The sequence below is a fragment of the Dipteris shenzhenensis genome, chromosome 8 (assembly GCF_047967505.1).
Source record: "Dipteris shenzhenensis isolate YYH24624 ecotype China chromosome 8, Dip_SZ_1.0, whole genome shotgun sequence".
NCBI lineage: Eukaryota > Viridiplantae > Streptophyta > Polypodiopsida > Gleicheniales > Dipteridaceae > Dipteris > Dipteris shenzhenensis.
In genome coordinates, this window is record NC_141603.1 from 8,916,523 (window position 1) to 9,204,880 (window position 288,358).

Consider the following 288,358-nt stretch of genomic DNA (forward strand, 5'->3'; position numbering starts at 1 on the left):
AAAAACTATATGGTTTGTACCTAACAAAAACATCTTTTTTCACTAATTCTTAAAAACTATAGAGCTAATGCCTATAAAAATATCATTCTTTTTAAATTTTTCTTGAAAATAACTTTAAATTTCTTACAAAAAAATGCTCTTTTCTATGACAATAATCCTTTCAAATCACAAAAGATAAAGTATAAACTAAGAGACAAAAGATAAACTATAAACTAAGAGCTTTGCATTTATCCATTTCGTATCCTAGTGTGGGTAGGTATCAACTAGCCTCAGCAAACCCACCACCGACACTAGACACTGTTTAAAAGGATTCAAAAACTTACAAATTAGCTTGCAAGCTTTCTTTATCCTTTTTTTCTTGTCCTTCTTTTCTTTTTTCGAGACTCCAAGCAGAGCTAGATTCTTGGGAATGCAAATAGTATGAGGTAGGTGACCGATGTCTATAAGATACTACACCACGTAGTACATCAACAATACCGCATAATACTTATGTTAACCCCATATGGTATTTACACTTTACTATGTGGTATATCTATCACCGCTCGGTATAGATAAGTACCGAGTGGTAATGCAACCTCCTTATAGCACGGTGTGGTTTTTCATCGTGCGATAATGGCTACAGTCGGGGTTTTGGTAAAAAAACATGGCAAGGCCAGTCTAAATCACTCTAGGGGGGCCAAAAAATGTTTAAAAGGTTTTAATTTGACGTTTTTAATTCCCTCCCAAATCCCTGGTTCGAAAAACAATAATACTATGTGATGAAATTAATGGAAATATTAAAAAATTATGGACCCCATTGGAATTATTGTAGAAGAAACTTATCTTATGGCTTTGTTGTAAAATCATAACCAGGAACCTTTGTGAACTACTAAGTCTAATTGGACCAAAATGTTGTGTCTTGTTTTCTAAACCTCTAAAACATGCCATGGATTCCATAGATATCTTCACTCTTACAGCTTCACATCGGGTTGAGCCCTTCATGCTCCATAAACATAAGCATTCTTGGAAGGAGCAAGCCAATAAGTTAGACTCATTAAATGAGTCTACATCCTTTGCGTTCGATGACAATAGTTATGATGACAAAGATGCCAAGCATCGAGATCAACAGATGTTTGAGTAAAGGGTTATTCAGCCTCGTATAAGAGGTGCTCTTATAATGACCCCAGCTTTACCCACCAACAATGGTGCCACAATCATGGCAGTGACAAGGACAATGAAGTTTTCTAACCATTCATTCACATATTACTATTGAAACATACATTTACAAAACATTCATTCACATACTATTGAAGAAATTAAAAATATTCATTCAAAATCAACCCATTTGATTCCATAGTCTGTGGCAAGTAGAGAATACTTGTTCCCTCGACGTGTGGCAGGAGAGATGGGCCCAATGAAATCCAATCCCCAATGATAGAAGGGGGGCACTGGAGTGAATGGTTTGAGAGGAAGGTACTCGTGCCTTGTAGGCTTGGGGCCTGCTCGTTGACATGAATCACATAGGATCATATGAGCATGGTAGTCGTGGAAGAGCTTGGGCCACTAGAACCCCGCACACATAATCTTCCGAGTAGTAGCATCTGAGGCCATATGCCCTCCACCTATGCCAGCATGTGCCTCTTTAAGAATGGATTGTGTCTCGTGGGGAAGCACACACTGTCTCAAGATCTGGTCCTTCTCGAGTTTGTACAATTGACCTACAATCAACTTAAAAGGAGTAGCTTGAAGGATCCTCTCGCGTTTCTCTATTGGAGTCAAACCTGGAGGAAATCCACCTATAGCAAGAGGTGTACTATGTTGGCATACCATGGTGGGAAGCAGTCCACTGCAAAGAGGCATTCATTAGGTAGTGCTGTCACCCCGAAAAGGCCTACAGGTTCCTTGGAATGTAACTTGGACAAGTGGTTTGCAGGTTGATGCAGTCTTCCAGCCCTCACCACAATGTCAAATTAAAATTCTTAAAAAAGAAGAATCCATCTGCTTAATCGGCCACCAAGAGTAGGCTTATTCAATAAATACTTAAGAGCTTGATGATCAGTGATGATCATAAACTTGTTGCTCAAGAGGTAGTGATGATACTTAGTCATGGCATAAACCATTCCTAGACCCTCCCTTTCTATGGTATTGTAATTGCATTCTGCTCATCAAGTTGTCGGCTAGCAAAGTAGATGGGTAAATCAATCTTGGTATCCTAGTTAGGTTGAGCTAGTATAGCACCTACTACCCACCCACTAGCATCCACATGGACATGAAAAATGGCATCCCAATCTGGTCGCCTGAGGATGGGGGCCTTCATGAGGTGATGCTTCAGATCATCAAAGGCTAGTTGTTGCGGGGTCGCCCAAACAAAAGATTGGTCTTGATGTAGGAGTTCTGTCAATGCAACAGCAATGTCAACATAGAAATATATGAACCTTCGGTAATAGCCGACATGCCCTAAGAAAGATTTCACCTCTTTGGGTGTACGAGGGATAGGCAATGAGATGATCACCTCTACCTTGGCGAGGTCAGTAGTCATGCCCTTAGCAAAAACAATATGACCAAGGAGAACACCTTAGAGTGCGAGAAAGAAGAATTTGTCAAGGTTCAAACACAAGTGCACTTATCAAAGACCCATCTCAACTTATGTAGATGATCATTTTGTATGGATGGATCAAGATGGGAGGCGGTTTTACCATTAAAAATAGAGTCAATAGATGTTGCAAAAGTTGTATGCCTTCGACGCCTTGGTGCCTGTTTCAGCATGCCCCGGTAAGGTAAGCCTTCCACCTCATAAGTGGTTTCAAGAAGGTCTTCAATTGAGGGGTCTCTAGGCTCAGAGAGGAAAACTCAAACTTTGCAACGTGCCTTAACGCATTCTCTTCTATCCTCGCCATCTTCCCAGATTGCCCATATGGTTGTTTTGTCTACATTATTGTTACCATTGAAGAAAAATTGGATGACTTGAATTTGACACACAAAAAACAATCTAGCATTTTAGAAAAGAAATAATAGACTCATGCACACCACCAGAACCATCATTTTCCACACCTTGGCTTTGCATGATGTGAGAACTTTCTCACATGAGCTTCCGCATCCTCATGTAGGTGACCTTTGAACTTTTGAGTCTTCACATGGACTTTGTTGAGTAACTCCAAAAGTCTTGCTTTTTCTCTAGGACTGAGAACCACTACACTCACCCCGAGAGCTGAGGTAAAAGGAAGAGCAGAGGGGCCTCCCGATGGATCAGTACTCAATGTGGGTACTAAGGAGACATATGGTGGGGTGGATGAGGAGACAACACCCCATGCAATTACTCCTAATGTAGCCATAGTGCAGATAGATATGGTACTATATATGTTGCAGGCACTGCCATTGCAAAAGTAGAGGGTGAAGACATGGGGAATGTGAGGGTCAATAGGGATGCAGAGGCAGTTAGGAAGGACAAGGAAGGGGTCGATGCCATGTAGGATGGATAAGAAGGACGAGGGAAGGGTAAAGATAATGGTAATGGTAGGGACATCAAAGCAAAAGGTGAACCCATGGGTGTCATGGATGTAGAAACTAGACTCGAAGGACCAAGGTTATGCATGGCAGATGAAATGGCAGCTTGACCACTGGATGTCAAGTCCGGCACTAAAGTGGGTGCTACTCCCGTTGAAGTGGCTGCTAATGAAGACATCGTTGTAATAGGAGGTAAGGGGCTGTCTTGACCTTGATGCGCACCTCGTCCTTAGTACTTTCTTCTTCCACCGGTTCCCCACTTTGTACTTCTTCTTCTCCCGAATGCCCTTTGTATCTGGTTTGGTCGGCCGAAAGTCTCCTCTCCACTCTCCTTAAGTACCTCCTAGTTCTCTCACTCGCTCCTTCAAGGGTATCAAAGCTACTCGGCATAAGAACTCTCTCCTCTAGGACCCTAGAACTCCACTTCCCTCTTGCTAACACCAGCAGTGTCCCACTGTGGATCGCCATAAACTGTCTGAGGGGAGAGGTTCCTATCCTTCCGCAAGTGTTACCGGAGACCAAAGGCCACTGGCGTGAGAAGCACGAGTGTTGTAATGATCTAATGCAATGGATCACACGGAGTGCACCGTGCAGTAGTGCATGGATATCATAGATTGTACTACAGTGAACAACGATGTGAGTGCACTATGCTAAATGACATTCACATGAGAACTCCACAACATAAGCATAAGAAGAAAAATGGTCATACACTAGTGAACAGTTACCATATCGGAAAAAGACAGAATGAGAAAGTGACCAAGATGGCCAAAGTACATATCACTGGACTAGCACCTACCAGTCACAAGTTGCAAGTCACAAGAACACACAAATTTATCCCCATAGTAGACAGAGGGGTACACATAGGGCTCTCCACACTCCCTCATTGGTGAGCTCGTAGCTCCAGCCTCTATGTCTCCTCACACTCTCCTTTCTCCCGCTCCAATACCAAACACCGAATACCTAATCTTGAATGTCGAATCCCCCCTTCCCTCTCCACCTTCTCCTTCATCCTCATCCCCTACCTTGGAGGGTCCCTTCTTTGCTAAGAATCTCTCCCCTTTCTCCCCATTGGTCATCTCCTATCTCCTTAGTTGTTGAGGATAGCTGTTGCACCGCTAGCTCTCTTGATGGCTCCAACGACTTCCTGACTTGACTCACCAGCCTCTTCTAGTTAGGGTGGTGTAAATACTCCATGTGCAGGTGAGCTAGATCACCCACCATTAAACCATGTGTAGTTGTAAATACTCTTGACTACTCCATGTGCTAAGCTCACTCTCCATGTGTGCAACTCTTGATGAGATCGCCTTGGGTATGGTAATCCTGGTTGACCTGTGGTTGATATGTGACGACTTGTGGTTGACATGTGTCGACGCATGGTCACCTCGGATAGTACTCCCATGACTTAGCCATGTCTGGTGTTAGACGCTCCAAAATACAAGGCAATTCTTATGTTCTACTAATGGAAGCTTAAACTGGTCCTATTGCCTGCCCTAATGAACTCAGCTTGGGCTTCTCGTCAATAGTAGGTTCTTTATACTTTAATTCCTAGGCCAATTTGGATGCCATCCATTTTTGTGATTTCCATTCCAAATTTACATCTAATGATGGGTCTTCTTTTGGAGCTATGACTTGACCCTTTGATCAGGTAATTGCATTGGTGCAAATCGGGTCAATGAGACTAGTGAGTATGGCCCAATAGCGAAGGTCCACTTCTCGTATCTCAGGAGTGTCTTTGAGCATTTTCAAATACTCCTACCACAATTTACATTTGTCCTAAGTATGATTCTCACCACAGCAAAAACATTTAATACGACCTTTACCCTTGTCATTCCTTTTTTTATTGTTGCTTTGCTCGGGTCTAGGTAGTCACCTTTCTTCAGACTTGGTGTGTGTCGTGACCTGGTTCACATCTATAGTCCATTTCTTGGCAAACCAATAGTCAGTCTTGTCATGGCCCCACTTGGTGCATACGGTGCAGTACTTCTATGGCAATCTCCTTCTGTATGCCCATTCTTGGAACACTTGTTGTACCATTTTTTGTTAGAGCGTGGCTTGTCATTTGCATTAACCCCTCTCCTTCAAAGTCTTTCTGATAGTAGACTTGAGCTTGTTCTTCTTTAAGGAATTGGCCTCATCATCATTGTTATTCTTCTTTTCCTTAGCTTGGACTTTGGCTCCACCAATTTCTCCAAGGCCACCGCCCAATTTAGTAAGTCTTCATATGTCTTGGTAGGATTTGCAATTTTTGAGGATTGGATATCTACCCTTAAGTACAACCTGTCAAGAGCCAAGCACGCAAGGACTTGTCATCGAGTGGCATGCTGAGATGTTTGATCAAGGCTTGCATCCTTAGGACAAAATCCTGTATGGACTTCCCTTCCTTATGTTTGATCTCTCTCAATTTGGTGTGGACATCTTCTTCATTGATTTCTTGTCTAAAATGCTTCAAAAAAAGCTTTATTCATATGCTCCCAATCCTAGAGATAACCAATTGGGAATTGGTTATACCACCTCTAAGCAATCTTCACCGAGGTATAGGAGAAGCAATTCATATACTCCTCCTTGGTGTTGGCCTTCGTTAATATGATAGACTTACAAAAAGCTTTGCAAGTGATTATACAGGTCCATCATCTATACCCTTGTAATTCAAAAATTATACCTTGATTGGTGGCGACACCTTGGGCTTAACAACCTCTATCTCTGGCTTTGGTTTTGGCTTCTCAAGAGGCTCTTGTTCTTTGCCATACTATCGATGAAGTGGATCTCCATGTCGAGTATGAACATGCCCATAGATTGGTGGAGACAATTATTTGGGCTGAACTCAGCTTCCACCCATTAGTATTTTAGGTGCAATTGAACTTGGTCCTTGTTGTGGTCTTCCAACTCATACACGTGCTTGGACTACTTTTCATGGTTGAAGCCTCATTTGCACTACTTAAGACCGATACACCAGCTTCAACCACACATGTGATGATGGCTATGTAGAGAGTGAGCTCTAATGCCAAGGGATTTAAGGCCTTAAAGGCAAGAAATGGGGCTATGGAAGTGCCAACCTATGCATAGCAACTAAATAGTGGCCATGAGAACCAAGTCTCAAATGTACCACACCAACTATGAGAAAAAATCCAAGCAACATGTCTTGTCACAAGCAATGTGATTATTGCTATGAATAGGATGACTCTGGGGTGGCAAAGATAGTATTATAGCACATTCCAAGGTATACAAATTAAGCTGAAGCAATAGAAACTATAGAGGCATGTAGAAATAGAGTGACTAACAAATTGTAGTCCGTGTCACCAATAGTGCCATATGGCACTCTTAACATATCATGCATCTGAATCTATACCCACATCAACTCTACATCCCCTATTCACTTATATTACATAGTCATAGCACATGACATCATCACAGTATGACCATTACCATGTCTTTCATTCTATTGGTGTTTTTTCGATTAAAGTGATGGAGAATCATGTTTGATTTCTTTCTTTATATACTAGACCTAGAGTCATCAGGCTAGATAAGCCTTTAAGATAGTTTAATGACTAAACATTATCAAAGGCTATAACGCAAACTTCATTTTAGTACTTAGTTACAATGGGCATAACTTCTTGCCATCTTTTGAATTTAAGAATTTTCTAAGCTAGATCTAAGAACAAAACTAGTAGTTGATATTGCATCATTCTGTTTGCCACTATTCAACGGATTGTAATTTTGTTGATGATATACCAAAGCAAGATGAGAAATTTCATGAGGAAGGAAGGTAAGCCATGCTCTGAGTTTACAAATTTACAAGAACAATGAAACTATGCTCTAAGTTTACAAATTTCCAAGAATAATGAAACAATGAATAAAAGAATCAAACGAGAGGAGGGAGAGAGAAGAGAATCACTCGACATGGGGTTCAATCTAGCCCCTCTAGATGGTGGCTCTTGCTTCCATCTAGACTATTTATAATGTTTCATTGAAAAGAAAAATATCAATCAATATCAATATTACATAAAAAAGAACCCCTTGTCCATAATTTAAGGAATTTCTCAACATAGCTTCAAGGCTTAACATTCTCTCATCAAAATTAATGAAATAATAGCCGATGGATCTCAACATAGCTTCAAGACTTAATATTCTCTCATCAAAATTAATGAAATAATAGCCGATGGATTAATTATACATTAGTTTACAATATTATCCCATGGCATTTGATACTTCGATCGATCTAAATCACAAATGTCATGATCTATTTTCAACGATAGATTTGAAGACATTAAAAATTCATTCATCATTTTCTTGGAATTGTGAAGTTCAATCAAGACAATGTAGAAGTTCAACACAATGCAAGCAATGGCAATTAAAAAACAAACTCCAAATAGGATACCAATATGTACATTTGCATATTATCTTGGACTTTATGGTGGCTAACCCCTTTCTCCTCTCTACCACAACTCCACCCACGTGGTATCACATCTTATAGTGTAGCTCTTTCTCAACTCTTGTTCTCTCTACAACTGAAGAAAGTATACCATTTTACAAGCCATAGTGCTTCCAACCATAGTGCATTCTCTAGATCTTTTTTTCCTAAAGGTTTCTCAACATTTATAGCTCCTAAAATGCATTCTTGCAGCTCAAGTTATCTCAATTTGAGGGTTCCAACTTCATTCAAGTTCGAGAGTACTTTGTGTTAGTTTGCACTTCCAATTGTGCAAAAGGAGCTACACAAGCTGACTCTCCCTTCAAGTGCTAGCACTTCATAGAAGACCCCTAGCTCACAGCTGCATTTTTGTGGTTGAAGCCACATTTACAGTATTTAAGACCAATAGGCCAAGATTAGCCACACATGTGATGATGGTTGTGTAGAGACTAAGCTCTAATGCCAAGGAATTTAAGGACATAAAGCCAAGAAATCAAGCTATGATAGTGCTAGGCTATGAGTAGCAACTCAATCGTGGCCATGAGCACCAAGTCTCACATGGACCACACCAACTATGGGCAGAGATCCAAACAATACATCTTGGCATGAACAATGTGATTCTTGCTACAAATATCATGACTTCGATGGTAGCAAAGATAGTTGTATAGCACATTCCAAGGTATATAGATTAAGTTGAAGCAATAGAAACTATAGAGGCACATAGTAGACCATGTCATTAATAGTGCACCATGACACTCTTGACAATCATAAATCTGAATCTATAACCACATCATCTGCATCCCCTATTCCCCTATACTACAAAGTCACAACGCATGACATCATCACAATATAACAAGTAACAAATGACTTGCATTCTGTTTGTATTTTGTCAATTAAAGTGATGGAGAATCAGCTTGGTTTCTTTGTTTTTCAACTAGGCCTAGAGTCATCATGCTAGACACATCCTTAAGATCATTAATGACTAAAGACATCAAAGCTTATTACACAAACTTGATTTGAATACTTAGTTACAACAATGGGCATAAGTTCTTGCCATATTATTGAATTTATGAATTTATTTTGCCTTACAATATTGGCCCATGGCCTTTGATACTTCGATCAATCCAAATTAGCTCACCATTTCCATTCCTTGTTATCCAACTCATCCTTTGTACTCAAGCTAGAATTTGGGCTAGTTTAGTTGTTAATAATCAATTAATGAGCTGTCACACCAACTAATCCCAATGCAAATTATCCTTGATATACAAGCAACAAAATACATGTATTACATTCAATTGAGATAACACCAATCCTACTAGAGACATTAGTATTAATAGGGAATACTCCATAATACAAACCATCTAGCCTAGCAAAACATAGGTCTAGTTAAGGCTCCCCAAATAAACCACACAAAGCATCCACTAGGATCCTCGCCACGTTTGGTGTGCTCCTATAGTATACTTGCCATACTCATCATGACTATAATATAAAACTATACACAACTACTTGACGTGGAAATTGATATTGATGATTATGCAAAAACAGATGTCAAAGGTGAACAACTTTATACATGAATAAGGTGAATGTAATATATGAAATCCTACCTTTTGTTGGGGACAAAAAAATCCAGTGCAAGGATGGAATACACTTGGAGGAGTTAGATTTACTGTTAGAAATATAGCGAATTCTCTTGCTTGAGAACAAACTAAACATTGCATGGAATCCATAAGTCAAAGGTTCTACTCTCATCAAAGTTTTAACATGAAGAATATCTAAGAACTCCACTATTTTCTTGGGATAAAAATATGGAGAAATGATAGAGGATTATGCTCAAAAGTTCTCAAGTAGTTTAATCTACGTGACTATAAGCCACACTCAACTCCTATGGAATGCAACATGAAATTTTCAAAACATGACAATTTGCCTACTACAAATTGTCATCCGTATAGATATCTTATTGGAAGCTTGATCTATTTGACTTTCGCAAGGCTAGACACGGACATGATCTAGAGCTAGTGACTCGACACACTCAACAGAGGATGGATGCACAGATTACACTTGGGGACATTCCCTCCATGTTCAAGGTTAGAGCGTGACCAACAGGGGCCACCATAGCTATTGTCAGACGCAGAGCCATAGCCAAGAGATAGCGCACGGCTGCGCTCATGGATAGTGGTCAGCACTCTATCTCTGATTTCATGTTACCATTGAAATATCACATGTACAATTAGTCCTTTGTGGTTGTGCACTCTCTCGTCATTAATGTAAACACACATACTACCTGTACACATACCATTATTGGTTCTCCTAAAAGGTATTCAATCTCTATTAAAAGTCTCCCAAACCAAAGCGCTTCACATGCAAACTGGTAGATCCTTTGCATTTTTCTTTTGTTGAGGATAAGAACATTGGTGGTTGTTTCTTACTTTGCAATGACAAATATGCTAATTCAAGACTCTAATTATAATAATGACTAACGAATATTTTGTCATTGACAATTTGACCCAATCATCATTGGTGTAACCATGAATGTTAAAAGTTGTACACTTTGTCATAAAGCAATCCATAGTCCAACGTACTTTTGAAGTATTCGAGGATACTTTTGCTGGAAGGGGATAAATCTTTTTGGGATTTTGCATGAATTCAATTAGAACACCAACTAAGTACAATATTCAAGAAAGAAAAGAATCTCCAAGCAAAACACCACCAAGATGACCTCCGAAGAACATGCCAACAATCCCCCAATGACCTAAGGAAGAAATAAGTCATTTATAGAGAAAAGAAAACAAACACGACTACAAGAAAATCGAGCACAACAAAAATTACCCACACAGGGCAAATTTCGATGCTGGTCACCCATGACCAAGTTAAACTGCCCAATCGTTTTCTACTAGTTCTCCTTCCACTGCTAAAACTGCAAATTCTCTATTGGTGGAGTCTCCTCACTTGCTAATACCTTGTCTTTTCTAGACTGAAGGTCGTAAGATTTCTTATAGCTATGACAATCATCAGGGCCTTCTTTTCTGCAATATGAACACAAGATTTACATGACCTGCATAGAATAATAGAATCGCATGCAATAGAGACCGGTTTCTCTCATCAAAAGAACAAAAAATGTAGTAGTAGAAAACCAATTTATTGATCATGACCAGACCTCCCCGCGCACCCCTACCGAGTTTATTGCAGGTATACAAGATGAAGGACAGACTCATACAGACCCTAATCTATGAGTAGCTTCTCTTTGACTCAACATATACCTAGGTGACAACTCTCATCACTCTACAAGCTTTCACACAGGATCAAGACAATAATAGAATCACACGCAATAGAGACCGGTTTCTCTCATCAAAAGAACAAAAAATGTTGCAGTAGAAAACCAATTTATTGATCATGACCAGACCTCAAACTCCTTGCGCACCCCTACCGGGTTTATTGCAGGTATACAAGATGGAGGACAGACTCATACAGACCCTAATCTATGAGTAGCTACTCTCTGACTCAACATATACCTAGGTGACAGCTCTCATCACTCTACAAGCTTCCACATAGGATCGAAACCTAAAGAAAAAAGGGAGGAGATCACTGTCTTCACGATCCTTATGCTCATCTAGAACCTCCAGTAAAGTTTTGCCATGCCATGCAGAGCTCATAATTAATCCATACCCATGCAATCACCTAATTGGTGGATTCTAGCATGCCATGCAACTCGTTGCCTTCAAAGATGCCATGTTCCAGTTCGAAAAGAACCCAGAAGCCTCTAGCCTTCCAATGATTCACAAACCAAAGAGCCTCCAAGCAAAACACCACCAAGATGACCTTTGAAGATCAACATGCCAACACTGTGGTATGGTAAAATCTGAACCAGAGCACCAAAACTATGTAGAGGCCAAATAGCGTTGGTGAGAGAAGACACCCTTGTTTGACTTCAATAGTGCTCATGATCTCATCTGCCCATGCAACTCTTGCCCGGACTGTACTTGAAACCCTCTCATAAATTGCCATGACAACCCAAATTATCTCCCGGTCATAACCCAACTCGTGCAATCGTCTGATGAGGTGAACTCTCGGTACTGTATCAAAGGCTTTGCAGAACTCCACAAAGCAACAGTAGACTCTCTACTTCCGTGCCCTAGCCTCCTCGATGACACACTTGAGTGTGAGTATGTGGTCTAGGGCCCCGTGATCTCCTCGAGATCCGGCTTGCCCTGTTTCTCTAAGTCGCTACATCTCTGCAAATCAACTAACCTCAACGTCAAGCATTGATGCATAGATCTTGGACACGACATGTCCAATCATAATGGTCCTGTATTTCTCCAAGCTCATGGGATCCCTTGCCTTGTGAATGGGTGAGATGGTATTTAAGGTCCAGGTGCATGGAAAGCCAAGGTAGACAGCTTTATCGAATAGCTTTGCTAGGATCGGTGGGGCTAGGATATTAATCTAATATGCAATGAATTCAATGCACAATGCCTCGTGATCTTTCGCTCAGCCATTATGAAGCTTCATCACAGCATCCCCTTTGAGAAGAGTGTGCATGATGTGAGGTATGTGTGAGGCCAAGGAGGGGCTGGTGTGGAATGTCATAGAGCATGCATGCATAGGTGTACCAAACGTGTGTGTCTGTGAGGGGTGAAGGATACCGCCACCCCAAGAATCTCCACCAAAAGTACTTGGAGTTGTCATTAAAAAGGATGTTTTGTAGCTCCTCCTCAATATGACGACAAAATCTTGCTTATTCCAACGTACCAATCGACAATACTAATAGCCTTGAACTCATTATCGTACCAGCTATTACAAGGGATGGTCCTAGGTGGTGGTGGACGAGTGGAGCAAGTACTGTAGGGGAAAGCGTGAAGGGCAAGCCTCGTGACATGAGCAAGTGATCAAAGTCGCATGGTCCTCTAGTAGGGGTATGAAATCGATATACGTGAAGTGTATAGAGACAAGCGGAGTATCTAGGTGAAAGACTATGGTCGAAATGAATATTGTGGTAGGTGGTGTAAGTGATCGGTGGTTTAGGTGGTACTACAAGACGAGGAGTGGAGATACAAAAGAGGAGGTACGTGTGATCGGCTCGAAGAGGTGGTGCAACCATGAAATCAGTTATACAAGAAGCAAAGGCAAGGGATCCCATGATGTAGATCATGCACCCTCCCAGATCCAACAGTGCGTGTCCATAAGATGTGCGCGGGCCCACCTATTAGCTGAGACTCCCATCATACATGCATCCTCCAAGTCAATATCTGGCAATAGAATAGCATCATCTCTGAAATCGAGTGGCACATAGCGTACGTCTGTCCTTACATTGAATTCCCCAACAAGGACTTCTCTGCGGCACGAGAAATCTACAATGTCTGGATAGAGGGTTGCATATGGCGACGTCTCAGTCTCCTCTCAGGCAACAAAGTGGGAAGTCTAGGGTGGAAAGTAGCAAACTGCAATAAAACAAATCCTGGCTGTCTGTATGCCGGCAGATCCGAATCCGGTGAAATTTGGAATGTATTATCTCTCCTCTCCACGAGATCACCCCGAAGAGAGACGACATGTAGAGTCTTGCTACTTCTCTTGAACCTTGTACCCCGCCTGTGTCCCTTGTCTTATCTCTCTAGGCAGTCTCCTATGGGTGCTCTGGACTCTAGACTGCATCTTTGTGTAAAAGACTATGTCGCGGCTTGTGTAAGACTGCAAGAAATTCCTTGGTTCTGACCATAAGGTACCATTACATTTCCAAATGGTACAGGAAGGGTCTCAGTGTCTTGAGTCCCATAGAACCTGCCTCCTTAGGTGGGAGGAGGGGTTTGTGTCTGACGAGGGCCTATAAGGAGTCGTCCATCCCATAACACCGCCCACTTTCCCTCCTTGTAGGCCAAATCCTGCGGTTGCATCAGGGTGCATCTCTCCTCAACCTATAGAGGTGTCAAATCCTCGTCCATGCAGATCAATGGGTGGTCCCGTAGGACTGATCGACATCGTAACATTACTAGTTGAGCCTGAGCACCATGGAATCGTATGATGAGTGGCTGCTCTCGGTTGGGGTCTCTCCCCACAAGCCAATCCCTCTCGAGCGTGCACTCTGTCACACCTAGCCACAAAAGCGGTCACATCCTCCATCCTTGTAGCTACGGTACGTTAGATGCCACAAACTCTCATGTTGAGAGCCTTACCGGCCCTCTGCTGCTGCTCCATGAGAGTGGCCGAGGCAATTGCCTTCGCAGGTTCCCACTTGGCCACATTTACCCATTTGGATGTCTCCTCACTTACAGATTCCATGCTGGCAACCTGTGCCTCTACCCCTGGTGTACTCCCTAGGGCTGTATGTAAGGCAGTGACCTCCTCCCTGAGTTGCAAAACATCCTATCTAAGCCCTTGAATGAGCCCCCAACTTGCTCCTATATAACACGGGCCTACTCTTGTATAACACGAGCTTACTCCTAGATGAACCGACCCTCCTCCTGTGCGAAGCAAATCACCTCCCACCTCTCGTGCTTGAATATTGTATACCGACCCCAGCACATCTAGTGGGTCAGCTTGTGGAAACTCGGTTTCTTGAGCGATCTAGAACTGAATGGTATGGAACCGAAAAGGGCATGGTACAAATGTAGGAGAGGGGAGCTGAATGGTATGTGGCAAAACAGTAAGCTGGGCAAGGTACGAGGATGATTGAGGCAATGGTGAGGTGACTCTAGTGGGAGTTGGGTGGGATGGCTGATTGAGAGGGAGAGGTGAGAGAAAGGATGAGTAAAGTGGGCCTATGTGTGTCACCTCTGATGATGGCAACATGAGTGATGTGTCTGGTGACGAGTCCGGACTAGCAGAAGATGCTGTTGATATGGATCTTGTCGTTGATGTTGCTGATGTAGACCCTATTGATATAGCTGTGCTGCTGATGTGAAATACTTATGGACTGATGTGTTGTCGACTCCGAGCCCTACGGTTGAAATGTTTGTTGACATCCTCGAGCTTTAATTGCTTTTAGTGAGCCTAGTCATCTTTCTTGTGTTTCTCTTTCTCACTGTCTTTCTCTCTCTCTCCTTTTTCCATTTCATATTAATGCTGACTCGTTAACTCTTTTCTGTTTGCAAGGGGCGTCTAGGTCAGGGATTGGGCAGCTGGAAAGAGAGCTGTGAGAAGGGGGGGGGGGGGGGTGGGAAGGGATTGTAGAGCAGCGGTGAGGGTGGATAGGAGTAGAAGGCAGGGGTAGAGGGGTGGGGGTGGAGGGGCTAGGGGCGGAGGTGGAGGTAGGCTAGGAGCGGAGGGGTAGAGGTAGGCTAGGGGCGGAGGGCCAGGTAGAATAAGGGGGCCAAGATTCCCATATCAAAGAAAAAGCTTGACATTCGTAAGATGATCTCAGATCCTGGTAATTTCACTTTTGGCAATCTAAAAGCCCAAAGGGATAGATCCCAGTATCAAGTAGATGAACTCATTCATCTGATGATGAAACCTTCTGAAGGTCAAAAAACTTAAAATCCTACCAAAACTAAATGCCATAAATTGACGTAGGAGTAAATCAAGAAAAGTAAAGAAAGTTCATAATGCAGCATACCCATTGTTGAATCCATTGTCCCTTGAAAAGAAGATGTTACAGGAAATCAACAAGGTAAATCACGATGAAGTGCACAACAGGCAAAGTATGCCCTTCACCAGCTGATGGCATTACAAGAAACAAAGAAAAAGCCACCAATGGAGTTAGCAGACTTTGCTGAGGCACCCAACGAAGCAATACCCCAACACTTAGAGATGATCCCAATGGAGGTGATCACGTGCACAGAAGAATCAGCTACTTTTGGGGCGAAAGATTCAAGGCCAATAGATAAAGGAAAAGTGAAGGAAGTTCACGATGCAGCATACCCATTGTCGAATCCATAGTCCCTTTCGCAGCAAAAGGTTCAAGAAGCGAAGGAAGTTCACAATGAAGCATACCCAATGTCGAAACCCTTGAAAAGAAGATGTTCCAGGATATCAACAAGGTAAATCAACAGGCAAAGGATGCCCTTCACCAACTGATAGCCTTACAACACACAGCACAAGGGCCACCAATGGAGTTACAAGACTTTTCTGAGGCAAGCAACACCCCAACACTTAGAGACGATCCCAATTGAGGTGATAATGTACACAGAAGAATCAGCTACTTTGGGGCACCAGTTCACCCATTTTCCCTCAAGGAAATACCAATTGATTTATCAACTCCACAGCATAGAATACCCCCAAAGCCTACTCATGAGCTTGTGAAGTTAGCCACCCCTCTACTGATGCAGGACCAGGTCAGTATACAGTTCCCCCAAAGCGTACCCTTGAGCTGTGAAGTTCGCCACCCCTATACAGATGCAGGGGCCAGGTCAGTATGAGCCATCGCACATATATCAATAACAGACAAGGTACATCAAGGCACAGTTAAAGGCAGTAGCAATTTTCAGACAGGCTGTGCAAGAGAAAAATCTGATTTGCATTGACACAATCATCAAACATCCAGAACCAGAAACAGTGAAGTATCTAAAGGTTCACAGGGATATTTACTACAGGATGTATCAAGCTAATAGAATGCGCACAACTCCCAAGCTCGAGGTGGACAAAGCACAATCCCTTTGTCTGGCAACCTCAAAATTAGATCACTTTTCAACAGATTAGTAATGGCCCAATCTTTTCATAGCTTCATTGTTGTGACTCATCCCATAAAACGAGCTCATGATGTTGAATAACATGGATTACAACCTATCTATACAATCCAGATGTATGATGGTGACAACAAAGATCCTCAAGCAACAAATCATACTTGAGTTCTAAGGACAATAAAGATCAATATGTTGATATTGTGGGTACAAACAGATGGCTTTCCTTGCTCCCCACATGCCCTTGTCTTCACATCTAGTGGAGAGGCTATCCACATATATCATCAATGCCTCGTACAAATTATGGTTCTCTTTACAGCATTGTGGTGGTTGAGATGAGGATAGATAAAACATCCGTCTTCACTAGCGATATAGTGTGTACATATCCTATCATATGTAACAAGACACAGTGAGAGGCACATTTCATTCCTTGGAAATATGAAGATAAATAATTAATGGACAGCATTCGTCCCTTCTGCTTGGTATTCAAACAGCTGTGAGTTGATTAATTCCAATCACCACAACGTCCTGCATTATTTGCTTCCTCCAGAAGGATCTTTGAGATTATTCTCATGGGCCTTCTCTTCAGTGATTTGCTTCTTGATTTTTTGAACGTCAATGTCTACCTGAATGAGTTGTAAACTCATCAAATTAATTCCAGACATAACCTAAGGATATGTTGAAACGTCGAAGAAATCTTGAATATGCAGAACGAATTTCACCTCTTTAATTGCATGCAGGAATGGTTCTTTTGTTTCTTTTCTATTTGTTGTCAGCAAGTATGTCTGCCGTTTCCAAAGCACAGTGTCTACATGTTTTTTGTGTACTAATGCAAGCTCTAATGCCCTGCAAGAAGGACAAACAATAATATAGGTGCATGAATTGATACTATTAGCTAAGTTTTGGATGTTATAAACACATGTAATATTTAAAATAAAAATTTATCTAGAAGTTATCAGTAGACATTTATGGCGTGTAGATAAAAATATAAATTTTCAATGAGAAGTTGGAATTTGTCTGACCATGTCTCAAAATAAACTACACACATAAGGAATCTAGCACACGTGTATCCCATCAAGAAACACAGATAAAAATTTAATGAAAATTTATCAACAAATTATTGCTACAGTTTTATACCATGTAGAAAACATTGAGAAAAGATATCACTATAGATACAACTTCAACCATCATTGTGCTATGTGGATAGCTGTTCTTGTTGCTTCCCCTTCCTTGTTGGGATATTTGTAATCAAGGGCTTGCTCTAAGGTGCATGTGTGCATCTAGTAGCAATCACATGTGTGTGTGTGTGTGTGTGTGTGTGGAGCAGTCCGTTTGTTCTCCTAAGACTCATGGGGGACTGAATATTCTCAATCTTCAGTTTCATATGTTGGCAAGAAAGAGCACCATGATTGCTGATTTTTTTCAGCAAAAACAGCCATGGGCTATTATGCTAGCAGCTATGTGTGGTAACATGAAGTTCCATGCATATGGGCATTGGATTACAGATCACTGGGAAGCAGTTATGTCCACATTTCAGGGGAAAATTCCTGGTTGTCCTGTTTCTACTGCTTTTATTTATGATTGGAAAAGAATTCTCTCTTATGCTAAATGGTCAGGTGCTTCTTCCCATCATGGTAATTCTCTTCGCTTGGAAAGCATCCATTGGAGCAAGGTGTTTGAATCTCCTCTTGCTGTACAGGCTCCTATTAAAGCATATAATCTTATGAAATTGGGCATAAGATTTGTCGGAGATGTTGTGGATCAACATGGTTATGTGCTTTCATTTCCACAAGCTTGTAGGACATTCCCCTTGGGTCTGCATCATAGGCCCATTTGGAGAATACTTACAATTATGTTGCATCCATTTGTTCCTGTTCCTCCACTGTTTGTACAGGATAGATTACTGGACTGGAATCTGACTTTCTTATCTCCCGATATCTGCTCACTTTCAATGCATAATCTGGCCTCCTCGATGGTTTACAGATTTCTTCTTCCACCACCATGGATTGATAAGCATGCAAACACTCTTTGGAATTTGGATAGACCTTTATCTTGGTGGCAATCACAACTCAAGAAAATTTGGAAAGCTAAATTGCCATTGAAACAGAGGCTTTTCTTTTGGAGATGTATTGTGGGAGCTTTTTCCATTGGGGTGAAATTGGCAGCACGTCGCATTGCTTCCCCTTCCTGCCCCCATTGTTCTCATCACCGTGAGACAGTTCCCCATTTGTTATGGTCTTACCCGCACTCTCAGATATTGATCACTCATGTCTCTCATTTGCTGCGGCTTTGGTTTCCCTCTATCAGATTCAGGAAACTCTTCTGGATGTTTGGATGCTCCTCAGCTTAGATGTCTCCATTCTTCCTTTTCTTTCACTGGGCTCATTTTTGGGTACTATGGACTATTTGGACACAGAGATTGCATTCTAGGATGGGACAACAGTTTCCTCAGGCATATGCTTTCTTCAGAATGTCCCTTAAGCAATCTCTATATGATAGTTATGCTGCGAGGGACCTGGATGCTACTAGCCTTGAAGTGTTTTCTGACTGTTTTTGAGTTCTTCCATTAGGCTCTCTTTTGGAGTCTAATGTCATGTACATTGATCTCATGTTAATAATATAGTTACTGGTTTCACCAAAAAAAAAAAAAAAGTATGTGTGTGTGTGTGGATTCCACCCACTCAGTTTGTTCATCATCTTGGTTACCCTTTGGGGTGGGAACTCACTCACCAACAACAAACTAATTGGGTTTTGGCTAAGCTTCAGAAAAAGCTTGAGTATTGGAAACTGGCAACCTAGCCTTTGCACGTTCGTCTTCGAATAGTGCAGTCCATCCTTGTGGCATATATTCAATTTTACTTGCCATTGATCATGTTCACTAAGGCAGATCTTACATCTTTCATGTCTGTCTTTATGGAAATCTTCTGGCAATCCAAACATGGCAGGAAAAGTCTCAGGCTGCTTTCGATGCATCACATTTATTCTCCCAAGATGCATGGTGGATTGAATGAACATCACGGATATTCATATGCATATCCTTGCCCACAGGGGGAAAATGTTGCTGCAATTTCTACAAGGTGATCAGCCTTGGGCTCTTATGATTAGATCTTTGGTCACTCATACCAGTATTTCGCGTTTGGTCATTGGCATCTCGATCAATGGGATTTCTTTTTTGGCTGCACTGATGGCACTTTGCCTGGCTGCCCTTTTGTCTCCCGCCCGCTTCTTGACTGGAAGCATGTTCTTTCTCATCTGGAATGGAATGGTCAGCAGTCTTTGCTTGGGAATTTGTTGAGAGCTGAAAGCATTCACTGGTCAAAAGTCTTTCAGCCTCCCTTGGCTTTACAGAAACCTCGACGTTCCTACTTTGTCTCGTTTAAAGGCATCACCTCGGTTGCTGATGTTATTGATGATGCTGGTACAATGCTCTTTTTTGCTCTGGCAGCTACTAGATATGAATTGGGATCTCATTATTGTCCTTTGTGGCAACAAATTACCTCTATGCTCCGATTCCTCCTTTGGAACTCCAGACCGGCTGGAAGATTGGACTTTGACTTCTCTAGGATCCTCTTCTCGTCTTTTGAGGCTATCTCAGATTATTGTGCCTGCATTGTATAAATTCCTTTTGCCTCAACCTTGGGTTTCAAAGAGAGGTGATTCTGTTTGGCAAATGCATCACCCAGCCAAGTGGTGGAGGAAAAGATTATAGTCACTTTGGACCTATAAAGTACCGCTTCGGCAACATGTTTTCTTTTGGCAAGTTCTTTTGGGAGTGTTTCCATCTGGACAGCTATTGGCTCATCGACACATTGCTCCTGCACTTTGCCAGAGATGTTCTGCTTCTTTGGAGACTGTGCCTCACTTGTTTTGGCATTGTCCGTGCTCTCGTGAGTTTTTTGATCTGCTTTGACAGCGCCTGCGAGTGAGATTCCCATCTATTCCATTTGGGAAATTCTTCTGGCTATTTGGGTTTCATCCATCCAGACCGGAGTTTCATCTTTTCTTCGTTTGGGTTCACTGCTGGGCACTATGGACTTTATGGACATATAGGAATTGGAAAGTCTTTGGTGATCCTACTTTCTCTCTGTTTGGCTTTTTCAGGCGTTCTCTGCAGCAATCTTTCTTTGATTGCTTGTAGACCCACTGCATAGATCACGAGGTCTTTTTGGCATATACCGAAATTTTCAGTTGATGTAATTGTAGCACCTTGTTTTGAGGTTGCTACTCATGTAATATAATCAATCAAAGATTTCACCCAAAAAAAGAGTGTGTGTGTGTGTGTGTGTGTTCTGTAGTGTGGTGTGTGTGTGTTCTCTCTATAGTAATGTGTGTGTGTGTGTGCGAGAGAGCTTAAGGAGATGCCGATGGAGAGCTTCATCAACAGTCTACGTCTCCCACAGCAACGATATTTCCTGCTCACCTTGGTTATCGTCCACTCTTTGGTTTGCTGATTGATTCGATATCTCTTCCTGCTCTTTAAGCTTCTCCATTTTCATCAGTTCTACGACGCCCTCAGTGTCCGTCTGTAAATCGACGCTGCTGTCTCCTTTCCGTTTTTGTTCAACCAGTTTTATTCCGCAGCTTTTGTTGGTCTCTACCCACCCGAAGTGTCTCTCCCACGTAGCTGCTGAAACCTGCCCCGCATACCTACTATCTGCTTTCCGTATCTATTCGCCGAATTCTATTATGTAGCTTCTATTGGTCTCTACCCACCCAGCATGTCTCTTTTGCCGCTGCTGATACCTGACCCACGTATCTGCTGATTTGCCCCTTCCTTCCTTCCTTTCCTATTTCGATTTGCAACATGGATAATGCTGCTCAAATGATTGCTTACACCCGCAAGGCGCACTCCTCAGAAGCAAAATGACAATGCTATGAGGCTTCAACATTTCAAGTTACAAGTGAAAATGTCAACATGGATGATGCCACGTATGTATACAACATGCTAAAAGATGATTTTCAGCTTACTCGACAGCATTGGACTGATGCAAACACCTTTGACTAAGGTGAAATTGAGCTTGCCCTCTTTGGTGGATCCCTTGAAAACACTCTCACAAACAGCAATAATCATCTTCTTCCCTGGAAAATTGCCTTCTACAAGTGATGTTGGACAGTGGATTAATTCCCTGCTTGAGGGCTCTTTTGTGAAAGGGGTGTATTTTGCTTCAAGAGGCTTTTATGAAGTTCACTTGTTGGATGCCCTTCAGAAGCAACGCATGCTAGAGATGTCACCTTTGTTCTATGGCAGACAGATTGTTCATGTTATGCCCTGGTCACCCAACAAAGACTATCAGAGCCTTATTAAGCATAACTGTCCAGTTTGGGTAGAGGTGGTTGATTTTCCTGACTACATGCGTCCACAGTTAGCTACCATTGCATGTAGACACTTGGACAAGTTATATGCAAGCCTCGCAATGTTGGCAACGCGAACAGGTTTTGCATACTATGGGACACAGATAGAGAAACACCATCCTCTATAGCATTTGAGATTGATGGTATCAATCTAGGGGAGAAATATTTCAAATTGAAATGGAGTGCTTTTGCTGGTGCTTGTTTCTCATGTCATAAGTTTGGACACCTGGCTTCTGAGTGTCCCTCTGTATTACATCAGCCACCTCCTGCTCCCATATCAAGGGACACTGCTCCTATTCAGCCTAAGGAGGGGAAAAAAGTTATTAACAAGCCTGGTGAGAAGAATGCTAAACCTGTGACACAAGCCATTGACAATGCTCCAAAGTTTACCTGAGGCTAAGAAGATCTCCATTTTGGACTTCCAAAGTAAAGTTGTTTTCATCCAACTTATTATTGTGATCAAGAATGATTAAATGTTACGAAAATTGTATTTATATACATCACTTGCTAGGGATACAGGACAGACAAATGCAGCCTCCTCCTCACAGACATCTCTTGAGGAGCCTTGGAATATTGTCATCCAAAGAAGATGCCAATGCTTTTGCAACTTTAGGTGATGCAGATGCCATGGCTGAGACATAGCAATGTTGGCTTTTTTTACTTTGATTTTAGATGCTTTCTGCTTTTGTATATACTTGTGTTCCTATCATATGTACATCCCATTATGATCACTACAATCAAGTGTATTACCTATAACATACATGGCCTCTGTAATAGAAACAAATGGAGGCTGTTTTGGAGTTATGTTATGAGGCACCAGCCTGACGTGATATGTCTGCAAGAGCATAATCAACATGCTATGGCTGGAGATGTTAGTTACTTTGGAGGATATGATATTTTTTATTCAAGTGACTCTGACTAAGCATGCCATTATTATTTTCTTTCCTAGACGTATGCTTGCTGCTCCAGATGTGGGCAATTGGTTGACTAAAGCCCTGGGTGGGTGTTATGTCAAAAAAGTCCATTATGCAACGAGAGGTTTTATTGAGATCATCATGGCTGATGAAGAGCACAGACAGGTTTTGCTAGAGCACTCTCCACTCTTCTATGGCCAGCAGATGGTCCATGTCTCGCCCTGGTCTCCTACCAGGGATTATCAAGCATTGATTCGACACCACTGCCTTTTATCAGTAGAGGTTGTGGATCTTCCTCAATGCATGGCGTCTCTATTGCCAAAAATTGCAACTTCTCTTGGCAAGGTGGTTTGTCCACTAAGACCAAATGGCAATTCGAATCGCTTTTGCATTTTGTGGGACACAGATAATCCCACCCCGGCTTCTTATTCGGTTACTATAAATAATGTTTCCATGGGGAGTGCTTTTTATAAGCTGAAATGGGGGCTGTTTGCAGGAGCTTGCTTTGAATGCAAGCAGTTTGGGCATATGGCTTCACAGTGCCCTTCTCGAGCTCCCAAACTATCAGTGCAAGCGGAAACAATCCCGCCTCCCAAGTAAGAAATTAAATGCCTCTTCTATGATGAAAAACAAAGGGGTCAAACAGTTTTTTGCTATCCAAGATAAAGGCAAAGCCCCGGCTGCCTCGAATGCTCCAACGCCTCTTTCTATGGCTTCGGCATCTCAGCCTCAAGCGAAGGGTGAAAATTTGGATGAAGCATGGCAAACTCCTCGAAAAGTTCTTTCTCCTAGGAGACCTTTGCCATCCAAGACTTGGAATAGTGCATCCTCACAGGACAAAACCCCCGCTGAAAATTCTGGAATTGGTTTGACTTGGGCAGAAGTCACTGCAAATCGTACCCTCTTTCCTGAAGAGGAAGTTGTTGCTCTCTTGTCTTCTCCTCAAGTTGATTCTTCTTCTCAGGGCAGAGGCCCTGACCTTGAGGTGGAGATGCCGACATAGTCAGCTTGTTTGTTTGTTGTATATACTTATCCTATATCTGTAAATATGCTTGACCACATCCAATGCGTTACACTCAATGTACACAGTTTGTGTGATCGTAGAAAGTGAAAACTTGTGTGGATGTATATCAGATAATTGCAGCCAGACATAGTGGCTTTGCAGGAACATAATCAGCACATGTATGCTAGTCACACAGGACACTTTGCTAGTTATGATATTTTTTATGCTGGAAAGCACTCTCTGGAGTAGCTTTTTGGGTGAGGCATGATCTTCAGCCCGTTGTGGCTCTAAATGATCGCCATGGTAGATGGATTAGTATGCAATGCCTCATTCAAGGAGAAATATTTGAATTTGCATCGGTTTATGCTCCTCAATCTTCCAAAGGTCGAGCATTGATTTGGGATGCCATGCATAATTATCCGTGGAGACACTATGCATTCATCTGTGGTGATTTCAACAATGCTCTACAACCAGGAGATAATACATCGGGCCACACTCATATGTTGGCTTCTGAACAACAGGAATGGTATGACTTTTTAGTTCAGCTGCTTTTGGTGAATCTTTGGAAGGAATTACAGCCCACACTCCCAAGCTATACCTTTCAACACAATGCTCAATCTTCCTATCAGGCACGCCTAGACAAATGGTATCAGATTGATCCGCAGCATTGTGATGCCTTTACTTGTCAACTTTAGGTTGATCATGCCTTCATGTATTCAGATTACCTTGCAGAAGGCTTTTGTTGGTGAATAACAATTATCTGGAACATGCTGATTTTAAAGCTATGGTTTCTGATGCCATTCAGCCTCTCTCTTCTCATATGCTTTTTTATCTGGATTATGCATGACATGCTTTTGTTGCTCGAATGCAAGCTGTGATTCGGTATTATGGTAAATCATTTATGCAAGCCACATGGGAGACTATTGTGCATGCTAAACTCACTTGCCAGAGTTTGACTAAGCTTAGTCACCTTCGGCCTTTTTCTTCTTGTGAAAGCAAGCACTTATGTCAGGCCAAATTTTGCCTCCAATCAAATGATTGAAGAAAGCTTGCTAAATGGGAAACCCGATCTCGACAAAGGGCTTTTTTGGATAAAGACCGCTCTTCGAAGCAATTTTTCAAAAGTTTGCATTACAAACAACAGGCTGCAAATATTTGTCAGGTCCAGATGCCTCATGGTTCTTGGTCATCATCTCACTCTGAATTTTGTGTGCAGCACTTCTCATCTCATTTTGGGTATGTGGACTTTCCATCTCCTGAGATTTTGTCTGCATGTCAGCTTCTTTACAACATGTCCATCCAATTCTTTCTCAAGCTCAAGCTTTGGAGCTGGAACTTCCCTTCACTGTTGAATTCTTTCTTGCTTTTTGGGATAGCCTCAAATCCCCTCTCCTGCAAATGGCTAATTCAGCTTGGGAAAATCAGCAAATGCCCCTATCATGGAAAAAGGGACTAATAAAGCTCCTTCCTAAGAAGCAGATTTCCGATTTTATCACTGATTGGAGACCAATCACGCTCATGCCAGTCATTTACAAGATCATAGCTAAAATGCTTGTTGACCATATCAAAGGCTATCTGCATGATGGGCTGCATCCTTCTCAATATGGCTTCGTTCCTCGTAGGCATATCATGGACTATATTGCCAATGCTTATGTTGGGATTAAATATGCCGAGTACACATAGCAGGATGTTTTGCTCTTACAGATTGACATTGCCAAAGCTTCTGACACAGTTCAATGGGAGTTTATCTCGCAAACAATGCGATCCTTGGGCTTTGGAAAAAAATGCAGCAGGTTATTTATTGGCTCTACAGGGATAGCAATGCTGCTTGTATTCTTTCTGGAGACATCTCGAAAGAATGGACACTTCGTAGTTCGGTTCGTCAGGGCTGTCCCCTTAGTGCCTTATTGTATGCTATTGCTACTCATCCTATGCTGCAATACATTGATCATCTAGTGGCTACAGATTCTCTCCATGGTTTGGAACTGGATGAAAATCGCAGCATGGTTGCTCAGGCTTACGCTGATGATTCTTTCTTTACTCCAAGGAATACTCTGCCTCATCTTTCTGCTTTGATGCAAGCTCTTTGAGTTTATGGTTTGGCACTCGCCTTCATGTTAACTTTCAAAAGTCTAAGCTGCTCCCATTGCGTCTTAAAGACTGGCAAAGTCTCTTATGGCTAGGGGAGATCATCCCACCCACTCAGTTGGTTCGACACTTTGATTATCCTTTGGGCTAGGGACTTTCGACAGCAAATTAATTGGGTTCTAATCAAGCTCCGGAAAAAGCTTGACTATTGGAAATTGGCAACCTGGCCTTTACACGTTCACCTCCGAATAGTGCAGTCCATACTTGTGGCGTACATTCAATTCTATTTACCTTTGATCATGTTCACCAAGTGTCACGGGGACGTGAAGTTATGAACCGTGACTAACTTTGGCTTTGGGGGCTAGCCCAGGGGAAGAGACACTTCCCAGAAGTCCCTAGGTGCACACACTAGGCCTACTTGCTAGGGGCAAGGCAAGGCTTAGAGAGGTCTTAAAGTTAGGCCCAAGGAAACCAATGTTTCATTGGTTAGAAGGGGTTAGGATTTTAGTGTGAGGGGCAAACCAATGTTCCATTGGTTTGCAAGGGTTAGAGCTTTAATGAGGGGGCCACGTGGCATTCCCTCATGCACTACCTACCACCTCTCCTTTCCTTACTCCTCTCCTCAACGTTACGGGAGGTTCTTCCTACGTTTTTGGAAGGAAAAAGGTTTTGGCACGCTTTCCAAAGCGCCCCCCCCCCCTCGCATTTCTTGGGGTTTGTCACGCATTTCGAGGCAGCTGTACGGACTGCAAAGGCCTCGTACGGACTGTACGGCCCATTGGTGCTGCTGTACGGGATCCAAGGCAGATTGTACAGCCTTTCAACGCATGCTGTACGGGATCTTTCAAGTTGCGCGAATCCCAAGGCTGATTGTACGGAGTTTCCATCGCTGCTGTACCTGCTGTACGGGCTGTTTCACGACTCCCAAGGCAGGTTGTACGGATGTTAATCTGCTGACTGTACGGACGGATGCACGTTTTTCTAGGCTGATTGTACGGACTTTTCACATGCTGTTGTACGGGATCCAAGGCGGACTGTACGGAAGATTTTCCTGCTAGTACGAGTGATTTTGCTGGCTGTACGGGCGTTTCTTTGCTGGCTGTACGGACGTCATTAATGCTGCTGCAGCTGCCCGGAATCCAAAGGCTGTTGTACGGCCTGCTCAGCTTCCCTTTCCTAGCCGTGATCCTCTTGCTCTTTCTCTCTCTTTCTGATTCCAGCTTGTAATCTCTCTCTGCTTCCCCTCTCCTAGCTGCCAGTTCCTCTTGCTAGCCTCAACACTGGATGTGTCGCTGCTGGAGGTGTTTCGGAGCTGGATTGAAGTCTGTTGAAGCTGGTTTGAGTCCTCTGGTCGCTATCCTTGTCATGTGATTGCATTTAGAAATTTTTGGGAAGTGTCTGGATGCCTGGTCATTCACAGTTGGTTACAGTCTTTGTGGAATGCTTGGCTACTTTTACAGTTGCTCATGGACAAATGGTGAATGCCTTAGCTTTGCCTTGGCACTTGGGTGCTAGTGTGTGCACTAGGATGGAATGCAGTTTATAGCCAAGGTTTGGCTTGGAAAGTGGAATTGCCCGTGGGGCAGAGCACAAGGGAGAGCCCTTGTTGTATGTACCAATTTCATTCCTAAAGAAATAAATAAATACCGGAAGGGGCGCCAAGTGTTTGGGGCCAGTGTGGTGTCTTGTACTTGGTTTCATTGAGCAGGGGCACTCTAGCCTCCATCCAGTTATTTCTCAAGTTGTTTCTAAGTGGTATTGTTTAAAGTTAAGTGGTTGGAAATGATGCAATGTGGCTGTGAATAATGAAAGTGCAATGCAAGTTATGGTCTACTGCCCTTTAGGAAACTGAAGGCCGGTTACAGTGGTTCCCAAGGCAGATTTTAATTCCTTTATGTCTGTCATTATGGAGATCTTTTGGCGTTTCAAACATGGCAGAAAAAGTCACAGACTGCTTTCGATGCATCGAATTTGTTCCCCTAAGATGCATGGTGGTTTGAATATCACTAATATCCAGGTGCACATCCTTGCTCACAAGAGGAAAATGTTGCTGCAATTTCTGAAAGGTGATCAAGCCCTAGACTCTCATGATTCAATCTTTGCTCACACATATTAGTACTCCTGCTTTTGGTCATTGGCAACCCACTCAGTGGGATTTCTTGTTTGGGTGCATTGATGGCACTTTGCATGGCTGCCCTATGGTCTCCAATTTGCTTCTTGACTGGAAGCATATTCTGTCTCACCTGGAATGGCATGGTCGAAAGTCTCTGATGGGCAATTCTTTGCGGGCTCAAAGCATTCACTGGTCAAAAGTTTTTCAGCCTCCGCTTGCTTTACAGGAACCTCGCCGTTCTTACTTTATTTCTTTTAAAGGGATCAATACTATTGCTGATGTTATTCATGATGTTGATGGCTCTATGCTTCCCTTTTCTCTAGCAGCCACACAGTATGGTTTGGGTTCTCATTATCGTACTTTGTGGCAGCAAATCACTTGTATGCTTTCACCTTTGGTCCCGATTCCCCCTTTGGAACTCCAGGATCGATTAGAGGATTGGACATTGACTTCCCTTGGGTCCTCCTCTCGTCCTTTGAGGCTATCTCAGATTACTGTGCCTGCATTATACAAAATCCTTTTGCCTCAACCCTGGGTTTTAGAAAGGGGTAATTCTCTTTGGCGATTGAATCGGCCAGCTAAGTGGTGGAAGAAAAGACTGCGGGAACTTTGGGCATACAAGGTTCCACTTCGGCAACAGCTTTTTTTATGGCGAGTGCTTTTGGGAATTTTTCCATCTGGACAGTTGTTGCTGGCCTATAGTCACATTGCTCCTGCTTTATGTCATCGGTGTCTGATTTCTCAGGAGACTGTGCCTCATTTATTTTGGCATTGCCCTTCTTCTCAGCAGTTTCTGGATTCTCTTCGACAGAGGCTACTCTTCTCTTCAGGAAATTTTTATGGCTCTTTGGTTTTCATTCACAGCAGCGACCAGAGTTTCATCTTTTCTTTGTTTGGGCTCGCTATTGGGCACTTTGGACTTTATGGACAGACCGCAATTGTAGAGTCTTTAGTGATCCCAATTTTTCTTCGTTTGCTTTCTTTAAGCGTTTTCTGCAACAATCTTTCTTTGATTGCTTGCAGACTCGCCAGATCTTTGATTGCTTGCAGACTCGCCAGATAGATCAGGATGTATATTTGGCTTATACTGAGATCTTTAGTTGGGCATCACTTCTGTTGCTGCTGTTATTCATGATGATGGCTCTGTGCTACCTTTTTCTCTGGTAGCTACACGGTCTGGCTTGGGCTCTCATTATCGTGCTTTGTGGCAAACAAATTGCTTATATGCTTTCGCCTTTTGTTCCGATTACTCCTTTGGAACTTCAGGACAAGTTGGAGGATTGGACTTTGACTTCCCTAAGGTCCTCTTCTCGCCTGCATTGTATAAAATCATTTTGCCTCAACCTTGGGTTTCAGAGAAAGGAAATTCTATTTGGCGAATGCATCGCTGAGCCAAGTGGTGGAGAAAGAGATTACAGCAGCTTTGGGCCTACAAAGCTCCTCTTCGGCAACAGGTTTTCTAAAGGCGAGTGCTTCTGGGCATTTTTCCATCTGGACAGATGTTGGCTCGTAGACACATTGCTCCTACTCGTTGCCACAGATGTTCGATTTCTCAGGAGACAGTGTCTCATTTATTCTAGCTTTGTTCATGTTCTTGTGAGTTCATTGATCTTCTTCTACAGTGCCTAGGAGCGAGATTCTCGACTGTTCCTTTTGGGAAGTCTTTCTGGCTCTTTGGTTTTCATCCACCCAGACCGGAGTTTCATCTTTTCCTTATTTGGGTTCGCTATTTGGCACTCTGGAATTTATGGACAGACAGGAACTGTAAAGTCTTTGGTGATCCTATATTTTCCTTGTTTGGCTTATTTAAGCATTCTCTGCAGCAATCCTTCTTTGATTGCTTGCAGACGCGCTGCATAGATCATGACGTATATCTAGCATACACTGAGATTTTCAGCTGATGTAATTTCGGCTGCCACGTTTTGAGGTCGCTACTCTTGTAATATAACCAATCAAAAGTTTTTTTTAAAAAATGTGTGGAAGTGGAGGAGAGATGAGGAGCAGACCTACCCTCCAGACAGCCCAGCCCGTGTGCTAGCCCTCCGTTCAGGGCTTCCTACGCCTGTTTTCGGATCCCATGCCAGCCCACGTGCAATTGCGCTGCTCCAGATCTACTTTTCCCGCCAAATATTGCCTTTGAAGCCTTGCTACAGGTCCCACCTTGATTCCGTACAGATTCCGTACAATTTGTATGGCCTCCCTGGGATTTACTACGTGCTGGTTTTCTGGTTTTTGGCAGTTTGGTCATCCATTTCCCTCCCCTTCAGCCCTTATTTACTGTGTTTTTTTATTTTCTCTTCTGACACCCTCTCCATTATCTTCTTGTAATCTTTGACCTTGACTTTTTCAGCTCACTACATAACATCCTTTCTCTTTCCTTCTTCCGATTTTGCCTTCTACCCTTTACCTCCTTTGGTTCAAATCGCTCTTCCTTTCCTACCTTTCCTTCTTCGCTTTACATACATAAATAAAAGGCAAAAGAAGGATTTGGGTCAGGATGACCCTGGGCATGTTTCTTTGGAGGCTCAGTTAGTTTATGATGTGATGCATGAAGGTTTTGATGATACATGCAAGGATTGGAAGAATCCTGCTCCCACTGTTGGAATTATGGTGGAAGTAGAGGATATTATGGATCCGGTGCGTGAATATGCCAAGCATGCATTTATTATATTTTTTCCAGGAAGGATGCCAGTTGCAACAGATATTGAAAATTGGCTAACACGCACTTTGGGGGGCTGTTTTGTTCACAAAGTGCATTATGCAGGCCACCACATGGTACATGTTCTTCCCTGGTCGCCTACCAAGGATTATCAGGCTTTGATTAGGCATCATTGTCCTGTGTGGGTGGAGGTTGTGGACTTCCCTCAATGCCTTGCTTCTTTGTTTTTTTTTTTTGGCGCAAAAAGTAGTGCTAGTTATATTGCTTGAAAACCAGAGTACAAGAGGGCCTAAAGGCCAGCGGGCTGTAATCACAAAACGGATACAGCCCGTGGTAACAAAATAATAATTACAAGCCTCTCAGGGCATAATCATCGGAGTGTGGACAAACAGCCACGGTGGGGGGGAGTAATGCCACTGAAGACTCTGAGCAGAGTGCTCGAAGAACAGCTCTTGATGGTCCCAGTCGCAAAGGAAGCGCCGTCTCTTCTCCTTCCTTGCCCGGGACTCCCCTTGAATCCGATCCCACTGACCCTTGAGCGTGTGAATGATCATGCTCCAAATGTCCACTAGGGTCTAGGTAGCAGAAGAAGCCTGATCTCCTAAGGTCTGCGCGCATCTCGAAGTCCAGATATGCCAACCTACAATACTCGCTATGATCTCCCAAACTGAGTGTCGAGTCATCGCTCCTGCATTTGTCTCTATCAGATGCCAAGGGAAGCTGTCCATGTATGCCCAGGTGGCTTGCGTGATGAAGAAAACTGGATCCTGCCTAGAGAACTCATAAGCCAAGTGATGTCCCATCTCGGTGCTGCACCAGCAAACGGCTCCCCAAGTGACCGGTCCTAGCTCGGGTGCAGCCCTCGCTAAGATCCCCATGACTCCCTTCCACACTGTCTGAGCATGCGAGCAGCTCCAAAGGCAGTGCTTCAGGGACGACTCCTCCTGAAAACACATCTGGCGATGCCCCTCCTGCCCCATCTGCCTCAGCCATTTGCCAACTGGTAGCCCCTTGTGGGCCACCATCCAAAGAAAGTAAGAGATCTTCCTCGGCCGCCAGCTTGCCTAAAGAGTCTTCCAGAATGTGCGAAGAAAAACCAGAGATATCCCTTGGGCATACCAGCTATGTGCCTGTGTGGGTAGCCTGCGCTGGAGAGCCCCAAGAGCATGCCTACCAGTACGCGCACTGTAAGAGAAGAAGGGGGTAGGGTTCTCTGAGGTCTCCAATGGTGGCCAGCGCCACTCCCCTCGGTCCCACTCCACCTCTGTCAAGGAGCGGCCCTCCCAAATCCAGAGTCTCCAGTCCTGGTCCTGCATAATCATGGGGTCTATATGCCACGTTTTCCCTTGCAGCCCTATGATGAGAAGGCGCTGCCAGGGAAGCTGGGGGTCGATCACGACCTCTCTACTCTGGAGACGGCTACCATCGGCAACGGAGAAGAAGTGAATCGAGGAGTCCGAGAAAAGGCCTGCAACCACCAAAGGAATGCCACGGGGTGTGAACTGCCCTAGCCACCTCTCATCTCCCGGGAGGAGCTCTCTGGTGATCATGGGAATCCTCCAACCTGCAGGAATGGCCGCATCGATCTCCGCTCGCTGAGCCTGGATCCCACGTGCCGTACCTACAACTGCCGCCAGCTCGCTTGGGCTCAACTGGCTAAAGACATCCCTCCAAACCCGGAGCGAGCGCGCAGGCCCACGCACCCAGAGCGCCCATGGGATATGGCCTGTATCATCTGTCACCTGGCTGCTCCAGATCAAGGGCTGTCTGTCTATCTCGTCTCGGCAGCTGGGGGGAACCTGAGAGAGGCTGTGCCGCAACTTCCTCCAGACCGAGACGAGGCCACGGAGAAAGGGGGAATGGGGCTGAGTCAGTGGGGCTGAAGTGAAAATCCACCGGATAGACGGCTGCCAATCACCCCCTCTCTGGGGGATACACGCGCTGAGACCATGCTCAAGCAAAAGCTTCCACGTCTGCCCTCCTGGGGTCACACCGCGGATGACTAACTTGCCAAGTAATGCCTAACTCTGAAGTTTTGGATCTATGATGCCAAGACCGCCCTCTGTCTGGGGGAGAATGACCGTCTGCCAGGCGACCTGGGCTCTGGTGGTGCCGGAACCATCTGAGCCAGACCAAAGAAAGTTCCGCACCAGTCTCCTCAACTGGGCTACACACGATCTCGAGAAACACCAGCAAGATGCCACGTACCAAGCGGTGGCAAGAAGGACCTGATTGACCACAAGGGCCCTGCCTGCCAAAGATAGCCGAGCCGTGCTCCAGAAGGCTAGCTTTCGTCGTATGGAGACTAGGACCAGTAAGAACTGCTGAGTCGGCGTGATATCCAGACCTACCTGGAATCCCAGGTAACGTGTCGTCTGTCCTCTAGGGATCCAGAGAAACCCCAGGAAAATACCCCACTGTGAGCTGGCTCCCGGATCCGTAAGAAAACCAACTGACTTATGCCAGTTGATTTTCGCCCCAGCGGCTAGGAAAAAAACCTCTAAAGACAGTCTCACTCGCTCCAGTGACTCGATATCATCATGCACATACAGGGCCGTGTCGTCTGCATACTCGGAGTCCAGAAGTTCTGCATCGTCCCGAATAGGGAGGCGCATCCCTCGAAGACCAGTGGTACGGGCTTGTAGGAAGTGAGTCATGGCCTCCGCAAAAAATAGGAAGAGGTAGGGCGCAAGCGAGCAGCCCTGATGCACCGAGTGCTCGAGGGTGAATCTCTCCCCCATCCTGCCGCTGATGATAACCCGGTTCGAGGCCAATCTGTAGAGACTAGCAATACCTCTGATCCACTCTTCGGGAAACCGAACCGAGAGAGTGTACCTTCCAAGAAGGACCAATCTACCCTGTCGTACGCCTTCTCAAAGTCAAGGAGTATGGCAAGGTGCTGGTCACTGTGCTGGGCCCACTCCGTCGCCTCTGAGAATGTGAAAATGTTGTCCAAAATGCTGCGATCTTGGACAAAACCAGTCTGGGTGTCATGGATCAAGTCATGTAGCAGGGGGCGGATGTGGCTACTGATCATTTTGGCGAGGATTTTATAGGCAGTTGGGAGGAGGGTGATAGGGCGCCACTGTCTGATCTCCTGACGGTCCCCCCCTTTGGGGATGAGGCAAATCAAGCCTATCGCAAGGCTCTCTGGCATCTGTCCGCTGGAGAAGATATGCTGGAAGGCTGCGAGCAAGGGCTGGTGGACCTGCTCCCAGAAGGTGGTGAAGAAAGCTCTAGAGAGCCCATCCTCACCTGGGCATTTCTGCCCATCAATAGCGCTCACCGCATCCTGCATCTCTGCCACGGTGAAAGGGGCAATAAGGGTTTCACTCATGCTAGGCTGCACGAGCGACGGTGTATACCTCCACACCTCCTCCCTGCATCGGCGGGCACGAGGGTCTGGGGGCTCCTGCTGGAACAAGGATCTGTAGAAATTTGTCGCCAAGTCCCGGACCTCGTCTGGATCTGTCCTGACACTACCATCCTGCGCTCTAAGAGATCGGAGCTGTTCCCCTGCTGACCTCTGGCCATGAGTCCTAAAGAACTCTCTGCACATCCTGTCGCCTTTCCTAGCCCAAAAGGACTTGGAAGCATGAAACAAGAACTCTGAGCGTCGCTAGGTGATCTCCTCTAGCATGGCTCGGGCTCTAACCTCCTGCCGTCTGAGCTCCTCAGAGCCTGGTGAAGACTGCTGCGTCCACTGTATCGAGGTAAGATCTCGTCTGAGACCCCTCTCCTTCGCCCACCACTACTGCCTGACCTGAATCGCCTCTTGCTGACAGATGAGACTAGACTCGGCAAGAACCTGAGCTACCCGAGCTGCCATATCCCCCATGGGGTCCCAATCCTGCTCCCACAGGTCCACTATCCTGCTGAGAACTGCTGCTCTAAAGTAGATGGAGTCTGGGATCCAGCACGAGCGTGGAGGTAAGGAGTGAGAGGCTGAGTCCAGGACTAGGATGACTAGGGCATGGTCAGAGAGGGTCGTCCCTGGAACCAATCCTGACTCTCGACCTCTGCCTAGCGCCCAATCGCTGACATAGAAACGGTCCAACCGCCCCAGAAGTCTGCCTCCCTCCCTCCTATAACCCCAAGAGAAGTCCAGACTCCCTGTCCATCTGCAAAAGGAAGGCTCCCTCCAACTGTCCCGACCTCCCACAGCGAACAAGGAGTCCCAATCCGCCTGCTCCGCCTGAGCTATATCAAGGAACTCTGGGCCCCGTCCTTGCTCATCCTCTAAAGTCTCAAGGTTATTGAAGTCCCTTCCTACAATCCAAGAATCCATCTTTGGCAATAAGTCTATCAAAGAGCTCCAGAAAGCGGCTCTCCGTCTGAGGTCGGTCAGGGCATAGATATTGAGGATGCCGATGCGGGATCCCTCAATATTCAAGCCCACCCAAAGCGCTCGTCCTGGAATCAAGGTGCCAAAACCACACACCTGGCTGATCTTCTCCTTCCCTTTCTCCTTTCCCTTACCGGGCTGCTACTGATTGGTGACCACAAGGGTCTCTTGCTGTAGATGGGAAGGCTTTTTTGGTCCTGTTTTGTTTCCTTTCCGTTTTCTTTTGACCTCAATCCAGCCTTCCCCTTCGGGAGGGGGTGTTGATGCCTGGCGGGGGGGATCCTGAGTTGCCTGGATGGGTGTCATCTGAGGTTCTGTCCTCGTGAAGCGAGGGCAGAAGCGCGCCTAGTGCCCGAAGCCGTGGCATCTCACACACTGATCTGGGCGAATTAGTGACCATAATGCGCTGCGTCACCACACCTATGTTCGTCTCAATCTCGAACTCCGAGGGGATACTCTCCGGATCTAGGACTGCCACTTTGACACGTGGCACCCCTTGGGCTGCCGCCGCATCAACGAAGGTGTCCTGCATGAGCCAGCCAAAGTGCGCCCCCAGGTCCTTGATGATCGGGCGAAGCTCTATTGCGAGGTCTGGGAAAATGAGGGTAACTAGACAGCGAGGAATGCGGAAGCGAGCATCGAAGTGCGCTACACTGAAACCCCTATACCATGGGGCCATAAGGATGATCTTCCCACCCACAGAAGTAGGGGACCGTCTGACCATATCGCTCGCAGCTGTGCTGAGGAGAGCTTGAGCCAGAAGATACCACGTCCCATGAGTGCGACCTCCTCAATGTGGCTGTCCTCAAGGTAGAGGGTGGACTGCAACCAGTCCCTGATGTCTGCTCGTGAAGGGGCGTAGCCAATGACTCTCCCATAAATGGACGTCTGGGAGAAGTCAGTGGCGGCCTGCTTCACCAAGGAGACCTGATGCTCTATCAGTGTTATGCGGTAGGCTGAGGGGGGGGGGGTTTCCGTCTGGGCCATCGGTTTCGGGCTCACGGCCGCCATACCGCACCGACAAACTGCGAAAGCTCCAAAAGGCGGGGGAAAGGAAATGGCAGAGGCGAGGGAGGGGGGGGGGGGGGAGTGGGACGGAGGCGGGGGAGGAAAGAGGGAGGGATGGAGAAGTACGGGGAAGCAGGGGGAGGAGAGGTGGTGGAATGGGAAGCGAATGGCGAAGGGGGGAAGGAAAGGAGGAGGGAGGGGGGGGGCAGCGCAGCGCAAGGCGGGGAAGAGGAGGGAGGAGAGGGGAGGGTGTGGCAGCGCAGCGCGAGGGGGGGCGGGAAAGAAAGGAGAGGAGGGAGGGGAAAGGCGGGGGGGGGGGTGGCAGCGTTGCGCAACGGTGGGGAAGGGGAGGAAGGGGGCGGGGGGGTGGTAGCGCAACGCGAGGGGCGGAGGCGAGGAGAGGACGGAGGGGCGGAGAAGGAAGGAGAGGGGGGGGGGGGATGGTGGGCAGAGAAGGAGGAGAGGGGGACGGAGGAGACGTGGCGGCTGCGAGCTGGGAGGCGGCGGAGAGAGAGGAGGGGGAAGGGGAGAGGGGGCCGCGCAGCGCGAGGGGGGGGTAGACGGGAGTGGGGGAGGGTGGGAGCATTCGCAGGAGCTGCTTCAAAGTCAATGCCTTGCCTTGCTTCTTTGTTGCCAGAAATTGGAGGCTCTTTGGGAAAGGTGGTGTGTCCACCATGACCGAATGGCAACTCGAATAGATTTTGCATTTTGTGGGATAGAGATAATCCCACTCCAGACTCATATTCTATCATAGTAAACAATGTTGCTATGGGCAGTGCATTTTACAAGCTGGAATGGGGTTTATTTGCAAGAGCTTGTTTTGAATGCAAAAAGTTTGGGCACATGGCTTCACAATGCTTGCTAGTCTTGCATAAAATGCCCCGAGATGCCATACCTGCTGATATGCATCCAAAGGATACTTCTATCTCTTCTCAAGCAAAGAATAAGTCCAATAAACCAGTAAATGCAGCTCAGGATAAGGGGAAAGCTGCTGCCTCTGCATTGATGCCTTCAACTTCTCAATCGAAAGTACGGGGAAAAACTTTGCAGGAAGCTTGGTAGAGTCCACAAGGAGACCTCTTCCATCACGCACTTGGAATGGTTCTTCATCAAGTGGGAACACTCCTCAATAAAATTCAGGGATTGGAATTACATGGACTGCAGTAAACAGCTAGTCATACCCTCTTTCCTGAAGAGGAAGTGGTTGCTCTTTTATCTTCTCCACAGGCATCAATTTCATCTCAGGGTCGGGGGCTCGGATCCTGAGGTTGAAATGCAAACTTGAGTTTTTGGGTTCTCAAATGTATATACTTTGTAAATATGCTGTCATATATAAAGTGTCTTACTCTCAATGTACAAGGTCTCTGTGAACCGAGAAAATGGAAGTTGGTTTGGTGTTATCTACATCAAATGCAGCCTGATATAGTTGCCCATTAATATACAAGATCATCACCAAAATGGTGGTTGATCGGATAAAGGAATATTTACATGATGCCCTGCACCCAGCACAGTATGGCTTTATTCCACGACGCCATATTACTGATAACATTGCAAATGCTTATGTTGGACTTGAGTATGCCAAGTATACAGAGCAGGATGTGCTGATTTTGCAGGTAGCTATTGCAAAGGCTTTTGACACTATTCAATGGGACTTTATAGCTCAGACCATGCAGGCTTTGGGATTTGGTCAAAAATTGCAGCATGTTATCTTTTGGCTTTATCAGGATAGCAAAGCTGCATGCATTCTATCTAGAGGTTTATCAGAATCCTGGACACTTAAATGTTCAGTTCGGCAAGGCTGCCCTCTCAGTGCTATTTTGTATGCTATAGCCACGCATCCAATGCTTCAATATATTGATCATTTGGTGGCGACCAATATATTACATGGGCTGGAAATTCCTGCAAGTCGCTCATTGGTTGCTCAGACTTATGCAAATGATTCTTTCTTCATGCCAAAAAACACTCCAAGGGATCTTTCTTCACTAATGTAAGCTCTTTCTTTGTATGGACTAGCTGCTGGCTTACACATTAATTTTCAGAAATCCCGTTTGTTGCCATTGCAATACCAGGATTGGCAAAGGTTACTATGGCCGGGGAAAATTGTTCCGCTAACTCAATTGATTCGTCATCTTGGATATCCTTTAGGTTGGAGCATTACCCGCCGTCAACAGATTGACTGGGTTGTTGATAAATTGAAGAAAAAACTGGAATATTGCAAATTGGCTACTTGGCCGTTGCATGTCTGACTTTGCATTGTTCAGTCTATTTTGGTGGCTTATATTCAATTTTATCTGCCATTGATTTTTTTCACTAAGAAGGATTTGTCTTCCTTCATGTCAACCATTAAGGAAATTTTCTGGCGGTCAAAGCATGGCAAGAAAAGCTTGTGGATTGTTCCAGTACAGAGATTGTGCTCACCCAAATTGCATGGAGGGTTGAATATTCTTAATATACATGTGCACATTTTAGCTCATAAAGGCAAGATGATCAGCCTTGGGCTGCTATGATGCGCTCCTTATTGGTTCACATCACCAAGCCTACATTCGGTTTTTGGCAACCCACACAGTGGGATTTTCTTCTGGGCTGTATTGAAGGCAAAATCAAAGGTTGCCCTATGGTTTCTCATATGTTTTTTGATTGGAAGCATATTCTTTCACACTTGGCATGGAATGGAAGAGACTCTTTACAGGGTAACTCTTTGCAAGCTGAGAGCATCCATTGGTCACGGGCTTTCTCTACTCCCTTGGCTTTGCAGGAGCCTCAACGCTCTTATTTTCTTAATTTAAAAGGGATTTCAGTTGTTGCAAATGTTATCAATGATGATGGCATTATTTTATCTTTCCCTTTGGCTGCTGCAAAATATGGTTTGGGCATACACTATCGTCTAGTATGGCAGGTCATTTCTCGAATGGTTCAGCCATTTCAGCCAATCCGCCATAAGAGTTTCGAGACAGGCTTCAGGATTGGACTCTTCTTCCTTTATATTCATCTATTCGTCCTTTGAAGTTGTCTCATATCACAGTCTCTTCTTTATAAAAAGTTTTGTTATCACCATCTTGGATGTCAGACAGAGCTATCAAATTTGGGCATTGCACCGTCCACTCAAATGGTGAAGAAAGAGATTAAAGCAGATTTGGCAATCTAAGCTTCCTTTACGCCAACAGGTCTTTTTATGGCGTGTTCTGCTGGGGTTGTACCGTCCGGACAGCTTTTATCTTGCAGACGTATTGCTCCTGCTATTTGTCATCAGTGTTTAGCTCCCTAGGACTCTGTATCTCATATCTTTTGGAATTGCTCTGAGACACATAATTTATTGGGTATTCTTCGCGATAGATTGAGATTGAGATTCTCTCAGGCTGTTTTTGGCAAGCAATTTTGGTGGGATATATCCCAAACGGCCAGATTTTGATTTGTTCTTTACCTAGGTTCGCTACTAGGAACTTTGGACTCTCTGGAAAACTAGAAATCACAGAGTCCTTGGTGATCCAGTATTTTCTACTTTGGTTTTTTTCCGTTGTTCCTTGCGACAATCTGTTGGAATATGAAGCCAAATTGAGTCAAAAATGAGTGTACTAGATATCTAGGGAGTATTTTATAGTCTAGTGAGTCCTAGACATGCCACGTGTCATATTGGGAGTTATCCCATATACACTATGGCTTTCTAGACTCTAGTGTTACACTATATAGTGTTGTACTTGTCTTGAGTCATTGACATCAATCAAGTATCAAGCTACAAGCTCTTTGGTCTACATGTGAGTACTTTTATTTTTGCTCATTGCTCTAGTCATTTCATTTCCATTTCATTGTGTCTCCTTTTGAGTATCACTTCCTCTCTCCCTAGCCTATCCTCTCTCTCTCCCTCTCTCCACCATGTTCCTTCATTTGGTATCAGAGCCACCCTTCCTACCTTCCCCTTCTTCTTGCTCTATCTAAAGGATGAGAGAAGCCCACAAATAGAAGCTCCCCTCTCCTCTAAGGTAGAGCCTCCCTTCCCTTAGCCTCGCCATGGTTCCTCACCATCAAGTACCCCGGTGTCCTAGTGATTGCTCCTAGTCCTCGTTTGTGAGTTCAGCTCACTCCCGCATCAGTTCGTGTTCTCCCTCAGCATTGGCGGACATTCCTCGTCAATTGGTTGCCAAAAACTTGTTTTGGAGAAGTTAAGCACCTGTTTCTTGACCTTTGGAGGTTCGATTTTGACGTTTTTTGACATTTTGGCGCTGCCCAAACATAAATGACCCTGTCCCGCACCATTTCGAGGAGAAAAAAGAAACGAAATTTTTGTCTATCTGTACGGACGTCCGTACGGACCTCTGCAGGCAGCTGCGCGATAGTGCCAGGAGTCCGTACAACTTGTCAAAAGGTGATTCCAAGCAGTTTTAGGCTACTTTTTGGCATTTTTTACTCAGATTTGGACTCCCATGATCTCCACCAGTGATTTGAGCTTCCCGAGCTTACCCACAAGTCATTTCGACTGTACCGACACTCCGGTACATTGACTTGAGGCTTTCGACAGCAGGGAATACTCTTTTCACACCCCGTCACTTGCTCCACATCCCATCAACAACAAGTGAAGCTGCTTCGAGCTTGATGTGAGCTCCAAACACTTCCCGACTTCCCCCTAAAATGATATGTATTGAGTGTTTGTTTTTCATTGAGTCTAAAGGTCCTTTGCCTTGGATAGTCCTCCTAAACAGATGTATTGGTTTTTCTATTTTTTTGGTGTGTGGCTTCCTAACATGTCCTGTTATGAAGCCAAGGGGGATGTACTGTGGGAGCCATATGTATTGGCTTTGATAGGTCTATTTGTTTATCAGGCCTGGCTTGAGAGTTCTAGGATGTTGATGCATTGGTGTCTCCTAGACCTCTGAGTTGGTCATGCATCCATGCATCATGAGCCTCTGAGCCATGCTAGATGAGATTTCTATGTTATGCTCACTAGCCTCTAAGCCATGCTCACTTGCCTCTAAGATTGTGTGGGAACCATGTTAGTTCTAGACCGGCATGCACAGTTTTGGTAACCATCATTATCATGTTCTGTTCTTGGTTCCATTCCAGTAGTCTCTCACCTTGCTTTCATGGGGGGGGTGTTGGAATATGAAGCCAAAGTGAGTCAAAAATGAGTGTACTAGGTGTCTAGGGGGTGTTTTATAGTCTAGTGAGTCCTAGACATGTCACGTGTCATATTGGGAGTTATCCCATATACACTATGGCTTTCTATAGTCTAGTATTACACTATATAGTGTTGTACTTGTCTTGAGTCATTGACATCAATCAAGTATCAAGCTACAAGCTCTTTGGTCTACATGGAGTACTTTTATTTTTGCTCATTGCTCTAGTCATTTCATTTCATTTCCATTTCATTATTGAGTATCACTTCCTCTCCCCCTAGCCTATCCTCTCTCTCTCCCTCTCTCCATCATGTTCCTTCACAAACGCTCTTCGATTGTTTGCAAACTCACTGCATAGATCAAGATGTATATTTGTCCTACGTGGACATTTTCACTTGACGTACTATTTCCGCTTACCAGTTTTTTTTTTGCTAGCTATATTGTAATATAAAGCAATCAAAGATTTCCACAAAAAAAAGGAGTGTGTGTGTGTGTTTGTTGCTTCCCCTTCTTTGTTGGGATATTTGTAATCAAGGGCTTGCTCTAAGGTACATGTGTGCATCTAGTAGCAGTCACATGTATGTGTGTGTGTGTTCCTGGATTTTCTTCGACAGCGGGTGAGAGCGAGATTCCCGACTCTTACTTTTGAAAAATTCTTCTAGCTTTTTGGGTTTCATCCGCGCACTCAGGAGTTTGATATTTTCTTTGTTTGGGTTTGTTATTGGGCACTTTGAACTTTATGGATATACAAGAATTGTAAAGTCTTTGTTGATCCAACATTTTCTTTGTTCGCTTTCTTCAAGCGTTCTCTGCAGCAATCCTTTTTTGATGACTCGCTACATAGATCATGATGTATATTTAGCTTATACAGATATTTTTAGTTGATGTAATTTATAGCTCCTCGCTTTGAGGTGGCTTTTTTTGTATTATAAACAATCATGGCTATGAGGTATCTGGACCATCACACAAGTGATGATGCAGTAGAAGGCGCCCTCTTCAGGAGGTGCCAATGATTTAGGAGTCCCTATGATGTAGGGCTGATTTTCTTTTATGTAGGAGAGGTGCCTATAATCTAGGCCGCCCTCTCTCCCACTCTATAAATGAGAGGCTTCTCTCTCACAATCAATAGAACACACTTTTGGATTCTTCTTGTGTTCTCGACTCTTGTCATCATGCATCTATTCTCTCCCACCACTCCCCAACATGTGATATCAGGCTTCTCTCTCACAATCAATAGAACACACTTTTGGATTCTTCTTGTGTTCTCGACTCTTGTCATGTGCATCTCTTCTCTCCCACCACTCCCCAACCCTTTAGCCCCCTAGTTGCCACATCATCAAATTCTTCCCATCTCTCTCCTTCTTCATATTTTCTTCTCTCTTCTGCCCCGATTTTTGCTTAAGCTTGTTCTCCCTCATTTCCGCACCATTTCCTGAGCCCTTTCAGCTGTAGTTTCCCTTTGATAGGGCGCACCTCTGCTTAGAGGAATTAGAGAAATATCCTCTCTGCTGCCCATGCTGACACTTACTCTGCCCGGCTACCTCACGTCAAAGTCTCCCTGCTGGAGATCAATTTCACCCAGCCCTCCTAGCTGCTATTGGGCAACCCTTTGGGAAGATGCTGACGAATTTTGAGCACCAATGCTCCAGTGGATCAAGAGAAATCAATAAAAAACCAGCCGGGCTTGCTTAAGCTCTCCTGGGTGACATTGCACCATTTTGCGCCTGTCCTTATTGATCTAGGCTGGTATAGAAGCTTCACTCTTCAAAATCCCTCTCAAATTTTCTTCAGGGTGTTTGAATTGAGGTCTCCACTTTTCTTTGTTTTTACACTACAGTTTTGGACAGATCTGGTGATTGGATACTTGATGCAAGCTTGAAAGAGTATTGAGGATGATTTACTGTCAGTAAACTTTCCGTTAGTCATGTTTATTCAAAACGCCTAGCTCTTGTTGCTCTTCTAATGCTTCATATGTGAAAGCAAAAGAAAAGAAGAAGAAAGAAGCACCTAGATATGTCAATAGAAAAGTGACAAAGCTTGTGAAGAAAAAGCCATATTATTGTTCTAATGCAAAAAGACTAGGATTCTCTAATTTCATTGCTTGCAATATGCACTTGTATGGTTGAGATTTATAGCCGATACCGCCTAATCATAAAGGCAAGACCCTCTCATGGCTACCTTTAAAATAGACAAATTCAATGGCCAAGGTTTCCATACTTGGCAAATGAAAATTAAATTTCTACTTATGAAGGAGAATTTGTGGGACTTAGTCAAGCCAAGGAATCAGTCATCACAAGAGGGTGAATCCACCACTACCAAAGGAAAGGGGAAGGCAAGTGACTCTACTTCAACAACACCAGCAGATACTAAAAGGCTAGAGAAAGCCTATGCAATTATTGCATTAGGATTGGGAGATGATTATGTGCATCATATTTCATATTAGGCTTGGCATAAGTTAGATGTGCTATTTGGTGCTAGCTCCCATAACTCTAAATTGACTTTGAAGATTAAGTTCTTTGAACTTAAGATGGATGGAGACTCTAATGCAGCTCATGTCAACACTATGAGGAGTCTTATGACATAATTGGCCTCATTCCCCTCTCCAGTCACTAAAGATGATGCAATGGCTGTACTTTTTAATTAAAGAGTATGCCTCAGGATTTTGACTATGTTGTGACTACTTTCAAGAATCTTCCCCAACCAACATAGAAAGCATCATCAGTGCTCTACAAGAAGAAGAATTCAAGGAAGGTAGAAGATCAAACTCAAGCACGTACAGTGAAGTTCTCATCAAAGGGTAAGTACAAAGCATGCAAGCATTGTGGCAAGACCAATCATCTTGAAAAATATTGCTATAGGATCAATCCTTGCACTTATTGTGACAAAAACAATCAATCTAAGATGTTTTGCAATGAGAAGAAGAAAGTCAAGGCAAAGATGGTTGAAGGAAGAACTCCATCAGCAAATGAAGTAACAAATTTTGTGGTAGCTTTAGCAAATGAAGAAATAAATTTTGTGGTGGAGGAAGATAAAGATTGGACATTTTTTGGATCAATGTGTGTTCAAGAGTTTGATTGATTATACAAAGACTTTGTAATCTTTTCAAGGACATTATTCTTAGGCACTAAAATTTTTTGTTCTTTCATGAAAATTACTTCATTAAGAATAGAGCAAGCTCAAATGTGGGAGTACATCATGCAATGCATAAGGAAATAAAACAGCTCAAAAGGAGCTAATAAAAAACCAAGGCGGAGGCTGAAAATGAGGCACTAAATAATTAATGGCATGTTTACCATTAAATGGGTGTCTCAAGGTTTGATCCATCAGTTCAATACTTGTTGTCCGGGGAGGGTTTCCTACCACTTTCGGAAGTGTTACTGGAGGCCTAGGGCCACTAGTGCAAGAAGCAAGTAGGATGTGCCAAAGGTGTCACCGATGGTGCGTGTTGTGAGTGTTGGACGATGGTGTCAACGATGGAACACGCGAGAACGATGGTGTCATGATGTGTGAGCGATACGAGTGCAAGAGTAATGTAAGCAAAGCAAAAGACTAAAGTGGAACGAAATGACAAGAGCCAACCCTCGACCTGAATGGAACAGAACTCAAGCACATGACACAAGGTCCGTTATACTACGTGAAGGGGGATGAAGAGGGGAACACACGAGATGAAGAGGAGCTCGAGTTGCGAACAGAGGTGGAGGGAAGCATAGTGTAGAGAGCTGAAGAGAAGTACACCAAAAGGATACCACAATGATACACTAGGCGAGCTCCTGACTCAAGCCTCCTTCTCACTCTCCTGTTTTTCCCTCCAATCCTCAAATGCCTCTCCCCCTCCTTTCCCCACCCCTTTATCCTCTCCGTTGCCCGTGGAGGGTCCCCTTCTCTAGCTAAGAATCTTATCCCATTCTCCCCATTTGGTGGTGTCTCTATCTCCCTTAGCCGTTCCACCGCTCCGACTCTTCATGGCTTCAACCACTTCTTGACTCACCAGCCTCCTCTCAGTTGGTGATACAATTAGCCCATGTGCACCTCCCTGTGGTCACTGCTCCATATGCACTACTCCATGTACACCACTTAGCCGTTTGACTCCTAGTCAGCGTCGACTTATCTTCTCCATGTGCAGCTTCTGGAAGCTCCTTTGCACCACCATTTACACAAATTGTTGTGCAAATGACTAAAGTTATGACATGATCGCTTAGGTGGACTTGTGAGGCCTTTCTGTCATACACAAATGACCATGGTTATCTCAAGTTGACATAGTTGTCACCATGGTTGTCATGGACTGACTGTTTGTCACCTTGCCAGCTCGCCGACATAGTTGTCACATGGTTGCATGGCAACATAGTTTGTCACAAGGTTAGCTCGCGGACATAGTTGTGACATGGTTTTCACCTTGTCACCTGACCGACATATTTACCACATGGTTGGTATGGCTTTGAATATCTGCAACAATACCCCCACCACTATCATTCACTGTCCCGGTGAATGGGTGAATTGGAATACAAGGCTAGTTACAAGGGTGTGACCTTTGAAGTTACAAGGGCTCGTGGCCCCACAACACGAAATGAAATAAATCAATGGCTCGTGGCCTTATATTGGAAAAGAGAAACTAAAATAAAAGAGTGTGTAAGAGTATGCTCATGGTCGTACAATTTATGAAAATGAACAAAGCTGATGAGAGCAACACCATGCTATATACAAGAGTAACACCGAGCTATGTAGAACAGTAAGTCACCAAACATCACCGAAAAAGAAAGGGATGACTACGTCCATGTCCAGGAGCAAATGCTTGTTGGATCACTGGAAGAAAAGTGAACCAAAAACTCCCATGTATAGAATGAGAGATCTCTAAGCACAAGGAAGGAAAAGCAAGTTTGATGCCGAGGGTATGTCATGGAGCTGCAGATCCTCCCGAGTGTGTAGCTTCATGCTTCTCCTCAATCATGTCCATGATATTGCGTAAGTTCTCATACTTGCCCTTATAGCGAGGATAGCCCAACTTGTACTGATCATGGCACGATTGGAGAAGCCGAGCTCAGCTTATAGAGTGGAAAGTTGTTGCTGCAAGGACTGATGAGATGCCTCAAGAGTGGTATGGTGCTGTGTCATGGCTCTACAAGATCTACTTGGACCTCTCTAATTTGGGTTTCAACATTGGCATGCTCCTATGTATGGTGGTCCTGGAGCAAAGTAAGCTCCTCCTGCAATGTCTGCGTTTCAGTCCCCCATCCCTCTTGCTCAAGGCGATGCTTCACTTGAAGCTCTTCTTGTGCATTTTGCAAGAGTGCCTCCTTGGCTTGAAGCATGAAGTCCCTCCCACCAGGGCTCAAGGATGGCTAGGTCAATCTCTCTCTTCCGTTGCCTTGTCCCTCGCAAATGCGGTAAGGTGCCAAGCCTCGTCTCCGCCTCCATGGGTAATCTGCTCCATCTGCCAAAGGAGCCGGTCGGGTCCACTGTCCCATTGTCCTCAAACAATGTGATTCTGCTACCCGAGAATACGCCCATCCTGATCCCTAATCTCCGAGTGCCAAACTAACGGCTGGCGCTCAAACTCCTCTCATAGAGGTTGAGCATGAATGAGGCCCCTTGCTAATCTCTACTAGACCTATGGAGGCTCCTCATCAAGGGGGAACCCTTCCCGTAAGGGGAGCCTCTAAGAAGATCCATCTATGTGAATGTTGCCAATGTCTCCCCGTGCCTGGGGTGTTCCTGAGAAGCCATCGCTGTAAGAGGAGCTCCCAAGCCTCTTCACCTAGGGTGAGGCTACGCACAACCAACTTGCCCAAGGAGGGCTCTGCTCTGCATATCCGCATCAATGATACCCAAGCCTCCCAATGCTTGCGGCATGATCACCGTCTACCAAGCGACTCGGGCTCTAGTATTCTTCGTGCCGTCCGATCCTGCCCAAACATAGTTCTGAACCAACCGTCGAAGCTGCCCAATGCACCCTCTATGAAAACACGAGCAGGAGGAGATATACCAGGCCGTGGCAAGAAGGACCTAGTTTCCCACTAAGAGTTTGGAAGAGCCCCAATAGAGAAGCTTGCGTCGAACACTCTCGAGGACTGGGGCGATTTGCTGCTCTGCTATAATATCAATACCCACCTGGAATCCGAGGTATCTCGTTGTCTAGCCCCGCGGTATCCAACGGAAGCCAAAGTCGCTCCCCCACTCTCAAATCTCTTGTGTCTCCTCAGAGCCTGTGAAGAATAGCTATGGATTTTGTCATGTTGATCTGCGCATCCAAGGCCTCCCAGTAGATAGCAAGTGCTCCCCTAACTCTCTCCAAGCTTGCTCTGGTGCCCTCTGCATACAAGGCCGTGTCATCTGCAAACTTAGAGTCTAGCAACTCATGTCTGATTGGGAGCCTCAACCCTGTGAGGCCCGCCACTTGTGATCTCAAGTAGTAGCCCAAAGCCTCCGCCACAAACAAGAAGAGAAAAGGAGCGAGGGGGCAGCCTTGGCGGACCGAGCGAAGGAGAGGAAAGGCCTCGCCCATGTGTCCACCAATAAGCATCTGACTAGAGCTCCCCGCATAAAGTCCAGAAACTCCTTTGATCCATCTGTCTGAGAAACCCAATCTCTGCATAGTACCCTCCAGGAAAGACCACTCCACCCTGTCATAAGCCTTCACAAAATCCAAGAGAAGGACACCCAATGGCTGTGACTCCTCCCTGGAAAAATCCAATGTCTCCTAGAATGTGAAGATGTTGTCGAGGATGTTGACATTCCCGCTACTGTGTGAAGTTTGAGAGGGTCATACTCCAATCGTAGGTGCTACCTCTGGGACAGCATGCATTGGGTATGCCCTGTGGAGTTGAGAAGTGTTGCACCAAGTTGAGCAAACGTGCCATCAAAGATCCATTGAGCCATGTGCATAGATCGCTTTGCCCACGCATCGCGATCTCCATAACGTAACATGTCTGCCTTGTCAATCATAGCGGTGTTGATGAAGGAGCGGTAGTGGTAGTGGTCACTATTGAATTTATACTTAGAGGAGAAAGGAGACCCAATCCGAAGTTAAGAACAAAACCACAAGATCCCTAAGTTATCAAGCCTAGCATGTGAGGCAAAGACAGAGACAGTGGTGCCCTATAGAGGGTACCTCCACAGACTCGATGAGCGGCGAGGAAAGAAGAATGGGCTGGTCATCGAAGGATGCTACATGAGTAGAAGAACCATCATGGACAAAGGAGGGGGATCAGTAACTGTATAGATAGAGGAATTGAGGCCCGATGGTCCCATTTTTAGAAGACCCGTGACAATAGGTCGTACAGTTGGGTGGTAATAAGGACGTTGAGAGCCAGCCAGATACCCCTAGTGATGAAGAAATGCCCGGGCACGAAGTACAATTGCGAGAAAAAAGAATGAGTTGGCCTCCCTCCTAGTCCCATCCATTGTCTTGCGACATTCATGTCCCCCCCGCTGAGAAGGTGGAGGTAAGCTGACACAAGAGCAGGCATAAGAGTGTAGCGTGAGCCCATAAACTCAAAAGTGTCATTACCCATGTCATAGAACTGATGATGAACGTGCATAGCTTTCCATCCATCACGGAGGGAAAAACCACTTTATCGAACTGTGAAAGGGACACTGCCTCAATCTTAGATGATGATAAGATGGATGAGAGTGAGAGATTGGGATCAAGCACTTTGATTCTAGAATGAGTTGACGTGGGACGGGAAGGAGATGTGTTGTTGGGGCCACGGGATCCTACTAGAGAAGTATAGTCTGAGCCACCATGATCGGAACTAGAGGCTGATGCATTCCGAGATGAGGTGGGTGAAGCCACCTGGGGTGTGGGATGGACACAATCCTCATTTGAAATGACTGTTATATCTAATCCAACATCCATTGTGTGTCATTCTAGACAAGAAACTTCTCCGGGGGAGTTCCTAGAATTGGTGCCTTGGGAAACCTGCGTGGAGAGGGAAAAGGAGCCTTGAAGGGGATCAGGATGACTCTTGGAACTCATGGTGCCTTCGGTAGGTGACGCTTGTAATTCGGATGAGATTGCAGCATGAATCCTGTGTGCAAAAAAGTAATACACAGAATTGAGAGGCGAGGTAGTAGCGTTGAGAGGTGGGGTGAGGAGGGGGAAGGTGATGCCAGAGCCACAGGCGGGGTGATGAGAGGCGGGTGAGGCAAAAGTGATGGAGAGATACAAGAGGGTGCACGAGTGGCAAGGAGGGAGAGCCACAGGAGAGGTTAGTGAGGGGCAAGGTGGAGAGGGCTAGAGAGGGGGCGCTGGAGAGAAGAGGGGGGAGGCGGGGCAGAAGAGACCGGGGGGGGGAGGGGGGGACAAGAGAGGCGAGGGGGAGGGGGCGTAGGAGAGGCGAGGGGAAGGGGGCACTATAGAGGAGAGGGGGGACGCATAGGGGAGGCTAGGGGGAGGGGGCGTAGGAGAGGTGAGAGGGAGGGGGCACTGTGGAAGAAAGGGGGGGGCTGAACAAGAGAGGCGAGTGGGAGGAGACGTAGGAGAGGCGAGGGGGAGGGCCGCTATAGGGTAGAGGGGGGGGCGCACAAGCGAGGCAAGGGTGAGGGGGCGTAGGAGAGGCGAGGGGAGGGGGTACTGTAGACGGGGGGGGGGGGGGGGGGGCACAAGAGAGGAGAGGGAAGGGAGGGGACACTATAGTGAAGAGAAGGGGGCACAAGAGAGGCAAGGGGGAGGGGGCGTAGGAGAGGAAGGTGTAGAGGAGAGGGGGTCCGCAAAAGAGGTGAGGGAGGGGAGCGGAGCAAGGGAGGAAGAGGGAGGGTAGGGGGCGATACAAAGTGAGGGGTTGAATGATGTACCAATTAGAGAATAGGGGAGGACAAGAGATCAGGAAGGAGGTCCAAAATAGCAAGAGAGAGCCAAAAATAGCAAATTTGGTCCAAAATAACAAGATATGCATAGAAAAAGTGATTGTGGTCACGAGGATGTGACAGGAGCGACAAGAATGGCAAGGGTGCTACAAGGGTGACAGGGGTGTCAGAGGGGGACTAGGTTGTCACCACAAGGATGACCAAGTGACAAGGAGGTGACAAGGTTGAACACGATGAAAGGAGGTGACAAGGTTGTCACGAGTATGACTAAGGGACAAGGAAGTGACAAGATTGAAAATGGTGGAAGGAGGTGACAAGGTTGTCACTGGGATGACAAAGTGACAAGGAGATGACATGGTTGAACATGGTGAAAGGAGTGACAAGGTTGTCACTAGAATGACCAAGTGACAAGGGTGATCATGGTGAAAGGAGGTGACAAGGTTGTCACTGGAATGACTAAGTGACAAGGAGGTAACATGGTTGTCACTGGGATGACCAAGTGACAAGGAGGTGACATGGTTGAACATGGTGAAAGGAGTGACAAGGTTGTCACTGGAATGACCAAGTGACAAGAGTGACCATGGTGAAAGCAGGTGACAAGGTTGTCACTGAAATGACCAAGTGACAAGGAGGTGACATGGTCGAAAACATGGTGAAAGAAGTGACAAGGTTGTCACTAGGATGACCAAGTGACAAGAGTGATCATAGTGAAAGGAGGTGACAAGGTTGTCACAAGAACAACCAAGTGACGAGTGATCATGGTGAAAGGATTTGGCAAGGTTGTCATTGGAATGACCAAGTGACAAGGAAGTGACATGGTTGAACATGGTGAAAGGAGTGACAAGACTATCACTGGGATGACCAATTGACAAGAGTGATCATGGTGAAAGGAGGTGACAAGGTTGTCACTGGAATGACCAAGTGACAAGAAGGTGACAAGGTTGAACACAATGAAAGGAGGTGACAGAGGTGACAAGGTTGTCACTAGGATGACCAAGTGACATGGGCGATAAGAGTGAGCTTGGTGAAAGGAGGTGACAAGGTTGTCACTGAAATGACCAAGTCAAGTGGGTGACAAGAGTGAACATGGTGAAGGTGACAAGGTTGTCACTAAAATGACCAAGTCAAGTGGGTGAAAAGAGTGAACATGGTGAAAGGAGGTGACAAGGTTGTCATTGAAATGACCAATTGAAGTGGGTGACAAGAGTGAACACGGTGAAAGGAGGTGACAAGGTTGTCACTAGAGTGACCAAGTGAATTTGGTGACAAGTGGGTGACGAGTGAAAATGGTGAAAGGAGGTGACAAGGTTGTCACTAGAGTGACCAAGTGAAGTGGGTGACAAGAGTGAACATGGTGAAAGGAGGTGACAAGGTTGTCACTGTGATAACCAGGTTGAACAAAGTGACAAGAGTGAACAGGGGATGACAGGGGTGACAAGGCTGTCACCAAAATGACGAGGGTGAACAGGGTGACAAGAGTGAACAGCGTGAAAGGGAGTGACAAGGTTGTCACCCTAAGGACCAGGATAAACAAGGTGACAAGAGTGAACCAGGTGAAAGGGAGTGCCAAGGTTGTCACCATGAGGACCAGGGTGAGCAAGGTGACAAGGGTGAACAAGGTGATAGGACGTGACAAGGTCGTCACCATGATGACCAACGTGAAGGAGGTGACAACATTTTTTTTGGTGAAATATCAGTAGTAGTCATCCCTTCGGCCGAAACAATGTGGCCAAGGAGTACTCCTTATAACAATAAGAAGAAGCACATGTCAGAATTCAGGCACAAGCAGACCTCTCTGCACTCATCAAATACCCATCTCAACTTCTGTAGATGGTCATTTTGCATGGTCGGATCAAGACGGGAAGCATTCTTAATTGAAAGTAGAAAAGTCATCCAAGAAGACCTCAAGGAACGTGCCGATATGCTGTTGGAACAGCTTGGTGACAAGGCGTTGAATGTGGCTGGTGCATTACACAGATCAAAGGGCATCATCCCATATGCGTATGTTCCCCATTGAGTGACAAAGTTGGTTTTAGACTGATCATGTTCTCGAACCCTGATGTGGTTGTACATGCTATAACCATCCATGAGTGAGTACAGAGCATGACCTGCCACTATCTCTAGCACCCTGTTAGTGAAAGGAAGGGGAAACCTATCTCATCGTGTGGCTGCATACAAACTCCGATAGTCGACACCCGGAGTTTTCTAGTCTCTTTTTTGGGTACAATGACAATTCCACTCACCTACTCAGAATAGTCAACTCGGAAGATTAACCCTGCTTGCTCCATCTATGGAATGTCAGCTTGGACTGGCTTACCATAGTTGGGATTCATGCGGTAAGGTCCTCTGATCAACGGGTCTGCGTCAGGGTATAAGTCAATGCGGTGTCCTTGCTCAACAACTTATCAATGGCTCCGCAAAAGATTTGAAAACCTGGTTTTGCACAAATCTGGACAAGTGCTTGTCCAACGCAATAGTGCTCAATTTTCGCAACGAGTGTGGGATGTTCTTCTAGGAAAGGTCATCCCTCAACAGGTTGAAGGCCATGAATTGTTCTGAATATGCAATGATTCACATACCATTGTCCTATAACTGCTTATTTTCGTTCCTTATTTCATGTGAAGCTTCAATCAAGGTGTGTGTTGTAGCAACAATGCAATTATAGCCATCATCACACCCCCTAATGCGTTCAACAATCCATGTCTTTAGGCTCTTCATCATCAATTCTTCGTCAGATCCAAATCTTGGGTATGGTTAACTATGACCCAATCTTTAGAGTTAAACCCTAATTGGTAGGTTGGTTGGGAGAAGAAGGCATTACAAGGTTATACAAGGTGTTTCTTCAGGCACCTTTTCTTTTTCAATTCTAGATAATGAACTAGCAAAATCATCGATGTAATAGATGACTATCTAGAAACTCATCTTTTATAATGTTGTGCTGCAATAGCTGATGGCCAATCCTACACAAATCATATTCTCGCGACCCTTGATAGTAGAATAGGTTCAATCGGGCCTTTAAAAAATTCAAATCAAGTGTTATGAAATCTGTATAGTCAACAATTCACTTTGTGAAGCCCTCCTTTAGACCTCCCTAGTGCTGAAAGCCTCCAAATCATGTGATTATGGGGTAGTAGTTTAATATATATGTCCTAAAGAGAGTGGGTTTGGGCAACAAATTTCCAAACACCGCATAGGTTGTATAGGCATGACACCATCTATGAACTAAGGCAATAGTCATAAATAACAACGGAGCTATTCTTTTGAAGGATACATAAAGAGAAGGCTTTCCATTGTGGAGTCTCATCCACTAGTAACTACAAACTTGGACTGTTGAAGCATAACTTCAACTGGCAAGATGCTTTTCTACATTTCTACAGATGCCAAAATTTGAGGACCACATCTTCAATCATACATGTTGCTCTCAAGCCCTTAAGGGACTCGACTCAAGAGTCAATGAGAATCAAACGTACAAAACACACATCATTTTTATCCCGATACATGTGACGATCTTCCAATTAAAGACCTTTTCATTGATGAAGATCAATTCAAACCCACTATTTACCCATTTCATTCAACGGGCTTATCCGACACATGTGCCAAATGCTCTTCCAACTAGTTGCCTGAAGATCACTACACAAGTTTCAAAATTCTCAATTAAATAGCTAGCTTTGAATCCAAAGGAAATGTGAAAAATCGATTGTAAGTTGCAACACATATTCCCACGTTTCTTGACCTAGGGAACCTGAAACATCATCCTCCACTATAGCTATCAACTTAACTATCAATCCTTCCGAAAATATTTGACGAAGCTTCTTTGCAAAATGCTTGTCAAGATACAAATACATTGACTTTCTTACGTTTGGGGCTGCTTCCTTTGCAAGGGAGCACCTTAGAGTCTTCTCTCAAGTGATTCGATTTGTGGCCTTCTATTTTATGAAAGTTTGATGTGATAACCTACAAAGCTTGGAGCACTGTCATGATTTGTAAAAGTCTATAGCTCATACAATGTGTGTGTGTAGGTGTGTGTGTGTGTGTGAAAGAGAGAAAGAAAGAAAGAAAGTGTATTATTGTCCACTAGAGGCCAAAATGGGCCCATGGGACATCAAGAACTCTGCGTACAAGATAGCACAAAATCAACGTGCCCCAAAGAAGAGGCATCGTCGAATATCATCTAAGTGCTACGCAATATAATGCAAGTGAAAGTACATAATGTCAAATCTGAGTAAACTAGATGCAAGGAAACCGCCCCCGGGTGCAAAATGGGGGGGATGAGCACAATATGCCAATGCAAAGATACAAGTCCAGGTGTCACGGAGTCTGAGAACCAAAATAATACTGGAAATCCTGTCCATCGACTCTGCCTCCTGCTATGAGAGTACAAATCTGGGCAAAGGTGAGGTGAGCGGCTGGTGGGGCGAGATCTCCATGAGTGAGTCTCCTCCGAAATGCTGCCATCATCCTGGAGATGAAGCGGCGAGTACGTCCCCTATGTAACAAGATCCTGCGGCGTCTACAAACCATCTCATATGTACATCCACATGGTGGAGGCATGTGTCCTGTGTGGGCTCTGCCGTCCTCGTGCTCCTCCTGGTCTCTGTCCCCTGGTATGGCATGTGCCTGAGCTCTATGAGGCTGGGCTCTATCACGCTCCGGTCTGTGCTCTCTGAGGTAGTCTCGCCGAAGCATAGTGGCCTCCCTGACATAAAGGGCTAGGCAATGCTGATCCTCGTAGTCCATCACTCGTGAGAGAGGTCCAAAGCCATCCGTGAAGAGACAGTGGAATCTACCTCTGATCTCATAATATAGCGGGCATCTGCAAATAAAGTGCTCCTCTGACTCCACCTCTCCCATGGTGCAACAAGGGCAGATCCTGGTCTCTCGGCCTGGTCGCCGTCCATCCTCCATGCGTCGCATCCTACCAGCCTCTATCTCGAGCTGATGCGAAGAGACTCTAAGCTGGCCGAGGGCAATCCTCAGTGAGTGGGACATGTGGGTACCTGTATAGCCTAGTGGGATGACAAATCCATCCTCTGAGATCCGAAGGAAGTGGTCACGATATGTGGCCATCTTCACCGGAAGCTGCGTGGGATAAATCCAAGTGCGATACGTATGAAGCTGCTGCAAGTCTGCTCTCGTGACCTGGCTAAGCTCGTGGCGAGTCAACTCGAGATGAGGGGCATCTATGCTGTATCGGAACGGAGGCAGTCTATCCATGTCTAGTCCAAGGCATGTGAGCCATCTAGTGAGTCTGAAGTACCAGCAGTATCGGGTCCCTGATCGTGCCAACTCCATAGAAGATGCAAGTGCTAACCATGGCAACCGAGCTCTGCCTGCTGCTGAGTCTCCAAACTCCCTGACCCTGTGCAGATACATGACCGACTGAAACGCTGCATCCAATGCAAGGGGAGTAGCTCCAAACTCTGCTAGTATGATCTCGTGCGGAACTGTAGCCTTGGCCCTAATGAGCCGAGAGAACATGATGATCTGTAACCTCTCTACTCGTCTCCAATCTGCAGCGCCGAGGTCTCCTGCCCAGAAAGGAGCTGCATACATCGCAGCTGGTCTCACCAATGTATCAAAAAGCAAGGATTTCGTATCGGGATGCTGAAAGTGGGACTGAAAACACTGACGCTCAAGATGAGCCAACGGAGCATACCCTTTACTAATCCTATCCCGTGCTGCATATGTCATGGTGAAGACCGGTCCCCTGAAAACTGCCCCCAAATAAGTGTACTCTCTAACAAGCTCAATGGGCTGTCCGTCATAAGTGAAGTAAAACTCATCCGTGTTGTAAATACGATCAGAGGTGTTGAAAACCATAACCTTGGTCTTGCCAAGGTTTACGGTCAACCCCCTGTCCTGGCAAAACCTGTGGAGTGCCTCAATATGTGCCTGGAGGCCCTGAGCAGTAGAGGAAATGAGAACCACATCGTCCGCATACAGGAGGATAGGAATGGAGGATCCTGAGAGAGTAGAGCCCACACCACCTGTCATCTGTACGAACATCTCTAGCTCATCAATATATAATCCAAAGAGAGTGGGAGAGAGCGGGCAGCCCTGCTTCACCCCAATCGTGCTGCATACCTCCTCTGAGAGCCCCTCACGTGTCCGAGCCCGACCAGTGACCCTCTCATACAAAGCCATGATAGCCCACTGTATCTCTCCACTAAAGCCCATCTGGCGAATCCTCTGAAACAATCTGAATCGCGGAACTGTGTCAAATGCCTTCCTGAAGTCCACGAAGCAACAATAAAGCCGTTGCCTTCGTGACTTCGCCTCCTCCACCAGTGCCCTAAGTGTGAGGATGTGGTCAAGTGTCGAATGATCCCTACGAAATCCAGCCTGCCCTCTGGCTCTGAGTCCTGTCGTCTCGGCATGGTCATTTATACGGCTTTCCAAAACTGATGCAAAGATCTTGGCCATAACGTGGCCGATCATGATGGTCCTGTAATTCGACGGCTCCATAGGGTCCCCCGACTTGTGGATAGGTACTATGGTATTGCCTAACCACGACTGTGGTAGGCCTGTACAAACAGACTCATTGAAGAGACGGGAAAGAACAAAATCTAAGGCATCAATCCCATGGATTACATACTCCGCTTGCAATCCATCATGATCCTTAGCTCTCCCGTTCTTCAATCGGTGGACTGCTGCACGGACACTCTCTGGTGTGAAAAGAATAGATGAGGCTGGCCTAGGGGAATGGGATAAATCGATGGCTGGCTGATCTGGAACATCGTATAGAGCTGAAGTATATGCAGACCAGACACGTGGATCTGTAAGGGGGCTCTGAGACTTCGAGCGGAGGAATTTTCTCCAGAATTCCTTGGAGTCACAGCTGAAAAGCAAGCTTCTCAGCTCCTCCTCATTTCGGGGCTAGAAATTGGCGTTTCTTGCGCCTAACCAACCACTTGTAGTCTCTCTTGGTTTCGGTAAGGAGGGGAGACTTCTCCTTGGTCTCAAGGTGAAGTTTCCTGCGGAGTTCCTTACACTCCTCGTCATACCAACCGTTGCAAGGAACAAGACCAACCGGTGGGGGACTAGACGAATGACCGGTGGCAGGGAAGGACATGTGAGCGGCAGAAACGAGTGAAGAATGTAGAAGTTCCCACCTGTCCTGCGTGGATGGTAGAGCATCTAATAGATGGGGACGGAGTAGGCGGCTGAGGTTCTGGCTATATACGTCATCGAACTGGTGGTCGAAATGAACCTCATAATAGGATTGGCGGTCGTGATGACGAGGGGGGGGTGGGTCATGGGAGACATGAGTCAAAGTAAAGTGGATGAGTGCATGGTCGGCAGAGGGCATAAAGGGGCTAACAGTAAGGCTATGGATGGAAGGGACTAGAGTCGGGGGACCTATGATGTAGTCGATCACGCTAGTGCCACGCCCAGAAGCAGAAGAGAATGTAGGCATGGAAGACTGTGGCCACCTGGACAAGCCGTTATAAATGACCATACTGTGCGAGGTGAGGAGCTCCAGTAACTGACGTCCCTGATCTGTGGGCTGTACTGTGCAGTCTGATGAAGTCCGACAGAGGCTATCATTGTGAGATGCCGGAAGTATGACCGGATCCTCCATGAAGTCATAAGTGAGGGCCTGTCTGTTTGAGGTCCTCGCGTTGAAGTCTCCTAAGAGGATGACTTCTCCGCGATGTGAAAAATCTGCAATGTCCGCTGAGAGATCCTCAAATATGGACTGGCCTGGTCCAGTGGAAGAGTAAAACGACTGCGCCGGGGGGAAGTAGCAAACTGCAATAAAGAGATCTCGCTGAGAGGCTCTGCAGTGGATGCGTACCCACAAGAATCGGGCATGTGAATCCGCTCTCTCCACTATGATGATCCGATCGAGATGCTCTCTGTACAAAATGGCTACTCCTCCAGATCCTCTCACTCCAAATGTTCGAGTGTGCTGTCTGAAGGCAGATCTCCATGTATATCCTGTCACTCGTGGCAAAGGTCTCTCTGGACTCTCGTGTGTCTCTGTGAAAAAGATGATATCTCTCCCAAAGAAAGCCCCCCGTAGATTGCCTGGCTGTGCTGTAAAAGAACCATTGCAGTTCCATACAGCGATGCGTAGACTATCTGACAGGTGGTGTGTCCCATGAGCCTTGTCCCGTCAGGCGGTCGGAGCAGAAGGTGGAGGTGGGGCCATATCTGCTGGTCTGTCATCCCTAGGCACTGTGGGAGCACGCCTCAAGGTGCCTGTGATGAGTCTGCCATCCCTGATCACTGCCCACTTGCCCTGAGCTCGGGCTGCGTCTCTCTGAGGCATGAGCGCCTTGCGCTCCTCAACCTGTATCTGAGTCAGATCCTCGTCCATGGAAATCTGTGGGTGGTCTCTGAGTGTCCCTCTCCTCCTGAGGGCAGCTAGACGTGCCTGGGCATCTCTGAATCTGATAATGAGGGGCTGCTCTCTAGTACGATCTCTCCCGACTCTATATGCTCCTACTATGCCATGATCCTGTACCCCCAATGTCTGAGAGACAAAGGTCACAGCCTGTGTCATCGTGGACTCTGTCTCCGAGGGCCAGATACCACGAATGCGAATGTTGAGGACCTTTGTGGCCCTCTGCTGTGACTCGGCCAATGTAGCTGATACAGTCGATCTCTGAGGCTGTGATGGCTGACGGCGGACGACATCCACCCACTCTGTGGCTCTCTGGACCTCTGTCTGAAGGGAGGTCAAACGCTCCTCAACCGCTGCTACTACTGTAGTGGGAGATGTGTCTATGTGCTGAACGCGAGTCTCGATCTGTTGCACTCGCTCTGTGTGTCCATGAATCTCTCCAGCAAGAGTCCTATGAGTCGCCTGTAAGACCTGAAGATCTGTTCTAATAGACAAGATCTCCCGGTCATGCTGTGTCACTCGATCAGTAAGAGATGCAACCTGAGCTGTAAGTAGAGCAATGGTCTCGTCCTTCCTGTGAAGCATCTGAAGGGCATCTCGGAGATGGGTCTGAAAGTGCTGAAGCTCTGGTAGGATGTGTTGGCAAGGACAAACAGTGCAAGGCATGGAAGGAGAAAGAGAGGGAGAAAGGGGGGAAAGGGGGGAAACCGGTAAGGTGGGTAGCGGGGATGAGGGAGAAGGCTGGAGAGGGGGAGAGAAAGCGGGTACCGAGGATGGAGAGGAGGGGAAGGCTAAAGTTGGAGAAGGGGTAGGAGAAGAAGGGACCTGAGAGGGGAGGGGTGAAAAAAACTGCGGGTACAAGGTGGCTATGGGTGGAAGATGAGATAATGGGGTTGAAACCGGTGTACCTGTGACTGGGAGTGCGGCAAGTGCGGGCACTGCGCTGGGCGGAAGATGAGATAGTGGAGCTGAAACCGGTGTACCTGCGACTGGGAGTGCGGCAAGTGCGGGTACTGCTCTGTCCTTTGAAGAGGATGCAAGTCCTCTTCTACTATAGTGCAGCATGTCGGTCGTGGGAGCCATTGATGTTGCTGCTGTTGCTCCTTCTGTAATATGCTCGACGATGTCGGCCATGTTTAATTACGGGAAACGGGAAACCGGCGGCATTGAGAAGCAGGAGATGGCGAGCGCTGCCAATGCGCGATGAGCGGGTGAGCGGGGTGGGGGGCCTGAGCGGCTGAGCTGCGAGGGGGAGGGTCTGAGCGGGGTGAGCCGCTGCGAGGGGGAGGAGCTGTGAGGGGGGGGGGGGAGGGGCTGTGAGGGGGGGGGCGAGGAGCTGCGAGGGGGGGGAGCTGCGAGGGGGGGGAGGGGCTACGAGGGGGGGCTGCGAGGGTGCAAGGGGCTGCGAGGGGGGAGGGGTGAGCTGCGAGGGGGGGGTGAGGGGCTGCGAGGGGGGAGGGGTGAGCTGCTAGGGGGGCTACGTGGGGGGGGGGAGGGGTGAGCTGCGAGGGGGAGAGGGGGGAGCTGCGAGGGGGGGGTGAGGGGCTGCGAGGGGGGGGAGGGGTGAGCTGCGAGGGGCTGCGAGGGGGAGAGGGGGGCTGCGAGGGGGAGAGGGGGCTGCGAGGGGGGGGAGGGGTGAGCTGCGAGGGGCTGCGAGGGGGGGAGGGGGCTGCGAGGGGGGGTGAGGGGCTGCGAGGGGGAGAGGGGAGCTGCGAGGGGGTGAGGGGCTGCGAGGGGGAGAGGCGAGCTGCGAGGGGAGAGGGAAGCTGCGAGGGGGAGAGGGGCTGCGAGGGGGAGAGGCGAGCTGCGAGGGGAGAGGGGAGCTGCGAGGGGGAGAGGGGGCTGCGAGGGGGGGGAGGGGAGCTGCGAGGGGGAGAGGGGCTGCGAGGGGGAGAGGGGGCTGCGAGGGGGGGGAGGGGAGCTGCGAGGGGGAGAGGGGGCTGCGAGGGGGCGAGATCTCCATGAGTGAGTCTCCTCCGAAATGCTGCCATCATCCTGGATCGTCTGGAGATGAAGCGGCGAGTACGTCCCCTATGTAACAAGATCCTGCGGCGTCTACAAACCATCTCATATGTACATCCACATGGTGGAGGCATGTGTCCTGTGTGGGCTCTGCCGTCCTCGTGCTCCTCCTGGTCTCTGTCCCCTGGTATGGCGTGTGCCTGAGCTCTATGAGGCTGGGCTCTATCACGCTCCGGTCTGTGCTCTCTGAGGTAGTCTCGCCGAAGCATAGTGGCCTCCCTGACATAAAGGGCTAGGCAATGCTGATCCTCGTAGTCCATCACTCGTGAGAGAGGTCCAAAGCCATCTGTGAAGAGACAGTGGAATCTACCTCTGATCTCATAATATAGCGGGCATCTGCAAATGAAGTGCTCCTCTGACTCCACCTCTCCCATGGTGCAACAAGGGCAGATCCTGGTCTCTCGGCCTGGTCGCCGTCCATCCTCCATGCGTCGCATCCTACCAGCCTCTATCTCGAGCTGATGCGAAGATACTCTAAGCTGGCCGACGGCAATCCTCAGTGAGTGGGACATGTGGGTACCTGTATAGCCTGGTGGGATGACATATCCATCCTCTGAGATCCGAAGGAAGTGGTCACGATATGTGGCCATCTTCACCGGAAGCTGCGTGGGATAAATCCAAGTGCGATACGTATGAAGCTGCAGCAAGTCTGCTCTCGTGACCTGGCTAAGCTCGTGGCGAGTCAACTCGAGATGAGGGGCATCTATGCTGTATCGGAACGGAGGCAGTCTATCCATGTCTAGACCAAGGGATGTGAGCCATCTAGTGAGTCTGAAGTACCAGCAGTATCGGGTCCCTGATCGTGCCAACTCCATAGAAGATGCAAGTGCTAACCATGGCAACCGAGCTCTGCCTGCTGCTGAGTCTCCAAACTCCCTGACCCTGTGCAGATACATGACCGACTGAAACGCTGCATCCAATGCAAGGGGAGTAGCTCCAAACTCTGCTAGTATGATCTCGTGCGGAACTGTAGCCTTGGCCCTAATGAGCCGAGAGAACATGATGATCTGTAACCTCTCTACTCGTCTCCAATCTGCAGCGCCGAGGTCTCCTGCCCAGAAAGGAGCTGCATACATCGCAGCTGGTCTCACCAATGTATCAAAAAGCAAGGATTTCGTATCGGGAGAGAGAGAGAGAGAGAGAGAGAGGATGGCCTCTTGCCCACAGGTTCCCCTAGGTTATCTTTCGACCTCCAAGACTATGCATAAAATAAAACACAACCCCTTTGCCAAAAAAACAAGAACATATTTAGGCCATCAAAATGGAACCAAAAAACAAAAACATATTCAGGCCATCAAAATGGACCGTGCTAATTTAAATTTGCAATCAAAGGTCTTGCGTGCCAAAGCTAGATTTTTTAATTCAAACTATCTAATATTGTCAAAGTCCTATAGGGTTTCAGTAGATAAAATCGAAACTCCAATGATATAAAATAATCATGTTCAATCAAAACAATTCTTTGACACTGTATGAAAAGAACAGATGTGGTTCATCCTCATATTGAAAGAAACGTATTATGGAACTGTAGGACCGCTTTCACTGTCATATGCAATGCTCTGCAAGACAGCGGCCTAAGCTGCCCATTTAATATATGCCCATCACACAGGAGTGTGCCGCGCAAAACCTTTCTCGCGGAATACCACGTCACTTCATACTCATGAAGCCAACGCTCGGCCTAGGGCAACGCCTCAAATAGCTACAAATTTCACACCAACCTAAGTAACAGCTTTAAATCCATGATGCTGGGCAGATGACATACAAAATACACCAAAAGACTATTGGTAAATAGCTTTGAATCCATGACGATGGTAACCTACCCACTATTCAAAAAATACAAACCCATGGATGTATCTAGATGTCAAGCAAAATCAATAGATATTGGGAAAGGCGTACAAAGCACAAGTTATGAAACGCATCAGAGAAATATCTGAAACTCGATGTAAGTCTGATGAATGGCTTACACAGATAGAAGACGCAATGTGACGAGAATAAATAGACACGCATAGAAATCTGACAAGATTCGACCTTACCGATAGAATTGATTGCCACACACAGGGAAGAGAGGAGAAGAGGAAGCCTTCAAGTTGCCCTTGGGCGTCCGCTACAGCAGAGCTATGACTCGAATCAGGCAAAGGCAACAGATAAGGCACTCTTAAGGTCGTATTGTTTAAAGCTGCCAAAAAAACTCAAGAAAGCAAGAACGAGGGTTTGGTAAAATAGAGGGAGTCAAATATATAGTATCCCATCTCCGACTTTAGGGGGGTTGGATGAAACCCAAAATATGCATGCTTGCATTTCTAAACCACCACCTTAGTAGCAAGGATAAATATTCCGTACCCAGCTCCAAATAGGGAAGAGTGAAAGCGTTTTTGTCCTTACTCCCTAATTGGATTCACCTATAGAAACTATAACTAGATTTGCGGCAAGCAGTCTTTCAATCGTGGAGCAAGTAACTACTATCTCGAAATTGAAGCTGAATCCTACTATTTTATCAATTGTTTAAAGCAAAAAGAGAATGAGTAAAATAGTTGACTTGAGACACGACACGGGGTCCGTTAGGACCCGATCCTCCCTGTAAATGTCAGGGGTGGTGATTTATTATTGATTTTGTGATCTCCATATTTTGGAAGCTGAAGTCCAACAAATACATGAATAAGGCAATACAATAATTGATCCTTGTTGCAGTTTTTACAATATAGTCACATGGACTACAACCATATGAATAAAGGTGTAGTCATCCTTCAATCTTGCATCCATCTTGGATTTTCTTGCTCCCTCGCATCGATAACATGCAATAAACGAGAGCAATATTATAAGAATTCAAATTGAAAATAAGAAATTTTAAATGGACGAGTAATTGAAAATATTTATATTATAATATATAATATATACTTATTATGACCACACATAGTGTGGGCGGGGAGGCAGCACGCTTCCTTCCCCAAAGAGTTATAATCCGAGGGAACGGGCCCTTCCTTGGGTGCAGAGATAACGCCGAGAATATAAACGTCGAGAATATTAGCGTCGAGGATAAGCCTCGCAAATGGATAATAAACTTGCATATTACCTGAATGTCAATAGTCGTAATCGTAGTCGAACGCCGAGAGACAATATCATGAAAACTTGCCAATGTGACCCTGAGAGGATCTACGTGTGTCCTTGAGCCGAATGATTCCAACATTCTTAGATCATTCAGAAGACTCTAGACAGCACAAAAAGACAACTATCATTTGAGGAAGTCTGAAGTAGAGCACGTAATATTCTCACTCTCTAGTTAGCCATCATTACATGCCTCTCCAACCTCGGGAAAATGGGAGTTTGATCACTGTAGTAGCTTGTGAGAGTAGAGCACAAGGTCATCGCGAGGCTCTCCAAAGCTTCACATGCCAAGGCTATGCTACGCCAGGCTTTATCTCTTCAAGGCCCTTGCTGCGCTTATGTGCTAGCACTTGCTTAAACACAAATCCATCTTGGTTGCTTGTATATGCTTAACATGAAATGCTAGAAGTTGGCTAGCTTCCAACAACCTCATCCCGGTATCTCCACTGTAGCTAACATGAAGAATGGAGTGATACACAAATAGATAGATTGATCAACATCATTCCCGTAGAGCTCTAATCATTCAATTGTCTCGCAACCCAAATCTATAAACAAAAAATACCAAATGCATATCGACTGGGAGAGAATCTTACCTCAGAATCTTGGTTGAAGACACTGCAAGCAACAAGACCTCTCCATTGTTGCTTGAAGACACAAAAAAGGCTAACAATCATGTGCTTGTTATGAATTATATAGATTTATGACAAAAGCACTTCTGTTCTTTTCTCCCATCCTTTTGATAGAAAGCTTAACTGTGCTTTTGCACCTTGCTTTTCACACTGTTAGATTTGCTTGAAATCAATGCCCACGATTGTGACAAGTGTCTCAAGGAGAGCTCAAAAAACTCAAACTTTCCCCTAGGGCTGCCTGTCATAATGAGTTTACAGTTAACCTAATGAATTTGTTACGCTTTGCGTTTTGTGATCAATCAAGAGCTCTTGATATGTATAAAAATATCCTTAAAAGACCTTAATTTGTTCTTTATTTTTGTCAATTGTCATTCCTCTTTTGTTAGAAAGTGTCGGAGCATTAGTGATACCAAGTGTGAATAGTAGTTCAAGAATTGACTGAGCATGTCATTCTACGCAACCATCAAGATTCTTGGTTTTGGCAAAAGCTGTTGGTATATAGATCATCTTCCCCAATTTAGCCATGGATAGCCCATGGCGGCAATGGCTCTATGGCGACTACCTCATTCAGATGGATTGATGCAAAGTCCCCATTGAAGACCCTATCTTTCTTCCATCACATACTCAATATGCTAGTCGGTTGTACATTAAAAGTCCCCCATTCAAAGACCATCGCATGGAGATCCCACGGAAGAGACAATTTTTTGAAATTCTGTGTTGAGTAACTCCATGATGAAAGTTTCAATGTGTGAGGGAATTGGTGTTCCACCTCGATGTTTCTCGGTTTCTTCTTAGATAGCCTTTGTGGTTTAATGTGTATCCACACTTCATTGCTATCTATCAAGACCATCACAAATTTTCATCCTCAATCATGCACCCATATGCACTTGGAAAGGTGATGGATTTACTTGTTTGAGCTTTATTGAATTAATGCTAACTCCCACATACCGAAAAAGGTCACGAATATAGTTAATCCAGGTAATGTAACGAAAGCATAATGATAGTAAGTCGAGATATAACCGCCCTCCGAACCGGACGTGAAGGTCTCCCCTCATCTGGCTCTCTGCAGCACTTTCTTGCTCCACATATACAATCAACCCTTTGATGTTTGCGTTCCTGATTTTTGCTCCAAGCATCTACCAAAAGCCAGCCTCCTAGACTCTCATAGAGCCACACCTACGAACCACTCCAAGAAAGGAGTCGCCTTCCTCAAATAAATTGCCTTTATGAGCTGCTACATAGTTGTTGCATGGCCGCGCTGTGTGGCGCTTCATCTATATCTTTTACAAGGGTTTTACCCATACAATAATAATCAAAACTAATAAGCCTTTGCAATCCCCCCCCACACACGACAAGATTTTCACATATTTCAATAAATACCTACCCAACATCCCCCCATAAACCAAGTAGGGGAAGCAAGGACTACAAGATAAAGACAATGTAGCCATCCACACAAGATAGGCTGAACAACAAACTCAGAAAAAACACCAAGCTAAATCACTGTCGCCATTTGCAGATCCCCCAAAAAAGAACGATTACCAAAAGTTGACACAACTTTGAATTCGAATAGAAGGCATAATCATCTTCAAGGTGGATAGCTGGCACGTCTCTCTGCACCAATCCAACAAAGTTATCTCCTTGTGACTCCTCCACAATCCACGGTTTTGTACTTCATTCTTGCTCCTAAGATCATACATTGACTTGTAGAGCTGAACTTCTTAGTGTGTCCTTTTTCCCAATACTCACAAACTAACTGATTCTTTTTGTTGCTATTACCTTTCACCGTGCCCTTGTCCTTCACAACATATGTATCTCACCTTCAGGAAACAACACCTCATACATACACTCCTCACTTATCAACATAGACACAAAATTACAAATGTCTAAAAAATTGGAGGTTACCTTGAGAATGGTTTCTAGTTCAGAATATTTTGGAGGTAGACACTCCAGTAAGATTGTGTTCGCATTGTCGTCATCCACTCTTGACCTAAGCGCTTGCAATGATTGAGATGGGTTTCCAAGGACTCATTGTCTCCCACGTGTAACCTGAACAGTTCTTGTTTGAGGACAATCTTTGAATTCTTTTCTCTTATACCAAAGAGTGCCAATTCTAAATAGCCAACTTAGAGACATCGACATCGTGTCAGTAATCCACACCAAGGGCCCAACGTAATATTCCTAGAGCTTTTTGTTTTTGAGCTCCTAGGCTTGAATTTTTTTTACTCTATTTATTTTTGCTAGCTTTTTTTCGGATCGTGATGCTACTCCCCAAAGTCCCTTCTACATGATAAGCAACCTGACAAAAGGTATTCCATAGGGAAAATTGTTCTTATCAAATTTTACCACGATGGACTTAGCTAGACCTGACCGGTCAAGTTTCGACCAGCTATCCATCTGTTTCTCCGCAAACCCTTATCAAAACTCTCTACAAGCTCACATGAAACAAGAGCTTTGATACCACTAATGGAGCACCTTAGAGTCTTCCTTTCTCTCAAGTGATTCGATTTGTGGCATTCTATTTTATCAAAGTTTGATGTGATAACTTACAAAGCTTGGAGCAGTGTCATGATTTGTAAAAGTCTATAGCTCATACAATGTGTGTGTGTGTGTGTGTGTGTGTGTGTGTGTGAAATGGTCATGATGATTGCCATCAAGGAGATCTTCGTCAGTCATGCCTGGAAATAGTTTCTCTTTGCTTTTGATTTCCTGTTGAGGCTCTCTGTTTTTTGAGACCCTCATGTAAATTTTGCTGATAATATAATCATGGATTTACCCAAAAAAAAAAGTGTTAGAGAAATGGTCAGGTGCTTCTTCCCATCATGGTAATTCTCTTCGCTTGGAAAGCATCCATTGGAGCAAGGTGTTTGAATCTCAGGCTCCTATTAAAGCATATAATCTTATGAAATTGGGCATAAGATTTGTCGGAGATGTTGTGGATCAACATGGTTATGTGCTTTCATTTCCACAAGCTTGCAGGACATTCCCCTTGGGTCTGCATCATAGGCCCATTTGGAGAATACCTTTTTTTTTCCACAAAAAGAAGGGCTAATTATATTACTTCGAGACAAGGAATACAAGAGACTCAACAGCAATGCTGGAGCACAGGGATAACTCCCACCTGCGAAACTACAAGCCACACAGGGCTAAGCATAAAAAACTGTTACAAAATGCTGTCAAAACAAAAGCCCTAGTCTGGGTCTTCTGAAAACCAGTAAACCGCAAAACCAAAAAAGCTACGGATCCCTGATGAAGTGAATCCTGGAAGTACTGGAAAGTCTTCGAGACAGTGAACCATCAACTGATATGACTCCTCTGAGTCACCATCGAGCAATCGAGGCCGACCAATAATCCCTGATGAAGTGAATCCTGGAGATACTCGTAATCCAAGCATGTATGGATCCCTCCTCCGCTGAGCTCCCGTCCATCGTGCCCGCCCGAGGGTGCCAATAGGAAGAGACCTGCCAGCATGAGCAACCACCACCTGACGGGGGGCGAGTCCGCACTCCAGTAGCCCGCTCCACGCACCTGCAGGCCTCAACCCACATGGGGAGCCTCCTGGTACGACAAGAAGAAGTAGAGCCAAAGGAGAAGGGATCCTTGAGGAAAGAGTCAAGGGCCGCCGCCCTGTGGAAAAAGAATCTTCAAGAAAAACTCTGAGTCTTGAGAAGCTTGGAGACCCAAGCAAGGAGGCCACCAGCCGACGCGACCCCTCTGGGTTGTTGTCCAAGGGCCAGGTCTTTCCAGCTCCAGTGCACCACTCGCGACTAGGAGATGCTGATGGGACGAGGGCAGCACAACCACCACCACGGAGAGGCACGAACTGGACCGCTGGGGGAAGGCCATGGCCGATGTCGCCAGGGCAAAGCTGCGAGGAGAACTCTAACTCCGGAAGAGCAGGAGAGTGCAGGGCAAACCTCCTCCCGCCAAAGAAATGCCACCGGGAAGGGAGAGACGCTTCCTGAAAGATGAACCTACTGCTGCTGTGAAGGTGCAAATGTGGAGGACCGCCAGGGCAAGGGAGACGGCTGAAGCCGAAGATACTCCCCTCCGAAGAAGTGCAAGGCCCCATGCCACAAGTGGCTCGACACCTCCAAATGCCCGAACACCCCCAACCCAGACGCTTTCTACTCCACGGAGAGGGAGAAGGGTGCAAAAGACCAGCCTGGAGGACCACACTGCCACGGGAAGGAAGCCACCAACAAGCAGGCCAAGGCTGGGGATGCGCCATCCAGGAGAGGCTCAAGGCTGAACCGGAGCAGGGGGGGCAGCCAGTCAGCAGGCGGGAGCACTCAGCCAGCGGAGGGGGCTTGCAGCAAGGCGAGCAAGGCGGCGACCAAGGTGCGAGGAGAGGGCGCGGGGAGAGAAGGGTGGGAGTGGCAGGGCGGAGCCTAGGCAGCGCGAGGGGCGGGGGCAGCAGCGGGCGGGGTGAAGGTCGCGTCGGCATTTGGAGAATACCTACAATTATGTTGAAGCCATTTGTTCCTGTTCCTCCACTGTTTGTACAGGACAGATAACTGGACTGGAATCTGACTTCCTTATCTCCCAATATCCGCTCACTTTCAATGCATAATCTGGCCTCCTCGATGGTTTACAGATTTCTTCTTCCACCGCCGTGGATTGATAAGCATGCCAACACTCTTTGGAATTTGGATAGACCTTTATCTTGGTGGCAATCACAACTCAAGAAAATTTGGAAAGCTAAATTGCCATTGAAACAGAGGCTTTTCTTTTGGAGATGTATTGTGGGAGCTTTTTCCATTGGGGTGAAATTGGCAGCACGCCGCATTGCTTCCCCTTCCTGCCCCCGTTGTTCTCATCACCGTGAGACAGTTCCCCATTTGTTATGGTCTTGCCCGCACTCTCAGATATTGATCACTCATGTCTCTCATTTGCTGCGGCTTTGGTTTCCCTCTATCAGATTCGGGAAACTCTTCTGGATGTTTGGATGCTCCTCAGCTCAGATGTCTCCATTCCTCCTTTTCTTTCACTGGGCTCGCTTTTGGGTAGTATGGACTATTTGGACACAGAGATTGCATTCTAGGATGGGACAACAGTTTCCTCAGGCATATGCTTTCTTCAGAATGTCCCTCAAGCAATCTCTATATGATAGTTATGCTGCGAGGGACCTGGATGCTACTAGCCTTGAAGTGTTTTCTGACTGTTTTTGAGTTCTTCCATTAGGCTCTCTTTTGGAGTCTAATGTCATGTACATTGATCTCATGTTAATAATATAGTTACTGGTTTCACAAAAAAAAAAAAGTGTGTGTGTGTGTGTGTGTGTGTGTGTGAGAGAGAGAGAGAGAGAGAGAGTGAGGATGGCCTCTTGCCCACAGGTTCCCCTAGGTTATCTTTCGACCTCCAAGACTATGCGTAAAATAAAACACAACCCCTTTGCCAAAAAAACAAGAACATATTCAGGCCATCAAAATGGAACAAAAAAACAAAAACATATTCAGGCCATCAAAATGGTCCGTGCTAATTTAAATTTGCAATCAAAGGTCTTGCGTGCCAAAGCTAGATTTTTTAATTCAAACTATCTAATACTGTCAAAGTCCTATAGGGTTTGATTAGATAAAATCGGAACTCCAATGATATAAAATAATCATGTTCAATCAAAACAATTCTTTGACACTGTATGAAAAGAACAGATGTGGTTCATCCTCATATTGAAATAAACGTATTATGGAACTGTAGGACCGCTTTCACTGTCCTATGCAATGCTCTGCAAGACAGCGGCCTAAGCTGCCCGTTTAATATATGCCCATCACACAGGACTGTGCCGCACAAAACCTTTCTCGCGGAATACCACGTCACTTCATACTCATGAAGCAAACGCTCGGCCTAGGGCAACGCCTCAAATAGCTACAAATTTCACACCAACCTAAGTAACAGCTTTAAATCCATGATGCTGGGTAGATGACATACAAAATACGCCAATAGACTATTGGTAAATAGATTTGAATCCATGACGATCGTAACCTACCCACTATTCAAAAAATACAAACCCATGGATGTATCTAGACGTCAAGCAAAATCAATAGATATTGGAAAAGGCGTACCAAGCACAAGTTACGAAACGCATCAGAGAAATCTCTGAAACTCGATCTAAGTCGGATGAATGGCTTACACAGATAGAAGATGCAATGTGACGAGAATAAATAGACACGCATAGAAATCCGACAAGATTCGACCTTACTGGTAGAATTGATTGCCACACACAGGGAAGAGAGGAGAAGAGGAAGCCTTCAAGTCACCCTTGGGCGTCCGCTACAGCAGAGCTATGACTTGAATCAGGAAAAGACAACAGGTGAGGCACTCTTAAGCTCGTATTGTTTAAAGCTGCCAAAAAAACTCAAGAAAGCTCGTATTGGCAAAATAGAGGGAGTCAAATATATAGTATCCCATCTCCGACTTTAGGGGGGTTGGATGAAACCCAAAATATGCGTGCTTGCATTTCTATGATTAAAAACCACCACCTCAGTAGCAAGGGTAAATATTCCGTACCCAGCTCCAAATAGGGAAGATTGAAAGCGTTTTTCTCCTTACTCCCTAATTGGAGAATTTTCACCTATAGAAACTATAACTAGATTTGCGGCAAGCAGTCTTTCAATTGTGGAGCAAGTAACTACTAGCTCGAAATTGAAGCTGAATCCTACTATTTTATCAATTGTTTAAGGCAAAAAGAGAATGAGTAAAATAGTTGACTTGAGACACGACACAAGGTCCGTTAGGACCCGATCCTCCCTACAAATGTCAGGGGTGGTGATTTATTATTGATTTTGTGATCTCCATATTTTGGAAGCTGAAGTCCAACAAATACATGCACAAGGCGATACAATAATTGATCCTCATTGCAGTTTTTACAATATAGTCACATGGACTACAACCATATGACTCAAATCAGGCAAAGGCAACATATAAGGCACTCATAAGGTCGTATTGCAGCAAAGCTATGACTCGAATCAGGCACAGGCAACAGGTAAGGCACTCTTAAGGTCGTATTGTTTAAAGTTGCCAAAAAAACTCAAGAAAGCAAGGAAGATTAGGGTTTGGCAAAATAGAGGGAGTCAAATATATAGTATCCCATCTCCGACTTTAAGGGGGTTGGATGAAACCCAAAATATGCATGCTTGCATTTCTATGATTAAAAACCACCACCTCAGTAGCAAGGGTAAATATTCCATACCCAGCTCCAAATAGGGAAGATTGAAAGCATTTTTCTCCTTACTCCCTAATTGGAGAATTTTCACCTATGGAAACTATAACTAGATTTGCGGCAAGCAGTCTTTCAATCGTGGAGCAAGTAACTACTAGCTCGAAATTGAAGCTGAATCCTACTATTTTATTAATTGTTTAAGGCAAAAAGAGAATGAGTAAAATAGTTGACTTGAGACACGACACAGGGTCCGTTAGGACCCGATCCTCCGTGCAAATGTCAGGGGTGGTGATTTATTATTGATTTTGTGATCTCCATATTTTGGAAGCTGAAATCCAACAAATACATGAATAAGGCGATACAATAATTGATCCTCATTGCAGTTTTTACAATATAGTCACATGGACTACAACCATATGAATAAAGGTGTTGTCATCCTTCAATCTTGCATCCATCTTGGATTTTCTTGCTCCCTCGCATCGATAACATGCAATAATTGAGAGCAATATTGTAAGAATTCAAATTGAAAATAAGAAATTTTAAATGGACGAGTAATTGAAAATATTTATATTATAATATATAATATATACTTATTATGACCACACAGTGTGTGGGCCGGGAGGCAGCACGCTTCCTTCCCCAAAGAGTTATAATCCGAGGGAACGGGCCCTTCCTTGGGTGCAGAGATAACGCCGAGAATATAAACGTCGAGAATATTAGCGCCGAGGATAAGCCTCGCGAATGGATAATAAACATATTATCTAAATGTCAATAGTCGTAATCGTAGTCGAACGCCGAGAGACAATATCATAAAAACTTGCCAATGTGACCCTGAGAGGATCTACGTGTGTCCTTGAGCCGGATGATTCCAACATTCTTATATCGTTCATAAGACTCTGGATAGCACAAAAAGACAACTATCATTCGACGAAGTCCGAAGTAGAGCACGTAATCTTCTCACTCTCCAGTTAGCCATCATTACGTGCCTCTCCAACCTCGCGAAAATGGGAGTTTGATCACTGTAGTAGGTCAAGCTTTTAGGCTTGGGAGAGTGGAGCACATGCCAAGGCTACGTCACGCTGGGCTTTATCTCTTCAAGGCCCTTGCTACGCTTATGTGCTAGCACTTGCTTAAACAAAAATCCATCTTGGTTGCTTGTATATGCTTAACATGAAATGCTAGAAGTTGGCCGGCTTCCAACAACCTCATCCCGGTGTCTTCAATAGAATGATGGATCGTATCTTCCGAAAGTACAGGCATTTCACGAGTACTTTCTTTGATGATATCCTAGTCTTTTCAAAGATAGAAGAAGAGCACAGAGAGCATCTTGCTTTGGTATTCCAAGAACTTTGAAATCATCAGCTTTTTGCCAATAGCAAGAAAAATGAATTGTTTCTGGAAGAGATCCATTATCTGGGGTGCCCGCCACCGCCCGTCGCCATCACCCAGCCACCTTGGCAGCGCTTCGCTCCCTTGGCTGCGCCCAGCTGCCTTGGTCGCGCACGCCCCCTTGGCAACGCCCTGCTCAGGTCGCCCTGCTGCCTTGGCCGCGCAGGCCCCCTTAGCAGCGTCCTGCTCGGGTCGCCCCCCATTTAAGCCTGTCTACCCGCGCGTCGCGCCCCCCGTTCAGCCTGCTGTTTGGTCGCGCATCGCGCCCCCCCTTCAACCTGCTGTCTAGCCAGGCCTGGCCGCCTTTCAAGCCCCCTCCCTTGCTGATTGCCCGCCCCTCCCTTGCTTCAGGTTGGGCTGTTTCAGGGCCCTCTCCAGGACTGTTCGACTCGTGTTCCGGGGAGCTGAGATCCTGGGCTCTTTCCAGACATTGGCGGCGCTGTCTGCTTTAGCATTGAGCGACCTGTTTGCATCCCACACAGGCTGTAGATCGGAGCATTCATTATATAGGTTTTTTGGGGATTTACTTGTGGTTGGTTGCGAGTTCTTGGTGGGTATTTTCAGCAGAGGTAGCTCCTCCCCTCAGGACAACGTAAGCTGAGACAATGGAGGACACTAATGCCACTCCCGTCGCCGAACCTGAGGAGATTGAAGCCACAGTTTCTTTTCCTCCCAACATTGTGCAGATGATTGAGGTAGCAGAGGAGGGTTTTCGTTCGACACACATCATTGGCTTTCTACCCGGTAGGTCTTCCTCATCAGTGTCTTTTCTGTCGGAAGAGAGGTCACTTTATTAGGGATTGCCCCAGTCGTTGGCCTCGATCAGAGACTCCGGATACATCTCATCCTACAAGTGACCCAAAACCTACAACTCAGCCTCCAGGGGTCTCTGAGCCTGCTTCTACTCATTCAGCAGAGCGAGAGGAGACTCCTCTGGGGGAGCCTCCAATGAACTCAGAGGACTTGGAGGTGCCTCCAGTGGAACAGCTTTCACGGAGAGCTCGGAGGAGACAGAGACACAGGGAGAGTCAGCAGTACGAGCAGCCCCAGGTACAAGCTCATAGATGGCAGAGAGTTGAGACACATGTGCAGGAGACCCCGGAAAGGGGAGATACAGAGGACCATCCGCAGGCAGGTCTTGACACTGTGCAGGAGATGGTAGCTCAAGGAGTTGAGACACACGTGCAGGAGACCCCGGAAAGGGGAGATGCAGAGGACCATCCGCAGGCAGGTCCTCACACTGTGCAGGAGACAGTAGCTATGGATTTGATGACTCTTGACACTTCTACCCCGGAGGTTCAGATATTGGTTTCTGAGACAGTTATCCAGTAGGAGACTGCTCAGGCTAGAGTTACGGTGATGGATGCCTCTTCCCAGCAGTCCATTGAGAGAGAGGTATTTCACGACACAAGTCAGAGTCAGAGCCCGTCCCAGGATCTCATGCGCCTGTATGAGGTTCCCTCGAGACCTCTTTCTCTTCCCCGTCGCACAGTACCTTCTTTTGTTGCTATGCGGAGCGTCCTCTTAGACACCCCTCCCAGTACAGCCTCGTCCTCGTAGCTTTTCACTCCTGGTTTATCCAGATATTTTGCGAGTGCGGTCACAGATTTCGCTCAGTACCCAGACAGGCGTGAGGGTTGGGAGATCCTAGCAGATGAGATTGAGCGAGATTTTCAGTCACCCATGCTTACAGGCACCTCGTCGCAGATTCTTCCTCTGCATCTCACCTATTCTAGGTGCAGAGTTAGGACGGCTCGTCCCTTTTCAGCTCTTCTGACTCCTAGACCTGACCCCAGGCTGGTTGATAGAGATCTGCCCGTTGAGTTTTAGTCCTTTTTGGCTCGAGGCGTTTCCACAGACTCCCTCACTAGATTGGAACTTCTCCCAGTATTTTGTCGACGGTCAGAGGAGGTAGAGGAGTACTTGGGATCTGTTACTCTATCCAGAGAGGGGCACATTCTTCGTTTCTTCGCAGGCAGCTTTCGTTCTGGGGGGAGTGAAAGCTGGTAAGCTGAGCTACTTGACAGCGAGATTGCTAGACAGCTTTTGAGCATGACTCAGTTTTCATCAGTTCACCGTATTGTTGGCTCGCAGATTCATTCTTGCCCTAGGACTCTTCGACCTGCTGGCTTTGGTGGCAGGGCCTTTCTGTTTCTGTTCTTTGAGGTTCAGGGAGACTTTGATTTGCCCAGGAGTGCTGGTTGGTTTGACTTTCAGCTCCTCAGTTCGCGCCAGAGTATTATTCCCTTGGATGGAGCCATTTTACATGGCTACTACTACCAGTGGGAAGGGTTGTGTTGTGGTGGTGACCATTCCAAGGAGGAGGGGTTGTATTCCCGGGGGAGGATGGTTTGTCGCCACTTCTTTTTAGAGCTCTCTGGGATACGATTGGGCCTCATCTACTTTCTGCCTTTTCAGAGGCTCTTGATGCAAGATATTTGGGCGAGACATTATGCACAGGTATGATTTGTCTCATCCCGAAAGGGGGAGACACGACAGTCCTACGTAATTGGAGACCCATTACACTTCTAGGGACAGCCAACAAGATCCTCCGTTCAAGCATTTTGTCAAACACGTTCCTTGAATCCTCTAGGCTACCACAACTGCTATACATGTTGACCAAGGCACTTCCCAGCGAAGACCTTGGCCCTTCGTTTAAAGCCTATGCTGCCAGATATCATCAGAGCTACTCAGACAGGATTTGTCCAAGATCGGAGTATCTTGGATAATATCTTCACTTTTTGGGAGGCCACTCACTGGGCGAAGGAGAGTCAGCAGGAGATTGCAGTTCTCCTTCTCGATTTTGAGAAGGCTTATGACAGGGTGGACTGGGGTTTCTTGGAAGGCACTATGAGGAGGCTAGGCTTCAGTGATACATGGATTTTATGGGTCTCCTCACTTTACTCTCACTCTTCTAGCAAGATGGTAGTCTGTGGAGGCAGAGGACCGGCTTTTCAGCTATCCAGATCGCTACGACAGGGATGCCCGCTTGCACCTTACCTTTTCCTTTTCGTAGCGGAGGCTATGGGATACTTTATGCAGGCTACCAGTCATGGCACTTTGGGCCTTCATCTGCCTATCCGACAGGAGCAGGAGCTTCTGGACTTTAAGTTTGCTGATGATACGGCACTGACAGTCAGAGGAGATGCATATAGTCTTGCTACTGCTGCGGATTCAATTGACAAGTTCTGCCTAGCCTCAGGGGGACTTGTCAATTGAAACAAATCAAAAGGCATCTGGACTGGAGCTCAGCAGGATACCCTAGCATGGGGAGGAGACAGAGGCTTTGTATGGATACCCAGAGGCACCTCCACGAGATATCTAGGCTTCCAGGTTGGCATTGAGGTGTCCCCGACGCAACAGTTTGCCCCAGTTCTTGAGAGTATCCGGAGAAAGCTAGCCTACTGGAGTACGGCTAGACTCTCTTTGGCCGGAAGAGCACTGGTACTCGACCGACTACTAGCGACTATGTGGTACGTTGCGTCATGTTGGTGTTTTCATGCTGACTCGATTCGTTAGGTGAGGAGATTGCTTCGGAACTTTCTGTGGAGCGGTGGTGATGGTTCTGAGGACACTAGGGCCAGAGTTTCATGGGATACTATCACTTTACCTTTCTCGCAGGGAGGACTTGGGGTTCTTGATTCGGAGATGCAGAGCAGAGCCCTTTTAGTCAAACTTCTTGTTAGAGGTTTGACTCCAAGAGATCAGCCGTGGAAGCAGTTCCTACTGCATGGGATTCACCAGTGCACCCCCAGAGCAGCAGGTCAGTGGGCAGGTAGAGTCAGTTGGATCTTCCTGACGGACCAGCATTCTCAGCCTTCCTCACCACTTGTGAAAAGGCTTATTCAGATATGGGATCATTTTCGACAGCACCTCATCAGAGCAGTTCCCTCCTCCAGAGAGGAAATTGCCCGACAGCCACTTTACCATAACCCCCTGGTTCGGTACTAGGGATCTTCCCTTGGTACAGAACTTAGGACTCCCTTGGCTAGATGGCATGCTTAGGGGGTTGTGACAGTCGGAGATTGGTTCAGGGGAGGTGTGGAGATGTCAGAGGAGGTGATCAAAGATAGACATGGGCCACTTGGACAGATTGCAGCCACCAGATTACTGATCATGAGAGCTATTCCTCAGGAGTGGAGGGATATACTTACAGATCCAGCCTATGTTGATCCCATTTCTACTTGGTCAGGTTGTTTTAGTGAGGCTGGGCTATGCATTGGAGTTCGGTTAGGACCGGCACCGTTTATTTATTTTGAGACGGACTCCTCTCAAAGATTGTATCCCACTCAGCCCCTGGATCGTCAGGAGCTTCTTTGGCAGAGAGTCAGGGTCATTGGTTGCCTAGGTAAGGAATGGGCCACAGATCCTTCCAGGTTGACCATTGCAGAGGATATTAGATGGAGACTTTGGATTTTTCAGGGTCGATCTCTTGCGAAGCTTGACTGGGACCCAGGTGAGTGGGCATGGCCTGTTCCGGTGGCAGGCGTTCGTCCTCTTTCTTTTTTCCAGTACTCAATGAGGGCAGGTTACAGGCTTCAGCAGAGAGACTCTCATCACCTACCATCTGCCTCCCAGCAATGGCACGCACAGGGACTTACTGCAGAGCTCTTACTGAGCTACTGGACCCACTTTCGGGGCATCAGTAGAGCCAGGAAAGTTTCCTACTTTCTTTGGCTCACTATACATAGGGGCATACCTGTGGGTACTTGGCTCCAGCAGATGGGTAGACCCTCCTTTATGCGTTGTTAGCTTGCAAAGGAATCTAGCAAGCATTGTTTATGGAGTTGCACCAGCTCTAGAGTGGTATGGACAGGTATCTTCAGGTTGTTCTCATATGTTACATCTGAGTCCTTTCTGATGACTTGGGGCGCTGCTCTTTGGGGGAGAGGATCTAAAACCTTTACTCTCTTTGAGTCAAAGCCAGGAGACCATGGTTTCTTCATGCAGCGTCGCCAAAGACGGGGTCCCACGGAGGCTAGCATCATGGAGCCGCAGGATTTACTTTTGGTACCGATACCAGCTCAGGATTCCATGCCTACTTCAGCTGTAGGGTCAGCCTGGGAGGTGATTTCCAGCATTACCCTATGGCAGATATGGTGTTCGCGATGTTCTTTTGTCCTTGGGGACCATTTATGCACGGAGGTTGACACTCTCATCTTCACTCTCAGGAGTTAGTGGGAGCGGTGTACAGGCACCTCTTTGGCAGCTCGTGGGAGACTTATATCCTTCATGAGGACATGGGACTGCTCTTTATTTTTTCACTTCTCCCACCTGTTGTATGATTTGTTTTGAATGGAATATATCACTCTTTTCTTACAAATGCAACCTTTACATGGGGAATATCACAGAAGAAAGCATTCAATAGACTCAAGGAGAAGTTGACTACAAAGCCTATTCTTGTAGTCCTGAATCTTTATCAACCTTTTGATGTTGATTGCGATGCCTGTGGAGAGTGTGTTGGGGCTGCATTACATCAGAATGAAAGAAAGAAAGAAAGAAAGTTTATTAAAGTCTTCGGAAGACCGATGGGTCTATGAGACTGTGAAAATCCTGATACAACGAGCTGTGGTAGTGGAGCTACTAAACGAGCGTCCATACCAATGCAAAATGCAAAATCTAAAAAATGCAAAAAATGCAGAATGGCAGTACTAAGTCCTAAGTAGAACATAGTCATGTCGATGGTCGACTATATATCAATCTCAGCATCATCATCAATATCATCATCATCCCCAGCAACAGCAAGATATCAGCATGGATGAGGCAGTGGAGGCATGAAGTCGGCAATAGAGTGATGTCGGCCACTCAGAGATGCGGTCCTGGCACGTCTCCTGGTCGTAGCTCTTCGTCTAACCCAGGCTACTGTGACCCCCGTCGGTCGGGCTCCAACTCTAAACAAGGAGGGGATGTCTCCAAGTGTGATCTGTGTATCGACCCTCTGTTTGAGCTCTCGGGTCACGGGCTCCGGGTCACGGGCATGTCGAGGCCTCGTCTCGTTGGGGTCCATGTGATCTAGCTGAAAGAACTCCGTGATAGAGCTCTGAGAGGGATCAACCGAGGAAGAAGTCTGCTCCTGTCTCTGTGCTCGGAGTATCCTCTCGCGATGTCTAAGTGCCTCATGAATGAAACCTGCCAAACACCGCTGGTCTAGGTAGGAGAGGAAATGGGCTAAAATCCCATAACTATCTCTGAAGAGGCAGTGGAAATGTCCTCAGATCTCATAGTACACAGGACACCTGAAGATGAAATGCTCCTCTATCTCAACCTCCTGTATGTCACATAGTGTGCATATGCGCCGCTCCCTGGGTAGTCACTCTGCTCTGCCGCTCTCGATGCGAAGTCTGTGTGAAGAGACCCGGAACTGCCCAAGAGAGATCCTCATCGAGTGGGGTAGGTGAATCTGTGTGTATCCTAGTGGGTCAATGAAACCCCCCGCTATGATATGTAAGAAGTGATCTTTGTAGAAGCTAAGCTTCACTGGGAGTTCACTCGGTTCCAACCAAGTTCGAAAAGTGTGTAGCTGTAGTAGATCCTCACGGATAACTTGGTTGACCTCGTGTGATAAGAGGGGAGAGAACGGAGCATCCATGCTATACTGAAAGGGAGGTAGTCTATCCATGTGGAGCCCCAGTCGCTCAAACCATCTCTTTGTACGTGCATACCAATACCTCTGATCTCCTCCTGCTGCAAGTGCCATAGAAGAGGATAAATCTATCCATGGTAGCTTGCTATGCCCCGAGGTATAATCCCCATATTCCCTGACTCGGTACAGATATGTGATGACCTGAAATGCAGCATCTAGCTGTAAAGGGGGTGACCCAAACTCAGCCTGAATGATCTGGTGAGGAACGGATGACTTACCACGAATCATCCGTGATAGCATGAGAACCTGTAGCCGCTCCACACGGGCCCACTCTGTATCCGACAATCTGGCCCCCAACAAGGACTGTCATACATCCCCGCTGGGCGAGCCAAGGAGTCAAAAAGCAACCCCTTGGTGCGTGGATCCTGAAAGTGTGAGCGGAAGCACTGTCTCTCTACCCTGGCCAATGAGACATACCCTCTACTCAAGCGTGCCTGCATCGCGGCTCTCATAGTGAAGCTCGGTCCGGAGAAGATAACCCCAAGCTAAGTGTATGATTAAACTATCTCAACAGATGACCCCGCAAATGTGAATTGCACCTGACGCATGATGGCTCGAGATGTATTGAAGATCATGACCTTGGTTTTACCCAGGTTGACCTTCAAATCATGAGACTCACAAAAGGACTGTAGTGCGTCTAGGTGTCTCTAAAGCCTCTCTGCTAAGGAAGACAAGAGAGCCGCGTCATCTGCATAGAGCAAAATCTGGATCAGCGTGCCCGCAAGAGAGCAACCTACACCCCCCTGTGTCTACATCATTGTCTCAAGCTCGTCAATGTAGAGGCCAAACAAGGTAGGCGACAAAGGACACCCTTGTTTGACCCCGATGGTACTCATGATCTCGTCTATCCACCCGGATCCTACCCGAACTCTGCCAGAAACTCTCTCATAAAGTGCCATGACATCCCAAATGATCTCTTGGTCATAACCCAAGTCCTATAAGCGCCGTATGAGGCGGGCTCTCAGGACCGTGTCAAATGCCTTGCGAAAATCCACAAAGCAACAATAAACCCTCTGCTTCCGTGACCTCGCCTCCTCAATGATACATCTGAGCGTCAGAATGTGGTCCATGGTTCCATGATCACGCCGGAATCCGGCCTGTCCTGTTGCTTTGAGTCCTCGACACTCTGCAAGTCTGCTAACCTCGAAGTCAAGTACTGATGCATAAATCTTGGACATGACATGTCCAATCATAATGGTCTTGTAGTTCTCCGAGCTCATGGGATCCCCTGCCTTGTGGATGGGTGAGATAGTGTTAATGGTCCAAGTGTGTGGAAATCCCAAACAAACCGCTTCATTAAAAAGCTTTGCTAAGATCGGGGCTAGGAGGTTAATCCCATATGCAATGAACTCAGTGCATAGTCCCTCATGACCCTTCGCTCGGCCATTATGAAGTTTCATTACAGCATCCTTTATCCCTCCTCTAGTGAAGAGGGTGCAGGATGTGGGACGAGGCATGTGTGAGAGGCTAGGGACTAGCTGATTTGGGATGTCATAAAGTGTGCGTGCATAATCAAACCAAATCTGGGTGTCAGTGAGTGGCGGAGGGGACCGTCCTTCTAGAAATCTCCGCCAGAAGTCCTTAGAGTTGTTACTATCAAAATGTTCAGTAGCTCCTTCTCGTTTCGACGAACGAAGTCTAGTTTCTTGCTCCGTACCAGTCTACAGTATTCACGTAGCGTATCTGGTGCACTCGGAAGACTGTTTTTGGTTTCGAATCTGAGTTGACGGCGTAAGGCCTTACACTCATCATCGTACCAACTATTACAGGGTACGGTTCCAGGGGGTGGTGGGCGGGTGGAGCGGGTGGTGTGGGGAAAAGCGTGAATGGCAGCCTCGTGTAGTGAGCGGGTGACAAGGGCAGCACGATCCTCTAAAAGGGGTATGAAGTCAATATAAGCAAGAAGTATGTACAGACGGCCAGAGTAAGAAGGTGAGTGATCCCGATCAAAGCGTATATCATGGTAGGTGGAGTAAGCATTGAGTGGGGTGGAAGGTGCTGTGCGAAGGGAGGTGGAGATGCGAAAGAAAAGGTATGTGTGATCAGCCCCTGGGGGGAGAGGTGCTACAGTGAAGTCAGTAATGCGAGATGAGCCCCCCCCATGTGGAAAGCATGTGAAACCACCTGAAGCGGGCCATCTGTCAAGACCATTATATATAATGAGATCATGTATTCTGCCTAGGTCTAATAGGGCCTGCCCATAGGATGAGAGTGGACCTCGCCTGTCAACCGAAACCCATAGCATACTTGCCTCCTCAAGGTCAACATCTACCAGTAGAGTGGAATCATCTCTGAAATCAAGAAGTAGTACCTGACGGGTCCTTGTCCTCGCATTGAAGTCCCCCACTAGAAGGACTTCTCCGCGGCTAGAAAAGTCAACGATGGACTGATAAAGGGCAGCAAATGGGGATGTCTCATCATCACCTCGAATATCTCTGGCAAAGTGGGAGGTCTCCGGGGGGAAGTAGCAAACTGCGACAAATAGATCCTGGCTGTCCATGTGTCGTATCCGTATCCAAAGAAATCTGGAATGTGTATCTCTCTGCTCTACTGAAATGATCCCCCGAAGTGTGGATCTGAAAAGGACTGCAACTCCACCTGAACCTCGAACTCCTCCTCTACCCCTCGTCTCATCTCTATAGGCAAACTCCCATGTATATCCGCTGACTATTGGGAGAGGGCGCTCTGGACTCTGATGTGTCTCTGTATAGAAGACTATGTCGTGGCCTGTATAGGATTCCGAGAAGTTCCCTGATTCTGACCATAAGGTACCATTACAGTTCCAAATGGTGCAGGACAGGGTCTCGGATATCTGAGTCTCATAGGCCCCGCTTCCCTATGTAGGGGAGGGGACATGTGTCTTACGGGGGCCTGTAAGAAGTCGTCCCTCTCGTACCACTGCACACTTCCCTCCTTTCGGGCCTGATCCTCTGCAGCAGCAAAGAGTGCCTCTCCTCAACCTGTAGAGGTGTGAGGTCCTCATTCATAGAGATCGCTGGCTGATCTCGAAGGAGTGACCTGCGTCGTAGAGCTGAAAGTTGTGCCTGAGTATCATGAAATCGTATGATCAGGGGTTGCTCTCGGTTGGGATCTCTCCCCACCCGCCATGCCCTCTCTATCCTATGCTCAGCCACACCCAGGGTAGCGATCACGAACGCAGTTGCATCTACCATCGGTGTAGCCTCAATGCGTGGGATCCCGTGTACTCTGATGTTGAGAGCCTTACTGGCTCTCTACTGCTGCTCCATGAGGGTAGCCGAAACGGTGACCCTTGCGGGTTCCTGTTTGGCCACGTCAACCCATCTGGAAGTCTCCTCAATAGCAGATTGCATGCTCGCAATCTGTGCCTCGACCACCGGGGTACTCCCTGGGGCAGTGTGCATGGCTGTGACCTCCTGTCGGAGCTGCATGATATCCTGTCTGAGTCCCTGAATAAGACCCGCCTGCTCCCGAATGGCCCTAGCCTGCTCCTGTATGATGCGGCTGTATGATGCGGCTCTGCTCCTGGTTGAAGCGGACCTGCTCCCGTGCGAAGCGAGCCAGCTCCATCTCACGCTCACGAAAACTATGTATCTCCGTGAGTAGGGTCTCACGGGCCTCTGGTGTGTCAGTCCACCCATGTCCATGCCGAAACTATGGTGACTGTGGCATGAAAGAGTGGGATTAAGTCCGAAAACTGGACGGTGGCTGAGTGAGGAACGGAAATGACAGTGGAATGGATGAGGCAGTCCCAACGGGGTGTGGGAGGGTGGGCTGACTGAGAGGCAGAGGGGAGAGTGAAGCGTAATGCGGCACAGTGTATGACACCTCCACAGTAGGTGTCATAAGCTGTGCGAGAGCTGTAACAGGAGAAGAGGGAAAGGGAACAACAACCGGCGCCATGGGCATGAGTATGTCACTGATCGTAGATGTAGATGGAGCTGAGACTCGAACTAGAGCTAGGCCTAAAGCGGGGACTGAAGTCGAAGTAGAGATAGAGATAGAGGGAGCTGAGGTTGGAGCTGAAAACGAAACTGACACTGTGGCGGGAGTTGAGGTTGAGGTTGAGGTAGAAATAGATGCTGAAGAAGCTGAGGCGGGTCCTACCTTTGCCTTGTTGTTTACCCCGAGTCCACTTCGGTTGTAACGTGTGTTCACATCCTCCAAATTCAGTTGTGTCGTTTGCTTTTTGTTGTTGTTGTTATTTTCATCTTTCTTGGCTTTGTCCCCCATTCTCTTGGGGTGCGGGTGCAGATCTTAGTGTTAATGTTCAGCCGGGAGCGGGAGCACCGGTTCCCCCCCCATAATGGGAGGCACGTCCAGTGCGAGGTGGTGGAGAGGTATTGCGGAAGCCTGAAGTGGAGAGGCAGCCAAGAGGTGAGGAAGGAGGAGAGGCTAAGATGGCAAGGATTTTTATTTATTATTATTTTTTTAAAAGGTGGTTGTGGTTTTCTTTTTTCTTTTTTTTCCCCAAAAAAAAAAAAAGTGGCGAGGGGAGCAGAGAAGGGGGGGGGGGACGGTGGATGAATGGAAAAGGAGGGAGGGGGGTGGCTGGTGGCTGAGTGAGGGGGTAGCGGGGAGCGAGGGGTGGCTGAGGGGAGCGAGGGGCTGAGCGGGAGCGAGGGGCTGAGCGGGAGCGACGGGCTGTGGGGAGCGAGGGGTGGCTAAGGGGAGCGGGGGGCTGAGCGAGTTGGGTGGGAGCGGGAGCGAGGAGCGAGAAGGGGGGTGCGGGTAGCTGCAGCAGCGCCCAGGGAGGGCTGAGCGGGGGGGGGGGGGGGTAGCGGAGGGTGGCAGAGGGCTGAGCGGGGGGGTAGCAGAGGGTAGCGGGGGCTTAGCTAAGGGGGGGCTGAGCGAGGGTGGCGGACGGGTAGCAGAGGGCTGAGCCGCGGGGGGGGGGGGGGGGGGGGAGGGTTAGCAGAGGGTAGCGGAGGGCTGAGCGGGGGGTAGCGGGGGGGCTGAGCGGGGGGTAGCGGGGGGCTGAGCGGGGGGTAGTGGGGGGGCTGAGCGAGGGGTAGCGAGGGGCTGAGCGTACTAGCATACGAGAGCCGAAGATTGTGTGATGCTGAAAGATATCTGGGAATCTATGAAAAAGAATTGTTGGCTATAGTTCATGCTGTGAACACATGGAAGCATTATCTTTTGGGTGCACATTTTACTGTTAAAACAGATCACCAAACTCAGATATTTTCTAACTCAGACAAAACTTTCCGAGAAGCATATGAAATGGGCAAATATGCTGTCAATGTATCATTTTCAGATTGTCCATACACCAGGAATTCGGAACAGAGTGGCAGATGCCTTGTCCCGAAGACCCCAGGTCAATAATGTGACTATTGCCTATCATCAAGACCTAGAAGGCATGAGGGAGCAATATGCTAATGATGCAGATTTTGGTGAGATTTTACAGCAAATGCAGTCACTATTCCCTGAAAGATGGGTATCTAATGAAAGATGACTGCCTATGCATCACCCAAGAGATGAGGAAAAAGATTTTGGAGGAATGCCATGCACCTCCTTATGCTGGACATAGAGGAATCACAGCAACAACTCTAGCACTAGAGGTATTTCTTTTGGCCAGGAATGCGAAAAGATATACATCAGTTTGTTACTGAATGCCTTATGTGTCAGAAAGTGAAGTATGATAGACGGAAGGCACCTGGCCTACTTATGCCTCTTCCCATGCCTCAGGCACCGTGGGAAAGTATTACAATGGACTTCATTTTTTATTTGCCAAGATCAAAGTCAGGGAATGATGGGATTTGGACTATCATTGATAGATTCAGCAAGCAAGCTCATTTCATTCCGGTTCGCAAAACCATAAAGGCAGATCATATGGCTAAGCTTTTCATGGCACAGATCTTTAAACATCATGGTATGCCTAAGTCCATTGTCAGTGATCGAGATTCTGGAGAGCTTTATTTGATAATATGGGGACGAATCTGAATTTTTCTTCTTCTTTCCATCCCCAGACATCTAGATGGTCAAAGTGAAGTAGCAAATTCTACAGCATTGGATATGCTGAAATGCTACGTGGGTAACCAAGGTTTAGACTGGGAAAAGTACTTACCATTGGTAGGGTTTGCTTACAATAATACAGTACATAGCTCTACAGGAAAAGCCCCCTTTGAGGTCATCTATGGAAAGGTGATTCTACCACCTATCCGGAGGACCAAGGATAAAATATTTGCAGCTGATCAGTTTGTGAGAGATCTCCAGACAGCTTATAGCGAAGTCCGGACAGCAATTGAAAGGTCTCAAGAGAAGCATAAAAGAGCTACAGATAAGCATAGGAGACAGTTAAATCTCAAGGAAGGGGATTGGGTACTTTTGAAGTTCGAGAAAGCTAGGCTCTGCAAGTTTAAAGGCAAACAGAAAGTGTATGCAAAGTTATCTTTCAGATACTATGGCCCTTTCAGGGTTACATAAAGAATAAATGAAGTTGCATATAGGTTAGCATTGCCAGAGCATTGGAGGATTCACAATGCATTCCATGTGAATCTTCTAAAGAAATTCCAGGGGCCAGAGCCTACAGAGTGAGTCAATATCAGAGGATCCACCAGAACTGGATGAGCTAGAGGAGGTCCTTCAGCCAGAGCAGATTGTGTACCATACTGTACGCAAAGGCCCTCAAGGCAAGGAGTTTTACAAGTATCTTGTAAAATTCAAGAATTATACGGCATTAGATGCCGAGTGGATGGATGACGACATGTTATCTGAACATTCACAGCTTTTGGATGTTTACAAGGAAGCTTTTCAGTTGAGGTCAACTGAATAGAAGTCGAGGGGATGTCACCACAATGTAAATATCCTAAGTCAAAGTACAGTTGACCATTTATTTGATCATAATTAAAGAGTTTTCATGTGTTAATTATGGTCAAAGAGTTCTTTTAATGGTCAGAGAATTGACTACGGTCAAAGATACTTAACTCTGGTCAAGTAAACCTAACTTTGGTCGGGGAGACTCGGTCTATTACCAAGAGGGTTAACTGTGGTTAATCAGAGAACCATAGAGCTGACTACGGTCAGAGAGTGTTGACTTCGGTCAACGAGTCTTGGCATGTGCCAAGAGGGTTAACTACGGTTAACCAAGATGTGCCAACTTCGGTTGGAGAGTTATGCCAACTTCGGTTGGAGAGACTTGACTATAATTAAGGCGCCTCGACCCTTGGTTAAAGCCCTTAATTATGATCAAGAGCGTTGACTTCGGTTAACCAGAGAATAGATATATTTTTTAAATATTTGTTATGTGTGCACATGTGTTCAGTGGGGACGCCCACCGTGACTAGAATTAGTCCACCATGTGTTATTTGCATGCAAAGCACTAACAATTAATGGGTGCCATGGTGGTGCGCTTTAATTAATTGTTGCAGGTACTAAGAAGAGTTATTTTCCTAAGCGCTACAGGAGCCTACCAAGAGTCTAGGAGGCGGTTCGCGTGACCAAGTGCTTCGAAGACTCCAGAGTTGCCCTTAGTGGCATGTAATTAGGAAAGTAATGTAGAAATTGACAAGTGGCTTGTTGCCAAGAAGGGGAGCCTTAGAGCTCGGTTAGTGATTTTTCATTCACGTTTTGGATATGTATGAACAGCTCTATGCTGAACTATGTACTCCATCCTCTCAAGTAATAAAATCCTTCGACTGTTGTCCTGGGCCCTAGTGTTTCTGTTGAGAGGGAGAGAAGGAGAGTAAATAAGAGTTTCTTTGCTGTATTTCACGACTGAGGTTACAAGTGCTGCCTCAGTGGATGAATAATGAGCCCCCACCAAAGGGCTCCTTATATAGGGGCCACATGCCCTTAAACGAACCGATCAGCAGGCTCTTTTATTGCCCAACCGATATGCTCCATAAACCGACTGGGGCCCAGCCCCTGGTATGTAGAAACCGACCTGATAGGCAGCCAGTGGCCTTGGCTGTGCCAGCCCCTGGTCAGGGCCTATACTTGCCCGAAAACCATCACCATATGGCTTGTACCATAGCCGCCTCTGCAATCTCCTCTATCCTAGTTTTTGCCAGGCCCTGGAACCTCTGTGAAGGTTCCGTACAGCTTCTGTAGGCAGCCCGTACAGCACCCGTCTGTCCTACCCTCTGTCTGGACCTTTCAGCTCCAGATCTGGTCTCTTACCTGCTGTAGAACGTCACATATTACCTGCAACCACCACGCCCCTGATCCGTACAGTTCCAGGCCTCCAGAGAGCCTCCAAATATCCTGAGGTGTGTGGGCAGCCTATGTGCTGTCCATGTGGCAGCCCCCTCCTCTTGGTTTTCCTTTTGAATTTTTGTATGCTGCCTTACATGGCAGCCAATATAATGCCCATGTGGCAGCCAAATCAGCCCTAGTCTATCTCCCCAATGCTCTCGTCATATGGGGGCGTACATACGGGGAGGTGACTTCATGAATGAAAAGCTACATGGGTACAGTTGATGCGAACTTTGATGGTTTGAATTTTAGTGTTGATATAGAAAAGAAAGCAAAAATATTCTAGGAGAAATGAATAAATTGAGTTTCACATAGACTGAAGCAGATTTTTATCATGCTCTGAAGGACCTATGCATATGGCAGGAAGTCTAAGAAGGAAGAAGGGCATAAAGACTAGATACGAATTTTCAAAATGGTTAAGAATATAGCTTTTGAGAACGAGCTCAGAAATCAGTACCACAATTGGGAATGGATCAATCGCTTGTATAGGGAACGGCTCTCTTACAGTAGTTACAACAAATAAAATGTATAGGGATCATTCACTTGTATAGGGAAAGGCTTTCTTACAGAAATTACAACAAATACAATGTAAAATGAGTCGAGTGGATCATTCGCTTGTATATGGAAAGGTTTCCCTACAGTAATTACAACAAATATGATGTAGAATCAGTCCAGTTGATCATGATTTTTAGAGTACCTGTCCCAGTTGAACAATCTTATGTTCATTTTGATTGCTCGATAGGTTAATCCCGAATGCAAAAGTATTGACTCTGCATCCTTATAATGCCTTCTAAACAATGCAAATTCTGCTTCACGTATCACATCCGAGCTGAGGTCCTTGAAATGAGTAATAAATTCCACCTTATCAACCTGTGCACTTCGAGACATATCTCAGTTGTTTCTTTCAACAAGCCATTTACTGCTGTATACTTGGAAGGAAAGAGTGGCAAGAAAACAACTAAGATTTTAAAAACAATAGAACAATGACTGAATATTGACCTCTGTCAACAAATATGTCAGACTTCAGATATTTTCTGTCACTACCAATCTATGTAATTTTCCCGAATTGATTCCATGATATACCTTTCTCAAAACAAAAGAAATCATATACAGAAGATGTTTCGAATAGCATTGCAGAAAAAGTAAATGCACCTCATCAAGTGCAGTGTATGCCTCTTTTGCCACATTGAATTCTTTCGCATCCATTGCTGCTCCTGCTAAAGAAGCCCATAATGCCTGTTCCTGCAAAGAGCAAGTTCGGAATGGTGCAGGTAAATTTAACAATTAAATCTCATATTGACACACAAAAAGGGTGTGGTGGTGGTAGTGGGAATACAAAAAGGGCATGGTGGTAGTGGGAATACAAGAACATGTCCACTATACCAGAATAGCATGGTGCTTTCTATTTGTGTAAGATGAAGAAACACTACGAATGGCATCCACCCAAATGTCATCATATATACAGGCATAAAACCTTGTTAATGATTGGTCCAACGTCATGTCTAATGGATTTTAAAGCTAAAGGACCATATTATTGGTGGGCAGGATAGTGTTCAGCCATTGTTGCTTCTCTCATCTATTACAACCCATGGATATGTTTTCCTTTGGATTGAGCTCATTATGTGCCCCCACATGTTGTACCCATAAGGTCTTCCCAAATTTCATAATCTTTTCTTGAGTGACAAATTTCCGCGATGTTCCTGCACATTTATCTAAAGACTTCTCTAAGACTGCTTTATTAAGCAAAGGAGCATGATAGTGGGTGAATGAAATCCCACACTTATATTGCAGTATGACTTGGCAGTGAACAAATGCACCCATAGAGGAGCTACAAAAAATTGGCACAAGGGACTACGGCACTACACAAGGTCAATAATGTCTGAGCAAATGAAAAACTGCATAAGAACCAAGGCAATGGCTGAAATGCCACATCATGCCTTTGATAGTCTCATAAAAGAAAGCACAGCCCCTCCACTCTCTAAGAAAGATTGTCCTCCTAGCCGAGCCAGGCCTAGAACAACCCCGCATCCTCAACCAAATCGCCATCAAGGTGTGTCTGATATATGTCCGGATATTGTCTAGGGTATGAGTTGGGCAGGCCTGGTGCCATCAAAATCCTCTATGCATCTAGATCTCTGTGGATGCATCAATTTTACGAGCAAAAACCTATGAGCAGGTTTATTTCTAAAGCAGACCATCTGGAAAAGACTCTGTTGGCATTACAACGAATAGATGATGCCCAAGGTAACTTGAACCCTTTGAAGTGTCATATTGCAGAGGATAAAGTGAATTTGCTTGGTCATGTGGTTTCCCAACAAGGGATTGAGATGGATTCTGAAAAGGTTGCTGCCATAGAGGATACACCGGTGCCAAAGACAGGGTGGCAATTGAAGACCTTTGTCCAAAAAGTTACCTACTATGGAAGGTTTCTACAGGAATTGGCACAAGAGCTCTATCCTTTGCATCAGCTGGCCAAAAAGAAGACTGAGTTTCCTTGGACAGATCAGACCCAAAAAGCATTTGAGAGGGTTAAGAAAATGCTACAGCATGGACCAATTCTTATGCCTCCTAATTGGGAAAGGGGAGAAGGGTTATATGCAGCCCATTTACTATGCGAGCTGCTGTCTAATGGATGCAGAGGGGAAATGTTCTAAGATAGAAAAACAAGGGCTGACGATGATGTATGCAGTACGTAAGTTCACGTCTTATCTGCTGCCTAAGCCTATTATTTTTCTGGCAGATGCAGTGATCATGCCCTATCTTGCAAAGAAGCCCAATCCCTCTGGGAAGCTTGTGAAGTGGCTGGCTGAGTTGCAGGAATTTCAATTAACCTTCATGACAGAGCACTCTACATGTGCCACCCTGGCAGATTTGCTCACAGGAAAAGAGGTGGCAGAGGAAATGGAAATTCAGGTCAAAGACAAAGGAAAAAGGAAGAAAACAATTTGAAACACAGTCTATACAGCAAACAGAGGAAGTGACAGAACCAACATATACGTTGTACTTTGATGGGGCTTTTCAAAAGAGTACAGGAAGAGGAGGTACTGGCATATGTGTAGACAACCCAGAGGGGCAGGAAATTGTTGCAGAAGGAAGGGATATTGGCTGTGTGAATTCTATTAACGAAGCTGAGTATGCAGCCCTGATTTATGGCTTAAAGTACAGCCAAGAAAAGGGAATACGAGGGTTAACTATACGTGGAGGTTCTCTGTTGATTATTTCTCAGATGCAAGGGGTGCCACAGGTACGAAATGAAGCACTTAAACCCTTGCAGAAAGAAGCAGAGCAGTTGCGTAAGGGCTTAAAAGTGAGGTCCTTCCTGCATATAAGGAGGCAGCAAAATGCACGGGCTGATGCATTGGATCAAGAAGCACTTAAGCTTGTGGTGGGTGCCTTATTCTTGAAAACAGGGCTGGAGAATTTACAAGATGTGTACGACTCTTTGCAGGAAGGGGTGTTCCCTGAAGATATGTCAAAACAGGAGCTATAGAGGTTATTGGTGAAATCCAGGCCCTACACACTATTGGGGAATACTTTATATAAGATAGGCAAGGACATGATCTTGCAGAGGGTGGTTGGGACTGCCATGAGGGTGTATGTGGGGGTCACTTTGCACACGAAAGTACTGCCAGGAAGTTTTGACAGCAGGGTATTGGTGGCCCACTATGCATAAAGACATCCAGGAGTGGTGTGCCACTTGTCATACTTGTCAAGAATTTGGGAGAAGGGAACTGAAAAAGGGCCCACTTCACCCCATCCAGGCATTAGGGCCTTTTGAAAACTGGGGGTTGGATTTTATAGGGCCATTGCCACGCTCCCGCAATGGAAAGTACTACATCATAGTGGCTACAGATTATGTTACACGTTGGCCAGAAGCAAAAGCTGTAACAAATGCTAGTGCCAAGACAGTGGCCAAATTTCTGATTGGGAATTTTTGGACACGCTTTGGTTGCCATCTAACAAATCATGGCCCAGCATTTAGAGCAGATGTCTTGCAAATGATGCTGTCTCGGTTTCAGTAAAGCATAGATTTTCTTCAGCCTATTACCCTCAATGCCAGGGTCTTGTGGAAAATACTAATGGTTTATTGTGTGATATCATTGCTAAAGCAATTGAGAAGAGCAGAGGTGAATGGGAGAAGTGGTTGCCCACAGCCTTATGGGCATACTGGGTTACTCACAAAATAGCTACAGGTTTCACCCCCTTTCGTTTGGTGTATGGAACAGAGGAAATCTTACCAATCGAACTAGAGTTGCCAACCTTAAGAATAGCATTGGAACATAATTTGGATGAAACAGAGACATGCGCTGCTAGGTTATTTGCTTTGGAGAGGTTAGATGAGCAACGACAGGAAGCAATGCTTACCAATGAGATACAATATAGAATTATTCAAACCAAAAACAAAATCTTGTGTCAGTGGGTTTCTTTCCTATTTGCCAAGCATGTCTACATTCTTGGCAGCCAGGGGAGGGGGAAATGCTATCCGAAAAATTATTTTGTTGGTATTAGAGGTGCTTAGCAGGTTCTAGTGTTATTGTATAGAAGGCTCTGTTGGGTTATATTCTAAATGCACCTCCGCTATGGAGTCCAAAGGGAGGTGGGGTGTCGAAAGGGCTTTTAGATGGGGTTTATTTCAAGTCAATAGGGTCACCGAAACCCGAGATATTCAATCAACTATGTTCATGTAGGGTTATGTTAGAGTGGTTTGATTAAGGAGCGTGAGACTTGGTGTAAATAGGGACTTGGGAAATGTCTGGAGAGTTGGAGTGGATGGATTTCCAAAACTTGTTTGTATCTCGAGCACAATGCATGCATGGCACATGTATAGAAAAATGAGCTCTTAGTAGGTGCAAATGGAACGCTCTTAAGAGGGCTTTCATGAAAGGTCCATTCAAGGACAGATGGCACCTTCATAAGGTCCATGTGGCAAGCATTGTTCATGGGGAGGGTTCTACAGAGGGAGCTCTACTTGGAAGAAAGTCAAGAGGAAAAAGGACACCTTATGAGAGAAAATGAGGATTTGTACTCTCCTGCTGCAACATGGAACAAATCCAAGGCTAATCTGAAGGAGGTAAGAGTCTATGGTGAGGCACATCTGAAGAGATCTAGTAGCTAGCTAGGAACAGAATGGAAATATGGAAAGCATAATGAAAGGCAAAATGGAAAGGAAAATGAAAGAACAAGTGCTAGGCAATGATAACCAAAATACTCACATGATATAAAGCTTGATGTTGACTGATGTGATAGATAATAGACAAGTACAACACTATATAGTGTGCCACTAGACTCTAGAAAGTCACAATGTCTATGGGATATCTCCCAATATGACACGTGGCATGTCTAGGACTCAATAGACTATAAAACCACACCTAGACCACCTAGAACACTCATTTTAGACTCACTTTGGCTTCATATTCCAACACCCCCCATGAAGGCAAGGTGAGAGACTACTGGAATGGAACCAAGAACAGAACATGACAATGACAGTCATCAAAACTGTGCATGCCGGTCTAGAACTAGACATGGCTCCCACACAATCTCAGAGGCAAGTGAGCATGGCTCAGAGGATAGTGAGCATAACATAGAAAGCTCATCTAGCATGGCTCAGAGGCTCATCATGCATGGATGCATGATCAACTCAGAGGCGTAGGAGACCAATGCACCAACATCTTGGAACTCATATGCCAGGCCTGATAACTAGACCCTATTAATGCCAGTACATGGCTCCCACAGTACATCCCCCTCTTGACAAGTGGTCATGAGATGTATACTTCCTGTGATGATTTCTCCGGGTTTTATCAAATCAGAATTGCTGAGAAGGATGTGCTTAAAACCACATTTGCCACACCCTGGGGGACGTTTTCATTCAAAGTAATGCCATTGGGCCTCACCAATGCTCCTGCTACCTTTCAAAGATTTATGCAGATGGTGTTTGCTCCATATTTGGGGGTTTTCTTGGAGGTGTTTTTAGATGATTTCTGTATATTCTCGGCACATAAGGAGCACGTTGTGAAGGTTAGGTTGGCCTTCCAAAGGGTCAATGATGCGAATGGCAGACTCAACCCTGATAAATGCACCATTGGAGCCACTCAAGGGAGGTTACTGGGACATATTGTCTCATCTGAGGGTGTCAAGCCTGACCCCGAGAAGGTAGAAGCTATCCTCAAGCTCTCCCCGCCAACAACTAAACATCAGGTACGCTCATTTGTCAATCTAGCAGGATACTATCGTCGCTTCATTGATCAATATGCTGCTTTGACGCGACCCATGACTATGCTATTAAAAGATGGAGTTGGTTTCTCTTGGGATGAGGATTGTGATCATGGGTTTGTACAAATCAAGAGTGCTCTAGCTTCAGAACCCATTCTACTAACTAGAAACATGGAGTCACACACCATAAAATAAATACATCATTTTAGGAGGAGTATCGAAGGCACACGACCTTTAGACTCAATGAAAACCAAACACTCAATACATATCATTTTAAGGGGACTACCCAGGGAAAAGGACCCCAAAATACATTAAGCTGTAGGAATAATAAAAATAGATCTCTTAGGAGTAAGAGATGTCCTCCAAGTAGCTAATGCACATGTGTGCACATCCCTGTGAGTCGATGACGATGTCAATCTTCGAAGCACTAGGCATGGATGCCCCAAACTATGTGTCGATGAAGTCCATGGGGTAGCTACATGGAGCGGTCACGGCATGACTCGTAAAATAGAAGATGGAGAGTCACCCAAAAGTCGATGTAGAGGCCGGAGGTGTCACGAGTACTTCAAGGAGCCAATCAATGTGTACCACGGGCACCACGAGCACTTGGAGAGGTGATCGAAGAAGTCAAGGAGTAACCCGGACACACATCAAGCTCACATTAAGCTTCTTTTTGCTGTTTAGATCGCGAGCAATGGGAGGCAATCTTGGCGGATTTTTGGTAGAGAAGGTAGAGGCAACGTGGACATCAAGTGCAGCGTGGGCTGCTGAAGTGAGTGGAAGCAGGAGCTGCGCGGCAGCAGAGCTACGTGGGCAGCAGCGCTGCGTGGGCAACAGAGCTACATTTGGAGCAGCAAGGGCAACAGCAACAGTAGAGAATGGCGCACTTTTGGAGAGAAGAATGACGGGCATAAGAGAAGCGGGCACAGAGGCAGGCAGAATGGCAAAAGAAATGGTGGCTCAGTTGGCTGAGCAATGGCGGGTGTTGCAGCTCCACGCGGTCCTTCCTTGCTGAGGCTCGAGGTTAAGGGCCTGCTTGTTGGTGAAGACAAACCCGATGTTGATGGGGTCTTCGATGGTGAGGCTTGGGTGGAAGAGGGAGTACTCAAGGAAGGAGAGGAGAAGAGAGCTAAGGTGGAGAGGAGCTGATGAGGAGAGGGAGTGGAGGAGCTAGCCTCTCCATAGGTCTAAGATGGGCTTCAAGACCCCCTCATTCCTTGAGGAAAGCTGGCTCTGATACCATATGAAGAGACCTAGTAGCTAGCTAGGAACGGAATGGAAATATGGAAAGCATAATGAAAGGCAAAATGGAAAGGAAAATGAAAGAACAAGTGCTAGGCAATGATAACCAAAATACTCACATGATATAAAGCTTGATGTTGACTGATGTGATAGACAATAGACAAGTACGACACTATATAGTGTGCTACTAGACTCTAGAAAGTCACAATGTCTATGGGATATCTCCCAATATGACACGTGGCATGTCTAGGACTCACTAGACTATAAAACCACACCTAGACCACCTAGAACACTCATTTTAGACTCACTTTGGCTTCATATTCCAACAGCATCCAAGTAAAATGTTCTAGCTCACTATCTGATAGGGCGTCTCATGCCAAGAAAACGAGTCCAACATCTGAGGAAGAGGCTCGTTTCCTCTGCCACAAACAGCGATAATAAAGGAGCAAGTGGGTACTTCTACCAAATGTAAATGGAACTCTAAAACCCATCTCCTCTAGCACCCTCGATAAGAACTTGAATGTGGGCTGATCTATACTCTAATCCAAAAATCGTCCAACATCTGAGGAAGAGGCTCATTTCCTCTGCCACAAACAGCGATAATAAAGGAGCAAGTGGGTACTTCTACCAAATGTAAATGGAACTCTAAAACCCATCTCCTCTAGCACCCTCGATAAGAACTTGAATGTGGGCTGATCTATACTCTAATCCAAAAATCTGAGAAGCCAAGGCGGAGCATCTTACCCTCAAGAAAGCCCCAATATACTCTACCATAAGCACTCTCAAAATCCATAAAGAGGATAGCAACGCCATGACTATCGTACTTGGCCTTCCAAAATGAAAATATATTTATAAAAGTTAGAAGGTCTAACAGGTATTTGGAATTATCAAACTTTATAAAGAGCAGTGCAATATGAGTCATGCTTTAGTGATATACCTTAAACAACCAACATAATTTCTTAGCATGATCCCATTTCTTTGCTGCAAGATATTCAAACAGGAGGTATGGTACTGATGATAGACTATTAAGAACAATAGTACCATCTTCATAACTAATCATGCATCGTGACCCTTGAAAACTGTGGAGGGTTGCATTTTTCCCGAGAAAACTGCAGCATAAAAAGGAAGGGAAGGTTGGAATCCATACAAGAGCATTCAAAAACTGATAACATGGTTAGCCAAAAAAAGAAAAAACTACTATTTTAGAGGATTTGTAGTCCACCAAGAGCTTTCAAATAAACAATGAATAAACCCTTATGTTTGAGTACATAAGAATAGCTAATGATTTCTATGGAAAATTCTTTCACCATTCCTTTTTAGCTTCGAAAAATTTGCAAGATCCTCATCAAATATGGGTGTACCATACATCAAGAATACTCACCTTTCCTTTTTCAATTTCAAGAATTTCAGAAGATCCTCGTCAATGAAAACCGCTTGTGGGTAGTACCATACAATAAGATTTTGGTCTACCATTGCTGCAATTATATTTGCATCATCACTCCAAAATGCCTTGGAGGTCATGGAAGCTAGTTTTGTGACATATGATTTCTGTATACAAAGCTCACACGATTAATTTTTTGAAAAAAAGCCATAAAAAGCCATAACACACACAATAGAACGATATTACATCTTCTATGTGTGAAGCAATGATGAATAACAGGAAATTATTTAATTTACATCCAGATAGACAAAGCTATGTTGACCTATTAAGCTAAGTAACACACACATTTTTTTGTTGAACATAAATATCATGCTTTTATTCATTTGATAACACTATGTGAAACTCACTGATAGCATTTAAATATAGAAAAAATATTCCAAACTAAAATTACAAACACAGAGAATGGAGTGCCAAGCTAGGTCCTTCCCTATTGTAATAGAGATTTATATAAACAAGAACATGTCATCTCATCTTAGTTGTTATCACATCCACCAATACTATGGCTGCATGTAGACCAAATTTTCCAAAGGGCATAGTACTCTCTCAGGAAGATGTTTGCAGCATAGAAGCGATGGTGGTTTGATCCATGATAGTGAATGTATATGTCTGCGGAAATAATAATGACAGCATGGTGGCCTATCCAACCACAATCAGATATCAATCAACTGGAACTCTAAACCTGGACATCCAGTACAACTCCTATTGGAAAGGAAAAGGAACGAATCTACAATCAACCAAACAAAAGGAAAAGTAGTAAGAGAAAGCATCCGCCTGTCTAGGAGCCGGGGATCCAAAGGCTACCACACCTCAAGGATGGGGCAACTACTTCTTTATAATCTTCCAATACAAATGACTTGACCTCTAGCAAAAGGACCGACATGGCAGAAATCATTGCTTGATTTGAAGTTTCTTCAAAAGGAGATCCATTTAAATCCTTAACATAATTGAATTTGCTTCAAAAGAAGAGAACCTTGGTTGAACCCACAAATTCTGTCACAAGGGCAAGAGAGCAAATGTTATTATTGGCTATCCTTCCAAGGTGACTCCAAAGCTGAGGAGAAGGAAGATTGAACTCTTTTGATGAAAATGTTCCAAGAAGACAATTGGACTAGGAAAGAAAAGCAGGGTTGACGACAGAGGGGCCATTAACACCTCAAAAAGGGGAGCCACTATGTCCAAAGATTCTTGAACACCAAAATCAAAATGAAATGCTAGGGAAGCTACCTTTGAATCTACGAAGGGGAATAGCAACGTGGGGAAGGAAGATGTTTTCAACCAACCTACATGCTCGTCAGCATGTGACAATGGTCTCCCACCTACTATCGATTGCATTCTATTGAGGTGAGTTGCCTCCATCTCCCATTTGAAGTGCAAAGAGCTCCTGCTTCAGCATAATCTTCAATTTTTGACCCTTGAACCAAATCAAGTTTCCAACATGTTCCAATTCTGAGCTTGAAATATTGACGTGAATGAAAAAAATGTTGACGTGAATGAAAAAAATGTACGCCAAGAGCTCGACCTAGAAGGCCAAGAGCCTTCTCATTCTTCAAATCCCATGCTTGCATCTTCTCCGAACCAGATACGCCCTCCCCTAAACCTTTTTCAATGAGGTGAGCTGCCTCCATCTCCCATTTGAAGTGCAAAGAGCTCCTGCTTCAGCATAATCTTCAATTTTTGAAACTTGAACCAAATCAAGTTTCCAACATGTTCCAATTCTGAGCTTAAAATATTGACGTGAATGGAAAATGTACGCCAAGAGCTCGACCTAGAAGGCCGAGATCCTTCTCATTCTTCAAATCCCATGCTTGCATCTTCTCCGAACCAGATACGCCCCCCCATAAACCTTTTTTCATGAAAAGGAGGCAGACAAAAAGCTGCTAGGAAGGGAGATTCCTTCCTTCGGATTTGACTACTAATGTCTCAGGTAGTCTTGACTTGGACTAAGAAATCTTGGTCCAACTTTCCATTGTGAAGGACAAGCATGAATTACAAGCTCCTTGACAACTTGCAAGTCCTCGCCGACTTGCTTTGATACCACTTTTTGGTGTTCAAAGCACAACCGTATTACTTATGATTTGAAAGAAAAGTTCATAAAAGAGATCCAAGAGAAAGATCACATAAAACACACCTATATTATCACAGACTTAAAGACATGCACACGTCCCTATTGGACGTGTTATGGAGCTTTACAAACACGTGAAAGGCCAAATATAAAGCAACAACAGCTCCCAACAAAGTCACTACAGCCAAGCTGCATAAGATGATAAAACCGACACACGGTGAAGTGAAAAGTTGCCATACAGGCCAAGACGAATCTGTTGCGACACAAGCACGATGCCTTTGAGAAGTCACCTTCCACACAAGAAGCTCCAAGTGCTACATCAACAACTCGTCACTACACAAGATTAAAAATGACGATTGTGCCACCAAGATTGAAGAGAAAAGGTGAATCAGTACACCATCTATTGCTTTTATAGTGCACGACACCATCACAAAGAAGCTCCAGCATTGCAGACCAATCCGAGGAGCTCACTGCCAACCATGAGCAGCTGCAAAAGTTTTGAAAGAGCCACCACTTGCTCCAAGTACCTCGACACTCATGGGAGGCAGATGATCCCGCAATTTAGGGAATAATCACCTCTAGAAGATCCACCACGTAAATCCATGCATGGCTATGCGCCATGTGTCCTAAGTAATCACCAATCTCCATCCTTAGAGATGGAAGCATCTCGACAAGGTTTACTTGAGCATAGTAATGCTAACACAAATCATTCCAACCGAGATGCCCTTGTTAGAGGAAAAGCAGCCAGAGGCTCCCATATATCAGTGCTAGGTGCAGGGGTTCCAACCTGCGTCCCCTAGCCACGTTGTAGCTTTCAGCGCGTCCCAAAAACCCCAAGAAGGATACTCTAGAAGGTCTTCAAATCTGCCCATATATTCAAGGCTACCACGGCCTCCATAGTTTATCTAGACTAAGCACCCGACTAAGCACCCATGAAGCCACATGTGAAATTACAATCAATTACATGCCATGGGGCAAGGGCCAACAATCATCAAAAGCAAGTCTAGTTCAACACAACACAAAGGGTCATGTGCAATAGTCGGAGGGCTAGGCCAACAAATTGCACCAGTCAAGGTGCATCCACAAATCAAGACTGCCACTGAGCAATCAGAACAAAGTCCATGCCACCCCATAAACAATAGATAGCTAGCTGCCAGTGAGCAGCTGCCGCCAATAGTCAAATTTACCAGTCGCACAATCCAATCTAGTCTAGTCCAGTCCCTCGGTAAGTCAATCAGTCCACCAAACATGTCTAGCTCTGATACCATGTCGCAGCAAAAGCAGCCATAGGCTGCCATGCGTCAATACCGAGTGTGAGGGGCCCACTCCCCATCCCATAGCCACGTTGTAGCCTCAAGATCCTCCCTCCGAGAGGGATATACTCTGGAGGGCCTTCACATTTGGCATCAAGGCCACCAAGGCCTCCATATTGTGTGTGGGACAAAGCCCCTATTAAGCCACGTGTGAAGAGCACATAACGGTTGTTTTTGCCTCTCAAATTACAATCAATTACATGCCATGGGAAGAGGCTTAAATGCACCAATAGTCCTCTTGCCCCTTTCTTGTACTTATTTGTGGTTGAATCCATGAGCATCTTTTTGAAATTTTAGGATGACATTACTAGGATGAGGCTTTCGCTAAGGTAGAATGAGATCCTAGATAGTGAGCTTGCTGATGACAATGCTATTTTTTTTGGATGCCACTTCTGAGATTGTCACATCTTTCAAAATAGCCTTATTTCTTGTGCAGTAGGTGCACATATCAATTGGAATAAATCCAATGTCTTGTGGTTTACTGAGGACACCCGAATTGGGAGGCTGCTTTTGGATTCAGAGAGGTATCTCTGTCATATATTTGGGCTGGTAGGTCGGCATGGGTATCTCTCCATTGCAATAGTTTGCTCCTATGTTGGAGAATATCAACTAAAAAAATCATTTTTTGGAGTTGACCTAGACTTAACCTTACATCCAGAGTGGTAGTTGTTAACCAAATACTGCTGGCCAGCATAATGTATTTATTCTTCTTGTTGCCACTCTAGGGAATGCATCACTCAGCTAAAAGGTCGATAAGGAATTTCTTGTGGAGTGGACTTGATGGTTATGTAGATACCAAAGTGGCTTGGGACACCTTGATTCTCCTCACACAAGAAGAAGCCCTCAATCCCTCAATATCATTGATCCAGATTTGCAGTGCACGGGCTTTAACCAAGACATGAGCCTAAGCACTGTTCGTTGTATACAATCCTGCTCCCCATGGTGATTGGATGGATGGTACTAGGTGGATCTTTACCTTGGCTCAACTTAGATTCCTTCCTCCCCAGGGCCTTATGGCTGCCGTCTTGAAAGCCTAGGCATCTTTAAGATTAAAGAGATTGATAGGCACCCTACCATGTGTAATGATCTCATGCTTGATGATGAAGGCAGACTTCTTAGTGCTTTTGCTCACATGCAGACATCTAGATGGGAGACAGGACCCACTTTGTATATGGGCTCTTGAAAGGATTGCAAAAACCTTCCAGATGATTGTAAGCTTCAGTTTGTAAGTCACCTTAGAGAAAGTCAAAGAAGAATTGAGCAAATTGATGTGGAATCACTCTAGGAGTAGGTTCTCTTAGATGGAAGGCCTTATGATCATCTAGATGGCCAAGTCAAAGGGATTTGATGAGGTTCACATAGGGATGCCTTGGTTTCCAATGTTCACTTTGAAGCAAGTTATCCAAATCCACGGATAAGCATATCCTTATGGACATTGTTTTTTAGCTTGTCAAAGTTTTGGGTCATTTGAAAAAGTGTTTCTCTTCTTTTTTGGGAGAAGTGGAGAAGTGTTTCTTGGCTTTAGGATTGTACCTAGACCCAATCCAAGAGGACATTCCCTTGAGTTCATGGAGAATTCGGCCTTCCGGAGGTGTCCCCATAAGGTGTTTGCATTGGGACCCTGAGGAGTGGGAGTGGATTGATGCTGAGAACCATGGAAGAGCCTACCTTTCTTCGGCTACAAGGTTAACAATGCCCAAAGGTTTCAGCTCAACTCACCAAAGATCCTGATTTTGCGAGAGTTTTAGATTTCTACACTATTTCTGAAATCTTTTTCAATAAGGATCTGGAAGTCCCTAAGGAATAGAAAAATCATTATTTTCTTATGGCTTATTATTGATGGAGAGATTGCAATAAACCTATGGAGGTCCAAGTTTGGACCTACTTGCCCTTGTTGGCTTTCTGATGAGGAGTCCGTTCAGCATTGTTTACAGACTTTGAGTGCTTTTAATCCCTCCTTCTACATGTTTTGGGGCTCGGTGGCTTGGGTCTCTTTCTTTTATAAGATGCATAGCTCCTCCTGTGCTTTTTCAGTTTGATGACATTTAGTAGAGTCTTGCTCACTTGATGATGATTGCCCTCCTTCTTGCAGATTTGTGCATGCCTTAGTGGATACTTTCTAAGAGATCTTGGTGAGCATTTCAGCGTGGCATATATGGAGATCTAGATGCACAGAGACACTTGATGGCTCCACCGTCACCCATCTCACATTTTGGCCAGTATTTGTACAGACAATTTACACACTCTAATGGCCTTCCAAGCGGCCTCAGCCAAGCTGACTATGTTCCTCATGTTGGAAAATCAGAGTACTCCTCAAACCTTCTCAAAGTTCCATCACCCCCCTACAAGGCTTACACTAAATCAAGGGAAATGCCAACACCTAAGGGAGTGAAGGGGGGCATCCCCTTTTTCTCATAGTTTACCATAGTTTTGAGGTGGCACTTTCATCCCCAACCTTGGACCTTTACTTTCAGCCCCAACCTTGGAGCTTTACTGGCTCTTCTTGATGAGTTAGTTTTTGACCTACTCAGGGTATTTTCTTTTTCATGCTATGCATGCTATACTCTTTCCATGACCATTTTCTCTTGGAGAATTTTTCCTACTTAATAGCAGTCTTTTCATTTTTTTTTTAATTTGAAAAATCTTGGGGGGTCAATACTCAGCAACTTTTCAATAACTCTAAGATCACCTACCATGCAGCTCATTGGCAAATTGCCAAAGCATGCCACCATAAAAGACCTTGTCAAAGCCACCACCATGAAGATGGAGTGATCTCAAATCACCTTAAAACTCCCTTTATTGTTTGCTTCGATCCTTTCTTGATGCCCCTTAGAGGGCATGGATTGTAAAAAGCAAGAAGAAATGCCATGGAAAGACCAAAGACAAGGAGGTATTGGTGCATTGAATGCAAAGGCGCTTGGTCCAACTTCTAGGAATGCCCTTCTATGCAGTAGAGGTGTAAGCCTCTCAAAGATATAGTGGACCTTGTCAAAGTGAGATAACTAGGCATATTGCATGAGATATCAAAGGTACCACCAAAATTTTAATCACAACACAGCCATTGAAACATATTTATTGGATGTAGGCATCAATCCAATAACTTTCCCAAAGCATCTTATCTTTCAACCCCCTTTGTTCTACCGCAGTCATGCTCACCCCTCTTCTCTTACCTAATCCTCCCCACTTCTCACACTCCCCCTATACCTCCCTACCAGTACCCCAATCGCAAGTTGATGGGGATCGAGAGTCCCAAATTGCCTTGATATATAGAGCTAGAGGGGCGAGGTTGTTGCTTCTACACAGCAAGTATCGACAATTTATTTCTTTCCACCTTATTGATTTGCAGTATCCATGGGGATGCTAAAAGTAACCCCCCAATCATGTTGCTTCATGCAACAAGGCGTGACACCCAAACGTTTGGGATGGTTTCTCTTCCCTTCTGCTGGAGTTGGGGATGTAGAGATGTTCATCCATCCTTAAACAATGGGCAATGGACATCTAGATGTATGAAGCAAGGCCGAAGAATAGGTCCATTCTCCGGTCCGTATTCCTCAAGTAGCGTGGACGAAATAGGGGGACACATGGGGGAGGCCCTCTCACTCTCATTGCCAAGGCTGTTCGCTAGCCCCCTTCCTCTTCCCTTTTGTGGAAGAGTCTCTGAAGCATTTCCTCCATTCACAAGCACCTAGTTGCAACGGAGAGTGTGACGGGACAGTTTGTGCTAGCATGACCAATGGAGCAACAAGGGTAAGCAAAAGATTCCATTCCCCTTGTAGGGACACTAGGGGGACAACTAAAGAGCAGCTCGCCTCCCCCCAATTTGTTAAGCTTGATATGCAACAAAGGGGAGTAGAAACCAAACAAGATAGTGGGCAATATAAAAATATGATAGAGTGATCATCCAAGTCAAAATAAGGGTACACACCTTGTGATACCATCATTGCTTTCTCTTTTGCCTATGGGAATAGACCATGTGGTCCTCACAGTACAACCTTTCTGAGTATTTCCAAGGAAATTTTCTAGTAGTATATACCAAGATGCATCAGAGCCTCGAAAGAGAGGGTTGACCACCAATAGTATAGGGGTGGACAGGGACCTGCAGATATGGAGTACAAAGTCGGATGAGGGGATTGGGATGGGTGTGGCATCTCTTATTTGCTTACACTGATGTCACAATCATTGGTATAGATGAACATGCTTGTCCCCAGTAAGAGATTTGGGGTGGGTGTGCCAAGATAGCCTCTGAGAGGGACCAATCTCATGATGCCGAGCACTCGATGAGGACATCTAGAGGTGTATGCAGCAACAAGAGGTCATGATTACCGGAGACTTCAATGCCCAGAACCAAGGACATGCAGGGAGGGATCTAGATTTCTAAGAGGATGGCATAATACTCTCATCTAGACAATGAAAGCTCAATCCCAGATCACAAAACGTACAAACTAGGTCCATAGTCACACAATATGGGAGATACTCACTAGACATGTGCACCATTCATGATCATCTTCATTGGATCCTGATGAAAGAGCTATACATGCTACACACACAAGGATACCCATAGTATAGTGGACTACATCATGGGATCCCTAGCCCATGTTGAGAATCCCAGTCTGCTACTAATACCCACAAAGAAAGCCCCATTGCCATGTCATAGGCCTTCTTGAAATCCATAAGAATTACCTTGTCTGAGTGTCAAAAAGGAGAGGCTGCGCAAAGAGACTTGAGAATTTAGGTAAGAGGTTGTAGGTTGTGTCTAAGAGGACAATCTGTCACCATAGTAAAATGTAAGCACTTTCCTACCCTTCAAAATGAGGCAAATCGATCCTAAAAAAAGACAGGGTGGAAGAAGGGAAAAAGAGAGCCGGGGGGGGGACACGATACCAAAATCTAGAGAATGGCAAAGCGATATGCTTAACCAGATCCTAAAACTGCCACAAGAAAGCTGAGGGAGGGTCCCTCTTCAATGCAATTTTGTAAAAACGAGAAATATTGCGTGGGTGCAACCTTGTCTCCTCCCTCAGGATATCTTACTCTAGCCAATGGCATTCCTCCAAGAAGGTCCACGCTCTTGCCTCGATCTGCTCGAGTCATGTAAGAAAAGAAGGGGACCTCCTCCACCCGGTCCAATTTCCCAATACGAGCTGTCCAAAACCACTCTCTTGGAACTCACAAGATGTCGCATAGGGTTCTACCCTCACAAAGTCACAGGCACCACACTACTCCCTCCGAGGTTGATAAAACTAAGGTGGGGTCGATGTACCAAGTCTTGCCCAAGCGGCCCACTATCCTGACCCGCTTTCACTCTAGACTCCCCAGGGCTGCCTCAGACTCATCATCCACCTCTGTCTCTACCTGTAGTGAGCCAAGAGACTCCTGAAAGAAGCGTATCCTAAGAAGCACCCTGTCCTAACCAGCAATGTGGGGTCTAAGGACTCTGTAATCTGTCCCACCACAAATCATGAATCGCTGCCTCAATCTCCTCCATCCAGGTACCGGCCCCTCGAAGATGAGAGAGGGCTTGCATTTAGGCCTCTGCCTCTTTGGGAACCCGCCTTGACCACAGAAAGTTCCACACCAAGCGTCATATTTGTCTCATGCAGCCCCAATGGAAACACCAGTAGGAGGCAAAATACCAGGCCGTGGCAAGAAGGGACCTGGTTAACCACCAACGCTCTACCTGTAAGCCACAGTTTATGCAAGCCAGAGTTTGGTAGAGCTCCTCAGTACAAGGGCTTATGCCGAACACTGGGCTGAACTGCTACTATGCCGAAATATGAATGCCAACCTGACAGAGCCCAAGTACCTCGCCGTCTCCCCTCTCGGCATCCACCGAAATCCAAAACCATCCCCCAGTCTCGAACCTCCTGGATCTCCTATGGTCCTGTGATGAAACTAACAAATTTGGTCCACTTATGCGAGCTCCGGAAGCCTTACAATAAATGGACAGGGCTCCCCTGACCCTCTCTAGACTCGATGTCAAGCCTTCCACATAAGGAGCTATTTGCGAGATACCTCTAAAAAGCCGGTCGGTTCTTTCTGCAAACAAGTGCGTACACACTCACGATACCAATCTGAGCCTCGCCTGCCTGAAGACACGGTACCATCACCCCCTCCAGGGCCCAGTGGATTTTGCTCATGGTTGACGGATGTAAGGTTGGTTTCCTCAACCTCTACGCTCCGAACAACAAATTTTTGGAGAGAGTTGCTCTCATGGGCTGACATTGCAGATTCTTGGATTATTGGAGGTGACTTCAGCATGGTTGAGGCACCATACGATAAGAAAGGGGGAAGAAAAGGTGGTATTCACTCCCTTGAGAGAGCAGCTTGGGATGCCTTCTTGTTCAGATTCAGTGGCAGAGATGTTTGGTCAGATGATGCATTTCATATTCAGTCTCAGTCACTCTTGTTTTCGTGGTCGAACCGTAGGGTGCAGATGCCTATCCATGCTTGGATTGACAGATTCTATGTGGATGACTGGGCTCTTGATAGAGGGGGGACAGTTTGCATTGCACCTGGTGTTTCCACCTCCGACCATTTTCCGGTAGTTTTGTCCATCTCAGAGCCCCATCTGAGAGGACGATCTTCCAGTATCAGGACCCTTGATGCCTTATACACAGATGATACTCTCACAGAGACAGTCTTTGAGATATGGGTTTCTCACATGCAGGGGGGTGGCTGCACCTTCACATGTGGCCATAGCACTTGCCACTATCAGTGACTTTATCATTCTGTCGCTAGTACTAGGCGAGGTGAGGTACTCAGGAGGGAGATCGGTATCCGCCGGCAGTTGACAGCCCTACAAAGGGAGAAGCAGAAACGACCCTCAGATGCTTGGATCCAGGAGCACCTTGCTACAGCAAGGGCTCACTTGCAGACATTGCTACATCAGAGAGCAGAGTATGCCTTCCATGCACGAGAGTCTTTTTGGATACAGATGGGAGCGAGAGTCAATAAACACTTTTTCTCTACACTTGGTTCCAGACATAGTAGAGAGAGTGGCAAGCAGCTTATTGACTCTGACGGGATTTTGTAGTCTCATCCGGATACCGTCATGCACTTAGCGACAGATTTTTATGCCTCCCTTCTTTCTGCAGACCCTGGCACGCAGGCCAGAGATGTGGCTAGAGATGCGATTTGACAGCGTTTACTTGTGTTGGTCACTCCAGAGATGATATGCTCACTTGATGCACGATTTACCAACACAGAATTCAGGACTACTCTCTCCGCCCTTAATAAGGGCACAGTTGGACTTCTGGTTGAAGTGGATGACATAGTTGATCCTGTGAGGGAATATGCAAAGCATGCCATTATCATTTTCCTTCAAGGACACTTGGGGGGTTCTTTTGTTCGCAAGGTCCATTATGCAGCAATGAGGAGCATAAGCAAATGCTTCTCCAACACTCTCCTCTTTTTCTTGGGCAGCAAATGGTACATGTCCTTCCATGGTCACCGACTAGGGATTATCAAGCCCTCATCAGACATCGTTGTTTGGGCTTGGCTGGAAGTGGTGGACTTTCCCCAGTGTTTGGCCTCTCTTTTGCCTAAAATTGCTGCCTCCTTCGGTAAAATGGTTTGTCCTCCGCCGAGGCCAAATGGGAATTCGAATAGATTTTGCATTTTGTGGGAAATTGATAACCCCACACCTAAATCTTATTCTGTGAATGTAAATAATGTTGCTATGGGGAGTGCATTCTACAAGCTCAAGTGGGATTTACTTATAGAAGCTTGTTTTTCACGCAAGAAATTCAGGCATATGGCCTCACAATGTCGTTTGCGGATGCAAAGAATGGCAGAAGAAGTTATGCCTACACAGATGCAGAATAAGGCACTGCTAGGTCCTCTGTATTCAAAACCAAAGAAAATAAATAGGTTTATGTAGCTCAAGATAAAGGCAAAGCACCAATGGTTTCTAAAGGGAATGCTCCAATCTCGATGCCTTCCACTTCTCAATCGAAGGGAAAAGAAAAAACATTACAGGAAGTTTCGTAGACTCCGAGGAAAACTGTCATAACTAGGAGATCTTTGCCTCTTCGTACATGGAATGGTACTGCATCTAATGGCCATACCCCTGAAGAAAATTCAGGTATTGGCATTACTTGGGCTGCTGTGACAGCCAGTCGCACCCTTTTCCTCAAAGAGGAGGTGGTGGGTTTGCTGTCCTCTCATCAGGCACCTTTGTCACCTCAGGGTAGAGGCATTGGCCCTGAGGTGGATATGCAGTCTTGAGCCAGCTTTACTTTCACTGTACATAAACTGTAAATATACACTCAATGTACATGATGCTAGAAAATGGAAGATAGTATGGGTGTATCTCCATCATTTGCAGCCTGACTTAGTTGCTTTGCAAGAGCATAATGAGCACATGTATGCTGGACTGTATGGTCATTTTGCCGGCTATGACATTTTTTATACTGGACAACATTCATTTTCAGGAGTGGTTTTTTTAGTAAAGCATGATCTCCAGCCCACTGTTGCCTTCAATGATGCACAAGGCAGATGGATGGTTTTGCAGTGTCTTATTCAGGGCAAAATATTTGAATTTGCTTTAGTATATGCACCTCAATCCTCTCGTAGTAGAGATATGATTTGGGATGATATGCAACGATATCCCAGCATGCTTTTCTTTGTGGCAATTTTAACAATGCCCCTTAGCAGGGAGATAATACATCTGGTCATACTCATATGCTGGCCTCTGAGAGGAATAGTTGGTCTCATTTACTGCTGCAACTTAGTTTTGCTGATCTTTGGAAGGAATCACATCCTTTGCTGCCAGGCTTTACTTTCCATCATAATGCACACTCCTCATATCAGGCTCGATTGGATCGTTGGTACAGGATCAACCCACAACATTGTGACATTCTCACTACTAATTTGTGGGTAGATTATGCCTTTATGCATTCTGACCATACTCCTCTTTGGTTGCGGATCACTTTCCATGAAATACCACATGATAGGCTGTCTCCTCATTGTGAATGACAGCTATCTGGAGCATGATCAATATGATGCCCGTCAGCCTCTTTCAGACCAGAGCCATATTGATATGGATTATGCTTGGGATGCCTTTCTTGGTCAAATGCAATCAGTTATTCAAGATTATGGTAAAAGTTACATGAAGACTTTGAGAGATACTGTTGCTCAGGCCAAAAACACTTATCAATCTTTGACTGAGCTCAATCAATTTTGGCCTTTGTCTCTTGAAGAAAGCACTTCTTCATGTCAGGCTGCTTGCAAAACAGTGATCACAAAAAAATTAATAAGCGGGAGACGAGCACGTCAGAGGGCTTTCTCTGATAAAGATTGCTCATCAAAGGAATTTTTTAAAAGTCTGCATTACAATAGACAATGTACAAATATTTGCGAGGTCCGTATGCCTGATGGTGTTTGGACTTCTTCTCGAGCCCAACTTGATAAAGCCTGTGTCGATCATTTTTTCAGGCAATTTGAGACTACAGATCCTCCTTCGCAATAGGTTCTTGCAACACGGAGTCAATTATTGCAGCATGTTTCTCCCATTCTCTCTCATGTTCAGGCTCTAGAGTTGGAAAATCCTGTCATTGAAAGAAAATTATCAGATGCAGTAAAATCTTGTGGCAGATGGAAAACTCCAGGATGGGATGGTCTTACAGTTGAATTTTTTCTTGCATACTGGGATATTCTCAAGTCAACTTTGCTGCGTATGATTAACTATGCATGGGAAAAGCAATACATCCGGATTCATGGAAAAAAGGACTTGTAAAACTTCTTCCAAAGAAACAAATATGTGAATTCTTGTTTGATTGGAGCCCATTACTCTTATGCCTGGCATTCACAAGATCATCACTAAAATGGTGGTGGATCACATTAAAGGGTATTTACATGATGGCCTTCGTCCTGCACAATATGGTTTTGTTCCTTGTAGGCACATTACTGATAATATTGCAAAAGCCTACGTTGGAATAGAATATGCCAAATATACTCAGCAGGATGTTTTGTGACTGCAAGTTGACATTGCCAAGGCATTTGACACAGTCCAGTGGGATTTTATTACGCAGACTATGCATGCATTGGGCTTTGGGCAGAAATTGCTGCATATTATTTATTGGCTTTACAATTATAGCAAAGCTGCTTGCATACTGTCTGCAGATATTTCTAAAGCATGGATCCTTCACTGTTCGGTCCACCAGGGTCATTTGCTTAGTGCACTTCTATATGCCATAGCCACACATCCCATGCTTCAATACATGGATCATCTCATAGCATCTGACTTGCTTCATGGTTTGGAAATTAGAGGGAGCAGTACTTTGATTCCTCAAACTTATGCAGATGATTCCTTTTTTACTCCTTAGAATACAAAGCAAGATCTATCTTACTTGATGCAGGCTTTATCTTTATATGGGTTAGCGCCTGGCCTTCATGTAAATTTTCACAAATCTGAGTTATTGCCATTGCATTCAAAAGAGTGGCATACTCTTTTATGGCCGGGGGAAATTCTTCCACCCAATCAGATGGTTTGTCATTTGGGCTATCCCTTAGGTTAGTCGATTACTCATCGCCACAACAAGCTGACTGGATATGAGCAAAACTGGAAAAAAACCTTGAATTTTGGAAGCTGGCAACATGGCCTCTGCATGTCAGGTTACGAATTGTTCAATCGATCCTGGTGGCTTATATTCAGTTCTACTTGCCTCTGATAATGTTCAGCAAGGTATAACTTTCTTCTTTCATGTCCACTGTTCTGGAAACTTTTTGGTGTTCAAAACATGGCAAGAAGAGTTTGAGATTACTTTCGCTACAGCATCTCTGTTCGCCAAAAAAGCACGGGGGATTGAATGTCCTTAATATTCAAGTGCATATTCTTGCCCACAGGGGGGGAAATGATGCTGTAGTTTTTGGAGGGTTCTCAGCCTTGGGCTGCTATGATACGCCATTTGCTTTTACAGCTCACCACTCCTGCTTTTGGATATTGGCAGCCCACACAATAGGACTTTATTTTGGGTTGAGTTGATGGCAAGATCAAAGGTGGTCCTTTGGTCACTCATATGTTACTGGATTGGAAGTATGCCCTCTCTCATTTGGAATGGCATGGTCAAGATTCTTTGCAGGGAAACTCTCTAAGAGCAGAGAGCATAAACATTGGTCTAATGCTTTTGACTCTCCATTGCGGTACAGGAGCCTAGACGCTGATATTTTCTTACCTTGAAGGAGATCCACTCGGTTGCAAATATCATTCATGATGATGGGACTTCCTTTTCCTTTTCTTTGGCTGCTGCAAAATTTGGTCTTGGTATGCATTACAGATCCATGTGGCATCGTACGATATTCAACATAGCATACTCAGGTGGTTGTTGTTTATCGATATCAACTTCTAAACCTAAGGAAGATTGAGTAATCCTAGGGTCCAAGAAACTACAAAAGCTTCCACTAGTTATATAAGTTCACAAAACTCTCCAGGATAAATTCTTCCACCAAAAGAGTTTGGACCTTTCTACATAAAATCTTTAAAGTTTGGAATGTCTGGGACAAATAAGTTATCTATGAATCTCCTAACCTGACTTAGTTTATGAAAAACAATTGGACAAGTCTCACAAGAGATTAATGGTCTAACATCGTCACACCTATCAAGAACCTTGTGGAATATTCACCAGCCAATCTTCTATGTAAGATGATCCAGCCTCTCTATAAGACCTTTGTTTCTATGAATAGCTGAGGCTTCTTGATAGTTGGGTGTATTCTGACTCCCGCTAGGTATATTATCTCAAATGGAAAAATAAAGTGCTTTCAAGAACCTCTTTCAGGGGGGAAATATTTGAAAAGGAAGAACCCCCTCACTTGTCTTCTAGAAAAGCTAGAAGTTGAAGTCACCTGCAACAACTTACGAGTCTACATCTGGTAAGCAACCATTGAACTCTTGCTAGAAAGGTTATTTTTGTCATTTGCAAGTGGTGGTATATATATTTAGGGTCTTGATCTTGAGGTCCCCAACTCATAAGTCAATCCAAATTGTGTCTCTCCCAATGTTATCATATGCTGAGAACATGTGCTCCGGAAGCATGAGTATGTCTGCCAGGCTACCAATCGAGGCCACAATTCCTCTCATGGATCAGTCTTTGCAGATGTCTTGCACACTTCACCAAGCACATTCCAGCTCACTATAGTCCAACTTAAGGAGAGGGAAAGCCTGGTGAGAAAATACTCCCTAGAACTTGAGGAACTCAAGCATACCATCTTCTTATCAAGGCCTACCTTAAGGAATCTTTGATCTCTTCTAAACTCAAGCAGATGAGCAGAGCTGCAAAAAAACACCAACCATATTCGTATCCATTTTTACCTTACCAATGCTAAAAGAAACAGTCTCAGAACTTAAATATCTGATCTTTCTGTGCTGATTAGAATTCCTTGGCAAAATTCAGAAATTTCACAGATAGTCATTTTAATAAGAATACAGTTCTTGTACGAGAGTGTAAACATTCTAGGTACATGCGCTATTGCTATCTGCAGTGCAGATAAGCAAGTATCACATCCAATTTATATTTCCTCATTTTGTGGGTTCTTACAATAAAAGAACACCCAGGTCAATGTTTAAGTAAATGTGAAGTGGCAGCTTTCAACAAGTGGTCTCACTTTACCCAACAGGTTTAAAAATTAACTCAATGTACACTCAGTGATACTTGAATGTCCACAAAAAGCTTCAGAAATTCAAATCATGAAACTTTCGTACTAGAATTGAGGTGATATACAAATCTTGATTGGAGTCAATAAATACGAGCATCCTATCTGGTCTGTTTCCTTGCTGGTTCAGATTAATTTCCAAAATTGGCACAGCATGATGTATTCCATCTCCAAAGGCCTTGCCACTACTTGTATCCAGAACTTTCAGGGCTACCAATAAGTGACAGTTGTTAGAATTCTGAGCTTTCAGTTCGAAGGGAAACTAATGGTATATATAGATAGAATGGCACGAGATTAATTGCTAACCTTTTGAATCATTACAATCAACTACTGCAAGTGTGTCATTTGACAAACTAACATTTTGATTGTTCAACGATTCCATTCTCAAACCTGCACATATAAAAATTTAAGACTCGTATGGTTTCAAGAGCACAAACCAAAATCCATGTGCATTTATTTTATCATGTTTCTCGGTTTACATTTTTGAATACGCTTAGTAACTCCACATGCTTTGTACATTTTAAAAGTCTCAGATTAAGTTCATGTTAAGTTTTTTTATTTTTAAAAAAGTCAGGCTACAAAATATTAACCCAACCTGCCAAATAGAAAAAAAAGTGTCAAAAGAAAACCTTTATATGGTGAAGGATCAATCCATCGTTGATGGTTCTTTTAAGCAAGAACCAACTCCGTCTATTAAATTGAGAATATGATAAAAGTACAAGGCGGAATGGTATGGACCATTCCAAATAGACCTCAACTCTGAAACTGCCCCAACTAGTGATCCAAACAACATCTCACACAGTGTCATGGCTCTCTATCTCTTAGAGTCATTGCTGGTAGATGGGTTGGCCATCCATCATTGCTAACTATTATCCAACCCTAAGATCTCCATCTAGCTAGCCAAAAAAAGAGAGTTCCTACAAGACACTCCAATATTCAGAGGTCCTTAATTACATAAAGGAGACCATATACATATATACACACACATACCTTTTTTTTTTAAGAAGTAATTTTACATTTAGAAAAAATAACATTCATAGCTGTCACAAAGTGGGACAGCTACTACTCACAACTAAAACCAGTAATAAAAAATATCCAATTGGGACTAAGGAACGTCTCCAAAGGAAAAAGCATCCTGCAAAGACCGAGCAAGGAAGCTCGAATGTCTGGTGTTGACTAGACTTAGCCCAGGACATGACCGGTACCACAACATGACCGAACCTACTATGGTGCAGGATTGGACTAGGACCTCCCGTAGTACAGGACTGGACTAGGCTTCCTGTGGTATGGGACCGGACCAGGGTTCCTGTGGTACGAGACCGGACCAAGCTTCTTCTGGTACAAGACCAGATAAAGCTTCTTGTGGTATGTGACCGGACTACCTATGATACATGACAAAGAAGCGAGGCGGAGATATCCCGCCCACCATGGGTCCCAATGGCCAAAGTTCGTCACTGAGAGTACACACAGAGATAATATACTCTCCTCCACATGCAAGTGTTAGGGCACCGTTGGCGCAATACAGAAGGTCACACTGCGTAGGAGTTACGGCACCGTCAAAGAACTCTGCACCATGCAAAAGCCAAAGTATCATAAAAGATATCGTGGGTGAGCCGTATCCTGGAGAGGGAGGACCATTTCACAAATGGGGAGGGAGGAGTATCATAGCAGCCAATGGAGGTATTTTTTGAAGATGATAAGTGCACCGTTCGCGATAGAGACAATGAATGCCTTGGTAATTTCTGGTACTCTCTGTCATGGACTGTTTCAGCTTGATTGTCTTGCAAAGCAGTCACAGAATGCCATGCATGCTGCCTAGTTGGGGCATGCCATGTTTCGATATGTCAACGATGGCATCTTAATGCTCTTACAGAGATACCAGATGGTTATGCATTGCCACATTTGGAGGTTTCCCGAAAACATGTTTGTGAGGATTGCATTCTCTGTAAAATGCACAGATTTTCTTTTCCAAAGGATGGTGCTATTCAGGCTGCTAGAAAATTGCAGCTAATTCATTGTGATGTTTGCAATCCCATGAGGACTCCATCCTCGGGAAATCATCTCTACTTTGTCAGATCTACTGGTGATTTTTCAAGGTTTGCTTGGGTGTCTGCACTTAAGGCTTTTCACACGTCGCTCAACACTTACCTTTTAAGAGGTGTGGGACTTCTATTACAAGAGAAGCAAACGCAGAAAACCATGCCAATTAATATGCGTGGTGGAAAGCAAGCATTTGCTGCTAATTACAAATGCAAGATTGCTGGTTTTCAGCCAAAGTATGAAGCAAGACAGTCATCTAGGAAGGACAAGAAGGATGCAAATAAGCCCAAAAAACCGGGAAAGTGCCATTATTGCAAGAAGCCAGGTTACCACATCTCTCAGTGCTCAAAGAGGATTGCAAGGGAGAAAGAAAGTTTGCATGGCAGTTGCAGATTCTTCACATTCAGATGCCAGGATGGATTATGCTACCGCAGCATGATTGGGCATTGTTCACTTGCAATTATGATGCTGCTCATTAAGTATTAATGAGACTGTTGACACATGGTATCTTGACGATGGCGCAGCCATGCACATAAGGTCCAAAAAGGACTTGTTTGACAAATTGTCTTCTACTCCTGTTGGCAAGAGACTTTCTTGTGCCAACAATTCTTCTCATCCTGTTGGCAGATCTTGTAGTCTCCTCTTTCATAAAAAGGGGACATTAGATCCCCCAGTCTAGAGTCTCCTCATCACTGATCCAAAAAACATTGGATTTGTTCCAGTTAATGTGTGCACCTGCCGCATGAATATTAAGAATATTCAGCTCCCCATGCATCTTTGGCGAACATAACTGCCATGCTTTTTCTGCCATATTTGGAATATGCCATTCAGGCACATTTCCAAGATCCCTTGATGTTTGATATGTTGATGAGACCAATAGCCAATATATGCAGCAACTATTAGGGGCTAATGTCTCAGCATTTGATATGGAGATTTTAGGAGATTTCCAATATTGGAGGATTACCAAAAAGTGAGCGATACAAAACAATAAAAGATTTATAAATAACCTATTTGAGTATCCAAAAAATATAATTTATTCAAAAGTCCATATGTTTCGTCAATACTAAAGGTTAAATATGCATATAATTTTAAAGCCACTAACACTAATTTCACATCCCCCATAAGAGAGTTGGTATGCTTCATTGCCAAGTCATCATTTGTTGGAATATGAAGCCAAAGTGAGTAAAAAATGTGTGTTCTAGTGCAAGTTCTAGTCTAGTGTGTCCTATGGATGCCACGTGTCCACTGTCATATTGGGAGTTATCCCATATGCATAGGTGTTCATATGTGTGTGTGTGCTCTTATATAAGAGCTGTACTTGTCTAGTGTCGAATCAATCAAGAATCAAGCTGCAAGCTCTTTGGTCTACATGTGAGTACTCTCATTTCGGTTCATTGCTCGTCATTTCATTTCCATTTCATTATGTCTCCTTTTGAGTATCACTTCCTCTTTCCCTAGCCCACCCTCTCTCTCTCCCTCTCTCTACCATGTTCTTTCATGTGGTATCAGAGCCTCTCTTCCTACCTTCCCCTTCTTCTTGCTCTATCTAGAGGATGAGAGAAGCCCGCAAATGGAAGCTCCCCTCTCCTCTAAGGTAGAGCCTCCCTTCCCTTAGCCTTGCCATGGTTCCTCGCCATCAAGTACTCCGCAGTCCTCATTTGTGAGTTCAACTCACTCCCACATCAGTTCGTTTTTTGACCTTTTGAGATCCGATTTCTACGTTTTTTAAAATTTTGGCACTTCCCAAACATAAACGACCCTGTCCCGCACCTTTTCGAGAGAGAATTTGGAAAAAAAATTCCAATTTTTTGTCTGTACAGACCTCTGCAGGCGGATATGCGAGAGTACCAGGAGTCCATACAACTTGTCAGAAGGCGAGTTCGAGCAGTTTTAGGCTATTTTTTGGCATTTTTTGCTCAGTTTTGGACTCCCGTGACCTCTAGCAGTGATTTGAGCTTCCCAAGCTTACCCACAAGTCATTTCAACTGTACCGACACTCCGATACATTGACTTGAGGCTTCCGACAGCGGGGAATACTTTTTTTTAATACCTCGTCATCTCCAACATTGCGACATTGCGACATTGCGGTGTTTGACTGTCCTGAACAATCAAATATCATTTCTTTGATCTCAGTACATTTGGTGACTCTCCGATCGGCACATTGAGAGTCATGACGTGATCTCCCTTGGTAGCTGCTCCTATGGCCTTCATCAACACATCATTCGAGGGCATTCTCGACTGGTTCTTCACCAACATACCTCTTTGCATCAGGATGTGCACACTCTTGTGCAGCAGCTACTTCGGGCACATGGGTTCTCTGCCCTTGCTATGCATAAAATGAATGAAATATATCTTTACTACTTTCTTGTTTGAGTCAAGGGTACTCTGCCCTAGGTTGTCCCCCAAAATGAATGCAAATAAATCATGTGTGTTGCGTCAAAGGTTCTCTGCCTTTAATAGTCCTCCTAAAAAGATGTATTTTCCTATTTGTTTTGGTGTGTGGCTCCATGTCTCTCATTAGCCCTTGGAGCTAGGAGGGGATGTACTGTGAGAGCCCTGTATTGGCTTTGATAGATTTAGAGAGGGATGTATTGTGGGAGCCATGTATTGGCTTTGATAGGTCTCGTTATCAGGCCTGGCCGAGTTCCAAGATACCCATGAGAGTGCTTGGATCAACCTTTGAACACGCTCAGACTTTAGACTCTGAGTTACAAGACGCGACCTTCACCCCGCCCGCTGCTGCCCCCGCCCCTCGCGCTGCCTAGGCTCCGCCCTGCCACTCCCACCCTTCTCTCCCCGCGCCCTCTCCTCGCACCTTGGTCGCCGCCTTGCTCGCCTTGCTGCAAGCCCCCTCCGCTGGCTGAGTGCTCCCGCCTGCTGACTGGCTGCCCCCCCTGCTCCGGTTCAGCCTTGAGCCTCTCCTGGATGGCGCATCCCCAGCCTTGGCCTGCTTGTTGGTGGCTTCCTTCCCGTGGCAGTGTGGTCTTCCAGGCTGGTCTTTTGCACCCTTCTCCCTCTCCGTGGAGTAGAAAGCGTCTGGGTTGGGGGTGTTCGGGCATTTGGAGGTGTCGAGCCACTTGTGGCATGGGGCCTTGCACTTCTTCGGAGGGGAGTATCTTCGGCTTCAGCCGTCTCCCTTGCCCTGGCGGTCCTCCACATTTGCACCTTCACAACAGCAGTAGGTTCATCTTTCAGGAAGCGTCTCTCCCTTCCCGGTGGCATTTCTTTGGCGGGAGGAGGTTTGCCCTGCACTCTCCTGCTCTTCCGGAGTTAGAGTTCTCCTCGCAGCTTTGCCCTGGCGACATCGGCCATGGCCTTCCCCCAGCCGTCCAGTTCGTGCCTCTCCGTGGTGGTGGTTGTGCTGCCCTCGTCCCATCAGCATCTCCTAGTCGCGAGTGGTGCACTGGAGCTGGAAAGACCTGGCCCTTGGACAACAACCCAGAGGGGTCGCGTCGGCTGGTGGCCTCCTTGCTTGGGTCTCCAAGCTTCTCAAGACTCAGAGTTTTTCTCGAAGATTCTTTTTCCACAGGGCGGCGGCCCTTGACTCTTTCCTCAGGGATCCCTTCTCCTTTGGCTCTACTTCTTCTTGTCGTACCAGGAGGCTCCCCATGTGGGTTGAGGCCTGCAGGTGCGTGGAGCGGGCTACTGGAGTGCGGACTCGCCCCCCGTCAGGTGGTGGTTGCTCATGCTGGCAGGTCTCTTCCTATCGGCACCCTCGGGCGGGCACGATGGACGGGAGCTCAGCGGAGGAGGGATCCATACATGCTTGGATTACGAGTATCTCCAGGATTCACTTCATCAGGGATTATTGGTCGGCCTCGATTGCTCGATGGTGACTCAGAGGAGTCATATCAGTTGATGGTTCACTGTCTCGAAGACTTTCTAGTACTTCCAGGATTCACTTCATCAGGGATCCGTAGCTTTTTTGGTTTTGCGGTTTACTGGTTTTCAGAAGACCCAGACTAGGGCTTTTGTTTTGACAGCATTTTGTAACAGTTTTTTATGCTTAGACCTGTGTGGCTTGTAGTTTCGCAGGTGGGAGTTATCCCTGTGCTCCAGCATTGCTGTTGAGTCTCTTGTATTCCTTGTCTCGAAGTAATATAATTAGCCCTTCTTTTTTGAAAAAAAAAGACTCTGAGTTACATAGGGTGCACAGTTTGATGACCGTCATTGTCATGTTCTTTTATTGGTTCCATTCCAGTAGTCTCTCACCTTGCCTTCAAGGGGGGGTGTTGGAATATGAAGCCAAAGTGAGTCAAAAATGTGTTTTCTAGTGTGTTACCATGTTCCTTCATCATTAGTATTAAAGACAAACCGTACTGCAATCAAGTTCTCTCTTTCCACCATAGTAATTGAGATCATCAATGCAACCTTCCACACAAGTGAGGCGTTTCCAAGGACTCCTTGAATGGATTAGTCTACATTCCATGCATATGTAAATGTTTAGCCTTTTTAACTCTATTCACTCTTGGAACAAAACCCATGTTTCTTTGTTACTGTAAAAACATCCCTTCCTAATGATTTAATGTTACATCCCTCTAATCCACCCTGGTGCAAAAAGACATGATAATCATCTAAATCATGCCTTGCCATTTGATTTAATATGTAACATGACCCCATTTGGACTTGTAAATAAAAAATGCAGAGACGTGAAAATATCATCTTTTGGACCAAAACTAGAGGCGCGTTAACACACTCACTATTTTGGCCCAAAAGATGACAATTTCACATCCCTGTATCTTAGCAAGTTGTCAAATTTTGATTGTTTTGGCCCAAAACATGTGCTTTTGATATCCCAAATCTTTTGATTGTCAAATCTAAATGGCATAGTGTTACATATCAAATCAAATGGAAAGACATGATTTAGGTGAATATCATGCCTTTTTGCACCATCTGAGAAAATTACGTGCATCAGAATATGAAATTATGAATTTTTGGCCGATTTGTTGCACCAATTTAAAAGTAAGCTTTCCCATAATAGGGAGGGAGAAGACACTCTCTATGTTGGAAAAAAAACACAAAATTTAACACCCTCTACCTTTAATCACACTCGAGGGTTCCATAAAACCATAAAGCATGTGCGAGCAAGCATGTTTAAAAATCACCCCTATTCTTGAATTTTTACATTTTCTCATGCAATTGGTTAAACCCCTGTATGTGTTTACATTTTCAATCTTAAAATTGTGACACCCCTTCATAAATCTACATGTATAAACTACGCTAAGTTGCTATTTTATAAATCCCCTCATGCAAGAGTGATCCCCCCAGGTAATTGCCAAACCCAAATGGGATCACGTTAAAATAGTCATTGAGTTTGGACTACTCAATGTGACACATAACCCCCCTTTTGAATACTTTCTACTGCAAGCAATTATTTGTTGGGACACTTAGACTCTTTCTTCGCTCGCTTGATTTTCCTACTACTCCAATAAATTCTTGCTCGTTTTTTAGGTTCACGTGCTTTTTCATGCTCGCTCTATTAACTACCTCCCAAGATTGGTCCTAGAGTCAACCACGTGACTAGAGGGCATATAAGTCGCCAAAGTTTTCTATGCACATATATCGTGGTGGTATTCTAGCTAGGGTAACCAGATGGATCGACTCCCACTACCCTTCCAATAAATCCGAGATGCCCCACCTCCTTGATTCCATGGAATGAGATCAACCGTATCATACGGTTGGATCTACTCTAACTCCCGACGATATGGACTTGGGCGGGGGGGGGACTCGGAGTTCCCCATCAAGACCATGACCACTTTCTAAGCATGTTGGAGCATGGGATGATTTAGACCCTAGTATTTGGACGATAGTAAGTTTCACATACCCCATTGCGCAGCTGTGGGTTGCTAGGCAAGGAGTGCAACACGCATATCCAAGGTGGATACAAAGGATGTAGATGCTCGATATATTATGAGATATGTGGAGATGTCATTTTCAGAAGGGGCTTGGGTTTGGGCCACTGACTAAGATTATCCATTTCCCTAATCACCCACCAGATATGTAGAGACATCGAGAGACCTACTGAGATAAGTCGTACAACAAGAGGAGATAGCGACACTTGACGTAGAGAAGGATTGGACACAAGTGAATATCACCGACTTCTATCATTTGATTTAGTGCCAAGACACAGAGGAGAGGAGAGGAGAGGAGGGAGAGGAGATATCGACGATGAGGGTAGAGTGGATTAGTGGGAAGAGGACACGAGAAGAGGTAGAACTGGAGTCAGAGAGATTGGGCGGCATAGAGCAGAGACGAACTAGGATGCGCACGATGGAGGTTCAGTCTATTTTCACTCCACATAGAGGTGACCGCTAGATTTATAAGGATCACCATTGATATGGCCCGATGCCACCACGTAGAGCGACGATCCAATAGGGGCACATGAAAGATATCCTCACATCCCACTAGAGGGCCCCACCATAGCGATACACGCCAGGGGAGGTCTTTTGTATAGCCCTTAACACTTGGTGCTTGACATCACAGCCTTACTATACTGCATTGCAGCAGTTTTGACTTCGATTTTTCTTGTTAGCATTTTGCATACTGCAAAGATTTTAGTGCACCCTTGTATTTGCTCCTACAAGGCCCTTGGAAGACGGTAATCTCTCTCTCTCTCTCTCTCACCCTCTTCTCTTCCTCTCTCTTCTACCTCTCCTTTCCCCATCTCTCCCTCAATTCTTCCTCCTTTTCACTCTCCCTTCGCTATCATTCCCCCTCTTCTCTACTTTTGTGTGCCACCTTTGATACATATGTATTTTTTCCTCGCAAAGAGAGACATGCGAAGAAATGGATACACCTCCTTTGAAATCTGATGCAGGATTGGTTTTAATGTGGATGCTAACTCTTCGGCTCATGGAGAGTTGATTCAGGTAATATTTTCTGACTAAACCCAACATGGTTTCTGATTTTTCATTGTGTCATCATGATTCTGAATCTGTACCTTTGAAAGAGGTGATATTGGTAATACAGATTCAGCTTAAGAAATTTATGTCAGCTTAAGAAAACTGAAGTAAACTTGTTGATCTTCTCTTTACCTGGGAAAGATGGGGTTGACAATTTTCTTCCTTGGTAGGTAAAGATTTGAAGTCCATTCACGAGATCTGCAATCAAAAAGCAGTGTGCACACTGCTTAAGAATCATTGCTATGTCCTTCACATCAATGATGTGAGGGGTTCTCCAATCTTCAGCAGTTGAATATATCAAGCACTGCAATGAGGATGGTTCAACATTAGGACAAAAGAGATGGCACATTCCTGAAAAGATTGCATGTTTATGCACTACAGGAATTGCCTAGGTAACCGCCATCCCATCACTCATACAATTATCTCAAACAGAAAGCTATTGTAGTGTCGAAAAGGATCCAAATGTATTCTCTTTTCCTTCCAATAATTTTACATGATCGCCTGAATATTATGAAACTTAAAATTCACAAACAACAAAGCCATGTATTTGATTACAAAATACAAAAGTGAAAATTTAAGGATTGGAACATTTTTACAAACGGAATCAGAAACCCAAGAGAATTATGGACGCATTCAAGCTTGCACACCTACCTTAGGAGATGATTGGGTGGACAGCCCTCGCTGGATTTTTTCTTCCGCCTCTCTCAGGTCTCCTACCTCTCCTCTCATGACTGCCATCCTCAAAGCTTGGGGGAGCTTCAGGAACACTCTTTGAAGGGTTCCGCCCTCTACCCTTGAAGAGATTGATAGGCAGCCAATCCAGAGGCCCCGCCTACACAATAGGCACTTGGAAGGCTTTTATCAGGCTACTTGAGGATCAGAGACTACAGTCCGTGAGTCACCTCAGAGGGGTAGCACGCAGGATTCAGCAGATAGATGCAGCCATCCGGGTGGCATGGACAATTGAGGTGCCTATTACTTCCACCACTTAGATGGGAGCTTTTTCAAGGACAGCAGTTCCTCTACAGGTGATCGCTCTTCGAGGTTTCGTGGAAGATGCTTTGGTCTTTGACGTTGGGGATGGAGGCATACTCTCTAGATCCACGGATGATATTCTTCTAGAGGTTGCCTTTCAGCCTGTCAGGATTGCTGGTTTTGTGGACCACAGAGCGGGCTTGCAGTGGTACTTAGACCTCGACCCTCTGCTCTTGGCCCTGGGATCCTGGAGGTTGTGGTTATATGGAGGTGCACCTATCAGGTGCTTGCAGCGGGACCCAGGAGAGTGGGAGTGGATAGATCATGGGCACCGAGAGAGGGGGATTCCCTTCTTTCGTTTCACGGTTGGTAATGCTAGGAGATTTCAGCTGAGCAGTAGAGGTTGGATTCCCTCCAGAGCCCCCCATTGGGATAGCTTCTTCATCACCGTAGATTTGCGTAGGAATTTCTGGACGAGGCTCTGGAAATCCCTTAGAAATAGAAAGATCACTCTTTTCTTTTGGCTTTCTATTCATGGACGGATTGCAATGAACCTGTGGAGATCACGATTTGGGGCTGATCCCACTTGCCCTCGTTGTCATTCTGCAAAGGAGTCAATGCGACATTGCCTTTGGGACAGCAATCAAGCCAGAAATGTTTGGAAAGGAGTTGCTCGGATACTCAGCATTTTTCATACTTCCCCTTTCTTCAAGACTTGGAGCTCGGTCACATGGTTATCCCTTACTGGGCCCCAGGTGTTTTATGAAGGTGAGCCTTCTTCTTGGGCACTCTCGATCTGCCGACAGGAGATAGAGCCCTGCTCTCTTCAGGATGTACCACATACTCCTTTCAGAGCTTCACATGTTTCAGCTGAGGCAAGGGAGGAGAGAGGGACGGGGAAGGGAGGCAGGAAGGGGGCTCAGAGAGGGCAGCACTATAGGCGGGGAGCAGCAGCAGCTCGTCTGTACCTTAAATCACACATTTCGATCAATTGAATGCCAAAATACATGGTGCCCATTAGGAAGAAATATCAAAATAAAACCAGAGAGAGGGCATGTAATGGCAGCTCAGAAGAAGATCAAAGTAAAATAAAGGAATTGCAATATTCAACATCTAGCAAGAAAACAAGCACAACATACAAAAGCAACAAGAAAAGCAAGCAGACCGGGCAACAAAGAGAGCTTACTACAGTATATCTATGGGGTTTAGCATAATATGAACTGAAAAGGAATTGCAATATTCAACATCTAGGAAGAAAACAAGCACAACATACAAAAGCGACATGAAAAGCAAGCAGACCGGGCAACAAAGAGAGCTTACTACAGTATATCTATGGGGTTTAGCATAATATGAACTGAAAAGTGTGTCGTTCGTGTGTGTGTGTGTGTGTGTGTTGTGTGTGTGTGTGTGTGTGTGTGTGTGTGTGTAAGGTTGAGTGTGTGATGTGTGAGGAGAGGAGCGGACCTGCCTTGCAGCCAGCCTAGCCCCTGTGCGAGCCCATCATTTAGGGCTTCCTGCTCCCTTTCTCACTTCCCACGCCAGCCCACGTGCCCTTGCCCAACTTCTGCTCTGTTTTTCTCGCCAAAATTCCCCCTGGAAGTCTTGCTCCAGGTCTCGTCAAAGTTCCATACAAGGCTTGTTGTACTCTGGGCCTCGGTCACGGACTCCCACCAAGAGTCAAACCTGGGTCACATCATGGTCACCTGAGCAACATGCCAAGGTTGTTAGACCTTGGTCACACCTAGTCGCACCGTGTTCACATGTCTTCACATCTTAGTCACTCTAGAGTGCCAGTACATGACTTGGACATGACTTAGACATGACAGGAGCAGTACATGACTGAGGAGTACCAAACCTCAACCTTGACCGACCATGGTCAAAGTTGATCAGAGTGATGTAATGGCGCACTGGACTATAGCAGTCAAGAGAGTGCACAGGTGCACAGGCGGTACACCTATTGGTGCACATGGGAAGCAGTCCAGAGTATAGGTGGTGCACCAACCCTCGCAACCAACTAGTGTCAGGAGCACATGAAATAGATAGGAGTACACATGGAGCACTTGATTCACTGACTTAGAACAGGCTGGAGAGTTGCAAAAGCCATCAAGGACAAAGCGGACGACAAACGGCGAAACGGCTAAGGATGCAGGAAGACATCCAATAGGAAGAAGGGAAGGGGATTTCTAGAAGACATCCAATAGTAAGAAGGGAAGGGGATTTTCAGCGAAGGGAGCAAATGAGGAGAAGGTGAAGAGGGGGAAAGGGGAGGAAAGGGGGGACATTCTAGCGGAGACGGAGCGCGTGAGTGAGAGAGAGAGAGAGGCTAGAGTCAAGAGCTCACCTCGTGTGTATCTTCTCCTGGTGTATCAGTCATCTGGTGTAGCTTTCATGAGTATATGATTCATTCCTTCTAATGAACTATGCTATTTCCCATCTCTCCTCGCTTCTCTAATATCTCTTTCCGTTGTGTTCTCCTGCCCTCCTCTCCCTTCACCTGGTACAACGGACCCTCTGTCATGTGGCTGGAGTTCTGCTCCGTTCATTTTGAGGATTGGCTTTTATGATGTTGTCCTGCTCTAGTGTGTCCTATGGATGCCACGTGTCATATTGGGAGTTATCCCATCTGCATAGGTGTTCATCTGTGTGTGTGTGCTCTTATATAAGAGCTATACTTGTCTAGTGTCAAATCAATCAAGTACCAAGCTACAAGCTCTTTGGTATACATGTGAGTACTCTCATTTTTGTTCATTGCTCTAGTCATTTCATTTCCATTTCATTATGTCTCCTTTTGAGTATCACTTTCTCTCTCCCTAGCCTACCCTCTCTCTCTCTCTCTCTCTCTCTCTCTCTCTCTCTCTGTCTCTTTGTCTCTCTCTCTCTCTCTCTCTCTCTCTCTCTGTCCACCATGTTCCTTCATGTGGTATCAGAGCCTCCCTTCCTACCTTCCCCTTCTTCTTGCTCTATCTAGAGGATGAGAGAAGCCCACAAATGGAAGCTCCCCTCTCCTCTAAGGTAGAGCCTCCCTTCCCTTAGCCTTGCCATGGTTCCTCGCCATCAAGTACTCCGGTGTCCTAATGATTGCTCTTGGTCCTCGTTTGTGAGTTCATGTCAGATCTGCATCAGTTCGTGGTTCTCATTTAGCATTGGCGGACATTTCTCGTCAGTTGGTCGCCCCAGAAACTTGTTTTGGAGCAGTCGAGTGGCTGTTTTTTGACCTTTTGAGGTGAGACAGAGGTGAACAGGGGGGGTGACATAGAGGTGAACATGAGTGAAGTGGGGATGAAGACAGGGATGAGCACATGGGTGACAAAGGAGTGAACATGGGTAAACTAGGAGTGAACATGAGGTGAACATGGGTGAGCTAGGAGTGAACATTAGGTGAACATGGGTGAGCATGGGGAGGAGGGGGTGAACATGGGTGACACAGAGGTGAACAGAGGTAACCCAGAGGTGAATATGACTAAAGTGGGGATGAACATGAGGTGAACAGAGGAGTGAACATGGGTGAACTAGGAGTGAACATGAGGTGAACTAGGAATGAACATGGGGTGAAAGGGGTGAACAAAGGGTGAACTAGGGGTGACCCAGAGGTTACCCAGAGGTGAACAAAGGTGACCCAGAGGTGAACATGAGTGAAGTGGGGATGAACATAGGAGCGAGCATGAGGTGGAAAGAGGAGTGAACATGGGTGAACTAGGAGTGAACATGAGGTGAACATGGGTGAACATGGAGTGAACATGAGGTGAACATGGGTGAACATGAAGAGGATCCTGAAACCCATCTTGGTACTTCACAGAAAGCGCAAGAGGTGAGCCAGAAAGCATCTGCACCTGGTTTATGAATGGATGCCTTTTGGTCTTTGTAATAATCCCCACATGTATCAGCGGGTGATGACCACAAGTACCAGACAAGGTGATGGAGAGGTCAGTAGGGTGACTCAAAGACAAGACCATGAAGCAGCAATGGAGACACATAAGGCCATGGGGTCACAACAGAGGAAGAGAATGCTATACAAGAAGATGATGAATTGGCTGAGCACAGTGATGGTACTGAAGAAGACACTCATGAATTTGTGGAAGAAGAGGATGACCACATAGATGATGTACAAGCTGAGCACAATGATAATACTAGAGAAGACACTCATGAATCTGCAAAAGAAGAGGATGACAACCTACTTACTGATGTCACTCGAAGGCGGGTGGTGCTGGAAATGACTCTTGGAAGGGTTATTGAATCCATTGTGCATCCTGACCAACCTAGGAGGGGCCAAGAGACTGGACAACTTGAAGGAACCGTCCACATTCGCAATGGAGTCTAGAACTTCAGACGTGCAAGGCAAGCCCATAGCATACAGGGAGAAGAAGATGTCCCAAACCTTGCTACTCGACTTATATCTGTCAAAAGCTGACCTTCCAACGACACAAGAGGTTCCCGAAACCACATACGAGGTGCATGGACTACCATACAAAGGAATGCTAAAGCAAGCACAAAAGGCAAAAAGAGAATGGGCCCAAGTGCTGCCTCTACATCTCAACCATTTCAAGAAGACACCCAGCCGTCCTTTCCCACGTCTTGGATGGAAGAGTATGTCGATGTCTTTGTCTTGTCATACATGTACTGGTCGCTCCACAGTGACCAAGATGTGAACACATGTGAACACGGTGCGACTAGGTGTGACCAAGGTCTAACAACCTTGGCATGTTGCTCACGTGACCATGATGGGACCCAAGTGTGACTCTTGGTGGGAGTGCGTGACCGAGACCCAGAGTACAACAGATCCCCCGCCACTATCATTCACTGTCCCGGTCAATGACTGAGGTTCTGTAAAAATTGTTCATAAGAAAGTGACCTTGAGTCTGACATCCCTAAATCTGAAAAAGAAATGGCTCATTGCCTTACAACTCCAAAACTGAAATAAAGCTGGCTCATGGCCATACAATTCCAAAATTAAAATACAACTGGCTCATGGCCATGCAACTCCAAAACTGAAATAAAACTAGCTCATGGCCATACAACCTCCAAAACTGAAATAAAATTGGCTCATGGCCATACAACCTCCAAAACTGAAATACAACTCCAAATTCCTTTATTTACACAAGAACTACAGAATCCAAATGCACGGAGCTAGGAAAAAGAAATGCCGAAGTGAGATCCACGAGCTACTGCTTACTGGATGAAGGTCACGGAGGGGAAGGGTGTAGTGGGTGTGCAGACGTCCCAGGGTTGGTCTTTGCCTCCTCCTCAACTGTATCCATGACTGTAATCGTACTAGGATTTATATCGGTGGTACCCAGACCTGTAATGCTCTTGAATATCGGTGTGGTACTTACTACAAGAGACACTGATGGAACTGCAAAGGCCGCCGACCAATGAAATCCCTCCGATATTGAAGAAGAGGTTGACCACATACTGACTAATGTTACCTGAAGGCGGGTGCTGCCAGAGATAACTCCTGGAAGGACAAATGACTCCATTGTGCACACTAATGAACCTGGGAGGGGCTAGGAGACTGGACAACTTGGAGGAACCGTTCACATTCGCACTCGTGTCTAGAACTTCAGAAGCGATGGGCAAGCCCACAGCACACAAGGAGAAGATGTCGCAGACCTTGCCCTACTCGACCTGTACCTATCAGAAGATGATCTTCCACCAACACAAGAGATTCTCGAACCTACATACGAGGTGGAAGGAATACTGTACAGAGGAATGCTCAAGCAAGCACAAAGAGGCAAAAAAAAGACGGCTCCAAGATCTCGGTCCTTTCAACTCCTTCTGAAACTTGCCTCCCTGTGCTCCTTGCTCTCCCTTTCTGCACTAGTATGACGAAAACAAACACAGGCACATGCAAAAAAATCGTTTAATCAAGCTAATTAAAGTAATCAAGCTAGTAGAAAACAAAAAGGTTTCACTACTACGAAACAAAACAATTTCAACCACCGGGCTGAGTTAGGACAATCACATAAGTCCAAGCCAGTCCAGTTTGGAAATCGGCTGGTATATGACCCGAACCAGCCCGAAAATTAAACTTAAATAATGAAACACGACAATTTCAACCAACCACCGGGCTGGTCATCAATCATTTCTATTTGTGAAATAGATTTCTGTTTCAACCACGCTGGATCAGGACAATCACATGACTCCTGTTTGACCTGAGCTAGCTCCGGGCTGGTTTAGGACACACACATTAAGTACAAGCCAGCCCAGTTTGGAGATGGACTGGTACATGACCAGAACCAGCCTGAAAATAATTTAACTACTAGGAAGCATAGCAATTTCAACCAACTGCTGGGCAGTGTCAATTATTTCTATTTGTGAAATATATTTCTGTTTCCACCATGCTGCTTTAGGACAATCACATAACTCATGTTTGACTTCAGCCAGCTCAGTGGCTGCCTGATTTGTACTCAACTTATGATCAATACACGGTGATAACGCTCAAGCTGAAATTCAATAAGCAATTGACCTTGACTATCGTTGTGCAGCCCCTCACAAGTCTCTATTGTAAGTCCAGCCCATGACTCAATGCTTCTAAATAGAAATGTTCTAGCCTAGGCAAGTACTTTGTGTCTGAATTTCTTATGCCTGCTCTAGGGTTTGAGAACGACTAGTCTAGGACTGTCTTACTAGGCTAAAATAGTTAGAGTGTGCCACAGTTAGGTCAGGTCTGTTTCACAATTCATGCAGCATGCAATGCCATTCATTATCATATTTGGGCGCTGCTATATGCCGCTCCACAATAAAGAGCCCAGGAAAATGAGGGACTATGGACGGAGCAATTTACACACGAGCAAGAGATCTTGGACCCAATCCAAGCACAGACACCCTATGCAATGGCTTCCCCCGTGCTGCTTGAAGGACCACCTACACAACACTAATACACAAAGCAAGGGACCTCATGGATTTTGGGAACTACTAGACTCTCATGATTGACCACACACTAGCCAAGATCTATATTGGAAAGAGAGATCAACAATTTCACAAAGGCTCAGTAAGGGCTGTGAGCTTTGGGATACACTAGGTTTCGGAGACATCACTCTAGATCATGTCTTCATTTTATGGGCCATCATTGACAGGCAAAATCGAGATCTTAGAAAGTCTACACTTGTTTTCTAGACTTTGAAAAGATTTGGAATAGATGGGATTCCGAAGACATCCCTCTATTCTAGATCACGTCTTCACTTTATAGGCCATCATCAAGGAAGCGAAATCGAGACCTTGGAAAGTCTACACTTGTTTTGTAGACTTTCAAAAAGCTTCACCGATATTGTATGATTAGGAGACTTCATTAACCAGGTTGGCTCTAGAGTCATCGAGACAACTAGCAGATAGTGGGGTGAGCATGGCTTGGTGTGCACGTATATCCAGATGGTTTGTCAGTCATGGCATTCAGATGGATCGCTCCCTCCTTGGATTCCACAAGCTGAGATCAATTGTATCATATGGTTGGATCTACTCTAGCTCCATAGTCATGGACTTTGGTGTGGGGAACCAAGAGTTGCCCACCAAGGTCCAATTTTATTAGGATCACTTCCTGAGATATCTGAGAACGAAGTGAGCAAGCCCTGCACCAGCCCTTGGTGGCTTGTGTGAGGAACTATTTTGGTTGTACTCGTGAGGTCTCCGAAAGACATATATCAATATAAATATATATATATATATTCATTCATTCATTTCTCACTCACTCGCTCAATGCGAAGCCAAGGGAGAAGAAAAAACCCGTAACCAATGGATGCTCTCAGCTCGCAAAGAGTTACCCTATAAAGAGTCTCTTCCATTCCATGCTAAGTGTGAAAGAATATGCTTCCAATCTAAAAACATCTGAGAAACCATAGGACAAGCTTTGATTTTGCCTTCAATGCAGCCCAAAAGAAAATCTCACTGCGTGGGTTGCCAAAAACCAAATGTAGGAGTGGAGTAAGGAACCATGCTTTTACCGCTAGAAAATTTCCATGGCGAGGCTGGCACAACAAGTCAAGGAAGAGGGGTAGAGCCAGTAGTAGGGAGAAGATGGCGAAGTAGAGGAGGGGGATAACATAGTGAAGTGGGGACGAGCTAGCACCAAGAGGAGATGACGAGGAAAGGGAAGTGATGACGCAAGTAGGAGAGATGCTCAACCACAAGAAGATGGCGAGGAGAAGTGGTAGATGGCATGCTTGGAGGTGGAGGCAGCCAACAGAAGGTGGCGAGGAGATGGGGAGGAGACGGCGTGCTTGGAGGTGGAGAGGAAGCCAGCAGAAGGTAGCGAGGTCAACATAGGGGTGAGCATAGAGGTGAACATGAGGTGAACATGGTGTGAACATAGGTTGAACATAGGGGTGAGCATAGGAGTGAACATGAGGTGAACATGAGTGAACATGAGGTGGACATGAGGTGAACATGGATGAACTTAGGGGTGAGCATAGGGGTGAACATAGGGGTGAACATGAGGTGAACATGAGGTGAACAAGGGTGACGGAGGAGTGAACATGGGTGAACTAGGAGTGAACATAGAGGTGAACATGGGTGAACATGGGTTGAACATAGGGTGAACATAGGGTGAACAGAAGTGACCCAGAGGTGAACATGAATATGGGTGGACTGGGGATGAACATGGGTGGACTAGGGATGAACATAGGGGTGAGCATAGGGGTGAACATGAGGTGAACGTGAGGTGAACAGGGCTGACAAAGGAGTAAACATGGGTGAACTAGGAGTGAACATGGGATGAACATGGGTGAACATGGGGTCAACAGGGATGAACATAGAGGTGAGCATAGGAGTAAACATGAGGTGAACATGAGTGAACATGAGGTGAACATGAGGTGAACATGGGGTGAACAGGGGTGAACATGGGGTGAACAGGGGTGAACATGGAGTGAACAGGGGTGAACATAGGGGTGAGCATAGGATTGAACATGAGGTGAACATCAGTGAACATGAGGTGAACATGGGTGAACTGAGGGTGAACATAGGGGTGAGCATAGGGGTGGACAAGGGGTGACATAGAGGTGACAGAGAGGTGAACAGGGGTGACAGATAGGTGAACATGAGGTGAACATGGGGTGACCATAGAGGTGACCATAGGGTGAACTAGGGCTGACACAGAGGTGAACAGGGGTGACAGAGAGGTGAACATGGGAGGAGTGACATAGGAGTGAACATGGGTGAACAAGTAGTGAACAGGGGTGACCCAGAGGTGAACATGGGTGAACTAGGAATGAACATAGGAATAAGCATAGGGGTGGATAAGGGGTGACACAGAGGTGACACAGAGGTGAACAGGGGGGAACAGGGGTGATAGAGAGGTGAACAGGGGTGACAGAGAGGTGAACATGGGCTGAACAGGGGTGAACATGGAGTGAACAGAGGTGAACATAGAGTGAACATGGGATGAACTAGGGATGAACATAGGGGTGAACATAGGGGTGAACATAGGGGTGGACAAGGGGTGAACAGAGGTGAACACGGAGGTAAACAGGGGTGACAGAGAGGTGAACATGGATGACCGAGAGGTGACATGGGTGAACATGGGGTGAACATAGGGTGAACTAGGGGTGACACAGAGGTGAAAAGGGGTGACAGAGAGGTGAACATGGGGTGAACAAAGGTGAACATGGAGTGAACAGAGGTGAACATAGAGTGAACATGGGGATGAACATAGGGGTGAACATAGGCATGGACAAGGGGTGAACAGAGGTGAAGAGGGAGGTGAACAGGGGTGACAAAGAGGTGACCAGGGGTGACAGACAGGTGAACAGGGGTGACAGAGAGGTGAACATTGGGTGAACATAGGGTGAACATGGGGTGAACATAGGGTGAACTAGGAGTGACACAGGTGGACGCACTCTTTCTCTGATCTCCAAGATGAATGCCAAAATTACTACCAGACACTGTTCTCTACCCCTGGCTCCCCATCAAATCAAATGGCTGATGCAAGGACTGAATTTCTTCAATATGTTTCTGGGATAGTGAAAATGGATGATGCTCTTTTATTTGAGAGACCTTTTACTGACACGGAACTTGATAATGCATTGTCCCATCTCGGCAAATACAAGTCCCCTGGCTGGGATGGTCTTACGGTGGAATTTTATATTTCTTTTTGGGATGATTTGAAAGATGTTCTCTTACAAATGATCAATGTTGCCTGGCAAGAAAATCAATTGCCGCACCTTTGGAAGCATGGCATAATCAAACTTGTGCCAAAAAAAAATCTTTGTGATCATATGTCAGATTGGAGGCCTATTACTTTGATGCCTGTAGTTTACAAACTCATTGCCAAAATGATTGTGTATAGGCTTCATGGGACTCTGAATGCGGGCCTTCATCCTCATCAGTATGGGTTTGTGCCGCGAAGACAAATCCATGACAATATCTCCAATGCATTGACTGCAATTGAATATGCTAAGTACTCGAATCAAGATGTGCTCATATTGCAGGTAGATATCACTAAGGCATTTGACACTGTACAATGGCATTTTATCTCTCAAACCATGACAAAGTTGGGCTTTGGTCCCAAGATAGCAAATGCAATTTATTGGCTTTATTCTGGCTCTACTTCCCAGTGCATTCTCGGAAGTCATCTATCTCGGTCATGGACATTGGGTAGATTAGTCAGACAGAGCTGCCCCCTTAGTGCTCTTTTCTATGCCATTGCGACTCATCCCCTCCTGATGTATCTTGATCATCTTACAAGCACAGGACAGATGACTGGTCTTAAAATCCTTGGGGCTGCATCTTTTTTGGCACAGGCATATGCTGATGATTCCTTCTTTATGCCACAGAACTCTCCTCGGGAAGTCCACATGCTTATGACCACATTATCATTGTATGGATTAGCAGCGGGATTGCATATCAACTTTGACAAATCCAAATTGCTTCCCCTGAAACAATGTGACTGGCATTCAATTCTCTGGCCTGGTCAGATAGTGCATTCCAAAGATGTAGTTAGGCATTTGGGATATCCTATAGGATGGCATATCACCAGGAAGCAGCAGCTAAAATGGATCTTCCAAAGACTTCAACATAAATTGGAATATTGGAAAATTTCTACTTGGCCACTTCATGTCAGGCTCAAAATAGTACAGTCTATTGTAATGTCTTATGTTCAGTTCTTCTTGCCTTTACTACATTGGTCCTCTAGAGATATCTCAGCCTTTATGTCTCAAGCTATGGAGCTGTTATGGAAGACAAAAACTGCTGTGAAAGCATTGAGACTGCTGAAGATGGAAATGGTGTGCTCCCCTAGGATGCATGGAGGACTTAATGTTCTAAATATCAGATATCATGTACTTGCAAGGAAGGCGACTATGCTCCATACCTTTTTCCGTCAAAAACAGCCATGGACTTGTATGATAGCATCCATGTGTGTCAACATGAGGACAAATGCTTATGGCCATTGGACTACTCATCATTGGGAGGTTGTCATTGGGAGATTTGTAGGGAAGATTCCTGGATGCCCTTTCTCTACTGCTCTGATACTGGACTGGAAACAAGTGCTTTCTAAAGTCAAATGGACTCCTGACAAACTCAATGAGGAAATAAAGTATTCATTGGAGTGCCATCTTTGACATTCCACTTGCTTTACAGGAACCGGTTCGGGCATATAATCTCATGAAATTGGGAATTAGATACATCAATGACGTGGTAGATGATCATGGCCATGTCTTATCTTTTCCTCAGGCCATTGCCTCTTATGCATTGGGAATGCATCACAGATTGATATGGAAGAAAATTGCTGATCTCTTGCATCCTTTTCTACCTATTCCCCCTGTGGCTGACACAGACAGGCTTATGGATTGGCAATTGTACCCCTCTGCTACATGCTCTCGTCCTATTCCTCTGCCTGTTTTGACCTCCATCAAAGTCTACAAGCTTCTTTAGCCTGCCCCTTGGATTCATCAATATGCTAATACTCTGTGGCATATCAGGCAGCCCCTTTCATGGTGGCGAAAGAATCTCCGACTATTATGGAGGTGTAAAATGCCTTTGAAACAAAGACTTTTTCTTTGGAGATGCATGACCGGCACACTGTCAGTGGGAATCACACTTGCCAAACGTCACATTGCATCACCCACCTGCTTACGGTGTCACGCTCCTTCAGAGACTGTCCCTCATTTGCTTTGGCATTGCCCGTCTACTCGGAACCTCCTTGGGAAAATTTCAGATCATCTTCGCCTCCGTTTCCCGAGTCACATATTTGGGAAACATTTTTGGTTATTTGGCAGATTTAGGAGGCCTTTATCTCAATACTCACTCTTTTTCTCATGGGTGAGATATTGGGCTCTTTGGACAATCTGGGAAGAGCATAATTTGGCATACTTGGGCCGTCAATTTCAAAAGTCATATGAATCTTTTAGAGCCTCGGCAATCTTTATATGATGCCTGCCATGAGGGTGACATACATGCATCTTGCATTGAGCTTTTCTTTTTATGCTTCTGATCTGTGGGATACTCTCCATCTTGGAGACTTTCCCTCTTGTAAAGTTATGACAATATAAATACAATGCACTGGATTTTACCCAAAAAAAAGTGTGTGTGTGTGTGTGTGTGTGTGTCTCTCTCTCTCTCTCTCTCTCTCTCTCTCTCTCTCTCTCAGCCTCTCCGCCTCCGCTCCGCCTTCCCTTCGCTCAGCCTCTCCACCTCCGCTCAGCCTCTCCGCCTCTCTCTCTCAGCCTCGCCATCACTCCACGCTCCACGCTCAGCCTCGCCATCGCTCCATGCTCAGCCTCGCCATCGCTCCACGCTCCCTTTGCTCAGCCTCACCATCGCTCAGCCTACGCCCCTCTTGCTAGCCCTCTCGCTCCCTCTCTCTCTCTCTCTCTCTCTCTCCATCACAGCCCCTCCGCTCAGCCTCTCCACCTACGCTCCCCTACGCTCAGCCTCGCCATCACAGCCCCTCCGCTCAGCCTCTCCACCTCCGCTCAGCCTCTCCGCCTCCGCTCCGCCTTCCCTTCGCTCAGCCTCTCCACCTCCGCTTAGCCTCTCCGCCTCTCTCTCTCAGCCTCGCCATCGCTCCACGCTCCACGCTCAGCCTCGCCATCGTTCCATGCTCAGCCTCGCCATCGCTCCACGCTCCCTTTGCTCAGCCTCACTATCGCTCAGCCTACGCTCCCCCTATGCTCAGCCTCGCCAGCCTACACTCCCCTACGCTCAACCTCGCCATCACAGCCCCTCCGCTCAGCCTCTCTGGCTCAGCCCCTCACCCGCTCTGCCTCCCCTCCGCTCAGCCTCTCCGCCGCCTCAGCCCCCCCTCACCCACTCAACCTTTCCACCTCTCTCTCTCTCTCTCTCTCTCTCTCTCTCTCTCTCTCTCTCTCTCATCGCGCATTGGCAGCGCTCGCCATCTCCCGCTTTTCAATGTTGCCGGTTTCCCGTAATTAAACATGGCCGACACCGTCGAGCATGTTACAGAAGCAGCAACAGCAGCAACATCAATGGCCGCCACGATCGATATGCTGCACTATAGTAGAAGAGGACTTGCATCTTCTTCAAAGGACAGCGCAGTGCCCGCACTTGCCGCACTCCCAGTCGCAGGTACACCGGTTTCGGCTCCATTATCTCATCTTCCGCCCATAGCTACTTTGTACCCGCAGTTTTTTTCACCCCTCCCCTCTCAGGTTCCTTCTTCTCCTATCCCTTCTCCACCCTTTTTGCTCTCCCTCTCACAGCCCTCTGTCACCTCTTCCCCTTTGTTGCCTATTTTACCTACTTTGCCAGAGGCTCCCTCCTCCTCATCCTCTCTACAGACTTTACCCATCCCCTCCTCTCCATCCCCGGTACCCGCATTCTCTCCCCCTTTCCAGCCTTCTCCTTCATCCCCGCTACCCACCTTACCGGTTTCCCCCCTTTCTCCCTCTCTTTCTCCTTCCATGCCTTGCACTGTTTGTCCTTGCCGCCACATCCTACCAGAGCTTCAGCACTTTGAGACCCACCTCCGAGCTGCCCTTCAGATGCTTCACAAGAAGGACGAGACCATTGCTCTACTTACAGCTCAGGTTGCATCTCTTGCTGATCGAGTGACACAGCAGGATCGGGAGATCTTGTCTATTAGGACAGATCTTCAAGTCTTACAGGCGACTCATAGGACTCTTGCTGGAGAGATTCATGGACACACAGAGCCAGTGCAGCAGATCGAGACTCGCGTTCAGCACATAGACACATCTCCCACTACAGCAGTAGCAGCGGTTGAGGAGCGTTTGACCTCCCTTCAGACAGAGGTCCAGAGAGCCACAGAGTGGGTGGATGTCGTCCGCCGTCAGCCATCACAGCCTCAGAGATCGACTGTATCAGCTACATTGGCCGAGTCACAGCAGAGGGCCACAAAGGCCCTCAACATTCGCATTCGTGGTATCTTGCCCTCGGTGACAGAGTCCACGATGACACAGGCTGTGACCTTTGTCTCTCAGACATTGGGAGTACAGGATCATGGCATAGTAGGAGCATATAGAGTCGGGAGGGATCGTACTAGAGAGCAGCCCCTCATTATCAGATTCAGAGATGCCCAGGCACGTCTAGCTGCCCTCAGGAGGAGAGGGACACTCAGAGACCACCCACAGATTTCCATGGACGAGGATCTGACTCAGATACAGGTTGAGGAGCGCAAGGCGCTCATGCCTCAGAGAGATGCAGCCCGAGCTCAGGGCAAGTGTGCAGTGATCAGGGATGGCAGACTCATCACAGGCACCTTGACGCGTGCTCCCACAGTGCTTAGAGATGGCAGACCAGCAGATATAGCCCCACCTCCACCTCCTGCTCCGCCGACCGCTTGACGGGATAGGGCCCATGGGACACACCACCCGTCAGATAGTCTACGCATCGCTGTATGGAACTGCAATGGTTCTTTTACAGCACAACCAGGCAATCTACGGGGGGCTTTCTTTGGGAGAGATATCATCTTTTTCACAGAGACACACGAGAGTCCAGAGAGACCTTTGCCACGAGTGACAGGATATACATGGAGATCTGCCTTCAGACAGCACACTCGAACATTTGGAGTGAGAGGATCTGGAGGAGTAGCCATTTTGTACAGAGAGCATCTCGATCGGATCATCATAGTGGAGAGAGCGGATTCACATGCCCGATTCTTGTGGGTACGCATCCACCGCAGAGCCTCTCAGCGAGATCTCTTTATTGCAGTTTGCTACTTCCCCCCGGCGCAGTCGTTTTACTCTTCCACTGGACCAGGCCAGTCCATATTTGAGGATCTCTCAGCGGACATTGCAGATTTTTCACATCGCGGAGAAGTCATCCTTTTAGGAGACTTCAACGCGAGGACCTCAGACAGACACGCCCTCACTTATGACTTCATGGAGGATCCGGTCATACTCCCAGCATTTCACGATGATAGCCTCTGTCGGACTTCATCAGACTGCACAGTACAACCCACAGATCAGGGACGTCAGTTACTGGAGCTCCTCACCTCGCACGGTATGGTCATTTATAACGGATTGTCCAGGTGGCCACAGTCTTCCATGCCTACATTCTCTTATGCTTCTGGGCGTGGTACTAGCGTGATCAACTACATCATAGGTCCCCCGACTCTAGTCCCTTCCATCCATAGCCTTACTGTTAGCCCCTTCATGCCCTCTGCCGACCATGCACTCATCCACTTTACTTTGACTCATGTCTCCCATGACCCACCCCCCCCTCGTTATCACGACCGCCAACCCTATTATGAGGTTCATTTCGACCACCAGTTCGATGATGTATATAGCCAGAACCTCAGCCGCCTACTCCGTCCTCATCTATTAGATGCTCTACCATCCACGCAGGACCGGTGGGAACTTGTACATACTTCACTCGTTTCTGCCGCTCACATGTCGTTCCCAGCCACATGTCATTCGTCTAGTCCCCCACCGGTTGGTCTTGTTCCTTGCAACGGTTGGTATGACGAGGAGTGTAAGGAACTCCGCAGAAAACTTCACCTTGAGACCGAGGAGAAGTCTCCCCTCCTTGCCGAAACCAAGAGAGACTACAAGCGGTTGGTTAGGCGCAAGAAACGCCAATTTCTAGCCCGGAATGAGGAGCTGAGAAGCTTGCTTTTCAGCTGTGACTCCAAGGAATTCTGGAGAAAATTCCTCCGCTTGAAGTCTCAGAGCCCCCTCACAGATCCACGTGTCTGGTCTGCATATACTTCAGCTCTATACGATGTTCCAGATCAGCCAGCCATCGATTTATCCCATACCCCTAGGCCAACTTCATGTAGTCTCTTCACACCAGAGAGTGTCCGTGCAGCAGTCCACCGATTGAAGAACGGGAGGGCTAAGGATCATGATGGATTGCAAGCGGAGTATGTAATCCATGGGATTGATGCCTTAGATTTTGTTCTTTCCCGTCTCTTCAATGAGTCTGTTTGTACAGGCCTACCACAGTCCTAGTTAGGCAATACCATAGTACCTATCCACAAGTCGAGGGACCCTATGGAGCCGTCGAATTACAGGACCATCATGATTGGCCACGTTATGGCCAAGATCTATGCATCAGTTTTGGAAAGCCGTATAAATGACCATGCCGAGACTACAGGACTCAGAGCCAGAGGGCAGGCTGGATTTCGCAGGGATCATTCGACACTTGACCACATCCTCACACTCAGGGCACTGGTAGAGGAGGCGAAGTCACGAAGGCAACGGCTTTATTGTTGCTTCGTGGACTTCAGGAAGGCACTTGACACAGTTCCGCGATTCAGATTGTTTCAGAGGATTCGTCAGATGGGCTTCAGTGGGGAGAGATACAGTGGGCTATCATGGCTTTGTATGAGAGGGTCACTGGTCGGGTTCGGACACGTGAGGGGCTCTCAGAGGAGGTATGCAGCACGATTGGGGTGAAGCAGGGTTGCCCGCTCTCTCCCACTCTCTTTGGATTATATATTGATGAGCTAGAGATGTTTGTACAGATGACAGGCGGTGTGGGCTCTACTCTCTCAGGATCCTCCATTCCTATCCTCCTGTATGCGGACGATGTGGTTCTCATTTTCTCTACTGCTCAGGGCCTCCAGGCACATATTGAGGCACTCCACAGGTTTTGCCAAGACAGGGGGTTGACCGTAAACCTTGGCAAGACCAAGGTTATGGTTTTCAACACCTCTGATCGTATTTACAGCACGGATGAGTTTTGCTTCACTTATGACGGACAGCCCATTGAGCTTGTTAGAGAGTACACTTATTTGTTGGGGGTAGTTTTCAGGGGACCGGTCTTCACCATGACATATGCAGCACGAGATAGGATTAGTAAAGGGTATGCTTCGTTGGCTCATCTTGAGCGTCAGTGTTTTCAATCCCACTTTTAGTATCCCGATACGAAATCCTTGCTTTTTGATACATTGGTGAGACCAGCTGCGATGTATGCAGCTCCTTTCTGGGCAGGAGACCTCGGCGCTGCAGATTGGAGACGAGTAGAGAGGTTACAGATCACCATGTTCTCTCGGCTCATTAGGGCCAAGGCTACAATTCCGCACGAGATCATGCTAGCAGAGTTTGGAGCTACTCCCCTTGCATTGGATGCAGCGTTTCAGTCGGTCATGTATTTGCACAGGGTTAGGGAGTTTGGAGACTCAGCAGCAGGCAGAGCTCGGTTGCCATGGTTAGCACTTGCATCTTCTATGGAGTTGGCACGATCTGGGGCCCGATACTGCTGGTACTTCAAACTCACTAGGTGGCTCACATCTCTTGGACTAGACATGGATAGACTGCCTCCCTTCCGATACAACATGGATGCCCCTCATCTCGAGTTGACTCGCCACGAGCTTAGCCAGGTCACGAGAGCAGACTTGCTGCAGCTTCATATGTATCGCACTTGGATTTATCCCACGCAGCTTCCGACGAAGATGGCCACATATCGTGACCACTTCCTTCGGATCTCAGAGGATGGGTTTGTCATTCCACCAGGCTATACAGGTATCCACATGTCCCACTCACTAAGGATTGCCCTTGGCCATCTTAGAGTCTCTTCGCATCAGCTCGAGATAGAGGCTGGTAGGATGCGACGCATGGAGGATGGACGGCGACAAGGCCGAGAGACCAGGATCTGCCCTTGTTGCACCATGGGAGAGGTGGAGTCAGAGGAGCACTTCATTTGCAGATCCCGCTATATTATGAGCTCAGAGGTAGGTTCCACTGTCTCTTCACGGATGGCTTTGGACCTCTCTCACGAGTGATGGACTACGAGGATCAGCATTGCCTAGCTCTTTATGTCAGGGAGGCCACTATGCTTCGACGAGACTACCTCAGAGACCACCAGCACAGACCGGAGCGTGATAGAGCCCAACGTGATAGAGCTCAGGCACACGCTATACCAGAGGACAGAGACCAGGAGGAGCATGAGGAGGTCAGAGCTCACACAGGACACATGCCTCCACCCTGTGGATGTACATATGAGATGGTTTGTAGACGCCGCAGGATCTTGTTACATAGGGGACGTACTCGCCGCTTCATCTCCAGACGATCCAGGATGATGGCAGCTTTTCGGAGGAGACTTACTCATGGAGATCTCGCCCCACCAGCCGCTCACCTCACCTTTGCTCAGATTTGTACTCTCATAGCAGGAGGCAGAGTCGATGGACAGGATTTCCAGTATTATTTTGGTTCTTAGACTCCGTGACACCTGGACTTGTATCTTTGCATTGGCATATTGTACTCATCCCCCCATTTTGCACCCAGGGGCGGTTTTCTTGCATCTAGTTTACTTTGTATTTAGGCTCAGATTTGACATTATGTACTTTCACTTGCATTGTATTGCCTAGCACTTAGATGATATTCGACGATGCCTCTTCTCTGTGGCACGTTGATCTTGTGCTATCTTGTATGCAGAGTTCTTGATGTCCCATGGGCCCATTTTGGCCTTTAGTGGACAATAATACACTTTCTTTCTTTCTTTCTTTCTCTCTCTCTGGTGCCTGCCCCGTAGTACCCGGTTATCATTATTACTTCCCCTCGATGGGCATTCAAAGCAATTTCATTAAAGCGAACAATTGGCATAAGGATACCTCCACGCACCTATGGTAATCTTCGGGGGAATATTGATAGTCCACCACGGGTTCAAACTGGGGAACCTCCCTTTCTGGGGGTTGACGGCTCCTAAGAGAGCGGACTCGTTGCCTCTTCTAGTGAGCTCTAATAGGGGAAGTATTATGCTTATAATTTGGGAGTGTCACCCTCATCGATTGGGAGAAATATTCCTTCCAAATTTGAAATCAAATTTGAACTACCTTGTTATTACAATTTTGGATTGCGTGCTTTATTTGTAATTGTTTAACTACATCATTGTTGGACTTAGTGCTCATCCACATGGGTTCCTAGCGAGGGTGTTGTGTGTGTAAAAGATTGGTGAATGTCCACGTGGCTTCATTGCATGCAACTGCCGAAGTAGTTGTGGTAGACAACGAGCCGCCCTCATTTTTTATTCTTGAGGTTGTTCCATGAGAGTCGACCTCCACAATTTCAGGGAGGACATGCGACCTTTGGCTTCTCTACAAAGCTTGAGGTTGAAGGTTTGGCAGCCATTGGCAAGCACGAGATGAGGTGGTCTCTCTTGGCGGTTATGTGGTGTTTCTAGCTATGAAAGCTTGTCGTCTTTTGCAGTGTGAGTTAGTAGATGGTTGTGTGAGAGCCTTTGTGGCCAATTGATGTGTTTTGTAAGAGCAACAAGCCCGGTCGGGATGAGCTTAGTTTGATAGTATAATTGAAGTGTTTTGGTCTCTCTGATACATCCAATTTCCTTCTCGGTTCCTAGTTTCTCATAAGCTTTAGATTTGAATTCACAATTGTTAGTTGCGTGAATAATTGAGTGAGGTATTTAGCCATCAGTGGTAGAAGAGCCAGGTGATCGGAAGTTTTGTGAGCTGTTATACACGCTGTGTCTCATGCATGTGTAGGAAACCTATTCAAAAGTGGTCGATCATCCCAGTTGTAAGAAGACGTAGAAGCAATCGAGGTCAAAGGAAGAGATCCTGCCTCGACGTCCTAGCTGAGGCATGTTTCTAAGTTCTCCTAAATCCTGCAAGGTTGTAACAATGGACACATTGAAGAAGGACAAGCATGGTGCTACACTGGTGACTTTCAATGGCAAACATTTTGCATCATGGCGCAATTGGCCACACGTTTACTCTACATGCCAAAAGGTTTATGGCATATAGTTGTTGGCACGGAGAAGAAACCGAAGAACCGCTCTTATGATGCTGAGAAGATTCCTATCTGGGAGCAGAAAGATGAGAAAGAAATAGGCTATATGGGAAGAGCTCTAGGACCCGAGTACTTCCATCATCTCAATGTCAAAGCCACGTCAGCAGAGAATCGGCAAACCTTGCAAACACTTTTTAGAGTTCGTATGAAGCACTCAGAGCCAAACCTAAAACAAGATCTAGTTGACCTACAGATGAACAAGTCTGAGACATTGGGAGTATTCTTGAACCGAATGCAAGCTCTACTGAGGTAGCTTAGAGATCTTGGAGCACAGGTCGAGGATGAAGACAAGAAGGCAATCTTGTTAAGAAGCTTACCCTTGGAGCAGTATGGAGAGAGAGTTCTTGTATTGTGCCTTGATGATGACATGGATTTTCTCGATTGTATAGGGACGCTAAATAGTGAGGAGAAGTGCAATAATATTTCATTGTATGACAACAATGTGTATGCTGCCATTGACAAAAAGAAGAAGTTCACCTGATACTCGGAAGTGCAACTATTGTGGGAAGGAGGGGCACATAGGGAAGTATTGCTACACTAGGCAACCTGATGAACAGTTGAAGCAGACCAAAGATAAGGCATTAGCAGAGGAAGACCAGAACAAGAACGAGACAACTATGCTCGTTGAGGTCGATCATCTTTGTGATGATCAGGATTTTGCTTTCTAGATGAGTCATGCTCTTTGTGATCCATCTTGTTTAAGCTCTTTGTGAGCATTTTTTATCAACCTCTTTGTAATCATTTGATGTAAGCTCTTTGTGAGCATATTGTTGGTGTTGCTCTTTAAGTTTTCATGAGTAGTTGTCTTGTTTACACAGTCAATCGTTCTCCCTCATTTCGGCTAAGGGGGGGACTGTTGGAGTTAGTGCTCATCCTCGTGGGCTCCTCTACATAGTTAAGGTGTCTTATGTGTGGTTAGACATGGTGAATGTCCACGTGGCTTCATTGCATGCAACTACCTACGTAGTTGTAGTAGACAATGAACCGCCCTCATTTCGTGTTCTCCAGGCGGATCCATGAGTCGACCTCCACAATTTCAGGGAGGATATGCGACATTCGGCGTCTCCACAGAGCTAGAGGTTGAAGATTTGGGAGCTGCTGGCAAGCACGCGATGAGGCGGTCTCTCTTGGCGGTTATGTGGTGTTCCTAGCTATGAAAGCTTATCGTCTTTCGCAATGTGAGTTAGCACATGGTTGTGTGAGAGCCATTATGGCCAATTGATGTGTTTTGTAAGAGCAACAAGCCCCGGTCCGGCGGATGAGCTCAATTTGATAGTATAATTGAAGTGTTTTGGTCTCTTTGATACATCGAATTTCCTTCTTGGTTCCTAGTTTCTCATAACCTTTAGATTTGAATTCACGATTGTTAGTGCATGAATAATTGAGTGAGGTATTAGCTATCAATCATGACTCAATGCCTTACATTAACAAACGAAAGACAATGAAGCAAGGATGACAGCATTGGAGAGAATAGTAGGGTCAACAAAAGGAAGAGGTAAGGCGCTCAAGAATTAAAGACACTGGCAACATTGAATTTATTTACCAGAATGTGATGAAGGTTTTAAAAAATTGATGGATTAATGAAGGGCAATAGACCCAGTAAAAATATATTACAATTAACCACAAGATACCTGAGAGGTGGTCGCCACAATAAGGTGGTCAAACCCTAAACACATATTGATGATGGAATCTCGAAACTCTAATTTCTCCACCTTTTCTTTCAAGTAGTCCTGGAACAATAATACATGTCAGTCCTAATGAGGTATGTAGCATTGTCATCTAACACTAAAACATATGCATCATATTACCTGGATTTGAATGTGATTTGAATCCTCTACAGCTGCTGTGAGCCTTAACCACTCAATCTTCCTGTAAAGTGACATAATTCTAGAGTTACTAGATGCAAACAATGCTAATATATCTCTTTATACATACATACATACACACACACGCATATAAAGTAGTATCACAAAAGACTCTATGATTTCTGTGTTGGTAAACTGAAAGGAAAGCATGGAGTGAACACAAACTGATCTTCCCCCTGCCTCTACCCCTTCCCCCCGCTTCTACCCTTCCCCCGCCTCTACCCCCCTCCCCTCTACCCGCTCCCTACCCCCGCCTCTACCCCCCCGCCTCTACTTCCCGCTCCTCTACCTCCTTCTACCCTCTCCCGCTCAGCTGCCCCCTCACCTCTCAGCCCCGCTTCCCCTTCCTCGCTCCCCTGCTGACTCTACCCTGCTCCCTCCCCCTGCTTCTGCCTTAGCCCTCCTTCTACCTTGCTCCCTACCCCCGGCATTTTTTGTTCCTTCTTCCTGTCTCCCCCCTCTTCCTTCTCCCGCAGCGTTTTTTTTTTTTTTCCCCCAAAAAGAGACTTCTATTAAGTAAGAAAAAAACTCGATAGAGCAAGCTTTGAGCGAAAATACAACATCATGAAATCATGAGGATAAATAAAACCCCCCTCAAAGTGAGGTGGAAAACAACCAAGGCTGAGGCTGAAAGTGCCACCTTAACCCTGTAAGAGTCTCAGAAAAGAAAGGAACATCATGAAATCATGAGGATAAATAAAACCCCCCTCAAAGTGACGTGGAAAACAACCAAGGCTAAGGCTCAAAGTGCCACCTCAACCCTGTAACAGTCTCAGAGAAGAAAGGAGAGTCCTTCCATTCCCTGAAGAAAGAAGCCCTCCTAGCTGAGGCTGCACGGGAGTCTCCCTGTATCCTCATCCAAATGGCCATCAAAGTATGTACACTATCTATCCAGATACTAGCCAAAGTGTGCGAGGGATGAACCTGAGTACCCTCCATAGCCTCTGTACATCTGGCCCTCCAGATATGCCAGGATGCTATGCTCACTAAAATCTCCCAAGAAGTATCCACCGAGACATGTACATCTGTAAAAGGAAGGTGTGGTACCACATCCAATGAACAAGACTCAATCTGATGACGTCGGACCAAAATCGCCCGTCTCTTATAGAATACCTGAGGCCCTGTAAGAGAAAGCCAAGCCACTGAGCCCCATGTCAAAAAGAATGGGGAGTGGGCAAAGTGATTGAAAATCCTGGCTGCCCCCATCCAAATCATCCTCGCCTGTCTGCAGTTCCATAAACAATGCTGAATAGTCTCCGAACCAGAGAGGCAACGAGGGCAAGTAGGGTCGGCTCCGAACCTGGATCTCCAAAGGTTCACTGCAATCCCACTATGGATAGAAAGCCAAAAGAAAAGAGTGATCTTTCTATTCCTGTGGGATTTTCAGAGTCTCCTCCAGAAGCACCTCTGCAAATCCGCAATGATATCAAATGTCTCCCAATGAGGAACTCTGGAAGGTCTCCAACCTCTACCACTGAGCTGAAACCTCCTGGCATTACTGACCATGTAACGAAAGAAGGGGATGCTCTTCTCTCGATGCCCTGCGTCAATCCACTTCCACTCTCCAGGGTCCCACTGCAAGTACCTAATGGGAACTCCCCCGTAAAGCCAAAGCCTCCAAGACCCGGTGGAGAGAAGCTGGGGGTCTGGGTCGAGGAACCACTCTGAATCTGATCCCTGCACCAAAAGACCTACAACCCTCATAGGCTGAAAAGCAAACTCAAGCAAGATGTCCTCTGTGGATCTGAGCAATCTGCCACCGTCCTGCACAGTAAAAACCAAAGCATCCTGATGTGCATCTCGAAAGGCCAAAACCTGAAGCGGAAACCGGCCTCTCGTAAAAGTACCTGCCCAAGTGGAGCAAGTGAGTGGCATATCATCTGTGTCTACCCACTTCTCTGGAAGGGCTGCCTCAATCTGCAAGATCCTCCCTGCACTCCCTCTGAGATGTCCTGTCAACTGAGCCTTGGTCTCCTCTGGAAGCCTCCGGAAAGCTTTCCAAGACCCCAAAGATGATGCAGGTCCCCTCTCCCACCTGGACCACTGCATGTAGAGTGAGGCACCAAGTGGTCTGCCATGATCATCTAAAATACTGTCATTCCACATGATGGGTTGCCTATCAATCTCTTCGCGAGAGGAAGGAGGAATCCTCCGAAGAGTGCTCCTAAAACTGGCCCATGCTTTCAGAATGGCAACCATGAGAGGGGACGAAGGTGATCTGAGGTGTGCTGTGGTGAAGATCCACCTAATACTGCTCATCCAGTCTCCTCCTGAAGAAGGTGTGCATCTCTGAATGTTGCTAATAAGAAAGGCCTTCCACGGTTCCTGCCTTGGCATAAGTCCCCGCACCACCATCTTGCAAAGTAAAAAAAAGGAGCTTCCTCCTCATGCTTTCCAACACGGGAGCAAACTAATGCGTGGAAGAAATATCCAAGCCGACTTGGCAGCCCAAATATTTGACAGGCACACCCCTCTGAACCCAAGTAAATCCTATGTCAAGCCCCCAAACTGGAGTGTCCTCATCACTGATCCAAAAGCCATTGGATTTATGCCAATTTATCTGGGCCCCCGCCGCCAAGCAAAATAAATCCAATGCTGTCCTAAAGGAAGAGAGCGTCTGTGGATTGGCATCCAGGTAAACTGCAATGACATCTGCCAACTCACTGTCAAGTAACTCCTCTTCTCTTCTAATGGGAAGTCTCAGCGCAACGATGTCAGCTTGAGATCGAATATAGATACTCATAGCTTCGACCACAAACAAAAAAAGGAAAGGAGCAAGGGGGCATCCCTGACGGATTGATCAAGAAATCTGAAATCTCTCACCCCTTACCCCACCGATAAGTACCTGGCTGTGGGCTGGTCTGTACAAGGAGGATACACCTCTGATCCAAGCATCAATAAAGCCAAAACGTAGAAGGGTGCCCTCCAAAAAACCCCAATCTACTCTGGCATAAGCTTTCTCAAAATCCAAAAGTAGAATGGCTAGATTCTGGCCGCTCTGCATGGCCCACTCTGAAGCTTCCCAGAAAAAGAAAATGTTATAAAAAATGCTTCTGCCATGCACAAAGCCCATCTGAGTGTGATGAATAAGATCTGGGAGAAGGGGCTGCAATCGGAGGCTGATTGCCTTGGCCATAATCTTGTAACAAGTCCCCAGAAGTGTGATAGGCCTCCATTCGGACACTAGATTTCTGCAACCTCCTTTCCGAATAAGGTGAATGAGACCTTCTGTAAGCATCTGAATCCAGAGGGATTCTCGTGCATGAAAGGCATACTCTGCTCTCTGATCAAGCAATACCTGCTGATGAGCCCTTGCTGCAGTAAGGCGCTCCTGAATCCAAGCATCTGAAGGCCGTTTCTGCTCTTCCCTCTGCAAAGCTGCCAACTGCTAGCGAACACCAATCTCACGTCTGAGAATATCTCGTCTCCTGGTACGAGCAACTGAGAGGTAGAAGTCGCTAATACCAGAAAGGGCAGCAGCTACTTGTGATGGCAATGGCTGCCCACCCTGGACATGAGAAACCCATATCTGCAGGGCTGCCTCTGTAAGGATCTCCTCTGTGTACAAGGCATCTGGAATCCTGATGCTGGCAGATCGGCCTCTCAAGTGAGGCTCTGAGATAGCTAGCACAACAAGAAAGTGGTCTGAAGTGGAAACCCCAGCAGCAATGCATACCGATCCACCTCTGTCGAGTGCCCAGTCATCTACATAGAATCTGGCAATACGTGCATGAATAGGCATTTGCTGGCTCCTATTCGACCAAGAGAATAGGAGGGACTGTGGCTGAATAAGAAATGCATTGTCCAACCAAGTATCTCTGCCACAATAGTGAGAAAGGAAGGCATCCCAAGTTGCTCTCTCCAAAGAGTGAAGTCCTCCTTCTCTACCCCCTTTTTTGTCTGAAGGTAACTCAATCATATTGAAATCACCTGCAATCACCCATGAATCCACAATGGGGGCCCAAGAGAGCAGATCCTTTCACATAAAGACACGTTCCCCTCTAATGTTAGAGGCATATAGGTTAAGGAAACCAACCTTACACCCTCCAATCAAGAGAATAATCCACTGAGCTCTAGAGGGGATAATGACTCCATGTCCAACAACCAAGGGGAGAATCGACGCCCTTGGTGCCCAAGGCCGGCGACCAAAAGGTATGACCAGAAAGCAGTTTGCCGGACTTAGAGCAATCACTGGCATCCAATTTGTGTTCCTGGATAAAAAGGATGTCAATAGTACCTCCAGTGACACCTAGATGAAGCTGATTCTGGATCAGCTTCCTACGACGACAGTGTGGAACTCCGCCTAGGCCCTGTATGTTCCAGTTGACTATCCTCATCGACTGGAGGATGCTGGATGGAAAGGCTTACCCGACCTAGTAGAGGAGACCAGCTTCCCCTGGGTCGAAACACTCCTGCTGCCTCAGCTGTGGCATGAACAGTCTGAGGGGGAGAAGTAACGGTAGCCCCCTCGTGATCAGAAACGAAAATGACCGGGGCTGGTGCATCTTAAGGCGCCTCCTGATGATGAGGAACTGTAGTAACTGGGGCTGCAGCAACATCCACCTCTGGAGTCTGGATGGCATCTGTTTGAACCGGACCAAGGGTCTCCTCCTGAGGTAAAGGAGCCACTCTGACCACTCTCCAACGTAGTACTAAGAGTGCTGCAGGCTTTGGGCGCCCTGCTGCCCCTGGTGGTCCTGGGGTGCGCGAAGCACGGAGCCCTGCTGCTCCTGGTAGTCCTGGAGTGTGTGGTACAGGCCGCAAGGGAGGTGCAGACGGGGTAGTACGTGGAGGAGCCGCACCAGAAGACCTCTTGAGTCTTTTTCTCTTCCATAGTTACCAGCTGAAACGGAAACGAAAGAAACGGAAGAAACGGAAGAAACGGAGTTTCCGAGCCCCGCCAAAACGGAAACGGAAGAAATGGCAATATGATACAATTTATTTATAAAAATTTATTTTTTATACATAATATAATTATCAATAGAGTGCAACTCATACATAATACAAATTACAATTATCTATACTTGAAGCTTCAGCCTTCAAGCATCAATGCATTATTCATGCCTCTATGATTCTAAATTCTTGAATGATGCTTCAATAATCTGAAATCAACATGTATCATGAGTCATGACTAACAAGTTTGGCATTACAAGAATCTGAAATTTAGAAGCTTGAAGTACTTTAAACTTAGCACACAAGTTGAAACTTGAAACTTGAAACTTGAAAGTATCCAATGTCTAGACTCCATAGATGATCATGATTCATGATCCACAAATTTCATGATCACGACTCATGAGTCATGCAAGACTCAAAATAAAAGCACCCATGGATGATATAAAAAAAAGCAGCAGGACTACTGATCCAAGAGCATAGGATGGAGGGATGGAGAGAGCTTAGAGAAGGTGGAGAGAGCAGCAAGGATGCACAGGAGGAGTGGAATGGGCGGGAGGCGGCGAAAGATGGAGCCAGGCGGCGAAATCACGCCTTTTGGGGTTTAGGGCAAAAACAGGTTTTACGAAACGGCGTTTCTTCAAGAAACGCCGTTTCCGTTTCGCCGTTTCCGTTTCTGGCCACGAAACGGCCGTTTCGTGCAACTATGTTCTCTTCCTTGGGTAATCTCTAGCAAAGTGCCCAAGGGTCCTGCAAATCCTGCACTGATCCTGTCTTCTTGCAATCTCGATTCTTTGTCGAAAGAGAGAACCATCTGGACGCTGAATCATGATGTGGTCATCTGAGATGTTAGGGTCAGAGACAATGACCCTAACTCGAGGCACCCCATCTGCTCTGACTGCCTCTGCCGAGGAAGAAGGCATGCCAGGAAGGGAGGGAATCTCAGTGACCACTCCGAAAGTGGCTTCGATAGTAGCAAGAAGTCGATTATAAACCTTAGGAAGACCAGGAAACCTAATGAACAGTGATGTGACCTAACTGTCCTCCTCGATCGGATCGAAGCCCAAGGTGTAGGGCAAAAGAAAATTCCTCCTCAAACCCAGAGCCAAGGGATTAGCTTTGAGAACGAGGGCTGTGGACTCGTGGGAGTCGAAAATCACTTGGAAGAATCCACGTCCCAAAAGCTGAATATCCCTGAGGTGTGGGGGGAGATCTCCTGGTAACGCCGCCAGCATCCAGTCTCTAGCCTGTGATCTGGAAGGATGTGACTCATAGATGCAGGCGAAAAGTGATGTGGAGCCCTCTAATTCCACATCTTTCTTGAGCTGCTGCAACTCGTCTTTTGAAAAAATGATGGTTCTCGCGGCCAGTGGAAGTGGATGGAGATTGGCTAAATGGGGATCCATTCGCCAATCGAAGTGAAAAGGCCGATTCCAACACTGTTAAAGCTCCGTCCATGAAAATACTGCCCAGGATGCCCTGAAAGGAGGAGAGAGGAGAGGGTAGGAGAGAGAGGATAGAAGGAAGAGGGCTGACGCGGAAGGAGAGGGTAGGCAACGGAGGAAAAGAGGGCGGTTAGGAGGGAGGGAGGGGGCGGGCTAGGAGGGAGGAAGGGGGCTGAAGGCGGGGAGGGAGAAGGTGGGCGGGGGAGAGGAAGGGAGGGGACAGGTTAAGAAAGGAGGGGGCGGGGGGGTTAGAGGAAGGAGAAGGGTGGGGGAAGGGGCGGGGGAGGGGAGGGGAGGGAGGGGGCGAGGGAGGGGAAAGAGGGGGCGGGGGGGAAAGGGGGGGGGGCGGGGAGGAGAAGGGGGCAGGGGGGGCAGCGGAGGGGGAGAGGGAGGGCGGGGGAGGGGAAGGGGAGGGAAGGGGCGGGGGAGGAGTAGGGGGCGGGGGGGCAGCGGGAGAGGGAGGGAGGGGGAGAGGGAGGGGCCGGGGAGAGGGAAGGGGCGAGGGGGCAGCTGGTGGGGGAGAGGGTGCGAGGGAGGGGGAGGGTGCAGGGGAGGGAGAGCAGCGGGTGGGGAGAGGAGGGAGAGGGAGGGGGCGGAAGGGCTGACAGGGGGGGAGAGGGAGAGCGGAGAGGAGGTAGGGAAGGAGGAGGGAGAGGGGGAGGGGGCTGGCGAAGGGGAGGGAGAGGAGGAGAAGCGAGGGGAGGGAGAGGGCAGGCTGAGCGGAGGGGAGAGAGAGGGAGAGGGGGCTGGCTGAAAGGGAGAGGGGGGGGGGCAGCAGCTCACGGGGAGGAGCAGCAGCTTTTGAGTCTGATGGGGCAGCGTTTTTTGGAGCGGAAGGAGCAGCGGAAGGAGCCCAAAAAACGTCAGAGTCGGCCTCCTCACCTCGATTGGCGATGGATATTCCGTCAACCAATCCTACTCCACCTCCACCAGCCACGAAAACAATTACTTTTTCTAAAGACGAGTTGCAGCAGCTCAAGAAGGACATAGAGATTGAATGCTCTACCACGTTGCTCGCACGCATCTTCAGGTCTCACCCTTCCAGATCCCAAGCCAGATACTGGATGCTTGCGGCTCTCCCCCCAGACCTCACTCCATGATTGTTAGATGTTCGTCTTCTGGGACAAGGTTTTTTCCAGGTTGTTTTTGACACTCCAGAGGCTGCGAGCACTCTGCTTAAAGCTGAGATTTTACACCTGGGACACAGGAAGATCTTCTTTGATGCCTTTGATATTGGTTTCAACCCAGTGGAGGCAGATAAGGAAATCTTTTCGCTCTTCATTAGATTTCCCGGGCTTCCCCAGGTTTACCATCGACTTCTTTCTATTATTGGGGAGCATTTCAGCGCGGTTGCTGAGATCCCACTCCTCATGACAGCATTGGATGTATTTTGCTTGGCGGCGGGGGCACAAATAAATTGGCATAAATCCAATGGCTTTTGGATCAGTGATGAGGACACTGCAGTTTGGGAGCTTGACATAGGATTCACTTGGGTTCAGAGGGGTATGCCTGTCAGGTATTTGGGCTGCCAAGTTGGCTTGGATATTTCTTCCACGCAACAGTTCGCTCCCGTGTTGGAGAGCATCAGGAGGAAGCTCCTTTTTGGAGCTCAGCCAAGCCGGATCTTGCCTCTAGAGTTGTGGTGGTCAACCAAGTCCTCTTGGCCACGGCCTGGTTTGTTTGTTCATGCTGGTGCTGTTCTAGGGACTACATCACTCAGCTCAGGAGACCAATCAGAAATTTTCTTTGGAGAGGGCTTGATGGCACATCAAATGCCTTAGCCAGGGTGGCTTGGGAGACCCTCATCCTCCCTACACAGGAAGGGGGTCTCAATATTATTGATATAGATTTACAGTGCAGAGCTTTACTCTGCAAGATGGTGGTGCGGGGACTTATGCCAGGGCAAGAACCGTGGAAGGTCTTTCTTATTAGCAGCATACAGATGTGCACACCTTCTTCAGGAGGAGACTGGATGAACAGTATTAGGTGGATCTTCACCACAGCACACCTTAGATCACCTTCGTCCCCTCTCATGGTTGCCATTCTGAAAGCATGGGCCAGTTTCAAGAACACTCTTCGGAGGATTCCTCCTTCCTCTCGTGAAGAGATTGATAGGCAACCGATCATGTGGAATGACAGTATTTTGGATGATCATGGCAGACCACTTGGTGCCTCACTCTACATGCAGTGGTCCAAGTGGGAGAGGGGACCTGCATCATCTTTGGGGTCTTGGAAAGCTTTCCGCAGGCTTCCAGAGGAGACCAAATCTCAGTTGACAGGACCTCTCAGAGGGAGTACAGGGAGGATCTTGCAGATTGAGGCAGCTCTTCTAGCAGATTGGGTAGACACAGATGATATGCCACTCACTTGCTTCACTTGGGCAGGTACTTTTACGAGATGCACATGAGGTGGTGTTCTGCTTCAGGTTTTGGCCTTTCGAGATGCACATGAGGATGCTTTAGTTTTTAGGGTGTAGGATGGTGGCAGACTACTCAAGTCCACAGAGGACATCTTGCTTGAGTCTGCTTTTCAGCCTATCAGGGTTGTAGGTCTTTTGGTACAAGGATCAGATTCAGAGTGGTTCCTCGACCCAGACCCCCGACTACTCTCCACCGGATCTTGGAGGCTTTGGCTCTACGGGGGAGTTCCCATTATGTATTTGCACTGGGACCCTAGAGAGTGGGAGTGGATTGACGCAGGGCATCGAGAGAAGAGCATCCCCTTCGTTTGCTACACGGTCAGTAATGCTAGGAGATTTCAGCTCAGTAGTAGAGGCTGGAGAACTTCCAGAGTTTCTCATTGGGAGACATTTGATATCACTGCGGTCTGTAGAGGTGCTTCTGGAGGAGACTCTGAAAATCCCACAAAGAATAGAAAGATTTTTCTATCCATGGTGGGATTGTAGTGAACCTTTGGAGATCCAGGTTTGGAGCCGACCCTACTTGCCCTCGTTGCCTCTCTGCTTCAGAGACTATTCAACATTGCTTATGGGATTGCAAACAGGCGAGGATGATTTGGATGAGGGTAGCTAGGATTTTCAGTCACTTTGCCCACCCCCCATTCTTTATGACATGGGGCTCAATGGCTTGGCTCTCTCTTACAGGGCCTCAGGTGTTCTAGGAGAGACTTGACTCCTCTCGGGCCGTTTCGATTCGACGTCATAAGATTGAGTCTTGTTCGTTGGATGTGGTATCACACCTTCCTTTTGCAGCTGTACATGCCTATGTGGATACCTCTTGGGAGATTCTAGCGAGCATAGCATCCTGGCATATCTAGAGAGCCAGATGCACAAAGGCTTTGGAGGGTACTCAGGTTCATCCCTCACACACATTGGCTAGTATCTGGACAGACACCATACATACCTTGATGGCCATATGGACGAGTATGCAAGGAGACTCCCGTGCAGCCTCAGCTAGGAGGGCTTCTTTTTTCAGGGAATGGAAGGATTCTCCTTTCTTCTCTGAGACTCCTACGGGGTTGAGGTGGCACTTTCAGCCTCAGCATTGGTTGTTTTCCACCTCACTTTGAGGGGGTTTTATTTATCCTCATGATTTCATGACGTATTCCGCTTTGAGCTTGCTCTCGCGGGTTTTTCCTCTTACTTAATAGAAGTCTCTTTCTTGAAAAAAAAAAAAGAAGAAGAAGATGTAAGATCTCCCTTGCTAAAGATAATCAAAGGCAAGTAGAATTGAATATATGGCAACAAAATCGTAGCCTGACATGCAATAGCCAAGTTGCTAGTTTCTAGTATTCAAGCTTTTTCTTGTGTTTTGCAAGTATCCAATCAGACTGTTGGCAACGAGTAATTATCCCGCCCAAGGGGTGACCAAGATGGCGAACCAACTGAGTTGGGTTGGACAATTTCCCCTGGCCATAAAAGAGTATGCCAGTCTTTGGAATGCAATGATAACGACTTAGATTTCTTAAATTCACATGAAGACCAACAGCTATACCATATAAAGATAGAGCATGCATCAAGGAGGAAAGATCCCGCTGAGTATTTTGAGGAGTAAAAGATGAATCATCAGCATAAGCTTGAGCAACAGTTCGGCTTCCATTAATCTCCAAGCCATGCAGCATGTCTGTTGCCACAAGATGATCCATGTATTGAAGCATGGGATGTATGGCTACAGCATATAGAAAGTGGTGCATTCTTTAGACCAAATGGCATGACCAGGAACTCGTAATGAGCTCGCTTTGTCCTGAAAGTTGCCTTTGAAATGTCAGCTTCGAAAATGCAGACCTAATGGTAGCCACTCTTGAGATCGATTTTTGAAAAATACTTTGCACCGTTGAGTCTTTCCAGATATACTCAATGCGGACTATAGGGAATTTGTTACTCACTATAAGCTTGTATCGTGCTGACTTATCCTTCTTCTCTACAAAAATAATAGGTGCAACGAATGGCAAAGATGGTCTTATGAACCCTGTGACTTAATCAACACATAATCGTGCTGACTTATCCTTCTTCTCAACAAAAAGAAAGGGTGCAACGAGTGCACTAAGTGGACGGCCCTGACGAACCAAACAACAAAGAGTCCATGCTTCAGAAATATCCCTAGATAGTATGCAAGCAGGATTTACTGTCACTGTAGAGCCAATAAATAACATGCTGCAATTTTTGGCCAAAACCCAATGCATTGGCAATGTCAACTTGCAATAATAGGACATCCTGCTCTGTGTATTTGGCATATTCTATTCCAACATATGCATTTACAATAGTATCAATGTAAATGTCCCTTGATACGATCAACCACCATTTTAGTGATGATCTTATAAATAACAGGCATGAGAGTGATAGGCCTCCAATCAGCCAAGGATTCAGATATTTGCTTCTTGGGAAGAAGCTTTACTAGCCCTTTTTTCTACGAATTTGGCATGTGTTGATTTAATTGATCATACGTAGCAAAGTTGATTTAAGGATATCCCAGTATGCAAGAAATAATTCAATAGTGAGATCATCCCATCTTGGAGATTTCCATCTGCCACAGGATTTGACTACATCAGTAGTTCACTTTCAGTGAAAGGACTTTCGAGCTCCAGAGCTTGTGCAGAAGAGAGAATGGGAGAGACATGCTGTAACAATCGGTACGCCGTGCTGCAAGAACTTCTTGTGAATGGGAGATCTGCACTCCCAAAATGTCTAAAAGTGAGAGCAACACAAGCTGCAGCAAGTTGAGCTCAAGAGAAAGTCCAAACACCATGAGGCATAAGGGCTCGGCAAATACTTGCAGAATGTCTCTTGTAATGTAGACTTTTGAAAAATTCTTTAGATGAACAACCTTTATCTAAGAAAGCCCCCTGTCTTGCTCTTGTCTCCCATTTAGTGATGTTTCTGTGATCATTACTTTGTAAACAGTGTCTAGTCCGATGTAAAGATGTGCATTCTTCTGTAGATATAGGCTGAAAATGACCCAGCTCAGTCAAAGATTGGCATGTATTTTTGGCCTGAGCAACAATGTCCCTTAAATTCTTCATGTAGTTTTTACCATAATCCCAAAATACTGATTGCATTCTAGCAACAAAAGCATGCCAGACATAATGCATATCAATATGACTTGTATGCAAAAGAGGCTGATAGGCATCACAAAGCAAATACACAAACACACACTTTTTTTTTAGTGAAAGCTATGATTGTTTATATTACAAGAAAAGCCACCTCAAAGCGAGGAGCTAGAAATTACATCAGCTGAAAATCTCTATATGTGCTAAATATACATCATGATCAATGTAGCGAGTCTGCAAGCAATCAAAAAAGATTGCTGCTGCAGAGAATGCTTGAAGAAAGCAAATAAAGAAAATGTTGGATCACCAAAGACTTTACAATTCTTGTTTATCCACAAAGTCCAAAGTGCCCAATAACGAGCCCAAACAAAGAAAGATCAAACTCCTGAATGCGCGGATGAAAACCAAAGAGCCATAAGAATTTTCCAAAAGCAGGAGTCGGGAATCTCGTTCTCAACCGCTGTCAAAGAAAATCCAAGAACTCACGGGAGGACGGGCAAAACTAGAACAAATGAAGCATAGTCTCCTGAGAAGCCAAACATCTGTGACATACAGCAGGAGCAATGTGTCTGCATGCCAATAGTTGACCAAATGGAAAAACTCCCAAAAGAACTCTCCAAAAGAAGACCTGTTGCCGAAGAGGAACTTTATATGCCCAATGTTGCCTTAGTCTCTTTCTCCACCACTTAGCTGGCCGATGCATTCGTCAAATAGAATAAGCCTTATCTGAAACCCAAGCCTGAGGCAAAATGATTTTATATAATGCAGGCACTGTAATCTGAGATAGCCTCAAAGGACGAAAGGAGGACTCGCAAGAAGTCAAAATCCAATCCTCCAGCCTATCCTAAAGTTCCAAAGGAGGAATTGGGACAAAAGGTGAAAGCATACATATAATTTTTTTCCATGGAGGACGATAATGAGATCCCAAGCCATACCGTGTGGCTGCGAGAGAAAAAGGTAAAATAGTTCCATCATCATGAATGACATCTGTAATAGAAGTAATTCCTTTGAAAGTAATAAAATAGGAACGTCTAGGTTCCTGTAAAGCCAACGGAGGCTGAAAAGCTTTTGATCAATGAATGCTTTTAGCCCTCAAGGAATTTTCTATCATAGAATTGAGGCCATGCCATTCCAAGTGAAAAAGGACGTGCTTCCAATCAAGAAGCAAGTCGGAGACCAAAGGGCAACCATGCAATGTACCATGAAAGAAACCAAGTAAGAGGTCCCACTGAGTGGGGTGCTAGTGACCAAAGGCAGAAGTATTGATTTATTGTAACAAAGAGCGAATCATAACAGCCCAAGGCTGATCACATGCATACATACATATACATATACATATATACATATATATATATATATATAATATACATATACATATACATATACAAATATAAATATATATAATATACATATACATATACATATACACATATACATATACATATACATATACAAATACAAATACAATATTTGTATTTGTATATGTATATGTATAGGTATATGTATATGTATATGTATATGTATATATATATATATATATGTATGTATGTATGTATGTATGTATGTATATATGTATATGCATGTATGTATGTATGTATGTATGTACATACACACACCCAACGGGTTCTTAGGACAAACAGGGATCAGGAAAAGGGCATGTTTGGCTGTAAAGCCAAAAACAAGAATGCTCTCAGGTTTTTTCATGTTGAGAAGCTGAATGAGCAAATGAATGCAAAACACGGCTGATTTTTTGGCTACCGAAGTGGAAGAGCAGAGAGAAATTGAATGAGGCTCTCCTGGTAGACTGTGAACAGTACTACAGGGACCTTTTCGATACATTTACAGATTTTGGAGAGTGCCTTGCAGAAAGTGAGAGCGCTGTAGAAAGAGACTGCCCTGCGGAATCTTATTTAAGACCTGCTTGATGCTTTCTTTTGGGAATTTGAAAGATCAGAATCCTTTTGTTAATCAGGGGACTTTTGCTGGTCAGCGGGCTAGTCACAGTCCTTTTGCTGGTCAGGGGGGTCCTCTTGTACCGAGCATTCAGGTCAGAAATGAACCTTGGACAAGATGGCTCATTATTGGGATGGTATGTACGCAAGATGGGAATCTCTCAATAACATATGTGCTCGCATGATGCGAGAATATATTGAGATGAACGGTGCACGCATTGCGCACTTGAAGCTGAAAGAGAAAGCAAGTAATGTAGATCTTGATGAGGTTGTAAGTAAACAGACAAAGCATTATCGGGAAAGCTACTTTAAAAAGTGAAAATTGAGTGATGCATGCAACATACTTGGGAGCTCTAGCATGCATATGCATGGGTCTAATGCTGATGGGAGTGCTAATGCCAATGCTAATGCTAATGCTAATGCTAATGTGAGTGCTGATGGTATTTCTGATGGTACTGCTAATGCTGCTAATGTTGATGCTGATGATAAATCTGATTGTGGTGATGCAATGCTAATGCTTTTGCTCATGATAATTCTGATGATGTGGATGATAATTCTGATGCTCATGATAAATCTGATGGTGATGGTGAGAAATAGGACATGTTGATTGATACTGATGGTAATTGATGGTGATGGTGAGAAGGACCTGATTTTTTATTCTGATGTAACACAGTTGACTGTTGATGAAATACAGCTGACAGCTGATGCTGATCTGGTGACGTCTAATGCTGAGGAGGGATTCCAAGTTGAGCTCGCAGCTGTGGATGAGGGAACAACAAGGATATCGATGAGGGGAACAAAGGGGATGAGAAAGAGGAGCAAGAAGAAGACAAGGGAGAAGAGCTGGCTGTAAATAAGGAGAACAAGGGGGATGAGGAAAACAAGGAGAAAGAAGACAAGGGAGAAGAGCTGGTTGTGGATTAGGAGTAAGAAGACCAGGCTGCAACATCATCTGTTGAAGACTAGGCAAACCAGGCTGAAATATCTGGTGCAAAGGCGTTGTTGACCTATCCACCGTCCAGATTTGAAGTCGAGAAGGAGCAGCTGGAATCACAGTTGGATTGTACGGCTCATGCTGGCGGCGAGATTGAGGTTACACTGCCAATCACCAAACTTGAACAGAATGTCTACTCCAAAAAGCTTCTAGAGACCATATTAAGAACAATGGGACCATAGTCGTGCAAGAGAAAATTGTGACAATGAGCAGTTGCTCCTACACAACTCCATCAAAGAACATATCTTTGTTGCCACCTATGCTGATGCATAGTAGCTTCCCCATGTGCAAAGACTGCTTTAATGCTCTATTCAAATGAATATTTGTATATAGATATATGTATGTATGTATGTGTATGTGTGTGTATGTGTGTATGCACTTTTCTTTGGGGTGAAAATTTTAAAGCTTTATATTACACAGTAGCTTCCCCTGAATAGGGCGATCAAGAGTACATCATTAGAAGATCTTACTATATGACAAGTATACATTGTAGTCTATGTTTGAGTTTGCAGACAATCAAAGAAAGATTTCTGAAGAGAGCATAAAAAAAAGGAAAAGTGAAAAAAGTAGGATCACCAAAGACCCTATGATTTCTATCCTTCCATAGAGTCCAAAGTGCCCAATAATGAACCCAAGTGAAGAACAACTCAAATCCATATCTTCTTGGGTGAATCCCAAAAATTCAGAAATGCTTCCCAAAGATAGCATTAGGAAATCTAGCTCTCAAACGCTGCCGAAGTAGACCCAAGAAATCACGGGTGCGTGGACAATGACAAAGGACATGAGGCACAAATTCCCATGGAGCCAAACATCTGTGACAAACAGCAAGAGCAATATGTCTTTGTGCCCAGATGGAAAACCCCCCAGCATCACCCGCCACAAAAAAACTTCTTGTCTAGTAGAAACTTTGAAACTTCCGCAATCTCTTTTGCCACCGCTTTGCTGGGCGATTCATGTGCCAAAGCTGATTTGAAGAGCCCAAGAGGAGTCAAGTCTCTCAAAGAAGACCTGGGGCCCTGAAAGAGTGAGCCAAGCCACTGATCCCCAGGTCATGTAGAAAGGTAAGCGAATAAAAGTGCTGAGAAGTCTTGCCATCCCCTTCCATATGATTCTCGCCTGTCTGCAATCCCAAAGGCAGTGTTGTATTGTCTCCAAAGCAGAAAGGCAACGAGGGCAAGAAGGGTCAGCTCTGAACCTGGATCTCCATTGGTTCACTGCTATCCCATCATGAATAGAAAGCCAAAAGAAGAGAGCGATTTTTCTATTCCTGTGGGATTTCAAGAGCCTCTGCCAAAAAATTTTCTGCAAGTCAGCAGAAATCTGAAAGTTCTCCCAATGAGGAGCTCTAGTAGGCCTCCAACCCCTACAGCTGAACTAGAATTTCCTGGCATTACTGACCGTGTAACGAAAGAAGGGGATGCCCTTCTCTCGGTGCCCTTCATCTATCCCTTCCCATTCCCCAGGGTCCCACTTCAAAAACTTAATTAGGACACCTCCATAGAGCCATAGCCTCCATCAGCCCAGGGCGATGAGAAGCGGGTCAGGATCCAAGTACCACTGTGAAAGAGAGCCATGCTCCATGAAGCCCACTATCTTGACTAGCTGAAACAGTACCTCCAACAAGATATCTTCTGTGGATCTGGACAGCCTGCCCCCGAAGAAACATCAAAGACTAAGGCATCCTCATGTGTGTCATGAAAAGCAATCACCTGTAAAGGAACTCCCAATCTGGAAAAAGCCCCCATCCAGGTGGAGCAAGTAATAGGCATGTCATCTGTCTCCACCTAATCCAAGGGCAAGGCTGCATCAATCTGCTGGACTCTGGTAAAGACCTTCGATTAATGTATGCTTTCAACTCTTAAAGAATTTCCCCATAAAGAGTTACGGCCATGCCATTCCAAGTGGGAGAGGATATGCTTCCAATCGAATAATATTTTGGAGACCAAAGGAGAGCCTTTGATCCTGCCATCAATACAACCAAAAAGAAAATCCCATTGAGTTAGCTGCCAATAACCAAAAGCAGAGGTAGTGATTTGTAAAAGCAAACAGTGCATCATGGCATCCCTAGGCTGATCTCCTTGCAAAAATTGCAGCATCATTTTCTCCTTATGAGCAAGAATATGCACTGAAAGAGAAAAACTCAATATAAGATAGATATACATCATGATCTATGCAATTTGTCTATAAGCAATCATAGAAAGATTGCTATAGAGAGCGCCTAAAGAAAGTAAAAATGAAAAACATGGGATCACCAAAGACTTGATGATTTCTATCCTTCCATAGGGTCTAGAGCACCCAGTAACAAACCCAAACAAGAAACAAATCAAACAGACACACACACACACACACACACACACAAGAAAAGCCACCTCAAAGCGAGGAGCTAGAAATTACATCAGCTGAAAATCTCTGTATATGCTAAATATACATCATGATCGGTCACTGGAGCGAGTAAGACTGTCCCTAGAGATTTTTTGCCTTGCGGCTGGAGCGAAAATCAACTGGCATAAGTCAGTTGGTTTTCTTACGGATCCGGGAGCCAGCTCACAGTGGGGTATTTTCTTGGGGTTTCGTTGGATCCCTAGAGGTCAGACGACACGTTACTTGGGATTCCAGGTAGGCCTAGACATCACACCGGCTCAGCAGTTCTTGCCGGTCCTAGCCTCCATACGACGGAAGCTTGCTTTCAAGAGCACAGCTCGGCTTTTCTTGGCAGGCAGGGCCCTTGTGGTCAACCAGGTCCTTCTTGCCACTGCTTGGTATGTGGCCTCTTGCTGGTGTTTCTCGAGGTCTTGTGTAGCCCAGCTGAGGAGACTGGTGCATAACTTCCTATGGTCTGGATCAGACGGTTCCGGCACCACCAGAGCTAGGGTCGCCTGGCAGACGGTTATTCTCCCCCAGGCAGAGGGCGGCCTCGGCATCATAGATCCAGAGTTGCACAGTCAGGCACTTCTTGGCAAGCTAGTCATCCGCGGTCTGACCCCAGGAGGACAGACATGGAAGCTCTTGCTACAGCATGGTCTCAGTGCGTGTACTCCCCAAAGAGGGGGTGTTTGGCAGCCTTCTATCCGATGGATCTTCACTTCAACTCCTTTGACTCAGCTCCGTTCCCCCTTCCTCCGTAGCCTCATTTCGGTCTGGAGGAAGTTGCGACACAGCCTTTCCCAGGTCCCCCCTAGCTGCCGAGAGGAGACAGACAGACAGCCCTGATTTGGAGCAGCCAGGTGACAAATGATACAGGTCGTCAGCTTGGAGAGCGATCCCATATCCCCTGGGCGCTCTGGGCGCGTGGGCCCGCACGCTCGTTTCGAGTTTGGAGGGACGTCTACAGCCAGCTGAGCCCAGGCGAGCTGGTAGCAGCAATAGGTACGGCACGTGGGATCCAGGCTCGGCGAGCGGAGATTGATGCTGCCATCCCTGCAGGTTGGAGGATTCCCGTAGACACCGGACAGCTCTTCCCGGGAGATGAGAGGTGGCTAGGACAGTTCACTCCACGAGGCATTCCTTTGGTGGTGGCAGGCCTCTTCTCGGACTCTTCGATACACTTCTTCTCCATCACTGATGACAGTTGCCTACAGAGCGGAGAGGCCGTGATCGACTCCCAGCTTCCCTGGCAACGCCTTCGCATTGTAGGGCTGCAAGGGAAGACGTGGCATATCGGCCCCTGGATTATGCAGGACCAGGATTGGAGACTCTGGATATGGGAGGGTCGTTCCTTGTCAGAGGTGGAGTGGGACCCAGGGGAGTGGCGTTGGCCACCATCGGAGACCTCAGAGAACCCTACCCCCTTCTTTTCTTACAGTGCACGCACGGGTCGGCGTGCTCTTGGGGCTCTCCAGCGTGGGCTACCCACACAGGCACATAGGTGGTATGCCCAGGGGATATCCTTGGTCTTTCTTCGCACCTTCTGGAAGACTCTTTGGGATAGCTGGCGTCTGAGGAAGATCTCCTACTTCCTTTGGATGGTGGCACACAAGGGGCTTCCAGTTGGCAGCTAGCTGAGACAGATGGGGCACGAGGGGCTTTGCCAGATGTGTTTTCAGGAGGAGGAGTCCCTGAAGCATTGCCTTTGGAGCTGCTTGCATGCGCAGACGATTTGGAAGGGAATCATGGGGATCTTAGCTAGGGCTACACCCGAGCTAGGACCGATCACTTGGGGAGCCGTCTGTTGGTGCAGCACTGAGCCGGGACATCATTTGGCCTATGGGTTCTCTAGGCAGGATCCCGTCTTTTTCATCACGCGGGCCACTTGGGCATACATGGACAGCTTCCCCTGGCATCTGACAGAGACGGATGCAGGAGCGATGCCTCAGCACCCAGTTTGGGAGATCGGTAGCATCACAGGCTGGCATATCTGGACTTCCAGATATGCGCGCAGACTGTAGGAGCTCAGACTACTTCTACTACCCAGACCCTAGCAGATATCTGGAGCACGATCATTCACACGCTCAAGGGTCAGTGGGATCAGATTCAGGGAGAGTCCCGGGCAGGGAAGGAAAAGAGACGACGTTTCCTTCGCGACTGGGACCACCAGGAGTTATTCTTTCAGCACTCCACTCAGAGTCTTCAGTGGCATTACGCCCCTCCACCGTGGCTGTTTGTCCACTTTCCGATGATTAGGCCCTAAGAGGCTTGTATTTAGCAGTTTGACTTCTCGGGCTCAATCCGTTTTGTGATTACAGCCCGTTGGCCTTCAGGCCTTCTTGTACTCTCGCTTTCAAGTAATATAACTAACACTACTTTTTGCGCAAAAAAAATACATCATGATCGATGTAGCGAGTCTACAAGCCTGCCATGTATAATCAAGATCTATCTGTGTCTGATGAGAAAGTGGCTGAATGGCATCACAAATCAATGCTTTAAAATCAGCATGCTCCAAATAACTATTATTTATCAATAGTAGCCTTCTGCAAGGCAATCTGTCGTCTGTTAAAGCACGTAGAGAGAGCCTTAACCAAAGAGACGCATGATCCGAATGTGTGAAGGCATGGCCAATCCAAAGTTTACAAGTAAAATTATCACAATGCTGCGGATCAACTCCATACCATCGATCCAAGCGTGCCTGATAAGAAGATTGGGCATTATGCTGAAAGGTGTATCCTGGCATCATGGGTTGTAATTCCTTCCAGAGATCAACCAAGCTAAGCTGAAGCAAAATTTGAGACCATGCATGCTTTTAAGAGGCTAACATATGAGTGTTACCCGAGGTATTATCTCCCTGTTGTGGAGCATTATTAAAGTCAACACAGATAAAAGCATAGTGTCTCCATGGATGAAGAATAAGGGAATTAGACAGTTTTTTGTTGAAAAGGAAAAAGGCAAAACGCAGGTTGCATTGAATGATAATACTCCTCTTTCTATGCCCATTACTTCTCAACCAAAGGTGAGAGAAATAACTTGACTGAAGCCTGGCAAACTCCTAGAAAAGTTATCTCGCCTAGGAGACCCTTGCCTTCCAGGACTTGGAATGCATCTTCATAGGGAAAAACTCGGAAAAACTCTTGAAGAGAATTCTGGAATTGGTATTACTTGGGCTGCAGTGATTGCGAATCGTACTCTATTTCCAGAAGAGGAAGTTGCTGCCCTCTTGGCTTCTCCTCAAGCTGATTATTCCTCTCAAGGGAGAGGCCCAGATATTGAGGTGGAAATGCAATCATAGACAGCTTTTTAGCTGCTGTACACACTTGTCTTATATCTGTAAATATGCTTGATCATATCAAATGTGTCACCCTCAATGTACAGGGTATGTGTGATGGTAGAAAATGGAAATATGTGTGGATGTATCTCAACAAATTACAGCCAGATGTAGTCGCATTTACAAGAGCATAACCAACAAATATTTGCAGGTCAGACTGGACACTTTGCTGGTTATGACATTTTTTATGCTGGGGAACACTCTTTCTCAGGGGTGGCATTCTTGGTGAAGCATGATCTTCAGCCGCTTGTGGCCCTCAATGATCATCAAGGCAGATGGATTATCATACAATGCCTTATTCAAGGATAGATTTTTGAATTTGCCTCAGTCTATGCTCCGCAATCTTCGCGCGAAAGGGCTTTGATTTGGGATGCTTTGAAAACTCTCTCTCTCTCTCACACACACACACATACACAATATTTATCAAACTAATTTTATTTTTCTGCCATGTGTTTCCTCAAAAACCAATGTATCAAAAGAACTCATGGACCTATTCAATTATTTTCTTGAACTGAATTCGGGATCTTCTATGTTTCGAGATAGTGAGGACCTTTTGAAGAAATAACAATCACCCCAATAAAACTGAATATGTTATTTGTATTACAATGAAAACATGCATTATATTCACATACAATCTCTCTTTGCAACAATGATCAAAACAATTGGAGAAATGAATAACTTGTCATTTATTCCTTAGGCAACAAAGTAGAGAAAAGTATCTTCTGCCATAACATAAAGAATGACAACTGTCTAGCTGTGGCAGCCCTGAAATCCCTACTAAAGCCTGACCACTAGAGTTAATGAAGGTAGCGGAAACCTCAAAAGGGTACGGGGAAGAAACTCTTGTAGGACAATTGCTATGCCTCTAACATACTAAGTACACGTTTCCTCTTAAAGGAATAATAGACAATCCTTGGTCTTTGGTGACCATAATTATCACTAAATAACTTAGGTTCGATCTTTATGTTGGCCTCACATACATGAATTTCCCTTCTCTTGAGAGTGTACCATTTTTATATCAATTGAGTTAATGCATGAGGGAAACTTACAGATATACCATGTTCCTAATTTATACTTCAAATGTAGATAGTAATAACATCAACATATTCTCTGTAGGGTTCTCTCTAGGTAATTACGAATGTATCAAGATAAGAATTTGTGACCTTTGGATCAAATGTGCAAATAGAACCAAACCATTTGTGCTTCCCAGTGCTAGCTGACTTCCATCTATGCTCCATGCCAAGGCTTTCACAGTACCAACTTCTAGCTTCTCTTTTGAAAGAATCCACTGTGGATAATGACACAAAACCATAAAAAGATTATTTAATCAAGTCTATGTGAACTATTCCATACTAGCATTTTTTTGTAGAAAACGTATATTTGTAATAACGCTAACAAATCTTATGAACTGAAGTCAATGGAAAAGCAAGGACAAAGAGAGAAAGAAAGAAATATTTATTAATGTCTCAAAAATATTGTTGACAATCTATAAGATATCATATAGAGTCAATATGTAGATGATGATATAAAGCCTAAATGGTTTCTAAGATAGATAAAAAACAATAGGTAAAGTCTTATGTATGATCCTTGATGGCTTTGTCAGCTTCTCTTGAAACTTATATAGAAGTCTACAACCTCCCCCCCGCCAGGCATCGACACCCCCTCCCGAAGGGGAAGGCTGGACTGAGGTCAAAAGAAAACGGAAAGGAAACAAAACAGGACCAAAAAAGCCTTCCCATCTACAGCAAGAGCCCCCTGTGGTCACCAATCAGCAGCAGCCCGGTAAGGGGAAGGAGAAAGGGAAGGAGAAGATCAGCCAGCCTCCCCCTCCTCCTTCACCCCGCCCCCCCCCCTCCCCCCTCCTCCTCGGTCCCCCCCCCCTCCCCCCCCTCCAGGATCCCCCCCAGCACCCTTGGTTTCGGCCCCCCTCTCTCCCTCGAGCATGATCCCGAGGAAACCCCCCCCTCTGCCTGTGCCGCCTGCGGCCCCGAAGCCAACACAGACCTCCCCCGCGCCTACCCCTCCTGGCCCGGTGGAGGGGAGAGGCCCTTCCCCGCAGATGGCCAGCACCACTCCAGCTTGTTCGACAGCCAGCACCCCTCTCTCTGGTTCAGACTCCTCATCCTCGTCCCCACACCCAAGGGCTGCTCCTAGAGCTCTACCTTTGGAGTTTTACCGAGTAGGACCTTGGGATTATTTGGATGCAGCGGGTATTGGCTCCTTCCCTGCATGCCTAGACATCAGCATCTTCTTCCTCCGAAAGGGGGCGGAGGGTAAGGTGTCCGTCCTTGCCCCCCACGATGGTCCTAGCTATTCCTTCACTATCACCAGTGACGGGAATGAGAAATGGACGAATGAAAATGTTTGGGAGACGATTCGAGATCAGTCCCAGGAGCAGGTGCAGGACTGGATCGGTAGCAGAGCAGCGGAGCTTCTTCAGCAGCAGTGGAAGGAGGGTGACGTTCGTCTGAGATGGTGCCACAGCGCCAAACGATTCCGCCTTTTGGTCATTATTCGACCGCCTCTGGAGTGGATCTACGCGGAAGGGCTCCGCCCGTGGAGGACCTCAGAGGTAGCGGGCTTCTACAGTATTTCCCTGGCGGAGGCGTCGAGTTGGTTAGAGAGAGCTTACCACCATGGGACGAAGGGCCTCTCCCCTCTGTTGAAGGTTTTAGAGGATGGGTCCGATGATCCCGCCTCTCCTTCGAAACCCTCACAGAAGCGCCTTCGTCTGCACACTGGACATCCTCCGACCACCTCGACATCGACCGCAAGCAGACAGCTATTTGTGGCCCATCTCCCCTCTTCATGAGTATACGCATTATCTCTTGGAACGTCAACGGGTTCCACTCATCAGAAACCCGCGGCCCCAGGAAGATGGTGCTTAGACAGGAGCTCCAGCTAGCCTTGGTGGGAAGGGTAGATGTGCTCCTATTGCAGGAACACAAGCTTTCGGCTTCTCAGACCAGCAAGTGTGGGAAGGTCCTCACAAGACGCTCCCACACCTACTGGGAACCTTCGATTGGCGAGCAGGGGAGGAGCGGGGGTGTCTGTACCTCCATCGACACTTCTCTAGTTCAGCATGTGTGTGGTTTTGGCACCCTGATCCCAGGACGAGCGCTTTGGGTGGGCTTGAATATTGAGGGATCCCGCATCGGCATCCTCAATATCTATGCCCTGACCGACCTCAGACGGAGAGCCGCTTTCTGGAGCTCTTTGACAGACTTATTGCCAGAGATGGATTCTTGGATTGTAGGAGGGGACTTCAATAACCTTGAGACCTTAGAGGATCAGCAGGGACGGGGCCCAGAGTTCCTCGGTACAGCTCAGCGGAGCAGGCAAATTGGGACTCCTTGTTCGCTGTGGGAGGTCGGGACAGCTGGAGGGAGCCTTCCTTTTGCAGATGGACAGGGAGTTTGGACTTCTCTTGGGGTTACAGGAGGGAGGGAGGCAGACTTCTGGAGCGGTTGGACCGTTTCTATGTCAGCGATGTGCAGAGAGTTCTTCAGGACCCATGGCCAGAGGTCAGCAGGGGAACAACTCCGATCTCTTAGAGCACAGGATGGTAGTGTCTATAGATCCAGACGAGGTCCGAGACTTGGCGACAGATTTCTACAGATCCCTATTCCAGCAGGAGCCCCCAGACCCCCGTGCCCGCCGTTGCAGGGAGGAGGTGTGGAGGTATACACCGTCGCTCGTGCAGTGCATGAGTGAAACCCTTCTCGCCCCTTTCACTGTGGCAGAGATGCAGGATGCGGTGAGCGCTATTGATGGGCAGAAATGCCCAGGTGAGGATGGGCTTTCTAGAGCTTTCTTCACCACCTTCTGGGAGCAGGTCCACCAGCCCTTGCTCGCAATCTTCCAGCATATCTTCTCCAGCGAACAGATGCCAGAGAGCCTTGCGACAGGCTTGATCTGCCTCATCCCCAAAGGGGGGGACCGTCAGGAGATCAGACCATGGCGCCCTATCACCCTCCTCCCGACTGCTATAAAATCCTCGCCAAGATGATCAGTAGCCGCACCCGCCCCCTGCTACATGACTTGATCCATGACACCTAGACTGGTTTTGTCCAAGATCGCAGCATTTTGGACAACATTTTCACATTCTCAGAGGCGACGGAGTGGGCCTAGCACAATGGCCAGCACCTTGCCATACTCCTTCTTGACTTTGAGATGCGCACAGACCTTAGGAGATCAGGCTTCTTCTGCTACCCAGACCCTAGCCGACATTTGGAGCACGATCATTCACACGCTCAAGGGTCAGTGGGATCAGATTCAGGGGGAGTCCCGGGCAGGGAAGGAGAAGAGACGGCGCTTCCTTCGCGACTGGGACCATCGAGAGCTGTTCTTCCAGCACTCTGCTCAGAGTCTTCAGTGGCACTACTCCCCCCCACCGTGGCTGTTTGTCCACACTCCGATGATTATGCCCTGAGAGGCTTGTAATTAGTATTTTGTTACCACGGGCTGTATCCGTTTCGTGATTGCAGCCCGCTGGCCTTTAGGCTACTCTCGTTTTCAAGCAATATAACTAGCACTACTTTTTGCGTTTAAAAAAAAATACTAGCATTTTTTTGTAGAAAACGTATATTTGTAATAATGCTAACAAATCTTATGAACTGAAGTCAATGGAAAAGCAAGGACAAAGAGAGAAAGAAAGAAAGAAATATTTATTAATGTCTCAAAAATATTGTTGACAATCTATAACACATCATATAGAGTCAATATGTAGATGATGATATAAAGCCTAAATGGTTTCTAAGACTGTACGGAGGTCCACGTGGCATGACAAAAGACGATCCAAGGCAAAATGGAGGTGTAAATGTGGTACATACCTCCTCCTTCTTTGGTTGAAGTTACATTTATTCTCCACATCTTTAGAATGAGTATCAAAACATTGATGAACCAACATGGATCAGCTGCATATCCCTTTCCCAATCAAGCACTACTATCAAAATGAAAGTAAATCTTCATTCATCAAATTCAGCCCCAAGGTTAATGTTTAACTACAAAACCTTACCATGTTGCCTAGAAAGTGAATGACTACTAGGATATCATGTTGGAAGTATTGAATATCCTCACCCTCATCTTTGACTTTTACTAAGAGCATGCTTTTCTACGAAAATGAGTTTAATATGTTAGCGGTAGCTTGTTTGATCCTAGAGAGCATAACTTGAATACCACGTTATGCTCATAGCCAGTTAGTGGTGGTTCTAGGTTTTGTGGGCACTTTTATCAAGAGACTATATACTGATGTAAATTTTTTTTCCTTTTTGAGTTTGTGAATATATCTTGCAGGGGCTTCAGTGGGAGATGATGAGATGCAATGTGGATGTGCCAGGCACTCCGGAGCATGGTTTCCGTATGTTATGGTGTTGGTTGTAAATGGCAAATGTTCATCATTATTGTCCTTTGTCATGAGTCCATATTGTCATGAATGGCTTTTGTCTCGTCATATTGTCATATGGACATCAATGTATGTTTTTTATTGTGGTCATGTGTCGGCAAACATGCATTAAATGTCCTGCTTGAGGGTTATGTGCATGAGTGAAGTCTAAGGCTTGTATTTGGGCATTTATTTCTTTAGCCTAAAGTTTGGGGAAAATGGTTGGGAGAGTGGTAAATTCCACGCGATGAAGTGGCTGGAAATTATGGAAGCAAAAGCGTGTGCATGCAAGGTGGCTACGTGAATCTATTATTTAAGCTTCTGGTTGACGAGCTGGCATGATACGTGGCTGAATCAAGCATGAGGTGTTTGCTGCTGTACGAGGTGGCTACGGGATGCTATTATTCATGCTTCTGGAGAGCGAGGTGAAAAAGGTATGTGGCGATGGCACTTGGGGGGAGATGGAGGACAGAAAAGAATTCCAGAGGAGAGGAGGAAGGACGTGTGTTGTAGAAGGCTGAATGCAAGGAAGCAGGATAAGGAAGGTGTTCGGTGGAGAAGGAAATCGTAGACAGAGAAGGAGGTTGCACGTCGTGCTGATCGTGGAAATTGTGTGGACTGATGGAGAATCACGAAGTGGTTCCAGCATGCAGAAGCGTGAGGAATAGCATCCCGTAGCCACCTCGTACAACAGCAAACACCTCATGCTTGATTCAACCACGTATAATGCCAGCTCCTCAACCAGAAACTTAAACAATAGATTCACGTGGCCACCTTGCATGCACACGCTTTTGCTTCCAGAATTTCCAGCCACTTCATCACGTGAATTAATGCCCAAATTCCAGCCTTAGACTTCACTCATGCACATAACGACATTTAATGCGTGTTTGCCCACACATAACCACAATAAAAAGCATACATTGATGTCCATATGACAATATGACGAGACAGAAGCCATTCATGACAACATGGACTCATGACAAGGGCAATATTGATGAACATTTGTCATTTACAACCAACACCATAACATACGGGAACCATGCTCCAGAGAGCATGGCACATCCACATTGCATCTCATCATCTCCCACTGAAGCCCCTGCAAGATATATTCACAAACTTAAAAAGAAAAAAATATTTACATCAGTATATAGTCTCTTGATAAAAGTGCCCACACAACCCAGAACCACCACTAATTGGCTATGTGCATACCTATGTGCTTACCCACAAGCACGCATAAAGTGGAAAAAAATATTAACAGTTCTTATCATATCAATGTCATCTAAATTATTTTTTCCATTATGTAGCCTTCTATTAAGTACGAGAGAGGCAACAAAGAGCAAAGCATTCAAGGCATAAATATATAATGCAAGCATGAAAAAAAGTGATAAGAAACCAATCAAATATCTAAGCATATACAAAGCATGAAAGAAACCATGGGAGTGGCTGAAAGTGTCACACGATGCCAGTACCAAACTCATAGAAGAAAGGACTGCCTCTCCATTCTCTAAATGAACAAGGTGGAGGAAACCAATCTGCCCATAAGTCTTGCAAATCCAGCCCAGATGATCTTGACCCATCTACATTGCAAGAGGCATGATGAATGGACTCATCGACACTGAATCGAGGAATCAGCCCCAAAAGTGTTCCTCCACTGATTTATTGCAGCCCCTCCATGAATGAAAAGCAAAAAAAAAGAGAGAATTTTCTATTGATGAAGGATTTCGAAAGCCTCCTAAAGGACTTATCTAAGTCTAGGCGAATCTGAAAGCTCTTCCAATGTGAGCTTTGGAAGGTCTCCAACCTCTATCTCTAATCTGAAATTTTCTAGCATTACTAATGGTATAGCTGAAGAAAATAAGACTCTTTGGAGGGATTGTCTACAACAATCCACGCCCATTCACTTGGTCCCACTGAAGATATTTTGTGGGTACACCCCCATAAGACCAAAGCCTCCAAATACCCAGGGGAATGGTCTTGAAATGGGGGTCAAAGTACTAGCTAGTAGCACGACAACTTAACTCCACATGGCTAACCACTCTAATTGGCTTAGTTGTGCATCCAAATCAACAACCTCATCAAAAGGTTTAACCAATCTTCCCCTCGACTACACTAGAACAACCATATCTTTGTCCCACAAGAGACCTATAGCCAGCAATTAGACACCTATCCCTGAAAATGCTCCCCTCCATCTGATGGATCCATCTTGTTCCCATCTCTATATGCCCCATCAAGAGGGACCTTCTAAGACTACTTGCTGCATAAGTTCTTCATCCTTCAGGGTGGTACTTGAACTCTTAAAGTAGAAGTAGGACCTCTCTCCTATTTAGAGCACTCCATGTAACAAAAAGCACCAAGAGTTCTACCATGGTCATCCAAGATAGAGTCATTCCACATAACTGGCTATCTACCATCTTATCCTACATAATAGCAAAATCCTCCATAAGAAGCTCTTGAAACTGATTATAGAGGCCATATGTGACAACAAAAGTATCCTAAAATCTATATATCCCAATGCTATCCAAAAAATCACACATGGGATCTTGTGGACTATATATATATATATATATATACATACATACATACATACATACATACATGTATGTATGTATGTATGTTTTGCAAAACTAATATTGACAAACCCACTTTTAGCTTCCACAAAAGTAGACAAAACCAGACAATAAATCACATAATAGACAATACAAAGTATGGTTTTTATACAACCATATGGTGCAATTTTGCATTGCCAAGGCATAATAAATTTGACAAGCTTTGTCAAACGCAGATGATATCAAAGGAACTCCACTCACCTACATCCATCTACAAAAAAGATATGTGATATCAAAAACCTCTTATTGTGGGACTGCAGGCTTCAATGCAGAGTTCCACTTGTTATCGATGTCACAATATCAAATGCAATTATACATCAAAACAAATCAAATATGTAGCCTTAGCAAGAGGTACTCTATGGAGAAACTCAGTGTTTGAGTCACGCCTTTTAATGTTCCATAAGAATCTTGCATCCAAGAGATCCTACATGTATTTCAAGAGGCAAGTATGATTATTAACATGTGTGCGGCTGTATGACCACTAGGGAAGCAATATGAGTATCCCACCAACCCTTAGTTGTCATTGAGTTTACAAAGCTAGTAGATTTTTTATGTAGTCACCATCCTAGTTTATGAAGGTGAAAGACACTCCATCAACCCTTTCAAAGTTTGGAAAAGTCAAAGTATCTAATGATATCTCCAAAGAGAACATCCTCTTTCAAGATCTCTATCACCCAATGGTACATAACCCAATGGGTATAGGCAGTAACCCTTAAAGATAATCCTTGCAAAGGTATGAGTGCTTGAATTATAATGGTGATGGGCATGTGTGTCTAGCCCCCATATTACAACAACGAATTAAGTAAGTACACCCAAATGCTACTCATGTATTTCGTGAGTCATGTATGACTATTGGCATGCATGTGATTGTATGACTATAAGGGAAGTAGTCTGAGCATATCAACCTTTGATTGTGAATTAGTTTATGAAGGTGAAAGACACCCATCAATCCTTTCAAAGTTTAGTATGTAATGATATCTCCAAAGAGAACATCTTCTTTCAAGATCTCTACCACCAAATTGTGTATAACACAATGGGTATAGGCAGCAGTCCTTAGAGATGATCCTTGCAAAGGTATGAGTGGGCATGTGTGTCTAGCCCCATATTACAACAACAAATTCATCCGAAAGCAAAATATGACCCGTCTTATCCCTTGGTCTCAAGCCGTTTTTGTAGGAGCCTAAGCCTCATACATTGGCCTTAATCATTATCTTAACCCTCATATGTAGGACTTAAGAATTACCTTAAGCTTGATACATTGCAAATCATGATTTTGATTATATTGCTCCCATCAGCTGTTGGTGCTCATAAATTTGCATCATGTAGATAATCATCGAACCTTTTCCTTGAATATCGCCTATAAGGAAGGAACCATGAATGTACTTGTCGGCATTTTGTCAATCAAATCTCAAAAGTCTTGTCCTATCATTAGGCAGCTTGCACGCTAAAATGATGACAAGCAAACTTGTCCTAAAAAGTCTCATTAAAGATCAGCTCCAAATAGCCAAAGCTTCCCTGGAGACATCAGATTGTACGTAAACATTAAGTGGAAAAGTAAGATCGCTATCCAAAGTAAAGCCATATGGAAAGATGCTGCCAGGTCTTGCTGAACAAACGACCAAATGTAGTGCTTGGAATGTCAAGCAACGCCCCTTATACATATGCTCTTATTGTGAACTATTCTAAGCACGTTGCTACTAGTCGGCCATCCATATGCCTATGTCAATTAATAGTTCAACAAATGCTTCTATGTTTCTATATGCCTATGCTTAGATGCCATTGTTTATGATTCTATGTTTCATTGGGTTTAAGATGTATTTAAATTGGAAATACGTCATTTGTCTCTCGAAGCAATTGAGGCATATAGATAAGATGTTGATTCATTTGTCTCTCATATTCCTATGTCTATGTATACCTATTGTTGCTATGTATGCCTATGTCTACGTATGCCTATCTATGCTTCAATATGCTTTATGCCTCTATGTTGGAAATGTCTCTATGTTTCTTTATGCTTCTATGTTTCCATATACCTATTTGAATGCCTATCCTTCTATATGCCTATGTCAATTAATAGTTCAACAAATGCTTCTATGCTTCAATATGCCTATGCTTGATGCCATTGTTTATGCTTCTATGTTTCATTTGGAAATAGTTCATTTGTCTCTCGAAGCAATTGAGGCATATAGATAAGATGTTTATGCTTGCACATGTTTCTATATGGTTCTATACCTTTATGCTTCTATGCTATTTATGCTTTATGTTCTATATAGATCTATATGCTTCCATATCTATATGCTTCCATATATGCCTATGCTTCTTTAGTCTATGTTTCTATATATCTATGTAAAACCGAACTGGAGGGGAATAAAACAGCTAAGGCTTCACGTCAACGACGGAATTCAAACTGTCCACAGCTCTCCCTTGTCCACAGCTCTCCCTCACTCTCTCTCTCTCTGATCATACATTAGGGCCCAGGACAAATTGTCGGGCTGGACCCCCCCGAAGGTCTTTATTACTTTCAGAAAAACTGTTACAAAAGTTCAGCAGGAAGCTGTCTCGTAAGTCTCTCTCTTTTTTTTTTATACGTGAAAAGAAATCCTTCTTTACAAGGGCTTCAAACCCCATTCAAATTGGCAACATGCCACTTGTCTACAATCTAGACTAACTCTTATTACAAGCCACTTAGGGCCATTCTGGAGTCTTCAAAGCTCTCGGTCACACGAACCGCTTCCTGGATGCTTGTCAGGCTCCCATTTCGCTTAGGAAAAATAATCCTTCCTAGTACCTACAACAATTAATTAAAGCGCACCACCATGGTACCCATTAATTGTTAGCGCTTTGCATGCAAATAACACACTGTGGACTAATCCTAGTCACGGTGGGCGTCCCCACAGAACACATGTGCACATCTAAACAAATATATATATATATATATATATATATATATATATAAATATATATATATATATATATTTTCTCTGGTTGACCGGAGTCAACACTCTTGATTATAATTAAAGAGCTTCGACCCAAGGTCAAGGCGCCTTAATTATAGCCAAGTCTCTCCAACCGAGGTTGGCACATCTTGGTTAACCGAGGTTAACCCCTCTTGGCGCATGCCAAGTCTTGTTGACCTAAGTCAACACTCTCTGACCGTAGTCAGGTTTACTGACTAGAGTCAAGTATCTTTGACCGTAGTCAATCCTTTGACCATTAAAATAACTCTTTGACCGTAATTAACACATATAAAACTCTTTAATTATGATCAAATAAATGGTCAACTGTACTTTGACTTAGGATATTTACATTGTGGTGACATCCCCTCGGCTTCTATTCAGTTGACCTCAACTGAAAAGCTTCCTTGTAAACATCCAAAAGCTGTGGATGATCGGATAACATGTCTTCGTCCATCCACTTGGCATCTAATGCCGTATAATTCTTGAATTTTACAAGATACCTGTAAAATTCTTTACCCTGAGGGCCTTTATACACAATTTGCTTTGGCTGAAGGACTTCCTCCAGCTCATCCACTTCTGGTGGATCTTCTGATACTGGTTCTGTAGGCTCTGGTCCCTGAAATTTCTTTAGAAGACTCACATGGAATGCATTGTGAATCCTCCAATGCTCTGGCAATGCTAATCTGTATGCAACTTCATTTATTCTCTCTGTAACCCTGAAAGGGCCATAATATCTGGGAGATAACTTTGCATACACTTTCTGTTTGCCTTTAAACTTGCAGAGCCTAGCTTTTTCAAACCTTAAAAGTATCCAGTCCCCTTCCTTGAGATCTAGCTGTCTCCTATGTTTATCTGCAGCCCTTTTATGTTTCTCTTGAGACCTTTCAATTGCTGTCCGGACTTGGCTGTAAGCTGTCTGGAGGTCTCTTACAAACTGATCAGCTGCAAATATTTCATCTTTAGTCCTTAATATAGGTGGCAAAATCACCTTCCCATATATGACTTCAAAAGGGGCTTTCCCTGTAGAGCTATGTACTGTATTATTGTAAGCAAACTCTACTAAGGGTAGGTACTTTTCCCAGTCTGAACTCTGGTCACCCACGTAGCATTTCAGCATATCCAAAATGGTAGAATTTGCTACTTCACTTTGACCATCTGTCTGGGGATGGAAAGAAGAAGAAAAATTCAGATTCGTCCCCATGTTATCAAATAAAGCTCTCCAGAATAGACTGGTCATTCTGGGATCTCGATCACTAACAATGGACTTAGGCATACCATGATGTTTAAAGATCTGTGCCATGAACAGCTTAGCCATATGATCTGCCTTTATGGTTTTGCGAACTGGAATGAAATGAGCTTGCTTGCTGAATCTATCAATGATAGTCCAAATCCCATCATTCCCTGACTTTGATCTCGGCAAATCAAAAATAAAGTCCATTGTAATATTTTCCCATGGTGCCTGAGGCACGGGAAGAGGCATAAGTAGGCCAGGTGCCTTCTGTCTATCATACTTCATTTTCTGACACGTAAGGCATTCAGTAACAAAATGATGTATATCTTTCCGCATTCCTGGCCAAAAGAAATACCTCTCTAGTGCTAGAGTTGTTGCTGTAATTCCTCTGTGTCCAGCATAGGGAGGTGCATGGCATTCCCCCAAAATCTTTTTCCTCATCTCCTGGGTGATGCATAGGCAATCATCTTTCATTAAATACCCATCTTTCAGGGAATAGTGACTGGTAGATTGTCCCTCTTGCATCTGCTGTAAAATTTCACCAAAATCAGAATCATGAGCATATTGTTCCCTCATGCCTTCCAGGTCCTGATGATAAGCAATAGTTACATTATTGACCTGGGGTCTTCGGGACAAGGCATCTGCCACTCTGTTCCGAATTCCTGGGGTATGGACAATCTGAAAATGATACATTGACAGCATGTTTGCCCATTTCATATGCTTCTCTGAAAGCTTGGTCTGAGTCAAAAAGTATTTCAGACTTTGGTGATCTGTTTTGACAGTAAAATCTGCACCCAAAAGATAATGTTTCCATGTATGGATGGCATGAATTACAGCCAATAACTCTTTCTCATAGATTCCTAAATATCTTTCCGCATCCCGAAGTCGTCTGCTTTCATAGGCTACTACATGACCATTCTGATGCAATGCAGCCCCAACACATTCTCCACAAGCATCGCAATCCACATCAAAAGACTGATACAGATCCGGAACTACCAGAATAGGCTCTGTAGTCAACTTTTCCTTGAGTGTATTGAATGCTTTCTTCTGTGATAATCCCCATGTGAAAGCTGCATTTTTCTTAGTGAGGTCATGTAATGGAGCTGCGATATCAGCAAAGTGTCTGATAAATCTTCTGTAGTAAGAACACAAGCCTAAAAAGCTTCGAACTTCATGCACAGTTTTCAGCTGGCCATTCCTGAATGGCACGGATCTTCGCTGGATCCATTTGTATCCCATTCTTGGATATTATATGCCCCAGATAGTGGATTTCTTCCAGGAAGAATTCACTTTTCTTGCTGTTGGCATAGAGCTGATGATTTCTCAGCTCTTGAAACACTATAGCAAGATGTTCTCTGTGGTCTTCCTCTGTCTTAGAAAAAACTAAGATATCATCAAAGAAAGTACCCGTAAAATGCCTGTACTTCCGGAAGATACGATCCATCATTCTATTGAATGTGGCTGGAGCATTTGTCAACCCAAAAGGCATCACTAAGTATTCATACAACCCGAATGTAGTGCGGAATGCTGTCTTGTGCACATCCTGAGGCTGTATCCTCACTTGGTGGTAGCCACTCTTCAAGTCTATCCTGCTGAAAACTGAAGCTCCATTTAGCTGATCCAAGACATCATCAATACGCGGAATAGGAAATCTATTCTTGATGGTCATTTTGTTCAGTGCGCGATAATCGACGCACATACGGAATGAACCATCTTTCTTCTGTACTAACAGTACAGGGGAACAAAAAGGAGACGAGCTGGGCTGAATCAACCCTTTGGACAACAAGTCCTGTACCTGAGCCATAATCTCCTCTCTCTGAGTCGCACTGACTCTATAAGGGGGTCTGTTTGGTGGCTCACTACCAGGCATTAACTCTATCTGATGATCTTCTGGTCTCTCTGGGGGTAACTCCCTTGGTAAAACATCAGAAAAGCAATCTTTAAAGTTTACCAAAAACTGAAACCTATCTTTGTCTGCATCATTCATTTCAGCATGCATATCATTCGCTTTTTCTTTTACGAAAACCATGTACGCAGAAATTGCAGACTTTATTGCTTTACCGCATGAAACATCAGATACAATGGGGATAGTGTCCCCTTTATTCCTGGCAATTACACGCTGATTTTTCCCCCTATGTACAAATTCCAGCACCCTTTCAGGAAGAGTCAACTTCACTGCCTTGCGGTGAAACCAAGGCATCCCCAAAACTACATCATAATGTTTCAGTGGAGAAATGAAGAAGTCTTCCTGATCCACATAACTCTGAATATGAAGACGGAGCTTCCCTATCAAGGGAGTAACTGGCACAGGATTCCCACAAAACATTTGATCGGCATCCAAAGCCCTGCCTAACTCTTCCGTCTTTATTCCCAGCCTCAGGGCTAGATCCTCTGATATGAAATTATCAGTAGCCCCTGGATCAAATAAAATTAGCGCTTGCTGGTCTCTAACTTTGCCCCATGATAGCAGCAATTCTCGTTCTTCTGGGTTCAAAGCATGACCCAGTATATCAGGAATACCCCCCGCCATTGGCTTTTGCGGTCCTCGTGGCTTCTCTGCCTCTTTTCCCTTCGATGATGAAGGCTTTTCTGGGCACTGGGCAGCCACATGCCCCTCTTTACCGCACCTGAAGCATTTCCCATCTCTACGGAATTCCGCTATCTGTTCAGGGGTAAATAGAGATTTGCCCTTATAGGTCTTCGAGAACTGAGTACCCCTCGGCTTCTGAGGCTGAAACCCTTTCTTTTCAGCCTTAGGGGACTCTTTCTTTTCTGATTTTTGAAAATCAGTTTTCTTTTTATCAGCACGTCCTGCATGCAAGGATGGCACTGTAGATGGATCTTGTAGCGGCACAAGACTCGCTACTGAGGCTGAATGCATAAGATCTTGAATATTCTTTGCCCCCAAAGCATTCACTACTGCCTGAATTCTTGGAGTGAGACCTGCTCTGTACTTCCTCATCTGGGTACCTTTGGAGATCTTTTTGAACGGTGCAACCTGCAAATAAGCATCCCAAAACTTTTGGTTGTACCCATCCACTGTATCTCCTGCATCCATGTGCAAGCTGTCCCAGTCTTGAAGAACATGGTCTCTAAACTGTTTAGGCATGAACTGCTGGTAGAAGGCTTTCTTGAAGCCCTTCCACTTTCTTGGGGCTGACCCATCTGTGGTCAGTGCACTCCACCATGCACTAGCCGTTGCTGTTAAGTGTAGGCTGACCATTCTTAACTTGGAGGATTCTGAAAATTTCTCAGTACCGAATGCAGCATCAAACTGTCTGATAAACTGCAATGCTTTGTCTGTATGACCATACTGTCCATTGTAGGTCATAAACTTAACAGATTTTCCTCCCTCTTTAAATTCCCTGGTCGCTTTGGAAGATTTTCTCTTCCCAGACTTCTCGTGTTTCCTTCTTTTCCTGGATGGTTTATCTGATAAGGAAGAAGAAGACACAGAAGTCGAACTTGAGGTAGACGGTGATGGACTAGGAGATCGGTGATGACGCCTCGATCTCTTTTTACTATGGGACCGTCTCCTATGAGATCTATGAGATCTCTCTCTCTCAGACTGTACACGAGAGTGTGCCTCTGGCATTGGCACGTCATATACTGGATTAGGCATAGCCTCTGCTGGAAACAAATGCTGAGCCCTGGGATCTCTTTTAAGATTTTCCAGTTCTTGTATACGAGTGCGTACCATTTGTTCAAATTCTTGTTGAGATTGTGGCACATTCCTCTGTCTTGGATGCACATCCCTATCTTGAGAATCCCACTGGATAGGTGATTGATCCATATTCTGAGATCTGCAGATTTTTCTCACACTGTGCAAGTAACTAATGCACACTACCTTTGCTTTTCCAACAGAAAAGGTACCTCAACAAGAGGTGTTTTGCATTCACAATCTAGGCCAGTACGGGCTGTCAGTTCAAGGCATGTACCCACACAACTGCCAAAGCATCATCAACTATGTTGCCCTTTTCTGGCTGCTGCAGATGGCTTCAAAAGGCATCTGTTTTTCCCTCTTTTTACTGCTCAAAGGCATGCATACTCCTTTTTCTGCAAATCTCTGTTTTCTCTGCTTTTCTCTGGTTTTCTGCTACTTTTCTGACAGTAAAAGTCTGACAGGCAGGAGAAAATTGATAGCCAAAACTCTCTGCAACTGTCTTTTTTTTTTTGAAAGAACAGTAACCAGATGGGTAACTACTGGTTACATTAACCAGATCAGTCCTGTTCTGGTCTGGTTAGATGATTGTAACTTGGCCCCTAACTGAAGCAAACTGGTTAACTACACCAGTCCAGTCTGGTTAGGCTGTCTTCTGACCAAATCCCTAACCAGGGTCAGCTAACTGCAGTTAGTTTGAATAAGATCACACTAACCACAGGTCTGCCAGCCTGGCTGCCACGTGTCAGAGTGCCACGCCAGTTTTCAGCTGGATGCCACGTGTACTGCCACGTCATCAGCCTGCACATGCTGCCACGTCAGCACCCACGCGTGCCTGCCACGTCAGCTCTGTGTATGCCACGTGTCTGCCTAGGTGGCACCCTGGCCACGTCAGCTCAGCCAAAGGTTTCAAACCTTGGCTATGCAGGAATCATCGCGCGTCGCGCCTGCACCTTGATGACCATCGATCAAAGCCTTCACGAAGATTCGCTGAAGGTCTTCGTCGGCATCTCTGTTAGACAGCGGAATAGCTCACGTTGTCCGTCCGTCTGATATTCACGGGACCCCAAATATTGGCGCAACAGAGGCGTACACATTCATCACAAACTCGGAATCCTCCATCGCGAAGGCGTGTCCACACCTTCGTGCTTTGCTTGAAATTCGATGTACAGAGGTCATTCCCTGTAGTACGTTCATCGATTTATCACCTAGGCTTCAAAGTTAATGTTCTTGCCCCGTCCAATTTGAAGCCCCAAGCCTTCCAACTGCCACCTCTCTGGGCAACGCCATCCTTTCTTCGGGGTCAACGTTGGATCTTCTCTCTCTTGCTGAATCGTCACAACCTGAGAAAGTTATGAACCTTCGCTCTGATACCAATAAAACCGAACTGGAGGGGAATAAAACAGCTAAGGCTTCACGTCAACGACGGAATTCAAACTGTCCACAGCTCTCCCTTGTCCACAGCTCTCCCTCACTCTCTCTCTCTCTGATCATACATTAGGGCCCAGGACAAATTGTCGGGCTGGACCCCCCCGAAGGTCTTTATTACTTTCAGAAAAACTGTTACAAAAGTTCAGCAGGAAGCTGTCTCGTAAGTCTCTCTCTTTTTTTTTTATACGTGAAAAGAAATCCTTCTTTACAAGGGCTTCAAACCCCATTCAAATTGGCAACATGCCACTTGTCTACAATCTAGACTAACTCTTATTACAAGCCACTTAGGGCCATTCTGGAGTCTTCAAAGCTCTCGGTCACACGAACCGCTTCCTGGATGCTTGTCAGGCTCCCATTTCGCTTAGGAAAAATAATCCTTCCTAGTACCTACAACAATTAATTAAAGCGCACCACCATGGTACCCATTAATTGTTAGCGCTTTGCATGCAAATAACACACTGTGGACTAATCCTAGTCACGGTGGGCGTCCCCACTGAACACATGTGCACATCTAAACAAATATATATATATATATATATATATATATAAATATATATATATATATTTTTTTTCTCTGGTTGATCGGAGTCAACACTCTTGATTATAATTAAAGAGCTTCGACCCAAGGTCAAGGCGCCTTAATTATAGCCAAGTCTCTCCAACCGAGGTTGGCACATCTTGGTTAACCGGGGTTAACCCCTCTTGGCGCATGCCAAGTCTTGTTGACCTAAGTCAACACTCTCTGACCGTAGTCAGGTTTACTGACTAGAGTCAAGTATCTTTGACCGTAGTCAATCCTTTGACCATTAAAATAACTCTTTGACCGTAATTAACACATATAAAACTCTTTAATTATGATCAAATAAATGGTCAACTGTACTTTGACTTAGGATATTTACATTGTGGTGACACTATGCTTCTCTAGTCTATACCTAAGCGAATGCCATTGTTACCACCAGGTTTTAGATGTAGCTCATATTGTTTCATTGGGTCTATGTTTCTACTAAATTTATGACTCTCTGGAAGGATCGCAATAATAGGGTCTTTGGTGATCCTGTTTTTTCCAATTTCTCTTTCTTTAGACACTCTTTGCAGCAGTCGCTTTTTGATTGCTTGCAATCTCATGTCTTTGATCATGATGTATATTTGTCCTACAGTGAGATTTTCTCTTGATGTATTATAGCTCTCCCTTTTTGGGATAGCTTTTTTTGTAATATAATGACTCAAAGATTCCACCAAAAAAAAAAAAAGGTGTGTGTGTGTGTATGTGTGCGCCTTCCTCTACAGAGGCTCAGGGGATGCATGAGGGCTTTGAAGACACTCGAAAGAGTTGGAAAGATCCGGTTCCCACCACGGGCATCATGGTTGAGGTGGATCCGGTTCCCACCATGGGCATCATGGTTGAGGTGGATGCTTGACACCTCTGTGTGTGCTGCGAATGCCTATTTGTCCTTCACAGGAGTTTCCAGCAAGTCGAGCTTGCGGATTGGAGACAAATTCTCAAATTGGGACTTGGGAGGTGAGTTGAGGAACAAACGAGCCACGTCGTCCCCCGGTTTCAGCCATGTTTCCTTCGGCATCTGTGCTTTAGCTCGTTGATTGAGCTTGATTTTTTTGGCGGATTTCTGTTGTGTTTGCTGAGGGGGCATTGTTGGTGATAAGCAAACTCTAGGTTGGTCAATATCAAAGCATGGTTGAAAGGAGGGATTGGATCAGCCACTTGTCATTCGAATGGCTGGCTGCATGGAGTACTTCAAGAGAGAGATTAGAGGCCATAGTCTCTCTTGTGATCACGGGTGGCTGGAGTTGGTGCACATGATTATGCCTTGGAAGCCAATCGTGATGAGCGTGGCGACAGTCTCCCTTATAATTCATGGCTCGGTGCCTCTGTCTATCAATCGTAGTATCTAAGTGTGGTGGGTTGTAAAGCTCGGTTGAGTTGAGGAGATGAATAAAGCTGTCGCCTATGAATAAATGATACTTTTGCATATCTTTTACTATTATTTCATGCACTAGATGCTCAGCTCTTGGAATAGGTAGTGATCTCCTTTTTTTTTACTGCATGCAGTAGTTTTATACGAGCTAAGATCCATCAGTGGTATCAGAGCAGAGAAGATGGACAATAAATCTGAACATGCAGTGAAGCTGGTTACAATGGCACTAACTTTCCGATTTGGCAGCTCACGCTTCGTTTGTATTTGATGGAGAAGGGCTTTTGGTCGATAGTCTCAAGTACTGAGAAGAAACTGACCGGGAAAAAGGCACATGACTCCCCCGAATTGGTGGATCGATGGGAAGAAAGGAATGAGAAGGCTCTAGGAATTCTCGGGCGAGCACTTGGTGGAAGGTATAGCCACCATCTTGATCTCTCCAAAACGGCATGCAAGAATTGGACTGCAGTAGAGACTTTGTTTGGATCGAGGTTTCGAAACTCAAAGGTATCACTGAAGCAACAATTTTTTGGTTTGAAGATGACAGAAAATTAGACGCTTGGAGAGCATCTAAAGCTGTACTTCTTTCCAGTCTTATACCAGCTTATGACGATCGTTAAGATCCTAAGAGTTAACAATGATGCAAGTTTCTCAGAAATGATTTCGATGCTATTGGATGAAGAAAGGTGCAAGGTACTGACCATCGATCTGGAACAAGCATTCGTAAGCAAGTTATCTAAAGCAAAGAACAAGGACGGGCAGAAATATTGATATTGTGGCAAGCTTGGACATAAACAAGAATATCGCTTCAAAAAGCGAGATGATATTGCTCAGAAGAACAAAGGAGAAAGTGCACATGTAGCAGAGGAGGTCGCGGGACTGTGTGTTGCAAGTTCAAGCAATGGAGATGAATGGGCATTATGAATTCCGTGTTCATGCATAGTCGACAGTGTAGATTAGATTTTTGATTTGCATAATAATAATACCTAAGTTTCTCTTGTCCAAAGACATGATGATCAGAAAGAAAGAAAGAAAGAAAGTTTATTAAAGTCTTCAAAAGACCGATGGGTCTATGAGACTGAAAAACTTGATACAATGAGCTGGGTAGTGGAGCTACTAAACGAGCATCCAAACCAATGCAGAATGCAAAAAATGCAAAATGGCAGTACTAAGTCCTAGTACAACATAGTCATGTCGATAGTTGACTATATATTAATCTCAGCATCATCGTCATCATCAACATCATCATAATTATCATCATCCTTATCATCAACAGCAGGACATCAGGATGGATGAGGTAGTGGAGGCATGAGGTCAGCAATAGAGCGCTCTCGGCCCCTCAAGGATGCAGTCCCGGTACGTCTCCTGGTCGTAGCTCTGCGTCTAACCAGGGCCACTGTGACCCCCGTCGGTCAGGCTCCAACTCTAAACAAGAAGGGGATGTCCCCAAGTATGATTTGTGTGTCAAACCTCTGCCCTAGCCCCTCAAACCATCTCTCTGTGCGTGCATAACAGCACCTCTAGTCTCCCCCTGTTGCAAGTGCCATAGAAGAGGAAAGTGCTAGCCATGGTATCCTGCTACGCCCAGAGGTGTAATCCCCATACTTATTGACTCGGTACAGGTACGTGATGACCTGAAATGCAGCATCTAGCTGTGATGGGGGGACCCAAACTCCGCCCGAATGATCTGGTGAGGAACATCCGACAAGTCTGGCCCCCAATATGGACTGCCATACATCCTTACTGCCATACTCCCTGACTCGGTACAGGTACGTGATGACCTGAAATGCAGCATCTAGCTGTAATGGGGGGACCCAAACAATCGGCCTGTCCTGCTGTTCTGAGTTCTCGACACTCCGCGAATCTGCTGACCTTAGAATCAAGTACTGATGCATAAATATTGGACATGGCATGTCCAATCATAATGGTCTTGTAGTTCTCCGGGCTCATGGGATCCACTGCCTTGTGAATGGGTGATATAGTGTTAATGGTCCAAGTCCAAGTGCGTGGAAACCCCAAGCAAACAGCTTCATTGAATAGCTTTGCTAAGATCAGGGCTAGGAGGTTAATCCCATATGCAATGAACTCAGTGCATAGTCCCTCATGATCCTTCGCTCGGCCATTATGAAGTTTCATTACAACATCCTTTACCCCCCCCCCTAGTGAAGAGGGTGCAAGATGTGAGACGTGGCATGTGTGATAGGTTAGGGACTGGCTGATTTGGGATATCATAGAGTGTGCGTGTATAATCAAACCACACCTGAGTGTCAGTGAGTGGTGAGGGGGACCGTCCCTCTAGAAATCTCCACCAAAAGTCCTTAGAGTTGTTACTAAGCACAATGTTCAGTAGCTCCTCCTTGCTCCGGCGCACAAAGTCAAGTTTCTTCATGTGTACCAGTCGATGGTACTCGCATAGTGTCTCTGGTTCGCTCGGAAGATTGTTTTTGGTTTCGAATATGATTGGACGGCATAAAGCCTTACACTCATCATCGTACCAACTATTACAAGGTACGGTCCCAGGTGGTGGTGGGCGGGTGGAGTGGGTGGTGTAGGGAAAGTTTCGGCGCACAAAGTCAAGTTTCTTCTTGCGTACCAGTCGACGGTACTCACGTACCGTCTCTGGTTCGCTCAGAAGATTGTTTTTGGTTTCGAATCTGTGTTGATAGCGTAAACCCTTACACTCATCATCGTACCAGCTATTACAAGGTACGGTCCTAGGTGGTGGTGGGTGGGTGGTGTGGGGGAAGGCGTGAAGAGCAGCCTCATGTAGGGGTGTGATTTTTTGGTGAGCTTTTTGTCATGAGCTTTTTTTCAATTTTCATGAATATTGCGAGCTTTTCATTCACCTGAGAGAGAGAGAGAGGGGGGGGGGTCATGGAGTGGGGTGGGTTGAAAGTTTGGGTTGTGGTTGCAGTTCAGAGGAGAGAGGGGGGGGAGGGGAGATAAAGGAAAGGGAGAGGGACGGGCGCATGGGTAAGGTGGCATGGAGAAGGGAGGGGAGGGGAGTTGGAACATATATTCATTATCATAGTGGAGAACGTAGAGGGGGAACTTATAAGGTATGCAAAGAGGAGTGCAAGGAGGAGAGAGAGGATGAGGAATGTGAAAGTTATGTTCATCTACTAAATGTAAAGGGGAAGGGAGAGCATGTGGAAAATTTGTTTATTTTCAAAGTGTATAATTTGACAGATTTGACCTCATATTTGGATTCCTCGTCGAATTCCGGTCATTTTGAGTACCAACATGACCATATTCTGATAAAAATTGGAAAAATGGTGTTTTTGTCATTTTGGCCTGTTTGGGGCCTGTTTTGAGTCTGCGCTAGACTCAAAACAGGCCCCAAACAGGCCAAAATGACAAAAACACCATTTTTCCAATTTTTATCAGAATATGGTCATGTTGGTACTCAAAATGACCGGAATTCGACGAGGAATCCAAATATGAGGTCAAAAGATTCAAATTATACACTTTTAAAATATACATATCTCCCATAGCTCCTCCCTTCTACTTTGAATATGGACATATCTTCCATAATTTTTTGCCTCCTACTGCCACTCATATCCTCCCCCCCCTTGTGCATAGTATACACTCTTCCACCCCTCCCACATGCTATGAAAATGAACATATCCTATATTCTCTCCCCCTCTTTCTAACCTCCCCATCTTTCTTATAACAAAAACATGTATGGATTTCTAAAAAAAGCTCGCAAAAATAAAGGAAATGGTAAAAAAGCTCACATTAAAAAGCTCGCCAAAAGATTTCCCCCCCTCATGTAGTGAGCGGGTGACTAGGGCAACACGGTCCTCTAATAGGGGTATAAAGTCAATGTATGCGAGAAGTATGTACAGATGGCTAGAGTAAGTAGGTGAGTGATCGCGATCAAAGCGTATATCATGGTAGGTGGAGTAAGAACTCAATGGGGTAGAAAATACTGTGCGGCGGGGGTAGAAACGCTAAAGAAAAGATAGGTATGATCAGCCCCTGGAGGGAGAGGTGCTACGGTAAAGTCAGTGATGTGAGATGTGAAGCCAGGGGATCCCATGATGTAGTCCACAACACTGAAGCCTCCCCCATGTGGAAAGCACGTAAAGCCACCTGATGCAGGCCATCTGTCAAGACCATTATAAATAATGAGGTCATGCATCCTGCTGAGGTCTAATAGGGCCTGTCCATAAGATGTGAACGGTCCTCGTCTATTAGCCGAAACTCATAACATACCTACCTCCTCAAGGTCAATGTTTGGCAATAGAGTGGAATCATCCCTGAAGTCGAGGAGTGGTGCCTGACGAGTGCATGTCCTTGCGTTGAAGTCCCCAACTAGGAGGACTTCTCCGCGGCTAGAGAAGTCAACAATGGACTGATAAAGAGTAGCAAATGGGGATGTCTCATCCTCCCCTCGAATAACTCTGGCAAAGCGGGAGGTCTCGAGAGGAAAGTAGCAAACTGCAATAAACAAATCCCAACTGTCCATGTGCCGAATTCGGATCCAGAGAAACCTGGAATGTATATCTCTCTGCTCCACTGAGATGGCCCCCAAAGTGTGGATCTATAAAGGACTGCAATTCCTCCTGATCCTCGAACCCCTCCAGTATCCCTCGTCTCATCTCTATAGGCAGACTCCCATGTATACCCGCTGACTACTAGTAGTGGGCGCTCTGGACTCTGATGTGTCTCTGTATAAAAGACTATGTCATGACCTGTATAGGATTCCGAGAAGTTCCCTGGTTCTGACCATAAGGTACTATTACAGTTCCAGATGATACAGGATAGGGTCTCAGATGTCTGAGTCTCATAGACCCCGCCTCCCTATGCGGGAGGAGAGGTGGGTGCTCGACGGAGGCTTGTAAGGAGTTGTCCATCTCGTACTACTGCCCACTTCCCCTCCTTGCGGTCGTCTCACTGTTGCAACAAAAAGTGCCTCTCCTCAACCTGTATTGGAGTGAGGTCCTGATCCATGGAGATCGCTCGCTGGTCTCGTAAGGCTGACCTACGACGTAAAGCCGAAAATCGTGCCTGGGCGTCATGGAATCGTATGATAAGCGACTGCTCTCGGTTGGGGTCCGTCCCAACCCGCCATGCTCTCTCAATCATGTGCCTAGTCGCCCCTAGAGTAGTGCCCACAAAGGCCGTCGCATCTGCCATCAGTGTAGCCTCAATGCGTGGGATCCCACGTACTCTGATGTTGAGAGCCTTGCTGGCTCTCTGTTGCTGCTCCAGGAGGGTAGCCGAAATGGTTACCCTTGCAGGTTCCCATTTGGCTATGTCGACCAATCTGGACGTCCCTCGATGGCAGATTGCATGCTCGCAATCTATGCCTCCACAACTGGGGTGCTCATGTATAGCAGTGACCTCCTGTCGGAGCTGCGAGATCTCCTGTCTGAGCCCCTTAATAAGATCAACCTGGTCTCGGATAGCCTGAGACTGCTCCTGTATGAGACGCGTCTGCTCCTGGGTGAAGCATGTCTGCTCCTGTGCGAAGTGTGATAGCTCCCTCTCACGCTCTCAGATGCTATGAACCTCCATCAGCAAGTTCTCCCAAGCCTTTGATGTGTCAGCTTTGAGAAGATGTTTACTTTTCGTTCACTTGCTGTGTGGATGAAAAAAACTTCTTGCTATCCTTGACTTGCTGTGTCGGGAAGCATTCTTCGATGTACATTGCCCTCCCTTTTGCTTGAGGGGGGTGTTGGTGATAAGCAAAATCTAGGTTGGTCAATATCATAGCATGGTTGAAAGGAGGGATTGGATCAGCCACTTGTCACTCACATGGCTGGCTGCATGGAGTACTTTGAGAGAGAGATTAGAGGCCGTAGTCTCTCCTGTGATCACGGGTTGCTGGTGGCGCAGTTGTCTCTAGAGTTGGTGCACATGATTATGCCTTGGAAGCCGATCGTGATGAGCGTGGCGACAGTCTCCCTTATAATTCATGGCTTGTTTCATGGCTCGGTGCCTCTGTCTATCAGTCGTAGTTAGCTAAGTGTGTGTGGGTTGCAACTCCAACAAGCTCGATTGAGCTGAGGAGATGAATAAAGTTGTCACCTATAAATTGTTTTGCATATCTTTTACTATTATTTCATCTAGATGCTCAGCTCTTGGAATAGGTAGTGATCTCCCTTTTTTTTACTGCATGCAATAGTTTTATACGAGCTAAGATCCATTAGGCATCTCTTCCTTTGCCAGTGGCGTGTCCCAGAGTGTACTGTGTATCTGCCAAGGACTTAACGTATACTGCTTGTACTGCCTCATCTTGAGAATACTGAGCCGCTTGCAAATCTTGCACAATTGCATCCTTTAATTTGTCGGATTCTTTGATGTCTTGCTCTGTTCTGACATGCATGTGTTTTTTTCGATCTTCTCTGTATTGTATAATGACGTTTGGGACTTCTTCCTTATTTTGTGCTGCAAATTCGAACAATGTTGTGATGAACGAAGCAATCTTCGAATGTGCATTAGATGTAGTCAAATCTTTCTTTGCTATCTCCCCCATGAGACGTGTGTGCCCAGCTGATTCGTGTGCCCTTCTCTGCTACACGGAGTACTGCATATAAATCTCGGCTCATTGTGTTGGGCTTCGCCAAAAGCTGCATTCTCTCTAAATACCATACCAATTGTTGGCGGTGGCCTGTGTCTTGCACATTTCTCTGTGATATCATTTGAGAAGTGGCCTCCTGCTGGCCCTCCATGTGCCTCTGCTAACACACCTTTTTGCTCATGGTCTTGGACACACCTTCTGATGACCTGGTCAATACCTCTTTTGTACAACACTCTAGCAATGATAAGGAAAGGTCTGCTTTGCAATACTAACTTTTTTCTTTGATCCCTATTCAATGTTTCTAGAATTAGTCCATCAGTAAGGAATAATAACATCTTGTCATACCAGTTTGGTGGTTCTTCTATCCTTACCATAAATATACCTGCATCAGGGAGTTCATCTGAGATGCCAGTTGGAGCTTCTCCTGACTGGAGTCTGCTCAAATAATCAGCTATGGCATGCTGTTTTCCTAGTCTATGTACCATAGTGTAATCAAACTCTTGTAACAAAAGCATCCATCTTGCAAGCCTTCCTGTAGTTGCTATTTATTAACCAAATAAATCAAAGCCTGGTGGTCAACATGAAAATTTACCTTATTAGCCAGTAAATAATGTCTAAACTTATGCAATGTGCTTAACCTTGGCAGCTCTTAACCATGGCCTACCCAACAGCATTGAGTAAGCAGAATCCTTTTCCTCCATTTGAAGCACTACAAATGTGACTGTGAATGTGAATCCCATGATTGTAATCTCTTTCCCTCTCAATATTCTAAGAGGTTGAATGCTCCTTTGGTCAACCATCCTCACGTAGAATGGAATTGGAACCAATTCATTGCAACAAATTTTTTTTGATAACTCTTCTTAGAGGATATTGACACTTGAGCCTCCATCAACCAGTACTTCTGGGATTCTCTGCCTTTTGCAGTCTACATCAATGAGTGGTACTTGGTAGTCCACATCTTCAACTGTTAATGAGTAAATATCGGAAATTCTCTCTTCATCATTACTTGGTTGTTGAGCTTTTGCTGGATGTGACTCTTCTGGATGCAATCTCTTGCAAATTTAATGTTTGAAAGCTGGAACCAAGTTCAGTAATTGATCAAGAGTAATTTGTACCTTGGAGTCCTTTAACCCTTGGAAAAAGAGTGTGTTGTCCTCATTTTGCATGCTAGTGTCTTGATGCATCTCTTGGGCTCTTGTAGTAGTAGCCTCACTTCCTTGAGTTGTTTTGGCCTGGATCATAGTCCGTGGTTCTGTCTGTTCAGTTGTATATTTTAATTCTGAAACTCCGGCGCTGTTCCAACTGGAAAGTTTGTTTTCTATTTTGGAGTGGCATTTTGACTTGAGTAAGTGTTTTGTGGATGTTGGCTCTTCTCGGAAAACTGCCTTGATGGATTGCTACTGTTGTATTTTTTAATTCTGAAACTCCGGCGCTGTTCCAACTGGAAAGTTTGTTTTCTATTTTGGAGTGGCATTTTGGCTTGAGTAAGTGTTTTGTGGATGTTGGCTCTTCTCAGAAAACTACCTTGATGGATTGCTACTGCATTGTAAATTTATAGCATGATTTTTGCGGCGGCGTTGTGCATGTGGACTGTTGTCGGACTGCAATCCGATCTGTTGGTACTGCATTATCCCTTTGTCTTTGTTATTCCAATGTTCTTTTTTGACATCCTGTGAGGCGTTGTTCTGTAGTACTTGTTGTAATGCTTTGTTCCTTGTCTCAGTTTGATTTGGCCAGTTCATTGGCCTGGTTGATTTCCTTGGGGCATCTCCTACGCCTGGTAATGGCTTTGTATTCTTCGATCTCGTAACTGCCAAAGTCTGAACATTTCTTTGATTGCGTTGATTGTTGTAGTTGTACTCTTGATGGATGGGCTCTAGATAGACCATATGTACTCCTGGAGGAGGCTATTGCTGATGATTTTGATTGTTTCTTCCGTCATATTGAATAATGGGTATACCTCTTTCTTCCCTATGCTTGCACCAAAGCTCACATGGTGGACCTTGCCTATGGCCATCCATACCTCAGTAGGTGCAAGCTTGGTCATGCATTTGTCTTTGCTGTTGGTTTCCCCATGGTTGTTGATTCAGCCTTCTTGGAGCTGCATTTTGATATCTTTGTTGTGGTGGTCTTGCCACTGCTATTTGATTAGCAGGTATCATTGGTGCTTGATTCTGTTGTTGCTTAATGTAAGGTGGTACTCTGCCTCTATAATTGGGGTTGTGCCAGCATCTTTCTTTGTCGTGATTGTCCTTTTTGCAGAATTCACATGGAACCTTTTGTTGTTGTGGGGGTGGCTTTAAGCTTTGCAACTGGTCTTTAATCTTCTTCTCCAACTTGGAGATTTTTTCTGCTGTCTTTTTGCTGTGGATTCTTCTTTCAGCTTTTGCTTTTTGTCTTTCTTCTTTTTCTTTGAGTATTCCTCATCATCCTCATCATATTCTGATAAGCCGTCTTCCTCATCTTCAGTATCTTCCTCTGCTTCACTATCTGTGTTTGTCTCTGAGTCTGTTTCTGAATCTGAATGACGTTTCTTTTTGTCTTCTTGGATTTTAATGCTGTACCAAGTCTTCTCTCTCCTCTCTGGGCAGCTTCCACCATATTGTTAAAATTATTTGCTCCTGTAAGCTGGTCTCTGCCAGCAACAGCAGTTTTCAGCTCCTTGTTTAATCCTTTGCAGAAATAGTCTCCCAGTTGCTCTTGGGTAGGTCTTTGATTTGCTGTTAGCCTTCTATTGAGGTTTCTAAATATCTGTGAATAGTCCTCAACCATGAGATCTTTTTGTTTCATTGTTCTTAGCTTTTTTCAGAATATCCTCTGGTGTTTTCTCTTTTCTAGAACGACTTAAGAAAGCAATCTTTAATTCATCATAAGTATGAAAATGTGCAATACCATACTGCATAAACCAATTCATTGCTTTACCATTGAATGTCGCAGCAAATTGCTCCTTCTTGGTCTCATCTAACAGTTGTCCAAATCCACTAGCTGTCCACCTTGTCTCAAATTGCCCAACATGGCTGTCAGGGTCTTGACCTTTCTTGCCTGTAAACTTTGTAGCTTTTACTAATGGGTTCTACATTTTGTGCTGACCTTGAACTTGAACTTTGACAGGCTTCTTTTTCTTCTTCTTTGGAGGTGGTGGGAGAGGATTGAAATTCAGTTGCTTTCTTGCAGTCACAAAGACACTGACTACAATATTAGTGGCAAGTGTTCTTTGGAGTAATTCCTGTGTTGGAGTGGATAGCATTAATCTTTCTAGCTCAGCTTTTGCTTCGTGCACCTCCTGGCTATGTAGGGAATTATCAGAGGAACTTGTCCCACTAGGAATATAATCAGGGTCGTGAAAGATATCCTCTGGGGAAGCAACCTCTACCCGAGCTCTATTTCTTGTAAAGTATGCTATACCAATATGGCGAGGTGATGTTTCCTCTCCGAAGCTATCCGACATGGGCTAGTCGTTCCATGAAAGGAAAAGGAGAGAGGTAGGATTATAGTAGCTTACCAGGTGATAGAAATGCATTGCTGTCAGCTAAGCTTTGCGTGATGTCTTCACAGTGAAATTGTAAAGTTGGTGCTGTGATCTTCTTTGCCGATCTTGATGTATTGTGCTTGTTTTGGTGTGTTGTTAATGTTGTTGTCGTACGTCGCCTTTCCAATAGGGGTCCAACTATCATCTGTTTTTTGATTGTTGTTGCGTTTGTTGGGGTCCTTCTTTGTGAGTTACGGCTTGAAGCCTTTAGCCTTTCTCGATTCAAACAATTGCTCCTTCAGTTGTGACTTAATGACAACTATATGGAGCCTAGTCCAAGTTCGCTTTAGCGAAGTATTGCTTTTCAATACGGATATACACGTATGTTATAGTAGCGTTGTGAGATCCTCCTCTACTAGTGTATTCACTAGGATAGAATTTCCTATGTTTTCCAACAATTGCTACCGTATGCGGTTTCTAATGTCGTTTGTAATCGTTGGCGTATTCGCCGGCTTTGTGCACGCAGGTGCGATCCTACAACGTAGTTGGGAGCTTTGTGTTTTGCGGAGTTGCAGTTTGTATGTTTCTCTATTGTTGATTCACGTCATAATCGGCAGTGGTGCTTGTTGTGCTTTGAGCAAAAACCGCCAATTCTGGGTAGGAACGTTGATAGGATCGCCAATAGTGTTCAGAGTGTCTTCAAATAAGTGAAAAACACAAACACATCTCCACTCCTGACAACAAGGTGCTAGCAGTCGGAGTAGAGTCGAAAAGTAAGCGGACTATAAAAGACTATCATGAGATATACAAAGGACAGAGAGGAAATCTTGCAAAAGGTAGTATGCTTCTTGTATATTATGTTTTGGCAGAGAATACATCAACTCAACAACTCAAACTCTCAACAAGAGCTGATACAAGGTTTTATAGCCATCCGAGATCAGTCCGACTGTTGTAAGGCAACGGTAAGTTTCAAAATGTAACAATCCTAGTCAAAAATATTATGTGGTGGATCAGGCCACTAAGGAGTGCTGCTAGGGACAGTTACAACTGTCCCTATAGTTACAAAATGATCCCACTACCTTGTTCTAATAACTCCCTCTTACCAAAGGTGTATTTAACCTATCCCATGGTTAGTGTCCACATGGGTGGAGGCTATGCCTTCAACAGTAAGGATGTGTAAATAAGAGAAGATTGGAGGGGAGACTTTTCTAGGAAGAGCGTGAGCAGAACGACCATATCCTGTGAATCACATGGTACAATGTGCATTTCGAGTGAGAAATATTGTGTGATATACAGTTTTGGGAATGTAATAAATATATAAGGTTTGATGAACTTTCTCTCGCCTTCTCCTCCTTCACCACCTGCTTTGCATTGTGAAAATGAGATACGAAGTAGTTCATAAAAAATCTGTTAGCAATAGCTATAAAGTCTATTTTTAACAAGAAGAGAAAATCCAATGGTACCATTGACAAACCAAGGTCAGACTTGTGGCCAAAAACTATGGGTAGTTTAAAGGCATAGATTATGATAAGAGTTTCACACCTACTTCACAGCTGTCCACTACATTGTTGTGGCTGCCCATCATGGATGGAGATGCATCAATTGGATATCAAGACAGCCTTTCTCAGATGGAGATTTACACGCAGAAGGTTATATGGATCAGCCCATTTGTAATGTACTAAATAGCCACAAAGTCAAAGTCCGTAAGCACGCAACTTTCCATAACGCATCCACGTTCAGGTGACCATACCTGAAATGGCAGGTCACCAAGAGGGGTTCCAGTGATGCAAGAGAGAGCTGTGATTGTAGAGGCCATTTCCCACCAAGCCATCACACACAACTTCGTCGGTTGTTTTATCCCTGGTGGCCACAAAGTCTTCATCGTATTACAGACAGGTGCCAAACTCATAAACCTTGTGAACAGAGAGTACTGATCTCAGGCTTTCCCTCTCCACGAACTTTCATTGTAGAATCGTCTCACTGATGTAAACATCACCTGCCTTGGTCTTAAGTCATGGAACCCTGCGAGGATGGAGACATGTCTTGGCACCACTATCAAGGATCCACTCCCTAGAAGCACCAACCTTCAAGGAAACCCCCTCTCCTGCAAAGGATCCAAAATCTACAAATGTACAAAGGCTAGAGTTATAGCTGCAGTCGAGGAACTGGTATCCTTTCCTTGTGATCTCTGAAGTCACTTCCTCCAGTAGTGACCTTTCTATCCATAATGGTTGCAAGTACATTTCGCCTTTAATGCTTTCCTTGTGATCTCTAAGGGCACTTCCTCCAGTAGTGGCCTTTCTATCCATAATGGTTGCAAGTACGTTACGCCTTTAATGCTTCCTCCACTGCATCAGACATCTTCTCTGACGAGAAAGAAGAGTTTTGTTTCCTTTACTCCATCCTTTGCTCTGCAGGGAAGCCAAAGCCTTTGCACCTCCTCCTTGTGGAGGACTCTGGAAAAATTCTTGTTGATCAAGCATCATTGGCACAAAGCTCTTCCCACGTGAGTATTCAACCTCCCACTAGTTATAAGAAAAGAGTAGAATGTTGAGTACTGGGATGAAAGATGGGACAACAGCATGATGGACATGTTTTTGGATGAGATCTCCATTATCTGCCTAGAGAACCTCCTGCTGACGTGCTTGGAGCTTGTTGGTGTGCTCAGGCATGGTAGCTGACTTGGCGGGATTCAACACTCTCATCTGCACTTCGAGGGAGACTCTTCATCGGGAAGACTCTGTTGTAGAGGGACATCAGGTGCTTCCATATGCCCTTGGCCAGCGTCATGTGATTGAGGTGGTTGATAACCTGAGTGAGGAGTACAATTCAAGAAAATAAAGGAACGAACATGTGCATTTACCTGATCCCAGAGCTAGCCCATGGTCTTGGCCTCTGTTTTCTCAAGGATCCAAGGTGCGCTGCAAGTGGATCTAGCTTGTTGGCGCCGTCAAGAATGAGCTCGGCGGAGTCATACGACTAAAGTACACACTCCATCATTACTCTCCAAACCCCTTAGTTGTTGCCATCCAATTGATAATCAACAGGAAAGGTGGGTTGATCTTTTCAGTCCCTCCTCTCTCCGCGAACCTCCCACCACAGATACAGCAGACTGCCCTCCATTGGTGGAGTCTCCATGTACCCCCCACCACAGATACATCAGACCCCCTCCAGTGGTGGAGTCTTGCATATGTCCTTTTTTCCATCCATGTAAAGAATTCTCATAATATAGACATTGCAATCAGATCTACCTTCACTAGGCCGCCTGTGACTAGTCCTTATTCCATTCACCACTTGTGGGTAGTTTTGCTTGAAACCCTTTGTGCTTCTCATCAGTAGCTCTTCCCTGGTTAGATTTCCCCTCATACTGAGCTCTGTAGGTCAAAGACAATCCCCGATCCCTGACATTCTTTACACGGTATGCTGTTGAACTCTGCGTCGAAGTACAGATTGATGGCCAGCTCCCAACATGTATGCAATCCTGCCTGGTTCTCTTCATTTACTTGCTCCAGCTCACAGTCGATGTGCTCTCCAATAGAGGTTCCAATGTACTCTTGGTGGATTCCCTGATTGTAGCTGTTGATGCATTGTGATAATATTTTCTAATCAGGGTTCTGACGCACTTAATTTCCTCTCGAATACTAGCATCAATGTACTGTTGATAGCTCTACAAGGAGCTTGGTGAGCTGATCATCAGGACCCACAGGGAAACCATGACAAACAGGATGGGATCTCCCTGAGAACCCACAGACACTAGTATCCAATGCCTCTCCAGAGAAACTTCATCTGGAATTAGTGAAGCAGGAAGCTCAGCAACCCATTTCCAATGGTCAAAAGAAGATAAAGAATGCCACAGCCAATGTGACATAAGTCTTCCAGAAGCTACCTCTCCACTTGGAGAGGTATGAGGTGCTGAGGAGGAGATGAGGAGGCAAACTGAAAGAAGGACACAGACAAAAAGACAGAGAGGACAGAAACAAAAAAGGAGAACACTAGAATGAGAAAAGAGAAAAAGAGGGTTCTGCAAAGGGTGTGCATTTGAGCTATAAAAAGTCCACCATCTGCTCCTATAGTCGAATGGCTCAAATGAGATGATGCCATGCATCAGTTTCTCTTTGTTTCCCGTTAGTATTCCACTCCTCCACTCATTCCTCCACGTGTTTGCCTTCCTTTATCTGACTGTTCTCTTCAGTTGCCTTTATTTTTTAAGCTTCAGGCATCGTTCTTTGTCGTAATCCATGTTAGCATTCATAAAGAAACAAGGCGTGCAATTGTGAGAGCATAGAACACCTCACACCATAGGCCAAAGGCCAATGGTAATGCTTCAGCAAGAGTGCCCAGTCCACCATACCCTAAACAAATTCTTGACACAGGTGGCCAAGAAAAGATGTATACTAGTTATAAGATCTTGGTTGCAAATCGATATGTATGATGGCCATGTAAGCAGAAAGTATTCTGGCTGCAGAGCGTTGTATTTACCCCTGTTTTATTGCAAAGCAATATCAGATTGTTTCCACTAATGGCAAAAACTTCTCCTGATGGACACCAAGCCACTGAAGTAAGACCAGATTGAAACTTTTCGCCTTTATATGAAAGCCTTCCAAAGGAATCCCATACCTGCAGGAATTGAACTTTTTATCATGTCCAAGAATGTTGGAAAGCCATTATGCAATATCAACGATTTGTGATATAATGTTAGCAGCAGAAAGTACCTTGTAACACCCTTCAGCGCCAACCGAAACTATAAGATTGTTCACACGGTTCCAATCTAAGTTGACCACAAGACCCTCATGGCTAACCCATTCAATCTTTCTGGATGAAGACTGCAAAATAAAATGACAGGATTACTAGAACATATCTTTTAATACACCTTAAACAAGTAATGTTTATACACTTCAAAATAAATAAGAATCCATCACCAAATAAAATAAATACATATTTTTTTAATCCTGACTTCTTCATGATTCTTAATTTGAACGGAGGGCATTTGATAATATCAGCTAAGTCTAATTAATATTTTGCTTCTTACCACACCGCTTGACCATTGCCAACCCTGTTCATCATACCTGGATAGGTTTGATCACTAGATTCTTCCCAGAACAGAACACAATATGATTCGAATCTGGTGCCCAGCCCAAGGCATAAACAGCCTGTTCTGCATAGCACAGGTTGTATATCTGAAAGATGATCCCTATTTTAGCTGTGTAATTAAACGTGAAATTCTATGAAACAATGACTTAAAAGAACATTCATGGCCTGAGATGTAACAGTAATACCTGCTCAAGGAATTTAAGACTTGTTAGTTACTTTTCCTAAGAAGAATGGTTGAGCCTCCATCTATGCATTAAAGAAGAGTTCACTCACCACTCTGGAAAAAGGCGGACCTTAGCATGCCATTGCGTGACCAAACCTTCACAAAACCATCTTCTCCACCTGTTGCTAAAGTAGTACCTGTCCAGTTAGACATGCATATGATCATCATGCCAAATTTTATACTACGACTTGTCTACATATAGATATAAACAAACTGATGTGTCCTTTAATTAATGAACTAAAGGCTGAAAACTTGTACTAAGTTTGTTAGCATGAGTCCGACCGTCTCAATCAGGATTTTTGTTCTTATATATGAGTGGCAGTCAAAATGTGGACTTGTCAGCTACAAGTACAAATAGCTTTTTAAAACATGCTAGTCGATCCTCCCTAGTGGTGTAGTCCCTCCCTCCAAGCCATTTGGGATGGTTATATCAATCTCATTGATCCTGCACCCTGCTCCTCTTATCTTGTGATATTTCTTAGTCATTTCTCCTCCTCAAGCAAATCATCTAACCTGTTCCATGACGGTAGGAAGTGGCTGGGCCACTATCTCATCCTGCCCACCCAATGTATTTCTTGATTATCCCCTTTGAGTCCTGAACTTCAGGGCACAAAATGAGTGGCTGCTACTCTATGTCCTCTTAGGTTGTTATAGGGTTCCAAGTTGTTTGTCCTCACGCAAACTATCTAGTCTTCCGTGACCCTAAGGAGTGGGTGGGCCACTATCTCACCCCGTCCATTCAATGTACTTCTTGGCTCAAAGAATGATCCTCTTTGAGTCCCGAACCTCGACGTGCGAAATGAATGGCTGCCAATATCCCCCTTAAATGGAGGGCTATCTTGAGCAAGATGTGCCTCCAGATTCTCATCAAGCCCTCCATTCCCTGTCAGTCCAAGTGCTTTAGAAGGATCTATTCACGGGAGGCTTGCCATATCCCCCCTTTTCCTTGAAATTATATCAAGGAGACCGTATTAAAGCAGCATCCAAAGCTCTAACTTGGAGTGGGCCTATACCATCAACTTGTCAAAAAGGGCCTTGCTCTACATCTTAAGATCAATGATTTCCGCTCTCCCCGTAGATTAGAACAGGATATATTATAACTATTTTCCATGTAGTGGTATTGCAAGTCCGATGGCCCCTTAATTAAAAATTTTCCTTGAAAAAGACTTCTGTTAAGTATGAAAGAAACAGTGGAGAGAAGAAACTCAAGGCAAAGATACATCATGTGAAGCATTAAAAACCTATGGTAAAGTACCACTCAAATGTTGGAGATAAGTGCACACTAAGTGTACTATTTCCCTAGTCTACATTTGTCTAAGTCTAGTCTAGTCTTTGTGTCTTGAGTGTGTGCCATGTGGCACCTCTACAATTATCCCATAAGCACTCTTCCTTTATGTCTTGTACTTTGGCCCATATATTCATGGGTCACATCATTGCAATCTATCTATCTAGCTTGTGTCTTGTCTACAATCATCTACAAGGTAACTCTTTGTCTGTCTTTCAATCTTGTTCTTATTTTACTTCTAGTTTTCTAGTTTCTAGTTCTTCCTTTTATATTCCTACATGGTATCAGAGCCATAGCCGCCTCTTCTCTCCCCTCAGTCTGATGTAGCCATAGCCGCCTCTTCTCAGTTTTCTGCCCCGCTCAGCTGGTCGCCATCTCCATCTTCTGCCCGTCTTCTCCACGCTGCTGCCGTTCCTGTTCACGTTGCTGCTGCAGATCTGCCCGCCTCTTTCTGCCCCGCCATCTCTCTGCCAGATCTGCGCCACCACATCACACCACCCGCTTCTCTCTGCCAGATCTGCGCACCAGAAATGCTCTCGTCCCTGCTGTAGCTCCCGCTCCTGCTGTCGCTCCTACACCTGCATCAACGAACGAAGACTGTCCGTATAGTCCGTACGACTGTACGGAATCCGTACCTGCACGTTTGTACCTGCACAGGCCGCACCTCTCCAGCTGCTGTTCGTGATCTGCGCGGAGATCGCCTGAGAGCTGCCCACATCTTCCCTACGGCATTGCTTTGGAGCTCGCGCTGCCTGCACCTCCTAGACCGTGCCCCTTTTTGCGCCTCTGCCTCTGCCTGGGATTAAGGTACTGTGCTTTGCCTCTTTCAGTTTGCTGAGCAGTCCCTTTTTTGCTGGTTCCTCCTGCTTCGATGGGCTGTCACATGCTATGGCCTTGACAAAGTGGTGAGAGAACCGGCTTCTTGGATCTCTCCTTTCATTTATTTCTGCAATATTGTAAGGGAATAGACACTGCCCTTGCATCTTAGCAAGAGGTAAGACCTTCCCACATGGCATCTTCCTCTCATTCTCTCATGTCTATCGACAAATTCAATGGGTCCAACTTTCATACTTGGCAAATCAAAATCAAGTGCCATCTTATGAAAGAAGGTCTTTGGGACATTGTTCACCGTGCTGCTCCCAAAGATCCCGACATTGAGCAAGTTGTCACTGCCAAGAACGACAAAGCCTATGCTATCATCTTGCTCGGTCTTGGAGATGATTACATTCATCACATCTCCGACATACAGTCTGCTCCTCAAGCATGGATCACTTTGGATACCCTTTTTGGACCCCGATCTAAAAACTCTAAGATTGCACTTATGATCTCATTCTTTGATCTACATATGCAGGAAGGAGCTACTATAGCCTCTCATGTCAATTATCTTGCAGTCTTATGGTTCAGCTTGCATCAGTAAAGTCTCCCATCTCCGAAGATATTGCTATTGCTGTGCTTCTCAAAAGCTTACCTGACACCTATGCTACTCTTGTCACTACCTTCAAGTATCACAATAATCCTTCTCTTGAAGGTATCATCAATGCTCTCCAAGAGGAAGAAAGAACTCAACAACGAAACAAGATGGATCTAAAACAAAACACAGTCAGATTGATAGACAAATAGACAGAGAGACAAGACTAGATAGACAGAAGACTGACTGTAGTCAAACAGAAAGACCAAGACACTAGAACCCCTTGACCTACATCATCGGTGGTCAAAGTGGTAGACAAGAAATAGAAGTAATCAGAAAGCCCACTTCTCATCATATGAGGAAGGAACAGCAGGATCTGCTGATGGAGATGTTGCAGCAACATGGGCTGAGGTAGATGCAGGGGCTGATGTAGAGGGTTTGGAGTAGCAGTCCCTCTCCCGGTGATTATCACGGCCACAAATGGTGCATGGATGAGCCTTGAAACAGTCCTTCTCCATATGATTAGTTTTGCCACAATGGGTGCAAGGCTTTCTTACCTTAGAACTTCCTTTCTTTGCTAAAAATGCAGTGTCAGTTACCTACCTTGTGAACCCATATGAGGATATCACTTGAGGAGGGGTGTCTCAGGATCTTTGTCTCTCATGTCTTCTATCTTGTCTCTCAGTCTATCAGTCTTTATGTCTGTCTTCTAGTCTTGTCTTTCTGTCTTACTCCTAGTGTCCACTTAAGGAAGGTGTTGGAGATAAGTGCACACTAAGTGTACTATTTCCCTAGTCTAGTCTTTGTGTCTTGAGTGTGTGCCATGTGGCACCTCTACAATTATCCCATAAGCACTCTTGCTTTATGTCTTGTACTTTGGCCCATATATTCATGGGTCACATCATTGCAATCTATCTATCTAGCTCGTGTCTTGTCTACACTCATCTACAAGGTAACTCTTTGTCTGTCTTTCAATCTTGTTCTTATTTTACTTCTAGTTTTCTAGTTTCTAGTTCTTCCTTTTATATTCCTACATCAAAGAGATTGTGGGGTTGATGTCGATCACCCAATGCCCCATCGACATTCCATGGTGCTATTGCTCCTCCCCATCACCTGCTTCTGCTCCTCGGCCTCTTTTGCCTTTTCTTTTCGAAGCCTACCCTCTCTCCTCTGCCTTTTCGCTTTTTGCCCCTCCTACTCTACCTCTCTACTCTCTCACCCTACCCATAGCCTCCCTCTCAGCCTACCCGCACCTGCTCCTCTTGCTTGCCTTCCACTCACACTCACACACTCTCTGTACACAGTCACACTCTACCATACCTACTCTACTTCTCACTCAAACTCACACACACTCTCACATTCATACTCACACACATCAAGAGATGAGAGCTTACCTCACATGAGAGCGAGCCTTATCCCATCTAATGTCCCTTGAGGCACAACGGATCTCACGACGATTGACATGGCATAAGAGGTAGGCTTTCCTCACACACAAGATGGATGAAGTGATCGGATCTTTTCGAGGGGGAGATCCTACCATTGGAATGGGGGCGCGGCGTCTATTGAAGGGAAAGCTGCCTATTCCCATCATAGATCTAGATGTTTGGCACACATATGCATGCTCTCTCTATGGCCTACCTAGGTAAGCACCACTTGATGTGTCCTCTATGCCCATTACTTATCATTTGTTCCCTGCATAGAATGTACGGGCTGCACTCCGTCGGCTCCATAACCGAAGAGCACAGAGTCATGAGGGACTACAGGCTGAGCATTTCGCACATGGGCAGGAGGTCCTGGCTCTAGTTCTAGAGCAAATGTTCAACCATGCTGTATGCCACGGCTTCCCACCTACTTGGAGCACCACCACCATTGTACCAATACACAAAGCAGGGGACCCCATGGACACAGGGAACTACCACATTCTTATGATTGGCCACACTTTGGTCAAGATAATGGCGGTACTAGTAGAGAGGGAGATCAATAGCCACATAGAGGCTCATGGGCAGCAGGCTCTAGGGCAAGCAACATTTCAGAGACAGCAGTCCATCCTAGACCACATCTTCACCCTGAGGATCTGGTTGGGATCCCTATGGTTTGTGGCTCAGATAGAGGGGTTGCCATAGTACCCAGAGGATATGGTTGGGATCCCTACGGTTTGTGGTCGGATACAGGACATGGTAGCCTTGTTGACAAAGGGCGGTCATGCCTTCCACATTGATAAGATCTCTCCAGCATACAAAATACAAGGATAGAGCATCCACAAAATTGAGCTACATGAGGCGACCACACCTACTCGGCATCATCTTCACCCTCCTCCAGAGGACGGCATGTGGGAGATAGTGGCCAGCATCATGGCATGGAACATCTGGGTTGTGCGTTGTAGCCTAGTGATGGGTGATCACGATGTTCCTCCCCTAGCCACTCTGGTTGCCATCTCATCTACACCCTGTGCGCCACTTGAGAGTGCGGGACATCGGGCTCAAGAGCTACCACCAAAAGATGAGAGCGCTCCTGCAAGGCTTGGCCTGAGGAATTTTTACATTTTCATGCCGCAAGGGATTCGGTGGCTGTAAAGCCCTCCTCGCTGGTTGTTAGCCCCTGTTCCAGAGATTCCCTAGGCAGTGAGCTGGGTTCTTTGAAAACAGGATAATCTTCTTTCAGCCAGTTTATCCTGATTTTGTTTCCCATGGTCGTCTTCCGAGCGAACCAGATACGCTACGTAAGAACCGTAGGCTGGTACACAGAAAGAAACTAGACTTCGTTCGTCGGAACGAGGAGGAGCTACTAAACATTTTGTTTAGTAACAACACTAAGGACTTTTGGCGGAGAACTATAGGACCATAATGATTGGACATGTCATGTCCAAGGTAATGCATCAAAACTTGATTCCGAGGTCAGCAGATTTGCAGAGTGTCAAGGACTTAAAGCAGCAGGACATGCCGGATTCCGGCGTGATCATGGGACCATGGACCACATTCTCACGCTCAAATGATCATCGAGGAGGCAAGGGCACAAAAGAAGAGGGTTTATTGTTGCTTTATAGATTTCCGCAAGGCATTTGACACGGTTCCAAGAGCCTGCCTCATACGATGCCTACAGGACTTGGGTTATGACCAGGAGATCATCTCGGCTATCATGGCACTTTACGAGAGAGTTTCAGACAGAGTCCGGGCAAGATCTGGGTGGACAGACGAGATCACAAGCACTATCGGGGTCAAACAAGGGTGTCCATTCTCGCCTACCTTGTTTGACCTCTACATTGACAAGCTTGAGATAGTGATGCAGACACAGGGGGGGTAGGTTGCTCTCTGGCGGGCATGCTGATCCGATATTGCTTTACGTAGATGACGTGGCTCTCTTGTCTTCCTTGGCAGAGGGGCTCCAGAGACACCTTGATGCACTACAATCCTTTTGTGAGTCTCATGATTTGAAGGTCAACCTAGGTAAAACCAAGGTCATGATCTTCAATACATCTCAAGCCATCATGCGCCGGGAGCAGTTCACATTTGATGGGTCACCTATTGAGGTAGTTTCATCATACACCTACCTTGGGGTTGTCTTTTCCGGACCCATCTTCACTATGAGACCCGCGATGCAGGCACGCTTGAGCAGAGGATATGCTTCATTGGCCAGACTAGAGAGGTAGTGCTTCCGCTAACATTTCCAAGATCCACGGACCAAGGGGTTGCTTTTTGACTCCTTGGTCCGCCAGCGGGGATGTACGGCAGCCCATGTTGGGTGCCAGACTTGTCAGATACAGAATGGGCCCGTGTGGAGCGGCTACAAGTTCTCATGTTATCACGGATGATCCGTGGTAAGCCATCCATTCCTCACCAGATCATTCAAGCTGAGTTTGTGGTCACCCCCTTTACAGCTAGATGCCCCTCCACGCAGCTCTACCTACCCCACTCACTGAGGATCTCTCTTGGGCAGTTCCGGGTCTCTTCACATAGACTTTGTATCGAGAGCGGCAGAGCAAAGCGACTACCCAAGGAGAGGCGCATATGCACATTGTGTGACTTGCAGGAGATGTACGGCAATCCATGTTGGGTGCCAAACTTGTCAGATACAGAGTGGGCCCGTATGGAGCAGCTACAAGTTCTCATGTTATCACGGATGATCTGTGGTAAGCCATCCGTTCCTCACCAGATCATTTAGGCTGAGTTTGGATCACCCCCTTTACAACTAGATGCCCCTCCATGCAGCTCTACCTACCCCCCTCACTGAGGATCTCTCTTGGGCAGTTCCGGGTCTCTTCACACAGACTTTGTATCGAGAGCAGCAGACCAAAGCGACTACCCAGGGAGAGGCGCATATGCACATTGTGTGACTTGCAGGAGGTTGAGATAGAGGAGCACTTCATCTTCTGATGTCCTGTTTACTATGAGATCCGAGGGCGTTTCTATTGCTTCTACTGCCTCTTCAGAGATAGCTATGGGATTTTGGCCCGATTCCTCTCCTACCCAGACCAGCGGTGTTTGGTAGAATTCATTCATGAGGTACTCAGACACCACGAGAGGGTACTTCGAGCACGGAGACAAGAGCAGACTCTTTCCTTGGTTGATCCCTCTCAGAGCTCTATCACGGAGTTCTTTCAGTCATATCACATGGACCCCCACGAGATGAGGCCTCGATGTGACTGTGACCCGGAGCCTGTGACCCAACAACTCAAACAGAGGGTTGAGACACAGATCACAATTGAGGACATCCCCTCCCTGTTTAGAGTCGTAGCCCGACTGATGGGGGTCACAGTAGCCCTGGTTAGACGTAGAGCTACGACCAAGTGACGTGCCACGACTGCACCTTTGAGTGGTCGACAACACTCTATTGCCGACTTCATGCCCCCATTGCCTCATCCACCTTGATGTACTGCTGCTGCTGCTGCTGATGATGATGCTAAGATTGATTTATAGTCGACCATTGACATGAATATGTTGTACTTAGGACTTAGTACTAAAATTCAGCATTTTTGCATTTTGCAGTCGTGTGGATGCTTGTTTAGTAGCTCCACTACCACAACTCATTTGTACCAAATTTTTCATAGTCTCATAGACCCATCGGTCTTTCGAAGACTTCAATAAACTTTCTTTCTTTCTTTCACCTCCTTTAGGACAGCCTTGGATTAATTTTGTATTGTAGCAAGTGCACATATTAATTGGAAAATAAGCTTGGATTTGTGAGGAAATACATTTTGGTTTCAAATGGATCCAAAGGGTGTCTCCATCAAATATTTGGGTTGTCACATTGGTGTGGGCATCTCTTCCTTGCAACACTTCACATCGTGTTGGAAAGTATCAAGAGAAAAATCCTCTAAACTTGACATGACTCTAGAGTGTTAGTTGTCAACTGAGAATTATTGGCCACAGCCTTATTTGTTTGTTCTTGTTGGGCCACTCTAGGGGTTGCATCACTCAACTCAAAATGTTGATCGAGAATTCATGGAATGGGCTTGATGGTCGAGGAGATGTTAGAGATAGAATGGCTCGGGAGACTTAGATTCTCCCAACGTAGGAAGGCTTGTTGGTGCTACTCTAGGGCCCAAGGGTTGCATCACTTAGCTCAAAATGCCGATCGAGAATTCTTTATGGAGTGGCCTTGATGGTTCAAAAGATGTCAGAGCTAGAGTAGCTTGGGAGACTTTGATCCTCCCAACATAGGAATGGGGCCTCAATATCATTGATCTGAATCTTCAGTCTTTGTGGGGCTTTGCTTTCCAACTCTGTTGTTAGGGGAGAGAGGTCCCACTTCTTTAGTGGTCCAATGGGAGAGAGGCCCCACTTCTTCAATGGGATTTTTGGAAGGCTTTTAAGGACCTCCGTGTAGAACACTGAACAAGATGGTTAGTCACCTTTGAGGAAGTGGCAGAAGAGTTGCTCAATAAATGCAACTATCCCCTTCGATTGGGCCGCTAGAGATGGGAGACACAATAGACTTGTTCAATTCATGGGGGCTTTCTTTGTCTTGGGCGATAGGATGCATGCCCTATACCTATAGCAGATCTGTTATGGTGTATGAAGCTTATTGGAATTTATGTAATAAGCAGAGAGTACAATTTACTTGATATTATATGTAGGCAAGTTTGAAATTTAAATTCGGAGATTCTGGACCCACACTGAGGTTAAAAGAAACCCTCAAATGGAAAATCCTGCATAACAGCAATTCAAATTCTTTTGGAAGAGGGTGATTGCAAATTCTAATATCAACCAGCTTTATCTGAAATTAACTTCTAACCTTCAAAATTCCATTGTAGAGACAAAACAGCTCCTTTGTGTGCCTCAATTCTTCTTTCTTCTCTACCCCCTTTGCTGATGACACAAAATGCTCCTGCAATTACCGAGGACATTACTTATATCATTTAGAGAACAGGTCAGTTCTAAGTTGAAATACTATCAAAGTGGAAAATGGTAAGTTCTAAGCTAAAATAATCAAATAATGTGAAAGTGGAACAAGAAGTCCAAAGCACAACAACATTGAACTAAGGGGTATCTTCAAAGCTGATCGTTCTTGTAGCTTGTTCGTCCTAACTACTGAACTCCTTGACTAAGTTTCAAATGTAAATGCCTATGTTGGGATCGAATATGCCAAATACACAGAGCAGGATGTCCTCTTGTTGCAAGTTGACTTTGCCAAGGATTTTGACACACTCCAATGGGATTTATTATGCAGACCATGCAAGCCTTGGGTTTTAGTCAAATATTGCAGCATGTTATCTATTGGCTCTACAATGACAGCAAAGCTGCTTGCATACTCTTGGTGGGTATCTCTGGATCATGGACCCTCTATTGTTCAGTCCGCCAGGGTTGTCCTCTTAGTGCATTTTGTATGCTATAGCCACGCATCCCAATGCTTCAATATATGGGATCATTTGGTGGCGACTGACATGTTACATTTTTGGAGATTCCCAGAAGTCACCCTATGATTGCTTAGGCTTTCTTTTTTGGGCCACAGAATACTGAGAGGGACCTTTCCTCACTTATGTAGGCTCTCTCTTAGTATAGGCTGGCTGCTGGCCTTCATGTGAATTTTTAAAAATCTCGTTTGTTGCCTTTGCATTTTAGAGACTGGCACAGTCTTTTATGGCCGGGGGAAACTCTCCCGCCCACTCAGTTGGTATGCCATCTTGGTTATCCTCTGGGTTGGATGATTACTCGTCGTCAACAGACTGATTGGGTTCTTGCCAAAGTAAAGAAAAAGCTTGAATATTGCAAGTTAGCCACTTGGCTTTTGCACTTTCGGCTCCGAATTATTCAATCCATTTTGGTGGCCTACATTCAATTCTATTTGCCTTTTATCTTTTTAGCAAAGGAGATCTTACCTCCTTTATGTCCATCATCATGGAAATCTTCTGGCATTTCAAACATGGCAGGAAAAGCTCGCGCTTGCTTCCAATACAACAATTATGTTTGCCAAATTTGCATGGGGGGCTGAATATTCTTAATATTCATGCACATATTCTTGCTCATAAGGGGAAAATGATGCTACAATTGCTACATGGTGATCACCCTTGGGCTGCTATGATGCACTTTTTGCTTCTTCATATCACCACCCCTGGTTTTGGTTACTGGCGGCCTACTCAGTGGGACTTTCTTTTGGGTCGTATTGAAGGCAAAGTCTGTTGGAATGGTCACCTCCCCATCTGTAAGCCCCCATACGAGGAAAGCATGGGGGGGGTGAACCTAGGCAGAAACGTTAAGGGAGGGGGCTGCCACATGGGCAGCACCTCACAGGGAAAGGACAGAACATCAACCTGTCAGAGGGACCCCAAAGGCAGTCTGTACGGGCTGGAACAGGCCCCAAATAATGGCGGACATGTGGCGCAACTGTACAGCTGCATGGCAGGGGTCTATGGGCAGGCATAAGGCCTGCAAACAGGCCTGCAATAGGTGCAGGAATGGGCAAAGGCAGCAGCCCAAAAGGGGCTGCCAAAGGCCCTTATAAAGGGCTTGTTGGACCAGCCAACCAGGTCGGCCAGCAAGCAGACTGGTCGGCCAGTCTGATCTGCCAGGATGAGGCTGGCTGGTTGGTCCATTCAAGGGGGGCTTGTGCCCTATAAAAGGAGGGCTTCCAAGCCCTCATTGATTATCACCTGGAGCAGCCAAGAGTCAGCAGCTTGGGCCTATCTTCTGGAGGTGAAGGAGGTACATCATACCCTGCAGACAAAGCTGAGAAAGGGCTACCCACCTAGGCTGGCTTCCGGACAGCAAGGTGGAAGGGATCTAGACTTAAAGTCTACATATGCTCGAGGTGGAGCACGCGGGCTCAGAGATCTAGAAGTGCTTGACATCTAGTAGGAGAACCTTTTGGAATTGTATCCTGTCCTACTTTGTGAACGGACGGAAATATAAAGAGTTGCTTCTATATTTGTTTCTGAGCATTGTCTATTTACTGGCTTGCACATCTTTGCACACTAAGTTAAGAAGTCTGTGATTCCACACCCCCACACGCACACTGTGTGAGCTCCTGGGCATTACTATCAGTCTTCCGTTACCCTCTGTTGGGCCATTTCTAACATGGTATCAGAGCCCAAGTGGGAGGATCACAGGTGTGGGAGCCTAAAGGTCAGGACTTGATTTAGACGCTCTCGGGAATCGACTTCCACGACTGGAGGATTGTGCCCTTGCGAGAAGGAGGGTGACTCAAGTTCAATCAGGTGCGTTCGTAGTTCTGGTCTACTAAGAATTGAGTTTGGTTGACTTTGCTGTGTGGTATTACAGCAGAGATGTCGACCTCTACAGCCTCTTCAGCCCCTGCTCTTGCTTCCTCCTCTCCCAATTTTCTCTCATTCACTATCCCTAACTTCAGAGAGTCTGGGAAACTAGACAGGACCAACTACCCGATCTGGAAAGTGAAGATCCGGAGTCATTTAGTGGCTCGGAAGCTATGGAAACTGACAACGGGAGTGGAGGCGAAGCCGGAGGACATAGTGGATAGGCAAGGGAAGATATTCATGGCAGTAGATAGAGAGGAGCTCGAAGCTTGGGAAGACAGAGATGCCCATGCCCTGGCATTAATCATAGGGACTACGGCGGACTCTGTTCTTCCACATATCCAGATGGTCGAGACATCAGTAGAGGTGTGGGTCACTCTGAAGGATCTATATGAGACAGACAACACCTCTCGGATTTTGCTTCTTCAGCATCAACTCTACAATCTTGATATGGAAGGAGATACGGTACATAGCCACTTGATGAAGGTTAAGGTGGTGAGGGATCAGCTCGCAGCAGTTGGTCAGAAGACAGACTCATGCCATTTAGCCTTGATGGTACTGAGGAGACTACCTCGGAGTTTCAAGAGCTTTGTTACGACCGTGACAGCACGACAGAGGACCAAACCTCTGACATTTGAGGAGTTGGGTCCATTACTGCTACAGGAGGAAGCTTGGGAGAAGCTCTACAACGACAACAAAGACGACAAGGCGATGCTAGGGAAGGATTATGTTGGCAAAGGAAAGGGCAAGCCTAACAGTGGCTTGTCCAAGAAAGACAACTCTGACGACTAGGAGACTTCAAAGAGGAAGCAGAAGAAGAAGTGCTTCTACTGTGATACGCCACGACATTTTGCAAAGGATTGCAAAAAGAAAAAGGCGGATCGGAAAAAACAAAAAGAAGCCCGACTCAGATTTAGAGGGAGAGGCCAAAGCAAATGTGGTAATCAAAGAGTTGTTCCTAGTGACATTACCGAGTGTTACCGAGGTCAGATATGTTAACCAAGAGATCACAGTGAGGATGTCTCACATAGAGATGTGGATCGACGAGGAGTCAGATGCCTTTGTGAAGGTGAAGGACAGCATGGAGCACTTGGTACCTTCCAGGTGCGTGGCTGTTGACACTAACACGAGGGTGGATTCCATGGAGGGCCCTGGGGTCTCATGATCAAATGGATGCTGTACTTTAGAAGGGGACAATACAGGATTACATAGGCTCTTGGTGGGTGCCTCAATGAGGTACAGGGTTTGCTTTCAGAGCAAACACACAGGCAGTACAACAGTCTGGTATGTACTTGATATTTTGCATTTGAGCCTTTATAGCATGCTGTGGAGAGACTCTGCTCTTCATTTTTCTTAGGAGATACGAGATTGGAAGGAATTGGCCTTCTTCGAGGGCAGAAGGGGAAGTATTGGTGCTTCTTCAAATCTCGGATGCAGATTGCTAGAAGGTGATGGACAAAGAGTACTTAAGCCAGAAGAGTACCTGCTTGAGAACTCAGCCAGAGTTCATGGTCCAAGTTATCTGGAAATATTCATTGGTTGCAGACCTTGCCAAATGATTACAAGATTACATAGGCTCTTGGTGGGTGCCTCAATCAGGTACAGGGTTTGCTTTCAGAGCAAACACACATGCAGTACAACACTCTGGTATGTACTTGATATTTTGCATTTAAGCCTTTATAGCATGTTGTGGAGAGACTCTGCTCTTCATTTTTCTCAGGAGATACGAGATTGGAAGGAATTGGCCTTCTTCGAAGGCAGAAGGGAAAGTATTGGTGCTTCTTCAAATCTCGGACACAGATTGCTAGAAGGTGATGGACAAAGAGTACTGAAGCTAGAAGAGTACCTGCTTGAGAACTCAGCAAGAGTTCATGGTCCATGTTATCTGGAAATATTCATTGGTTGCAAACCTTGCCAAAGGACCGGTTGAAACAGACCCTCAGAGCATGGTGCCTTAGAGACTCCAGGTTGTTCACTCATTATGAGGCGGACAACTGGAAGATCGTGACGGCTGGATTGCTCAAGTTTGAAGGCAGGAACATGATTAAAGATGGTGGTGCCAAGAGGTGCTACTAGAGATGGACCTGTGTACCAGGATGGTGTGTGGAAGCGGAACCAAACCTAGTAGAGCAGGAGCCACTGGATGAAAAGCCAGGAAAAGATTTCGACATCGAAAAGTTCCAAAGGACTACGACCGGGGAATCACTAGAGCATCGTCATTGACGTGTTGGCATTGGGCCGAGATGTGTTGGTGAGAGGGGGTGTTGAAATGGTCACCTCCCCATCTGTAAGCCCCCATATGAGGAGAGCATGGGGGGGGTGAACCTAGGTAGAAAAGCTAAGGGAGGGAGCTGCCACATGGGCAGCACCTCACAGGGAAAGGACAGCACATCAACCTGTCAAAGGCACCTCAAAGGCAGTCTGTACGGGCTGGAACAGGCCCCGAATAATGGTGGACAGGTGGTGCAACTGTACGGCTGCATGGCGGGGATCTATGGGCAAGCATAAGGCCTGCAAACAAGCCTGCACTAGGTGCAAGAATGGGCAAAGGCAGCAGCCCAAAAGGGGCTGCCAAAGGCCCTTATAAAGGGCTGGTTGGACCAACCAACCGGGTCGGCCAGCAAGCAGACTGGTCGGCCAGGATGAGGCTGGCTGGTCGGTCCATTCAAGGGGGCCTTGTGCCCTATAAAAGGAGGGCTTCCAAGCCTCATTGATTATCACCTGGAGCAGCCAAGAGTCAGCAGATTGGAGCAGCAGTAAGACCTACCTTGGGCCTATCTTCTGGAGGTGGAGGAGGTACATCATAGCCTGCAGACAAAGCTGAGAAAGGGCTGCCCACCTAGGCTGGCTTCCGGACAGCAAGGTGGAAGGGATCTAGACAGAGAGTCTACATATGCTTGAGGTGGAGCATGTGCTTGACATCAGAGATCTAGAAGTGCTTGACATCTAGTAGGAGAACCTTTTGGTATTGTATCATGTCCTACTTTGTGGACGGACGGAAATATAAAGAGTTGCTTCTATATTTGATTCTGAGCATTGTCTATTTACTGGCTTGCACATCTTTGCACATTAAGTTAAGAAGTCTGTGATTCCACACCCCCACATGCACACTGTGTGAGCTCCTAGGCATTACTATCAGTCTTCCGCTGTGCGTACCCTCTGTTGGGTCATTCCTAACAAAGTTAGAGGTTGCCCTCTTGTTTCTCGAATGTTTTTAGAGTGGAAGCATATTCTTTCGCATTCGGCTTGGCATGGCCATGACTCATTGCAAGGTAACTCTTTGAGAGCTAAGAGCATCCATTGGTCACGGGGGGTTTTCCCCCACCGTTGGCTTTGCAAGAGCCTCAACGCTGGGATCTCTTCTATGACTCATGTCATTCACCATGATGGCACTCTCCTTTCCTTTCCTTTGGCTGCTGGAAAGTATGTTTTAGGGATGCATTCTCGTCCTGTATGGCAGGCTATTACTTGTATGCTCTTGCCGGTACCGCCTCTAGAGCTTCAGGACAAGCTTCACGATTGGACTCTTCTTTCATCACACTCGTCCATTCGTCCTTTAAAGCTGTCCCATATTACAGTGTCCTCTTTATATAAAGTTCCATTTCCTCCACCTTGGGCTTCAGCTGGGGCAAATCAGATTTGGCGATTGGAATGTCCAGCCAAATGGTGGCGGAAAAGATTGAGTCAGATTTGGCATTCCAAGGTCCCTCTATCGACAACATGTCTTTTTATGGTGCATTCTGTTGGGGGTTCTCACACCTAGACAGCTTCTAGCACACCGACATATTGCTCCAGCTATTTGTCGCCGTTGTTTGGTTTCGAGGGAGTCTGTGTCTCATATTTTTTGGCAATGCCCTGACATCCATGACTTCTTGGGCCTCCTATGATTGAGATTTCCTCATGCTATCTTTGGCAAATTTTTTTGGCTTTTCGAGATTTATCCCACCGACTAGAGTTTGAGTTATTATTTTCCTGGATTTGTTACTGGGCACTCTAGACTCTCTGGAAAGATAGAAACCACGGAGTATTTGGTGATCCTACATTTTCTATTTTCTTTTCTTTCGTCGCTCCTTGTAGCAATCTCTCTTTGATTGTCTGCAAACTCATTACATAGACTCTAATGTCTACAGTGAGATTTTCTCTTGATGTACTTTTCAGCTTCCCATTTTGGGACAGCTCCATTGTAATATAAAGCATCAAGATTTTCACCCCCCCCCAAAAAAAAGTGTGTGTGCATGTGTGTATGTTTGAGATAGAGAGAGAGAGAGAGAGAGAGAGAGAGAGAGAGAGAGAGAGAGAGGAAGGATATCATATGATTGTATTAAAGTCCGCTTGAGACCCTTAGGGGTCTATGGGACTGGTGACCACTATTAACTGAGAGTGGTCCTTTACATCCGATGAAAAAAATCCTTACAATGACAAAGACCAAACAATTTAGAAGACACAAGTAGGGCGAATCATGGGAGATTTGCCCAGCCACGCTCTACAACGTATTCTCATGATACGAATCATCAAACGTTTCATTTCACATGATTTTTCTTCTGTAGAGCCCCCAATCTCCCTAGATGGACCTAGAGTACCACATGTCCATTTTTGTAAGGCCACACTCAAATGTTCCTTTTTACCCCTTCTTGGGATTTCTTTAAACCATTTGCCCCTACGCACAATTCATAACTAGGAGCACCTAGACCTAGGCCTTTAGACCCACCTAATCACGCAAATCACCCTCATCGATGACCTTGACAAAAAATCTCTTTGACCAAATACATAAAGCCCAATGTAGATTATTTACAATTGTCGGTCCTCTAAAGGGAAAATTCCTTCCCTCTTTAGGCATCAACATCCTTGATGATAGAATCTGGAAATGCTCTCTGCATCTGGTACACGAATTCCTAGGTCGCCTCAGATAGAGGAAAACCATGCCATGCAACCAATACCGTGGGTATCTTCCAATTGACCCTTCCAAGGTCCTGTTATCTCAACTTGATCATAACATTCCTTCCCTATTTAGGCATCAACTCCCTTGATGATGGAATCTGGGAATGCTTTTGCATCTGGTACACGTATTCCCAGGTCGCCTCAGATAGAGGTAAACCATGCCATGCAACCAACAACGTGGGTATCTTCCGATTGTGTACTCGCATTTTTCCTTAGTCCATGATTCTTGTTGATTTACGCAGTGCATTATCCTTTATCTCTTGAAACAAATAATACCCTAGATTAGTGGGTCGCCTGGGTGCAAAAACCACTTTCAACGAGAAACATTAAACACGGGGTGCACCTTACAACCCTGTGGTAATTCCAATCTATAGGCCACCTTACCTATTCTTTTAACACACACACACACACACACATTTTTGGGGTGAACCTTTTAATTCTTAACCGTGTTGGAGAACTCGATCAGCCATATCAGGATGCTGAAAAAGAACAACAAAATATCCTCCCGTGAGGGAGCGCATGTTGGTGACCACTAAACCTTTATGGATCTAGTTGTTATGGAACCAATTCTCAAGGTAAGATGCCGAGGGGTGTGGACCATGCAGATATCTGACCAGTGCGTGCTCATGCAGGTAGTTCTCTAATGTAAAGTTTTAATAGACAAGAGAGACAAAGATGAGATCTTCTAGGCTAAGCTAATGGAAGGGCAACTTAGCTCGAGCTTATTAAAGCACAATTCTAAGTTGTAGTCCTATATTAGGAAGGCCTTCATTACATCAGTTTAAGACTGAGGGCCTTTAGGATTAGATTTGAAATCTTGGATTAATGCTATTTCATCTCGATATACTGCCCATTTTCCAGCTTTACGTGCGTCCTTGACTTTGGTGAGTTCACTATTCCTTTGTTTGAGTTGAGTCGGAGTGAGCTCCTCAGATATCCATATCTTTGTACTCTTCAACTTATTTGTTTGTCGGAGGATATTGACTCTCTCTATCCTGTCATTGAAATAAACCTGCATTTGTGTTCCCTTTTGAGCGATGTAGCTAATGTGGTTTTCATTCCATTCAATTTGAGGTATATTCTTCTTGAGGTATATTATTTTCTTAAATGGACGTGAAAGACATGGAGACAAAAACCCCAATTGAAGGAAAGCTGTTCTAAATGGAAAGCAATCCAGAAGATAAGAAGCAAATGGAAGGGAAAGAGGCAAGGAGAAAAGATGCCCACCTGGAGGGAAGTGATTCTGCAAGACCACGGTCCACAATATCGAGATGACAACTTAGCACACTCTCCTACAATCAAAGACTTAGAGTGTGAAGGATTTCAACTTTCTCTCATTCTCTATATTCTTTGAAAGATCTATTTTTATCCGCATACGTCTTAGCTCTATCCATAGCTTGGTGGATGTTAGCTCTCGCAAGTGCTAGCATCTCCTAAATCTGAATAACATAGTTCGTGGCACTAGGCACTTTCTGGGGTATTCCAACCATGGTTAGATTTACTAGTCTGAAACCATAGTTCAACTCAGATTGATTCATTCTTGTAGAGGAATCTTTTCTGTCATTGTAGACTCTCGCTTCACGAGATCGTATATCTTCTCGACACCTCGATGTCCCGCACATGGGCTAAAATGGCATTGTTAAATGACCTTTTGCCTAAGATCATCCTAATTAGGTAAAGCTACCTTACCATTACGTTTTATCATACCATCCGCTATGGTATATCTTGCATAACTTTGGCCTTTCCTAGATGCTCGAGTTTGATCACACGAGCCTTAGGCCAAAGACTCTACACAAACTCGTCCACTTTTTGAGTTTCTCTAATCTCGATGATCAGAGCACTTTCTAGTATTGTGAAACTCACATTATGCATAATGCGCAACAACGTATCAATCACCTTGTTCTCCTTCCCTCTTCGGTACCGAATTGTCATATTAAACTCTTGCATGGCTCTGCCCACCTAGCTTGGCAACCTCTCAAGTTAGATTGTTTATAAAAAATCTTCAGAGAATCATGATCCACATCTATGTAAAACTCTGAACCATATAAAATAATGCCTCCATGTTTTCAAAGCATGAATAACAACGTACAACTCTAATTCATGAGTTGGCCACTTTCGCTGAGAGGGAGAAAGTTTCTTGCTTAGCCTTCCCTCTTGGAGAAAAATTGCCTCTATGGTAATGCCACTTGCATCAGTTTCTTGGAAAAAATAGTTTCTAGGAATCAACAATTTTTAACATCAAACCAGAGACCACAACATTCTTTATGGCATTAAAACTCTCCTATTTGATTTTGTCTCCGCACAAGAGGCACTTTATCTGAGGTCAGCTCACTCAAAGGCGATACTATTTTAGAATATCCTTTGATATGTCTTCTATGAAACTGGACAAATCCTAAGAATGATCACAATGCGGTTAGACTCTGAGGAATGGGCCACACTAATATTGCAGCCACTTTCTTCGGATTCATTTCCACCCCATCAAGTGTAATAATGAATCGCACATACTCAAGTTTCACCATACATAGCACAGTTTTCTTTCTATTCACATAAAGACTGGCTTTCCTCAAAGTACCGAACACTTTTCTTAAATGTTCACTATGCTCAGTAATACTTTTGTTGTAAACAAGGATATCCTCAATAAAATATACTACAAACTTCCCTATCTGTGGGGATAGTAAGTCATTCATAAGTACCACGAAAGTAGCTAGAGCATGGGTAAGCCCGAATGGCATTATCAGAACTCATAATGTCGAAAACGGTTCTATACACATCCTCGGCTCTAATCCGAATTTGATGGTAGCCCCTCCTAAGATCTATCTTGCTGAAAATTGTGGCTCCATGTAATGCATCTGGCAAATCATCAATCTGAGCCATCGGATACATGTGCTTGATAGTGATATTATTGATCCTCTGTAATCTATGCAGTGATGAAAGTTATAATCTTTCTTCTCCTTCAATATCACTGGCGAAGCGAAAGGTGAGAAACTAAGCTGAATCTGTTCTGTCCCAACTTAATAGTGATGTTATTGACCCTCTGTAATCTATACAGAGACGAAAGTTATAATCTTTCTTTTTCTTCAATATCACTAGCGAGGCGAAAGGTGAGAAACTAAGCTGAATCTGTCTCACCTTGAGGTATTCTTCCAGTTACCTTCGCATCTCAGCTTCTTCAGTAAAACTTAATCTATAGAGAGGCCTCTTTACGGGTTTTGCTACCGGGATAAGTTCAATCTTGTGTTGAACATTCCGCTTTGATGGTAAACCATAAGGCAACCCAGAGAACTCTATGATCTAATCAGCCAACTTAGCCATCTCCCCATCTTGGGTAGCATCAATGCTAGTCGTCGATGGACCTTCAATCAACTCTACCAATGTTGTACAAAGAAACAAAAACTCAAAATTCCATCACGGAAACTAAGGTCCTTGAGGAAAAACCTTTTCACCTCGCAAGACATATTGCACATTATTCATCATAAATTGATAAATGTGATTTTTCCAATCAATGGCTGAATTCTTCTTGAAATGCCACGCCTTTCCTAGGGCTATATCTGCATGAGCAAGCCTAGTCATTTCAAATTCCAGCTTCTCCGCATAGTTATGAATCCGAAGCTCTAACTAGGTAATCCTTTGGTCGCATACTTCAATAGAACTTCCATGTGCCATTCTAACTAGTTTTTAGTTTCAGCCTTTTCACGAGCTTGGATTTCATTACTTTGTGTGTTGACGCTAAGTCAAACAACACAATAAATCATGATTGACCACCTGCCTCTTTAACTCCATATCGCTAAAAGCTGTATACCCCTCCTCATGTAATCTGGGAAATCAACCACTTCAACCCATACTGGACAGTGGTGCTTGATGAGATTCTGATAGTCCTGATTAGGAGACCAAGGCATGATATGCACCATCTGACGGCCAAAAAATAAAGGGGACATTTCAAGCATCATTTGTTTTGTCAAGGCATCCAAGAGATGAACTTCATAAAACCCTCAAGATGCAAAATATACTCCTTCCACATAGCAGCCACCTAATAGGGAATTTACCCATTGTCCCACATCATTAGCCGAAGGTAGTTTCCCAGGGAAAAAGATGATGACTGCAGTCTGAGAGAGCTTCTTCAGAGGATACACAAGAGAAGGCAACTTCATTTTGTAAGTGAGTTTCGGAGCAGGCAGCATCCATTCTCTTCTACTTTGTTGAAATTCCTCATTCAACATGTCAAACACATAGGAAGCATCTTCAGATGAAGGGGCTATGAAGGGCAGAGTCTCCCTTGACTATCTTTTGGGTTCTTGAGAGAGCGCCCTCTTTGTATAACACTTATTTGTTTCTGTCATGTTGAAGCTATTTGATTCAATAGAAAATTCAGCGCTGAAATTGCAGTCAGGGAATAAGCTATGAAATAGAGGGAGATGAGGGCCAAGATGAAATAAACAAATGGGCAGAATATTCACAGTCAGGGCAGATAGCGAGCAAACAAGGAATTGACAGTCAGGGCACAAACCAATTGAGAGAGGGAGTAACCAGACGAGACGCGAACTAGACTGGTTGGGCTGAAATCAAACTAGGGGCGGCGCTGGAACGGCTGGGCACGGGACCTTGACAGAAGGGCATGGGACTTGCAGGAATACTGTGGGCAGCCGGGACCTGGCGCAGCTCACTATCGGAATTCTTTCGATGATGGGTCGAAAGGTTCCACGTTGCGAAGGCTCTGCAAGAGGCACTGTCTCAACACCGTCTCAACACCACAGCAGCGCACCTACACACACACACACCTACACACTACTCTCTCTCTCTCTCTCTCTCTCTCTCTCACACACACACACACACTCTCTGGGGGGAATGCATCTTGAAAAAACAGAGATGCTTTGCAGCATTGGAAATATTCAAAAATTCTGCTTTGCTGGTCACGCTGTTCTGATGATTGGTATCTACATTATCGACTCTTTATTGCGGAAATTTTACTTTAAAGGCATCAGCCAGAAAATCAGAACAAGCAACTTCTGGATACCAATAACAGACATAAAGCTAACTTGAATGACCGATCTCTTTGTTATTATGCGTCCTTTAGACTGTACGAAGCAGAGATTCAAGGTCCCCTGTGCGCCCGCTTCCTTAGAATGACTAATTCTCAGTATATTGTGAGTTTTAGACTTTACGAGGTGGATTTCGTAATTTAATACGAATGTACACGTACGAATCGATTATTTGGCGGAAATTTATATGCAATAGACATTGCCTTTGCGGCGGCAGAAGGGGCCAAAAGTCAAATATCCTACACCACAGAACACATCTGTTTGCGAAAGACGCGTTGCTCGCAACTGAAATAATGTACCGTCTGAAAAGCTGACAGCGAAAACATCTCCGCCAGATCCTCCGCGATGGCGCTGGGAGATCCATGGATGCCAATGCATTGCTGTGAAACTTTCGGTATGTGTGCAAATCTGCCATGCATAAAAGTTAGCTCCCTGGCGTGTGATTCCATAATAAGGTGTTGCAAATGGCATCCATCTGTGTCTACCGGAGTTATTTTCTGATGATTGCATATTAAGTAGGATAACACATTACAGCTCTGGATGAAAGCCTCACTTTACTGAGAGCTTCAGCATTGCGACTCCAACGCCATATCGCATGGTCGTTGCTACAAGAATAAAGTTCATTTGAAGAGCTCCATCCTAAGGCTACGACACAATCTGTGTCTGAAAACGTGCAGGTTAAGGAAAATATAGTTCAAGAAGTCTCTGTAGAGCCCTGAAGTCTTCCATCTTTGAGGACAAAGCAAGGATCGAAGCTTCTTAGAGACTCTACGGGAAGCTTCAAGTTCATTTTGATGAAAACGAATCCTTAATATCGACGTCGAAGAAAAAAACAAGTGGAAAGAGGTTAACGAAAGCAGACAGAGCACGTGATTTCTGCAATTGTTGCAAGGAACCGTTACTTAAACAAAAGACAGCTTCAAGACTGCGAAGCGTTAGATTTTGATCGGCACAGATTCTGAAACAAGAAGAAATGGAAACCAAATGGAAGCGAGTGCAGAGAAGAATTGATGAAGCAGAAGAAATCAAAACAAGATGAAATACAATTGTAAGATCGAGCAGAAGAAATCGAAACAAGATGGAAGAGATTGGAGAGAAGAATTGAGGATACGGGGAGAGGTGGAGAGGGGCGAAAGAGCGAGCCTCATTGTTGTTGCGTTTGCTGCTTCTTGATGCTTGGTGAGCTGAATTTCACAACGTTCTCAGAAGATACTAAACATGCAAATGCCCTTTCAAAGAAACAACACATCCCAACGGCCCTGTTTTCAAACCCTTGGTTTTTCCTTCACTTACCCTATGGAAGCGGCCTCTAAGAGTTTGGAAGTTACACCCTCACTACAACAAACCATGGCGTATACAACCCAACATGATGACGGTCACCTAAGCACATTCACTAGTTGCTTGTTAGGTCACTCTTCAAACATTTAGCATAACACATTTTATCAAAGAAGGGGAGACTCACATACATGCTTTAGGAGATTAAACAAATACTCCTCAAACGTGATTAAGTTATGTGAATATATACAAAAGGGATATTTAAAGTCAAAGTTTAAACATGTACCACTTTTGAAGGCTAGTCAACAAATATGTCAAAACATGTAAATTTTCAATTATATGGGTATTTATATACATGCTTGCTTGCATGTGTTATATGCACAACCCCTGCCGGAAGGATTGGTTGCTATTTACACTTTTAACTAATGACCCCTCTTCTTCTCTATTTATGCTTTACCTAATGGGTCTACTAAATCGATCCTTACCTAATGGGTCTACTAAATCTAAAAGTTCAAGGTCTTTGCACTCCCCCACCCAATTCCCATCGAATTTTTTGTATTGTATTTGTAATTTTAAGATCTAATCCATTGCGCATTTCAATTTTGCATTGGATCAACCAATTCACAAAAATTTGCAAACGACGTATCTAAAATCCATTGCATTAACTAAGGCTATTAACCTAAGGCTATAGGGATTATGTAAGAAAAAATTAATCTAAGCTCATGCAAGAGATTAAGCCCCAAGTCAAGCTCCTTCTTCCTAGCGGCTTCTTCTTTGGTGACTCATCACTAGGGCTCTTCTTCCCCTGCTCTTCCTCAGCTACTTCCTATGCTCTTTATGTCCCCTCCTCGACTTCTTCCCTTGCTCTTCCTCAGCTACTTCCTGCACTCTTTATGTCCCCTCCTCAGCTTCTTCCCCTGCTCTTCCTCAAGGCTCACCTGTCCCCTATTGCTCCTCCTCTTGGCAGCTCTCTCCCTCCTCTCCCTCATGCTGCTGTCTACCTCATATAACATAGACCTAATCTCCACTGTCCTTTCTAGATGCTCTCTTTTGGACATTCTATAAAATTAGTCCTACTTTAAAGCATAGATTACTCCCTTCTTTAATGGTCACATCCCACCTAAGCCTAGGGTCCTTGACATTAGTAGGCCAATCTTCTTAAGTTCTTGTAATCAAGTCACATAACTCTTTGTTACAAAGCTAAAAGCTTTTCAAACTTACATGGAAAATCATACGATCTACCTCGCTACACCAAGAGAGAGAACTACCATTTGATGGACAGTGATCCAATAATCCTAAAGCATAAAATCACCTAGCACCCACAGGATCTCTCATCCACCAACCCACCCCAAAGGCATAAAATCTGTTAATCCAACCCATTTAAAATTCTTGTGCCTTTCTTATTAGAGGATCTGGGGGAGAGAGTGGATTGTACAAAAGAGCTAACTATACACTATGTTGTCATCCATTTACGTAGGATGCAGCATGTTGTAGGTTCATCAAGGAGGAGCTAATTAGTAAGAAGGCCTAGAACCCTAAAATACAACTAAGAAAACATAAGCTATCCTTGAGGCATGTGCGTTGTTAAATGATATTGTTGAGATAGATATGAAGCCTTAGATCCAACCACTAATCTGCATCAAGTATGGACTTTATACCATGTTCATAAGTGCATGTTGGAACACTAAATTACCTAGGTTGGTGTGTGGGTAAAGTTGATAATGCCCACTACATGGGGGCATGATTACACTGATGCATGAATGTTCTGATGTTGGGGAATGATCTGCTCATTCAAAGTGATGGTAATTGAATCCAATCATGATGAAATGTGTCACAAGGGTAAGTTCTATGGCATCCTAATGGTATAGATGAGTAAGTGCTATAGCATCCTAATCAATGATCACTTGATCAATGCTAGTGGAATTGAGTCCAAGGACATGATATGATACATGTCAAAGATGAAAGAATTAGTGATGATGGATGCTAGAATGAAATCATCTAAAGAGTTGGATGCACTAAGGGATGTATCTTTGCATGCTTCTTGAGATGTGGGAGCCTTATACTAAGGAGTTACTTGCAAATCTACATGGACTTTGTTGAGCTATTGTTGCATATTTACATCATCTAGAGGGTAATAGATGGAGTTGGATCCATGCACACATATGTGATGATTGTACATAACTAGAGCCAGTAGTCTTTGTTGACATAGATAGAAGTGCCTTGCATTGAGGGCTTACCTACAAATATACATGATTAGAAAGTGGAGTTTGGTCCATGCTAGCCTATGATGCAACTATTTATAGTTTCTCAAGACCTATGAGGTTTGAATCTCCATTGTAAATTGGTACATAACATTTGGCTTGCAAAAGCGGGTTCTCTTTCCATTCATAGATCTCATCCGGAGTCATGGCTAGTACATCTTCAATATGATTGACTACAAATAGCTCCATGCTAGAGATTGCTGTCTGGTGCTATGTGCTACAGGCTTACCCTTGTGCCATGGAGACTGTCTACCCATGAGAGTGACTATGAGCATTGAGCTTCCAATTTAGGGCTTATGCTCTAATCTTCTATTGTGAGCTTGTATTGAACGTGTCTTGAACCTATCAGTCTATAATACTCCCTCTCGAACAAGAGTGCTTTGTAAATATCATCCAGCTTGTAAAAAATGGAAGGAATTCCTTGAACGCTTGTGAGCAGGATATCGATATATACTGTGACAAAGGAACTAGCATGTTCAATGGTAAGATTCTCCCGCATGGTTTGCTAGTTTTTTCGTGTTGAACTGTGATTTATGGGTCCTATTAAGTGCATGGAATCAATCTATTGCATCACTGCAATTTTGTTCAATGTGTGCGTTTGCTGTGAAATTGTGTGTCCTCGGGTTGTCACCTCTGGCAACTGCAAAAGACTTCAAAGAGTGTTCAAAGTTGCATTCCAGTCACTTTGAAAGTAGGTGTAGGAACGAACCTGTCTTCTTCTCTCCACAATAAAACCTCCTTGCTACATTTCAACATATTTTGATTCTCCATATCCAAGGGCATCACTACCAATCTACATGATTTGTAGAGGTGTCACTTTTCAGTAAATGTTTTCTAGCTTCTTGAGTCATCGGTAATCTGGTACTCGCCTACCAACATAAGAGGACCAATATGCTTAGTCTACGAAGCTATTTTGGTAAGCATAAACGTTTTGTTTTGGTTTGTTTTTGTTGTATGGAGAAGAAAAAGAAGCCTCATCAAATGGGCATGTTGTCCTGGTAAAGCCCTCAAGGTTGGTGGTCTTGCAAAGAACTCTGGGATAAGGAAGGATGGCACAACGAAGTCCCTGCAGAAGGCATACGCAAAGGGTGAGCAACCCATCCTTTGTGAATGTTTTTTTGTCTTATCATCTTGCAATTTGTAAGAAAAGCTAGAATTTAACATTGGAGGGAAAACGTCTTCTTCTCTGCAAGATTTTTTTGCTCAACCGTAGGATGAGTATGTACTGTTGCAAGGATAGTATATGCAAAAACGCTCCCATGGTAGCATATGCAAGAAGGCATTGCTTGAGCTAGTTTTTATTCATATCAGTGGTTTTTTTTTGTTCTCCTTGTGCAACTTGGGAAACCTTATGTAGTAGAAGCCTTTTAGGAGACCTCCATATAAGCGCTCATCAAATTGAAATAAAAATGGATTCTCTTTCAAACATACTCTTGCTTTACAAATTAAAGAGGTTATGCTTTGACTTAGCATATGTACTACAATAATTGAGTCTTAACATGGCATATGTATGCTTCTTTTGTGGGAGTCTTTCAAAGTTTATCTAATTTTGGTATTTCCTTCATATTCCTGCTGAGATTGCTTCACTTATAATGGTTATTGATTACAAAGACATTTTTCATTTGTAAACTCAAGAAAGTATTTTTAGTGTGTAGGCATTCAATGTTGTTTTGCTGAGCATCTTTTGCATTGCATTTCTACATTGTTTTTATACGAAAGAACTACAAAACAATCGAGATTCTACAATTTGGTAGTTGACAAGCAATTGTAGTTGTGAATACTGCACGTGTTTCTACATTGCATTTCTACATCATTTTTACGCTGAAGAACTACAAAACAATCGGGATTCTACAATTTTATAGTTGACAAGCAATTGTAGTTGAATACTGCAGGTGTAGGGGGTTCAATTTGGTTTCAGTCTTCTTGTAATTGAGGTGCATAATTTCAACAAGTAGAAACTCGGCTTTTGTGTTTGTCTAATGGGCACTTAATGCATAAACACAGCAAGTAGGAACTCATTGTCGAAGGAAGGAAGGTTGTGAGGAAGTTAATTCCTTAGGTGAATCTATAGAGAGATTTGGGAAGGAGCCTACTTTCCATAGCCAAGATTCCAACTCAAGAGCGTTGGTTGCTACTTCAGATAGCTTTGTTGCTTTGGGTAACTCATTGCCCTTGCTTCGAATAGCTGAGTTGTTTGAATATATTTGATATGGCTTTGTGTTCAAGGGCAAGTTGCTCGTTAAATACGACACATACAAGGCTAGATCCTACATGAGGGATGACTTTAGTGATTATCATAATTGTGACACTGTCACTCTGGTAGCAACACAACACTGTCACTTTGGTAGCAATACAACACTGACTTCCCACACAAGGACACCATAATGGCAATAGAGATGAAGAATTATCGGATGGAAATTTACCTTTCATTAGTAGCTAGCAAAGCCAATGAAGTAGGGTGTAATTCTATGGAGGACAACGTAAGAGTATAAGTACCTATACAATGCCTAAGTCAAACAAGAAAAAATGTAAGGCAACAAAGGCAACAAAGTGCTACTCGGTTCAAAGAAGAATCTAAACGATCCATCTCGCTTTCCATGCATTTCTTGTGGTTCTCTTATGTTTGAACAAAAACTAAATAAAATAAGTGAACAATCCATGCATTTCATTATGCAAGCACGATTGATTGAAGAATCGATTAACCCTAAGAAAGGAGAATATGCTCGCCCCATACAAAACAGGTAAAGCACAACAAGGTGCCCATACTTTCATACCCCCGCATGACCCTTCCAAAGAGTGTAAACGTAAACATCTAGCCTTAACAAAATTTATGCCATATTGGTTGCACTAAGAATTACCTTACACATATAAGGGGACTATCATATGATGGACTATATGGCTTACGTGGAAGCATTATCAATATTCTTGCAGGATGTTGACAAAGTACAGAGAGTCCTTCCACGTTTCTTAACGGACGATTCTACAATTCTCGTTGCAATTAAATGAAAGATGGAGTACACACACAATTACATGAGTGGCATTGATTGTATGTGCATTGAAGCAGTTGCAAGTGAAGCACTGCTATATAAACAAAGTCAAATTGAATCCTTTGTCAATTGACCACATTCTTAACTTGCAAAACTCTACGAAAGAATAGAATGATGAGCCAAAAAACCATGGCTTTCTACTCAAAGAAGAACAATTTGAAATAGATATTAGTGCATGAGTGCATGGTATATACCTAGTGTATGGTATATACACTTCTCAACAACTTGTTGACTTCGAAGATAAGACAACCATTGTTGCTCCTTCAAAAGAGAGACTATACTAGTGCATGAGTGCATGGTATGTACCTAGTGTATGGTATATACACTTCTCAACAACTTGTTGACTTCGAAGATAAGACAATCATTGTTGCTTCTTCAAAAGAAGTCTCTCACTACTCAAGCATCTTCCAAGACTTTTTTGCGAGGAGCTTGCATTTCCAACTTTGTTTTATGGACACACACAAAACTATAACATCCCTACATGCACATTGTGCCAAGGGATACAACAATGGAGCTTTACGCTTACTTAAGGACACAACTAACCCATATAGCCAATTGCAGCACGAACAATTCAGTGTGCCCAAGGACTATAATTGGACAATCTTGCGCTCGATGCATCCAAAATCAAATCTCATGGATTGGTATACATAGCTCTATCTTGCATTTGAGATCCAAGATACATTTGCACTCGATCCATCAAAAATCAAATCTCATGGATTGGTATACATAGCTCTATCTTGCTTGCATTGTAGAACCAAATTACTATATCTTGCATTCAAAAACCAAGATAACTATATCTACTCAATAGAATTAAGAGAAACCACAAAAAGGGTAACCATCATCCTACAAGGATTTCAAAGACTTCGAAGACATTGCAAATAGTAAACAAAAGAGAGTTACATCTCAACGCCTCATAACAAACGTGTCAACTATCACTAAACACAAGGTGCTTTATCTCACACGAAGAAGAAATTACCCTCATAAAGCTTGCGTGAAGCAACATGCAAGAAATACATGAAACCAACCCCAACAAAATAAAACTCCCAAGATTTTAATTCATTTGTGGTAACAATGGCCTCAGAGTTACAACATATTATAAGCCACATAGCAACTTCCAACACTCCGATTATAGCAACAATAACAAAAGAGAGTGCTTGCTAACAATTCATCCATAGAGAGACACATAAGTAATGAACATTATAAATCCATCATGACAAAAGAAAACCCCTCCTTGCAACAAACCCCCCTCCTTGCAACAAACACAAAGACTGTAAAAAACTTGATGTAATTAATCATTAATACTATTGCCATGTTTCATAAAAAAGTTGATGTAATTAACATTATAAATCCACCATGACAAAAACAAAACATCTTCTTGCAACAATTCACAATTCACTATCACAAACACTATTGGCACGAAAACATACATGCTCACTTCCATATTTGCCACAACTACAATGAAAGAAAAACAATTTTGCTCGACTTGGTTCATGGATGAACACAATATGAAACAACTAATACACACACCCATGGATGAACACAATATGAAACATCTAATACACACACCCACAACAATTTACCCAACTTTGCTCAAATGTGTTCATGGACAACGATGTGAAACAACTAATACACACGCCCACAACAATTTACCCAAACACCATTGACCACATTTGGCAAAAAAGGAACAAATTCAAGAATATGAGTGGAACTAACCACATTTATTTGCTAGAACACTCTTGTCTACACTTTAAGAAATTTAAACCAACAAGCAATTATTTCCACGTACGGGCAGGCCATTTGAATGAAATTCGTGTTGTTAAAGTAAAAATTGACATCAGCCAGCTTAAGAAAAGTAGTTTTTCAAGTATAAATTGCTGTATCTTTGCATCAACACTTTCTTTATCTTAGTTATTTACAACGATTGAGTTGTGTCAGTACTCTTGAATCAAGCATGTCACTTCTCTCCATGGAATTCAAAACACGCCGACTCCTCACTCAGCATCACTCAGTTCAATGGAATTTAGCGTATTTCTTAGGCGTTGCGGGTGCCTCTGACCCCCCTACGTCGATCGATTTCACTTCCGAGGCCTTTGTTTTCGCTTTGGGCACCGTGACCACCAGAACCCCATCTTCGAACTTGGCACCGATCGAATCCGTGTTGACGTTCTCTGGCAGATGAAAGCTCCTCAGGAACTTCCCGCTCGCACGCTCCACCTTGTGCCATTTGTCGTTCTTGTCTACTTCCTCTTTGCGACGTTCACCGCTGATTGTCAAGACCGAATTGTCCACCACCTCTAGCTTTACTTCTTCCTTCTTCACACCTGAAAGAAAGAGATGGGAATAGCGTCATCAGTGTCGATGCTATGTAAACATTTTGGAGTCCCAAGTGGAGTTTCCAAATCAAACCTTCAAAGCATCTAATTAGCTCAAGTTCGAGAAACGGTGCAACAGCTCATAAAAGACACAAAACTGTAGACAAGCATCGTCAAGACAATGCAAGCGCTGATCTAAAACACAAATGGCACCAAGAACGCAAGATCAAGTTTACACCGCTTAGAAGCTGCTCCTTGGCATTCAAATGCATACAGAGGGCAGTAAATCAAGCAAGTTGCAGGCAAGAATTACAATTGTACACAGCCGCTAATCCTCTCGTTGTAAGATCATTCTCAAAACAGCAGAACGAATACTTTGCGGAAATGGCATACTCGGCAGGCAAGATCGAAAAGAGACGCACTGGCTACTACGTACCAGGGAGGTCAGCAGAGATAACGTGGGCATCGTCAGTCTCCTTCCAGTCGATGCGGGTGTTGGCGAATGCCTGGACATCATTAACGAAAGAGAAGGCGGGCTCGGTGTCGAGGGAAGAGAAAGCGGAAAAGGGATCCCAGAGCGAGGAAGAGAAGGGGTCGGGGAAGAGGGAAGAGCGGCCGAAGAAAGGGGTGAGAGCCATGGATTGCTGTGTGCGTGTGTGAGAGAGAATGCAAATGAGAACGGAGATGATGGGCGAGGGCGAAGCTGAATTGGGCGAGCTTGAAAGTTGACAAGATGTTGGATTGCAAGGGTGGGGGCTGTATTATAAATACGGACGACGGAGTGTTCTAGAGTCCCCTCGAAGGGGATTGAACTTTCGTGAAGGGCTTCGCTTTATTCACGTCCTCCTCGGAAGGAGGGGCTCAAGAGATTCAAAGTCGCTCAAGAGAAAACCTAGAGTAAGAATTGGATTAGTATTAGTGGAGCCTTCATCCTCCTTTGAAGGAGAGGCTCAAGAGCTAAAGAGAAACCAAGAGTAATAATTGGAGTAGGTCCCCATGATGAAGTTTATTGGTGCATTAGTATTAGTGGAGGGGCGACATGGCCACAGGGAAAAATTAACCTAGATACAATGCATGCTTTTGCGAAGGGGACGCATTAATATAAGCTAGAATTAAGAATTCGAGAAGGTTCATCAAAGGAGAATTCGAGAAGCTTCATCGCGGTGCCTTGAGCAAGTATATGAGGGGGAGGGAGGGGGAGAGTTGAGGGGGAAGGGCACGGAGGGAGAGGGGGATGGAGGGGGAGAGGGAGAGAGAGTATAGAGAGAGAGGGTTGAGGGGAGACGGAGGAAAGGGGGTGGTTGAGTTGAGCGAGAGGAGAAGGAAAGGGGTTGAGTCAAGGAAGGGGGGGCTAAGGGGGAGGAGAGGAGAGAAGAAAGAGATGTAGAGAGGCAGGCGAGAAGACTGAGGTCGGGTAAGGCGGAGTGTTCACAGTGAGGGAGGAGGTTGAGGGTAAGCGAGCTGGAGGAAGGTAGCGAGAATGAAGGGAGGGAGGCAAGGGAGATCAAGTGGCTTCTAACTTAGATTATTTGGCTTCTAACAACTAATTAACTAGATTTGCGGTAGGCAGTCTTTCCATTAACTACTAACTTGTGAATCCTTCTACTTTATCTAAAATAGTGGACATGAGACACAACACAAGGTCTGTTAGGACCCGACCCTCCTTGCAAATGTCCAGGGTGGTGATTTATTATTGATTTTATGATGTCCATATTTTGGAAGCTGAAGTCCAACAAATGCATGAATAAGGCGATACAATAAATGATCCTCGTTGATGCAGTTTTTATAATATTGTCACATGGACTACAACTATATGAATAAAGGTGGTCATCAATCTTGCATCCATCTTGGATTTCCTTGCTCCCTCGCATCGATAAAATGCATTAAACGAGAGGAATGTTGTAAGAATTCAGATTAAAAATAAGAAATTTTGAATGGACCAGTAATTGAAAACATTTATATTATAATATATAATTATTATAACCACATAGTGTGGGCGGGGAGGCGGTGCGCTTCCTTCCCCAAAGAGTTATAATCCGAGGGAATGGGCCCTTCCCTGGGTGCCGAGATAACGCCGAGAATATAAACACCAAGAATATTAGTCCCGAGGGTAAGTCTCACGAATGGATAAGAAACTAGCATATTACCTAAATGCCAATAGTCGTAATCGTAGTTGAATGCTGAGAGGCAATATCCAAAAAACTTACCAATGTGACCTTGAGAGGATCTGCGTGTGTCCTTGAGCGGGATGATTCCAACATTCTCAGATCGTTCAGTAGAGTCTGGACAATACAAAAAGACAACTATCATTAGAGGAAGTTCGAAGTAGAGCATGTAACATTCTCACCCTCCACTTAGCCAGTGTTACATGCCTCTCCAACCTCGAGAAAATGGAAGTTTGATCACTGTAGTAAGTCGAACTTTTAGGCTTGTGAGAGTAGAGCATAAGGTCATCGCGAGGCTCTCCAAAGCTTCACATGCCAATAAGCCCAAACTTGCAAATCAAGTAGACCATCTCTTCAAATCGAATAGGTTTGAAACATTTATATAGTCATGTTATTGTCAAAAGCACCTATATGCTTTTAGTGCTTTAGTCAAAAGATTAGCTTTTACATCAAACGAAATCAAGGGCATAAAATGAAACCAGATCAAGGGCTTAGATTCATGACACATGGCTCAAGGGGGTGTGAGAAAACCCAAACATCTCCCTAGGCTGCTTGCCATAAATAACTATCTTTGGCCTTGCTCTCCCACCCAAACCTCTCAAGGAGCCTCCCACTTGAACTTCTCAAAATTTTTTTCACAAAATTAGGAATCGGATGCACGTGATTCAAGCTGAGAATCATTGTTAGAGTAGGGGATAGGAATTTTAGAAGTAGAGAGAGCCAATAACTTTAGTTATTAGTTATTAGTTAGTTAGTAGTAGGATGTAAGCACTAAGAAAGGCCAGAATGAGTGTGAATATAATTGCTAGTGGGAGAGGTCCCTTGTTGCCATATTAGATTTTCACACTGTAGAGTCTGAACGTCTATCTAGTGTAAAACAGTAAAAAATTGCTTGGAAACTGCCTATGCGTAAACCCAAAGAAATTTGTAACCTAGAAACAAGCTCTTAGAATCTGGTTTTTTTAATGGCCCCTACTCAAGAGCACGGGCTTGATTACCAAAATTTCCCTCCAAAATGCCACACATAGATCCAAATTAAAATTTGGAGTCCACTTGGTTTGCAAAATGCCTGCTTCATGTGAACAAGCTCTTATTAGTGTCTCACTTCTAGAGTCCTCTTGAATACACCCAACCCTAGGCTTCTACCCAATGATTTCACTTCTTGTAGTGGGTGTCCCCAATGAGTTTTATTGGGGGTATTAATTAGATGAGGGGCGACAGAGAAAATTAATGCAAGCGTGGATGGCAAATTAGCGAAGGTGGCAAATTAACGTAAGCGATCTAGAGAGTTCAAATTCTGGAAAGTTCTTCAGGTGCCGAGGGTGAGTATAAGAGGGGGAGGGGCTTCTTCTTTCTTTGTCTCTGTCTCCTAGATGCCTTCCTTCCTCTCTCTGTAGGCTGCTTGCCTTCCTCTACCTCTTCTGATTGCCTCCCTCCTCTCTCTCTCTCTCTCTCTCTCTCTCTCTCTCTCTCTCTCTACTACAAGCTACCTTCATCTCTCAGCTGCCCCCCCCACCCCCCGTCCCCCCCTCCCCCTCCCCTCCCCCCTCTCTGTCTCTGTCTCTGTCTCTGTCTCTGTGGGCTTGCTGGCTCTCACCCACCTATCTCTCAGTGTATGATTAATTAAGCACCCCTCAACTTATGATTAATTAAGCATCAACTTATGACCCTCTGTTGCCACCTACCCGAATTTGTCATGTAGCATCTCATCGAATTTGTTCTAAAAATTAGCTGTTCTTTACAAGTGATTGGAGTTGTTTGTGTTGAGTTATGAATTTTTAAAGTTGAGCATAGCTAGTAGCTAAGATTGCATAGCATCTAGTAGTAATGATATGAGGCATATGTCCCCCTAGCCAACAAAAAATTGAAAATCCCATTAATTAACCCTCCCCCAAATCGCCATGGGAAATTAAGCCAAGTTAGGAGCCCCAAAAATGAAAAATTAACAATTAACGTAAGCCATCTCTGCATCACAAGATTTGAATTTGGCATGCAAGATGGCATAAAGTTTCATGAGGCTACATGCACACTCATGGCCACTTTCCTACTTCAAGACTAAAGGGGTGCTTTCCACTTCCACATTAAAATCCAACTAAGCATGTGGGAACACTTGGCAACCATCCCAGTGTTGCAAGCATGCAAAATGCTAGCTTTGTTACGCATGAGATTATTGCATGTGCCAATCCTTGTTGCTAATTCTAGTTTGTCCATCATTGAGTAATAAACCACCTTTTTAGCTATTCCATGTTGCTTGTATCCAAGCGCCTCTTGCAACTTCTTTCACTTTACATCATCATTGCCTATTTGTTGATTTGTTTAGGTCTCTCTATCTCCCTCACTATATAGCCTAGTTGGTCTTTATTGAGGGTAGCAAGCTAAGGGTGTCCACTTTCGGACCACTTTCGGGTGAGTGTGACACCCGCTCGAGTGAAAATACAAAGGTTTCGCTTCGGTGTGCAATACCTCGATCGAGGTATTATCTCCAATGAAACTCACACACGAGGACAACCGAGCCAAGCCAATACCTCGATCGAGGTCCTAGACTTTTTTCACCGAACCGAGCCTATACCTTGATCGAGGTCTCGTGGCATGCCACCTATACCTCGTTCGAGGTATCGTGGCAATCCAGCTATACCTCAATCGAGGTATTGTGGCAAGTCCACATACCTCGATCGAGGAATCGTGGATAGATGCCTTCGATCGTGTCAAATACCTCGATCGAGGTATGTGCCATCCGATAGGGCAGTTGACATACCTCGATCGAGGTAACGTGGCAAGTCCACGAACCTCGACCTGGTATGCTGGACCGATGACTTGGCCGCATGTCCGATACCACGATCGAGGTATGTGGCATCCGGTTGGCAGCTGACATACCTCGATCGAGGTATCGTGGTAGGTCCATACCTCGATCGAGGTAGATGGACCGATGTGTATGGGGCATGTCAAATACCTCGATTGAGGTATCAAGGTATGACGGAGCGATGTATATGTGGCATGTAAAATACCTCGATCGAGGTATCGTGGCATGTCTATACCTCAATCGAGGTATGATGGATCGATATGTATGTGGCATGTGAAATACCTCGATGGAGGTAGCGAAACCCTAAATTTTCGTATATAAAGAGAGAGACCCCCCTCATTCTTCATACCTCGATCGAGCTCCTCCTCATCGAAATCGACGGATTTGCGGGAGCTCACGGAATTACGACAGCGACGGACAATGACGGAGATGGACAGAGCGGGAGATTCCAGGTAAGGTTTTTTTTATGTAGCATTTTTTTTTGCAAAAATTTATTTAAATTTTAGTTTATAGGATTAATTATAAAATATTTCTAAATTTCAAATGTATTTTAAAGTTTTTTTAAATTATTTTTTCAATTATGTAATTTTTTATCTAAAATGTGAAAATGTATATATTTTGTTTTTTAAAATCATCTTTTAAAAAAAGAGATTAAAGTTATTTTTTAAATTAGTGCTATTTTTATTTAAATAAAAAAACATTTAAATCTTTAAGAAAAAAAGAAAAAAAGAGTTTAAGGTAGCTTTTATGTTATTTAAGTTAGTGAAGTTTTTATTTAAATGTCAAAAAGTATATAATTTATTTTTTAAAATAATCTATTAAAAAAAAGAGATTAAAGTAGTTTTTATGTTATTTTTTAAATTACTGAAGTTTTGAATTAAATATAACATTTAAATTTTATTTTTAGAAATCATCTATTAAAAAAAAGAAAATAAGAGTTTAAAGTAGCTTTTATATTATTTTAGTTTATAGGAATATGTAACTTAATTATAAAATATTTCAAAATTTCAAATGCATTTTAAAGTTTTTTAAATATTTTTTTTTAATTACGTAATTTTTTATTTAAAATGTGAAAATGTATATATTTTGTTTTTTAAAATCATCTATTTAAAAAAAGAGAGATTAAAGTAGGTTTTATGTTATTTTTTAAATTAGTGCTATTTTTATTTAAATAAAAAAATGTTTAAATTTTAGTTTTAAAAATCATCTTTTAAAAAAAAGAAAATAAGAGTTTAAGGTAGCTTTTATGTTATTTAAGTTAGTGAAGTTTTTATTTAAATGTTAGAAAGTATATATTTTATTTTTTAAAATCATCTATTTAAAAAAAAGAGATTAAAGTAGTTTACATGTTATTCTTTAAATTAGTGAAGTTTTGAATTAAATATAACGTTTAAATTTTGTTTTTAGAAATCATCTATTAAAAAAAGAAAATAAGAGTTTAAAGTAATTTAATTATAAAATATTTCAAATTTTCAAATGCATTTTAAAGTTTTTTCAAATAATTTTTTTTAATTATGTAATTTTTTATTTAAAATGTGAAAATGTATATATTTTGTTTTTTAAAATCATCTTTAAAAAAAAGAGAGGTTAAAGTATTTTTTATGTTATTTTTCAAATTAGTGCTATTTTTATTTAAATAAAAAACTGTTTAAATTTTAGTTTTAAAAATCATCTTTAAAAAAAAAAGAAAATAAGAGTTTAAGGTAGCTTTTATGTTATTTAAGTTAGTGAAGTTTTTATTTAAATGTCAAAAAGTATATATTTTGTTTTTTAAAATCATCTATTAAAAAAAAAGAGATTAAAGTAGTTTGCATGTTATGTTTTAAATTAGTAAAGTTTTGAATTAAATATAACGTTTAAATTTTGTTTTTAGAAATCATCTATTAAAAAAAAGAAAATAAGAGTTTAAAGTAGCTTTTATATTATTTTAGTTTATGGGAATATCTAATTTAATTATAAAATATTTCAAAAATTCAAATGCATTTTAAAGTTTTTTTAAATTATTTTTTTTAATTACGTATTTTTTTATTTAAAATGTGAAAATGTATATATTTTGTTTTTTAAAATCATCTATTTAAAAAAAGAGAGATTAAAGTAGTTTTCATGTTATTTTTCAAATTAGTGCTATTTTTATTTAAATAAAAAAATGTTTAAATTTAAGTTTTAAAAATTTTCTTTAAAAAAAAAACAAAATAAGAGTCCAAGGTAGCTTTTATGTTATTTAAGTTAGTGAAGTTTTTATTTAAATGTCAAAAAGTATATATTTTGTTTTTTAAAATCATCTATTTAAAAAAAAAGAGATTAAAGTAGTTTGCATGTTATTTTTTAAATAAGTGAAGTTTTGAATTAAATATAACGTTTAAATTTTGTTTTTAGAAATCATCTATTTAAAAAAAAATTATTGTTGTGTGCGTTTATCTATCTTTATGTGGAATATTATAGATTATATAGTTGGTTAAGAGTTGTTTCATAATTTAGGTAGAGTAAGTAGGCTGAATTAACAAGCTAGAGCAAGATGATCTAGTTAAGGCCTAGTCAAAAAGTTGTTTAGGGCTAGCTATTCCCAACTAGCTAGGAGCCAGTCATGCCAACCAATCATTCAACAGATGCTCCAAGTCAAGCAGTATAACCAAGGTTATCTCAATGACCATAACCTATCTCTATCCTATAAATATTGTCATTTCTTATATATTCTATACATTTCAAGATGCTATTCTACTTTAGTTTGGCATATGTTTAGAGGTGCAATTTGACTTCACCCTTGCAATTATTGAGAGGTGCATTTGTCCACCTTCATGTGGAATATTCTAGTATGCAGGTCTTGCCTCATTTTTCGAGGCTCTAGACTACCATGGGCTCTACTAGCATGTCAAAGTATGTAGTAGAGGTGTATTTTTGGAAGAGAGATGTAAAGATACTGAGTGATAGAAAGAAAATGTTATGTACAATACATTAAAATGGACTACAAGGAATAGATGCTAACTTGAAAGATATAACCTCGATATAACCCAGAGGGAGCATCTAGAACAAAAGCTATTTGCTATTAATTACAGCAAGGGTGGGTAGTATAGACAAGGAGAATGAGCTTAAAGAAACCGAATTTCTAAAGTAAACTTGTAAATAATTGTAAATACGAATTGAATTTGCAACATAGCACTGTTGTAGGCATAGCCACACATTTGGACATGGTAGGATGGGGCATCAGGAGCGTCAGACTGTAGGTGTCGGCGTCGACGCGAGGCACCAGAGTTGCACACTATCCCTGCACCGGCATTGCGAGCTGTTGGAGGATGGATTAGGGGGGATGTTCATTCAGTGGCATCATCCTTGCATGACATGGTCTCTGCCCTATCGAGATCACTTTCGATTCCACCTCCCCCACCTCCCACATCTATGGAGCCTCCCACATCTACACCACCTCCCACATCTACACCGCCTCAGCATGAGTTGGAGACTCGAGACGCACGGATTGCAGAGTTGGAGGCATTGTTGGACGAGTCTAGGGACGAGGTTAGTTATTCTGATTATTTTAGTTTATTTTTTTGTTGCGTGTTTTGAACTGAAGTTTTTTGGTTCATTCTCACCATGTACATGACATGTTTGCATTGCAGGCACATCTATTGCGACAGGATATGGAGTCTCGTGTACGACTGTTGGAAGTAGATTTGGAGGAGCAGAGGATTCAGATGCGTAGCATACCATCGAGCGGAGCACTATATTTTACAGTTGAGACATATTAGTCATGATCCATCTCGCCATAGGATCGACCCCAGCGTGGCCCTGTACCTCGCTCCTCCTGTAGATGTGCCCACTAGGACACCCATAGACGCACAAATCATAGTCAGGCTTCCTACCACCACTTGCGTCCTTTGCCACGAGGAGTTTGACACCGTAGGGTGGTTTGGACTAGGGTGCGACCACATCGCACATCTCCATTGCATGACCTGCCACATGGTGGCACGATCAGTGTGCCCTGTATGCTTTGTTGACATTGATGTGGCCACATACAGAGGACTAGGCATGGATGATCTGTATCCTGGTCATTGTCATGCCATTGATCCATTTGCCCGCATGGTCTTGACAGAGCACTATAGGGAGGAGGCATAGAGAGCTTTGCTGCAGCAGGAGGGTGCTGATACGTCAGTGGTTGCAGCGTGTGCTCCACGACACTTCTCATATGGTGATTTCATGCCAGTGATGAGGCACGAGCAGAGGAGGCACGCCGTATTGAGTGAGAGGCACAGCTTCAGACATCATTGCAGCAGTGGGTGGAGTAGCAGAGCTTGGGCAGGGCCGAGACCAGCATCTTCTACATGTAGAGACGATTACTCGCGCTGGATTTGAGGCACGAGTATTCGCAGATGCACGACTTTGGGAGCTGAGACGCGCATACATAGAGGAGGTGAGGGAGGCAGAGATGGCAGCGGTGGCTCGTGCAGCATGCCCTCCTCTTCATCAGGATGAGGCTGGCCCATCTGATCCGGCTTTGCCTGAGGGCGCACAGCGGACGATTGGGCAGCGGGTCATACAGGAGCCACGTCAGAGGATGACTAGAGGATCATATGTGGAGTTATTAGATTCTAATTCAGGATGATTGTTTAGGCTTCACACATTTCTTGTTTAGGGATGCACTTCTGCACGATGGTGATGATGATGATGTACACATTCATTTTGGTACTTTCATGATATTGTTCTTACTTTTATGATGTATGAGCATTTTCATACTTTCATGATGTTCTTCTTACTTTGTTTATCTCAGTTTATAGTTTGTTCAAATCTAACATAAACATTTAAAATTAGGAGTATGATTTTGAATTTCAAATATCTCAATTCACACATCTAATACATAAGGTATTTTAAAAAGAATGCCATGTGAAGTAATTGTAAAAAAAGTGTTCAAGTATAAGGTCTCTCTCTCTCTCTCTCTCTCTCTCTCATGCTATGAACTTTATCATTTTGAATATCATACTGAATTTTGTATATATCAATGCTTGCAATTATTACACTAAACCTAAGAGCCGTGCGAAGTTTCATCCCCACGTGCGTATTTAAAATTAAGAGTATGATTTTGAATTTCAGATATCTCAATTCACACATCTAATACATAAGGTATTTTAAAAATAATGCATTGTGTCGTAATTGTAAACATTAAGCATTGAAAAGGTGTTCAAGTATAAGGTCTCTCTCTCTCTCTCTCTCTCTCTCTCTCTCTCTCTCTCTCTCTCTATCTCTCTCTCTCTCTATCTCTCTCTTTCTAGAGCTCTCTCGTGCTATGAACTTTATCATTTTGAATATCATATTAAATTTCGTAGATATCAATGCTTGCCATTTTTCATACGTAGTCACTAGTAGGGATTATACCTTCCACGTGGCACATACGAAATTAGTTGGAGACCAAATCTTGCATGGATGTATGCATTATACCTTCCACGTGGCGCATACTAAATCAGTTGGAGACCAAATCTTGCATGGATGTACATCTAGGGTAGCCTAAGAGCCGTGCAAAGTTTAATCCCCAACAGATAATTCCACATGCATATTTGGTTAGTACGTGCGCCATTTTTCATACGCAATCATTAGTAGGGAGTGCTTGCAAAAATGTACGCATTATACCTTCCATGTGGCACATACCAAATCAGTTGGAGACCAAATCCTGCGTGGATGTACGTCTAGGGTAGCCTAAGAGCCGTGCGAAGTTTCATCCCCAACATGGTTTAGGGCTTTTTAGGGTTTAGGGTTTAGTCGTGCTAGTAGGGATTGTAAAAATGTACGCATTATACCTTCCACGTGGCGCAGAGACCAAATCAGTTAGAGACCAAATCTTGCATGGATGTATGTCTAGGATAGCCTAAGAACCGTGCGAAGTTTCATCCCCAACAGGGTTTACGCTTTAGGGTTTAGGGTTCAGGGTTCTTTAGGGTTTAGGGTTTAGGGTTTAGTCGTGCTAGTAAGGATTTGTAAAAATCTACGCATTATACCTTCCACGTGGCGCATACCAAATCAGTTGGAGACCAAATCTTGCATGGATGTACGTACGTCTAGGGTAGCCTAAGAGCTGTGCAAAGTTTAAGGGTAGCCTAAGAGTCGTGCAAAGTTTAATCCCCAACAAATAAGTCCACATGCGTATTTCGTTAGTACGTGCACCATTTTTCATACGTAGTCATGCTAGTAGGGATTGTAAAAATGTATGCATTATACCTTCCACGTGGCACATATCAAATCAGTTGGAGACCAAATCTTGCATGGATGTACGTCTAGGGTAGCCTAAGAGTCGTGCAAAATTTAATCCCCAACAGATAAGTCCACATGCATATTTCGTTAGTACGTGCGCCATTTTTCATATGTAGTCGTGCTAGTAGGGATTGTAAAAATGTACACATTATACCTTCCACGTGGCACATACCAAATCAATTGGAGACTAAATCTTGCGTGGACGTATGTCTAGGGTGGCCTAAGAGTCATGCAAAGTTTCATCCCCAATAGATAAGTCCACACGCGTATATCATTAGTACATGCGCCATTTTTCATATGTAGTCGTGCTAGTAGGGATTGTAAAAATGTACACATTATACCTTCCACGTGGCGCATACCAAATCAATTGGAGACTAAATCTTTCGTGGACGTATGTCTAGAGTGGCCTAAGAGTCGTGCGAACTTTCATCCCCAATAGATAAGTCCACACGCGTATATCATTAGTACATGCGCCATTTTTCATATGTAGTGCTAGTAGGGATTGTAAAGATGTACGCATTATACCTTCCACGTGGCGCATACCAAATCGGTTGGAGACCAAATCTTGCGTGGATGTATGTCTAGGGTGGCCTAAGAGTCATGCAAAGTTTCATCCCCAATAGATAAGTCCACATGCATATTTCATTCGTATGTGCGCCATTTTTCATACGTAGTTGTGCTAGTAGGGATTGTAAAAATGTATGCATTATACCTTCCACGTGGCGCATACCAAATCAGTTGGAGACCAAATCTTGCGTGGATGTACGTCTAGGATAGCCTAAGAGCCGTGCAAAGTTTAATCCCCAACAGATAAGTCCACATGCGTATTTTGTTAGTACGTGCGCCATTTTTTATACGTAGTCGTGTTAGTAGGGATTGTAAAAATGTATGCATTTGACCTTCCACGTGGCGCATACCAAATCAGTTGGAGACCAAATCTTGTGTGGATGTACGTCTAGGGTAGCTAAGAGCTCTGCAAAGTTTAATCCCCAACAGATAAGTCCACATGCATATTTCATTAGTACGTGCACCATTTTTCATACGTAGTCGTGCTAGTAGGGATTGTAAAAATGTACGCATTATACCTTTCACGTGGCGCATACCAAATCAGTTGGAGACCAAATCTTGCATGGATGTACGTCTAGGGTAGCCTAGGAGCCGTGCAAAGTTTAATCCCCAACAGATAAGTCCACATGCGTATTTCTTTAGTACGTGCACCATTTTTCATACGTAGTCGTACTAGTAGGGATTGTAAAAATCCCGTAAAAATGTACGCATTATACCTTCCATGTGGCACATACCAAATCAGTTGGAGACCAAATCTTGCGTGGATGTACGTCTAGGGTAGCCTAATAGCTATGCAAAGTTTAATCCCCAACAGATAAGTCCACATGCATATTTCGTTAGGACGTGCGCCATTTTTCATACGTAGTCATGCTAGTAGGGATTGTAAAAATGTATGCATTATACCTTCCACATGGCGCATACCGAATCAGTTGGAGACCAAATCTTGCATGGATGTATGTCTAGGGTGGCCTAAGAGTCGTGCGAAGTTTCATCCCCAACAGATAAGTCCACACGTGTATTTTGTTAGTACGTGCACCATTTTTCATACATAGTCATGCTAGTAGGGATTGTAAAAATGTACGCATTATACCTTTCATGTGGCATATACCAAATTAGTTAGAGACCAAATCTTGCATGGATGTACATCTAGGGTAGCCTAAGAGCCGTGCAAATTTTAATCCCCAATAGATAAGTCCACATGCATATTTTGTTAGTACGTGTGCCATTTTTCATACGTAGTCATGCTAGTAGGGATTGTAAAAATGTACGCATTATACCTTCCACGTGGCGAAATCGGCCCATGGTATCATGGAGCACCCTCCCCAATCATCATCAATGCATGCAGAGCAAAAACATGCAAACCGTCGAGAAAAGATCGCAGGGTGAGACTCACCTATGCTCCTGATGGAATGGAAATCAAGAGTGCCAGACACTGAACGACAATCAAAAGGCCTAGACCGATCAAGACTCCCAATGTCCATGCACCAAAAATACCGGCTCACCACCCTATCGTCACGCGACTGAAACGAGGAGATAGCACTAGTGCTGGCTGCACCACCGCACCACATCATGTGCATCCTTGAAGCGATCGGCACTGTGACGCAACTGGTATCGATGCAAAGCATGCTTCATGCTAGCACTTGCACCATCGTGCTCTCCCTTACCGTGCCCTATCTCGAAGAAGCTCCATGTGATCGGAATGCTTGTCTCATGGTGCCATTTGCAGAACCAATAAAACTATCTAGCAGATTTGAATTGACCACCACAGCCATCTGACAAGATCCAGTGTTGCTGCCATGTGACACCATGATCCCTCAAGAAACTATCATGCAAAGTGAAGCAATGCTGCACAAAATGGGCATCATGCGATCGATCATCACTAATGTAGAAGTGATACTCTCGCACAATGATGCGTGAGTCCATGGTGCTATCAATGCCATCCACATGAGCCTGTGCATGACAAGAGCTAATGTCCACAAATATAGCAACCTGCAATATGGCATTGAAAAAAAATATGACTATTGAAATAATTCAATATAATGAGGCCATAAAAAAACCAATAACTCAATCACACGTCACCTGTTCGGAGAAATAATACTCCGATTGGATCTCATGCTATGGGGCAAAGGTATAATTCTCCGCAAAGTCCACCACTGAGACAACCACCCCTATAGGAAATGTCCTCAAACATGCACGGAACTGACGATCCTCCCATTTCACAATGTGCGAGTGGCGTATGTAGCGGTACAGCTTCCCTCGAAAACTGTCAATGAATACAACACGTGGTGTCTCCTTCCCCACAATGTGCAACCTCCTCGACTGTGCACCACCATCTAATGTCAAGGTACTGTACTCATACTGCTGCCAATGAACCATCGGCACATCACAAGTATCTAGTGCAACTCGTGGCACTCTAGCAAAGTCACCATACAAAGTACACCTGCCTTCCACACAATCAAGGGAGTGGAATAAAGCATCACCATCTCGTGTACACAATATGGAATGAATGAAGTCACGAGGGATGGAAGGAACCACTCCCCTATGACCATCAAGGGAACGAAATACGTCATACATCAATCCAAAATCCACATGGTAGCGACAACAGCATGTGTCATGCTCCTGAGAGCATCGCACAAACCATGGCCTGCATCGCTCAAATGACCTCTGCCCAATCCTGAACTCCGGGTGCACCTCTACAAACTGAGTGTACAACTCAGTCTGGGTACACTCCAAAAAACATGTACCATGCTCAATGTACACACCGTGTGACACCCTATTCCGCAATGCCTTCTTGAACACCAGGGATGCTCTGCAATGCTCCTCCCAAAATTGTTGTATGAAGGACCTAGTGGAATCATCCAACAATTGATCGTCGCTGCGAGGTGCACAACCACTCGAAGCCCAAAGAGCATCAGTCTCACTATCCTCTAGACTCTGCCTCCTAATCATGCCTGCTTGCAATGTGCGCGATGCAATCTGAAGAAGACGTGAAGCGGTATGCACATGGCCTATCATATGAGGTCTACTAATGGCACCCACAATAGCACGACGTGCTGCCAAGGCATCACTGGAGTTCCTATGCTTAATAGAAGCATAGGAACGTCGAACACTGCTTAGGACCTCGCTACATACAACCCTATCTCTATGTGCACCAAGACCAGCAAGCCTCCTACACTCTACCAAGTCAGGGTGATCAATCAGGGACGTGAGAAGAGCAGACTGCGAAGCTGGCGTGAGGTCACTAAAAAAAGACTTCACAATCTTGCTAGTACGATGACAGATAGTGGACTTTGGCAAGTCACATCGTGAAGCAACACTGCTGCTACAAGGTGGGGCAAGGGGATCAATGGGAGATGGTAGGGTGGACGGGGGAAGGGAGTCACCAAGGGGAACAGGGGGAGGGGGAGGGGGGAGGGTGGAGGGGGGAGAGGTAGAGGTGGAGGCCAAAATGTAGGTGGCTAGGGGAAGGGCGGAGGCTGGAGGTAAGGGAGCGGATGAGGATGGGGGGACAATGGAGGTGGGGGTGGGGGTGGGGGTGGAGGTGGAGGTGGAGGTGGGATGTAGAGGTGGAGGTGGATCGGTGGTGGCAGCACGAGCTCTAGCTCTAGAGGCTCTCTTGCGCTCACGAGCCTTCCGCTTGCGCTCCTCGTCAATGAGATTTGGGGGGGGGGTTCCTTCACATCTACTAGCTCTACGGCTTTGAGAACCCATTCTCAATGAAAGTAGGATGGAAGGTGTGACAAAGTGATGAGGAGGCAAGAATCGCTAAGAATGGGTGAAATGAACCAAAACGTGGTATCTTATAGAGAGCCTCAACTCATCCACTAGATTGCTCTTGATTATTATTGGTGGAGAAGGTGCTAAGATTGAAACTAATTGGCTGGAATGCAACGTTAATTTCGAATATTTGCATCGTTTGATTTTATTCCAGTTTTGTACCTCCAAATACCTCGATCGTGGTCATAAACCTCAATCGAGGTATGCTATGCCTAGGTCATATACCTTGATCGAGGTATTCAATGCCTCATGCAGGTCATAAACCTCAATCGAGGTACTCTATGCCCCACGGTCATATACCTCGATCGAGGTATTCTATGCCTCATGTAGGTCATAAACCTCGATCGAGGTATTCTATGCCTCATGCAGGTCATAAACCTCGATCGAGGTATTCTATGCCTCGCACATCACGGTCATAAACCTCGATCGAGGTATTCTATGCCTTGCGCACATCATGATGTGTATACATGTGGCTGATGTGGCACCATGCATGGTCATGATGTGGCAATATGGTGTGGAATATATGAGTCTCTTCCATGACGTGGAAATGTGATGTGGCATGATGAGTTGGCATTCATGAGGTGGTAGATTGACATGGCAAATTGAGGTGGAGGGATTGGTGATGTGGTAAGGTTGACGAGGTATGCCAAGGTGGCAAGGTGTGATGACATGGCTCCAAGAGTTCCTATGATGTGGAATGATGAGGTGGCACATGTGGCTGATGTGGCAGCACGTGTGGCAATGTAAGGTGACATGGTAAGGAGTGATGTCACATCTCCTTGATGACATGGCACCACGTGGTCTAACAACATGGCATGGTTGCAAGGCAAAAATAGATGACTCAGCCTTCCGCATGGGTAGCATGCACACTCCAAAGGCTTGCCACTAGGGTCGGTGATGCTCCTAGCCTACCTCACCATGCCTAATACTAAGCCTACCTTGTCTTGGTATTAGGCTTGGGTGGCCCTTTTTCCCCCACAAAAGGGAGATTTCACTCTTGGAGGCCATATCGTACGTTTCCCTTACTCAAATTTAACCAAAATTTTTCCCTCTTATTCATCATGCTAAATCCTTTGATATAAAGTTATTTGTACCTCCTCTCTTATCTTGCCCCATGCTAGCAGCAATTCTTGTTCCTCTGAGTTTGAGATAGGACCCATTACATCAAGAATTCCTCCTGCCATTGGTTTATGCGGTCCTTGTGGCTTCTCTGCCCCTTTTCCCTTAGAAGTTGAAGGATTTTCTGGACACTAGGCAGCCACATGCCCCTCTTTGCCCCATCTGAAGCATTTACCCTCTTTTCTAGAAAGTTTCAATTTGTTCGGGGGTAAACTGTGGTCTTCCCTTATAGGGCCTTTGTACTTAGTTTCCCCTCGGTACTCTATTTGATATTCTAAGTCACCTTCCATTTGCATAAGTGCATCTATAGCACCTACCAACTTTCGAGCTGATCTACACGTCAAAATAGTTAACATAAATGAATGTGCACATTGCATAGGATGCATCTCATTGATGTAATTGTGACACAAGTAGGTTATACTTACTCTGACACACTACCATGGATAGATGCTATTGAATTGACAAAGAAACATTGCTTGGCTAAGATGTCCACGGTCACCAAGCTCTAATGCGAGCTGCATTATCAATTAAGAATAATTATTATTTGATATAATCCTCCATAATGTAAGAGATAAGCTAAGTAGGGATTGATACTCACTCCTCGTGATATGCAATAAAGATAACTCGCACCACAGTCAAATCAACAAGTTGCAACCACTTAAAAACATCATCTGTGGTCTTCTGCTTATTGCTAAGTACATTAGAAACAAGAGGATCGACCATATATGCATATCTCTGTATATATAGGGGAAGCTGTTCTAACACCATACTGCAATAAAAAGAAAAGAATATTATTTCATTTGATCCAATGGAAATACAAAGGCATAAAGTCAAGAAAAAGTTTGTGTGAAACCTGAGGATGGCTATTATGACCTTGTCATTAACCTCTTTCTTGAAGTTTAAAAGGATTGAAATGTCCACTTCATCGAATAGAAAAGTAAGAGGTTGTTCTCAAACTTGAAACCTAACTTGAAATGACTTCTCCATTTGTTGCAAGGTATGATTATTTTCTAGAGTCATCCGATGGATAGCCAGAGTCATGGACTTTGATGAAAACTAAGTAATGATTTGAAGCAGTTAAACTGTCAGTATTGTGTTGTTTCATGAGATATGATACATCTAAATGCCACGTCACAAAGCATGAAGCTCATCCACCAATGGCATAAGGAATATTCTAGTTTACAACGATCACTAGCTATGTAGACCAAGATGTGGAAGGAATCAACACCATTTATAGGCAATCCAAGACATAAGTGGAGGAAAGGTATAATGTATGCTCCCTTCCTTGCTTTCACCTAAATGCCACGCCACAAAGCATGAAGCTCATCCACCAATAGCGTAAGGAATATTCTAGTTTACAACTATCACTAGCCATGTAGACCAAGATGTGGAAGGAATTAACACCATTTATAGGCAATCCAAGACATAAGTGGTGGAAAGGTATAATGTATGCTCCCTTCCTTGCTTTCATGCCCTTATTTTATATCCAAAATTTCCCTCCCTAATTGGCATCCCACATGCACAAGGTGGGAAAAATGAGATTCCATGTGATCGTTAGCTCAATACCTTCAAATGGGTGCAATAACTCTTGGCCTGCATTTCCACATAAGTGAAAAATAGTCTCTAGAGTCAATATTGGATGCCTCACCTCCTTGGAATCTTTCCCAATATTATAATTCACACAAAGCATCTATGAGGACAAGTGGAGGGCTAGAACAAAGATGATGATTCCTCTATTATAATTCTCTCCCTACTTCCTAGCTAATTATTCCAATGGCCCTTACTCTGAATAGATTATTTGATACTAAGGGGAAATGTAATTGAAAAGACTTTATTTTTAATGGAGAAATTTAATTGATTTCTTAGGTACACAATAATACCTTCAAAATATTGTGCAAACAAGGGACTTGAACATTGGTTTTCTCCACTTTTCTATTTGAAGATATTGTGCAACAAGTAGAGTACCACGGTTTTAAAATCTTACCATCATAAATAAAATGGAGAAACCACCTCTCTTTGTTAAGGTTGGTGTAAATTGCACCACATCATACGGGCATAGGGTGAAAACCTAACCCGAACCTTAAGGGTTCCTCATGTATATATTTCATGTTTATAGTCAACACAATGTAGTGTATACAGCATAATGTATATTACCTATCTTGTGCACTCGACTCACTCCACCCAATCCTCTAGAACTCTTAAAAAATGGAGAGACTAATCACTCTCATCTTTACTCCTCCCCTCCCCTCCACTCCTTTCCCACTTACCACACATTTTTATTTTTTAATCAATTGGGAGATCTATTGGGTTAAAAGGGAAAATTTTTTGTTGATGTAACTTCCATGGGTATTTTAAAACCATCAATAGGTATTAGGTTTTGATGAGACCATGGTGAAGTAGAAAGAAAAGAGGTGGCTCAAGGGAAGTAGCAAGCTAAGGGTGTCCACTTTTTGTTCACTCCCCAATCCTTAGGAGGTGGAAAAACAAGCTTTTTAGCACACAAAAATGCAAATCTCACCTACTTCCCTATGGATCTAGTCTTTGAAGTCTTCAGACACAACATCACACATGCTATTGTGCACACAATCATGTAGTTTGATAAAAAATTCGATGCACACACAAAAACTTTCTTTGTGTCACACGGCATGGTTCTAGGGTGGTCACACCTTTGTCACGAACAGAGAGTGTCATATTCCATGTTGGCACAGCGACAACATACTCTCAAATCTATTTTATTACACGTCCTCAGGTTAGGGCTTATTTTGATTTTGGAGTTGGGATGCCATGTGCATAACCCAGTGGCTGTTGAGCTTGTGGTATGTGAGTCATTCCTACTATAATGCTTTTGCACCATAAAATTTATGGTATGTAGTTAGGAAGCTTATCTCCTCTTGAGGAAGGGTAGATGGTTGTGAATTTCAGAGGGGATCTCGTTGCAGAGGTTGTGGACTTTGCCATCGAATCTTCTTGGGAAGAGGTTTGGCGGGGGTCTGGTTGTTGAGGTTGGTATTTCTTGCTTTCTTGCATACATAATGGATGTGATTACACCCGTATCATTGAGCTTGAGATAAGTTTGTATGCGAGTCTGATATTTTTGTATTTAGGAGACGGCTGTGATGTTTGGCGGGGGTCTTGTTGCTGAGGCTACAGACTCTTTTGTCAATTCATTTGGAGTTTTGGCATAGTTTCTTGTCTTGCTTGTCAATTCATTGCATGCTTTGAGAGTATGGAATGAAAGTGTGTGATACTATTATTGATGTAATCTATTATGTGCCTATGCAAAATCATGTGAGTCCACGTGATGTGTCTAACTATATGCTTATTTGTGGGATTTGATAGGGAAACTAAGACTCAATTATCCCTAATACGAAATTGATTAGGTCTTCCTAAATGTGCAAAAATGTGCATATGCAAGTGAGTGTGCATGTAACAATCTAGTGCAAACTATATGTGCCAAAACATGAATATGCTAGTGAGTTCTCATGATACAATCTAATCCTAACTAAGGAAGACTTAGTTTTCCAAATCTTCATTTTTGTCGGGGATGGCTTGCATGTTGAAGTAGCGCTTCAGTCGCGGCTCCCATTTATTGTTGTGTTGAATTGGACTCCATCCAATGTTTCTAGTAGTATAGCTCCGATGGGATTTTCTTTCTTACTCGATAGGGTCCTTGACCTAGATACTTCAGTTTCCCCTTGTGTACTTTGGCATTGTATAGCAAGACCAAGTCACCTTCCTTGATGTCTTTAGCTTTAAAATTTATGTCAAACCATGCCTTTCTTCTGTGTTTTTCTATTGTCAAGGCATGGTAGGTGACTAGTCTTATCTCTGTATGCTTCTCTAACTGATAGAGTCTTTCTTTCAAGGATTCATGGTCTCCCATGCATTCCTGTACTGCTATGCGTAGGCTTGGTATTACAAATTCCAGTGGGACCACAGCTTCAAGGTCATACACCAATTGAAAAGGTGTGTTTTATGTACTGACCTTGAGTGTGGTTCTGTATGCCCATAAGGCTACGTTTAGTTTCTCTACCCAATCAGAACGATGTGGTTCTACTACCTTGGTGAGGATAATGCATAATATTTTGTTGGTGGATTCGGCCTATCCATTCCCTTGGGGTTAGTAGGGTGTGCTTTTTCTATGGATTCCCATAAAGCCAAACAAGAGTTCTTGGATTACCTCATTGACAAAATGTGTGTCTCTATTTGACATAATTTCAATGGGGCATTTGAATTGGGTGATCACATTTTCGTATAAGAATCTTGGTTTGCTTTTGGCATCTGCCTTTCTGACTTCTTTAGCTTTAGCCCATTTTGTAAAGTAATCAGTGGCCACAATGATGTAGTGTGCCTATGTTCCTTTTGCTGCTGGATGGATGGGACCCACATAGTCAATCCCCCATTTTTCAGATGGTTTTTGTGCAACAACTGTTTTTAGGGGATTGAAGTCTTTGTGTTGTAGTTAGTAGTCTGTTGGCATACATCACAGTCTTTTACATATTCATAGGCATCTACCCATAGTGTTGACCACCAGTAGCCTACGAGGAGGACTTTTCTTGCTATGGCTTCCCCTTGGAAGTGTCCTCTTGTAATGCCTTCATGGACTTCACTCAGGATTGGCATGATCTCATGAGGCATTACACATCTTCTTAATACCTAGTCCTTGCCCATCTTATATAGTTGTCCTGCAATGAGTTAATAGGGTGCAACTTTTAGAATTAGTTTTTTGGCATCTACTACTTTCATTTTAGGGGGTGGTCTTCCTGCCATTAAGTACCCAATGATATCTCCATACCACTCTAGAACAACATCTATTTGAAATAGTGTGGCATCTAGCAAGTCGTCTTCTCCTCCAGTGGCTTCTTCTCCCAACTTGACATGAGACATGTGATCGGCAATGTAGTGTTGGGCACCTTTGCAGACCACTATTTTGAAGTTAAATTCTTGAAGCAAGAGCAGCCATCTGGTTATTCTTCCTATTGTACACGGATGGTTCACAAGATAAAGCAATACTTGATGGTCGGTGTAGAAGACAAAATCATTTGCTAGTAGATAGTGCCGAATTTTTTAAACACTATACACTATTGCTAGGGCTTATCTTTCTGTGGTGATATAGTTGATCTTTGCATCATTAAGTTGTTGACTGGTGAAGTAGAATGGGTAGTCTTTCTTATGTTCACCAGGTTGACAAAGCACACTCCCAATTGCATACTTGGATCCATTAGTATGAACATGAAAATCAATATCCCAATTGGGAGATATAAGGATGGGTGCTGTGATTAGGTGCCTTTTTAAAAGCTCAAAGGCTTGGTCACACTCTTCTGTCCATAAGAATTTCACTAATAATTTGTAAAGTGTTCTAGCTATCATGGCATACTGCAATATAAGTCTTCTATAATAGCCAACATGTCCCATAAAGACTTGTGTAACACCTTTAGAATTTGTAGTAGGAAATTCCATGATGATTTTGATTTTGTCCATGTCAGTTGTGCAATCCCATGTTGCAAAAAAATGTGTCCCAAAACAACTCCGTGGGTGACCATGAACTGGCATTTTGTTGGGTTTAGGGAGATGCCATACTCCCTGCATTTGATTAGTACTACTTCAAGACATTTGAAGTGGTCTTTTTTGTTCAAATGGATGCACAAATCATCCAAGAACACCTGTAAAATTTATTTAGAAATGACTTGAAAGCTATGAACATGACTTGCTAGAATGTGGCTGGGGCATTACGAGGTAGTCAATAGAGTGAGCGAGAAAAACTAGCGGGCCCAATGAAGCGAGCGAGTTTTTTTACAATTCCTCTGATGAGAACAAATTTGAAACCAAACTTACTATAGCAAGATGTTGTCATAATAAGCATACCAATAATCAGACTTACAATCCACCCTATCTTTCACTTGAAGAACATAAACTAATTACCAAACTCATAACATAGATGACTGTTAAAATACCACTTCACCTGCAAAATGCACTAGACCAAAACTTTCCAAATGTGTCCATGGTTCACCACAATAATTATCAGTCTATGAACAAAATGGTGTTTTAAACCATATTCTAATCCCCCTGACATTCATCATCAAGAAAGTAGTTGCACACATGTGGTTTATCTAATTGGCACTCATCATATCTCTTGTCGGCGGTCATGAATCTTGCCATTTTTTCTGCATAGCATGGTAACAAACTACAACAAAACATACATTTCAAAGGAAAGTAACTCAAAGTGGAACAATGAAAATAATTTCCAATAAGAAGAACTTGCCATTCTTATGTGTTATACAAAAGACAATTTGCTACCAACAAAAAGCAAAAAAAATCAATTGCTAGATCAAGGCCTTACAAACACTATCCAAAGCATCAAAATTTGTACTTTCTTGATTCAAAGGCACCCGTAAATGTTCACTATCTACCATATTATAAAGATGCTAAATAACACTTTCAAAGTCCTCAATTTTAGCATTCAAAATATATAACAAAAAAACTCAGGGCCAATAGCATATTACTCATCAAAGGGGTTTGTGACACATTCCACTCTCTCTTCTTCCCCCTCTCCATCATGCTCTAACCTGATCCGTTTTCCAGAATGATCTGCCACAAGTGGCTCAACAATGCTAGCCACAATACCGTTGTCTGAATCAAATGAAAAACAAGGCTTGCCAATGGCCTAACAAGCATGCATAAGAGGGGCTGTACCACAACCCATCTCTAGAACTAGCCCTCCAGGAACACAGGAAGAGACATAATGCAACCTACAAAAAAAGTCCACCTCGTGATAGCTGAGAAGACATCGGCACGATTGTCCTTGCAGAGGGAGGTATGTGATGAGTCCATACATCTTCACGTGGATCAATCAAAAGCTGTTAGAAAAGTGGAAAGCTCTCCTCCCAAAAAACTATTGGATTCTTCTTTGCTCTATGTATTAGAGCTAATACTAAAGATTGCATCTGGAAACCACATGGAGAAAAACATGTGTAGTATATTGACTTCAACTAACAAGCATTATAGCATGAAAGATGGCAAACATAGCATGCATAGGACTTATCCTTCCAAACATAGCATGCATAGGACTAATGAGGAGACAGTTGTAAAAGACACATTTATCATGGAATGCAAACATAGAATGCATGGAATGGTAGCTTACCTTAACACTTTTATCATGTTCTCTACAAAATCCATGTGGAAACTTGTCATGAATGATCACATGTCTGACAACCTCCAAGCCCTGGACATATGCAAACCGTTCCATCCAACCAATACATTGTCCTGCAAGCAATTAGACTAGTAGAATGGAAACACAAAATGTGAAATATCAATTGTGGTATTGTGCCTTACCTGCCAAAGGACATATGCATGCTAACCAACCACTATCAGACAAAGAAGCTGATGCAACTGCAAGCCCATGCCGCACATGGTCCTCGAGCAAGACATTCCAAGTAGGAGTGGATCCTCTCTCATCAAGTGGATAGCCAAATGGAAAATCAAGCAATATAAAATCTGAAGCCCACTTCACCTTCTTACCCATCCTCTTGTAGTCCTGATCTCGACTAGCCACTGTAATAAAAAACTCATGCAAAATAGCATACTTATCATTTCTTTTAGAGTCAGCAAAGTCTTTGCCCATTGCAATGTAATCTCCAACTGTACAAGCAAACAAAGGTGTGATGCCACGGGCCAAGGAAATGTCAGGTGACTGTGATCGATGGAACACGTATTGCTTCACAAGTCCCGAGATTGATTCTTCACCTATATGCAAAAGCAAATCAATTACAAGTAAAACTTGAGAAAATCAAACATCGCTAAGAGGGGCGTTCCTAAAATCAAATGACTGAGAAAATGAACGATAATCCAAGTCCAAACGACATTAACAACAATAGAAAGGGGCGTCCCTAAAAGGGGAAAACAACAGTAGGACATAATAAAGCATGTATGTCAGGTCTCTGTTTAGTAGAGCATGGCGGGAATCCCTCTCATTTTCCTTTGCGAAGCATCAAAAATCATCTAACATTTCACTCCTCCATTCCGTTTCATGCTTTCGAGCCTCGAGCGCCTTCACTCCTCCAAGCAGACGATCAACTTGGATGATAGGGTTTAAGATCTCCCTAACAAGACACAACTTCTCTCTTGTCTCTACCTCACTAGCTTAGATCCGATTTGCGTTAAGCATGCAGAGTGCCAAAGAATGCACAACCGCAACCACTTCAATGGCCAGCACAGTCCTTGTATAGGCTTGTAGCACCAGGAGGAATTTATACCAAGGATGAGAGCAAGCAGCTGAGAAGGAACAAGCACGTAGGTCACATATGCAAGAGAAGTCGACACTTTGATTTGACAATGTACAGCCAGCATGCTCATGAGATAAGATAGCACAAGAAATGCTAGAGAGCAGTAAATAGCTTTCAAGAAATATAAACTGTGCAAAATGAACATGCTGGAGAGCCTCCCAATAAGAGCAACATAAAGATGACCAAAGCAAACCTCTATAATTGTGTAACAAGACACAGCAAGCTAGAGGAGAGGATGCCAAACTTGATGAAGGGTAGAGGAGAACCAGCTATTGAGTGATCGAGGCTGAGCTTTTGAGCAAGGATTCGTGCAAGGAATGAAGATGTCAGATTCTTCAATTTCTTCAATATCAATCTATCTCCAGATTCATCTTGGCTCTTCTTCCCCTCCTTTGCGACAACCCTAGATCTGCAACAAGTTGAGCAAGATCTAGTCTTGGATCTGCCATGCCCTCCGTGATGCCCATGATGCCCTCCGTGATGCCCATGGATCAAAAACCAGAAGTCAAAAACCAGAAGGGGCAGAGGGACACGTGGTGGAAAGAGAAGAGAAGAAGAGAAGAAAAATTATGAATCTTAAAGACAGGAGAAGAAAAGGAGAAGAAGAGAAGAAGAAGAAGAAAAAAAGAGAAAAGAAGAGAAGAGAGAAGAGAAGAAGAGAAGGGGGCAATACAGATGTGATGAGAGTCATGCTCAATTCCTCTGCCTATCTCCTTAGTGCATGAATTGTGGATAAGCTCGAGGACAAGCACAAGCAAAAGGCCGAGCCATCTTGCCCTCGCTTCGAGCTTCGAGGGCAACCTCTCGGATGCTTTATGAGCAAGGAAACTAACCAAGCTCGAGGATAAGCAAATGCAAAATCCCTAGCCGTGTTGCTCCCCTCCCTTTCGTTTGTATCTCTTCTTGCATGCTGTTGAATGGTGCTTTAATTGGTTAGATCTCATGTTGGCTCACTTGAATGCTCACAGCCTCAGCTATGGTTCTAATAAAGGCCTCCTTGAAGCTCAGAGGTGGTGACGGGCTACATCACAGGCCCCTCGTCAAAGCTAAACTTCCTATCCACCTTCTTGGATTTCCCATCTTCACAGGTATTGTTGTTGGCAATTGCGAGGAGCTTGCGCTACTCCTCGGCACCTCCTAGGATTCTGGCCCTTCTTTTCACATCGGATATCGACCCAACCAGCCTGATCGCCCCTTCACGCTCGTCATGAAAACAGGTTTTGGGCCATGGAATTCCTTTGCTTCAGCTGCCCTGGCTATGGCTACAGAATTCAACCTCTCGAATCCAAGTAGCCTGAGATTTCGCCTATGGGTGAAACCACAGCTAGGGGATTTCAGCTTTCGATGAGATTTTCATTCTCCACTCGAAAATGCCTCTCAGGGCAATCTCCAGGGCACGATACACTGGAGACAGAATCAGCTTGGTTTGCAGGTGAATACCGGCAGGCTAGACATAGGGTTCACAAACAATTTTGCAAGGTATGATACTCAACACCATGCTCAGGGAAATGAGAGGTTACATGCACTAACAATAGAGCTCTTCGAAGAAGATAGGCAGTCATTGGAGGGCATTTTCCTCTAGTCTCAGAATGGCTATCGAGGAATGGCTATCGAGGAATGGTTCCTTAGTGCATTTTCCTCTAGTCTCAGAATGGCTATCGAGGAATCCCTGGGGTCTATCGAATGTGCACTAAGGGTCTTGGGCTACTGCAGGATCTTCTGTGCTGCCAGCTTTGAGTAGTCTCCACTCTCCCAAGTTCCAACTTTTGAGCTATCAAAAGATGTCTAGCATCGAATCAATCAATTCCACAAACTCATGAAACTCATTCAGCCATAGCTAGAAGCAGCTCACAATTCACAGTTCGCCATAGCCATAGCTTGAGATCTCAGCTCCTCTCATAGCTCAAGCTCGCTCCTTTCCTCTTCCTCCTCCTACATCCCACCGCTGTCGGTTTACCTTCCTCTTCATTCTTCCTCTTGCTCTTCCCAGTTCCCACCCTCCCCTTGCTTTCGCATCATCAATGCCTCTCTCCATTCAACGCACGTCCTTCTTTACCACCTCCATGCACAACTCACCTTGCATGCACAGTATCATGCCTGTCCTCTCCCCCCTCATCCAACTCCCCACGCATCCCCTCATGTCTTTTCCCAGCTCCACAAAAGCCGCGCCAATTGCAGGTCACACGTATCGGACCCCTGCTCCTGCAGCAGCCCAAGATCCTCTAGTCTCAAAATGGATATCGAGGAATCCCAAGATAGCTTCATCGTTTGTTTTGCCATTTTGCTGCCTTTCCCTTTCTACTGGTTCCTCTGGAACTTCCCCTAGACTTGGACCCAAATCTGAGGCCCCTCCGTCGACCCTTGCCATCGTATGGCCCAGATCTCCACCCTCCTTAAACTTGGACAATTCGCGGCTCTATTTCCTGTGTCCACCCTCTCTTGGCCTCCATTCTATTCTTTGCTGCTCATCTTGGTCGGTCAGTTCCTCAACTTCAAGTGGGCGCTTCGAGAAGATCTCTAATGCTGCTTCAGCACCTTCACAAAGCTCAAAATGGTTATCATTTTCTTTCTAGTTTTGTTCAAAGGGATTACGAGCATCATTGTGTGCAGGGTTTATCAGCTTCTTGGAGAAGACGGTGTGTATTACGGAGTGCGCTTTGGGAAAGACTACTGTGCTCAGCAACAATGACTACTGTGGGAGAAATAGTCTACTTTGTATGAGTTCGGCTTTTCTCTAGTCTTGGATCTACAAGTGACAACCCTCGCCTTGTCACTTTCGATAGCATATACTTACAATTACTGGTGCATCCCTTTGACGATCAACATGTGAGCATCTCGAGCGAGTTTGCTCTCCCAGTGGCCAACCCGTCGGCTGTCTCATCTCACCAAACAATGTGCCCTTCTCTAGCTTTTGGAAACTTATCGTGTCAATAGCTCTCCACGGGCTAGGGCACATGATGAAAAGCAATTTGAAGATCACATGAAGGGGAGGTTGATGTTTTGAGGAAGGTTACTTTCTTCCTGGACTGCCTCGGGCCAACTGGAATATCTGATGGCCAACTTCCTTCCTGGACTGCCTAGGGCAGCAAAAGAGGCAGCGCGTCTCGTTTGCTACCCCAGGCAGTCCAGAAAGGAAGTTGGCCACCTTGCTTCCTGGACTGCTTGGGGCAGCAAAAGAGGCAGTGCGTTAACGTGTTGCCTCTTTTTCTGCCCTACGCAGTCCAAGAAGGAAGTTGGACTGCCTTCCTGAACAAGGTGGCTCGCTTTGGTGGCAGCCGGAGCATGGAAGAAGGATGGAAGGTCCACGCAACTCTGCCCAAGCCCCCTCCCCATCTGTCCTTCAACGTCATCTTCATCCCTAACTCGTTGCCCATCCTCAAAAACTCCTCCCCTTCATCTGTCCTCGCTCGCGTGCTCGCTTCTGAGCTTCTCGTCCATGGTTTCTCCCAAGTCCTCCTCTCCTTGCTTCCCCATGTCTCCTGTATCCTCTCTGATGCTCTCTTGTCATGGACTCATCCTCTCGCTGCCCAATTCAACCTCCCCTCCGCTTCCCTCTAGCCCGCCGCTGCTTCTAGCTGCTCCGCATACTGCAACATCCCCCTTCTCGCTTCCCAAGACTACCTCCCCATTCACGGTACCTGAATTGCTCGCTTTTTGCATCTTGCAATCGAAATTGTGATGCTTTTGGCAAATATAGATCCTTGATATACGTATATCTTTCTGCCATTCGTTCCCCTGTCATAGACTTTCTTTTGCATTTTGGGATCGAAATTGTGATGCCTTTGGAATACATCTTTGATATGGATCTTTCCCTCCAAATTTGAGCAGTTTCATTGGTGCTCCTGTCACAGACTTTTTCGAGCAGCGTCTCATCACCTCCATCCCTGGCCTTCCACCCATTTTTTGAGTCATGGACCTTCCATCCTTCTTATAGGTCAAAAGCTAGATTCGAAGATCACATGAAGGGGAGGCTGATGTTTCGAGAAAGGTTACTTCCTTCCTGGACTGCCTGGGGCCAACTGGAATATCTAATGGCCAACTTCCTTCCTGGACTGCCTGGGGCAGCAAAAGAGGCAGCGCGTTAACGCGCTGTCTCTCTTGCTACCCCAGGTAGTCCAACTGCCACCACAGCAAGTCACCTTGCTCCGGACTGCCTGTGATTGATCGTCTTCCTCATCGTTCTCTTCTAAGAATCTATACAAACATGCTCTCCTAATTATCGTCAGCATGTATCGAATCTGTCGCCGCACTAGAAGAAATTTCAAGGTTTTTTTCCCTTTTTCTCTTTTGCATTATCCCATCGAGTCGTACTCATGTACATGTAGCTGGGACATCGATTGCTCTGTTGGCCATCAGCTACGATTGTGTCATTCGCTTTGAAAACGATTTGTTAGCACGTATTTGTACTAGTCCTTTCCTAACATTTTACACCATCGGCCAAAGATTCTCTTCTTTCCGCAAGGATGTCTATGAAGATTGCAAGGTAGTTCCCCATAGATGAATTGCTAGAAGCATGCTTCACGTGTTCATTGTAGTGAAGCGCAACGACCGCCTGTGTTTTAAATTTCATTACTGCGCGATCGATTCGTTGTTACTTATTAGGTTGTATTCGGTGAGAAAGAGGACAGAGGCAGGTAGTGAGCCACCTTGCTCCTGACTGCAACCACAGTGAGCCACCTTGCTGAGGAAGGCAGTCCAACTTCCTTCTTGGACTGCCTAGGGCAGCAAAAGAGGCAGCGCATTAATGCACTGCCTCTTTTGTTGCCCCAGGTAGTCCAACTGCCACCACAGCTGAGAGTTGCAAAGGGTGACTCTGCTGCAAGTGCGGGTGTTGATGTAGTTTTCTTTGGAGGGTGAGTAGTGCTAGTTTTGTAGGGACTGTCATGTTAATAATGTGCCTAAGATTATCCCACATGTGTAGGGAAATGTGTTGATGCAGACGGATCGTCAATCGGAGGTCACGACATAAAGATACGAGTGAATTAGTGCAAAATGAGGCCCGCACGGAGGCCCAAATAAGCAAGTGCTAGGGATGCCAAAGTGGTGTGCAATGGGCTAGAAAAATGCTTTATAGCATGGGGTTTTTGTGTGTCAAATTTTGGTTCAAACGGGGTCCAATTTGGGTCCCAACGGGCGTGATACAAAGTATTGAAGTAGGGGTAAATTTTGCCTTTTGGCGAGGGGGGGGCCTTGGTCTTAAGGTTGGTGTGAATGGACTTTAAGTCCAAGTAAGGGGTTTGAACCAATTTAATTCCAGTTAGTCTAACTAGCCTATAACCCTAATTGTGGGTTAAAATTGATTACAGTTAGATAAACTAACCACAGTTAGTTGACCTAACCTAATAGTCCAATTAGTCTAAGTAACTAGAAGTTAGACTAACCTAACTACGACTAACTAACCTACAATTAAACTAACTAGACTGGTACATCTAATCTAACCTAACCTAGGTGTAAACTAACCTAGCTAGGGTTAGTCCTAGGGTCAAGTTAGGTTAGGTTAGTTTTTTTTAATGATAATAATAATAATTAATTAAAATTTAAAAAAATTGGGGGGGAGCGTCGCTCGGCAACGGCAAATGGTCTGAGGGGATGGAGGAGGGGGGGGTGGAGGGGGAAAAGGGTGGTGGTGGAGGGGGGTGAAGGGTGGAGGGGGAGATGGAGGAGGGGGGGTTGGAGGCAAAGGTGTGGTGGAGGGGGAGGCGGACGTGGCAGAGGCGGGTGGAGTAGCAGTGCTGTCGTTGGTCGTGTCACCACAGGCGGCTCTATGCACCGCCGCTGGCTGTGCTACTATAGGCAAGCGCTATACGGGGCGGCCTTGCCTTAGGCAAGGCTTAAAGTCTTTACTAAGGGCTTTAGCTCTTAGTTATTAGTTATGGGCTTTAGGCCCTTAGGGTAGTTAGTGGAGCGGCTGGCAAGAGGGGGGAGAGAGAGAGAGAGAGAGGGGGTTAGAGAGAGAAGGAGAGAAAAGAGAGAGAGGGGGGAAAAGAGAGAGAGAGAGAGAGAGAGAGAGAGAGAGAGAGAGAGAGAGAGAGAGAGAGAGAGGGCTAGAGAGAGAAGGAGAGAAGAGAGAGAGAGAGAGAGGGGGGCTAGAGAGAGAAGGAGAGAAAAGAGAGAGAGGGGGGGCGAAGAGAGAGAGAGAGGGGGGGCTAGGAGAGGAGAGAGAGAGAGAGAGAGAGAGAGAGAGAGAGAGAGAGAGAGAGAGGGAGGGGGGGGGAGAAAAGGTGGTGGTGGAGGGAGGGGGGGAAGATGGAGGAGGGGTGGTGGAGGGTGGAGGGGGAGATGGAGGAGGGGGGGGGGAAGGGGTGGTGGAGATGGAAGGGGGGGGGGGGGGAAGGGGTGGTGGAGATGGAAGGGGTGGAGAGTGGAGGGGGAGATGGAGGGGGGGGGGAGAAGGGGTGGTGGAGATGGAAGGGGTGGAGGGTGGAGGGGGAGATGGAGGAGGGGGGGGGGGCGGGGGGGAGGGGTGGTGGAGATGGAAGGGGTGGAGGATGGAGGGGGAGATGGAGGGGGGGGGTGGGAGATGGAAGGGGTGGAGGATGGAGGGGGAGATGGAGGAAGGGGGGGGCGAAGCACATTTATTTTTCAAGGTGCCACACCAAGGCCATAGGCCCATATTTCCAACACCCCCCCTCTCGGTGGAGATGGAAGGGGTGGAGGGTGGAGGGGGAGATGGAGGAGGGGGGGGGGGTGTGGAGATGGAAGGGGTGGAGGGGGAAGGGGAAAAAAGAAAAAAAGAAAAAACTTGACGGATGAAAAACGGAAAACTTTGATGGAAATCCAAAGGGAGGAAGAGATGGTCACCTGAATGCTCTCCAAGTCTTTCTTGATGTAATGGGATTACTAAGAACTAATGGATGATGGGTGGATGGCTAGGTTATCACTGCTATGAGATGGGCTCAAAGTAGCTGACTGTGTGAGGATGGGAGTGGGGTGGTGGTCGTTGTTGAAAACGAATGGACGGTGGGTGAATGGCTAGGTTATCGCAATGAGATGGGCTCAAAGTAACTCACCATGTGAGGATGGGAGTAGGGTGGTGGTCGATGGAGAGGGAGGAGTGTCTTGCGTAGGGCTCGAAATGGGGGAAAGGATGGAGGCAAGATGTGAAAGAAAAAGTATGACATGGATGGGTATAGGGAAGGAGGGGGACCTGTGGATTTAGTCAAATACATGTGCACCTTTGAATTTGTCCATGTTTGAGTAGTCAAATACATGTGTAGATTTGAATTTGTCCACGTTTGACTAGGGAGGTGGTTTTAATTTTTCTTTTGGTTATGGCATTTAGAACCTTTAATCATTGATTGCCCATAACTTTTGGTGGTTGTGTCAGAATGTGCTTCCATAAAAAGGTGAAATGTTCAGAATTTCAAGCTCTACACTTTGACAACCATCACATGGTCTGATTTATTCCTTAAGGTGCTGGTTTTCCAAAAACATGCATTTTCCTAAACCGTTAATGAAGAGTTTCAGCTAGGAAATTTTTTTTTAAAAATTACTTGAGTTGGAAAAATTTTAGCTCTCCTAGCTCTTGAGTGATATGTTTATGAAAGTTTGAAGTAGTTTGTTTCGTACACATACCTATGTATGTTTATTCATTACTTGAGATGCTAGTCTCCTCGACAGTGATGCCAAATATTGGCTCTTTCCCATGGCTTCCACAGAAAGAGTAGGGTATTCTCAGTATGTAGGGTTCCGAGGCTTTTTTCACCTATAGATATATCAGGGTTGTCATTGTAGTATATGTGTAGCTTAGGATCTCGAGTCATATTTTGGCGAGAGACAAGGCTTAAGTGTGGTAAGCAAACATAGTGCATGCATGTGTAAAAGAAACGTGTATCATCATGGTTGAGGTAATGAAGGCTTTCACCTTCATTGGGGCGTACAAGGTTTAGGAGGAGTTTAAGGGTTAAAAGCTGGTTCCAGAGTTTAGAAGGAGGTTCCAAGGTTTAGAAGGAGATTCCAAGGTTTACAGAGAGGTTCCAGGGTTTAGAAGAGGTTCCAGAGTTTAGAAGAGTTTCCAGGGTTAAAGGAGGTTCCAAGTTTTAGAAGAGGTTCCAAGGTTTAGGGTAGACTACATGGTGGAGAACTCGTCTCCCTCATAGATCATGGAGGTTAAGGGCTGAGGAACTAAGCGTTTAGGGGGACCATAGGAGTGTGAGAGGAAGAAGGTGTAAGATCATGGGGGCAAAGAAGAGAGAGGAGGAGGAGGGAGGAGGAGGAGGAGGAGGGAGGAGGAGGAGGAGGGAGGAGGAGAAGGGAGGAGGAGAGAGGAGGAAGGAGGAGGAGGAGGAGGAGGAGGAGGAGGAGGAGGAGGAGGAGGAGGAGGAGAGGGAGAGGATGGGTTGCAAGGTTGGAGGATAGGGGAGGAGCAGTTGCAAGGTTAGGACATGCTTTTGGACGTGGAGTGCAAGGAAGCATGGACACTTGAGACAATTGCTTGGAATACCAAAGTAGAACTCAACACAATGCCCCAAAGAGTGTGGGCTTCATTCCATTATGGGGTATTTATACAAGTTGGAGAGCTTCTCTCTCTACATGTAGGAATTGTAAGACATTCTCTCTCTACATGGAGAAGTTGCATTTAGGAGTTGCACGTTGCATGTAGAACTCGCATGTAGAACATGCATGTAGGAATTATCACATGTAGAATTCACATGTCGGAGTTGCATGTAGAACTCGCATGTAGGAGTTGCATGTAGAACTCACATGTAGGAGTTGCATGTAGAACAAAAATATAGGAGTTGCATGTAGAACTCGCATGTAGGAGTTGCATGTAGGAATCGTATGTAGAACTTGCATGTAGAACATGCAAGTTGGCTTTCTAAGAGGGATTATTTCTAGCCTTATGCAAGTACAAGCGGAGCTTTGCCACTACTCTCTACACACACATTCTGTTCTACCTAAGTCCATGTTGGCATAGAGACAACAAGTACTTCATCCCTCAACTCGGTTAACAATATATTACAAACTACCAATAGATATAGACATGTGCGAATCGTGCAAATTAAAATGTTATTGGCTATAGGAATTCCATTTCATAGTGTAGGAATGGAATTCTAGCAACCACACAACATTTTGTTTTTCAATGTGAAATGGGATTCCTGCAACCACACAACATTCTGTTTTTTTTATTAAAAAAAAAAATCAGAGCGTTTATAAGAGCATCTATAAGTGCATCTAAAAGCATGTCTTGCTGTTATATACAGACACATTTAAATGTAGATCTATAGATGCACTAATAGGTGCACCTATCACTTTTTAATTTAAATCCAAAAATGCATCTGAAAACCCTATGGTTTCTTTTCCTTGTTGTGAAGTATCTATGTGCCAGTGGGGAGTCCGCATATGCCGACTCATAACTACTCGCAAATGGATACAAAATATCTATGGCACATGTGCCAGTGGAGAGTCCCCATATGTCGACTTGTAACTATTCACACATGGATATAAAATATTACATAATATATTATAGTTTATCGTTATTTATTAGAAAAAGAGAAATACTTGACTTTGGTCGGCTGTCACTTTTGCCATTTGATAACAATCGATTGAAAGTCTAGCTAGTTGTCTACCTCGCAATTGCTAGCTTGTATCAACCTGCAAATTACATGCTAGAGATCGTTATGGAAATTCGCTTATACAAAATTATTTGCTTCTTGGAGGAAAAAACAAATGAGTTGCAATGCAAAGGCACAAATCTAGATTATTCCTTGAATGCAACCTGATGAGGCCAGAGGCCCCGATTATTACTGAATGATACCCAGCGAGAGCTAACTCTCTTGTTGGTTGATTGACCTGATAGCCTCTAGTTGCATTTGTTTAGTTATTAGTAAGATACAATTCATGGCATATTATAACATGCATTGCATTTTAGTTTGTAATACTTTATTTTCATAAAAATTAACTAAACTTATGTTAGGTATGTCTAAACTTATGTTACGTACATCTAACCTAGCTAGGTGTCCTTTACTCCATAGATCCAAGAAAATAATCATAGTAAGTGCACATGTAAATGTTTGCTAGCTCTACTGCACTAGTGTGTTTGAAATACCGACATTCATGTACAAAGCATGATGTCGCAAATGATCATAATGCAGATAGATGTTTACTCAAGAGAGAGTGGGAAATGGGAAAAGGCAACTTGCCATCCCATGCCTATTTCCATAGGAAGACTATCATGTATATAACCATTCAATTATGTCGGAAGGGGGCAAGATGATTTGATGGTTGTTGTGTCTCAAGGTCTAGCTTACATATATTGTTTTTTGAAGACATATTAATGACATGGTCTTGAATTGCTGAAAATATATTAAGGATCTGAGATTGTTTATCTTTTTTACATGAATAGCAATCATGGCAGAGAGAGAAGACAGGGCAGGACAACATCAATTGTAGAATGAGGCTCATGGATGAGGATAAAATTTTGCAAAACAGCAACATTTTGTTACCATGTTAGGTCGTTAGAAGTGGAGGTGCAGTGTTTGCAACTGAGTGTTCACAGAATCTGCCTTAAGGATAAGAAAACATTTGATGGGTGATGAAGAAAAGAAAATAAAGAGATGTGAACACTGCAGGAATAGGTGTTAAAAGAAAATAAAGAGATGTGAGAACTGCAGAACCAGGTGTCGAATCTGTTGCTACCATCCTGCGAGGAGTTACCCATTCCAAAAAGTAGTATACCTCATGCAAAGCATGAAGTTGTAAATGACTGATTGTGTAACATGTGAAACTATGAGAATGCAATGTGACAATCATTTGGAGTATGGAAATCAAAAATCAATTATGATTTCATACATGCCTTGTTTAGTGATACATGAAAAGTCCTAGATATTTAATACTATTTATAATGTGATAAAATACTCTCAAATATTTGAAATATATCATCATGTCATATGGTTGGAAAGTAGTCATTGTGTGTAAGAGAGATATCACATAGATGTAAGTTTTGCTAGCTACTGCACTAGTGTGTGTGAAATACTGATATTCTTGCATAGAGCATGATGTCACAAATGATCATAGTGTAGATAGATGCTTACTTGGGAGAGAGCGGGATGTGGGAAAAGGAAACTTGCCATCCCATGCCTATTTTCATTGGCAGATTACCACATCTATAGCAATCCAATTATGTAGATAGGGGGCAAGATGATTGAATGATTGCTTTGTCTCGAGGTCTAGCGTACTTACATAATGTTGTCAACATAATGCCGAGTGAATTTTTTGTTTTGATGCAAGTTGTATTGTTAGATGAATTTGAACAAGCCAAGAAACTTATTGAGAATTTTTTTTAAATGCAAGACTTAATGAGAAATAAATTTTGATGCAAGATAGGGAACATAATGGATATGAAACTTTTGTGAATTACTGAACCGTTTATATGTGTACATATAGACAAGAACATGGCTCCAAAAAAACGAGGGCGAAACCTTGCAAAGGCACTTGATTATATTACGCTCCCAAGTGCCACAAAGTGGAGATGTAACATCTGCCATGAAGAGTACACAGGTTTAGGTACTTGAATGCATAAACATTTTTTAGGAGATCCTTAAAGACAAATCAGGAAGTGCAGCGGATCAGGAGTGGAAAGAGTGGTAGCCATTTTGGGAGGTGAAACATCTGCAAGTGCAGACACTGTTGTGGATTATATAGTTGCACACCTCTAGTCCCAACTTGTAATCAAAGAAAGAACCATGGGTCTTAGATCCCAGGGTGAGTAGTCAATGACTATGGAAAGTTGCTCACAAAGTGCAACGGTGCATAGTAGTGGCACAGGGTCCCCTGCACAGTCAGCAAGTTACTCGAATGTGCATATGGAAAGAGGACAATGCAATAATGTGCCTCATTCAAATGCATGTGCACATGTGTAGCAAAAATCCTTGAAAGCTTCCTTCAAAGCACAACACCTTGAGAAGACACACATTACAACAAGATGTCTTTGAAGCTATCTATTGCATGGGCTATCCATTGATCATGGTTCAAATACCACATTGGAAAAAAGAAATGGCCTCTGTGGCCAAAGTTGGCACGGGTTTCATAATGCCTAGTTATGATGCCATCGATAAAAGCATGCTAGATACCTACTACAACAGGATGAAAGAGGAGATGCAGCAAGTTGTTTACGATGGCATTGAAAAAATGTCTTGCACTATAATGATGGAGTGCTGTTGAAGTAGTAAGGACTTGTAACCAAAACGTTGTTCAATGCAGAGGTTATAGAGTGGATAGTAGAGCCATGCTCAAGTAGCAGCCACGTAGAATTCATCGAGTTAAAAATTCTTTATAATAATCATGCATTTTGGAAGAGAGTATCTGATGTGGTGGAAGCAATGAATCCTACCTAGCTTGCAATCCATAGGTTGTATGTGAACGAGCCAAGTAATGTAGCCTATCTGGCATGGTGGAAGCAATGAAGCCTATCTGGTTTGCAATTTGTAGGTTGGATGTGAAGGTTTGTGCATTGTGTCACAAGGCACCACTTGACATCAGAGAGATGGGAGAAGCTTGTATAACTCTATGCAAATGTCTAAGTGTTGTACGATGTAAAAAGGGTGTGCAATGATGGTGATATGGCAAAGTGGGTACAAATAAATTTTCCAGGTCTCTTGCATTATGATCATATAATTGCACATCCTAATTCCTGAACTAAATGCTAGCAACATGAAAGAAGAGGTGGTGTCGTGATGTACGTTGTCATCAATCAATTGTTGCAATTCATTTAAAATGAAATATTGCCATTCATCATTATTTTTTATCATCATTTAATGATGCAACTCATTCAAAACATGGCTAATCATCATTAAGTAAACTAATTTATTTAAAATACAAATGAAATGTTGCAATACATTGCTCTTTTCCATTTCATTGAATGATGCAATTCATTTAAAATTCCTTACAATGCACCTCCTAACTTTGCAAATAACATGTGGTGGAGCGTTGTAATATTCATTTTGTTATGTGCTAGCTGGTTAATGAAGTTAAAAATCTTTTCCAGCACACTTTCAAAGATAGTCAGTGGCATAAGAAGATGAAGAAAAGAGACTTACTTAGGAGACTTCTACCTCATGAAAGTGTAAGGGAAAGATTTATAACCTCATGAAAAGCTACTTTCATGTGTGAAATGTGCATGGCAATCTTGCAGCTACTTAAACAATTTGTGAAACAACATCAGAGTGTAATTTTAAAGTGTTGTTTAAGTAAACATTAACCAACATTTGACATTAAAAAAACATAATTATTGACCAAACATGGCAAGAGCTTGTTGTTGTCAGATTGTATATGTTCAGAGTATACATGGTGAGCCAAGTTGGATAGGAGCAAAGTATAAGGATTTCTCATTTTGCAAAAAGTATAGGTAAATTGGATGTGGCCAAAAAAATACAAGGGCTACCATTTAGCCAAAATTATGTTTACATTGGATATGGCCAAAGTAATCTCATATGAACATAAATTAGAACAAAAAAAGTCATCATTTCGAAGTTCTTTGAGGTAATGTTAATTCGCTAGTCTACATGCACAATTGCACAGTTGGCAATTGTTCAACAAAACGATGGAAAGGCCACACAATAGGACAATCAATATGAGGGTAACTAGGACAAAAAGTAAGATCACCAACATGTTTATGGTTGAAGATCGTCTTAGAATATCTATTTGCAAAACTCAATGATTAAAATTGCATCATGTAACACATTTGTAGGATGCGTAACATTTAAAATACAACTCTCAAAACTCAATTCTAGAAAAATAAAAAAAAACAAGCTATAAATTTGCAAATACACAATACAACATGGGAATTTATTATAATTTCTCGCAACATCTCCAAAATCCATTAACAAAATTGATATATGTCATTACAATATATGTCCAAAGTGCATAAGCATATTTAACTTGTATAGGAGGTCCATCATGTTATAGTCTCTGCAACCAAGGATCTAATGAAAATGTTGCCTCGATGCCAAGAACATCATACAATTGACAGGCCTGAGGAGTATTACAAGTTGGACATGAACTCCTAACCTTTAAAGTATTTACTAGGCAAGCCAGGTGAAACCAATGGTGACATGCAAGACTATAATAACTGGTCATCATATCAAAATGGTCTTGGCATATAGGACATAAGGGTCCATCATCCACATAAGTAATATGCACCAAAATTGTAGAGAGTTTTCTAATAGCTAGGCCCACAAAATTTGGATCCAAGTTATGAACACGGCCTCCTTCTTCAATATGTTGAAGTGTGGGCATGTGCGTCTCGTGCTTGTTGACAATATGCAGTTGAAATTTGACATTGCTTGTTGTAGGCATTTTTTATGTCTCGTTTGTGACCAGATTGTTGGAACAGTATTCAAGCAATTCATTTCAACAAGGATCCATTCATTCTCAATCACTACCCGTCCATATTCAAACATAGCATCACGAACTATGATGTTGGGAAAAGTGAGATCTTCCCTTGCCAAATCTTTGGGTGCTCGATCTAGGCCCTCTGCACCATCACCCCCCTCTGCACCATCACCCCTCCTCACCTTCACACACATTCATAAATAGTTCATTGGAAGTCATAGAAACTACACGATGCAAAATATGGCTAATGAGTACATGATCATCGAAATAACAATTATTTGCACAATGGAACAAATTGGCATGCACTTCAAGAGATATCACTTTACTCACTTGAAGATGGGCTTCCCACATTTGTGGGTGTTGATGCTACCATGGGGCTAGTGGTTGTGGGGGCTAGTGGTCCTTGGCTCTGATGATCATTTATTTGCATGTTTGAGGAGAAGAAGCAAAGTCTCCCCAACGTCTACAAGTACATTCAGCATGAACTTTGCATGTAACATCTTTGGAAAGTAAGTGGCACACACCCACTAGGAGGCTTCTTTGATTTGACCATGCTAAAAATATAATATGCATTCTACCACATAGCTATGTGCTTGCAGTGTTTAATAGGCCAACGTCCAAGTGAGGCACTATCGCATTCACAAACATTGTCGTTGGTGACCACAGTATTGATGTGGTCAACCTTCCAACCGTTTGGATCATGGCTCGCATTGGCAATTGTGTGTCTCATATCTCCTTGTTGTTGGAGGGTAGCATCAGCCACATCCATTATGTGTTTGATGGATAACTTGGACCTCACATTTTGGTCTTGTGATGACTGGTATGCTACTTGTGTTGAACATTGTGAGGAAGATGCCATGGTGAGAGAGAGTGAGGTAAGATATAATAACCATGCTTATAAACATTGAGTGACATGGTGTTGAAACGTGTAATTGTAAGTTACTTTTTCAAATTATAGGATGTGAGAATTTATCTAACTAATTTTATTGTGGAGTGAGCATGTCTGATTAAATTGAACAAGATGAATAGCTTGAATTTTCAGTTGTTGCAGAGTGTGCATGCTAAATTTTCAATTGCAAAGTAAGATTCTTGTGGATTTTGAAGGACACTAATTAAAAATACAGTCTCTCACAAATTGTTACAATCGAGCATGAATCTATCTCAATCCGACAATACTTCCAAGAGTTGAAGATACATGTTACAAGAACTTTAATAATCCATATGTACAATCCAAAGACATTACAAATTTATAAATAAAAATTGTGGTCATTAAAAAAAATGAGCCTATGTTCAACAACACATCTTCATTTCCTCAATGGGTTGCATTGCCACATGCTCGTTTACATTGAAACTATGCAATTTTGTCAAAATTTCTTCCACTGTAGCTCGCTCCTTTGGATCAGTCCTGCATCTAAGTGTGTTTCCACAATCAACCAAGAGTTTGATTGCAATGTCTCCCTTCACCGAGTTGTCACCGCCGAAAGCTCCTGCGGCATCTACAAGAAAGTTGGCAATTTCTCTAAACAACCAACCAACATCAAAGCAATCTGACTCTGGTGCCCATGTGTCTTTGGTATTTGGATGTGTATTCAGACTAGCATAAAATTGTGGCGCAAACCATGGAAATTCCTTAGGAGGAGCATAAGCTGGGTCTTGTGGATACTTGCTTAATAATCCCTGCTCGCACAGACTATGTCATCTCTTGTGAAATCCAACATGTAGTTGGTTGCTTGTAGATTGGTGTGAGCATATCTGTGTTTGTGGACTGCTCTCAAAGCACTGGCAATAGTAGCAATAACAGACAAAGCATGCTTACAAAACAACCTTGCCCACAACCTAGTGACTGGGGAGTTCCAGTCAAAGCAAGTTTCTTCTCTTGGATGTGTGGTCTTGACCCATCTCATATATGTTCCATAGTGATGTGGGAGACACATCAACATATCGTGCACACTTACTTAATTGAAAAATGGAGTGACAACCCAAAGCTCTTTGGTGTGTGAGTACCCTAATATCCATCAGACAACTCTATGGACTATTGCCATCTTGCTAGCTTGTTCTTTAGTGCTATATGTGCATGGGCATCGTATCTATTACTCCTCTTGCCAACATACCACGATGTTGGTCTAAGGCTTGGGACACCCACAACCTATATCCAGAAAACCTTTCCTTCTCCTCCTTTGCCCCCACTGGTTCATGCATGGTTAGTGCTATTAATGGAAGTGCATTGTGTGAGAGCACATGTTGGCAAATGATGGACATAGGTGTATCTGTGCTCTCCCTTCAGCTTGAGTTGGATCAATGTTTACATCTAGCCCACTAGCCATCTTGGTCGTATGGAACAGGGCACTAGCTGTTGCCTTTCCTACAACCCCTTTCTACTTTATCTTTTTTCTTTGAGTAGAAACTTGCGATGCCTTTCATTCAGTTGTCCCCACAGTGCAAGCTTCTCCTCTCCATTGATAGGAAAGGTGCCATTGCTTATGTTTGCATATCTTTCCCATTGATCTATAGGGTCTCCCAATACTTAAGGGAAAATTTGCTCAACTATCAATTTAACATCCAACCTTCAAACATTTGGCCACGCCCTTGTCAATTCATGCACAAAAGGTCAAATATTTAGGTTTGCATTTGATCTCATAAATATTTTGATGTGCCAATGGCCCAAATTTTTTGTCACTCAATCCTACCAAGTGTTCAATTGTTAACTGACGGACAAGCATCAGAACCTCAGCCTTCAATTGAGCTATCTTTTTCTCTTGTGTTGCCCTCAAGGATGGGTATGTAGTGATCTAATGCATGTAATAATCATTTTGTAAGTGCTAAAACTACTTTAAAATAAAGAACACATGAATTACACAGGCTATGCAACTGTAAATTAAGCCCATCCAAATGACATGAAACACAATTGATTGTCATGATCCAAAATGACTTTCATAGAATTTTTGATCCATACAATAATAAAGCAGTAAACACGTTTTGATTTCTAAAGCAATGGAATATTACGTCAAGTATGCAACCCATACATAATCCACTATTGTAATGTGAAGAGTTTTTTAAACGTATTAGGAATCTTTGTAAAGTCACTATCTAGTATCAACCTATCAGATGATGGAGGCTAGAATAGGAAATGTGTAACATCATCACATTACAAAGATGATCTAGATTAGCTTTTCCAATCACACATCTGGTTGGGAAGGGTTGTTATCGAGATGAATTGACCACGATGGCAAAAAAGAGCCATCATCCAAATAAAACCCGACTCTATTGACACCTATGCATATAAATATTACATAAATAAATATGATATATAAGTAGATCAAAGTGGGGAGAATCAGCTGGCAAATGCAAGCCATCACCTAGCTTCGATCTTTATTATGCAAGAACACACTTTGTCAAGGCAAGGCGATTTCAACCAGTCGAAGCGGGTCATCTCACTGACACACAACCATGCATCTCTCTCTCTCTCTCTCTCTCTCTCTCTCTCTCTCTCTCTCTCTCTCTATCTCTCTTTCCCTCTCTCTTCTTCCCTCTCTCTCTAACATCCTACAATCACCCATGGTAAGGTGATTTCAATCGATCAAGGTGGGCCATCACTTGTCGTGATTGACTGACACCAAAAGAGAAACCAAAGCAAAAGCCTCACCAATAAAAGATGAAAATGAAAACCGTAGCTCTCCAAAAGCAACAACATGAAATGGCTCTTTTGCGAATAATGCGGGGTGGGGTCTTTTTATAACATATCATAGAACTACCACATGGTACCTCGACCGACCATGGTGGCTCAATGGCCCTAATTGAAAACCCTAGAAAATTTAACGAGCATAGTTGCAATGTGTCGCACCCTAAAAAACACCATGTGGTATGGTACCATACAGTGTGGTGTGATGGGTCCACAAGATGTCATCTTACACCATGCGGTAGATCAAGAAAATTACTGCATGGTATCTAGTCATACCGTGTGTGGTAGTTTCTCGGTCAATAAGTCACCTTTGAGTGATAGCAAAAACCACATTTTTGTGTTTAGAATGTGGACACATTTTTTAGCAAAAAAGTATGCATTATATTAAAAAGACATACTTTTTTTAATCCCTATCCAACTCCTTTCCAATTCCTGTCCAACTCCTTATTAAAAAGACATACATTTTAAATCCTTGTCCAACTCCTTATAAACTTTCCACCAAGCAATCTTCACCTCCACACATTCTCAAAATAAATACATGTGGGTTTCCTTTCTGGATCGGCATAGGGGATATCATCGGATTCTAGTTGCAAGCCTATATCTAATTGGCAACTTGCAAACATCACCTTCCAGAGCAACAAATTCAATTTAAAAGAGGGTGTTTCTTTCCAAACTCTCCAAGTCCTAAAATTCTAGGTCACCATATTGTCCATTGGGGCATGTAACTTCCATTGCATTCACAACATTCTCAGAACCCAACAACAAGGTATAAGCAATTTGGAATCTTTTATTCTAGAACACTTCTGTAAAGGTTTCCTAGAACTGAGAGCAAAACCTTTGAAATCTTGAGAGCTCCTCAAAGTTTTGCCAATTGTCCATGTATCCTTAATTCTTCCAATGAGAAATATGACTAAGTTTCCTTCCCTATGGGAAATACTGAGCTAAGAAATAAGGGCATCCACAGGCATCCAATCATTAGCTCTCAGGTCCCAGACATTACTAAAGGTAATAAGACCTTTCTTGACAAGCGAATCAAAAGTTCAAAGTGATCTAGCTAAAGATCCGTCTCCATATAGCAATCTCAATCCCATCCAACAAGAGCCACAAGTCTTGCTTTTCCAGATTATCAATAGTTTGGAAAATAATTTTGACTAAGGGACCTTAAGAGGGACATAAAAAAGCAAAAAATCGTGCCATGGCTCAATTATCCCACAAGGACCATTCACACAAATATAGTGACAAGCAAGTTAGACTATAGTTGGTCATTTCCCAACTTCAAGAGCCATTTAGATCTCAGAGAATCACACTTAGCATTTATGCTCTCAACACCAAGTCCGTTACTTTGTTTGAGGGTAGTAAATAGTTCCCACACAAAAACACTCCACTAATCTTTCTATCCAACCTTCAAAGAGCATTGGCAGAGAAGGGGGAACAAAGAGCACATAATGGGAAATGATAGCATAATATGCTTAACCACAATCAACCTACCAGCAAATGAAAGTTTCTTGCTTTTCCACTTGTCAATCTTCTCTTCACATTTGGGAAAACACCAATTGAACTTATAGTTGAGAGACAATCCTAGACCAATAGGGCAAAACACTAATTGAACTTATCCTTGAGAGACAACCCTAGACCAATAGGGCATCCCAAATACCTGATAACTTAAATATTCCCATGAGAGAAATAGAGCTGTCATCCTAGAGGTATTAATCCTAGAGTCGGTTACTATAGCAAGATCCTTAAAAAACATTCAAGAGATTATTAACCTCAAAAACAAGAAAGTTGATGTTATCATCAGCAAAAAACTAAGAACATACAAATGAACCAACTCGTAGAAGCAATACTTTAATATTTCCTAGCCTTTGTGATAGTCTAGTTGACATAGAAGAGGTTAAGTGACTGCAGCAAACAACAATGGATCTAAGGGGCAACCAAGTAATGTATAGAATTCTTTAAGGCAAGGCTTTGTTTGAAGCAAGCTTCCATTGAGTAAAACCATTACATGAGCATTGTTGAACAACGTCCTAGTTTTAAAAAAGAGCCTCCCCAAATCCAATTCTTGCATTGTAAAACACGATAAACTCCCATCTAATACTATCATAAGCTTTTTCAAGGTCAAGGTTAAGACCAATAGACTTCTCATTACCAGTCATCGCATAGTCAATTACTAAGAGGACATTTAAGATATGCCATGAAAAATCCATATTGTCTCCTATGGATAATTCTTCCTAACAAGAACTTGACCCTATTAGCCATGGCTTTTCCTAGAACCTTATACATGCAGTTCAACATGGATAGAGGCCTCCAAGACTAGTCTAATTATGATTCTTAGGGACAAATTTAATGATTCTAGTATTTAAGTATTTAGGAAGCTCACCACATCGGTGACACCAGTTGATAAGTTCCACAATATTAGATCCACAATTTATATTTGATTTGTTTTGAAGTGAATGTCACTAGAGTAGAAGAGCTTCATGAGGAAGAACAATCCTCTAAACATTAGCTAAGAAACCACTTATCCATGAACATAACTTTGTTAAGATAGGCACCCCTCTAGGATTGATTACCATGCCTATTTTGCTAGGTGAAAGAACTCACATGCTTCAAGTAGTTAAAACTAGGCCACTCAATCAAGGAGTAGACATGAATAAGATTGGTCCACAAGATAGTTTCTTGTGTAGACATCTCTGTTCTTGAGAGTGTGAACGGTCATTCATAGATACCACACTATTCTAATTTCCCATACATACTGCATGCTTCTTAGCACAAAATAGTAACTTAATCTTTTCAGTGATTGCATCATATTATCTATAACCACCTTCCGTGTTTTGCAAAAAAGTATGGATGCCCTACAATTTGGTCTACACAAGGAATGGATAAGTCTCATTACACTGCAAGAAATGCTTGAAAGAAGTTTTCCAATGGTTCTATAGATGTATACTACAAAGGTGACAAATAAAGAAAAAATCTGCATTGTCACAAGTCAAAATTGCCTTCAACATGGCACAAAAGAAAGAAGAAGGCAAATCTATGACAACTCAATAGCTTCACAGAAACATTCAGAATAGAGGTAGTCAAAGATCTTTATGGATCACAAATGGAATGATAGAGCTAAAAAGCTTATAAAGAAATGCATAAATGTATAAACCACTAGAGATAAGCTGATACTATATGATGTATTTCAATAGATTTAATACAAATTCAAAGCTCACTATCTTTTGTTTAGTCCTTTATATCAATGGAAAATACAACATAATTAGTTTTTACTCTTTTGCTTCTTTCTCATTGAGCTACTATCCTTCTATCTATTTACCCTCTAGAGTTGAGAGTGACTCTCTAAACCTTATAAGATGATGCTTCCCATAACCATCGAGATGCATAGGATTTTTAATTCCATGTGCTAGAGCATATGCAATGTCAGTGAGCGAGAGAGAGAGAGAGAGAGAGAGAGAGAGAGAGAGAGAGAGAGAGAGAGAGAGAGAGAGAGAGAGAGAGAGAGAGAGAGAGAGAAAGAGAGATTTAAAGATGTCCAAAATTAAAAAGATGGTTTCAGGATAAGCGGTTGTGAATTTTCGTAGACAAAACCAACATTAAACACTTGAGAACGGTTAGATACAAAGACCCCGTTAAAAGAGAAATAGAATGAATAAGTAACCTCTTGTAGATAAAGGGGGTACAATAACTATAGGCAACACTAGAGTGTGATGTTTGACATATAACATGAATGTAGGAGCCAAAGGGGATTATGCCAAGTATGTAGACAAGAGACTTATGCATACCTTCACTCCCCTTTTTCCCCCTCTTCCCTTGCAATCTCTATTAAACCCTCTCCTAGCTCTACTCTAATGGCTCTACTCTCTTCAAAAATTCCTAGCTCTCACTACAGAGCTCCAATCACTATCAAACTAGTGCCATGATTTTTTTAATTTTGTGCTCAAAATTTCGAAACACCTCACCAACTAAGTGCTTGCCCACCTATGTAGCTTCACATACTGCTACCCCTCTCGGGTCCATCCATGAATGTGTGTGCACCATGTGATGACAAAACATGCGTGCCTCAGGATCTATGGAGCGCTCTAAGGTGGATGGAACCTATGTGGAAACATGATGAAGAGAGTGCTCATGACATGTATCTCAAGTCAATTAGGTTCCAAGATAGATTAGCTTGGACTCATAAAGAGAATCTTGAGATAGTGCAAAGTGCTTGATTGATATTACTTCAAATGAACCTCCCTTTTATAGGTGAGGGTACTTACATCCATTTGCTTGCTCACATGTGGGATATCTCCTCCATGCCATGTGGCAGCTTACCCTTTGCTCATACCTTTGCTCATACCTTTGCTCTACAAGTGCTCATGGCACCACAACTCTCAACACCTCCCCTTGGTGCCATGATCCTTTGGCTACTGCAAGGTGGTCAGATGTGAGTTACATTCCATCACCTCCCCTTAGTGCATACATGCTACTTAAGGTGGTCAAGTGTGGCTTTTACATGTCAATACCTCCCCTGGGTGCTTTCATTGCTACTCTCAGGTGGTCAGGTTTGATTACAAAACATAGGCAAGGTTGGCAAGGTTTTTGCTTTTCAATACATTCCATTGATGTCACCTTTTGGCTCATGGCTTGATGACGACTCTTTTGCTTCTTTGTTTGGTGTAGCTACCTGCATGATGCTTTGTTCTTCCATGTGCCTTGATGCTTTATGTGTGGATGCCATGCTTTCTGCTATGGTCATCTCATGCACTTGTGCTTTTGGCATGCTTTCTGCATTCATGCGTTGCTTTACCAATTATTGCAAAGGTCTTACCAATTGAATTCTTTCAATATTGGCAGTGTCTAATTGCATACAATGATTTTAACATACAGGCGCGTAGAGCTTGAAAAGACGATCACTTTTCCTTTTTGGAGCATGTCCAAATTCTTCCTGGATTGCAAGTTATGGCTTGTTGAAGCTTTTGTGAAGAAGAGGGGGCCTTGATGATGTGGCACAAGGATTCACATGCTGAATTCCATACTATGCTTAGCAGGGGCTCTGTGCTTAGGTGGCACTGTGCCATGTGGCATCCTTTAGACCCACTTGGTTAACCCAAGGTTTACACAAATCTTACCATGGTTTAATTTAACCACACCAAACCTTATCTACCATGTGGCATAGACTAGAGCACTGACCAAACCAATTAACCCATGGTTGCTTGGAGCTAACCCAGGTCAAAACTTATCTGCCACGTGTCAAAATGTGGTGAACCTTAGAGGAGAAGAAAATCTTGCTTCTCTGCGTCGACGTCGATTTGGAGCAGGGGCGCATCGCTGAAGCTCGAGCGGAGGAAAAAGAACGGACTGCCAGCATGCTGGTCGCTGTGAGCCAGGCTTCTCAGGCTTCCTATGCTTTGAAGTCGGGAGCCTTGCAATCGAAGGTGGACGTGATCATTTTTGTTGGCTGGCGACTGGCTCAAGAGCTTCTCGAGCAACTTGCTGAGGAGACTAGAGGCTAGGGACGTGACGATGAAGACGCTACCCTGTAGGATTCTTTATCTGCTGCAGGTCGCGATGGCCGTTGGTTGTCTATGGGCTTTGAGGCTTGTTGAAGCATGAGCGCTTGAAGCAGGAGACGGGAGGTCTGTCGGCTGGCTGGAGTTTTGGAGTTTCTGTCGCAAGGAGAGAGCTCTTAGTGGTAGTGAAGCGTTGCGAGTGAAGTCTGTCGTGGCTGTGTCGTTGGAAGCCAGCCGCTATTGTAGGCAATTCACTGAGGTAGCCCTTGCTGCTGTTGTCCTTCCTTTCAGGTCACAGATCAATGGCCACCGAAAGCCTTAGAGGCAATGCAAGCGCAACTTGCACTTGTTACAAACATCCTCCCGATTGAAGGTACTGAATGACATACGAGGCGTCCCTGGAAGTGAGAAACAGAGTGCGGATGCAGAGATTCTGTTGGCAGTCGGTTGAGTAGATGACTCTTTCACAATGGAACACTCTCAAGAAGAAACTTCTCTCTCAGGGTTCAAACCTCTCCTGTCCTAGATCATTATAGAGAATAGATCTATCTATCTCTCTCAATGCGTAGCCTCTTTCTCACAGTAAGAATGAACGGAATTCCCACAAGAAGATGGATTTCTCTCGCTCTTTCTCTCAATGAATTCTCACAAGAACTCTTGAGATCTAACACTAATCTTACATTCTAAAACTAATCTAGGAATGGGAGCTATCCTAATGAGCTACTAATGAGCTAAACTAGGAGAGCTAAACCTATGCTCTGATACCATGACAAAACATGCGTGCCTCAGGATCTATGGAGCGCTCTAAGGTGGATGGAACCTATGTGGAAACATGATGAAGAGAGTGCTCATGACATGTATCTCAAGTCAATTAGGTTCCAAGATAGATTAGCTTGGACTCATAAAGAGAATCTTGAGATAGTGCAAAGTGCTTGATTGATATTACTTCAAATGAACCTCCCTTTTATAGGTGAGGGTACTTACATCCATTTGCTTGCTCACATGTGGGATATCTCCTCCATGCCATGTGGCAGCTTACCCTTTGCTCATACCTTTGCTCATACCTTTGCTCTACAAGTGCTCATGGCACCACAACTCTCAACATGTGAAAGTGTCTAGCCTGTAAATTCATCCTCACTGTCTAAGCAATTCAGGAATCAACATCACCTCCAAAAAATTTAACTTCCCCTCCCTCTATCCCCTTAAACAAGATGAATATCATTCATAAGGCCTACCCGAGATCGAAAAAGAAGACAAATTGAATGTGCAGCATGGAAAAAGGGGCAGAAAGCTGAGAGAGAGAGAGAGAGAGAGAGAGAGAGAGAGAGAGAGAGAGAGAGAGAGAGAGGGGAGGGAGGGAGGGAGGGAGGGAGGGAGAAAGAGAGAGAGGTTTTGAAGGGAAGAATCAGAAGAAATTAGCAATGAGAGAGGGAGAAAGAGAGAGAGAGAGAGAGGATTTAAAGCGTTGATGTGGCTCCACGTGGTGCCAATCCCTTTAAAAAAAGAGCTTTCTCAAATGCCATCAGCTTTACTTAGGCCTCCATATATGGTAGGCCAAAAAGGAAGCTCTGTCCACCTTCCCCCTCCTCACCTCTCCCAGACTCGCCCACATGCAATCGTTCTCTAAGCTTTCATGTAGCTCCCAATAGCTAGGGCCCTGCATTACGCAACCATGCAACCAAACCATGGAGCCCCAGCTCAATTTCTCAGCAATAAACCTTCAGATTGAGACTCAGTGGAGAAGGCAATTGCTTAATTTTCTTTGCAATGCTGCCTCTCTTTCTTACTCTCTGCCTTTCTCTCAATCTTTGCCTCTCCCACTGTTCCTCCGACCTCTTGGCACTCTTCTTGCCTTTTTCTGCCCCCTCTATATAGTTGTTCGTGAACCTCTGCCTATTGCTTCTGGAACATGGTTCCTGAATGAATGTTCTTGAACCACCTGTGCCACCGCCTTAGTTTGTGCTTAAATTTTCATCACTTAAATGGACTTTTGGTCCTCCCATGCCTGCGCCTTGCAAAACTAATTAATGTATTTTATTTTTGGGAACATCATGGGCACCTATTAACCCCCCTCCTTATTTCTTTTCACAAATTGGATGATTTTATGCCACGGTGTTTTAGAAAGTAAGAACAATGAGATAATCAAGATTTAAATAAATAATCATGGGGGAAATTGTAGTAAGATATGCCAAAGCACTCCTTTGGCTAGGCAAGATGATTAATAAGGGCATGTTTCCATGTAGCCCAGATGCATGCATATGGGTGCGAGAGCGAGCAGCTCGTGCATGTGCGTGAGCAGGTGGTGGCTGTGGCCCTAAGCACATGGGCGCCCAAACGAGTCCATGAAATTTTGTAAGGTTTGTTTGGCCACCTAGGTCCACGAAGCAATGGAGGCCGTGCTAGTTGCATGCGGCAAATTCTCTCACCACTCCTACCTCCCTACTTGTCGCATAATTCTTTGGAAAACCTTATGTTAATCGTGCATGGCGCTCCATCCCATTAATATTAATTCAAATTTTCGTCTCAAGCGTCTCGAAGTGGCCCTAAGAGGATGTGGAAGCAAGGACTAAAGAATGACGAGTGTGTTGGCTCTAGAAAGCGCTCGAGTGAATGTGGCCCTTTGGAGCGTATTCCAGAGGAGTCTAGAAGGAAAAGACACCTTATAATAAACCCCCCACCATTAGTCCTTTGCTTCATCATCTTCTTCATCAACTTCAGTGCAGACAAGCTCGTCACCCTCAATTCGCCCACCTCTCTCTCTCTCTCTCTCTCTCTCTCTCTCTCACACACACACACACACACACACACACAGTCTCTACAATCCATGGCGCTCACCCCTTTCTTCGGCCGCTCTTCCCTCTTCCCCGACTCCTTCTCTTCGTCACTCTTGGATCCCTTATCCGCCTTCGCTTCCCTTGACACCGAGCCCGCCTTCTCTTTCGCCAAAGACGTCCAGGCATTCGCCAACACCCGCATCGACTGGAAAGAGACCGACGATGCCCACGTTATTTCTGCTGACCTCCCTGGTAACGTATTCGCAAGCGTCCCCGGTTCGATCTTGCCTGCCTCTCGTGCTCATGTTAAAACAGAGCAGCGTAGAATTAACCCTGCGCGGCACTTTGGCCTGGTTGTAGCGCACGTTTAAAATTAAGTAGAAAGAGTGGTTCCTGCGCTGTACGAGGAAAGATGTCTTGCAGATGCAATTGTGTTCCACGTTAGCGGTGTATGAGTGGTGGCATGCCTTTTATGACGAGTAGTAGCTTGCATTTGTTCTGGATCCGAAATGCCTGCTTGTAAATTGGGCAATAGGGAGACTAGCAGCGAGTTGCGAGTGGATTCGATCTTGCCTCATTTCTGTTGGGCTGGGATCAGAAGTTGCGTGACGGGCAGTAGCTGCAAGCGTGTCGATTAAGCCTTCTGCTTGTGAGCGGTTTTGTGCTTCTGCTGAATGGTTTACGTTCAATAAATCTTACGGCGAAATCTTGCGTTGCGAGCTGGGCTTCTAGGTTCCCTGAATCGTTTCAGAGTGCGGCCGGGAGGAATCCTTGGAAAACCCCCCAGCATTTGAAGCTTTGTCACTATAACATTGACACTGATGACATGCTCCTCATCTCTTTCTTGCAGGTGTGAAGAAGGAAGAAGTGAAGCTAGACGTAGTGGACAATTCCGTCTTGACCATCAGCGGTGAACGCAGCAAGGAGGAGGTGAACAAGAATGACAAATGGCACAAAGTGGAGCGTGCGAGCGGCAAGTTTCTGAGGAGCTTTCGTCTACCGGAGAACGTCAACACTGATTCGATCGCTGCCAAGTTCGAGAATGGGGTTCTGGTGGTGACAGTGCCCAAAGTGAAAGCCAAGGCACCCGAAGTGAAATCGATCGACATCGGGGGATCAGAAGCAGCTCAGAAGTAGTCTCGCGTCGAGTTTGATACTATGATCCTTGGGAAATAAGACCTGTGTTTGTAAGCTGCAATGCTCTTATGGAAGTATTGCAGCTCGTGAGCGTTTCAAGGTGCAGAAGCCTCCGTCTGCACTTTGTAATAAAGTTTTGCGTTCAAATAGTATGTTGTAATAAGGTTTTTGTAATATATTTCTCCCCTAATTATACAATTCTCTTTTTTTTTTTTTTCTAAAACAAAACTTACAATCCTCTCTTTTTGGCCTGCCTGAAAGGTAGCCTTAGTGACGATTTAAGGCAACCTTAGTGATGAAACTCTCTTGGAGGAGTGAAATTAAGAATTTTCATTTCCACTACTCTAGTCGAGACATATTCCAATGCAATTACACTCTTAACTTCTACATATACCCCCCCCCCCCCCCCCCCCCTCTCTCTCTCTCTCTCTCTCTCTCTCCTAAAAATCCTCTTTTGGCTTGCAAGAGGGTTGCCTAAGTAAAGGCAATGCTTTTTGGAGAAGCAAGAGTCGCCTAAGTAAAGTCGTGTGCTTTTTAGAGAAGCAAGAGGTTCGCCGAAGTAAAAGACACGACTAAGTAAAGGCAATGCTTTTTGAAGAAGCAAAATTTAATTTATATTTGTTTTTGGCTTGGTTGGAAAAATAGGTGGCATGTGATTACACCTTTTCTTCCCTCTTTTTTTCTTTAATGTCTATGAGTAGCTCGACCTGTCTACAACAGGTTGGAGACTTGCTGCATTGGGTCTCAAGGTGGTAAAATGTCTCAAGAAATAAAATTTCAACCCTAGGTAACGCTTGGCTTGGCTCACTTAATCTTATGCTCACTTAATCTTAAGCGAAAGGCCCATATAAGTAAATGCACTTTTCACATAAGTAAATGCACTTTTCACATAAGTAAATGCACTTTTCACATAAGTATAGCTTAACACATCCAAATAAGAGAACATATGCATGCAATTGCAATTATACATTTGCATATAAGATAAATGCACTTGCACATATGCATACATCTTAAAGCACATGCACATGTACTAAAAACGCTTGGCTTGGCTCACTTAATCTTATGCTCACTTAATCTTAAGCGAAAGGCCCATATAAGTAAATGCACTTTTCACATACTTATGCACTTTTCACATCCATATAGCTTAACACATCCAAATAAGAGAACATATGCATGCAATTGCAATTATACATTTGCATATAAGATAAATGCACTTGCACATATGCATACATCTTAAAGCACATGCACATGTACTAAAATATTGAACAATAACCACACTAACTTATACTACAATAAATCCTAACACCAAAATACTCTTAGTACATAAAAAATTTATGAAAATAAAGTCACTTAATATACAAAAATCTAACCAAACTTCCAAACCTACTTACTAAAAAACCAAATATCTATGCTTTGAGATTTTAAAATTACTATGTTTTTCAAAGCAGGGAACTAAAGTTGGAAAGATTGCCCAATTCTAGAGTGATGGTGTTGCCAAGCTTGTAAGAAGCTATACACCCAATGTTCTAGGTCCCACTCTCATGGGGGATGGATCGGGCAGAGGGAGGGAGGGAGAGGTCCCGCTCATGGGGGATAGATCAGGCAGAGGGAGGGAGGGAGAGGGAGGGGATCTTTATTGATGACTTGTGCACTAATAAAGATAACTTGCACACTAAGGAGAATAAGGAGCTTACAACCTTTAGAAAGAGAGGATCATTATTGATGACTTGCGTACTAAGGAGCTTATAGCCTTTCGAAGGAGCTTACAACCTTGTCGAAAGCGGGGGTGGAGAGGGAGGATCTTTATTGATGACTTGCGCACTAAGGAGTTTATAGCCTTTCGAAGAAGCTTATAGCCGATCTAGAGAGAGGATCATCTTTATTGATGACTTGCGCACTAAGGAAATTGGGTAGCTATGGACCATCTTTATTGATGATTGTGATGATCATCTTTATTGATGACATGTGCGCTTTATTGATGACTTGCACACTTAGGAAATTGGGTAGCTATGGTGATCATATCTTTATTGATGACTTGCATGCTAGTTCTACCACAAAAGTCCCTTTGTGATAATCCAAGCTTATCACAAGCTCAATGTTCAAAAAGTTTGAAGCAAGTTTGAAGCATGGTTCCTATGGAATACATATTTGCTTTTCTTGGAGATTGAATGTCTTGTCCAAAGTTTACTGCAATTCGATGTCAGAACTATATATGGGATAAAATATGAGTTTCAAAGTTTGCACTGAGTTTCAATTTCAGAATTATATATGCGTTTCATTATCTTTTCCCTCGAACCCTTGAGGACCCTCCGTATAGATTTTCCAAGAGCGGCGAAAGGTTAAAGTGAAAAAATGACTTGCGCACTAATTCTACCACAAAAGTCCCTTTGTGATAATCCAAGCTTATCACAAGCTCAATGTTCAAAAAGTTTGAAGCATGGTTCCTATGGAATACATATTTGCTCTTCTTGAAGATTGGATGTCTTGTCCAAAGTTTGCATTGTAATTCAATGTCAGAACTATATATGGGATAAAATATGAGTTTCAAAGTTTGCACTGAGTTTCAATTTCAGAATTATATATGAGTTTCATTATCTTTTCCCTCGAACCCTTGAGAACCCTCCATATAGATTTTCCAAGAGCAGTGAAAGGTTAAAGTGAAAAAATCATGGAATAGAGAAGAGAAGAGAAGCATTAAGCCAGCACGTAGAATACACCTTAGATGGGGTAGTGGGTGGCATGACAGGGTCTAAAGCTGCAAGAGCTGGTTAACGTAGACTTCCATTTGAAATGCAAGTGAAGGTAACTACCAATACAGATACACTTTTGCAAGTAGGGACGGACGATGGGGCTTGGTGCAAAGGAATTGTAAATGCTGGTGTAAATGGGGTCGGGTCAATGTTTCCTTAGTCTGCTACACTCTACCTTCTACTTATTTTAATCAAATCAATGTTTCTCCATAGCCATGACCTTTTAATACTATGTTTCTTCTCTTTTTGTTGTCATTTTCTTAGTCCAACTGTTTGTTGTGATTCTCTTGTCCTAATCACTAATGTTGCAAACTACAGAAACACACACATGGATACACACACAAAGAGCACTCTTTCTTATTCCAAATCAGCAATATCGCAAAAGCTCATAAAAACTAAGGAGCATACATTACAAAACTAAGGCCACACACAAGAGTATAACCTTTGTTGCACCGCACATAGAGGCAAGTGTAGTGTGCATAAAGGCATCCTCCCATCAACCTTTGACAGCCACCTTTGCTCTTCATTCAGATGAATCATTGCGTGGTTGCCCCATTGTTTCCTTGTAAGATGTTGTCTCCCCTGCCATTGCTCCTCTGTTGATCTCACAAATCCAAACTTCAGATTTCTCCCTATGGATCATTGTATTCCATACTCAACCTCTATGGCGCCTATCACACTTCAATAGCTTGCCAGGGATGAGGCAAATGCTTGCGGATGCCTTGATCTAGGCAAAAGGAGAAAGGAATGCAATGGAGGGAAGGATTGATTAGAGGCAGGAGAAGCAAAAGCAATGGATGACAATTGGATATAATACAAATAGATTTCTAACTTATGGAATGTATATGTCGCATATCTCTTCAAGCTCATGATGAGACTAAATGGAAAGGTTGTGTGCAAATCCACGTTGCCAAGGTTCGGCAAATGAAAAGCAACCAAAGCTTCAACAAATTAATTGATACACTGATTCACAAAAAGTGGAGCATCAAAACTATTGGATTTTACTTGAAGCAAAGAAGAACATCACCTTATGTCAAAGCTGCAGGAGTTTCCCCAAAGCAAAGCAAAGGTGATGCGAAGGTTGATTGACTGGTAAGTGAAAACATTAGCAAGCTTCCTTGACGTTACTTTGGTAGGCATTCAAGAGCGAATTGTGTAGGAGTTCATGAGCTTGACCTAGAGCTCGCATGGAGGAGAACTTGACACAGACTGCGCTAACTTGGAGAACATTCATTAAAATAGAGCTGACTTGGTCCCCTACTTCTCCTTGCCTTTGGATTGGTGTCCCTACCACCCTTCTTCCTCTCCCATCTCCTATGATGACTTGGCCTCCTCTCGCCTAAATAAATATGTATAAATACATTAATATATATACCCCCCCCTCTCACTCTCTATCTATCTATCTATGTATATGTATATGTATATGTATATGTGTGTATATATATATATATATATTTTTAATAATATCTATCTCTCCGCCCTCCCTATCTCCTCCCCCTCTTACTTTCCACTCTGTCGTCTTTCTCTCTCTCTCTCTCTCTCTCTCTCTCTCTCTCTCTCTCTCTCTCTCTCTCTCTCTCTCTTTCTCACTCTCTTGTATGTGTGAGTGTGTGTGTGTGCGTGTATTTGCTTATATAAATAAATATATTGCCTCTCTCTCTCTCTCCATGTGTGGGTGTGGGTGTGGGTGTGTGTGTGTGTGTGTGTAGGTTATTATCTCTCTCCCTCCCCCCCCCCCCTCTCTCTCTCTCTCTCTCTCTCTCTCTCTCTCTCTCTCTCTCTCTCTCTCTCTTTCTCTCTCCCCTTCTCTCTCTACCTAGTCATCTAACTAATGTTGACATGGCTTGCATTGTCACATGTCGTGTGCACCGTTGTCCACCACTGATTTGTCATGTGCCATGCTCGTTGATTTGCTTGTAGCTCTATCCCACTGACACCTTGCGTAGCTCTACCCTTTGAGTCTTGAGACACCACTAGTAACCCACCGATGGCTGCCACATGCTAGCTATGTCAATTGCACCACCTCATCTTTTGCCACATCAGTTGTGTAGCCGTGCTCAACCTCTACCTCTCATTGGCTTCTGGTCTTTGCTCTGCCCTCACGTGCCATATGGAACTTCTTTTTGGCATGTCATGCATTTACTCCCCCACCTCGAGACTATTGGCATCTTCATGGCGGCAGTTCCCAATTTGCAGCCTGCCCCCTTGTCGCCTAGTGACTCTCCATGGTCACCACATGTCATCTTCATGCAATCTCCACCCCGAACCTCTCCCGAACCTCCCTCCTCTCTTCCTGAGCCTCCACATTCATGCTACGTCAGAATTTTTACCACGTGTTAGCTTCTTATGCCTCCCTCCCTCCTTAAGAAATAGTATAGATTTCAAGGCAAGCACCCTCTCTCTCTCTCTCTCTCTCTCTCTCTCTCTCTCTCTCTCTCTCTCTCTTCCCCCCCCTCTCTTCTCCTTGGTGTGACTCTAAGTCATCTCTCTCTCCTTACTCTCACTCTCTTGCCCCTCTTTCCTTACTGCACGGCAAGCCACTTGAATGTCGTCCACCTTATTTAACTCTTGTATTACATTTCAGACAATTCAATTTATATTTGTTTTTGGCCTGTCTAGAAAAATAGGTGGCACGTGATTCCACCTTTTCTTCCCCCTTTCTCTCTTTAATTTCTATTTCAAGGCAAGCACTCTCTATCTCTCTATCTCTCTTTCTCTGTCTCTCTCTCTTCTCCTTGGTGTGAATCCAAGTCATCTCTCTCTCGTTCTCTCTCACAATCTCTCCCTCCTCTTTTCCTTACTACATGGCATGCCACTTGAACGATGTTGACCTTGTTTAACTCTTCTATTACATTCTATCAGACCATTTAATCCTCTTTGTAGGTGAGAAAGTATTATTGTACACACGTCATCTTTAAATAAATTATCACCTTATGTGCTCTACACATCCTTTTTAAAAAGTAAAAATAAAATTAAAAAATAAAATAGTAGTCAGGAAAAAAAAAACAAGACCAATTACAAAAATTGGCCACCACCGGGGGTGTATGCCTATGGCCTACACTGCAACTACAGTAAAAAGCCTCCTAAAAATAGATACAAACATTCATAATAGATCTCCCCACCAACTCATCCTTCCTGGATACAATCACCCCCAAGTCCCTTAAATTATCTTTAACCTTATTCACAAGACAAGGTATTCTCTGTAAGAATGGAGCAAGCAGGATACAAGAGAGCAAGTAGGAGCAAACATAGAGTGCAACAGATAAGATTAGAAAACACAAGATTGAAGGTGGTTTTGTCTAAGTGACAAAACCACACTAACCCACTAAGTATGGTTAGGGGGAAAAACCTCTAGTGAGAGAAACGTTTCCCTAACTCACTTATGGATTACATTGGTTACTGCATAGAATATGTCAATAATTCTAAAACCCCCCCTACAGTGCCAATGTGATGATGTACAAGGAAGTGATCAATCGTGAAAAGGAGATAAGTTCAGGGCACTGCGAAATGCCTCAAACTTATCACGTGGAAGTGCTTTGGTGAAGATGTCTGCAACATTGTCATGTGTTAACACATAGATCATATTGATCTCCCCTGCATGTAACTTCTCTCTGACATAATGATAATGAACCTCAATGTGCTTCATGCAAGCATGAAACACATGATTCTTTGCCACTGCTATAGCACTCTAACTATCAGTGAGAGACCCTCTAATGAGAGATGAAGATTAGCAAACAAACGACACAGCCAAACACATTCAACTGTCATTGTGAAAGCTGCCATGTACTTAGCTTC

General features: G+C 44.5%; 3 protein-coding genes across 3 annotated transcripts; 1 reads left to right on the forward strand and 2 right to left on the reverse strand.

The window, feature by feature from the left end:
• Window positions 1–16,599: 16,599 nt before the first annotated feature.
• On the reverse strand, window positions 16,600–221,715 carry LOC147899065 (uncharacterized). The gene is made up of 20 exons (XM_087378640.1): window positions 221,679–221,715; window positions 221,093–221,230; window positions 220,867–220,947; window positions 208,118–208,210; window positions 199,244–199,330; window positions 198,946–199,034; window positions 198,592–198,702; window positions 198,359–198,496; window positions 165,848–165,972; window positions 144,147–144,207; window positions 143,970–144,068; window positions 121,343–121,514; window positions 112,575–112,658; window positions 112,318–112,478; window positions 96,186–96,352; window positions 95,742–95,913; window positions 88,505–88,594; window positions 88,050–88,222; window positions 17,220–17,343; window positions 16,600–17,123 (listed from the first exon to the last, which is right to left on the reverse strand). Exons 1-20 carry the CDS (start codon window positions 221,713–221,715, stop codon window positions 17,031–17,033), a joined length of 2,295 nt encoding a protein of 764 aa, XP_087234766.1. The 3' UTR covers window positions 16,600–17,030.
• A 7,256-nt stretch (window positions 221,716–228,971) lies between these two features.
• LOC147899066 (16.9 kDa class I heat shock protein 1-like) lies at window positions 228,972–230,274 on the reverse strand. Its single transcript, XM_087377996.1, has 2 exons — window positions 229,899–230,274; window positions 228,972–229,471 (listed from the first exon to the last, which is right to left on the reverse strand). The coding sequence occupies exons 1-2, from the start codon at window positions 230,098–230,100 to the stop codon at window positions 229,161–229,163; spliced, it is 513 nt and encodes a 170-aa protein (XP_087234122.1). The 5' UTR covers window positions 230,101–230,274; the 3' UTR covers window positions 228,972–229,160.
• A 50,346-nt stretch (window positions 230,275–280,620) lies between these two features.
• Window positions 280,621–281,962, forward strand: LOC147899067 (16.9 kDa class I heat shock protein 1-like). Its single transcript, XM_087377849.1, has 2 exons — window positions 280,621–280,928; window positions 281,527–281,962. Exons 1-2 carry the CDS (start codon window positions 280,727–280,729, stop codon window positions 281,811–281,813), a joined length of 489 nt encoding a protein of 162 aa, XP_087233975.1. The 5' UTR covers window positions 280,621–280,726; the 3' UTR covers window positions 281,814–281,962.
• The last annotated feature ends 6,396 nt before the right edge of the window (window positions 281,963–288,358 follow it).

Coding starts and splice junctions, on each gene's coding strand:
- LOC147899065 (XM_087378640.1), bottom strand. CDS start 221,715: ATGAGGCTCGCTCTTTCGCCCCTCTCCACCTCTCCCC. Junction 199,331..208,117: donor TCTACAATGGAATTTTGAAG/GTTAGAAGTTAA, acceptor CTAACTGGACAG/GTACTACTTTAGCAACAGGT. Junction 198,497..198,591: donor GCGCTGAAGGGTGTTACAAG/GTACTTTCTGCT, acceptor CAATTCCTGCAG/GTATGGGATTCCTTTGGAAG.
- LOC147899067 (XM_087377849.1), top strand. CDS start 280,727: ATGGCGCTCACCCCTTTCTTCGGCCGCTCTTCCCTCTTCCCCGACTCC. Junction 280,929..281,526: donor TATTTCTGCTGACCTCCCTG/GTAACGTATTCG, acceptor TCTTTCTTGCAG/GTGTGAAGAAGGAAGAAGTG.
- LOC147899066 (XM_087377996.1), bottom strand. CDS start 230,100: ATGGCTCTCACCCCTTTCTTCGGCCGCTCTTCCCTCTTCCCCGACCCC. Junction 229,472..229,898: donor TATCTCTGCTGACCTCCCTG/GTACGTAGTAGC, acceptor TCTTTCTTTCAG/GTGTGAAGAAGGAAGAAGTA.